Source organism: Chiloscyllium plagiosum, unplaced genomic scaffold (genome assembly GCF_037043375.1).
Source record: "Chiloscyllium plagiosum isolate Xiang-an unplaced genomic scaffold, Cpla_swu_hap1 HiC_scaffold_2, whole genome shotgun sequence".
In the NCBI taxonomy this organism is placed as follows: Eukaryota; Metazoa; Chordata; class Chondrichthyes; order Orectolobiformes; family Hemiscylliidae; genus Chiloscyllium; species Chiloscyllium plagiosum.
This window is the reverse complement of record NW_028270140.1, coordinates 31,111,176-31,399,533: the sequence shown is the minus strand read 5'-3', so window position 1 is coordinate 31,399,533 and position 288,358 is coordinate 31,111,176. Positions and strand designations below refer to the sequence as shown.

Sequence of the window (288,358 nt, the reverse complement as noted above, 5' to 3'; positions counted from 1 at the left end):
CTCTCCATTGCAGATGCTGAGCACCAGCTCTCAGACACCTCCTCCTAACACCCCCGGAACATCATCCCACCATTGAATATCAAGTTATTGTGTTTGCGAGCATCACTAATCTCATTTTATCTCTGGAACTCCCTGCCCACAGTCTCCATGCTCATAGTCCCCCAAACCTGCAAAGCCCTATTCCATCTTCTTCCCTCAAATCCAAAACAGGATTGCTCAGGCAGGGCCATTGTGGCTGCCTGCTCCTGCCCCAAAGAACTCATCTTTTCCTAACTTCATATTTTTCTCCCCTTGTCCAGTCCCTTCTTACTTTCATCCGTGATTCCTTTGATGATTTACATCAGTTTTTAGAATTTCCAGTTTGCAGGTTCCAGCTGCCTCCTCTTTCCGATGGGCATGCAATCCCTCTACACGTCCATCCCCCACCAGGATGGTCTCAGGGCTCTCCGCTTCTTCCTGGACCAATGCCCTGAACCTTCCCCACACAGCATCACCCTCCTCCGCCTGGCTGAGCTCATTCTTACCCTGAACAATTTCTCCTTTAACTACTCTCACTTTCTTTGGATCAAACAGATGGCCGTAGGTACCCACACGGGCCCCAGTTATGCCTGACTCTTTGTCGGGTACGTGGATCATTTCTTGTTCTATTCCTGCTCCGGCCCACACCCACAAGTCTTTCTCTGATGTATCAATGAAATCATTGGTGTTGCTTCCTTCTCTCGTCTGGAATTGGAAAGATTTATCAATTTTGTTTCCAATTTCCACCCCTCTCTCAGCTTCACCTGACTGCCATCCCTTCCTCGACATCTCTGTTTCCATTTCTGGGGATAAGCGGGCAACTGTTATCCATAGCAAACTCACCAATTCCTACAGTTATCTTGACTAAACATCCTTACACCCACCTTCCTGTAAAGACTCTATTCCATTCTCCCAGTTTCACCATCTTGATTGAGTCTGTTCTGATGATGTCATCTTATGCAGGGTGGGGGGGGGAGCCTCAGAAATATCCACCTTTTTCCTCAACCAAGGGATCTTTGTTAAGGTGGCTGACAGACCCTCAGAGATGTTTGGGATCCATCTCCTGTATTGCTCCCCTCAGCCTTTCCCATCCATGCCACAACACCAAGACCGTCCCCCTTGTCCTCACTTTCTACCCCATAAACATTCACAACCAAAGCTGCAATTTCCGCCACTTATCAGGGGAAGCGAATGGCCCAAGACTGCAAGAAATGATCAAGAGTTGTGAAGAGCCCAGTCCAACATACAAACAAACTTTCCATCCATTGACTCTGTTTACACTTCCTGCTGCCTCAGGAAAACAGCCAACATCATCAAAGACCCCTCCCACCCCAGTTATACTCTCATCCATCCTCTCCCATCAGGCAGAAAATATAAAAGTTTGAAAGCACATACCAATAGATTTAAGAACAGCTTCTTCCCCACTGTCATCAGATTTTTTTTACTGGACATCTCAAATATTAGAGTTGATCTTTATTGGAATCTTCTCTGTAATTGTAAGACTATATTCTGCATTCTGCTCTATTACACTGACATTCTTATGTAAGGTATGATTTGCCTGAATAACATGCAAAACAATACTTTTCACTGTATCTCAGTACATGTGACAATAATAAATCAAATCAACTCAAAATGGCAATATCGCTGAACTATTAATTCAGATCCAGATAATGTTCTGGGGAGCCAGGTTTGAATCCCAACATAGCAGATGGTGAAATTTGAATTCAATTAAAAAATCTGGAATTAAGAGTCTAATGATGACCATGAATCTGTTGCTGATTGTCGGGAAAAACCCATCAGGTTCACTAACGTCCTTTATGGAATGAAACTGCCATCCTTACCTGGTCTGGCCTACATGTGACTCCAGACCCCCAGCAATGTGGTTGCCACTTAACTGCCCTCTGCAGAATTAGGGACGGACGATAAAATCTGGCTTAGTCAGCGACACTCTCATTTTGTGAATGAATTTTTAAAAACATCCAGCAGAATGCAACCACCAGACACATATTTCCGTTCTCTCCCTTGTCAGCATTCTGCAGGGACTACACCCTCTGGGACACCCTGGTCCATTCCCCCTCCACTTCCAATACACCCCTCAGGCACTTTCCCATGCAATTGTAGAAGATGTAACACCTGCCTGTTTACCTCATCCGTCCTCGCTACCCAAGATCCCATACACACTTTACAACTGTAGCAGTGATTTAACTGCGCTTTACTCAATCTAGTCTATTGCGTTTGCTGCTTACGATGCGCTCTCCTCTATATTGGGGAAATGAAGCACGCAGACTGGGTGATCACATTGGCGAACACCTACGTACTCACCACTAAAATAACCCTGAGCTTCCAGTTGCCTGCCACTTCAGCAAATCACTGTGTTCCCATGCCAACATCTCTGCCTTGGGCTTGCTGTAGTGTTCTAGTGAGCCTCAGTGCAAGCTGGAAGAACAGCATCTCATTTTCTGCATTTCAGCAGATGCAGTTTAATGTGGATAAATGTATGGTTATCCACTTTGGTGGCAAGAACAGGAAGGCAGATTACTACCTCAATGGAATCAATTTAGGTAAAGGGGCAGTACAGAGAGATCTGAGTGTTCTTGTACACCAGTCAATGAAGGTAGGCATGTATGTACAGCAGGTAGTGAAGAAGGCTAATAGCATGCTGGCCTTCATAACAAGAGGAATTGAGTATAGAAGCAAAGAGGTGCTTCTGCAGCTGTACAGGGCCCTGGTGAGACCACACCTGGAGTACTGTGTGCAGTTCTGGTCTCCAAATTTGAGGAAAGACATTCTGGCTATTGAGGGAGTGCAGCGTAGGTTCACGAGGTCAATTCCTGGAATGGCGGGATTACCTTACACTGAAAGACTGAAGCGACTGGGCTTGTATACCCTTGAGTTTAGAAGACTGAGAGGGGATCTGATTGAGACATATAAGATTATGAAAGGATTGGACACTCTGGCAGCAGGAAACATGTTTCCGCTGATGCGTGAGTGCCGAACCGGAGGACACAGCTTAAAAATACGGGGTAGACCATTTAGGACAGAGATGAGGAGAAACATCTTCACCCAGAGAGTGGTGGCTGTGTGGAATGATCTGCCCCAGAGGGCAGTGGCGGCCCAGTCTCTGGATTCATTTCAGAAAGAGTTGGATAGAGCTCTCAAAGATAGTGGAATCAATGGTTATGGAGATAAGGCAGGAAGAGGATACTGATTAGGAATGATCAGCCATGATCATATTGAATGGCGGTGCAGGCTCAAAGGGCAGAATGGCCTACTCCTGCACCTATTGTCTATTGTCTATTATCTATTTTCCACTTAGGATCCTGCAGCCTTTAGACTCAAAATTGAGTCAAACAGTTTTAGGACCTGAGCACCTTCTCTCATGTGCTTTTTCATCTACTTATGATCTCCATTCTCACTTCTTTCAGCATGGCTTATCATTATCCATCTTATTGTCTGTATCTCTACCTCTGGGTTCAATCTTCACCTATCGCTTACACCTTTACACGACCACCCCCCAACCCCAATGACTGTCTTCAGCATACATATCGACCTTTTCCTATCATTTCTGAAGAAGGGTCACTGGACCTGAAATGTTAACTCTGCTAGCGAGTTTTGAGAAGATTTGTAGCTCAGGTTGAGGTTCTGGATGTAGGTTTGCTGGCCTAGTTGGAATGTTCATTTTTAGACGTTTCATCACTATACGAGGTAACACCTTCAGTGAGCCTCCGAATAAAGCACTGGTGACATGGCCTGCTTTCTATTTAAGTGTTTAGATATCCTTGGGTTGCTGATGTCATTTCCTGAGGTGACATCACTGCCACAGCTGCTGAGTTCCTCCAGCAATTTCAGTTTTTGTTTCAGATTTCCAGCATCCGAGATTCTTTGTTTTATTGCAGAGTATCTGCATTCCTTAAGTAATACTTCTGCTAATATGCCCTCAGAAAGTCTTTTTCCCCCTTCTGCCTCTCGCAACACCCACAGCTGAAGTGGAGGGAGCTTGCTGCTCTGTATGCCCCGGTGACTGGGAAGGCTTTGGCTAGCATCCTCTGGGGTTCAGGGACTTCAAGGACCTGGCCTGCTGGGGGTCTCCTGCATAAGCATGACAGTGTCTTCCTCAGCCTGAGGGGGTCACTGGAGAAAGGAGTTGGAGGAGGAGGACAACTATGGAGTGTCCTGAGTAAAAGCTAAAAATCACACAACAGAGGCTATAGTATAACAGGTTTATTTGGAAGTACTAGCTTTCGGAGCGCTGCTCCTTTATCAGGTAGCTTGTCATCTGATGAAGGAGCAGTGCTCTGAAAGCTAGTACTTCCAAATGAACCTGTTGGACTATAATTTGGTGTTGTGTGATTTTTAACTTTGTCCTCTCTAGTCCAACACCAGCCCCTCCACATTCTGAGTAAAAGCAGAAGGCCTCAGATACTGCCTGACCTGCTGTGCTTTTCCAGCATCACTCTAATCTAGATGCTGATTTCCAGCATCTGCAGTCCTCACTTTTGCCTTGGACATTGGTTGGTCTGGCATTGGGCAGCAGTGAGGCGGTAGCGGAGGAGAATCGACCCAACAGCAAAAATAGTGCCTAAGGATCGGTGACTTTGATGTTGGTTTGGTCTGGCATAGATGGTGGCGAAATGGTTTGTGGAGGGATGATGGTGCCAGTGTTGTGGATGGTGATGAGCTGGCTCAGGACCTGATGGACTCCCTTCAAGCTATATCTTTGTTCTCTTTTTTCCTCATTCTTAAATTAATCAAAATGGTGCCATTTCTAGGCAACAAGTGAAAGGTTTTGTCGCATTTTATTATGTTCTTACTGTAAAGGAGAGGCTAGAAAATGTTGGGTTGCTTTCTCTGGAGCGTCGGAGGCTGGGGGGGGGGACTTGATAGAAGTCTATAAAATGATGAGATGCAGAGATAGGGTTGACGGTCAGAATCGTTTTCCCAGAATCGAAAGGTCTAAAGCTAGGGGGCATGCATTTAAGGTGAAGGGGAAGATTCAAAGGAGATGTGAGGGGCAAGTATTTTTAAACAAAGTGTTAGGAGTCTGGAATACGCTGTCGGGGATGGTGGTGGAGGTAAATATGATCGGGGTACTTAGGTACTTTTAGATAAGTACATGAGTATGCAAGGAATGGAGGGATATGGAGCAAGGGCAAGTAGAAAGGATTAGTTTAATTAAGTGTCATGTTCAGTGCAACATTCCTGTGCTTTATTGTTCTATGTTCTATGTAAAGTACACATGACAATAAAATCAAAATCCAAAAATCAAAACTGCCAGGGTATTTGTGTGTTATTACACCTCCTTGTAGATGTTTGGTGTATACTTGACATGAAAGTGGCACCAGCAGTGACATTGAGGTGCCTCATTTCCCTCTTGCTTTGCCATTGAGGCTGTGTATCCATGGTGACAGTGATGGAGAGTTTTTGTGGACAAAATCGGCTGCCAGCCTGTTTCCATGGAGACAGCCAATCTCTCACATGCTGGAAACATTGTGGGACTCAGAAGGGGGACAGAATCTTTGTTCTTCAACTCCAATTGAGTTAGGGTCTCCTGCACAACTGCCTGCCATCTCTCTCTCTGCAGGTTGAGTAGATCACTTACTGTTGAATACAGAGGGGCATCTACTGCATAGGGCCATGTCTCTTATACTCCTCTGAATATGGAAACCTCAGTCATTGTCTGCCCCTCCACTGTTAAGTGGCAGTGATGTGCTCACCATAGTGGGTTTCTGAGACTAATCAAGATAGTGTAGCCACTGAGGTGACTGCCTCTGTGTTGGTGGAGGGCGCAGATGAAAATTTCCTTCTCTGAGGTGTCAGAGCCATCATCCTTAGTGGCACTTCTGCTGAGGGGGAGAGGCTGAGACCTCTGTCAGTTGCTAATAACTGCAGAAGAGATTAGAATGATTAGTTGGTGAAGATGCACAGTCCCTGACAGAGATGAATGTGTGATACTGACTGCATATATGAGTACAGCAGCTCCAACCTGGCTTCCAGGTATATTCCTATTTCCCCATTACAAAGGAGAGAAACCAGTCTTCCTTCTGCTTGCTCCTCAAAGTGCCTAAGAGGTCTTGTATCCAGTAACCCATCCGCCACTTTTGCCCTGTGGTTGTGGGCAAAGTTGTTCTACAATGGAAGAAATAGGAAGGACTGAGTGTGCTGGCAATTTGTATACATGAACTGCACAGAGGGTTTTCCCTCCCCAGTAAGTGCGAAGGAATCATATTGTCGAAGAAGGATCAGAACATTTAAAGGTGAGGGGCACATCATGCATGTGACGTTGAGGTTTGCAGTCAATTGCCCAATGTGCCATGCCTGAGCAGTCTCACGACTAGAATGAATGGTTCCCCCTGTGAGTGTGAGCTAGTAGTGAGAAGATGGTGCACTTTCCCTTGTGGTGTTATAAGAAAGGTGTTATTAAGCTGGAGAGGGTTCAGGGCCCTGGGCAGTATTGTAGAACAGAGAGAGTTGAGATTCCAGTGTATAATTCTTTGGTATTTGCACCACAAGTAGACAAGTGTTTAAGAAGGCACTTAGCACGTTAACCTTCATTGCTCAGACCCTTGAGTATATGAGTTGGAGGTTGTACAGGATGTTGGTGAGGCCTCTTCTGGAGTACAGTGTGCAGCTCTAGTTGCTCTGTTGTGGGAAGGATATTATTAAACTGGAGACAGTTCAGAAATGATTTACCAGGATGTGGTCAGGGATGGAGGGTTTGAATTACAAAAGTAGATTGGATAGGCTGGGACATTTTCACTGGAGCGTAGGAGGTTGAGGTGTGACCTTACAGAGGTTTATAAAATCATGAGGGGCATGGATAAAGTGAATAGCAAGGGTCTTTTCCCTAAGGTGGGGGAGTTCAAAACTAGGGGGAATATTTTTAAGTGAGAGGAGAAAGATTTAAAAACGATGAGGGGCAACTTTTTCACACAAAGCATGGTTCATGTGTGGAATGAACTTCCAGCGAAAGGTTTGGATGCAGGAACAGTTACAACATTTAAAAGAAATTTGGGTAAGTAAATGAATAAGAAATGTTCGAAGGGAAATGGACCAAGCACAGGTGTGTGGGACTAGTTTAGTTTGGGATCAGCATGGACTGGTTGGACTGAAGGGTCTGTTTCCGTACTGTATGACTCTATGACTCTAAGAATGCAGGAAATCTTTCATTCTGTTTTGTTCAGGCTGCTCACTTCTGGGTGCTTGCTCATGCTCTTGCAACAACCATCCAGCTCTGAATGGGAGAATCTTCTGGTGCCATTCAGTGGGGAGGCGGGGTGGGCGGGTTGTCTATTCTTTCCTGGTCAGCCTGAAGCAGACTCGATCATAATCAAAGAAGCATGGCTGAACTGGACCTCTCCATCTCCATTAATGACGACCGACTTGACACTGACATTTTTTTACAAACCCCATACTCCCACAGCTACCTGGATTACACCTCTTCCCACCCTACCTCTTGCAAAAATGCCATCCCGTATTCCCAATTCCTCTGCCTCCGCTGTATCTTCTCCCAGGAGGACCAGTTCCACCACAGAACACACCAGACGGCCTCCTTCTTTAGAGACCGCAATTTCCCTTCCCACGTGGTTAAAGATGCCCTCCAACACATCTCGTCCACATCCCCCATCTCCGCCCTCAGACCCCACCCCTCCAACCATAACAAGGACAGAACACCCCTGGTGTTCACCTTCCACCCTACCAACCTTCACATAAACCAAATCATCCGCCGACATTTCCGCCACCTCCAAAAAGACCCCACCACCAGGGATATTAGATTACTTACAGTGTGGAAACAGGCCCTTCGGCCCAACAAGCCCACACCGCCCCGCCGAAGCGCAACCCACCCATACCCCTACATGTACCCCTTACCTAACGCTACAGGCAATTTAGCATGGCCAATTAACCTGACCTGCACATCTTTGGACTGTGGGAGGAAACCGGAGCAACCGGAGGAAACCCACGCAGACTCGGGGAGAACGTGCAAACTCCACACAGTCAGTCGCCTGAGGCGGGAATTGAACCCGGGTCTCTGGCGCTGTGAGGCAGCAGTGCTAACCACTGTGCCACCGTGCCGCCCATCGGGATATATTTCTCTCCCCACCCCTTTCCACCTTCCGCAAAGACTGTTCCCTCCGTGACTACCCGGTCAGGTCCACGCCCCCCTATAACCCACCATCCCATCCTGGCACTTTCCCCTGCCACCGCAGGAACTGTAAAACCTGCGCCCACACCTCCTCTCTCACCTCTATCCAAGGCCCTAAAGGAGCCTTCCACATCCATCAAAATTTTACTTGCACATCCACTAATATCAGTTATTGTATCCGTTGCTCCCGATGCAGTCTCCTCTACATTGGGGAGACGGGGCGCCTCCTAGCAGAGCGCTTTAGGGAACATCTCCGGGACACCTGCACCAATCAACCCAACCGCCCCGTGGCCCAACATTTCAACTCCCCCTCCCAGTCTGCCGAGTACATGGAGGTCCTGGGCCTCCTTCACCGCCACTCCCTCACCACCAGACGCCTGGAGGAAGAACGCCACATCTTCCGCCTTGGAACACTTCAACCCCAGGGCATCAATGTGGACTTCAACAGTTTTCTCATTTCCCCTTCCCCCACCTCACCCTATCTCAAAACTTCCAGCTCAGCACTGTCCCCATGACTTGTCCGGACTTGTCCTACCTGCCTATCTCCTTTTCCATCTATCCACTCCACCCTCTCCTCCCTGACCTATCACCTTCATCCTCTCTCCGACTCACTCATTGTACTCTATGCTACTTTCTCCTCACCCCCACCCTCCTCTAGCTTATCTCTCCACTCTTCAGACTCACTGCCTTTATTCCTGATGAAGGGCTTTTGCCCGAAACATCGTTTTCGCTGCTCCTTGGATGCTGCCTGAACTGCTGTGCTCTTCCAGCACCACTAATCCAGAATCTGGTTTCTAGCATCTGCAGTCACTGTTTTTACCATGTGATAACCTGTTGCCTCCTGTAGAATATGCAAGTTCTTGGCTTGCAGTGAATGGGGAAGTGCTGTATGGGTGGCCTTCATATATAGAGCTTGAACATTTGACCCCAGAAGTCCTGCCAAAGGCTAGCAGCTCCTGTCTGTCGTTCAGATGATTTGCTTATTAGCTCGCACAACAACTCGCTTCCCTGTATAATGAGCTGTCGAGTGTATAATTGTACGAGATAATTCACCCCCTCAACCTGGGCTATAGCAGAAACAATGACTTCTAACATGCCATTCTTTAATATCAAAGTGGACAGCCCTGGCCATAAAAACACAGTAATCTGTCCAGAGCTGTCAGAGATACAAAATATATCACACACCCCAGTTTCCAGTTTTCTAACTAACTTGCTCCCTGAGTGAGGTGGGAGGGGGTGAGAGCAGTAAAATTTCTCACCAGGAGAAGCAGGGTTCAGCCTGAAATAAAGTGAGTGTCTGAGCCCTGGGGATTGGAGCAGCCATGCCCTTCGCTGCTCTCAACTTGGCTGGGAGCACAGCAGGAGGAATGTGAGGGAGGGACAGTGGAAGGTAAGAGAATGTGCAATATTCCCCAATACATGTCCAACCTGAGTTAGCTACCCAAATTAATGGAGATAGCTAAGCTTTTGCCCGATCAATTCCACTCTGAATGTAGTTTAAAAAAATCACACAACACCAGATTATAGTCTAAATGGTTTACTGTATTTGGAAGTACAAGATTTTGGATGCTAGTGGGGCAGGATCATAGGACACAGAATGTTTAGTAAAAGATCAAAGTGTCATACAGCTGATGCGATGTATTGAACAAACCCAGATTGCTGTTAAGTCTTTAATCATTTAGAATGGGGTTATAGGTTTGATTCATTAATCTATCAATCCTGGAACTTCTTTCAAGTCACATTGCCGAGATAACTTAAGGCTTTACACAAAAAAAAGTAACATCTCAGCTCAAACTGTATATAGTTTATGATCTTGAGATCAAAAGTTTTTTTGTCTGCCGGGGGGATGGGATTGAAACCTGAAAATCCGAGTATTTTGCTGATGGTATGATGTGTCAGGGTTCACCGTTTAAAACAAAAGGATTCCATGGGGACAAAAAACAAAGGGAATTGATACTGAAAACTGCACTTCACATTAAATAAACTAAAATACTTTAGATGCTGCAAATACGAATAAAAAACACAATAGTGGAGAAACTCAGCAGCTCTGGCAGCATCTGTAGAGAGAGGAACAAAGTTAACGTTTTGAATCTGGTATGGCTCTTCTCTATAGGCCTAGGAGGTCCTGGACCTCCTCCATCACCACTCCATCACCACCCAACATCTGGAGGAAGAACGCCTTATCTTCCGCCTTGGGACCCTTCAACCCCAGGGCATCAACGTGGACTTCACCAGTTTCCTCATTTCCTCTCCCCCACCTTACCCCAGTTCCAACCTTCCAGCTCAGCACCATCCTCATTACCTATCCAACCTGTCAATATTCCTTCCCACCTATCCGCACCACCTCTCTGACCTATCACCTTTACCCCCACCTTCATCCACCATTGCATTCTCAGCTACCTTCTCCCCAGCCCCACCCCCTCCCATTTAGCTCTCCGTCCCCGTGGCTCCCAGCCTCATTCCTGATGAAGGGCTCTGGCCCGAAACGTCGATTAACGTCGAACTCAAGTCTCTTTTTACCAACTCTTCATCAATTCCCCTCATCTCCGCAAACATTATAGTTTCTCACTGTGGACAGCATGCCTTTGAGACAGTTTGAAACATTGCTGCACTCCAAGTGTATGACTGAGGTGATGCCTCATTGTTGAAGCACCATCTCTCACCTGAGACACTGAGAACTGCCCACTTAGGTGGACATAAATGAACCCTTGGTGACAATTCCAAAGAAGAGCCTGGGAGTTTTCCCTAGCGACTTGGCCAATATTTACCCCACAACTAGAACATCTGGTCATTACCACTGTAACATTTTGCTGTTTGTGGGAGCTTGCTGTGTGCAAATTGGCTGCTCTGCCCCCTGTGTACGGCAGTGACTACATTTCAAGAGTTTTCTTTTAAATTCACTCATGGGACGTGGGTGTCACTGGCTGGGCCAGAATTTACTGCCCATCCCTATTTGTCTGGAGAAGGTGGTGGTGAGCTGTCTTTTTGAACCATTGCAGTCAATGTGGTGTAAACAGACTTACAATGCAGTTAGAGAGTGATTTCCAAGATTTTGATTCAGCAATACTGAAGGGATGGCAGATAATTCCAAGTCAGGATGATGAGTTGTTTGGAAGGGAACTTGTAGGTGGTGTCGTTCCCATGTATATGTTATTCTTCTCCTTTCACATGAGAGTGGCTGTGAGTTTGGAAGGTGCTGTCAAAGAAGTTTTGGTAAATTTCTGCAGCACATATTACAGTATGCTGTTATAGAGCATCGATGGTGAAGGAAGTGAATACTTGTGGATGTAGTGTCAATCAAGCAAGCTGCTTTGTTCTGGATGGAGTCAAACTTCTTGAGTGTTGTTGGAGCTGCACTCATCTAGGCAAGTGAGTAGTGTTCTATCACACCCCTGACATGGGCCTTTTAGATGGTGGACAGATTTTGGGGAGTCATGAGGTGAGTCATTCACTGTAGTATTCCTAGCCTCTGATGTGCTTTTGCAGCCATTGTGTTTATTGGGTAATACAGTTGAGTTTCTGGTCAATGGTAGTCCCCAGGATGTTGGGAGTGGGGAATTCAGTGATGGTAACACAACTGAATATCAAGGGACAATGATTAGAATCGGTCTTTTTGGATTGCCTGCCACTTCATAGAACATAGAACAATCAGCGCAGAACAGGCCCTTCAGCCCTCAATGTGGCACCGACTTATGAACTAATCTAAGCCCATCACCTTACACTATCCCATCATCATCCATATGCTTTTCCAAGAACTGTTTAAATGCGGCTGAGTTAACTACATTGGCAGGCAGGGCATTCTACACCCTTACCACTTTCTGAGTAAAGAACCTGCTTCTGATATCTTATGTCTTATATCTCTATGTCTTAAATCTATCACCCCTCAATTTGAAGCGATGTCCTTCGTACAAGCAGATGTCATCATCCTCGGAAAAAGACTCTCACTGTCCACCCTATCTAATCCTTTGATCATCTTATACGTCTCTATTAAATCACCTCTTAGCCTTCTCCTCTCCCATGAGAGCAGACCCAGGTCCCTCAGCCTTTCCTCATAAGACCTTCACTTCAGACCAGGCAACATTCTGGTAAATCTCTTCTGCACCTTTTCCAATGCTTCCACATCCTTCCTGTAATGGGGCAACCAGAACTGCACACAATACTCCAAGTGACGCCACACTAGCGTTTTGTACAGTTGCAGCATGACATCATGGCTCCGGAACTCAATCCCTCTACCAATAAAACCTAATGCACTGTATGCCTTCTTAACAGCACAATCAACCTTGGTGGCAACTTTCAGGTATCTAAGTACATGAACACCAAGATACCTTTAAATATCCACACTACCAAAAATCTTTCCATTGACCCAGTATTGTGCCTTCCTGTTATTCTACCTAAAGTGAATCACCTCATGTTCATCTGCATTTGCCACCTTTCAGCCTAGTTCTGCAGTTTATCCAAGTCTTCTTGCAACTGCAACATTCTTCCACACTGTCCACCAATCCACTGAATTTAGTATCATCCGCAAACTTACTAATCTATCCACTTATGCCTGCATCGAAGTCATTTATAAAGATGACAAACAGCAATGGTTCCAAAACAGATCTTTGTGGCACTCCACTAGTAACCAGACACCAGGATGAATATTTTCCATCAAACACCACTCGTTGCTTTCTTACAGAAAGCCAGTTTCTAATCCAAGCTGCTAAATCACCTTCAATCCCATACCTCCACATTTTCCCCAGTAGCCTACCATGAGGAACCTTATCAAAGGCTTTACTGAAGTCCATGTATACCACGTCAACTGCTCTACCCTCATCCACATGTTTGGTCACCTTCTCAAAAAACTCATTGAGGTTTGTGAGACACGACCTGCCCTTGACGAATCCATGTTGACTATTTCCAATCAAATTGTCGCTTGCAAGATGATTATAAATCCTATCTCTTATTATCCTTTTGAAAACCTTTCCTACTACAACTCAAAATTCAAGGCCAAAGGCTCAGCCATCTCCTTCCTAGCTTCCCAGAGAATTCTCAGAAAAATCCCATCCGGCCCAGGGGACTTATCTACTTTCACTCCTTCTAGAATTGATGACATGCCCTCCTTACTAACCTCAATCCTTTCTAGTCTAATAGCCCATATCTCAGTCTTCTCCTCTACAATATTCCCTTTTTCCTGAGTGAAAACAGATGAAAAATATTCATTTAGCACCTCTCTGATCCCCACAGGATCCACACAACTTCCAACTTCTGTCTTGGACAGGCCCAATTCCTACCCTCGATATCCTTTTATTCCTCACATATCTATAGAAAGCTTTAGGGTTCTCCTTTATTCTACCTGCTAAAGACTGCTCATGTCTCCTCCTTGCTCTTCTTAACTCTCTCTTTAAATCCTTTCTAGCTACTCTGTAATGCTCCATCGCCTCATAAACCATGGTTCTCTTACCTTATCACTTCCTCCTTGCTTGACAGGGACATACCTATCAAAGACATGCAATATTTATTCCTTAAACCAGCTCCACATTTCCATTGTCCCCATTCTTGTGTTTTGCTGCCCCATTCTATGCCTCCAAAGTCTTGCCTAATAGCATTATAATTGCCTTACCCCTATCTATAACTCTTGCCCTGTGGCATGTACCTATTCCTTTCTATCGCTAAACTAAACGTAACTGAATTATGGTCACTCTCTCCAAAGTGCTCACCTACCACTAAATCAAACACCTGACTGATTCATTACTAAGTAGCAGATCCAGTGTAGTCTCCCCTCTTGTCGGCCCTTCAATATACTGTGTCAGGAAACCCTCCTCCACATATTGGACAAAAAGTGATCCATCCGACATTCTAGAGTTATAGCATTTCCAGTCAGTGTTGGGAAAGTTAAAGTCCCCCATAATGACCACCCTGTTCCTTTCACTCCTGCCCAGAATTGATTTGCCAATCCTCCCCTCTACATCCCTGGAACTTTGCAGAGGCCTATAAAAATACTCCCAGCAGTGTGTCCTCTCCTCTCCTGTTTCTAATTTCAGCCCATACCACCTCAGTAGACAAGTCCTCGTCAAATGTTCTTTCAGCCACCGTTATACCATTCTTGACTAACAAAGCCACACCTCCCCATCTTTTACCACCTTCCCTGACCTTAATGAAAGATCTAAACCCTGGAACCTGCAACAATCATAGAAACCCTATAGTGTGGCAGCAGGTCATTCAGCCCATCATCTAACCTACACATCTTTGAAAACTGGAGCATCCGGAGGAAATCCACACAGGACCAGAGAGAATGTGCAAAGTGCACACGGTAAGCTGCCTGAGGCTGGAATTGCCCCTGAGTCCATGTTGCTGTGAGGCAGCAGTGCTAAATATTGAGTCAGTGTGCCACCCAAACTTGCATGATGTGAATGTTACTGGCCATTTTTCAGCCTAAGGCTGCATATTGTCTAGGTCTAATGATTTGCGAATTTTCTGAGCATTATGCAAACTGCAGCAAACATCCCCAATTCTGATCTTATGTTGGAGGGTAGATCATCGGTGAAGTAACTTAAATGTTTGGGCCTAGGACAGTACTCTGACACACTCCTGAAGAGATGTCCCGAAACTGAGATGATTAACCTCCAACAACCCACAACCATCTTCCTTTGTGCCAATTCTGATGCCAACCAACAGTAAGTTTTCCCCTTGATTCCCATTGACTCCAGTTTTGCCAGGGGTCCTCAAATGCAACCTTCATGGCAAGGGCAATCACTTGCTGTAAAGCATTTTATTATCTTTCTATTGTTCTGAAAGGTGCTACAACAATGCAAGTTCTTTCTTTTTTCCATTTGTTCTGTACAGAAAACAGAAAAACAGATATACCGGTATTCCATTGGTGAAATCATTGTGGCTAAGATTGGAGTTGCTGCAGGAAGCATTGCAGTAAAATTACCATAAAAGATCTTTAAAACTTCAATATTGCAAAAACAAATCTACTCAGGAAGTAACTGTAGGAGTGACATAAAAATGTTACAAATGAAAAATGTACTTTGGTCAATAAAGGAACTTTGGATTGGACATTAGTTCCCTAGAAACTCTGGATGCCCATTTTGCATGAAAATCTGCCTAGCTGAGTACAGTGAGCACTAAACTATTAAGAAGTTGTGTATGTGTCAAAAGAACATTCTTTTATTGCTGAAAAATAGACATGTTCCTTAAGCTTCTTGTTTTGTATATACCAGGACAAATGCACGAATGCCAAATTTGAAATGATCGCAACAGTTTATATTACTGGAGGAAAGGGCATTGATTGGGTGGTAAGTTGACTGTGGTTGGCGGAGATGTTGCTCTGAAGAAAACAGCAGGGAATTTTAGGCTCCCTATTACAAAGAGGCCTGGGCACTAATTGTACCTATCACATCCCCAATCCCTCCACTCTCAGTGAAGCACTTTCAAATAATTAAAAATCCATCTTCATCCTGATTAATTTCTAAGACATTAATCTTTAATTCCTGCAGATGCCAGAGAAATCCGGGAGGATTGGCAATGTTTAATGACATCCCTGTGCTCAAGATTTCAATCATGCCTCTGCTATGTCTGATAATCATTGGCTACTATTCAGAACGTCTATCCATATGATTCATTGAAAGGTGAGATTTAACAGTATTTTGTTTTTTTTAGTTCACTCATGTGATGTGGGCCTCTTTGGTCACACCAGCAATAAATGAAGAATTTCCCAGACACAGGTGAGAGTCAACCTCATTGCTGTGTATCTGGAATCACATGTAGGCCAGACCATGGAAGATGGCAGATTTCATTCCCTAAAGGTCATTAGTGAATCAGATGGGTTTTTCCAACAATTGACAATGGTTTCATGGTCATCATTAGATGATGAATTTAAGATTCCAGATTCTGTAAGTTGAATTCAAATTCCACCAACTGTCATCATGGGATTTGAACTCAGATCTCAGAACATTAGCTGAGTTTCTGGATTAATAGGCTAGTGATAATATCACAAGGCCATAGCCTCTTAGTTAATTCTGTCACACGCTCTAACAACTACAACTTATGTTTGTGCAGTACTACTAGCTGCGTGCATATTGAGTTTCACTTCCTACAGAAAATTCAAGAGAAGTCGGGAAGATGTGTTTTAATACTAGTGACGTATGCCAATGAATGTATTGAAAAAAAAGTCACCTTTCTGGAAGATACCAGAAATCTCTGGAAGAGGCAGCTGTTAACAGTTGTCTCGCTATCAGTCATACCATGTGTTCCCAATCCTCAGCTGTCTGGCTGTTCTCAAAATAGAAACGGACAGCGCTAACTTCGTTTAAAAGGGGTCTGGTAAACATTGCATATAAACTATTTTGAGACAATTGAATCCAAATGGCCCTATGATTAGTTTCATATGGTATTATTGTTTTCATATTGAATGTATTAATGTCATCCACTGATGATTGTAAAGTAGTTGCTAATGCATAGGTTTTCTGGGATCAATAAATGCCCCCACTGGTGCCTTTATCATTACTCTGGCCTTGGCCCATTTCAGTGAGATATATATGAACTGAACAGGTCAGATTAGAAGAAGTGTGACGCTGCATACAATATCCAGATCAAATTGGTGCTACACCTTCAACAAGTCAACTGCAGACGTAAGAACCTTTTTTGGAACTTTGTATGTGATGTTTTTTACTTCTTTCAGTCAGTTAATTGGCAAATATCTGAAAAAGTACAAGTAAAAAGAATAAAATACTAAAGTAAAACAAAGTTCAAAACCGGACAAACAGGTGGACAGCAAGGTTATAGCTTAGCGTAAATAGAATCTTTCTCAGTTCTATTGCAGATCTCCACCATAATCATTAACGTCTTTAAATACAATCTGATGTCTGGCTTCAAGTTCTTTTTACTTTAAATTGCATAAAGTTACAAAAGTACAATGAAGTTTTGATGTAGCCAACTGAACTAACAATTAAATACTTTTTGGACAATTGTTAGGAAGGGCACACTCTCAGCAAATGCTGCCCAAATATGGTAGGTTATGAGGCATTGAAGTTAGCAAGATAAGCATTAACCATGTGGGATTGTGAATTTTATAAATGAGGCCTTCCTTTGCTGCTATTCTACTGTTCACCGTTTCAGGCTGGTAAGCTCGACAAAGATAGTTGAAACCATTTTAGTTTGGTTGTTTTTGTTGTATTTATAATGGCAGTGACAAAATGTTAGCTGCTCAGACTTTCCTGAAGTGTTTTGGTTTGGCACAGATTGTGATTAGAATATAAAAGGACTTGTGATAGCAGCATTCCTGCCTGCAGAGTGAAATCTCAGCTCTCTGACCTTCGGTGATGAGAGTTTGAGAAATGTTTTTGTTTCATTTTCCGATGTAAGTCTTGCTGAGACACAAACAATAACTTCAAAAGGATCTGAACTGGGGAGAACATTTGATCTTTCTAGGGCAACCTAATGGGAATATAATCTATCAAAACAACTCCAGCAAAACTAAATAAACAGTGAGCACGTGTATGTTCAATTTAGTTTTGCAAGAAACAAAATGGTGATTCACATACATGGGTATAAAGTTAGTATTCAGCTAGATTCACATTGTCCTTTTCAGATCAACATTGGTGAATTCGAGTTAAGTTTCTGTTGAATTAAAGCAAAAAGGAACAGTAGGAACTGACTGTTATAAATATGATTCTTCAGTTTTGTTGATAAAAATGAGCCTGAAGCCGTAACTCATTTGAAATGCTCTTGGATAAAATCATTCCTAAATATGGTTTGGAGCTTAATTTTTTCAGGGAGAAAGGTTAATTAAAGAGGAGACTTTGGGTTTGGGAAAGAATGAAGTTGGCTGTTTGTACGTCACAGAATTCATGAGATAGCAATAAATGGATAAATCCAATTTCCTTTTAAGGAGCAAAACATTACAAAACCAAGTGAAATATAATATGTAATAGGTTGTCAGGGCAAATTTCAATGTGAATGTCCAACTAACGTTATGAATAAATTTGAAAAGCTCTGCATTATGCTTTTCTTCTCACAGCTATATTTTCTCATAATTGAAAAATAAACAGGATAGTTCCCAATATGTTTTGCTCTGAAATTTTAAATGACATGGTTCTTGAAAATGTGATTTCATCAAGAGAAATGCCAACTATAACCTGGTGTTGTGTGAATTTTAGCTTTAACCTACAAAGTGTCAGAGCTACGTATGGCTTATTGGGTTGGATTTTCAGATGGTTGTGGGTTCAAGTCCCACTTTAGAGTAACGTCTGAGCTGGTCCTTTGCACAGCAGCACAATAAAGAGATTGTTGAACTGAACTTTAATGGAGGAAATCTGTTAAATTGATAAACTGAAGAGTCTGCCCTTTGAGGCAGGTATAAATGATCCTTAGCATTTTTTTGAAGACTATCAGGGGCAGCATGGTGACTCAGTGGTTAGCACTGCTGCCTCACAGCACCAGGGTCCAGGTCCGTTTCCAGCCTCGGGCAACTGCCTGTGTGGAGTTTGCATATTCTCCCCTTTTCTGCGTGGGTTTCCTCCGGGTGCTCTGGTTTCCTCCCACAGTCCAAAGATGTGCAAGTAAGGTGAATTGCCCATGCTAAATTGCCCATAGTGTTAGGAACGTTAGTCAGAGAGAAATGGGTCTGGGTGGGTTACTTTTTGGAGGGTCGGTGTGGACTGTTGGGCCGAAGGGTCTGTTTCCACACTGTAGGGAATCTAATCTAATCTATCAGGGAATTTCTTCTGTCAATATTCATCCATCAACTGACATCACTAAGGTTGGCTATCTACTCATTATCATGTTGAAGGAGCTTGCCGTGTGTAAATTGGTTGCTTTGCTTTCTACATCTAAACATATCAAAAGTATTCACTTAACTGCAAAGCACTCTACAATGCCCTGAAATTGTGAAGTGTGAGAAATGCAAATTGTTCTTTTCTCTGTTGCTGGGATTTATTGGGGCTGATGTGCTTGGGATATTAAATATACCAGGCCCAGCCATCATGGTTTCATGGGGTATGTTTGATTGCCTTTGGGATCAAACAATTAATTGGCAAATGTTTGCGACAGATTTTTTTTTCCACCATAACCCCACCCGCAATAACTTTTTCTAAATGCTTTGCAGCAAGCAGGAAAGGGCAAGTTTTGATGGCATTTCCCTGTGCTCTCTTAATCTGATATAAAATCTATTTGGCCAAGCTTGTGGTCACCTGTTCTAATGTCACTTAATGTAGCATAGTGTGAAACCTGTGCCTGATTGCCTTGGGAGATTTAACTGCATTAAGCGTGATTTATTGCAAGTAATCATTTAGAAATAACATAAAACCTACTGGTTAACAAATTGCACATTTAAAGAAAATACTTCTTAATTGTTGAGGAATGAGGTGCGGGGGGCAGGGGTGCAGGTAGTGGAGGGTAAGGGAAAGCCTGCTAAGTCAAACGTAACATCAGATAATGACATACACACAGCCATTTACAGGAAAAGAAATGCTGAAACATGACAAACGTCACAGAGATAATGGTTGGAGGTCTAGCGCACTGCAGGTTCCTTCTCAATTGTACCTTAGCTTTCCTTTACACCCAAGGTTTGGTACAAGCCCCAGGTTGTAAGAGGTAGTTCACTGCATTTTGTAAGAACGAAGCCCAACAAAAGATGTTTAGAGGAATCCCAACACCCCAATATTGCACGGCGTATCCCACTAACAGATGGCATGAAGCAATAAAGGAAACATTAGAGTTTACTATGCAGCATCTGAAAATTGCTGCTTCAGTTCCCCAATTCATAGACACAATCTGTGCCTAATTCTGGCAAAATACTTTACATAAGACATAGGTGCAGAACTAGTACATTCAGCCCATTGAGTCTGCACCACCATTCAATGACGTTACGGCAGATCTGATAATCCTTAACTTCACTTGCCTGCCTATACCTTATAGTCCTTGATTCACTTACCGAGTAAACATTTGTCTCCCTCCTGAATATACTTAACAAACCAACATCGATGGCCCTCTATGGTAAAGAATTCCACAGATTCACTATGCTATGAAAGAAAAAGTTCCTTCTCGGCCTCTTATTCTGAGATGATGCTGTCTGGTCCTAGATTCTCCCATAAGAGGTAAAAAAAATCTTTCCACATCTATCCTGTTAAGACCTCTAAGAATCTTAAATGTCTCAGTAAGGTTGCCACTATTCTTCTAAATTGCGACCTGATCATGCCCAGTCTTATGAGGATAAGACGTAAGACAGTCCCTGGTGTAAGCCTAGTGAACCTCCTCTGGACAACCACAAATACCTTTCTTTTGATAAGAGGCCATAACGTGTTCATAGTATTCCAGTTATGGTGTGATTATTGACTTGTATAGTTTCAGCAAAGTCTACCTGGTCTCATATTCCATTCCCTGTGAAATAAAAATCAATGTTCCACTTGCCTTCCTGGTTTCTTATTGAACTTGGATGTTAATTTGTTTTTTTGTGCTTCATGGATGAAGACTCCCAAATCCCTCTGTTCTGTAGCTTACTGCATACTTTATCCACTTGAGTAATATTCAATTCCTCTACTCTTTTGCCAAAGTGCATAACTTCACATTTCCCTACATTATATTCCATCTGCCCACTTTTTGCTCACTCACTTACCTGTGAATATTCCTCTGGAGGCTCAATGCGTTATCCTAACCACATGCCTTCCCACTTATTTGTGTGTCATTAGGAAGGATGGCAAAGCCAAAGAAAAGGTGTAGAAGAGATTGACTAGAATAGAACTGGGAAAAGGGTTTTCTTACGAGTTGAGAGCTGAGGCTGACATTTTACTCTTTAGAATAGAGTGTGTACAAACAACCACCCTGATGAAGGAGAAACGCTCCGAAAGCTTGTGCGTCCAATTAAACCTGTTGGACTAAAACCTGGTGTTGTGTGATTTTTAACTTTGTTAAAATAGAGATATTCATACTTATGAATGCTATTTAATAAAGCAAATATGGGGAATTAGAGGATGCAGATTTATGGTAAATCTACATCCTCTGATTGTCCATGTTTTATTACAGAACAAAGAGAGGAATAAACTGGAGGAATTTCTTTTTTATGCTGTGAGTTGATTTGACCTAGAAAGCAATGCATGAAAGGGCGATGGAAGCAAATTCAATAGGAACTTTCAAAAGGGGCCACTGGAAAGGAGAAAAATTCACAGAATGGTGGAGAAAAAGGAAAGCACTAATTGGAGAGCTTTTTCAAACAGTTGGCACAGACAAAATGGGCCAAATGGCCACCTTCTGTGCTGTAACATTCTGTGAATTTATGAATAATGCAGTTAACACCCACACGAGTGTGAGAATTCAATAATTATTTTAAGGTATATAAAAGAAGTATCCATTCTTTATACAGGGAGCTGGAAAGCTGAACTTGCATAGAGTGTGAAATGTTTTAATCCTATGCAAGCCCATGTAGTTCCCTCCTTGCTGTGACACTTGTCCATTCAGTACATAGCAAGCAGAAAAACCAACAAAAGAATTGAATGGCTGCCCTCAGACTATATTTCAGTGCTGCTTTCTCTTGCGATTTGATTTTTTTTTTATGTAACCTTTCTGCTTAACATTGCTTTCAGATGGAGGATCCACATCAATTAAAGGAGAATGGCAATGAATGCTTTCAGAACAAAGACTATGACAAAGCAATTGAATGCTACACAAAAGCTATTCAACTGACCAAGGACAAGAAAGTCCTAGCTGTACTTTATAGAAACCGAGCAGCATGTCATTTGAAAAAGGTCTGATCTCAACGTTCTTTTTCCACGAAACGACTAACGTCATTATTGGCAAATGCTCATTCATTCTGTGTTCTGGTATTTTGATGCAATTAAAGTGACACATACATATTGATATCACTGAGTGAGTGTAAACAACATAATGTGGGTGGTCTAACTCAATTACAATGCAACATGGCAGATTTCAGTCTGAAATTGAAGGTCATATATATCAATCTTGCAGCTGAACTTTGGTTTCCTGGAGTATAAAATTGCAGGATGGGTGGGTGGAACTTTCTCTGTTGCCAATTTGTGGTCAAATCATTAACATGGCCCTTTACACCCATTAACAATTTCATTATAAGGACCATATATTTATGTCTGTATAAAGTAACTGCTCATGGTACACTTCCATTATAATTCCCAGGGATAAGTATCAGATTGTCATTCAACAAACTGGCAGGAATGAGCTCATAAAAGTTAACCTTTTCAACCATCAATGTGATGCATCTGTTTAAGTGACCATCATCACTGTTACTATCCTGGAGGCCAAACAAGTGAAAAGACTTTCTACAGTGTTGGGAGGCCAGAAAAGCTGGCATTGTTGTCCTTACAACAGAGAATGGTAAGAGGAGATTTGACAAAGGCATTCAAAATTATTAAGAGCTTCAATATAGCAAGTAAGGAGTATCTGTTTGTATTGGCTGGAGGGTCATCAACTGTTCGCAATTGTTTTGACCAATATTTTTAACTATATTGCAGTGAACTGTATGAAAGATGGCTTAGAAAGATCATAACATCCACCAGTCATATTAAAACCGCCTTATTTCTTCTTCTTCCTTAAAGGAAAATTATGTGCCTGCTGCCTCAGATGCCTCAAAAGGTAAAGCAACCTCTCATTTTTCAGACTGACAATGCTTTGATCTTAAAATTGTCATCCTTGCTTTTAAATCCCTATATTGCTCCTACCCCTTCCCATCTCCATAATCTCTTCGAGCCTCACAGCCCTCTAGGTATCTGCTCGCTGCCAATTGTGGAATCTGACGGATCCCGAATTTCCATCATTCCAACACTGGTAGGCATGCCTTCAGCTGCCTGGCCCCTAAGCTTCGAATTCTATCAATATCACTCTCACTGTTACCCTCGCTCTTTAAGTTGGTGCTTAAAACCTAACACTTTATATAAGCTTTCGGTTACCTATCCCAACATCACTTTACACCACACAACGCCAAATTCTATCTAATAATACTCCTGTAAAATGTGCAGGATGTCCCACTATAGGAAAAACACTAGAGAACATAGAACAGTACAGCACTGGAATGGGCCCTTTGGCCCACGATGCTGTGCCGACCGTGACACCCAATTAAACTAATCCCTTCTGCCTGCCCTTAGTCAATTTCCCTTCATTCCTTGCATATTCATGTGATTGTCTAAAAGTTCCTTAAACATCTCTATCGTATCTGCCTCCACCACTACTCCAAGCCGTGAGTTCTAGACTCCTACCACTCTCTGTGTAAAGAAACATGCCCTTCACATCTCTTTTGAATTTTCCCCCCTCTCATCTTAAATGCATGCCCTCTAGTATTAAACATCACACTTCGGGGGGAAAAGATTCTGACTGCCAACCCTATCTATGCATCTCATAATTTTATAGACTGCTATCAAGTCTCCCCTCAACCTCTACTGTTCCAGATTCAGAGTCGTAGAGCTATACAGCACAGAAACAGACTCTTTGGTACAATTTGTCCATGCTGACCAGATATCCTAAATAAAGCTAGTACCATTTGCCAGCATTTGGCCCATATGCCACTAAACTCTTTCTTTTCATATACCCATCCAGGTGCCTTCTAAATGTTGTAATTGTACCAGCCTCCACCACTTCCTCTGGCAACTCATTCCACACATGCATCATCCTCTGCATGAAGAAGTTGTTCCTTAGTCCCTTTTAAATCTCTCCACTCTCACCTTAAATCTATGATCTGTAGTTTTGGACTCCCCCCATCCCTGGGAAAAGACATTGTCTATTTACCCAATCCATGCACCTCATGATTTTATAAACGTCCATAAGGTCACCCCTCAGCCTCCAACACTCTAGGGAAAACAGCCCCAGCCAATTCAGCCTGTTTCTATACCTGAAACCCTCCATTTCTGGCAACATCCTTGTAATTATTTTCTGAACTCTTTCAAGTTTCACAACATCCTTCCAATAGCAGGGAAACCAGAACTGAATGCAGTATTCCAAAAGTGGCCTAATCAATGTCCTGTACAACCGCAACATGACCTCCCAACTCCTATACTCAATACACTGAGCAATAAAGACAAGCATACCAAATACACAAGCCTATCTACCTGGCATTCCACTTTCAAGGAACTATGAACCTTTGTCCAGTAACACTCACCACGACCCTACCATTAAGTGTATAAGTCCTGCCCTGATTTGCCTTTCCAAAATGCAGCACCTCACATTTATCTAAATTAAAGTCCATCTGCTACTCCTCAGTCCATTGGCCCATCTGATGAAGATCCTGTTGTACTCCATGGTAACCTTCTTTGCTATCCACTATACATAGAAAACACCCTGAGGTTTCCAGCCTCTCCTTCTAGCTCATACCCTCTAATCTAGGCAGCATACTAATAAACCTCTTCTGCACCCTCCCCAAAACCTCCACATCCTTCCTGTAATGTGGCAACCGGAATTGAACGCAATTGAGCACTATATAAATAAAATATATAAATTATTGTTATACTGTGACAAATGATGATTGACTTGTATTTATCGTAAAAAATAATATATTGTTTCTCTTGTCAGCTATTGATGTGGATGCGTCAGACATCAAGGCACTTTATAGGCGTAGTCAGGCACTGGAGAAGTTAGGGAAGTTGGATCAAGCTTTCAAAGATGTCCAGAGATGTGCCACCATGGAACCTAATAACAAAACATTTCAGGAAACCTTGCGACGTCTGAATCATGACATTCAGGAGAAGGTGAGAGTTGAAAAATTAATTGTTTATTTAAAACAGTACAGCTTTAGTGCTACATCTGGAGAATTGAGGTAATAATTCAAGGGCAATTCTTTTATCTCTTGGTATGATATCCACCCAAGCCCTCTGAAAAATATATTGAAATTCTTTTTTAAGGTTAATGGACAATTTTTCAAATTTCAGACTTAAACAAATTCTTCTTTTTGAAGTAAAATGTCAACAAACCTGTCAAAATAGTCGTCAATGTTTTGAAAATTCTGCATCATTACAATGGTTTGCAACTTTGAATATTTGTTACTGTATAATGTAAGTGGAACAATGTCATCCCTTGCCATTTTTATTTGTCCAACTCCTTTGCCTACGTTCAAACAATAATCATTTAAATTCAGGAAACAGGAATTATCCACAATTGAAGTAATGTGAACAGTTCTAATTTCTATATAACAAATTCAACTTTGGTCTCCCTGCTGTAGGAAAGCTGTTGTGAAACTTGAAAGGGTTCGGAAAAGATTTACAAGGATGTTGCCAGGTTTGGAAGGTTTGAGATATAGAGAGAGGCTGGGGCTCTTTTGCCTGGAGCATCTGAGGCTGAGAGAAGTTTATAAAATTATAAGGGGCACAGAGACGGTGAATAGTCAGTCTTTTCTCCGGGGTGTCCAAAGCTGGAGGACAAAGATTTAAGGTGGGAAGGGAAAGATTTAAAAGGGACTTAAAGGGCAACGTTTTCATGCAGAGGGTGATGCGTACATGGAATTAGTTGCCAAAGGAAGTGGTGAAGGCTGGTACAATTACAACATTTAAAAAAGCATCTGGATGGGTACGTGAATAGGAAGGGTTTAGAGGGATATGGGCCAAATGCTGGCAAATGGTGCTAGATTTATTTCAGATATCTGGTCGGCATGGACAAGTTGGACTGAATGGGCTGTTTCCGTGTTGTACACCCCTATGACTGTATGACTCTAAGTTCGTTGAGCCCCATCTCAAAGTTGAGATCAACTGGTGGAATCTTTTATTCTTTTTGCAGGAGGTATAGTGAGACTCTTGCTAGGCAGCAGTGTGGACCGTGAGGTCTGCTTCCATGCTGTATGTAACCTATGACTTTTTAAAAAGGATATGGTGATAGTGGAGAAGATCCAAAAGTCTAAACTCAGAACTTGAAGATTAATTCTATCAAGAAAGATTCAATAGCTTGGATCTCTTTTCTCTACAAAATGGAAGCCTGAGTGGTGACTTGTTAGAGATTCCTAAAATTATTAAAGTGTTTTGATACAGCAGATGGATAGACAGGAGATAATTTTGATTTGTGGGAGGGGAGGGGGAAGGTGATAAAGCAAAACAAATGTCTTTAAATACAGGACAATCGAGAAAGAATTCAGAAGAACATTGTTATGCAAAGAGTGTTTGATGCAGAGTAATTGAGGTGAATATACTGACATATTTAAGGGAGGTTAGACAAACCCATGAGGAGAGATGGTGTTCACAGTGTGAGATGAGGAAACTCGAGTGAAGCATAAACACCAGCATGGAGCAGCTGGACAGAAAGGCTTGTTTCTGTGGTGAAAAGGTCAATATAATTCTTCACACATTGATGCAACAGGTCATAGTTGTGTGTAAACTCTGAGACAGCCCATTGAATGAGGGAGGATCCAATTCATACACAGATCCTGTTACATGTTTTTGGATCTTTCGAGATGGGTCATTTACATGGTCTGATGTCTGTACTTTTTAAAATAAAGCATTTTACTTTTTATACTTACAATTTTTACATTTTACTCACTATGCTTGGAGTAATAACAATATATTGTTTTCCTCCAACAGCTAAAGATTCAGTTCTCCACAGATTCCAGGGTCGAACGGATGTTTGAGATCTTGCTAGATGAGAACATTGACAAAGAAAGGAAGGAAAAGGTGTGTCCAGTTATCAATTTTTTTAATATGCTGGCAGAGTGGGAATTGCTCTTTTCAAGGTGTTCACCTCGTCTTCTTTCTAGGTCTTCCGACCTCCCTGAACATGAACTAAATGCTTCAGTTTTAACAAGGGTGCAAGAACAGAGAGACCTAGAGATGTGTGCACATAGAGTAACTTTGACACCAGCAGAAAACATTGAAAAGCATGTTAAAAAGGCAGATGGGACCCGTAGCTTTATAAGCAGAGGCCTAATGTATAAAAGCAAGGAGGATATACTAAATATTTATAAATTATTGGTTAGATAGTTTCAGCTGGTGTATTCTGAGCACAAGCTGGTGTATTCTGTATCAAGGAAGATGTCAAAGCCTTGAAAAAGACACAGAGGACATTTACTAAAATGCCACCAGGGATTAAGGAGTTCAGCTATGTGAAAAAAAAACTTGGTGTTGGAATTGTTACAGTGAACAGTTCCTTCTTATTATCAAAATCCTGCAAGATTTTGAACGCCTCTATCAAATCTTCCCTACTTCTTTTTTCTTCCAAGAAAGAAAGCCCCAGGCTTGCCATACAATTGAAGTCCCTCCTCTCTCATACAATTTGAGTATACAAATCTCCTCCAAAACAATTTCTCCATAATGCCCTTGATTGGCCTAGACTTGCAAAACAAAGGTGCCGTTTTACAATGCATGAATGATCTATGATAAAAGGATGTCAAAATGTAAGAGCTGCATTTACACACTCTTGCTTGCAGGCTTGACAATATGGGAGGCTAGGAGGACAAAATGAAACCTGTGCCTGGCCTTTCCACTATCCATTCCCCAGTTCCCAACTTGTTTGAAATTTTACAGGGACGGAGGGAGGCAAACTGCCCTATAGCCTATTATGATCTTTAAGTGGCTAATTAATGGAGAGACCATATGGGAAACCCAACAGCTTTAGCTGAGCTTGCTACTGTTGAGAAAGGAGGGGAACCTTTTTGGTGGCCACTTGGGTGCATTGGAGATGTCTGCCCGAGGCTAGCTCCCACTTTAGCCCTCCTCTCCCGCCCGCCTGAATCCAGTTCCTAAATTGCTCAGCACTCCTTCCCGGTCTAGGCTGTCAGATTATCCTTGCCAATCCTAATTCTGGATTTAGCAGGTCTCAGCAACACTGGGGGACCATCTGTAGTTACAGCAAAAGCTGCCACTCTCCATCTTATTGCTGGCAGCTCTCTAAAGCAGGACTTTCTGCTGAGAGTAGGGTGGAAGACCTGCCTGAAAGTAACTAGTTGCATTATGTTGCTCTGCATCAGACTTGGAATAGCAGGTTGGTTTAGCTCTGACATTTTGTCTGAGAAGGTGGTAGTGGCAGGTTTGGTGGAGGGTACAGGGACTACACGGCTCTATAAATCCAGTCTCAGTACAATTGTATAACAGGCCCATGAACTTATCCACTAATTAAATGTTTACCCGTAAACTTAGACCACCTCACATTTTCAATGCAATTGGCTCTAAATGATATAAAAATCAATGCTACATACTTTCGTAAACCTGAAATAGTTAGGAATCTGCAGAATTCACTTCAAATAGATCTAAGATTAAGCACAAATTATCTGGCATCGTAAGAATTGTATTAAATCTCTTGCGTTTTTGGAAAGAGTCAATTCTGTCAGGTCTTGTGGATGGTTTCTCTCCACGAGGCCTGGCAAATTTTTTTCTCTCTGTCACCCCTTAGTTAACTCGCTACATTAACCATCTACCCCACTCCTATGGCACCCCTCTCGTCTGATATTAGATCAATTCTTCCACTTGCCAAACTCCAAAGAACTTGCGTCTGCCTGATTATTCTGGGATGGTCTGGCGTAACTGGCACTGATGCCATCTTTCAAAGGTGGCTGTGCACCTGGAGAAGCTCTGTCAATCGAGAGCTTCCCTGTGTGGTTTATTGCCCCAAGTATGGCAGCTAAGGGGAAGGTGGTGCCCTGCTTTGCAGACAGTCACCTGTTGGTCCTGGGGCCTGTGCAGAGGAGGGACATCCTTCTTCCCCAGGACTGGCAGTGGACACCATGACACCCCCACTAGCCAGCCAGCTCAGTGCACTCTCAGCTGTCTCGAGGAATATTCAGCACTGCAAGTAGGTGTTCAGAGATCTTCTCCAATTCACCAAGTGCTACCAACATGTCTCCAACACCTCACACTCAGTCTATCTTTGCTTCTGCACCCATATTGCACCAAGGCTCATGTTCCACCAATCTCGCTATCACATGAATCATCATCATCGCTCTTACCCTTTGCATTAATAATCCTGCATGCCCTCAGTGCTTCTTCCTGACTCACTCAAGCCACTTTACCACCTTTCCCCCACCTGAACCAGCCCTAACAGTTGTGTGATACTATTTAATCTCCCCAATTATTCCCTTTCTCCTATTTAGCAATCCAGCAGAAAGAGCTGAGATTGGTGATGGGGTGCCTAATGTTGAGCTCCTCGCCTCTTATGATGAGACAATTCTGACCCTGACTGCACCCAAGAGGCTGACTGACTGTGCCCAAGCTCCTGCTATTGGAGGCTGCCTTTGCCAGGCTAGCCTGATTCAACGGTTTCTCTTTTGACTTGATTGAGGATTGTTGACGATCATAACAAGCTTCCTGCCTTGTGACTGCACTAAAAGGCAAGGATTTTGCAATGTGAGGCTGGTAGCTCTGGGTGAGGGGGGAGGCAAAGCACAAAAAAGTGAGTCAAGGCAGGGTTGCTGCGGTGAGTGAGTGCAGAGATACAGCCTGGTCCAGTCGATGAGCAATGGTTCTGCCTCTCTGTGGCAGAGTGACTTAGCAGCAGCATTGCAATGATGGTTACTGGTGCACTTTGAAATACAGCATCATTCAAATGGATTTAAGATGTGCCATGACAATGCAGAGAGGCTGGAAAGTGTTGAATGCCAGTATCTGGGGATATGGATGAGGGTGGCCTCTGCCTATGGAACATTGCAGCTGTCCAAGATGTAGGTCATTGGGTGCAAGCAAAGGGTGGTACCCGCTCAGACTTGCATGTCAAGAATGCTCGATGTCCAGTTCCCTTGCAGGTGGTGGTAGGATAATAGGCCGCCTATTAGCAATCATAGAATCCCTGCAGAAAGAGGCTATCTGGCCCATCAAGTCTGCACCAACCCTCCAAAGAGCATGCCATCCAGAGCCAGCCCCTGTAACCCAGCATTTGGATTAGATTACAATACAGTGTGGAAACAGGCCCTTCGGCCCAACAAGTCCACACCGACCAGCCAAAGCGCAACCCACCCATACCCCTACATTTACCCCTTACCTAACACTACGGGCAATTTAGCTTGGCCAATTCACCTGACCTGCACATCTTTGGACTGTGGGAGGAAACTGGAGCATCGGGAGGAAACCCACGCACACACGGGGAGAATGTGCAAGCTCCATACAGTCAGTCACCTGAGGCGGGAATTGAATCCGGGTCTCTGGCGCTGTGAGGCAGCAGTGCTAACCACTGTGCCACCGTGCCGCCCATGGCTAACCCACCTAGCCTGCACTTCCTTCGTCACTACAGGCAATTTATTGTGGCCAACCCACCTAACCTGCGCACCTGGACTGTGGGAGGAAACTGGAGCACCCAGAGGAACTCCATGGAGAATGTGCAAACTTCACACAGCCAGTCACCCAAGGTGGAAATTGAACCCATGTCCTTGACGCTGTGAGGCAGCAGTACTAACCACTGGGTCCCCATGCCACCCAATGGTGGTGAGGTGAGATTTGCAGTTTATGAGGCTGCCAACAAGCAATAATCCCCATTAGTAGGTGTCTCAATGCTCCCTAGTTAGATTAGATTAGATTACTTACAGTGTGGAAACAGGCCCTTCGGCCCAACAAGTCCACACCGACCCGCCGAAGCGTAACCCACCCATACCCCTACATTTACCCCTTTACCTAACACTACGGGCAATTTAGCATGGCCAATTCACCTGACTTGCACATCTTTGTGACTGTGGGAGGAAACCGGAGCACCCGGAGGAAACCCACGCAGACACGGGGAGAATGTGCAAACTCCACACAGTCAGTCGCCTGAGGCGGGAATTGAACCCGGGTCTCTGGCGCTGCGAGGCAGCAGTGCTAACCACTGTGCCACCGTGCCGCCCACAATCTCATCTCAATGTTAGAAAATGCAACAAGTTGCACTCGATGTTGAGGAAGGCCTCACTGTAGTTTCTCATGTGATTCTTCAAGATTTCTCATTGTGTCTCACGTCATTCAGGCCCCTATAAGATTCTGCTCATTGTGACAGGTTTCATACAGTAATCTTAAATCAAATTTTAATGTGCTGATGAATTAAATTATAAAATTACAAATAAAATACAGTCCACAACTTTATCAAATCTAATGAGTAAAAGAATGAAAATCAATGAAAGCAAAGTAGTGAGAATGCTGGAAAACTGAAATATAAACAGAAAATTAGTCAGGGGTAAATGTAGAGTGATGGGGTAGGGGAATGTGTTTAGGTTGGATACTCTTTGGAGGATCAGTGTGGATTTGTTGGGCCAAAGGGCCTGTTTCCACACTGTAGGGATTCTATTTAAAAAAATATAATGCTCGAAAAACTCAACAGGTTGGGTAACAAAAAGAGTTGAAAAAACACAAGTTAATTTTCCGAATGCAAGAAATGTTTAATATGTTTCTCTTTTCACAGATACTGCCAAACCCTCTGAGCTTTTCTAGAATATTCTGTTTTCATTCAAGAAAATCAATGCTCATTTGGTTAAAAATGGTCATTGTATTATTGACAAATTGCCCAATTTCCTTTTTTAAATGATTCTGCATACCTGCTTTGGTGTCGCAGCCAGTTAGGGTTATTTCCAAGGCTGCCTGACATGTCTCAGTGGAGAGAACTCACAACTCTGAATCAGATGTTTGTTCTTTCAAACCCTACTCTAGATACTTGAGAACAAAATGTAGGTGAGCACTCAGTGAGAACTCTGCACTGCTGAAGGTGCTGGCTTCTGGACTGGTCCCTTCTGTTCACTCAAGGATGTCGAGAATCGCTTGCCTGATGTTTTGAGGAAGATGAGAGAGAGTTCTTTCTGATATCTTGGCCAATATTTAAACCTCCAAATCAGCCTCACCAAAACAGGACCAAAGGGTCTACTTCTGAGCTCTGTATGCTTTTATAATATTGATGCCTCCTGCTGTGCACAAATCAAGAACATAATAAATAGGAGTAAGCCATTCAGCCCCTCCAACCTGGACTACCATTGGATAAGATCATAGCAGATCTATCCCAGATTTCAAATCATTTCTCATGCTAGCTCCTCACACCCCACAACACCTTGATATTTCAAAAACCTATGTGCCCCCTCTTTTTAAATACTTGAAGTGATCTTGCCTCCACAATTCCCTGGTGTATAAAATTTCAGACATTTATCACTCTCTGGGAGAAGAAATTCCTTTGTAGCTCCTTTTGAAACAAGTATCCATTTGTTCTGTATTTAGTTCGTGATTTTACTAGTTGTAGGGACAACTTCTCAACATTTACTCTGACCTCAGAATTTTGCATGTTTCAGAAAGATCACCCCTAATTCTTCTAAGCTCTAAATAAAGATCAAACTTGTTCAGCTGTTCTTGATCAATCACTGCAGGAGTGATCCTAATGAATGTATTTTGAACAGCTTCCAACTTCTGATGGCCTCCAATGCCAATTTATGGGGGGTCCTTTAGCTCAGAGGCCTGGGTGGCTGGTTTGTGAAGGTCTACCAGTATGTGTGAAGAGAGAAACAGATGTAAAGTTTCTTGCACTTAGCAAATTAATTCTTGTTTTTCCAACTTCTTGATGGCTGGTTCAATACCCAGGTCCCACCTTCTCAATGTCACCCCTCGCCTGAGGCATAGTGACCCACACATTAAACTCTTCGCTTGTCTTCTCTCTCTGATGACAGAGCAGTCCTATGTTACTAGGGCAACGTAACTCTATCTAATGCCAATTTATCTTTTCTTAAACACATGGATTAAATTAACAAAGCACTTAATTCCAAAATAGCACATTCCCAGTAGATAGGCAATATACTGCTCTAAGAATAAATGGGTCATTTTTAGAGGAGCAGGCAGTGATGAGTGGGGTGGCACGGGGTTCAGTGATGGGACCCCACCTGTTCACAATATACATTAACAATTTGGACAAAGGAACTGAATGCAATGTCTCCAAATTTGCAGATGACATTAAACTGGGTGGTGGTGTGTGCTGTCAGGAGGATCCTAACGGGTGGTGGGGTGACTTGGACAGACTGGCTGAATTAGCAAAAACTGGGCAAATGCAATATAATGTGGATAAATGTGAGGTTATCCACTTTGGTTGCAAAAACAGGAAGGCAGATTATCATCTAAATGGTGGCAGTTTAGGAAAAGGTGAGATGCAACAAGACCTGTGTGTCATGGTGAAACAGTCGCTAAAAGTGCAGCAGTCAGTGAGGAAAGCTAATGGCATGCTCTCCTTCACAGTGAGAGGATTTGAGTATCGGAGTAAGGATCTCTTGTTGCAGTTATACAGGTCTAGGTGAGGCCACACCTTGAGTATTGTGTGCAGTTTGGTCTCTTAGTCTGAGGAAGGGCATTCTTACTGTCGAGGGAGTCGAGTGAAGGTTCGCCAGACTGATTCCCAGGATGGCAGGACTGACATATGAGCAAAGGCTGGATCAACTGGGCTTGTACTCACTGGAATTTAGAAGAAATGGAGGGGGAAGATCTCATAGAAACCTATAGAATCCTGATGGGACTGGACAGGCTAGATGCAGGATGAATGTTCCCAATGTTGGGGATGTCCAGAACTAAGGGTCACAATCTAAGAATAAGAGGTAAGCCATTCAGGACTGAGATGAGGAAGAATTTCTTCACTCAGAGTTGCAAACCTGTGGATTTCTCTCCTGCATGAGGCTGTTAGGGCCAGTTCATTAGATATATTCAAGAGGGAACTGGAAGAGGCCCTTGCAGCTAAAGAGTTCAAGGGGTATGGAGAGAAAGAGGGAATGGGATATTGAGATTGCATGATCAGCCATGATTGTATTGATGGTGGTGCAGGCTTGAAGGGCCAAATGGCCAACTTCTTCTTTCTATGTTTCTAAGAAGCAATCAAATTCATCTTCCGTGCTAACCCTGCCAATCTGATTTGTCCAGTCACTATACAGATTAAAACCAACCATGACAATTGAAGTCCCCGTCGTTCACACCTCGATTGTTGCTGATTTATACTTTGTCCTACAGTGAGACAACTCTACAGGAGTCTATAGGTGACTTAGACCGTGACCTCTTTTCCTTGCTATCCCTCAATTCCACCCCAAGCGATTCCACATCACAGTCTATTGGACCAATTAACAATGCCCACCATCAGCCCATATCTCTCGATTTAAACCATCTGCCAAATCAAAAAACGTAGAAACAATACCTACCAATCACCTACCTGTGATGTCAGAGTTAAGGTCTGAGAGGGACAACAGGTTGAAGGGACTTTCTGCTGCTGTTTTTCCTAATCTCCTGCTGTTGCTGCCTTTCTGTCACAGGTCCTCTCTCCCAGTCTGCTTTACAGTGAGGCTGACTCACTGCACACTTCTCCCAGTCACATTGCCAGCACAAGAGTGGCTATATTCCAAATTCACAAATCTTTGTAAAGTGCTGAAGTTATAAACAATGTTTTATAAATGCAAGTCTCTTTTATTGGTTTCCTTAATTTTTTTCTTTGTTTCTCTCACTATGTCTTTTCTACTTTGAATCTTTCCAGTTCAAAATGCAGCACAGGACTTCAAGATACAATTGTGTTGACTATTCTTTGATTGCTCAGCAAGGGGATTTTTTAAATAATTATCATACCACAATATGCTTGCTAGCAACCGTCAAGCATCATGATGTGTTGAGATAACTAGTTTGAAAAGTCTTGTGAAATAATCTCCCTTCAATTTTATTTGTTTTTCCAGGCTGCCAATAACTTGATAGTGCTGGCAAGAGAAGATGCAGGAGCTGAACGGATTTTCGCAAACAATGGTCTTAACCTGTTGATGCAGCTTATTGATACCAAAATGCCAGAAATGATGATTGCTGCAATAAGGACACTTTCAGGAATGAGCAGTCGCCACAAGTCACGGGTAAGATGTCAACTGACATTGGATTACATTGCATGTACAACATAGAAACAGACCACTCAACCCATCTGTTCCCTGCTAATGTCTTTGTTCCATGTAGGCATCGTCTCCATCTCATCCCGTTCTTTCTTCCTTTGTGTCTATCCAGCTTCCCCTTAATTGCATCTACATTGTTCATCTAAACTACTCCCTGTGGTAGTAAGTTCCACACTCTTCACCACTTCCTGGGTAAAGATGCTTCTCTTGAACTCCAAGTCGGATTTTTTAGAGTCTACCTTGCAAGTAGAGACATCTTCTGTACAACTTATCTCTCAAACACCTTCAAAACTCTTGTTGTTGCCCATTGCCCTTTAAACATTCTCTTCAAGCATTTATTCACTTTCTTTTTGAAAGTTACCAATTAATCTGCCCAACTTCCTTTTCAGGTAATGCGTTCTATGTCACAAAAACTCACCATGTAAAAATATGTTTCCTCATAGTATCCCTGCTTCTTTGTGTACAATTTGTGTGCTTTACTTACCAACCTTCATGCCATTAAAAACAGCTGCACCCTTTATGGTTTTGAATTTTTTTATTTAATCTATATTTAACCATCACTACTCTGAAGACAACCATCACTGCTCCAAGCCTCAAATTCATTATGATTCACAAAACTGACCATTAGAGCACTTGGAATCTAATTATTGACTTGTTTCAAAAATTTGTTAGCAGGTAGAAAATTGAGAGTAGTAATATGTAGAGCGTGATCAAACTTGAAATAAGTAACAAAAGATCAGTGCTGCTGCTTAACTATTCACTATATTTTTAAATGACTTCATATCACAATAGAGAGCCAAATGTTGAATTTTACTGCTGATAATAAAGATTGAAAAGGTAGAGATGACTGGAGCATAAAATTACAAACTGCCATTGATAGGTTAAGTGGATCAGCAAAGGCATGGCAGATGAATTTCAATCCAAGTCATTCTAAAACAACAAGATCTGATTGTTAATTATTTGGTGAAAAGTTGGGAAGTGTGGAGGATGAAAGAGGATTAGAGATTAATATACACGAATTGCTAATATGTAGTGGTCAGGGACTAAAAGTAATTACAAAAACTAATGGAATATTAGACCATATCTAGAGGGTGAGAAATAAACAGGAAGAGATTTTGTTACAGCTAATCAAAGTTCTGAGCAGACCACATCTGGTGGTTTGTGTACTAGTCTGGGTATTGGAACTTGGAAAGGAGAGATTAGCTTTGGAAGAAACACCACAGTTTAACAGCATGTTACCAGGGCTCCAAGTGTTACAATATGAGGAGGAATCACATAAACTAGGGTGATATTATCTGACATATAGAAGGTTAATAGGTGATTTGATTGTGGGACTTCGCATTTTGGAAGGAATTAATAAGATAGATTAGTTCTTCCCAGATATTTTCCCCATTGTGATCCAGTATCATTTTGTGGCTTGAAAATTATTGCAAGCCCTGAGTGAAAACTGAGAGCGAGAGCAAGGCTGGTATAACTTGGTCTGAAACCCACAGCAGCCAATACGGCTTCAGATCTCATGACTTTAAACCTTTAGCTTGTGACCCCATTTGGGGTCTGACGCCCACTTTGGAAACCTCTGGGATAGAAAGCGCATGGAAACATAACCTTAAATTCAGGTTCCAGACATTAAAGGAAAAGACTAGGGAACACTTCTTCACACAAAGAGTGGGTTAAGTGTGGAGATCTCTTCTGCAATTTAACAGTTTTCAATATGAGATTTGTAATTTCTTTTAGAAGTTATTGAGGGATATAGAGCCATAGAGTCATACAGCACGGAAACAGGCCCTTCAGTCCAACTCGTCCATGCTGACCATATTTCCCAATCTAAACTAGTCCCACTTGTCTGTGTTTGGTCTATATCCCTGTAAACCTTTCCGAATCAAGTTTCTATCCAAATGTCTTTTAAATGTTGTAACCTGCATCTAACACTTCCTCTGGTAGTTCGTTCCACATGTGAACCACCCTCTGTGTAAAAATGTTGCCCTCAGGTCCCTTTTAACTCTTTCTTCTCTCACCTTTAAAAAATAGTTTTGAACTCCCTCACTCTAGGGAAAAGACCTTTGTTATTCACCTTATCCATGCCCCTCATGATTTTAGAAACCTCTGAGGTCACCTCTCAACCTCCTATGCTCCAGTGAAAAGTCGCAGTCAATCCTATAACTCAAACCGTCCAGTTCCAGGAACATTCTTGTAAATATTTTCTGAGCCTTTCCAATTTAATAATATCTTTCCTACAGCAGAGCGACCAGAACGGTACACAGTATTCTAAAGGTGGCTTTGCCAACATCATGTTCAACCCTCAACATGACGTCCCAATTCCTATACTCGATGGTCTGAGCAATGTAGGCCAACGGAGAAGAATGGAATAATAGAGAAAATCAGCCAAAGGGCAGAGAGCTTTAAACTAATTAGAGAGGAGGAGGGTTTGTGAGAGTGGAAATGTAGGCTTACAAAATAAAAGGACATTACAGCGTTACAGGGTAGTTATTTGCATAACAGCATTCAGAGTGGAACAGCAAGGGACAGAATGTACAAACATGAAAAAACATATGGCGAAAGGAGGAAAAATAGGAATAAGGCAGAATTAATGGCTCTATACTTGAATGCATATAATATTTCAGAACAAGACAAATAAACTAAAAGCTCAAATTGAAGTTAGTGGCTAGGTTGTTACAGAGATATGGACACAAGGGGATCAAAGTTGGGAACTAAATATTCAGGAATATATTAATTTTTAAAAGAGAGGCTGGAAGAATCTGGTAGTGGAGTAGTTTTGTATTTCTGGGATGGAATAAATATGATAGCAAAAAATGATCTTAGATCAGAAAGTATAAGAATTCATATGGATGGAGGTAAGAAATAACATGGAGAAGAAGACATTGCTAGAAATAATCTCTAAGCCTTCTGACACCTGGTCAAAAAATAACTCATGAAATAATGAAGGCATGTAAAAAAGACAGTGCATTAATCATGACTGACTTAATATTCATGTGGATTGATGAAGTCAAATTGGCAGAGATAGCCATGAAGAAGGGTTCATAGGGTGTTTTCAGGACAGTTTCCTAGCATAACATATTGTCGATCCAAATAGTGATCATGCTATATTGAATCCCATATGTGTAATGAGACAAGGTTAATATATGACCTCTAAGTAAAAATTCTTCTAGACATAGTGACCATAACATGGTCGAATTTAACATTCCTTTAGAGAGGAAGAACCTTGACTTGAAAGTAATTATGCTAAATTTACATAAAGGTGATCACAAAAAAGAATGAAAGCAAAGCTGGCTGGAGTGAACTAGGAAAGGAGTTTAGCAGCAAAAATGTTTGAGGAATAATGGCAGAGACTTAACAACTTATTTTGTGGTTCACAGCAAAGATATTCCAGTGAGGAAGAAACATTCTAGGAAGCAGTTAAGTCAACCATGGTTAACCAGTGAATTTAAGGATAGTATCAAATTGAAATAAAAATATGTGATTAGTAGTAAACCAAAGGATTGCAAAAGTTTCAGAAAATGAGAAAGAAGAGATGGGGGATATAAACTATAAGCATAACCTTGCAAGTATAGGAGTATTAGGATAGATAGTAAAAGCTTCTTTATCAATATAAAAAAGAAGAGAGAGGCCAAAATGAACATAGGCCCCCTTAGGGAACAAGGCTGGAAAAATAACAATGGCAAACCAAGAATTGGAAAGGGAGTTGAATAAATACTTTGTATCAGTCTTCACAGTAGAAGATGCTAATAGTGTTACAAAATCACTAAGTAATGAAAGAGGCAAAAGGGGGAGTGGAAATACATAAAACAATTATCATTACAATTTATTAGAAAAACTAATGTGGCTAAAGACTGATGAGAACCGTAGAACTGATGGAATGCTTCCTAGGATATTAAAGGAAGTAGCTACAGAGATAATGGATGCAGTAAGGGCAATCTTCCAAGAATCTTTAGACTCTAGAAAAGCATTGGGAGAATTGAAAAACTGCAAATATGTATTCAAAAAAGGAAGGAGATAAAGGATAAAAAATATGTCACTATATTCCAATTGGTTTAATAGCTGTTAATGGGAAAATATTAAACTCTACTATTAAAAAAATGTACAACCAGAGATGTTGAAAATATATAATACAATCAGGCAGAGTCAGCATGACTTTACAAAGGGGAAATCATGTCAAACAAATTGTTGAATTCCTTGTGAAGATCAATAGAATAATTGAAGGGGATGCGGCAGATGTAATGTATTTGGAATTTCAGAAGATGTTTGATAAGGTACTGCATGTTAGACTATTTAATAAGAGCCCATGATATTGTGGGTACATTATTAGCATGTATAGAAGATTGGCTAACTAATAGAAGATAGGGAATTGCGTTAAGTGGGTATTTTCAGGATGGCAACCTGTAACTAATAGAGTGCCATGGGGATCAGATTACAATATATACTAATGATTTGGATGAGGAAAGATCTTGTACTATAGTTAAGTTTGTGGATGACACAAAAATAGATGAGAAGAAAGTTAGTGAGGGTGACATAAACAAACAGCCTACAAAGGGCTGCAGACAGGATAAGCAAGTGGGCAAAAACTTGGCTGATGGATTGTAATATGGGAAAACATGAGGTTATGCACTTTGGCAGTAAGCATACGGGAGATGAATATTATTTACACAGAGAAAAAGTGCAGAGAGCTACAGTACAGAGGAACAGAGGGATCTTGGTATGCAAGTACATAAATCCCTCAAAGTTGCCACCCAAGTGGATAGGGTTGTTAAGAAGGCATATGGTGTTTTGGCTTTCATTAACAGGGGGATCAACTTTAAGAACTGCAAGGTTTTGCTACAGCTCTACAAGTCTCTGGTGAGACCACACTTGGAATGTTGTGACCAGTTCTAGTTGCCCTACTATAGGAAAGATACAGAAGCTTCGGAGAGGGAGCAAAGAAGGTTTACCAGGATACTGCCTGCACTGGAGGGCTTGTTTTACAAAGAGAGGTTGACTAAGCTTGGACTTTCCTTGTTGGAGTGAAAGAGGAAGAGAGGTGACCTGATCGAGATGTACAAGATAATGAGAGGAAGAGATAGAGTCAATAGCCAAAGACCTTTCCCCAGGACAGGATTGACTGGTACAAAGGGTCATAGTTTTAAGATATTAGGAGAAAGGTATAGAGGGTACATCAGAGGAAAGTTCTTCATCAGAGAGTTGTTAATGCATGGAATGCGTGGCCAGCGGTGGTGGTGGAAGCAAAGTCATTAGGGACATTTAAACGACTGCTGGACATGCACATGGATAGCAATTAGTTGAGGGGTATGTAGGTTAAATTTTATTTTACATTAGGATTAACCCTCGGCACAACACTGTGGGTCAAAGGGCCTGTTCTGTGCTGTACTTTTCTATTTTCTATGTTCTATCTGGAAGTCTTCACCCCTGAATCATTAAATGTTGGCATGTAAGTTCATCAGGTAATAGGGAAGGCAAAAGAAATATTGGCCTTTATTTCAAAGGGAATGGAATTAAAATTAGAGAAGTCTTTCTTAAACTATGCAATGCACTGGACCACACCTGGAGTACCATGAGCTGTATTAGTCCCCTTATGTATGGAAAGGTATATTGCATTGGAGGCAGTCCAGAGAAGATCATTAAGCTGGTTCTAGGCATGGAGGCATTATATAATGAGGAGAGGTTGAGTCATTCGGAGAACTCCTCAGGGTTTAGAAAAATGAGAGTCGACCTTACAGAAACAAGTTTATTAGCGGGCTTGATAGAGTAGATATGGACAGGTTGTTTCCCTTTGTGGGAGAGTTAAGGACGAGAGTATTATCTCAGGGGAAGGGATTGCTCATATAAGACAGAATTGAGGAAGAACTTATTTCAAAGTGTGGTGAATGTGTGGAATTCTGCTTTCGAGGCTGGGACATTAAGTTTGCCAAAACTGAAACAGACAGATTTTTAATCAGTAAGTGAATCAAGAGTTATTGACATACGGCAGAAAAGCTGAGTTGAGGATTATCAGATCAGGCACAATCTCATTGAATGGCAGAGCAGACCTGATGGGTGAATGGCCCACTCTGTTCCTGTGTCTTAAGGTCTTATGTTTTTAGCCATAAATCATTGATTGGCAGAACTGTTGGAGGGACCTGAATAACTTTGTCTTGTTCATAAGTTTAATTAGCATCTGTGTGTGGTCTGTGGTATTATTAAGAGGGTTGGAAACTAATGTGGTTGTGATTTTATGTCTGCAGGCAATTGCTGTGTTACATTTCATGGGCTTGAATAAGATTTGCAGTCTTATGGCTCTGGACAATGAAGACATCGTTTTGGCAACCTCAAGTCTCTTCCAAACAATCCTAGATAACTTTGAAGGAGTAGATAGTAAGGAACATCGTGGGAAGGATGAAGCTCTGGTGCTGGGTATGTAAAATGGTGGTCGCAGATCTGCTTGTAGACCCAACTGAAGATTTCTTGTATCAATGTTAGATAATGGGCTTAAAGGCAAGCACACCGCACATAACTCTGTTACAATTTCATTATAACTTTCACTGTGCTGCTGTAAATTACACAGTTATTTATTTCCTGGCTATGTAACTGCTATCCCAGGGCAGCAGTTCTCAGAATGGGGATGATAGGGGTGGGGGTGTCTATAGGGACTTCCGTAAGAATATATGAAATGGGTGGAGGAATAGGCTATACCATCCTTTAGGCTTGCTCTACCATTCATTACAATTAAAGCCTAAGGGGTGGTATAGCCTATTCTCCCTGAGATCCACTTAGCTACCTGTTCCTCATCTCCTTTGATTCTGTGAGAGACTAAAACATTGTCTACTGTAGCCTTGACTATACTAAATGCTGTAAGATTACTCATCTTCTAGGGTAGAGGATTCCAAAGATTCCCAATCCTGTGAATGAAGACCAGTCTGCTCTTCTCTCTCCTCAATGATTGACTCCTTATCTGAGACATGACTCCATGTTCTAGATTCCACAGCCAGGTCTAAGCAATCTCTTGGTGTCTACCTTGTCAAGCTCCAGAAAATATGAATCTAATTTACACTGCCTTTCATCCAAGAGAATCCATTCTTTCCAGGAATCAATGGTGTGTCTCCACAGCAAGATGATCCTACCTTAAATATATGTACTCTAATAAAGTGGAGCACAGCATTTTGCTACATCATAGCCCTGCAGAATTCTAGCAAGACTTCCTTATTCTTGTTCTCCGGTCCCTTGCAATAATGGCCATTATGTCATTTGTCTTCCTAATTGCTTACTGTACCTGCAAACAAATTTTCTTATGAATACATCCAATTCTTAAGTTCCAACTAATGTTCGAACTTTCATGCCTTTAAAAATATTCTACTTTGTGATTCTTCTTAGCAAAATGACTAACCGTGCCCACATTGTATTTTATTAATTACCTTGTGCCCACTCACTTAACCTGTTTATACCTCTTTTTAGCATCCTTATATCCTCCTTGCAGCCTACTTTCCCACATAACATTATATCTTTGGTAAACCTGAGTACATTACCATAGGTATTTGTCAAAGTCATTAACATAATATGAAAATAGCTGACTGATTCCTGAAACATTCCAATAGTTACAGCCTGCCAAACTGAAACTGTCCAGTATGTCCTTATGTTTTGCTGCCTGCCCATTAACCTATGCTTTAGCTTTGCTAGAATATTCGCCCAACTTCCTTAACTTTTATCTTATATATTAATCTTAATTTATATGTGGCATCTTTAAACCTTTAATGCCTTTGGTAATCTATATATACTATATTGACTGGTTCCCCTTTACCTCCCACATACCCTGCCATCAAATATTCTAAAAGTTTCCAAACATAATCTCCTTTCCATAAAATGTTGACCTTATCTGATCATATTATGGTTTTTCTGACTTCCAGTTTGCTAGGAACATTATTGAAAGTGCTACAATGACTTAAGCATTGCTGTATCTTATAGTCCACTTACCCAATTAACCTGAGCCAAGTCTCCATTTCATGCCGATGAAGTTAGTTAGTTGTTTGGGATTTGGTAGGTCACTGTCAAATTTAATATAGAATTCAATTGCATTATAATCATCTTTTGCAAGAAGAACTTTTGCAAGGGTAATTAAGGCTAGGCAACAAATGTAAGCTTTGCCAGCAATGCCCACATTCCTATATTATGAAGTTGCACTAACCAAAATATTAATTTATAATGACACTGACTTAGATTAGATTAGATTAGATTACATTACAGTGTGGAAACAGGCCCTTCGGCCCAACAAGTCCACACCGACCCGCCGAAGCGAAACCCACCCATACCCCTACATTTACCCCTTACCTAACACTACGGGCAATTTAGCATGCCAATTCACCTGACCCTGCACATCTTTTGGACTGTGGGAGGAAACCGGAGCACCCGGAGGAAACCCACGCAGACACGGGGAGAACGTGCAAACTCCACACAGTCAGTCGCCTGAGGCGGGAATTGAACCCGGGTCTCAGGCGCTGTGAGGCTGCAGTGCTAACCACTGTGCCACCATGCCGCCCACAAACCTGTATACACACTTATAATCTTGAATGCTTTGGAAAGAATATGATCTTTCCAAAACATTCAAGACAGCACTGTTGATGATGTTTTCCATCATTTTACTGATGAGCAAGAGTAGATTGATTGGGATGCAATTGACCGAGTTGGATTTGTCCTCCATTTTGTGTGCAAGATATACCTTGGCAATTTTCTGCATTGTCGGTTAGATACCAATGTTGTAACTGTATTGGAAGAGCTTGGCTATGGAAGTGGCAAGTTGTTGAGAAGAAGTCTTCAGTGCTATTGCCTGAATGTTGTCAGGGCCCATAGAATTTGCAGTATCCAGTGCCTGTTGCCAGGGTTGGAGGACCTGAGCTACAGGGAGAGGCTGAACAGGCTGGGGCTGTTTTCCTTGGTGCATCGGAAGCTGAGGGGTGACCTTATAGAGGTTTACAAAATTATGAGGGGCATGGATAGGATAATAGACAAAGTCTTTTCCCTGGGGTCGGGGAGTCCAGAACTAGAGGGCATAGGTTTAGGGTGAGAGGGGAAAGATATAAAAGAGACCTAAAGGACAACTTTTTCATGCAGAGGGTGGTACGTGTATGGAATGAGCTGCCAGAGGAAGTGGTGGAGGCTGGTACCATTGCAACATTTAAGAGGCATTTGGATAGGTATATGAATAGAAAGAGTTTGGAGGGATATAGGCCGGGTGCTAGCAGGTGGGACTAGATTGGGTTGGGATATCTGGTCGGCATGGACAGCTTGGACCGAAGGGTCTGTTTCCATGCTGTGCATCTCTATGACTCTATGAGTGAATCGAATTGGCTGGAGACTAGTATCTGTGATGCTGGGTACCACTGACCGAGGTCGAGATTGAATCATCCACTTGGCACTTCTGGTTGAAGATTGCTGAAAATCCTTGGCCTTATATTTTGTACTGATGTGTTGGGCTCTTCCATCATTGAAGATGGGAATATTTGTGGATCCTTCTCATCTAGTGAGTTGTTTAGTTGTTCACCACCATTCACGACTGGGTGTGGGAAGACTGCAGAGCTTAGATCTGACCTTTGGTCGTGGGATAGTTTAACTCTGTCTATCACTTGCTGCTTATGCAGTTTGACATGCAACTGATCCTGGTTGTTAGCTTCACCAGGTTGACATCCCAATTTTGTATGCCTGGTGCTGTTCCTGGCATGCCCTCCTGCACTATCCATTGAATCAGGGTTGATCACTGGCTTGATGATAATAGTTGTCTGAGGTAATGCTGGGCAAATTGTGCTGGAGTACAATTCTATTGCTGCTGGTGGCCCACAATGCTGCATGGATAACTAGTCTTGAGTTGCGAGATCTGTTTGAAGTCTTTCCCAATTAACATGATGATAATGTCATACAACACAATGTAGGGTATTCTGAATATAAAGGTGGGACTTTGTCTTCACATGGATTGTGCAGTGGTCACTCCTACCAATACAGTCATGGACAGATACATCTGCAGCCAGCAGATTGGTACGGTTGAGGTCAAGTAAGTTTTTCCCTCTTGTTGGTTCCTTCACCATCTGCTGCAGACCCAGACTAGCAGCTATGTCCTTTAGGACCCAACCAGCTCGATCAGTAGTACTGTTACTGAGCCACTCTTGTCAGTGGACATTGAAATCCCTCACCCAGGGCTTCCTCCAAGTGTTGTTCAACATGGAGGAGTGCTGATTCATCAGCTGAGGGAGGGAAGTACATGATAATCAGCAGGAGGTGTCCTTGCCCATGTTTAAACTGAAGACATGGGGTCTAGAGTCAACGCTGAGGATTCCCTGGGCAATTTCATCCTGATTGTATACCACTGTGCCGCCACCTCTGCTTGGTCTATCCTACCTGTGGAGCAGAACATTTTCAGGGATGGTGATGGTGGTGTCTAGGACATTGTCTGTAAGATATGATTCTGTGAGTATGAATATGTCAGGCTGTTGCTTGACTAATCTGTGAGACAGCTCTCCCAATTTTGGCACTAACCCCCAGATTTTCATGAGGAGGACTTTGCAGATGTGACAGGGCTGTTTCTGCTATTATCTTTTCCAGTGCTTAGGTTGATGCTAAGTGATTTGTTCAGTTTCATTTCTTTGTTGAGACTTTGTCACAATTTATATAACTGAGTGGCTTGCTCAGTCATATCAGAGGGCAGTTGAAAGTCAACCACATTGATGTTGATCTGAAGTCACATGTAAACCAGACCAGCTAAAGATCATAGAACCCTTACAAGGTGGAAGCAGGCCATTTGACCCACGGAGTCCACAGCAACCCTCCGAAGAGCATCCTACTCAGATCCAACTCCTACCCTACCCTCGTAACCCTGCATTCCCCATGGCTAATCCACCCAATCTACACATGCCTGGACACGTTGGGTAACTTAGCAAGGCCAATCCACCTAGTCTGCACATCTTTGGACTGTGGGAGGAAACCAGAGCACCCGGAGGAAACCCTTGTGGATGTGAGGAGAACGTGCAAACTCCACACAAATGATCATGCAGGAGTGGAATCGAACCTGGGTCCCTGGCACGATGAGGCAGTAGTGCTAACCGGTGTGCCACCATGCCACCCCAATAGTAGATTTCTTTCTCTGAAAGACATTAGAAAGCCAGGTGGGTTTTTCTAACAATTGGCAATGGATTCATGGTCATCAATAGAGTCTTAATTCCATACTTTTTTATTGAATTCAAATTCCACCATCTTCCTTGGTGGGATTTGAACCCCTGGATTACTGGCAATGGGGCCATGTCTTTGCAACTGAGGACTGTTAAGTGGTGATGCCGAAAATTTCCATGTTTCAGCAACCACATAAGAATCGTGCCACTCTCCTTTACCATCGCTGGGAATAAAGGAGGAAAGTCTCCCCTTTTTTAGTGACACATTCTCTCTTTTATCTTCTGCATGCACCCGTGGAATCTGCACAGTCTTCCTCATCAAGAAAGCAGCCCCCAAAAACATTTCTACTTCCACCTCTGAAGAAGAGTCACAGACCCGTAGAGGTTGCATCACCATGGCTCCCTCCAGTAGCTCAGAGACTGACTCCACAGTGTGTTAGCTGGATTAGAGTCAGGAGCACATACTGCTGAGCACATCACTGCCACTTCTCCACAGGTGGAGAGGAGAAATGCCCCAGGGCACTGGCACTCAGAGTACTGTGGGAGATAAGGCACCTCCTCAGCCCCAGGCAGGAAAGGGCACCATGGTGTTGGCCATTCATGACTTCAATCAAATGCACAAGCAAACAGAGAAGCAAAAGACATGTTTGTCGGATGCACAGGATAAATTCACTCAAAAGCTGGAGACAGCATCAGCACTGTTTGTACCAGGCTGCTTCTGGCATGTGAATATCCGGCTGTCTCCTTGGACAGGTTGGTGGCTGAACATCTAGTATTCAGTGTCTGCTTGATACAGCACAGATCTGCACTCCATCATCAAACCATTAGCCTTCAGTACCATGACAAACTGACAGGGGGTCAAGTAACCTTGATCTTTCTCCATGTGCTGCTTCCTCACAAAGAGATAGGGCAGTGCCAGGAGGAACCATGATGCCAGGACATTCCACCTCCAACCTGTCTGCCACCCTCAGCCTCTGTGGAAGGCACAATCAGCATGTCAGGGCACTCTAGCTGCAAAAAGCCCCATGGTCTCCTACCCAATACTCTAAGGGCACCAGGCTCTACTGCAGGGCAAGCCACTCTACACCAGCTGTGCTGCTTGGGAATGCAGGGAAAGGAAGAAGAAGGCCTTCTGAGGAGCATAAGTGGCACAAGTGACATTTTGTTGGTAATGCATTCGCACATGTAAAATACATTCCCTCTTTATCATCAGCTGGATGAGTAAGTGTCAATTTAAGTGCAACTACACAATTGAAGGTACAAAGGCTGCATTGTTGTGACACTGCATTGTTGTGACTGGTGGAGTAGGGCAACAAGGAATGAAAGTTCACCCCTCCTAACTCGGTCATAACATCATGAATGAGTAAAAATAATCTTGGTCACACACTCACCTTGCTGTATCTTTCTAATGTGTTGATGCTGTAAGCATTGAGCATTGAACTGATTAAATAATATTCCGTTATTTCCTTGATAATTTGGGTTTTCTGAAGTCTTGAGGGAAGGAGTGAAATATCAAAATCATGGGACAGTACAACAATGAAGGAGTCCATTCAGTCCACGTGTCCATGCCAGCTCTTTGAAACATCTAGCTAATTGGTTCTATTTTCCACACCTTCCCATAAATCAGGTAGTTTATCTCTTTTTCAAGTGTTTATCCAATTCTGTTCTTGGAGATTATTGCATATTAAACTGAATCTTACAGGGTTCTGAACCATGTGGGGAGTATCAGGATGTGTGGCATAACTGATGAGGAAGTCCGTTGAGCCCCCATCTCAAAGTTGAGATCATTTGGTGGCATCTTTTATTCTTTTTGCAGTAAGTGTGGTGAGACTCTTGCTAGGCAGCAGTGTGTTGTCAGTTGGGAGCGATTAATGGTTGTGAACTGCCTTGTCGACAGACCAACTAACCTCTGATCTTACTAAACTCGCCCAACAAACCAGATGTTGAGAAAATTTTGCACAGAGACCTGGACTGGTAGATGGTGGATTTGGCTTGACACCTGGTCTGAAGAACCTCTCTGTTGGATACCAACTTCTCAGGGCATGCTCAATAGACACCAGCCATATGTAACCTAGTTCATAGACACTCTCATCTGACATGTACCAGTTTCTAAGACCCTCATGACACATCTCCAAACCCCTTAGAGGATGCTTCTGCACTTAAATGCTGTATCTCAGGCTGCACCAGCAACTTTCATTAATGCTGCAGCAAGGACAGTGTGCAGTCAGGGACTCACCCACTGTCATAGCTGACAGCAACCCTGTCTTGCATTGCCTTGTCTTGCGTCTTTGCACTTTGCCCCCTCAGATGGAGATACCAGGCTCATATTACTGCTGTCTTGCTTCGGTGTTTAATGCTAACGTAATGGAAGGAATTTCATTATGATTGTTAGCAGTCAAGATAATCAGGATCAGCTTCGCTTGACGGAGAGGGGGTCCTGGCACAGGAAGTCAAAGGCAAACTCTGATACCAGTCCAGGGGCTTGGAAATTCAGCCTCCCGAGGCAGTCAGAGTCAGTATCCTCTGAGGAGCCAAATGTTGGGTGGCACACCAACTGGCTTGACTCTTTCTCCACTATTGTGGGCTATGTTTCTCCTGGATGAGAGAGGGGGTCAAGTGTTAAGGGAGATGAAAGTGTGTGGTACAGCTGGTACTCCTGGTGCAGTTAGGGAGGTGTCCTGAGCGAGTGAGTAGGCAGTGCAGAGGGCATGCATGGTGCATGGTGTCAGGAGTTGAGGTGGGTGATAACGACTGAGGGAACACATTGCAATCATTAGTAAGAGTTGTAGAACATAACCCTTGGTGGGAGATGGGATAGAATTAAAACAAGATGGTGGCCATTATGCTGACATTGTGTAGAAGGTCATTCTTCCTACAGGCTTTCCTGGACAGTTGAGACTGCACTGATCTGGGTGACAACTTCTAATCAGGCTGACGTGGTCTGGTATCATGGCCTCCACTGCTGGTCCTAGGAACCTGCCCACAATGTGGGCACTGATTTCGCTGTGTCTGCCAAATCCAGGGTAAACATCAGGAACTGTGTAAGGCAGCTCCGCATTGTCAGAACTTGATCAGGTACACATCAGCCTTTTAAAGATGGCGTGGGCACAAGGCATGCCGCTGAATTTTGGGATACCTATTGAGCAGTGAGTTATCCTAGGAATGGCGAGTCTTATGATGGGGCTGGAATTGGATGTGAGAGCCCCGACAGGGACAGGGTAGGTAGCTAATGAAGTGAGTTTAGTAAGGTATGTCGAGAAAACTCATTAGACCTCATGGCAAGAAACCCTCCAAAAAATTCAATGCAAGTAAGATTCAGCCCTTGAGTCTGTTTCCAACACTCTTTCAAACCATGCAAACACAAACATAACAACTCAACTATTTCATAGAAATTCTCATCTCTATTCCTTTTTTTGACAATTATGTTATGTTAATGTACACTGATTTCTGACCTTTCTGCTAATGGGAACATTTTGTCCCTAATATCTGTCATGGTTTTGAACATCTTCGTTGAACCATCCCCTCACCTTCTCTGCTCCAAGATGTACAAAGTTAAAAATCACACAACACCAGGTTATAGTCCAACAGGTTTAATTGGAAGCACACTAGCTTTCGGAGCGACGCTCCTTCATCAGGTGATAGAAGGAGCCCGATGAAGGAGCGTTGCTCCTAAAGCTAGTGTGCTTCCAATTAAACCTGTTGGACTATAACCTGGTGTTGTGTGATTTTTAACTTTGTACACCCCAGTCCAACACCGGCATCTCCAAATCATGCTCCAAGATGAACAGTGATAGTTTCTCAAATACCTGATTCAAGTTATTTATCCCTGGTACAATTTTAGTAAATCTTTTTTGTGTCTTCCCTCAAGGTGTACATTTTTGACTGTATGTATGATGATGTGAGATTGTTGATGACATCAAAGGTATTGTAAATCTGTTTTATCTTCCTCACACAGACACCTCTAAGGATGTCAAGATGATCATCAGGCACCTTCTGGAAATGCTGACTCTGAAAAATATCTCAGGTCATGGACGGGATCAAGCACTTAATCTGCTGATCAGAAATGTGCCTCGAAAGGACCTGGACATTAAAGACAACACCAAAAGCTTGGATACAATTGATATTGGTGTGTACATCCTTCATTATTTTTGGATTTCTGATTTTCCCAGCCCAAATACCTTGGACAACTTTGCCTTGCAGATTCTTAGTATCCTGAGGCACTGTGGAAGGAAATTACTCTACTTATACCAATACTAAGGGTTTAGTTCAATAGCTCCCACAGGACATATGTTAATCTAAAACAGGACATCTAGCTATTCTTTGAATTTACCTTCAATCTCCACAGCTTTGTAGCGTGGAGTGCTCCACGTTTCTATTCCACTTAAGTGTGAAAGTATACTTCCTGATACCACATCTGAATTTTAAGATTATGTGCCTGGTTCTGATTCCACAGCACCAGATCAGCTCTCTCTGTGCACATTAACTCTATTTCTCTCCCCATAGTGCAGACAGGCATGCTGGGTACTTCCAACATTTTCTGTTCTTTATTTCACCTTGTCGGCATCCACAGACTTTAGCATTTCCGTTGGGTTGTCAAAGTGACGTATTCTTAGGTCACTTAATTTGTCATTTTAAACTAGATTTAGTGGCACAATATAAAGGCAGTTTTGTGAATCCGAAGCTGCCAAAATCTTTCTGTATCCAATTCACGAATGTAATTTTCCATTTCAGGCTTGAAGAAGATTTTAGAAGTGGGAGGGCAATTTCCTGAACTGCCCAACTGTCTCCCCCTGACTGATAATACCTGCCTCACTGCTTCCATCTTACTCAACAAGCTCTATGATGATCTTCGCTGTGATGAGGAGAGAGCTACTTTTCGAAAAATCTGTGAAGAGTATATAACGTAGGTAGTGTGAAGAATCAGATTATCTAATCAATTTGGACTTCAGTTTGACATGTTTATTACAATCCTTAAGGATGTTTGCCTTTATTGGTCAGTGCATTGAGTATAGGAGTTGGGAGGTGGTGTTGCAGCTATACAGAACATTGGCTAGGCCACTTTTGGAACAATGTGTTCAATTCTGGTCTCCCTGCTATAGGAAAGATGTGAAATTTGAAAGGATTCAGAAAAGACTTACATGGATGTTGCCAGAGTTGGAGGGGTTGGGTTATAGGGAGGGGCTATTTTCTCTGGACCATTGGAGGCTGTGGGGAGAACTTACAGAGTTTTTATAAAATCATGAGGGACATTGTTAGTCAAGGTCTTTTACCCAGAGTAGGAGATTCCAAAACTGGAGGGTATAGGCTTAAAGTGAGAGGGGAAGGATTTAAAAGGGACCTAAAGGGCAACTGTTTTCATGCAGAGGATGGTGCATACACAGAATGAGCTGCCTGAGGAAGTGATGGAAGCTGGTACAATTACAACATTTAAAAGGCATCTGGATGGGTTTATGAATAGGAAGGTTTAGAGGGATATGGGCCAAATGCTGGCAAATGGGACTTGATTAATTTAGGATATCTGGTCAACATGGAGGAGTTGGACCAAAGGGTCTGTTTCTGTGCCGTATATCTCTATGATTCTATGTTGCATGGTTACAATTTGATTGGTGTGGTCAACCTTAGGTAGGGCATGGTACAAATGCATGGTGGTTATGAACAGGAACATGAATTGCCTGAGGGAGCTGGAGTAGAAGCAGAGGCAACCTCAAAATTAGTGCTCTCCCAGATAGCAGTTAGTGTTCCAGAACGTCTTGTCCCAGTGTCCCAGTTTTTAAAGTGAATGAGGAGGAAAGGGGCCCTTGTTGAGTTTGTTAACTTGTAGGGAGGGCAAGGAGACAATTTTCAATTTATAAATAATCAGTTGGTCATTTGACTACTTTGGTGACGCTGCTGGCCTCTGAGGTGCTGTCTGCTCCGGAAACAGTGGCAGGCCCATTATGGCTGCCTCCTGCCTTTACCATTCATTCTCCCCAGGCAGCCCCTGCCTCCTGGTGATAATTGCCTCCACAAATTGAACCCTGGGTCATTTTTTCCGTTTGGTGATAGCATCGTGTCAGCAGCCCATGTGAGGTGAGGGTTCATGACCTGGAAATTATCTGGGTGTTAGATTGCTGATCCCAGATTGATCAACAGGTCTTCCATCATTGGGACTAGTAACGCAGAGGCTTGGATTATTGATTGGGAGGCATGAATTCAAAGCTGGCCACAGATGGTGCGGATTTTCAGTTAATTAAGTACATAGAGTCATAGGGATGTACAGCATGGAAACAGACCCTTCTGTCAAACCCCTCCATGCCGACCAGATATCCCAACCCAATCTAGTCCCACCTGCCAGCACCCGGCCCATATCCCTCCAAACCCTTCCTATTCATAAACTCATCCAAATGCCTCTTTCAGGGATAGTGACCCTGAAGGCACCAAATCATCAATAAAATCCCTTGGTTCACTAATGTGAACAGGATCTCCAACCTTACCCAGTACAGGTGACTCCAGATTTACAGCCAATTTGGTTTCACTCTTAACTACTGCCTCTAATGTTCTGACAGAGCTTTCAGTTGTATTCAAGAACTACAGGGAGGACAATTAGGATTGGGCAGTAAATTGCCAATGACTGTTATACTGTGAAGGATTATAAAAAGGAATCTACTATTAGTTTGCCCAAGGAAGACTTTACAAGGTAGTGGGCATCAGCAGGCTACCCGAGGGAGACCGCATTGGCTATCCATGAACATACCTTAAAATTCAGGGTCTTGGCCAGTTTGCAATTCCTGGGGTCAGCAGGACCGTCACAAGAAGGAGCAACAATCAATAATACTGAAAGATTAACAGACACCTGGGATTGGTCCTGGGTCTTCCTGATTGATATGGTTTAACTGCAGACTGGATAATGACGTCTGTGGCTGAATGTATGGCTCTTGTTGCCTTTGTGAGTTCTTGACCCATTTCAGAAACATGAACATATAATATAGGTTGACATTCCCTACTCTCAGGAGGTGTCATCTTTCAGGCAAGTTGTTAAAGCAAGGCCTGTCGGCACTCTCAGATAGATATTGGAGAGACCATGGCATCACATTGAAGAACAGCAGTGGAGTTCTTTTCTACTGGACAATATTCATCGCTCAACCTAACAGAATTCATTGGAAATTATTTCATTGCAGTTTGTAGGATCTTGCTGCGCACAGAATGGTTAACTATGCTCCCTGTGTTACAACAGTGATTGCATTTCAAAAAGTACTCATTTTCAATACAGAGCATAGGGATGCCTTGAGGTTGCGAAGAAGTGCTATATTAATGCAAGCCTTCCTTTTTTTGGCTTGACAGAAGTATTTAAAATTATGAAGGGACTTAGCAGGGATGATGTTGAAAAGATGTTTCCTTTGGCAATGGGCTGCATAGGGGTATAAAACAAATGGAAAGGAAAGGGGTATGGTGTCCATTACCTTTCCATCACTGCCGTCAGTTTGGCATCTGACCCACCCTTGGGCAAACCCTTGAGTGATCAAGATAGCCATTCCTGATTAGACGTCACTTGAGTCTATCAAGAAGAATCTGCTGGCCTGCCTGCAGACCTAGCATTGGGGTGAGGCACTCTTGACTGGGCAATAAATCAAGGGACAGCTTCCATCCACACTGAAACCACCATTAAACTATTGTTTTGTGGAACGATCAGGCATAGGTTATTGTGACAAATCTATTTCAGAGTGCTGGCATTAACTCATTTCACTCCCCTGAACATTTCTTTATTGTGGAGAGAATGAACAATCGATGAATATTTATACAGTGCCTTTCAGAAGATCAGGATATTCCTAAGCAAGCTACATTTAATGGAATATATTTGCGCTGTTATCCCTGTTGCAATGAAAGAAACACTGCACCAAATAGCATAGATTATTTGTGATTGTATGTCTTACGTTGGATATGCAGGGGCAAATATACTAATTGAAGAAAAGATAATGATAAACAGAATTTTACAATCAAACACATTCAAAGGTTGAAATTTTCATGACTGTGGAACTGCTTTTAGCTGATGCCTGTAGAAAATGATAACGTTTTGAAAGAAATTAATCCTCCCATCCCTATCACCAATGAAAGGAAACCATGAACAAAATATATTGTACTGTATCAAGCAAACCAAAATCAACATCATTGAAAAATTTATTAACAAGCAATGATTTTAAACACACAAATATATTTCACTTTAAGCTGATTCCACAATTGCAGCTGCAAATATGGAGAGTCCCAAGGTTTTTTCCTGTTCAGCACGCCAGGTCAAATCTTCCAAAAATCTTTAATAACCTTTACAATTCGTCCAAGCTTTCTAAAAATAATTATCACTGCCAAGGCAGAGAAAGAACTATTTCTCTGTCTGGTCAGGTGCTCAGTTCAAGCAGCACCAGTTTACAGAGACTCCTTTGTTTGAACTCTTGAATAAATGCAAAGTTGAGTTCAGTTTGGTGAAATTGCCCTCTACTGAGAGTTTGCTTAATTTGTGACCAAGAGATTGGACTCTTCTTTCTTTACTCTAATAGAAACAGAAACCTTAAAAATCTCTTGATTGGACTTTTTCATAAGCAATTTTCCCCTCTTCTTCACAGCATTAAATTCTGTCCTGCGTTTCTGTGAAAGATGTTCAAAGACTATAATTGTACGCCTCAAAGGGTCTGAATGTACTTTTGCTTTAAGTTGACTTTCATGTCCATAGCAACCTGATCATTCTCAGAACTGAGATGTGTGTGACATACATTTCTCAGAATCCTCTTTCACATTGGATTTAGCTATCACAAAAAGAAAATAAAGGCCTTTTTTCCAAGGTGCGTTGCTCATATTCTTTTAGTAAACAACACATTTTGAACTTAAATAACTAGAAGCAGAAACCAAATTGAACAAACAGTGACCTATTTACCTAGTATGAAACTTTATCATATTCAGATAGACCTTTCACCATGTGATTTATTTCAGGAAGTATAATGACCATGTCCAAATTACATCAATTTACATTCAAAGTCAGAAATTCCTTATTGGCAAATCACTGAGTGCCAAGTTGGTTGATAATAAAATCAATAATGAGATCACAGCTCTGAAAATCTAACAATGAACATTTTACTGAACAGAGTTTAACTAAGATTTTAATTTTAAAAATAAAATTCTGCTTTAACAGTGTTCACGACAACATAATTTATGGAAATATATGTGGGCCTAATCTATTTCTATCATATCTTGTGTGTATCTACCTTGCTGGGTAATTTGTCATTGATGGGCAACTTGTAGAGAAGGAGGAGCTGGGCAAAAATCTTTCAATGAACAAATACTGAACAGCCAACAACCTTCTTAAAAGCATTTTACGTGACAGAAGGTGAGAACTATGAAAGATTTATATTATCGATCTATATCAACAATCTATACTGAAGTAACAATTAACATTAATATAACATATTTTTAACGTAGTGAAATGTGCCAAGCATCAGACAAAATGTAACAATGAGCTACATAAAATCATTGAAGCTGATGACCAAATGTTTGGTCAAGGGAAACCTTCAAGAATGAAAGAGAGGTCGAGAGGTGAGACTGTTTATAGAGGGTAGGGCAAGACATCTGAGAATATGGCCACTAATGTTGGAGTTAAACCTGCTCAAGAGGCCAGAATTCGGTGAGTGCAGGGACGCTGGAGGATTGTAAGGTTGGATAAGGCTACAGAGAAAGGAAATGGTGAGGCCATGAGAATTCTAAAATTATGGGTTTGTTTCCGTATGGGAACTAATAACAGTCAGAGGGAGCGGGGGTGATGGGTGAACAGAAATTGGTGCAAGTTAGGACACAAACAGCAGGGTTTTTTTAACTGATCACAATTTAGGCCTGGAAGAAATGATCAGAAGAAAAAAAGTGCTAATTGTTTATATGTCTGTTGAATGACACTGCAGGAGCAAGTTTGATCCTAAGGACATGGAAAAAAATTTACACGCAATCCAGTGTGTGTCTGCACTCCTTCAGGGACCCTTTGATGTTGGAAACAGCATTCTGGCCATGCAAGGTGTCATGGAGATGATGGTCGCATTGTGTGGCTCAGAGAGAGAGATTGACCAGATGGTAGCAATAGAAGCCATCAACCATGCAGCAAGCAAAGCCAGCAGAGCGAATTTCATCATTTCTAACGGGATCACCTTACTGAAGGATATGTATAAGAAATCAACTAATGATAAAATCAAAATCAGAGCATTAGTGGTAAGTTTTATTGAACAATATTGCTGGATTTTGTTATTTTCTTGTTACTCAGTTGCTGTGGTTTTTAGTCTAACTTTGCCCAAAGTTGGTGAAATGTAAGGTAGAGAGCCTAATTTAGTTTACTGCCTTTCTATCACTTTTTGTACATTTCATATATTACATGGAAAAAATGGTTGAAAAATATTTCTCAAGTTGGCCTTTAGCTACATTGCAAGTGGAAATGGCCAAGTAGGTTTGTCCTTTGTCATTAAACATGCATATTAAAATTGAAGATGGCATAGGTTTAGGGTGAGAGGGGAAAGATATAAAAGAGATCTAAGGGGCAACGTTTTCACGCAGAGAGTGGTACGTGCATGGAATGAGCTGCCAAAGGATGTGGTGGAGGCTGGTACAATTGCAGCATTTAAGAGGTATTTGGATGGGTATATGACTAGGAAGGGTTTGGATGGATATGGGCCAGGTGATGGCAGGTGGGACAAGATTTGGTTGGGATATCTGGTTTGCATGAACAGGTTGGACCGCCTCAACCTGTCTACCCCCCTCCCCCACTCCAACCTCTCACCCTCACAACGCGCAGCCCTCCAATCCCTCTGCTCCAATCCCAACCTCACCATCAAGCCAGTGGATAAAGGGGGTGCAGTGGTAGTCTGGCGCACTGACCTCTACACCGCTGAAGCCAAACGCCAACTCGAGGACACCTCTTCCTACCACCCCCTCGACTATGACCCCATCCCCCATTACCAAACCATCATTTCCCAGACCATACAGAATCTCATCACCTCAGGACATCTCCCACCCACAGATTCTAACCTCATAGTCCGGGAACCCCGCACTGCCCGGTTCTATCTCCTTCCCAAGATCCACAAGCCTGACCACCCTGGCCGACCCATTGTTTCAGCATGCTCCTGCCCCACTGAACTCATCTCTACCTACCTCGACACTGTCCTATCCCCCCTAGTCCAGGAACTCTCCACATACATTCAAGACACTACCCATACCCTCCACCTCCTCCAAGACTTCCGTTACCCCGGCCCCCAACGCCTCATCTTCACCATGGATATCCAATCCTTCTACACCTCCATCTGCCATGACCAGGGCCTCCAAGCCCTCCGTTTTTTCCTCTCCAGACGTCCCCAACAGTACCCTTCCACCGACACTCTCATTCGTTTGGCCGAACTGGTGCTCACCCTTAACAATTTCTCCTTTGAATCCTCCCACTTCCTCCAGACCAAAGGGGTACCCATGGGCACACGTATGGGCCCCAGCTATGCCTGTCTCTTTGTTGGCTACGTAGAGCAGTTGATCTTCCGTAATTACACCGGCACCACTCCCCCACCTCTTCCTCCGCTACATTGATGACTGCATTGGCGCCACCTCGTGCTCCCGCGAGGAAGTTGAGCAATTCATCAACTTCACCAACACATTCCACCCTGACCTTAAATTTACCTGGACCATCTCTGACACCTCCCTCCCCTTCCTGGACCTCTCCATCTCCATTAATGACGACCGACTTGACACTGACATTTTTTACAAACCCACCGACTCTCACAGCTACCTGGATTACACCTCTTCCCACCCTACCTCTTGCAAAATGCCATCCCATATTCCCAATTCCTCCGCCTCCGCCGTATCTGCTCCCAGGAGGACTAGTTCCACACAGAAGGCACCAGATGGCCTCCTTCTTTAGAGACCACAATTTCCCTTCCCACGTGGTTAAAGATGCCCTCCAACGCACCTCCGCCCTCAGACCCCACCCCTCCAACCGTAACAAGGACAGAACGCCCCTGGTGCTCGCCTTCCACCCTACCAACCTTCGCATAAACCAAATCATCCGCTGACATTTCCGCCACCTCCAAACAGACCCCACTACCAGGAATATATTTCCCTCCCCACCCCTCTCCGCCTTCCGCAAGACCGTTCCCTCCGTGACTACCTGGTCAGGTCCACGCGCCCCTACAACCCACCATCCCATCCTGGCACTTTCCCCTGCCATCGCAGGAACTGTAAAACCTGCGCCCTCACCTCCTCCCTCACCTCTATCCAAGGCCCTAAAGGAGCAATTCCACATCCATCAAAATTTTACTTGCACATCCACTATTATCATTTATTGTATCCGTTGCTCCCGATGCGGTCTCCTCTATATTGGGGAGACTGGGCGCCTCCTAGTAGAGCGCTCCGGGAGACCCGCACCAATCAACCACACCGCCCCGTGGCCCAATATTTCAACTCCCCCTCCCACTCTGCCAAGGACATGGAGGTCCTGGGCCTCCATCACCGCCGCTCCCTCACCACCAGACGCCTGGAGGAAGAAGGCCTCATCTTCCGCCTCGGAACACTTCAACCCCAGGGCATCAATGTGGACTTCAACAGTTTCCTCATTTCCCCTTCCCCCACCTCACCCTAGTTCCAAACTTCCAGCTCAGCACTGTCCCCATGACTTGTCCGGACCTGTCCTACCTGCTTATCTCCTTTTCCACCTATCCACTCCACCCTCTCCTCCCTGACCTATCACCTTCATCCCCTCCCCCACTCACCCATTGTACTCTATGCTACTTTCTCCCCACTCCCACCCTCCTCTAGCTTATCTCTCCACGCTTCAGGATCACTGCCTTTATTCATGATGAAGGGCTTTTGCCCGAAACATCGATTTCGAAGCTCCTTGGATGCTGCCTGATCTGCTGTGCTCTTCCAGCACCACTAATCCAGGTTGGACCGAAGGGTCTGTTTCCATGCTGTGCATCTCTATGACTCTATGTAGTTAATCTGTATTTTGGGTGTTTTTGCAAATTGGTCCCTTAAATATCTGCCAACATTATTTAAATATCTTCATTCTTTCCAAATCATGTTTGGAGCTCCATATAATACTATGCTATAATATAATGCTATTTGAAATAGTCTATTTTACTAAACTTTAATTTTCAAATTAACTGGAATTTACAACACTGAAACAGGTCATCTGACTCAACTGGTCTATGCAGGTACTTGTGTTGACACTCCTCTTCATCTTAACCCATTAACATGTTCATCGATTCCCTTTATCCCTCAGGTGTTTATATGATTTCCCTTAGATGCATCTGTGATATTCATCTCAACTACTCTTTGCAACATCGCATCACTTTTTAGGGAAAGAAGTTTCTCCTGGATTTCCTGTTGGTCTTATTAGTGACTGTCCTGTGTTAAACCCAGCTTCTGGTCTCTCCCATCAATGGAAACACTTTTTCTCTACATATAGCCTAGAAAACACCTTCATAATTTTAAGGATGTCTATCAGTCCATTACTCAATTTTCTCTTTTAAGTGAGAAATGCCCTACCTTGCGTGATCTTACAGGGCAGACTAAAACAATGTGCAACTCATGGAAAATGACCCCAAATTAAACTTGTTTATTCGGATAGACACATAGAAACAAATGGCCACAAGAGGTTGCTATTACATTCCATAATGAATATATTACACAACATTCAAAATTCCATCCAATTGGCACATGTCTTGTTTTCCATTTATTTACAAGTTTAACCTAACAATTGGTTTTCTATTCCTAAGAGGTTACCTGAGGCAAACCTTCAGAACTTGGAGAAGGACCTTGACTGAAACCAAGGGGAGGTTTTCTCTGATAACGTTCAATTGAATTTGTCCTTCATCAAACATGTATGCCTGCTTTCTAATTTTGTTGGATTAACTATTAGCATGCTACTTGTATTCCAATTCATCAGTTTCATTCGATTTTTCCCAACTCCCTTCCTTTTCAAGAACTTGTGAAGATAAAGTATAACCTGCATGTCCAGATCTAACCTTTCCACTATCAAATATCTTGACTAAATATGTGCAAGAACCACATACTTTTACAGCTCTCTGTGGGAACCGCTTATAAAGACATTCTTTCACCTTGTGCATCAACTTCTGTTTCTTTCTCTCACTCAACTCTGTTCATGACTCTCTTTCTCTCTGAATTACTTTTCTTCCACTGTCGACAGTATGTGACTTCACCAATGAAAACCTTGTTCAAGGCTGTCTTCTAAGAAATAATTCAGCTGGCTTTCTACCAGTTGGAGAATGTGGTGTGTTACAATAAATAAACAAAAAGATCACCAGTTTGTGATTCAATGAAATTTGGCATTTCTTTCAGTTTCTATCCTGCATTTGTTGAACAAGAGGATGTTAACAATTTGTACTGTGTGCTCTGCTGCTCCATTTGAAGCAGGGTGAAAAGGTAGAACACTAATGCATTTTACCTTGTCATTCTCATTAAACTTGAAAACTCATTTGAAGAAAACTGATGTCCATTGTTCGACAGAGTTTGCTCTGGGCAGCAACAAAAGCAGCAATCAAACCATGCAAATACTTTCCAGGTTGTTTGATTCATTGGGAATTTCTCAATGTACTTTGAAAAGCTACCAATTGCAATAAATGGTGGTTGACTTTCAAATCCTGTATAATCAACGTGTAGTCTCTGCCATGCTCTAGTTGGCCATTTCCATGATTGCATCCATACCCAATCACTGTTCTTACTATGTACTTACCCAGCCATGGCCACCAAAGATAGTTCCTTGCTCTACCCTTTAAAAATCTCATCCTGAGATCATGTAGCTCACATTGCAACTTATTTATTCACAATCAGGATATGAGCATCACTTACTGGCTGGAATTTATTCTCCAGCCCTGGCTGCCCTTGAGAAGATGATAGTGAGCTGCCTTCTTGAGCCACTGCAGTCCATGTGCTGTAGGTAGACCCACAATGCTCTTAAGGAGGCTGATTTCTGGATTTTTATCCAGCATTTGCAGTCCTCACTTTCGCCGCAGTATCCCTAGCCTCTGCTATTGTAGTCACTGTGTGTATACACGATTCTAGTTGAATTTTTTTAGTCAATGCTAAGCCCTAGAATATTGATAATAGGGGATTCAATGATGGTAACACAGAATGTCAAGGGTCAGTGGTTAGATTGTCTCTTATTGTGGATGTGGTGAGCTCATTCCTGATGAAGAGCTTATGCTTGAAAAGTCGATTCTCCTGCTCCTCAGAAGCTACCTAACTGGCTGTGCTTTTCCAGCACCGCACTCTTGACTCTGATTTCCAGCATCCGCAGTCCTCACTTTCTCCCTCTTATTGTGGATGGTCATTGTCTGGCACTTGTTACTGGTGTATGTTGCATGCCACTTTTCAGCCAAGCCTAGATATTGTCCAGACCTTGTTATATTTGAATATGGACTGCTTCTGTATCTGAGGAGTCACAAATGGTGCTGAATATTGCACAATCATCAGCAAACATTCCCATTTCTGACCTTTATGATGGAGGGAGTGTCATTGATGAAGCAGTTTAAGATGGTGGGGCCTAGGACACTACTCTGAGGAACTCCTGTATAACATCCTGGAGCTGAGATGACTGATGTCCAACAACCACAACCATTTTTCTATGTGTTGGGTATAACTTCAATCAGTGGACTCTTTGATCCTAATTGACATTGATTCCAGTTTTGCTGGGCTCTTCGATGCCACACATGGTACAAGGTAGCCTTGATGTCACTTGAAGGTCACCTCTGGAATTCAGCTCTGTTGTCCAGGTTTGAACCAAGGCTGTAATGAGGTCAGAGCTGAGAAACTCTGGCAGAACCCAAACTGGGCGTCATTGAGCAGTGCTGAGCAAATGCTGTTTGATAGCACTGATGATGATATATTCCACCAGTTTACTGATGATCGAGCCCTGGCTGCCTTTGAAAAGGTGGTAGACTGATGGGGCAATAATTGATTGAGTTGGATTTCTTGTATACAGAACATACCTGGGCAATTTTTCACATAGTCGGGAAGACGCCAGTGTTATAACTGTACTGAAACAGCTTGGCTACGGGAGCGGCAGGTTCTGGACCATACATCTTTAGTACTATCACCTAAATGTTGTCAGGATCCATAGCCTTTGCAATATCCATTACTTCCAGATCTTAATATCATGTAGAGAGAATCGGATTGGCTGGAGACTGGCACCTGAGATGCTGGGGATCACTGGAGGATGCTGAGATGTATCATTCACTCGGCACTTCTGGCTGAAGATTTCTGTGATTGCTTCAGTCTTATCTTTTGTACTGATGTGCTGGGCTCTTCCATCTTTGAGGATGGGGGTATTTGTGGAAGTTTCAATGAGGATCTCACTTCATAAGACCCAGCAAGTTGTTTCACCCTCTCTTCCCAAACTTGCCACTTAATCTGTCCTCCTCATCCATGCAGAGGGGCTGAGTGGAGTGGTTGTACGATTACTGCCTGGGGAGCATGCCCTGAGATGTTGGTGAGAGTTGGAGGCTTAGAGGAACTGGTGATGGGCTGGAGAAACAAGATTACTGCACTGTGTCACAAAACTAGTCCCTTTTTTTCCAAAAGCTGTTTCTTCGCTTAAGGAGACTCTGTCGTTAATATTTTTTAGAGGGGCAATAAACCAGGCCGGACTGTGATCAGTCTGGTTTGGTACAGAAGTGAAAAGGATTTTGAAAGGCCTTTTCTTTATATGTAAACAGATGAGACTTCAAGCCAAAGTGGTCATACTTTAGAAGTGACTGTATAATGAAATAGGAGTGGTCAGCTTTCTAGCTAGCTGAGCTGAGCAGTTCTGGTTCAGTCTTGAACTGGGAAGTTCAATAGGGAGCTGTATGGAAACTCTCCCACTTTCTGCCTTCAACTTCAACCTGTAAACATGTGTTCCATTTATACTGGGTTTTAAAGGGAGTTTGCTTATTGGGACTATTGTGTGTATTCAGAACAACATAATTAAGTCTAGTTGGATAAGTTGAGTCCTGTAGGGGCTCTTTATTCTGTTCTTTGTGTTTCATTGTTTAATTTTGTGAATAATTTTTCATCTGTTTTAAAATCTAGTAGTCAACTGAGCTATCTTACGCCAGGTAACTTTCACTGTACACTTACCGAAACAAATTGCAAAGTTAGGTCTAGGGCTGCCTGCTTAAGGATGTTTTGAATGGTCTGGCCTTGTCCGCAACAACTGGCTTTGATGTTGGGAATTGTTGTCGTCTAGTTTCTATCTGGTGGTTGGGAGAATTGGAAACTGCATATTAATGAGGTATGATAATGTGCTGATGAGGATGACCATGGATGTAAATAGGCATTACATGGCTCACTAGCAAGTATCATGTCTTGCTGTTCAACACTTGGTTGGAAAATGCATTATTTTGCTTTAGACTTTGAGAAGCTCTTCACTGTCAATTTCCCATGACCCTCCCAAACCTCTGCCCAGTAATCTCTACCTGTACGTCTGTTTATGTGCTGATCTGTGACTAACAGGTCAAATCTCCACCAGCTGTCTCTCTCTAATGAGATTGTGCAATTTTACCTTTTTATTTAATGTTATACCAATAAACAGACAAAATTAATGCCCATCTCTGCATTCAGGCTATAGCTACACCAGATCAGAGCTTATGGATCCAAATAACCATTAATTGCTTACGATCAATTTTGATGGTGGATTGATGATTACAGAAGTAATCAGACATCTTCTAAATTCAAAATCAAAGACAATGCTTTATTCTATCTGAGCATAATTTTACTCACCAATGCCGAATGTACCTGAGGCAAATGTAATTGGTTTCTCTTCACCATTATTCAACTGTGGGAGTTGGTGGGTTTGTAGAAAATGTCAGTGTAGAGTCGATCACCATTGATGGAGAGGTCCAGGAAGGGGAGGGCAGTGTCTGAAATGGTCCAGATGAATTTAAGGTTGGGGTGGAATGTGTTGGTGAAGTTGATGAACTATTCAACATTTGTGTGTATTCCTGATAGGGTCTGTGCAAGCTTGGATCAGCAGGGGGTACTGACTACAGCCTGAGGCAGTTCTCCGAAGGATCCACTGAAAAACTTGCAAAACAATGCAGAAAGTAAGTATCTCAAGTACCGTATTTTAACAGCAACTTGCATTCATATAGCACTTTTGACGTTGGAAATAGGCTCGAGTGCTTCACAGGAACATTATTGGACAGAATTTGACAACAAGTCACATGAAAAGATATTAGAACACATGAGCTTGGTCATGTGGGGTTTAAGGAATATTAGAAAGAGGGGAAGAGAGATTAAGAAGTTTAGGGAGGGAATTCCACAGATTTGGCTCCAGGCAGCTGAATGCACAATGGAGGTGTGATAAAAATTACAAGTGCTCAAGAATTCAGAATTAGAAGAATGCAGATATCTTGCAGAGTCATAGTTCCGCAAGCAATTAGAGAAATTAGCATGGCAATGGGAGGATTTGTACTGAAGAATGAGTGTTAAAATTGAGATACTGCTGGAGCAGGAGTCATTATAGGTTGGCAAGAAGGTAAAAACAATGACTGCAGATGCTGGAAACCAGATTCTGGATCAGTGGTGCTGGAAGAGCACAGCAATGCAGGCAGCATCCGAGGAGCAGTAAAATCGACGTTTCGGGCAAAAGCCCTTCATCAGGAATAAAGGCAGAGAGCCTGAAGCGTGGAGAAATAAGCTAGAGGAGGGTGGGGGTGGGGATAGAGTAGCATAGAGTACAATAGGTCAGTGGGGGAGGAGATGAAGGTGATAGGTCAGGGAGGAGAGGGTGGAGTGGATAGGTGGAAAAGGAGCTGGACAGGTCGGACAAGTCCGGACAAGTCAAGGGGACAGTGTTGAGCTGGAGGTTAGAAACTAGGATGAGGTGGGGGAAGGGGAAATGAGGAAGCTGTTGAAATCCACATTGATGCCCTGGGGATGAAGTGTTCCGAGGCGGAAGATGAGACGTTCTTCTTCCATGCGTCTGGTGGTGAGGGAGCGGTGGTGGAGGAGGCCCAGCACCTCCATATCCTCGGCAGAGTGGGAGGGGGAGTTGAAATGTTGGGCCACGGGGCGGTTTGGTTGATTGGTGCGGGTGTCTCGGAGATGTTCCCTAAAGCGCTCTGCTAGGAGGCGCCCAGTCTCCCCAATGTAGAGGAGACCGCATCGGGAGCAATGGATACAATAAATGATATTAGTGGATTTGCAGATATAATTTTGATGGATGTGGAAGGCTCCTTTAGGGCCTTGGATGGAGGTGAGGGAGGAGGTGTGGGCACAGGTTTTACAGTTCCTGCAGTGGCAGGGGAAGGTGCCAGGATGGGAGGGTTGGTCGTAGGGGGGCGTGGACCTGACCAGGTAGGCACGGAGGGAACGGTCTTTGCGGAAGGCGGAGAGGGGTGGGGTCTGTTTGGAGGTGGCGGAAATGTCGGCGGATGATTTGGTTTATGCGAAGGTTGGTAGGGTGGAAGGTGACCACCAGGGGTGTTCTTTCCTTGTTGCGGTTGGAGGGGTGGGGTCTGAGGGCGGAGGTGCGGGATGTGGACGAGATGCGTTGGAGGGCATCTTTAACCATGTGGGAAGGGAAATTGCGGTCTCTAAAGAAGGAGACCATCTGGTGTGTTCTATGGTGGAACTGGTCCTCCTGGGAGCAGATACAGCGGAGGCGGAGGAATTGGGAGTACGGGATGGCATTTTTGCAAGAGGTAGGGTGGGAAGAGGTGTAATCCAGGTAGCTGTGGGAGTCGGTGGGTTTGTAGAAAATGTCAGTGTCAAGTCAGTCGTCACTGATGGAGATGGAGAGGTCCAGGAAGGGGAGGGAGGTGTCAGAGATGGTCCAGGTAAATTTAAGGTCAGGGTGGAATGTGTTGGTGAAGTTGATGAATTGCTCAACCTCCTCGCGGGAGCACGAGGTGGCGCCAATGCAGTCATCAATGTAGCGGAGGAAGAGGTGGGGATTGGTGCCGGTGTAATTACGGAAGATCAACTGCTCTACGTAGCCAACAAAGAGACAGGCATAGCTGGGGCCCATACATGTGCCCATGGGTACCCCTTTGGTCTGGAGGAAGTGGGAGGATTCAAAGGAGAAATTGTTAAGGGTGAGGACCAGTTTGGCCAAGCGAATGAGAGTGTCGGTGGAGGGGTACTGTTGGGAACGTCTGGAGAGGAAAAAACGGAGGGCTTGGAGGCCCTGGTCATGGCGGATGGAGGTGTGGAGGGATTGGATATCCAGGGTGAAGATGAGGCGTTGGGAACGGGGAAACGGAAGTCTTGGAGGAGGTGGAGGGCGTGGATGGTGTCTCGAACGTATGTGGGGAGTTCCTGGACTAGGGGGGATAGGACAGTGTCGAGGTAGGTAGAAATGAGTTCAGTGGGGCAGGAGCATGCTAAGACAATGGGTCGGCCAGGGTGGTCAGGCTTGTGGATCTTGGGAAAGAGGTAGAACCGGGCAGTGCGGGGTTCCCGGACTATGAGGTTGGAAGCTGTGGGTGGGAGATCTCCTGAGGTGATGAGGTTCTGTATGGTCTGGGAGATGATGGTTTGGTGATGGGGGTGGGGTCATGGTCACGGGGGCGGTAGGAAGAGGTGTCCTCGAGTTGGCGTTTGGCTTCAGCGATGTAGAGGTCAGTGCGCCAGACTACCACTGCGCCCCCTTTATCCGCTGGCTTGATGGTGAGGTCGGGATTGGAGCAGAGGGATTGGAGGGCTGCGCGTTGTGAGGGTGAGAGGTTGGAGTCGGCGTGGGGGGTCGACAGGTTGAGGCGGTTAATGTCCTGGTGGCAGTTGGAAATGAAGAGGTCGAGGGCAGGTATTAGGCCAGTGCGGGGTGTCCAGTGGATGCAGTGTGTTGGAGGTGGGCGAAGGGGTCCTCGGAAGATGGGCGGGAATCCTGATTGTGAATGTAAGCTCGGAGGCGGAGGCGACGGAAGAATTGTTTGATGTCACGGTGTGTATTAAATTCATTGATGCGTGGACGGAGGGGGACGAAGGTGAGTCCTTTGCTGAGGACTGATCGTTCGTCCTCAGTGAGGGGGAGGTCTGGAGGGATGGTGAAAACTCGGCAGGGCTGGGAGCTGGGAGCTGGTGTGGGTGTAGAGCTGGGAGTGGGGTCGGAGCCAGTACCTGGAGTGGGTGTGATGGTGGGGGGAATGGGGGTAGAGTCATGAGCAGGGGTAGTGTTCCCCTCGGGGTTCTGGGGGGTGGGGATAGTGACAGTGGGGTCTGTGGGGGGGCGTGTCAGCAGAATGCAGGTGAGTGGCGCTGGTGGGGGCGGAAGTGGTGGCAGACACGGCAGTAGGGGTGGTGGAAGTCACTGAGCGTGTGGCATCAGCGATGATGTGAGGGGCGGAAGTGGCTGTGGGAGTGGCCATGATGGGGGCAGAAGTGACATCATCAATCAGCGTGGGGGTGGTAGCTGCATCAGCCGCATGGCTAATGGTGTTTCCGAGGCCAGGGCAATCTTCTGGAAAGTTTGAGGAGCGCTGGTTATGGAGGTGGGTAGATAAAAGTTTGTTGTACTTACAGTTTTTGATGTTTGAGATGGAATTGAAATACTGTTTGTTGAGAGTATGGATTCTCCTGAGGATGTAGTACAGAGTGGGTCCTTTGCAATTCTGAGAGAGTGTGGCCCTCAGCTGAGGCAGGGCAGACTGTAGAGAGGTTAGGTGCCAGCGCATTGCTGCAAGCGTGGAGCGGAGGATCTTGAAGGAGAACTGTTGCTGGTGGTTTTGAATCTGTAGTCTGTACTGTTTGTCCTGTTCGGGTCCGAACTCTGCTGGTTTAAAGGTGGTCCGGAGTCCGTGTGGGATGAGTTGGTTACGGAGGCAGGCACTGAGGAAGCAAATGTGGCTGTAGTAGCGGGTTTGTTTCAGGACATGGTTGAAGAGCTTCAGGGCTGAGGAAATGACCTGGGAGTTGCAGTGGGAGAGAGACTCCCTGAGATTCTTGTAGAGAGAGGAGGAAAACTTCTTCAAGGCAGGCATCCTTGCAAGAGGATTCGCAGTAGGGTTAAAATCAACGAGGTAAAAACATGACTGCAGATGCTGGAAACCAGATTCTGGATCAGTGGTGCTGGAAGAGCACAGCAATTCAGGCAGCATCCGAGGACAGGCACAATCGACGTTTCGGGCAAAAGCCCTTCATCAGGAATAAAGGCAGAGAGCCTGAAGCATGGAGAGATAAGCTAGAGGAGGGTGGGGGTGGGGATAGAGTAGCATAGAGTTCATGATCTACTCTGCCTACGCTTCATAATTTTGTTTTAACTCAATCAGACTCCCCTCAGCCTCCTCTAATCCAAAGTAAACAAACCCAGCCTATCCAAACTCTCCTCATTATTGACATTTTTGATCCCAGACAATATTCTGGCGAATCTCCTCTGCACCCTCTCCAGGACAATCACATCCTTCCGAAAGTGTGGTGACCAGAACTGCACACACTACTCCATCTGTGACCTAACCAATGTTTTTTGTTAAGATGTAACAAGATCTCCTTGCTTCTACATTCTACGCCCCAGATAATGAAGGCAAACATCTCGTATACCTTCTTCACCACCCTGTCTACCTGTACTGACACCTTCATGGATCTGTGGCCTTGTACATGAAAGTTTCACCAAGTTTAGTTATAGAATGTATTTTAAAAATGACTTGCTTACCCACACAAGCTCATATGACAGCCATGATTTGGAGATAACGGTGTTGGACTGGGGTGTACAAAGTTAAAAATCAGGCGGTTGTGGTGATGAAGGAGCAGCGCTCCAAAAGCTAGCGCTTCCAATTAAACCTGCTGGACTATAACCTGGTGTTGTGTATTTTTAACTTCATTTGACAACATCACACAAACTACACATAATCTTCAATTCCTTATCTAACCAAACAATGTTTTCCACTTTGTTAAATATTTGTCTAGTGCAGTTAATAATACCTTGGCAAAATTAGTTAAAAAATGAAAAAGAGAGGTACAGTTTCATCAAAATTTCATAGACCCATTTGTATCAATGTTCTTTCAGATCATTATCAATTTGTAATCCTATATATCACAAAAGTTGGAGTTAACATAGAGCAAATTTCTGATGTTCCACCAGAGAAAGGCGGAATATGCAAGACTTCTTGGAGATCTTGTTACAACTTAACAAGATCTCCAAGATCTTGTTACAACTTAACAAAAAACATTGGTTAGGTCACAGATGGAGTAGTGTGTGCAGTTCTGGTCACCACATTTTCGGAAGGATGTGATTGTCCTGGAGAGGATGCAGAGGAGATTCGCCAGAATATTGTCTGGGATCAAAAATGTCAATAATGAGAAGAGTTTGGATAGGTTGGGTTTGTTTACTTTGGATTAGAGGAGGCTGAGGGGAGTCTGATTGAGTTAAAACAAAATTATGAAGCGTAGGCAGAGTAGATCATGAAATCACTTCTCTAGAAGGATGTAGCATGGTCGCTCAATGGTTAGCACTGCTGCCTCATAGCACCAGGGACCTGGGTTTGATTCTAGCCTCGATGACTGTCTGTGTGGAATTTGTGCATTGTTCTCGTGTCTGTGTGGATTTCTTCCCAATGCGCATAGTACAAAATGGACCAAGTGCAATGGAATTAGAGAGGTTTGGTGTTTGTTGGTCGGCATAGAATTGTGGGTCAAATGGCCTGTTCCGTTGCTGTATGATTCTATGACTGAAAGAATTGTTCAGCATTATTGTGGAAGGTGAGATAAATAAATGTATTTCAAAATTTAACAAACCCTGTTTTGACTGACATATAATAAATGGGCACTCTTGATAAACCGGCAAAATGTATATACATCAAATACGCGAAGTTCACTGTGTTATTTTGTCCAATTATTATAGTTTTTAAAGTTTATTTACCTTAATGTAAATATATTTGTTGTTCAATCAAATGGCCACATGAATTAGCAAGTCAATTTCCCCTTAAATACCGCGATTTATTGCAGTGTCTGAGTAGTCAGTCGAGGGTTCTAGTGAGAAAGCTCTCTGCCAGTAGGTTTTATTAAAGGCAAAGTTGCATTATTATTTTAGTGATTTAAGTAGTAATGTTTATCTCCCCTGCTTTTGGTCTCCATTACTTAGCGCGTGTTTTTACATTGATTATGGGAACCTCTTGATCAACCGGAATATTTCATCAACTGGCACATATCATGCTGGTTAATAAAACGTTTGCTATATTTTACATGTACACATTGGTATTTCTAAGCTATGGATTTGTGTGTCAGCTATGGGTCCTTGGATAGCGTTTATGCCCCTAAACTGGAAGATCGTGAGACATATTTGGGAGGTGATGGCCTAATGTTAGTCTGACTGGACAATTGACTGGACAACACCCCAGTGTTGTTCTGGAGACTCAGGTTTGATTCCTGTGATGGCAGATGGTTGAATCTGAATGGATTCGGAAAATAATCTAATGATGACCATGAAGCATTGTTGATTGTTGGAAAAGCTCATCTGGTTCACTAACGGCTTTTAGGCAAGGAAACGGCCATCCTTATCTGGAGTAGCCTACGTGTGACTCCAGACCTACAGCAGTGTGGTTGATTCTCAACTGCCCTCTAGGCAATTAGAGTGGGCAATAAATGCCAGCCTGGGCAGTGTGCTACACTCCATGAATGAATAAAGGAACAAATAATACTTGAGTAGACAATGTAGACTGACGCTCCCAATGAAATACTGAAGGCATGCTATAATGGCAGGGGTACTGACTATCTGCTGAAATGAAAACTAAGGCCGCAACTGCCTTCTCAAGTGGATGTTAAAGATTCTATGTCAATCTTTTTGAAAAGTAGTTCTCTCCAGTGTTCTAGGTAATATTTATCTCTTAATTAGCAATACAAAAACACGCTTGATTTCTTCGTTACTGTAACATCAGTGTTTGAGGGAACTTGCTGTGTCCAAATTGACCGCTGAACCACTGACATGATAACACCGTGCTCATGAGTGGCAAGTTAAAATGAGAAAAATGTTTTTCCTATTCATGTGGGAGACACAGAGAACAAAACCTGATTTAAAAAGATAAATGGTGGCTCAGTGGTTAGCCCTGCTGCTTCACAATGCTGGGTAGTTTGTGGAGTTTGCACATTCTCCCCGTGTCTCCGTGGGTTTCCTCTGGGTGCTCTGGTTTCCTCCCACAGTCCAAAGATGTGCAGGTTTGGTGAATTGACCATGCTAAATTGCCCATAGTCGTCAGGGATATGTAGGCTAGGTGCATTAATAAAGGGAAATGTAAAGTATTAGGGTAGGGGAATAGAACTGGGTGGGATACTCTTCAGAGAGTCAATGTGGACTTGTTGGGCCAAATGGCCTGTTGCCACAGTGTAGGGATTTTATTTAAAAAATTCTGACATTTCTCATACCCACTTGTGAACCAGACAGCTTCATGATGAGAGCAATCAATGGACATCAGAACATGACTTTTCAATTCCTAATTTAAATGTCAAGATATGCTTTGTATAGATTAATGTGAATAAAATTATTTTTTACCCTGAAATGAATTAAATTCCTTTTTTAGGTGGCTATGCAATCAAAATATTGACATTCGTACGAGAAAGTGGGCGATTGAAGGAATGGCTTACCTGACACTGGACGCAGACGTGAAAGATGATTTTGTAGAGGATGAACCAGCGATGCAGGCAATGTTTGAGTTGTCAAAGGTAGATGCTCTCTATAGTTTCATTTAAATGTATTATATGGTATTACAACCTCCTTCATTGTAAAGATCAATGAATGAGGAATGTGGTAGTATTTGCCTCTTTTGCATCGTTATGAGGATCTTTCCAGCTTTTGTGAACACAGAAGTTATTATCTTCATTCTGCATCACAAACTGCATTCCTCAGCTCAGTCCACCCCTCTTCCAGTGATCATCTGAGGCTGAAACAAACTTTTCACAACCATTGTGTCTTAAGTGACCTCAAGGTGAGCTTCCAACTTCATGTCTTTTACATTGTAATGCCTGTTGATTTCCACCTCTGATTTCCACAACCTTGTGTTGGCTGCTGTGAGCCCTTGCCATGCCTTTGTTAACCCCTTACATGGATATTCCAATGCACTGGCTGATGTCCTTTCTTCCACTGTCCATGAACTTGAGTTCACCTTAGATTCTGCCATTTGTGTCCTAATTTGTATCAAATGCTGTTGAACCATCAACCCTGCGCTCACTGACCCTACATTGATTTTCAGTCAAGCAAGACCTTGGTCTCAAAATTCTCATCCTTGTTCTTAAATCCCTTCATAGCTTCACCCCTCACTTTCTCTGCAATTTTATCCAACCTCACAAATCTGGAGATGTTTGTGCTCTCTAATCTCAGCCTTCCCAGTTTTAAGTTAAAAATCACACAACACAGGTTATAGTCCAACAGGTTTAATTGGAAGCACACTAGCTTTCGGAGCGACGCTCCTTCATCAGGTGATAGAGCTCGCTCCGAAAGCTAGTGTGCTTCCAATTAAACCTGTTGGACTATAACCTGGTGTTGTGTGATTTTTAACTTTGTACACCCCAGTCCAACACCGGCATCTCCAAATCATTCCCAGTTTTAACCATTCCACCTTTATATCTATGTCTTTAGCTGCTTGGGCCCTAGTGTCTGGAATTCCCTCAAACCTTTCCACCCCTACCCCTCTTTCCTCATTTAAGGATTTATTTAAAGTGACCTCTGAACAAGCTTTTGGCCACAGGTCTTAATATTTACAAGGATGTTGCCAGGGTTGGAGGATTTGAGCTATAGGGAAAGGTTAAGTAGCCTGGGGCTATTTTCTCTGGAACATCAGAGGCTGAGGGGTGACCTTACAAAAGTTTATAAAATGATTGAGGGACATGAATAGGGTGAATAGTTAAGATTGTTTTCCCAGGTAGGAGAGTCCAAAAGTAGGTTTAAGGTGAGAGAGGAAAGAGATAATAGAGATCTAAGACAACAGAGGGTGACGTGTTTATGGAATCGGTTGCTAGAGGAAGTAATGGAGGCTGGTACAATCACAACAATTAAAATGCAGCTGATGGGTACATGAATAGGAAGGGTTTAGAGGGATATGGACCGAATGGGACTTGATTAATTTAAGATATCTGGTTGGCATAGACAAATTGGTCTGTTTCCGTGCTGTACAACTCTATGGCTCAATCTCCTGATATGGTTTGGTGTCAAATTTTCCTTTCTAATACATCTAGATTAGATTACTTACAGCGTGGGAACAGGCCCTTCGGCCCAAAAAGTCCACACCGATGCGCAACCCAGACCCATTCCTCTACATTTTACCCCTGCCCCTAACACTACGGGCAATTTAGCATGGTCAATTCACCTAACCTGCACATTTTTGGACTGTGGGAGGAAACCGGATCACCCGGAGGAAACCCACGCAGACATGGGGAGAATGTGCAAACTCCACACAGTCAGTCGCCTGAGGCGGGAATTGAACCTGTGAGGCAGTAGTGCCAACCACTGTGCCACCGTGCCGCCCATAAAGCATCTATGAAGTATCTTCAGATTTTTTCACATTAAAAATGCAATTTAGATACATGTTTTTGTTTTCTACATATTTAAAGTTCCGATTACAGCTGATACCCTCCAACAGCCAAATGCCATTACCGCATTGTGTTAAATGAATGTTAGCGAAAGATTCACCTGAATGGTGAGTTTTAAACAATTTCAATATTACATGGAGAGAGATCCTATTGCAATGTGATTATATTAAATTGTGGAGGCAAAAGTATAGTCACTGAATAAAACTTCATGAAATTCAACTGAATAAAGGGACTTTAAACTATTTACTTTTGTCATGAATCTCTCTCTTTTGCACTAAATAACTATAGTGCAAAAGAAGGCTATTTGGCCCGTTATGTCTGCATCAATTCTCTAAATGAGATTGCGACTTAATGCTATTCTCCTGCCTTTTCTCTGAACTCTGCATAATGTTCTTATTTAAATAACTAGCCTTCTTGAAGTCATCATTGGAATCTCCCTCCACAACACACCCAGACAGTGCATTCCACATTCTAACATTCACTGTGTGAAAATGTTTCTTTCATATCATACTTAATTTGCAAATTTAATTCTGTCCTCTTGTTCTCATTTTATCTCAATCTGATGAATTCTTGGGCTCCAATTACTGCGATTTTTATTCAACTGGCAGATCTGTTTTTCCCTCTGCTACATGGAGAAGGAATCCTTGGTGAAACTATCATCTCAAACTGGATTTTACACATTCATTGTTGAAAGATGATTAAAAAGTGATTAAAGCCAACAGATTTGCCAATTTTGGTTTGTCCAGGCTAGATCAACATGTGATAGAACACAGAACAGTATAGCACAGGAACAGGCCCTTTGGCCCACCACATCTGTGCCAACTATGATGCCATTCTAAATGAACACCATCTGCCTGTGCATGGTCCCTATCCCTCTATTCCCTGCATATTCATGTATCTGTCTAAATGTCTTTTAAATGCTGCTATCATATCCGCTTCTACCACCTCCTCTGCTAGCACGTTCCAGACAGCTACCACACTGTGTAAAAAAAAATCTTTCCTCACAAATATCCCTTAAAGCATCCCCCCCTCAAACTTAAACCTATGCCATCTAGTATTTGACTATTTCCATGCTGACAAAAAGACTCCGATTATCCACTCAATCCATGGCTCTCAATTTTATAAATTTCTATGAGGTCGCCTCTGATGCTCTCGCAAAAAATCCAAATTTGTTCAACCTCTCCTTATGGCTAGTACACTCTAATCCAGGCAATGTCCTGGTAAACCTCTTTTTCAACCCCTCCAAAATCTCCACATGCTTCCCATGGTGTGGCAACCAGAACTACACATAATACTCCAAACGTGGCTTAACCAAAGTTTTATACAACTGCAGCATGACTTGCCAACTTTTATACTTTTATACTTTTGTCCTGACTGATGAAGGCAAGTATGCCATACACCTTCATTACCACCTTATCCACTTGTCATTTTCAAGTGAAATTAAAACAAATCATGAGTGACCCCAGTGAACAAATCATGAGATGGAGTTTTTTTCATATTTTTACAGGATTTCCTGCACAAGGAAGTTATTTATTTTGGTAATGATTTTCTTTAAAAAATCAAATTGTTGAATTTTAAATGGGGCTATTTTTTACAGAGCACTTTGCTTCTTAACATATAACGAGACAGAAGGGAGGTCATTCAGCCCTTCATGTCTGTGCCCGCTCTCAGTTTGAATAAATCCCCTAGTCCATTATTCTTGCCTTTTCTCCGTAATTCTGCAATTATCTACTCTTCAGATATTTATCCAATTCTCTTTTGAAAACTGTAACTGAATCAACCTCGCCCACACTCTCAGGCTGTGAATTTTGGAACCTAACCACTTGCTGTTAGACATCATTTTTCCTCTCATGTCGCCATTTCTTCTTTTGCTAATCACTTTGAGTCAGTGACCTTTGATTCCCAATCCTTGTGCAAATGAGAAACAGCTTCTCCCTCTTTACTGAATCTAGACCACTCATGATTTTCAGCACCATGATGAAATCTCCTCTTAATCTTATCTCTTCCTTCCTTCCAACAGTCAGCTGACAAGACAATCCTTTATGCTGTAGCTTCGATCCTGGTGAACTGCACCAACAGTTATGATGTCAAGGAGAAAATCCCAGAGCTGGTTGAGTTGGCAAAGTTGTCAAAACAGCATGTGCCTGAAGACCATCCAAAGGTAAAACAAAACAAGATTTACATTTATATAGTACCTTTCATTACTTCAACTATCACAAAGCACTTTACAACCAATGAAGTAATTGCTGTAAGTTGAAAACATGTCTGCCAATTTGTACCCAGCAAATTCCCAAAAGCAACAATGGACACATTTTCTTTTACTGATATTGTTTGAAAGCTCAATGTTAGCTGAGCACCAATAAGAACTCTTCCATATAATGTCCATGGGATCTTTTGCATTCACCCGAGGTGGTAAGCGAGCCTCCATTTAATCATCTCATTTGGAAGATGGCATCACTGACAGTGCAGCACTCCTGGAATACTGGACTATGGGTGTAGCCTGAGTTTTCTGCTCCAGTCTCTAGAATGGAACTTGAATGATTTGATCTGGAGGTGCGAGTATTACCTTCTGAGTCCTGATATGGAGGTGCTGGTGTTGTGCAAAGTTAAAAATCACACAACATCAGGTTATAGTCTAACAGGTTTATTTGAAAACATTAGCTTTCGATGCAATGCTCCTTCATCAGGTGGTCCTAGCATGTACAGCTGTCTTCCATTGCATCATCTCATGCTCAGATACAATTTCACACTGATTCTCATTCAGACTTCAGATGCACATAGTTAAAAGATTAAAATATAAAACATCTCTGCCAATCTTACCCCTCACACACACCTCTCACTTTTCATGCCTGATCCATGCCAGCCTATGCCCCTGTATCCATCCCTTTATGTCTCCATGCCAATCTATATATCTCCCATGGTCCCTCACATGTCCAACATCCCCAAGACCCACTAAGGTCCCTATGCCAACTATGATACATCTCACTCACTATCTTTTGGTTTTCTCTCTCCATGTCAACTCACCAATTATCCAGCATGGAGATAACTTTATCTCCTGTCAGAAAGCTTCTTAGGTTATCAGTCTATTGATGATGTTACCATTAAAAAAGGACACCCTCATTGATACAAAAAAAATCCAATGTCATTAATTAATGCCGTTTGAAAAGAAACACTTCAAATGCTCAATGTCTTATGTAAACAAACATTTCACTCATGTGCCTTATCCTTAAGTTTGTAATCTTTTATGTCAATAAATAACCACTTGGAGCTATCCACCATGAGACATTCTTTGTGAAATGCCACTTTGGGAAATTAGTCATGCAGCACAAAAGCTGTAATGGTTTTATGTGACAGGCAGGCTGTGATACCTAGTACCAGCGTATGTAATTCTACTCAATTTTCCTGGAGCCAGTTCTTTGTCAACTTTGCCAATCCCAATGAGTTCATGCATTCTTCACACACAAGTAAGCTTTTTTCACAATCACTTTACTTCCACTCAAGGCATCTGGGGACCAGGTTCAAAGGGGTGCCTTTTCTCTTCAAAATGTGAGAAACATGAACCATTCCTTCAGCCCTCACTGTTCACATCCCTACACCATATGCTCCTCATGTCACACTCTGACTCTCCAACCATTCCCACGGCTTCTTACTCCCTTATGGCAGCTTCCTGCCTACTTCCACCCACCATGAGTTTCCCCTTCATCATCATTCTCTCTAAGCTTCATGGCTGTGCATGCTCCAAGGTTCTGTGCAATGCGATGGGCACCCAGCATTGACTTCTGGATCTGGAAGTTGCTGCTGCTCTCAGATCTCAAAGGTCCAGACAGCAGGAAAGATAATTCAAGGGTACACATCAACAATACCAATTCATTGTTATGGACTAGGCCAGACCACCCAAAACATTCTTGAGCAGGCAACTCAGACCATAAATTTGCAATTTGTTTCGGTAAGTATACAGTGACAATTACCCAGAGTAAGTTAGTTAGGTTGATAACCAGGTTTTAAAACAGACAGACAGAAATTTATTCACAAAATTACACAATGAAACACAAAGAACAGAATAAAGAAACCCTACAGAACTCACTAACCAAACTAGATTTAATTATGCTGTTCTGAATACATGGAACAGTCCCAATAAGCAAACCCCCTTTAAAAACGTTTTAAAAATGGAGCAAATGCTTACAGGTTGAAGTTAGAAGGACAGAAGGAGAGAGTGAGTTTCGCAGCCTGTTTCCACACAGCTGAACTCCTAACTAGTTCTGGACTGAATTGCTCAGCTAGAGAGCTGACCACTCCCCTTCTAAAACATGACCACTTTGGCCTGAAGTCTCATCTGGTAACATATAAAAAAAATGGCCTCTCAATACCCTTTAATCTCTGTAACAAACCAGACTAATCGGCACCAAGAGTGTTTTTGACCCCTCTGATAAAACACCAAGGACATAGAAAAAGAACAGCTTTTAGAAAAAGGGGACCAGCTTTGTGACATCATTGAGTATCCACATATATCCAATCTTATTGGAAACAAAACATATAAGTGAAACAGTTAAATAGGATCCCCTTTCCTCAATGTCTCAGTTTAAATTTCAACCAGGGGATTCTCTTTTGTCTGCCTCCACCTTGCCTTCACTGGTCAGCATATACGTTGAGATTCCCATAGTTTCATGCACTTAAAAGATTGGCCTTATTGGCAAAGTCATCAATAGGACCCTTAGTGGTTCAGTGTGCAAACCTGATGTTGAAATAAGGCACATCAAGCCATCCTGCAAGATAATGGCTATCCTTAGCAGATCATTTCGGGCTGCAGGTCACACAAACTCAAGAAATACTTTAAGGTCACTCCAGGACTGAAAAGTTCCCAGTCCAGTTCAGATTATCCTGCAAGGGAAAGATAGTTCAAAAGTTGAAGCTAACTGTTTCCCACTGTAAGTAGGCAGTTACAACACAGATGCTGTTTGCCACAAGCAGGATCTTGCCATTAAGCCAAAAGGTGTCCTGTCTATAACACAAATGAGTAAAATGGTATATGAGTAGCAGTGTCAGTGTGATTCCAGGTGTGCAAATAATGCATCCCAAAGACTGCAGATTATATCAAGAAGCATATTCCTTCATTTGCTTGCAATCAGAAAAGTACCAACCATAACAACCAGCTCACGCTTCCAAACTCACAACACAATCTCTAACGCCAGATGTAATTAACGAGTTTTGAGAAGATTTGTAGCTCTGGTTGAGGTTCTGGATGTAAGTTTGCTCGCTGAGCTGGAAGGTTCATTTTCAGACGTTTCATCACCCTACTAGGTAACATCTTCAGTGGGCCTCAAGCAAAGCACTGTACATGAGTCCTGCTTTCTATTTATATGTTTGGGTTTCCTTGGGTTGATGATGTCATTTCCTGTGGTAATATCATTTCCTGTTCTTTTTCTTCGGGGTTGGCAGATGGGGTCTAACTCGATGTGTTTGTTGGTAGAATTCCGGTTGGAATGCCATGTTTCTAGTAATTCCCATGTCTCTCTCTGTTTGGCTTGTCCTAAATGGGTGTCCTAAGTGATGTCCTTCCTTATCTATATGAAAGGATACTAGTGAGAGAGAATCATGTCATTTTGTGGCTAGTTTTGTCCAAAGTAGTGTTTGTTACAGTTCTTGCATGGTGTTTTGTAAATGGTATTAGTTTTACTTGTTGTCTGTATAGGGTCTTTCAAGTTCATTAGCTGCTGTTTTAGTGTGTTGGTGAGTGTGTGGGCTTATGTGATGCCAAGGGGTCTGAGTAGTCTGGCAGTTATTTCCAAGATGTCTTTGATGTAGGGGAGAGTAGTTAGGGTTTCTGGACATGTTTTGTCTGCTTGTTTGGGTTTGTTTCTGAGAAATCGGCGGACTATGTTCATTCCGACCGGAACTCTATCGACAGACACATCGAGTTAGACCCCATCTACCACCCCCTGAGAAAAAGAACAGGAAATGACATCACCACAGGAAATGACATCACCAACCCAAAGGAACACAAACATATAAATAGAAAGCAGGAACCATTGACAGTGCTTCGTCTGAGGCCCACTGAAGATGCTACCTAGTAGGGTGACAAAACGTCTGGAAATTAACCTTCCAGTTTAGTGAGCAAACCTACATCCAGAACCAGATGTAATTCCATGACTGGGCAATTTCTGGTGAATAATTCTGTGCATGTGAGAAATTACCCTGACAGCCAATTTAGGATTGTTAGTTAGTCACTGATGTGAACTAGACATATACCGATAGCAATACACAGACAGAAAGGTCATACTATGTCCACTTCCATTCAATAAAATAGGTGACAACCATTTGCTGCTTTATTTCACAGAGCAATGCCCTGATCAAAGTCAAGCTGCTTTTAAAATTTTTTAATAAAACCTGGCTGTTAACTGTCAGTCAGCGTTAATGGGTGCATTTGCCATTGCAACACCTCTACCAATCAGAGTCCACTTGACAATTAATCAGCACTCTACAGTTTAAATATTGGTCTTTCCCTTGAATCAATAGTCCTGTGAAATGTTTTAATGAGTGCAAGATGAAAAGTTTTGACTAGCATATTTTTTTTAAGCAGAAGAAAATAATTATTTTACTTCAAGTTCCATATGCAGATTACATTCTATTGAGAAAAGCAATTGAGAAAAGCACATTTTGACACTTCTTGAGACTGATTATACTTCTACATACTTTTTGACAGGTTGTATCAAGTTGGACAGTTCCAAAGGACTTATGGACCTTTTACACTCAAACCACATATAACAATCCAAAGAACAAGAACTCCCAAGCATCCCTGATTGCCTCCCCAAAAAATTCCTGAACCCCTACCACCTCTATGTCATGGGACAATATCCATAGACAAACCCCAGCTCTCCAGGTATCATGGCAATCCAAAAGCAATGCATGGAGAACAGACCTCTGTTTACCTGGTCTAATCTTCAAAATCTGATAGGAGTTATAGAGTCATACAGCATGGAAACAGACCCTTTGGTCCAACTGGTCCCTGTTGACCACATCCCAAAGCTAAACTAGTCCCACTTGCCTGCGTTTGTCCCATATTCCTCCAAACCTTACTAAGAGTTATTTCCAATACTTATCCAAATGTCTCCTAAATGTTGTATCTATACCTTCAACCTCTACCACTTTATCTGGCAGTTCATTCCACTCATGAACCACACTCTGTGTAAAACATTTGCCCCGCAAATGTTTTTTTATAGCTTTCTCTTTTCACCTTAAAAAATGCTCCCTAGTTTTGAATTCCCCCACCTAGGTGATCTTGGTGGAGGTGGGCTAATCATTTCAATGATCAGTTACCCCCACAAACTGTAAATGCTTGATCGGTGGCCTGCTCTCCCCAGTCCCACCCCCATGAATATGAGAGATACTGTGTTTGTAAGTGGGACTTGGGATTCCCAACATCTTCCAGCATTTTCACCACAACAGAGACCTCTCTTGTCGCGGTGAAAATCAGGGCCTAACTGGGCTGAAAAAGAAAAACAAGATATTAAAAAAATGTGAGATCATTTTAAATGTGAATTGATGGTCACTGGTATTGTTACAGGATAAGAAAGACTTTGTGATGATGCGCGTCAAGCGTTTGATCAAAGTTGGTGTTGTCTCTGCCCTTGCTGTCATGCTGAAGGCAGACAGTGCCATTCTAACAGACCAGACCAAGGAGCTCATGGCCAGGTAAGATATATGTCTCAGTTTGGTTAACGACCTAAAGGGAAGGAACACGGTTAAACCTGAATAGGCAGATTGAGCCTCAAATTAATGCATCTCCTGAATGATGAAATCTTCGACTGCACAGCATTCCCTCTGTACTGCACCAAAGCTTCAGGCTGTATTATGTACCTTCATATTGCAGTAAGGTGTGAAGACTTGGCCTTTTAACTTAGAGGCTAGGTGTGCGATCATTGAACCAGGTCAGCGCATCAACACCATTAAGCAATATAGCCATCAGGCAGGTACTGTTACCAATTTCCATTGCCAGCTCCCAGGGATATTCTCTTAAAGAAGACTTGCTTTTATGTAGCACCTGTTATAATCTCAGGACATGTCAAAGCTCCTTTGTGATTTTGTTGAGGGATGCATATTGGCCAGGAGACCAGGGATAACTCCATGACTTTTCATCAAAATAGTGGCTCAGGGATTATTTGCAGAGTTTTGGTTTGGCTTATCTGGAAACCAGCTCCACTGTCAGTGCAGTAGTCCCTCAGTACTGACCACTGGGTGTCAGCTTGGATTTTAGCTTGAATCTCTGGATTGGGATTTCCTGTCCCAGAGGTGAGCGTGCTGCCTACAGATGCCTATTGATGGCATTTCAAACGTATGCAACCAGCCACACTATATCCTATAGGAGAAAGTGAGGACTGCAGATGCTGGAGATCAGAGCTGAAAATGTGTTGCTGGAAAAGCTGGCTGAAGAGCTTCTGTGCAGAGGAGATGACCTGGGGTGTGCAGTGAGAGAGGGACTCACTGAAATCCTTGTAGAGGGAGGAAGAGAGCTTCTTCAAGGAAGGCATCCTTGTAAGATGCGCTTTTCCAGCAACACATTTTCAACACTATATCCTGTGTACTGCACTATCAGTGTTACATAACTGAACAATATTTTCACTTTAAAAGCATTATGTCTTTCTTTAAACTGAATCTAATTTCAATTTGGTTCCTTAGGGTGTTCCTTGCATTGGTTGAAGATGTTAGAGATCGTGGTAAAGTTGTGGCACAAGGTGGTGGAAAGGTAATTACACAGAATGGCCATCAACCTTCCATCATAGAAACAGGCCGTCTGACTCAACTGTTCTATCCTGGGGTTGGTGCTCCACACAAGCCTCACACCCCACCCAACATCAATTCATCCTATCAGCATATTCTCAATTCATTTTTCCATTGTATGACTTGTCAGTTTCTCCTTAAATTTATCAGCTTAACCATTTAGTGTGGCAATGGGTTCCATATTGCCATTGCTCTCTGGGTTAAGAAATTTCTACTGAAGGTATTAGTTACTATCTGATAATTAGGCCTCTTAGTTTTAGTCTCCTCCATCAGTCGAAACCTATTCCTCATGATTATTCTGTCAAACCCCTATCTTATCTAAAAGACTTTTATCTGGTAACACGTTAGACGGTTACTTTCTGGGGAAAATACTAATCCCAGTTTCTTCAATCTTTCCTGTGAAGTATAAACTTTTGGTTCTGAAACCATCATTAAATGTGAAGCGTCGATGTAAATCCTTGAAGATAGACATTATATTGCAGCTGATTAAAATTGCATTGGCTGAGTATTGTGAGTAGTTACAATAATGATGGCTGTACGTGTTCACAGTTATGAACAGGAGAGAATAACCAGATTGGGTTGTATGTGCATATGGACGGTAATGAATAATTAATTAGGGGTGTGATGAATAATTCATTATCAATGAATTACTTGATAATTACATTACATGTGGTTAAAACCTTAGCCCAGTACTCCATAGCTAAACACAACTATTGCGACATTTTCAACCTAACTTTAATAGTCAGTGCAAAACAGAGCCTAATAAAAATTAAGAGCAAGAATTGCCCATCCAACCCTTGCAGTCTGCTCTGTCATTTGATACAATCATGGCTGATCTCATTTTGGCCTCAACTTCATTTTTCTGCCAGCTTACTATAACCCTTCAACGCATTACTATTAAAAACATGTCCATCTGCTCCTTAGTATTTCAATTCATAATGAATGCAAGAACTATATTAACACCTTTGATAGCATGAGGATGTGTTAAACTTCACAATATGGTATTCAGTAATTATCAGAGGGATTTGGGAGAGTGGACATTTCCCATCAGTACATTATTGAATCATTTTATTTTTTGATCTGATATTTGGAAGAGAAAGTATCTTTCCTTCAAAGTGATTCCATTATCTTATGAAATCTATGGAGCAGGCCTTCCAAACAGTTTAGCTGACAAAATAAGACAGCAGAAGGTGTAAGCACGGTTGACTTAAAATGCAATGTAAAGCAAATAAAAAAAGGAATCGTTTTTAAAATGTGAAAAAAAGACATGAATCTATTCAATATCCCTTGATCTGTTCTGCAATTGCTTAAATAGATGCCTTTGGTCATGAACGATGTATTGGAATACTAAGAGTAACAATCAAGCTAAAAGAAGTCACTCTGTCACTATGAAATTAATGAAAAAGAAACATTTTAAAAGTTTTATGGAAGCTTCTCAGAAGTAGGTTTAGGTAAATGGTTCTTTTATAGAGCCAGTATAAATACATAGAGTACAATGGCTTCCATACAGTTAAATTGTAGGATTCCGTCGTCTCTCTTCATAAGGCATATTCTCCCTCTTCATTCTCTCACTTGTTTATTCTCTTTTTCAGACCTTACTGCCTCTTGCCCTACATGGCACAGACATTGGTAAAATTAAGGCGTCCCATGCACTTGCTAAGATTGCTGCCATCTCTGACCCAGAAATAGCCTTCCCGGGTGAAAGGGTAAGTGGGACAGTATCAAATTGATGTCATTAAAGTAATAGATATTGCATGTCCTAGGTAGAGTTAGGACTTATTCAGTTGAGTGTAATCTTTAATGGAATTGCATTTCTAATTATTGCTAAACAAACTCTTTGGTACTGAAAATTAAACTTAGTGAATGTGGAGTCTCACCTTTTAATTATTATTGCATACTAAAAGAAACAAATGTGTTTCTTTTAATGTGCAACAGTAATTAAAAGATGAGACTCTGCACTTATTAAGTTTAATTTTTAAAATATTTATATTTTGCTTTATCCATTCCTTTACATCCCATCTTTAATTTCACTCTCTTTATTTTGCTTTCTGTACCTGATTTAATATTGAACTAAGTACTCTAATTATCATCTCCTGGTTTAGGTTTTGTGCTGCTTATGAATAATTTTTAATCTGATTGTATCACCCCAAAACAATGTTGCTTGTGCTAGTAATGTTGACTTGAGATGCCCTATAGAGAGGGTTGGGATGTTGCATCATGAGCTGGCAGTAATTCCTGGTGCAGAGGCCTATGGGCAGTTCACAGGTGAGTGCAAGTGTAATGATCAAATTGCATTATTTATTGCCACTGAGAATAGAATATCAGCCTGATAATCAGCCTGGCTTTCAGCCTAGGTGGCACAGTGGCTCAATGGTTAGCACTGCTGCCTTGTGGCAGTCAGGGAACCAGGTTCAATCCCAGCCTTGGGTGACTCTGTGTGGAGTTTGCATGTTCTCACCATGTCTCCGTGGGTTTCCTCCCGCAATCCAAAAATGTGCAGGTTAGGTGAATTGGCCATGCTAAATTGCCCATATGTTCAAGGATGTATAGGTTGGGTACATTAGTCAGGGGTAAATGTAGGGGAATTGGTCTGGGTGAGTTAATCTTTGGAGGGTCGTGTGGACTTGTTGGGCCAAATGGCCAGTTTCCACACTGTAAGGATTCTGTGACATCTGTTATGGACTAGGCCAGACCACTCAAAACATTCTTGAGCAGGCAACCCAGACCATAACTTTGCAATTTGTTTCAGTAAGTGTATAGTGAAAATTACCCGGAGTAAGTTAGCTAGGTTGACTACCAGGTTTTAAAACAGACAGCAATGTATTCACAGAAGTATGCAACGAAACACAAAGAATGGAATAAAGAAATGCTACAGAACTCAGTCTATCCAAACTAAACTTAATTATGCTGTTCTGAATATACACAACAGTCCCAATGAACAAAACACCTTAAAAAAACAGTAAAACAATGGAACAGATGCTTACGGGTTGCAGTTAGAAGAGCAGAAAGAAAGAAAGAGAGAGAGACTTTCTTAGCCTGTTTCTACACAGCACACTGTTGAACTCCTAACTAGTAACAAAAAGATGGGGTACTGGGCTAATGGTCAGATACTTGGCAGTGTGGATGAATAAGTATCTTTAAAGAAAAAGTTGTGCTTCAGTCATATATAATAAATCCATGCAACTGTGTTAAAATTAATCATAGAAAATGTATCTTTTTGGTTTTTTCAGATCTACGAAGTTGTGAGGCCACTCGTCAGTTTGTTGAACACAGAGCGAGATGGTATACAAAACTATGAAGCTCTAATGAGTCTCACAAACCTTTCTGCAAAAAGTGAAAAACTAAGGCAAGTTCACTTTTGATTTTATTAAATTATACAAATAAGGGTTTTGCAAATTGCCGTTTTGAAAGATTTAATGCCATTTGTGTATTGCAGAATCTGACAACACAGATGGAATCCATTTGGCCTATCTTTCCTGTGCTGGATTTTAGAAAGTGCAATCCAAATTATCCCCTAGCTCTGCTTTTTCTCCGTAGCATTATTCCACTTCATTTTCATTTTATTTTGAAAATTATTTTATTTTCAAATGTTTATCCAATTTTTTAAAGTTATTATTTAATTTGTTTCTGCCATTTTGGGCAGTTCATTCCAGATCACAATTACTTACTACCTTAAAGAAAGATTTGCTCATCTCCTCTCTCGATAACTTGCCATTGGGCTCTGAGCACTTCTTGGCTCACAGCTCCAACAATTCCATAGTATCACTTCTTTGGTGATTGTGATTTTCCAGAGTTCCTCCCACCTTGCATCTGCTGATTTAACATTGCTCCTGGGATGTTACTCATAACCTCTATAGAGAAAACTGGTGAAAAGTACCTGTTCAGTTCGCCTGCTTTCTTGATTTTCTATTATTAATTCTGCAGTCTCATTTTCTCTGGACTAACGCTCACTTTATTAATTCTTTTCTTCTTTACATATTGATAGAAACAATTCTTATTTGTTTTTATTTCAGGTTAGACAATAGACAATAGGTGCAGGAGTAGGCCATTCTGCCCTTCGAGCCTGCACCACCATTCATTATGATCATGGTTGATCATCCTCAATCAGTATCCTGTTCCTGCCTTATCTCCATAACCCTTGATTCCACAATCCCTGAGAGCTCTATCCAACTCTTTCTTCAACGAACCCAGAGACTGGGCCTCCACTGCCCTCTGGGGCAGAGCATTCCACACAGCCACCACTCTCTGGGTGAAGATGTTTCTCCTCATCTCTGTCTTAAATGGCCTATCTCTTATTTTTAAGCTGTGTCCTCTGTTTTGGGACTCACCCATCGGCGGAAACATGTTTCCTGCCTCCAGAGTGTCAAATCCTTTAATAATCTTATACGTCTCAATCAGATCCCCTCTCAGTCTTCTAAACTCAAGAGTATACAAGTCCAGTTGCTCCAATCTTTCAACATAAGATAGTCCCGCCATTCCAGGGATTGACCTCGTGAACCTACGCTGCACTCCCTCAATAGTCAGAATATCTTTCCTCAAATTTGGAGACCAGAACTGCACACAATATTCCAGGTGCGGTCTCACCAGGGCCCTGTACAGCTGCAGAAGAACCTCTTTGCTTCTATACTCAATCCCTCTTGTTATGAAGGCCAGCATGCTATTAGCTTTCTTCACTACCTGCTGTACCTGCACGCTTACCTTCATTAACTGGTGTACAAGAACACCCAGGTCCCTTTGTACTGCCCCTTTACCTAACTTGACTCCTTTTAGGTAGTAATCTGCCTTCCTGTTCTTGCCACCAAAGTGGATAACCATGCATTTATCCACATTAAACTGCATCTGCCATGTATCTGTCCAGAGGTTAGCTTTCCCTCCCGCTCTAATGTTTCCATTCTTCCATTTTCTGATTATTCTTTGTGTTTTATTTCTATATTCTGCCCTACTTTTGCACAATTAAAAGGTTTTTATTTATGTTTGATACTATCTTTAACATTTTTTGTGAGACACAGATGGTTCCTTAGGTATTTCCTGACTCTTTGGAAAGTATATATTCCGTGCCTTTTGAAATATACCCTTAAAGGTCTGCCTCTGAATCTTTATTAACTTGTCCTTTAATCTAATTTTTGAAAGTCAAGTCACTTTAGACAGCCATGCTTTCATGTCTTTATAATTTCCCTTGTTTAAATTTTAAAAAGTCTCCGACCCATCCTTTCTCCCTCAAAATGAATGCAAAATGCAATCATATTATTCTGCTGCTACCTAAGGTCACCATCACTATGAGATCATTAATTAACCTTATCTTGTTGTACAATGGCAGGTATAGCCTACATTCTAAGAAACTATCCCAAAAGCATTCTAAGCTTCTCATCTTCATTACTTTTTTCCATCCAATTTTTCCAGTCAATATACATAGATTACAATCTCTCATGATTATTGCTATGCCTTTCTCACATTATTTTTTTCCTTTCTGCTTCACCCTACCATATAGCCATTGTTAAGAGAACCTGTATAAAATTCCCACAAGTGACTTTGTGCATTTACCTGTTCCCGTTTCTATCCAAACTGTTTCCCAATCCTGGTTTCCTGAATGAATATAATCTCTCTCCATTGTGCTAATACCATTGTTAACTAACAAACCCACCAATCACCTATTCCTAGCTTCTAAATGTCCTCGACTCTTTAAGACTCATGCCCAAATCCATGTTGTCCGGGGAGGAGTCTCAGTTCCAAATGGGATCAGATAGAGGGAGGTGTCATTGGGTTAGGTGTATGTGCGTGTGTCAGGTCAGAGTGGAATGGTGGGTGCCACATCTGGTGGAATTGGGTACAAGGTTGTTAGTTCCAGAGGGGTCAGTTCAGATAACAGAGGGTAGATGGAAGGATGCTTTTTCACCTTTTAGGGACAGGACATTTAGGACTGAGACGAAAAGAATTTCCTCACTCAGTGGAAGATGAATCTTTACAATCTTCTTCCCCAGAGGGCTGTGGAGGCTCCGTCAATGATTATGTTCAAGACAGAGATCGATAGATTTCTACAGACTAAGAGAATCAAGGAAAATGGGGAAGGTGCAAGAAAATATTGTATCAGCCTTGATTTTCTTTGAATGAAGTGTGCTGAAAGCGTTGAGTGACCTACTCCAGCTCCCACTTGTTAAATAATGTTGCACCTTACTCATTGCCTCCAAATTCTTTCATAATCTGAGAGCTAGAATTGCTCACTGTTTCAAATCTTGAACAGATTTTATTCCACAAATGGTAGCTAATGGAGTGATTCTGAAAGAAGTTTTTAATAAGTAAGTGTGTTTTTTTTAATGCAATGGAGTAAAGCAGCTTGCAAACATTAAGTGTATTTGCACATACTGCAAATGTCAAGACAAAGCATGATGAATGGGCGCGCATGAGTGCTTCAGCATGCTAAGGGCATTTTTCTAGACATCAATTGAGTTGATATTTTGCATTAATGGATCAATTAGAGATGAAAATGAAAAATAATGTACACGGCTGCAGAAAGGTCTGCTCTAGTAGAGGTCCAACACCAGGGATAGTAGGCTATCTTTTGTCTGATTTACCACCTGAGTACATCACAAGACAATTAAAGCAGAATGCTAAAAATGGTGGGCAAGTTTGACAGCATCTACGGAGAATGTAACACTGCGAGGGAAATCACAGAGGACAGGGTGCATGGGAGAAATCTGGCGGCCATCCAGCTGGTTGGTTAGAAATCTAACAAACCTGGTGCCCACACACTGTAGAGGAGAAAGTGAGGTCTGCAGATGCTGGAGATCAGAGCTGAAAATGTCTTGCTGGAAAAGTGCAGCAGGTCAGGCAGCATCCAGGGAACAGGAGAACCGACGTTTCGGGCATAAGCCCTTCTTCAGGGGATTCCTGAAGAAGGGCTTATGCCCGAAACGTCGATTCTCCTGTTCCCTGGATGCTGCCTGACCTGCTGCGCTTTTCCAGCAACACATTTTCAGCCCACACACTATAACTAAATAAAAAGAAGGGCCAGCTAAGCTTGTTAAATTGACCCCTGTATTATTCCACCTACATCACAATATGGCTATTGTCAGAAGTCAGGCAGGTGTAGGATGCACAGACTTTTTTTAAATGCTTATAGTGGCAGGAATAAACAGGGTGCTGATGTTGGAGAGTACCCCTTGCCCAATTGGCGAACACCCTCAAGAAGATAGCACCCTATTTTCCTTCCAATCTTCATCTTTAAATCCCACCACTGGACTGTTAGTCACCTCCATGTCCTTGAGTTGAGAAAACAAACCCTAGCCTAAAGCCCCTGGGCATACCTGGATTGTGGTCCATGGGGATGCCTGCTTGGGCCTGCCCATGGTTCTGATGTGCATGCTAGCAAGCACTTGTGGAACTCCATAGGGTGGTCCTTCCGCTCAGTGAGGCATGGAATTCCCACTTGGAGTTCATTCAGCCCACCTACAGAGGAGGAATAAAGCATACTGCACCTGACGGTGGGGGGTGAAAATTCCAGTAGTGGAGAATCTTGGGGATGAACCATCCCAGTGGCCATGTGCAGGTAGAAGATTCCACCTACCCACACCTTATTGTAGCTTTTTCAAGTCTTTTAATTACCTTGTCCCATTTTCTAACATTTTTTACATCAGCTGTGGTAGAGGGCTAACATTCTACCCTCTGAGTCAGCAAGTTGAGAGTTCAGGTCTGACTCCACAGTCTTGAACTGTAAATCTGGCCTGATACATTCACAGGGATACTGTACGAGTGCTACAGTATCAGAGGTGCTGTCTTCTGCATGACCTGTCTGTCCTCCCAAGTAAGTGTAATCAATCCCACAACACTATCAGTCTCCGTAGTGTCCTGGCCGACATGTATCCCTCAGCCAAAAAATCACTCATCTCACTATAAAAGCAGATTATTAGATTAGATTCCCTACAGTATGGAAACAGACCCTTCAGCCCAACAAGTCCACACCGACCCTCCGAAGAGTAACCCATTCCCCATATTTACCCCTGACTAATGCACCTAACACTATAGGTAATTTAGCTTGGCCAATTCACCAAACCTGCACATTTTTGGATTGTGGAAGGAAACCAGAGCATCCAGAGGAAACCCACACAGACGCGGGGAGAATATGCACACTCCACACAGACGGTCGCCCGAGGCTGGAATTGAACCCGGGTCCCTGAACTGTGAGGCAGCAGTGCTAACCACTGAGCCACCGTGCCGCCCATAAACTACCATGTTTCCCGTAGCTGCTGTGCTACCCGTAGCCACCTTGCTACCCATCATCTGGTCATTAATACCATTGTGGCTTGTGGGAACATGCATGCAATTTAGCTGGTGTATTTCCTTCATTACAACAGCGACTAGACTTCAGAAGCACTTTGTTATGTTTAAAGCACTTTGAGGTGTCTCACAATTGTGAAATCTGCTCTATAAATGGAAGTCTTCCTTTCTCTTTTTAGGCAAAAAATAATCAAGGAGAAGGCATTACCTGAGATTGAATGTTACATGTTTGAGGAACATGATCAAATTCGACAAGCAGCCACTGAGTGTATGTGCAATATGGTTGTCTGCAAGGATGTAAGTGAATATCAACAGAAGGTATTAGTGTGACTATTATTCAAAATTAAGGGGTAAAAAGTGGATATTGTTTGTCAATTGTGAACAGTTTTAGAAGTGAAAATAGTATGGGAAAGCGATGTATTTAAAAGTTCCTTTATCCTATAGAAACTGATCCAATATACAAGTTAAAATGAACATTGTCCAATTATCGCTCAGCCACAACTTAATCTGTTCCACTGTTGGCCCAGATTTTGATCTAGTGAGGCATACCACTGCTTGTCATGTTACTTATATCCTTTCCTGCACCTTTTCTCTTCAAATATTTTGCAACATAGTTTATTGAGAGTGTGAGTTACCAATGGTACAGCAGGGACAAATGGAACCTCAGTGAACAACAGAACAGTCTCTCTTCAAAAGTGAGATTTATGGATTACAAAATAAGCAGTTGAACAATGGAGAAGGACATAATGTGAATTAGTTTTGTGAGAGGTCCCAAAAACTAAATAAAGAAAGAGAAAAAAAGACTGAAGAGGAACAGAGAGAAAAAGAAAAAAAAACATGGAAGGGAGATTAATTTGAAAGAAATTTACAAAACTTCCAACAACAATGCACATCATGCGTGAGAGAAACTCAACGGCGGAAATTGTTGAAGAACTTGATTAACACTGTATAAATTGTCATTAGTGTAAAGGACTTACACTGTTAATTACCAGCCTAACTTCCTGCAATGAGTTTAGAATCAATTTATTGTGCAAATCTATTATTAGAAATAACAAGGAGGCTAAAGATGAGATGCTGTTTGAGTGAAGCAGAGTAGATCAAATGGCAAGTTCTGGAGATTCACAACTTACACTGTATCTCTTCCCTTTGCCCTGAACTTGGTGATGTGTTCTATTAATAACAGCCTGTGTCTTTAACATGCCAATTGTATCCCAGCAAGATCGGTCCCAAAGTATTATTGAAGGAATGATTATTATTAATAGTGTAAAACAATTAGACTCTCTTAAGATCGAGCAAAGTACTTCCACAGCAGTCATTAGAGCCTGAAGTCCTCCTATCATTATTAAGGTTCAAGAACGTTTTGTGGCTGAAGGAAATGACCGAATGAAGCTACTGGTGCTACTCTGTGGTGAAGATGACGTAAAGGTCCAGATGGCAGCTGCAGGAGCTGTTGCCATGCTTACCGCTAGCCGGAAGGAACTCTGCCACAAGTTGACAAGAGTGGTGAGTGTCATTTGTTGGCAGTTGCAGGACTAGCATGATCCTATAATCCTTAACATTAGAACGAGCTTGCATTCATATAGCAGCCTACAAATGCTTTACAACCAATGAAGTGCTTCTGAAGCACGGTCAGCATTGTTGAAATATAGGGAAACACAGCATAATATTAAGTAGGCCCAATCTGCCCTCTCAAGTGGTCATAAAACAAAATGGCTATTATTCAACAAAGAATAGGTGGAGTGACCTGGCTAATATTTATTCCTGATGAACATATTCAAGATAAATTATCTTCGATCTTGCTGCTTCATTTTGTACATTACAACACGCACAGCATTTCATATGTACTGTATTAGCCATAAAGTGCTTTGGAATGTCTTGAAGTTGTGAAACTCTCTGTAGAAATGCAAGGTAGTCAATACTTCACATGATAATGCCATTGGGTGTGCCATCAATAAAAAACACCAAACTTGCGTGCTCTTGTAAACCATAGCTGTTCATCCTTCTTGACTTTTCTGAAACCGTAGACTATATTAACCCCCTCCATTGCATTATTGCATCACCACCATTGCTTAGCTGGCTGGGATTGCTCCTCACCTGGATCCTCTTATCCAAATAGAGAATTACCTGTACTGGCTTCTCTTCCCACTCCAGAACCATCACAACCCATTTTTGGCCTCCCAGTATTCCCCATCTATATGTTCCACTTGGCAACATCATAACTTCCACTTGTACACAAGACCAGAAGAAGTAGGAAAAAGAGTAGGTCATTTAGCTTTTCAAGTCTCCTTTGCTGTTAAATTTGATCAGGTAGAGCCTTCTGATTCGACTCTACTTTTCTGTTCAGCCACCATATCCCTTAATTCTATTCTGAAAAATCTATTGATTTCATACCTTAGAGATACTTAACTATAGTATCCATGATGAAATGGAGAATTGAAATTTCTCTTCATCTCAGTCCTAAATAATTGATGTCCTTGTCCTAAAAGTTTGCCAACACACACCTCAAGCTTTAGACACTCCAGCCAGGGGGATCAACTTTTCAGCATCTATCCTTTGAAGCCCATTCAGAATCTTGTAAGTTTCAATGATTTCACCTCTCATTCTTCTTATCTTGAGAGAGCATGGATCCAATTTGTTCAGCTTCTCATCCAGGGACAATGTCCTCTTATCCCTGGAACAATCTGATGAACATTCATGATGAACTGGAGCTGACCATTTCAATGGCCTTTCAAATTCCACCTTCTGTAATCTTGAGCCAATCTAAAACTCAGCCACCCAAACACTTCTTTGCACCACAGTTCATTTCCCCCACACCATTGCGCTAATCCACACTGGTTCCCAGTTATGAGTATTGACTCAAACTTAAAATTCCAATCCACGTTTTCAAATCTCTTCATTGTGACATGCCTCCCTATCTCTAACGTTCAAATCATTAATGACAATCCATTCCTCAGTCAGTCACTAGTAACTCTCTTGGCCTTATTTGACCATGCTGCTACTTTGGTTGTCACATGGTCCCCGTAGCCATAGTGCCTCACAAGAGTTTACGGTTAACACATTGGAACAGAATTTTGAAGGAATCTTGATTGGATTTTGTTTCTGTCTTTGTGCACAGACTGCTCAGTGGCTCGAAATCTTGCAGCGACTCTGTATCCACGACAATGTGGAAATTCAGCACCGAGGCCTGGTCATTGTTTTCAACTTGATGGAGGCAGACAAAGAAATTGGCAAAAAGCTGATTGAGAGTGAAATGCTGGAAATCCTGACAGTCATTAGCAAATTGGAAAATAATGTAAAACACCAAGAATGTATCAATGTGGCTCGTGAATGCTTGACTAAAGCAATGGATTACTCTCTTATTAAACCAACATCTTAGTCTGCAACATAAAGAGCAGCCAGTGCAAATGGCTTAGATATCAGAATTAGACCAGATTTTAAGAAGTAACTGGATATTTACTCAAAGCCTGTATCACTCCAGATGCTGATTATTTATCAAGCAAATTACCATTTTGACTGTGTTGCACGAACATTAGAAAGCATTTGTCAGTTTGAAATAATTATTTACTTCATGCTTGCAACAAGACTTTAACTGGAAAACACATCAAAAATGAGTAAACATGCTATTTTTAATTTTACATTTGCCTTTTTACTGTATCACTTTGAATACCGAGGACTGGAGCCTAAACTTTCTTTGAGCAAGTAAAGAGATTACTGTTAAACTGTGTCATTGAATTTTTTTACTGATGTGTGCTTATACCCTTCTTAGACTTTGACCCAAAGCAACAACTTGCATTTATATTGTATCTTTAACACTGCATAGGTTCCAGAGATGATAAGAATTATCACTAAAAATTGCCACATAATGAAATTTAAGACAGGTGACCAAAAGCTTGGTCACAAGTGATAGGCTTTAAGAAGCATCATGAATGAAGAAAAGAGTTTAGGAAAGAAATTTAAGCACTTAGAGTCCTGGCAACTGAAGGCACCTTGATAATCATGCTGTGGCTCACATTGGGCATTTCTAAAAGGCCAGATTTGAATTTGCAAGAAGTTACAGAGGTAAGGAGGGACATGAGCATAGAGAGATTTGAAAACACAATTGAGAATTAATGTATTATTGTGATATAAACTCCTGGGTCTAATGCTACTGCTGGTATGACATAGTCTGAGTGTTGCACAATATGCTAGCTCATGTAACATGTATAACACATAGATATGGGTTCTTGTAAGATACTTGCCTTGAAATTTATTTACAATATCTAATGTTTACAAGGCTAAAATATCACAGATGTCCACACAGTCTCGGTTCTATGCTTACTGATGTTCTGTACATCACATAAGCAACTGATTAAGCAATGACTCCAATGTATTGAGAACGAATGACTGCATGACACATCTTGGTGTTATGTAGCTGTCTTAAAAAGATACCATGCCTTCCTGGTTTTATTCTTTGCCTTAATACAAAATTGCCTCTTTTCCCTTTGAAAAATGGCAATGCCATTCCATTAGGTTATTTAACTACTAAATAGCAACTACTAAATAGTAACATCCCATAAACACACCCCTTGGCAAAGACAAATTCAGTAAAACATTATCTCACATGCAATGTTTCTCCAGTCCAGGAGAGAAAAACAACAAGAGATTGGAACAGACTGTTTGGGACCTCAGTCTCAATTTCTCCTTATTAAAAAAACCCAGAACAAAATGCATCTCTTAAAGTCACCGCACCATCACACCATTCAACCCTCTGAGACTGTCCAGCATACAATAGTTGAAAGCATCAGTAACACTCAATAATTAATTATATTCAACATTCTTGTGTTAATATTAGAACCTTGTAAGCGGTTGATTGGCCACACATTGTCCAGTGAGTTAACTAATCACTACATTTGGCAAATTTGCAATGCATATGTAGGAACTTGCATTTCTGATTAATGGACACAATGATTCAGCATATGATCTCAATCCTCATATTTGGGTGGTGCATTTATATGAATGTTAATCTTTGAATGATTGTTGCTAAAATGTTTTGTTGAATTTCTTGGAACTGGAATTAGGTTTAATGTCACATGTATTCAAGTATAGAAGTACAGTGAAAGGTTTACCATGTCACCCCATGTGGCTCCATTTTGGGTACAAAGTACCTAGGTACAAATCTTAGATACAAAATACATAAAGGAAAAAAGTTACATTACCTTATAGTTATTCATAGTATAAGTTAGAAAAAATAAGAACTAAAGTTAAATAGATAAACATGACAGATGGCCTGCAGTAGATCAATGCAGGAGGTATTCACATGTGATCTGACTGGACTCACAACTCGCTGACCACACGCACCCAATCCCAGTGCAACAACCGTCCCCACTTCAGGCCACCAGCCCTGTGTCCGTCCCCTTTCCCCTCGGGCCTCCAGCCCACTGGACATACCCACTGCCCCCACCCGGCCTCCAGCCCACTGGCTACACCCACCTCCCCTCAGCCTCCAGGGCACTTGCCACACCCACTCCCCACAGGCCTCCAGCCCACTGGCTGTCCCTGCTCCCCTGAGCCTCTAATCCACTGGCCATACTCACTCCCCTGGGCCTCTAGCCCACTGGCCACACCCACTCCCCACAGGCCTCCAGCCCAGTGGCTGTCCCTGCTCCCCCAGGCCTCTAATCCACTGGCCTTACCCACTTCCCCGGGCCTCTAGCCCACTGGCCATATCCACTGCCCCCCCAGCCTCCAGCCCACTGGCCATTCCCACTTCCCGGGCCTTCAGCCCACTTGCCATACCCACTCCCCACAGGCCTCCAGGCCACTGGCCATACCCACTCCCCACAGGCCTCCAGCCCACCTGCTGTCCCTGCTCCCCCGAGCCTCTAATCCACTGGCCATACCCACTCCCCTGGGCCTCTAGCCCACTGGCTGTGCCCACTCCCCACAGCCTCCAGCCCACTGGCCACACCCACTCTCCACAGGCCTCCAGCCCACTGGCCATATCCACTCCCCCCAGGCCTCCAGCCCACTGGCCATACCCACTCCCCTTAGCCTCCAGGCCACTGGCCATACTCACTCCCCTTGGGCCTCCAGCCCGTTGGCTGTCCCTGCTCTCCCGGGCCTCCAGCCTGCTGCCCGTCCTTGCTCCCCCCAGGCTTCCAGCCCACTGCCCGCTCCCACTCCTCCAGCCCACTGACTGTCCCTGCCTCCCTTGGGCCTCTGGCCCACTGGCTGTCCCTGCTCCCCGGGCCCCCAGCTCGTTGCCCATTCCTGAACCCCTGGGCCTCCAGCCTGCTGCCCACCTCCACTCCTCTTGGGCATCCAACCCAATGGCTGTCCCTGCTCCCCCCGGGCATCCAGCTTGCTGCCTGGTTCCCACTTCCCATGGACCTCCAACCCACTTTGCTCTGGCCCTCAGCCACTCAAATGATGTCACCACCACTCCAAAGGTAAGTTAGCTTAAAATAAAACTACAAAAGATCGAATGAGAAAGGAAAGAAAAAAAATGAACAGATGGAATGGAAGAGTCCTGAGCTGAGGAGCCTGGATGCTGCCTAAGCTGTCACCACCATCAAAACTTTTTTTTGATAATCTGAATGCCATCCTGATTTGATCACTGAACATGGATCAATGTTTGGTTAATAAATATGTATGTGTGAAGTGCTTTACATGGACCATGTGTGAGGTGTTTTTTCCTCTAAAAGTGATGCTTGTAGCTAAAACAGCATTTCATAGCCTTACCTGTGTTATCAGCAACCTATGAGTGACAGTGGTACTTATATAGGGTAACTGGAACAAAGCTTTGATGTGTTCCTTGTTCCTGATATGTTGGATACTTTCCTGTGCTGGATGCCTGCATACCTATCAATGTCAGATTATACCCATTAGTATTTGCTGGCAACAATTATGTGAACATAAATGCTTGACAACATCAGAGTGGTTTAGAATACCTTTTAACTGAGGAATTAGAGTGTTTCTGAAATGTGAGATCATGGGTTTAGAGTTGAGTTGTAGTGATGTTTGTGCTTCATAAAGTAGGCCAGAAAGACAGATATTTAAGTGTGGAACGATTAGAACTGGCACACTGGAGATCTATGACAGTCGCGTGACAGGGACATGGAAATAGTCAGCCTTCTGCAATTCAGGCGCAGTATTGGTATCTTAACACTTCCTCATGACTTTATAACCATCAATAACAAAATGTCACATAACAATGCATAACAAAAATGCAAATAATTTTATTTTTTGAGCTTTCAATTGATACCCTCCCTCCTCAATGGTTTTGTTTGGGAGCGAGATCCATATTTCCACCCTCCTTTGTGTGAATAATTCTCCTGATGGTTGTATTTGTAGGTGGTAGGATGCTGCCACCATTCCTCTTTTCTTGACTGTGTCTAAGGGCCTATTTAGTTCAGTGGCATTGCAGTAGTATTTCTAGAACTGGTAAGCCAGGGACACGGGCAAATGTCGATGACAGCTGGTGACATTAGAATCTAATTAAATCTGGAATTCAAAAAAACTTAGCCTTAATGTAACCATGTACAAAGTGTGGCACTGGCAAAGCATAGCAGGTCAGGCAGTATCTGAGGAGCAGGACAGCTGACGTTTCGGGCATAAGCCCTTCGTCAGGAATGTGGTGGGGGAAGCAGGCTGAGAGATATATAGGATGGTGGGCCTGGGGGAAAGGTAGCTGGGAAAGTGAAAGTTGGATGCAGGTGGGAGGTAATTGTGATAGGTCAGTGGGGAGGATGAGTGGATAGATGGGAAAGAAGATGGACAGGTAGGACAACTCAAGAGGATGGTGCTGAGTTGGAGGGTTGGATCTGGGATGAGGTCGGGGGAGAGGAGATTTGGAAACTGGTGAGGTTGATGTTGATGCCGTGTGATTGAAGGCGGAAGATGAGGCATTCTTCCTCAAGCCATCAGGTGGCTTGGTTATGGCGGTGGAGGATGCCCAGGACTTGCATGTCCTTGGGCAGTGGGAGGGGGTGTTGAAGTGGTCGGCCACAGGGCAGTGGGGTTGTTTGGTATGTGTGTCACAGAGATGTTTCCTGGCGAATTGGCGTCCTGTCTCCCCAATGTAGAGGAGACCATATTGAAAGCAACGGACTCAGTAGATAAGGTGGGTGGATGTGCAGGAAAATCTCCATCAGATATGAAAAGATCCTTTGGGGCCTTGGATGGAGGTGAGGGGGTCGGTGTGGGCATAGGTTTTACACCTTGTGCAGCAGCAGGGGTGAGGAGGTTGGGTTGGTGAGGAGCGTGGACCTAACGAGGGAGTCATGGAGGGAATGGTCTCTGCAGAACGTAGATAGGGATGGGGAAGAAAATATATCTTTGGTTGTGAGGTCTGTTTATAGGTGGCAGAAATGGCGAAGGACAATGCACTGTATCTGGAGATTAGTGGGGTGGAAGCTGAGGACCAGGGAGGTTCTATCCCTGTTACAGTTGGAAGGGCGGGCTTCAAGGGCAAAGGTGCATGAAGTGAAGGAGATGTGCTGGAGGGCATTGTTGATCACGTGGGAGACGAAATTGCGGTCCTTGAAATAAGAGGACATCTGGAATGTCTGAGAGTGCAATTCCTCCTCCTGGGAGCTGATACAATGGAAGCGGAGGAATTGGGAGTAAGGGATTGCATTTTTACAGGAACAGAGGTGGGAGGAGATGTAGTCCAGGTAGTTGTGGGAGTTGGTGGGTTTGAAATAGATGTCCATGTTAAGTCAGTTGCCAGGGGACAGAGACAGAGAGGTCCAGAAAGGAGAGGGAGTGTTCAAGGTGGTCCATGTGAACTTGACATCAGGATGGATGGTGTCAGTGAAGTTCATGAACTGTTCAACCTCCACGTGGGAGCATGAGATGACAACGTTACAATCATCAATACAGTGGAAGATAAAGTGGGGATGGTACCGGTGTAACTGCTGAAGATGGACTGTTCCGTGTATCAAGCGAAGAGGCTGGAAAGCTGGAGCCCATGGCTACCTCTTTGGTCTGAAGGAAGTGGGAGGATTTGAAGGAGAAGTTGTTGAGGGTGAGGACCAATTTCAACAATTGAATGAGTGTGTTGGTGGCGAGGTACTGGTTGGGTCGGCGGGAGAGGGAGAAATGGAGGGATTAGAGGCCTTTGCCATGGCAGATGGATGTATATAGGGACTGGATGTCCATGGTGAAGATGAAGTGTTGAGGGCCTGGGAATCAAAAGTCACCCAGTAGGTGGAGAGTATGGGTAGTGTCCCAAATGTAAGTGGGGGGTTCCTGGACCAAGGGGGGCAGAATGGTGTCGAGATATGAGGAGAGAAGTTCGGTGGGGCAGGAGCAGGCGGAGACATCTGCAGTCTTCACTTTGACCATGTAAGAATTGCCAACTGTTGTAAAATCTGGTTCACTATTGTGTTTTAGGGAAGGAAACCCTTACATGGTCTGGCTTACATGTGACTTCAGACCTAGAGGGTGGTTAACTCTTAACTACCCTCTGAGCTAATTGGAGCCAAGGGCAATTAGGGTTGGACAACAAATCACAGCATAAAACAAAACAAGTAGTGAGTCTTAAAAAAAGTAGAGGCTCTTGTGTAAAGATATAATATATTGCATGATACATTAACCAGTAAGGTCATTAGGATTATTAGGATTATTGGAAGACATAAATAACATCAAAATTGAAAGCTATTTTCCCAATTGTCCCATCCAAGATTGTGTGATATCATCAGATTAGATGGAGTTTAATTCGGTTTCCAATGTCAATACTTTCAGTACCATGACCAAATCAACACTGAAGTCACCTTGAAAGACCTGACTGTAATTTTAGTATCTATAACTTCCTATTGTGATGATTCACTATATTAATAGACGGGCAGGAATTATTGTAGTGTTGGACATTATAGAATGGAAATAGGAAATTAAGAAGGTTCACTGAATCCTGCAATACAATGACCACCTAATCCAGCCTGACATCCCCAGCACTGAGAGACCATGATACTATTGGAGGTGCCATCTTTCAGATAAGACACCAAACCAAGGCCCTGTGCATCTTCTTAAGTGGACACGAAAACCCCACTGCACAAGCATTTCCTTCTGGGATTTCGCTGCTTTTAAAGAAACTCTTCCTACTGTGTGTGGAATCATAAACAAAACACTTCCCAAAATGTTAAACTAATGGCAATGGAAAATAAGTAGCCTCCTCCCTTATGACCCCAAGCTAACCAGGGCATCTTAGCATATTTGCAGCCAACGTTCTAATTTACTTATCTGCTGATTCATGCTCCGATCTGATATCACCTATCAACACTTCACAATATATCTCATTGTCCATGCTCCAAGTATTGCAAAGTTCTTGGCTAGTTTCACTGCACTGTTTTTATTTCACTACATTGATGTTATTCCTAACTGTAATTAGAGCACATTCTTTAATTATTGCCAACTTGTTTGTTGAAAAAATTGTGGATCTTTATAAATAATTACAGTTGGCAGATTTCAAGTGGGATATACGGTTAAACAGCAAATTAAAGAACACTCCAAGAATACCAGTACAATAATATGGGTGATTATTGTTGGCTCTTGGTTGCCTAGCTGTCAATTCTGGAATTCTCCTCCTAAACCATGCAACCTCATGAGCAAGTATAAGCACTAGACCAGCTGGCTTCTTTTTGTTCTAGAAAATCTTAGGTAAAGAATCTCAAAATCCAGAACATAAGATCATAAGACAATAAGACATGGGAGGAGAAGTAGGCCATTTGGCCCATCGAATCTGCTCCACCATTCAGTGAGGCCATGGCTGATCTAATAATCCTTGACTCCACTTCCCTGCTCTTTCCTTATAAACCTTGATTCTCTGACTGATAAACAATGTCTATTTCAGCCTTGAATATACATAAATATCCAATCTCTACAGCTCTCTGTGATAAAGACTTCCATTGATTGACCACCTTAAGAGAAAAAAATCCTCCTCATCGCTGTCTAACTTGGTTTAACTTTGCAAATACCCATGAATCCTTGAGGAGAATCACGAGTCGTGTTAATACTTTAACAATCCACATAAATTCGAGTTTACCCAGGCTCAGTTGTTGTGTATTCACCACCTGATCTTGCCATCTCGCTTTCTGCCTTTACCTCTCTTGCTTGCTTGTGAATTGCAAAATCGCTTCCTTGTGAAGTTGTGATATTTTCAGCAACTGGAATGATTGACAGGCTGGGACTCCCTTCTCCAGTAAGGGGAGGACAGAGGGGTGACTTGATAGAGGTCTTTGGAATTATGAAAGGGTTGTGATGAGGTAAACTTAGAGGCGATGTTTTCAATAATGGGCAAGATCAGATGTGGGGACTGTAAATAATAAAACAAAACAGCAATGAGTGTGGGAGAAAATTTAGGAAAAATGTCCTTACCTGGAAAGTGTGGAATTTTCACATGGAGGGGTTGAAGAGAATAACAGAATGTATTTGGTCAGATTTATCCTTTGCACCAGGTGGTATCTTTGGCAGAACAAGATCATTAGCTCAGATGTATGCTAATTTCATTAAAGTACTTGGTATTGCAAAACCAATGATATTTGTCAGCTGGTTGATGGCTGAATACTCAAAGATCTTTTTTGCAAGAAACTAGCCATTAGATCACTAACCCCTGGGTGGCTATATATGCACCACAAGGATTTCTGCAAGCAAGATATAAAGATGGTGGGCATCGACAATGACTGATGGCCATGACCACTGGACACTGACAATTTGGAGGTCTAGTGAAAAAGCTGAATGGAAAGGGGAAGCTCAGCTGACCAAACAAAGACTGGCAAATCATATACATTATTAGCTCATAGTCCTCCTCTGCAGCAAATGTAACACAGACTGCCATACCAAGCCCCATGAGACAATGCTTGACAGAATTAACCACTTCAGTGTACACCATCATTTGACGAGATGGAAGGCTGCAATGATGAAAGAGAAAGCTAGATTAAATTCTATTTATTTTTTAAGACTGATGTCTCTGTTCCAGTTTTAGTTTGTAGTTATGGGTTACTTGCTATCTGTTCCTTTTTAACACAAGAACACAGTTAAAGGAATTTGCCTTATGGAGATTTACCTTATTATCCATATGCCAGAATGTATATCACACTTGCAAGTGAGTGCTTTGTTTAAATACCTTGTCTTCAATAGTGCACTAATTATTGAACTGTGACCAGTTATTGGAGCTTTCATGATGGCTATAATGTTGGCTCCCACAGAGTTCCAAAGTTGGAGGTCTGGATCAGCTTTTAAATGATTGATGAGTTTGTATGAATAAGTATGAATATATAACCTGGGATTAAGAGGGGAGCAATATGGTTATCTCCCAAACTCTGTGTGATTGCAAGTCATGCTTGGTTTTATTCTATGCTTGGATTCAGTAAATATTGATATAAAAATTCTGTCAGATCAGGGAAAAGCAGCACATGCCTGGATGTTAAACATTTATAGCACTAAACAATTGAAGTTTAAGATTTCAATTCTGCTCATGGAACAAATAAGCAACATGCTAAGTGATTAAATCCTGATTCCAGCACTCTTCTGTAACGGTCCATGACAATGGCTGTGGTGATGTTCCCAAAGCCAGTATTCAGGGAGTGCTGCACTGACAGGGTTATTGGCTTTTGGATGAGATGTTGAAGCAAGGCCCTCTCAGGTGGATGCAAAAGATCCCATGGCTAGTATTTTGAAGAAGGTCAGGTCAATTCTCTCCATACTTGACCCTCAACTAAAATCACAATAGATCAGTTTCTGGTCTGTGACAGTGACTACACCTTAAACAGTACTTCATTGCCTGTAATGCATAATGGAACACCTTCAGATCAGGAATGATGCTATGTTAATGCAATGTCTTTCTAACTCACTACCGACAGCGTTACTGGATTTCAAATGAAGTTTTGAATGCTCTGACAGTGGATTGTGAAGAGAACATTAATGCACAGAGAGTCAGAGGTTAAAACAAAAACTGCAAAAATCAATCCTTCAACACTGAATGCCCCATGTGGAGATTGTGCTTCGCTTCAAAGCGAAGTTTTCATTGCTCAGTTGTGATTGCATTACTTGTAAGTCATGGATCATTCCATGATTGACAATGAAACAATGGAAGCATCGATTCTCCAGCTCCTCGGATGCTGCCTGACCTGCTGTGCTTTTCCAGCACTACACCCTCAACAATGAAACAGTAATGCTGTTCACTGGATTCTTGCTCTCCACAATAAGTAACAATCTATTACTTCTGTAATAACTCTTCATATTTACATGTTTATAATTAACAGTCCTAAGTAGAGAACAGGATGTTGTACAAGTGTGTAAGGATCTTAAAGGGCTAATACTGAAAGTGTCATAAACATCACCTACCATGATAATGTCATATGGCTTTGGTGGGAAAATAGCTTAGGATCTTAAAATAGTAAGACCTGCCTTCTGGTTCTTCCTTATAGCCTCTGTGACAATATCCATCACATCAGTGTAGATTATACAGAGTTACTAACATGCAATCTTGTACAGGTAGTTCTCCTATAACACCATAGTTGTGTTCCAGCAAAACCTCGTTTAATAGAAAATCGCTTAATAGAAATAATGGGGCCTATGGGAAAAGTGAGGAAGGGGCAGATCAGCAAAAAACATCACTCACAATCTCTCAAAAATCACCCAGAAGGCTAATGCAAATTATAGCACAGCCTGAGTAAAGGTTTAAATCATATTCATTAATGAAACAAAAGTAAATTTAACATATGAAATTGAAAAAATATTGTTAATGCAGGGATAGAGGGTTTTCATCATAGAGTCATAGAGATGTATAGCATGGAAACAGACCCTTTAGTCCAATTCAACCATGCCGACCAGATATCCCAACCCAATCTAGTCCCAGCCCATATCCCTCCAAACCCTTCCTATTCATACACTCTTCCAGATACCTTTTAAATGTTGCAATTGTACTAGCCTCCACCACTTCCTCTGGCAGTTCATTCCACACATGCACAATCCTCTGCGTGAAAACATTGCCCCTTAGGTCCCTTTTATATCTTTCCCCTCTTACCCTAAACCTATGCCCTCTAGTTCTGGACTCCCCCACCCCAGGGAAAAGACATTGTCTATTTATCCTATTCAAGCCCCTCATGATTTTATAAACCTCTATAAGGTCACCCCTCAGCCTCCGACACTCCAGGGAAAACAGCCCCAGTTTGTTCAGCCTCTGCTTATAGCTCAAATCCTCCAACCCTGGCAACATCCTTGTAAATCTTTTCTGAACCCTTTCAAGTTTTGCAACATCCTTCCGATAGGAAGGAGAACAGAATTGCACGCAATATTCCAAAAGTAGCCTAACCAATGTCCTATACAGCTGCAACGTGACCTCTGAACTTCTGTACTCAATACTCTGACCAATAAAGGAAAGCATACCAAACACCTTCTTCTCTATCTTATCTACCTGCAACTCTACTTACAAGGAGCTATGGACCTGCACTCCAAGGTCTCTTTGTTCAGCAAACCTCCCTAGAACCTCTCCACTGACACCTCAGTCACCTCCCCTGTCTTATTTCCCAAGAGTAGGTCAAGTTTTGCACCTTTTCTAGAAGGTACTTTCGCATTCTGAAACAAAAAAGTTTCTTGCCCATGCTTAACAAATTCCTCTCCATCTAAAGCCTTAACACTATGGCAGTTCCAGTCTATGTTTGGAATGTTAAATCCCCTACCATAACCATTCTATTATTCTTACAGATAACTGAGATCTCTTGATAAATTTGTTTTTCAATTTCCCTCTGACTATCAGGGGGTCTATAATACAATCCCAATAAGGTGATCATCCCTTTCTTATTTCTCAGTTCCACCCAAATAGCTTCCCTGGATATATTTCTGGGAATATCCTCCCACAGTACAGTTGCAATGCTATCCCTAATCAAAAATGCCCACTCCCCCTCCTCTCTTACCTCCCTTTCTATCCTTCCTGTAGCATTTGTATCCTGGAACCTTAAGCTGTTAGCCCTGTCCATCATCACCTTCAGGTATGGTTGTGGTTCCAGAAGTGGATGGCTGTGGTTGATTATCTTCTGCCTGTTTCTTGGGTGTTGGTCCATTTTTTGCTGCTTTGCCCTTTGCCTTCTGTCTTGAAGAAGCTGCTCATAGGGTGCCAGATAAGATTTTATTGAACAAACAGCTCCCCTGCTGTGTTCTGCACTGTAATCATTGTCCTCAAGAACTGCAAGTGCCTCATCTAACCATTTTTTACTGGCCCTGACGTAGACACCTAGAGTACACTTAGGGTAACCCTTCAATGCTCGTGGATTGGCAGACTGGTACACCACCACAGGTTTAAACTTTACGTATCCACTGGCATTGGTACCCAGCAGCACATTCATACAATCCTTTGCTACCTTAAAGCCTGGAGCATGTTCTTCATTCTTAGAAATGTCAGTTCTTGCTAGCATTCGCTTCCAGTATATACCTGTTTCATACACTTTGAAGATTCAATCTAAGGTGTAGCCTTCTTTGTCGATTTTGATTTCTTCCCATGTACGCTCCTCATCTGCACAGGCAGATTCACCGATTACATTATGGAATGCATAGCGGTTCTTAAAACCAGCAAACCACCCACTGCTAGCACTAAAGACAAGTACATCTACAGGATTTTGAGTTTTTCTCTTTAGAAATTCACAAATGGATAGGGCTTTCTGTTTTATGGTAAGAAAGGTTGTCCCAGTTTGCTTTTTGGTTTGATCTTCTATCCACACAGTTAGAAGCCTCTCCATCTCCTCAAGCTCCTTTGACCGAGACCTCACAGGTTTGCTGGCACTCAGGAATCGAGCTTCTCTGCCAGCGTATATAGTCTTACTCTTGCATTCACCACCCACAATCTTATCAACAGGTGCTCCTTGCTAACATTCTTGTCACTATGCCCCTCCAGAATGCAAAGGAGAAGATTGTGTGATTTGCAGGTACAAGAACAATGTAGGAAGGTAAATGGTATTTATAAGAGTAATGCAGTCCTGCAGGAATTATAGGGTTTGTACAGGAATTATAAAAGAACATTCTTGTCTCAGAGGGAGAGCAATAAACATTCATTAGTTTAATTATTGAGATGAAGCTACTCAATGTATAATACTGTACCTCTCACAAGCTCTGATGGCAGCTGCTATTGGCACAGAACGAAGCGTGCAAAACGACCCCTGCTGGAATCACACTATTGCGAACAGAGGTAATCCATTCCGAAAATACTGTTCCCTAGTTCATCAGCGATGTTATAGTCAAATGGTGCTGCCGAAACACATTTTATAGTAGAACTACCTGTCTACGACGAGAGTCCCTTCATGACAGACTACCATGACATTCCTCTACCACACTAGACTTTGTAGACTCTACACTGGCAGAAATTTGACCTTCTTGTGAGCAGTAGCTCAGTCAGCTCATGCAACATGATGAGCAGTGGTACAGATAGGTTGTACAACATGGTTGCAAGTTACACAGATTTCATTTTGTTTCCTAGTGCCACATGCTGGCAGCCATGAAGATCTGAGGGTTTCTTCCAATACAGCTTAAGCTGCTGGTATAGACAGTCAGCAACTGGAAGAGCTGAACATTCACAAACCCTACATGGTGGCAAGATGCAACAATGAAGAATCTACAGTCAGTGATAAAAACATTTCAGACCTGGTGAGCGATGTCAGGTAGTAGAAGTGTGTTTGGATTGCCCTGAAGCTGGAGTGTTTCTAATTTCAAGGTAGTTACAAATTGCATTAAATGCTGATGGTCTGTAGGAGTGGTCCCAAAGCGGGGGCTTTGGAATGTTGGAGGCTTTGTGAGTAAAGTTGAAAACCCTCATGGGCAAGGGAAAACTTTTATAAGAGGTGCAAATTTACAGGTTGGGAAAGTGAAACATAAGCATTGGACAAATCAAACATCACCACCAATTGTGAGTTGATACTACAAGGAACAGCCACAATAAGGAAAATCAAGGACAATAAAGGCAATTTAAAATTAGGTTGTAGACTTGGGAATATTATGAAATTAGAATTAAGACAATAAAGGGGAATTTTAGAAAGCTAAGCAGCCAAAGTCTAATGAATAAAATGAGGTTTGGAAACTATTGAAAACTCAGAAAAGCATGTAACACTTATTTGAGAAGATCACAAATAGTGGGATCATCTCGAAAAATTTATTAAAGGAATGGATTCATTTGGAATAACCATTAAGGTAGTAGGAATGATTTATTTGGGCAGCCTTGGGCAGGATCCATCCAGAAAAGCCATGAAAAAGATTTTCTATTTTACTCGCAAGAAGTAGCATTCCTTCATTTTAATCAGAGGAATGTGAAAAAAAACTCCAATACACAGCTGCATTGTTTTTCTGCAAAAGTAAAAATCATTAAAGCAAAGAAAATAGATAATCACATCAAGAAGACATGGAATCAGAAATAATATTGCCAGGAAGATGTAATTTCGGAGATAGGCCAAATAGAAAACAGAATTGGACATTGTGTTGATAACAATTCTTAAATTACAGAACAGCTTCCAAATCCAGATAATGAATCATAAGCCAAACAAGTTAACATATTTCTGTATATAATTGAAACTGTAACTGATAATGTTATAGCTCAATAAGTTGTAAAAATAGCTCAACAAGTTGTAAAAAAAGCTCAACAAATACATTTGGTGCAGTTCTGAAAGCCTTTGGCAATTGCTTCAACCTCAGAAACTATAAAATGTTTGGAAGAGCAAGACTTAACCGAAGGGTTTAGCTTCCGGTTAAATCCTTGCAACCTCCTTCCATGCCTTCCAATTGGATTAAAAATAATCGCTCAGGATGGACCCTCTGACAGTGCAGCACTCCTTCAGTACTTACTCTGTAGCAGTGCAGCAGTCTGTCAGTCTTGTCCTTCCAACAATATGGTGCGTTCTCTCAGTACTGACTATCCAAAAGTGTAGCCATCTCAGTGCTGGCATTCCAAAGGTATGGTATTCAGTACATCATCTAACCATGCAGTGTTCCCTCATTTGGAGGGAAGTTATGATGTAGTGGTATTATCACTGGACTATTTATCCAGAGATCCAGGTAATGTGCTGAGAACACCAGATTTGAATCCCACCATGGTGGAATTTGAATTTAATAGAAGTTTGTTATTAAGAGCCCAATAATGACCATGATGCCATTGTTTATTGTTGGGAAAATTCTATTTGGTTCACAAATGTCCTTTAGGGAAGGAAACTTAAAGCTATCCTTACCTGGACTTCGCCTATGTGTGATTCCAGAGAAATTGGTTGAATCTTAATTGTGTGACAAAGCTGTTCCTCTAACAAGGTTAAACAGTCCTTGGCACTTTTTTTTCAGAGAGGTCATAAACGACACAGACTCCAAAAAGTCTGGGGGTTGAAGGGTTTAATGGCCAATTTTTTTATAGTTGACAGATACTGCCTCAGTAGAGGCTTTCAAGTTAAAAAAAACACTTGTACAATGAAAGGGGTGTGGCCAGTTCTTCCAACTCAACTTTTCTCTGGTTTGGATCTTTTTTAGCAGTAATGTGAAAAAAAGAGTTGCTGGACCCATAGAAGCAGGTCCAGGCTGGTACTCTCACTCCCTGACTTCTATCCTGTAAGAACCTGTGTTTGATTTTACCTTTTGTGCCAAGAGATGTTTATAGGGATTGTTGCAAGTATTTGGAACAGCATCATTAAGTTGGGATAATATGTTGGGTTTTCGGAGAGGTTAAGTTATTCGGTATTCTGTTTTCTGTTGCTTGTGTTTCATCAGTAATCTTGTAAATAAATTCTGTTTTGTTTAAAGCTAAGCGGTTTGACCAGCTGATTCTCTCGTGAAATATCCACTATACACCTGCTTAAAACAACTAGCAAAGTTAGGGTCTGGGCTACCTTCTTGAAATGCTTTGAGTGGGTCTGGCCTGGTCCATAACAATTGCCCTTGGGGTAATTAAGGATGAGTGATAGGTGCTGGCCTGGCAATGACAACCACACCCTGGGAATGAATTTTTAAAAAGACCATTCAGTCTTGAGCCTATTTAATGTGATTGTGGTGGATTTGCAACTTAACTTCACTTACTTGCCTTTGCCCCATGTCCTTAATGACATGAGTTAACAAAAGAAATATAAATTAGCGATTTTTGAGAAGATTTGTAGCTCAGGTTGATGATAACTATGTAAGTTGGCTAACTGAGCTTGAAGATTTGTTTTCAGACGTTTTGTCACCATATTTGGTAACATAATCAGCGTGAGTCTCTGGTGAAGTGCTGGTGGTATGTCCCGCCTCTCTATTTATAGGTCTTGCTTTCTTGAGGTGGGTGATGTCACTTTTGGTAGGGAAGGTAGATAGGGTCTAAATCAATATGTTTATTGATGGAGTTCTGGTTAGAATGCCACGCATCTAAGAATTCTCATGCACGTCTTTGTTTCACCTGTCCTAGGATGTGTGTGTTGTCCCAGTGAAAGTATGTATAGAAACTAGTGGGAGTGGGTCGTGTCTTTTGGTGGCCAGTTGGTGGTCATGCATCCTGGTGGCAAGTTTCCTGCTAGTTTGTCCGATGGAGGGTTTTTTACAGTTCTTGCATGGTATCTTGTGAATGACGTTAGTTTTGCTGGTGGTATCTATTGGATCCTTTAGGTTCATTAGTAACTGTTTAAGTGTGTTGGTAGGCTTGTGGGCTACCATGATGCCACGGGGTCTGCGTAGTCTGGAAGTCATTTCTGATATATCTTTGATATTAGGTAATATGGTTATGGTTTTTGGTTGAATCGTGTCTGCTTGTTTGGGTTTGTTTCTGAGGAATCGGCGGATTCTGTATATTGGGTAACTTTTTTTAACACGCTGTACAGATAGTTTTCTTCTGTTTTTTGTAGTTCTTGGGTGCTGCAGTGTGATGTAGCTCGTTGAAGTATTGTCTTGATGCAGCTCCTTTTGTGGGTGTTGGGATGATTGCTTCTGAAGTATTTGGTCCATGTGTATTGTTTTGCTGTAGATGCTGGTTTAAAGCTCTGTGTTAACTGCATGTTCAACTGTCACATCTCGGAATGGGAGTCTGTTGTCATTCTCCTCCTCTTTTGTGAATTTTATGCCTGCCAGGATATTTGATGGTGTTGTATGTCTCCTCTAATTTATTCTGTTCTGTGATGACAAAGGTGTCATCTACATAGCAGACATAAATGGGAGGGCAGCTTGTTCAAACCTCTGCATTACTGCTTCCTCTATGAGCCCTGATATTGGTGATCCCATGGATGTTCCATTGACTTGTTTGTCGGTTTTGTTATTGAATGTGAAGTGGGTGGGGAGGCACAGGTCCACTAGCTTGAGGATGTTACCTTTGCTGATGAAGTTGCTGCTGTGTGGCGTTTGTGGTCCTGGTTTTCCTAGTAGTGATGCCAGTGTTTCTTTGGCCAGGTCAATGTAAATTGATGTGAAAAGGGCTCTAGCGTCAAAGGAGACCATTATTTCGTCCTCATCTACCTTGGTGTCTTTGATGCTCAGGAATTGTTGGGTGGACTGCATAGAGTGACATGAATTTTCAATTAGGCATTTTAGTTTTTGGTGGAGTTCTTTGGCTAGTCTGTGTGTCAGTGTACCAGGCAGTTCGAGACTATGGGTCGGGGTGGGGGGGTGCCTAGTTTGTGTATTTTTGGTAATCCATAGAAGCATGGTGTGTGGATCCATCTGGTTTCATATTCTGGAAGTCTGTCCTGTTTAGTTCTCCTGATTTTTTAAGTGCTGTGAGAAAGGATGAGATTCTGTTCAATAGCTGAGGGGTTGGGTCTAATGCCACCTGCTGGTAAGTGTCAGTTTCTGCCGGTAGAATATTTGCCTTTTTAAGGTAGTCAGATTTTTTTTAAAAAAATGGTTATGCATCCCTTGTCTGCAGGTAGGATAATGATGTTTTTGTCTTTTTAAAATGTTTTTCTTAGGTTTTATTTTCTTGAGCATTAAGTGCGTTCCCTTCCTTTTTCTGGCCTAATGTAGATGCAATATCTTGTCTTATGCTCTTCTGTGTTTCTTCTGAAAGACCATTATTTTTTAAAGTGGATTCAAATGCTGTGAGGAAATCCTTTTTACTTGTGTCTTTGTAATTGTAGTTTAACCCTCTGACTAGGACTGCTTTTTCTGTATCGATAAGTGGATGGTCTGAAAGATTTTTTTATCCAAGCATCAGTGTTGTATGAAGCGTATTTTTGTAACTTATCTTGAAGTGTGAGTTTTTTCTTTTTCTGTGTTTGCTGTTGTTTAAAGCTTATGGTTCATTCTAATAGATTTGTCCATTCAAGTTCCGTCATGGCAAGGAACAAAGTTTTTTGGCGCAAAATCTCCTGTTTGTATTTATGGAGTTGCTTGTGAGCATTGTTTATCATTTCTTTAAGCGTTCTGCTGCCATTTTGTTCTGCTATTTTTTGGCTTTTGGGTTATTGAGGGGTTGTTTGTATTTTATACATTTAGGAAGTAACTGATTCCTGCAGGAAGAACACATAGTGAACACTAACTGGCCACCAAAAGACATGACCCATTATCACTAGTTTCTGTACATACAGACAAAGAAGGACACCACTTTGACTGGGACAACACACACATCTTAGGACAGGTGAAACAAAGGCACGCATGAGAATTCTTAGATGCATGGCATTCTAACCAGAACTCCATCAATAAACACATCAATTTAGACCCTATCTACCTTCCCTTGAAAAAAAAAGAACCGGAAATGACATCACCCACCTTAAGAAAGCAAGACCTATAAATAGAGAGGTGGGACATACCACCAGCACTTCACCAGAGACTCTCGCTGATTATGTTGTTGAGTATGGTGACAAAACGTTTGAAAACAAACCTTCAAGCTCAGCGAGCTAACTTACATACTTAGAAATATAAATCTCAGATTTAAAATTAACAATGGATCCAGTACAAATTGCCACTGATACAAAGAAAATTCCAGTTTTTTTACTATCCAGTAAGATTGATCTTGTTTGTACGAAATCATGATTTATTCAGTGAAAATAGTCACAATGTGATTTAACTATCAGTAAGTTATCAACACATTTGTTACCAATATATTTTAATATTTGTGGGATGGGGAGAGGAAGTTGACAATATATTTTTCTTAAATGATGGTTTACAATAATATAATTGTACAAAGCCAGAGGGCAACTTTTAACATTGAATCTGAATAAAACGTTAAGAGTAATGCACAGCCTGTCCCATATAGTGAATGCTAACTCAAACAACACATGTCATGCAAGGATAACACAGTGGCCCTTTATAAAATACATCATTGTTGTTAACATCAGGTATGTTAATAGTGTTAATGTAAAAGCAAAAAAAAAGAACTCGACAACCTCATTGTTTGACAAATGGTTACTTCTCTCTTCCCTTTTATTTGTTAGCAGTTGGATTTGAAGCTGTGAGCAGCCATTATGAACAACAAAACATAAACTAGAATCTCTCTTGGCCCCTAGGGAGTTGTTGGCACATGGCTCTCAGGTGATGACTGTAGGTCCTCTCCTGCCTGTTCGATCATGGATCTGAGATAGCTTGAGTGCGATGGCGATCAGTGGACCCAGTACAACCTATAGAGGAAAAAAAAACAAACTGTTGCTGACCAGCATCTTTTCTGAAAATATCTAATATGAGTTCAATCACAGGAGCACAAAGGAGACCAATCAGCCTCTCGGAACTGTTTCTGTCATTCAATTCGATCATGGCTAAGAAGAACATAAGATTACAAGATGTAGGAGCAAATGTAGGCCATTCAGTCCATCGAGTATGCTCAATGAGATCACAGCTGATCTGATAATGGACAGAGACATAGAACATACAGCTCAGAAACAGATCCTTCGGTCCAACCAGTCCACACTGGCCATAATCCCAAACTAAACTGGTCTCACTTACTACGCTTGGCCCCTATTGCTCTAAATATTTCTTTTTCATGTACTTAGCTAAATGACATAAATGTTGTAACTGTACCTGAATCCACCACTTCCTCTGGCAGTTCATTCTACACTTTTTTTTTAGATTAGATTAATTACAGTGTGGAACAGGCCCTTCGGCCCAACAAGTCCACACCGACCCGCCGAAGCGCAACCCACCCAGACCCATTCGCCTACATTTACCCCTTCACCTAACACTATGGGCAATTTAGCATGGCCAATTTACCTAACCTGCACATTTTTGGATTGTGGGAGGAAACCGGAGCACCCGGAGGAAACCCACGCAGACACGGGGAGAATGTGCAAACTCCACACAGAGAGTCGCCTGAGGCGGGAATTGAACCCAGGTCTCAGGTGCTGTGAGGCAGCAGTGCTAACCACTGTGCCACCGTGCCGCCCCATGAACTACTCACTGTGTAAAAATAAGTTCCCTCATATGTTTTTTAAATGTTTCTCCTTTGACTTTAAAAATATGCCCTCTATTCTTGAAATGCCCCAATCTAGAGGAAAGACACCTGCCATTCACCTTATCTATACCCCCCATTATTTTATAAACCTCTATAAGGTCACCCCTCAACCTGCTATGCTAGTGAAAGAAGTCCCAGCCTATTCAGCCTCTCCTTATAATGCAAACCCTCCATGCCTGGTAACATCCTGGTAAATCTTTTCTGAACCTCCTGCAGCTTAATAATATCCTGCTTATAACAGGGCGACCAGAACTGCACACCGCTTTCCTGGCTTATCCCCTTGATTCCCCTACTGATTCAAAATTCATCTGTCTCAGCCTCGATTATATTTAATGACCCAGTCTTGACAATCTTCTGTGGCAAAGAATTTCATAGATTGATTCCAATTACTGATAGTTGCTATTTACAGCCTGTCTTCAGCCCTAGCTCCTGTTTCCATCCGATCTCCTTGGTTCCCAGTACGATAGTTCAGCAAAACTTTATCAGACTCAGTTTTGAAATTTTCACCTGACCCTCCCCACTTCAACATCATCAAATGGGAAAGAATTCCAACTTTCCATTGCCCTTTGATGAATAAATACTTCCTCATATCACCCCTGGCTGGTCTGGTTCTAAGTTAAAGGTTCTTCCTTCTGGACTTCCCCATCAGAGGACATAGTTTCTATTGACCCCATCAATTTGGTTAATTAACTTAAGCGTTTATTCTTCTACATTGAAGAGAATACAAGCCTGGTTTCTGCAAACCGTTCTCAAACTTTAAAGCCTTTAGCCCTGAACTGTTCTGGAGAATCTATGTTGCACCATTTTCTGGGCCAAGTATGTACTTCTCATTTAAAGGGATAGGACCATTTTTTAAAACACACTAAGAATCAATTTTAAGATCAACTCTTAAAACAAAAAGACTCCTGGCAGCACAATGAAGACCTACAACAACTTGCATTTACATAACACTGTTAATGTTATAAGGTGTCTGCTATCAAACAAAAATTGGCACCAGGACACCCAAGGGAATAATATGGCAGGCGATCAAAAGCTTTTGAGAAGAGTCTAAAGAAGAGATTGCTGAATTGCTGACAAAAATAATTAGGAAAGGAGTTCCTGAGCTTAGGCCTAGGGTAACTCAAGGCACTTTCATCGAAGTTTAGAGTCTTGGCCTATACGAGGATGTAAGCCTCCCTCGGTGAACTGGCAGCCTGGTGCTCCTCTGCCCTTACTCCCGCACTCAAATTAACTTTCCAGAACAAATACAGTAAAGTGCTCCCACTCTAGCTCCAGTCTCAGCCTCAATAAATCCCACTGCTCTGCTTCTGCAGCACCATGTTCCCTCAGAACCGCATAAATTTGTGTGCACCACCACAACACCTCTTTTGAGACCTCAATCCATGTCATAAGACCATCGAACAGGATGACTAGTTTTTCCATGACCAGTGGGATGGTCTATTTCCTCCCACATGCATCTCGGATTGAAATTAACTAACGTATTCTGGATTGGTTTAATATAAATAAATATCCTACATTAAAACGTATTAGCAGAGTTACTTTATAAGAAGGAAAACACATTACAATGCTGATTGCACATAACATCCTAACTGTAATACATTTTTCACAGTATACTATACATATTGCATATATATTAATGTGTAATATTGCTGATATGACATGACATCATACTGTGTTGTCTTGAAACAAAGTAAATGATATTGGGGGCTGGGTAGACATTAGGATATAGGCAGTAGAGTTAATGAGCTATGAGAACCAAGTATTGTTTTTATATGATATGTATATAAACATCAATGTTGTCTGCTGATAATTCAAAGTTGTTGACTCAAATTATCTGGTATTACACAATTATGCTGTGCTATTTACATAGCTTGCTTTAAAATATTGTCTACTTCAAATTCTTGAAGCTCAAACTAGTGGCTTTGATTTAGAAATGGACAGTTTTCATAATGGTAAACTGTAAAAAAATGATGTGGAGGTGCCGGTGTTGGACTGGGGTGTACAATGTTAACAATCACACAATACCAGGTTATAGTCCAACAGGTTTATTTGGAAGCACTAGCTTTTGGAGCGCTGTTCCATTATCAAGTAGTGAAGGAGCAGCGCTCCAAAATCTAGTGCTTCCAAATAAACCTGTTGGACTATAACCTGGTGTTGTGCAATTTGTAACTTTGTAAAAAGATGGATAAGCAATAAAATTGGCATCACAGTCTCTCTCCACACTGCCCTCCTCAGGTTCCATGGTAGTATTGTCGAGGCTGTAGACATATATAGAACAGTTCTGAATCTAGGGACAGCTTTTTCTATCGATATTGATTCTCACCAACTCTGTCTCCCAAAGTGCATTATATCAACACTATTGGCGAGTCCATGGAATCCACAAAGTGAAGAATATATCCATGAAGAAATAAAGGAGAGAAAGATTTGCATTTGAATGGCACCTTTCAATACTGTGGATACTGGATAACAGAATTTTATTTTAGAAAAGTAAGTGCTGGAGAAACAATATCGATAGAAAAAGCTGTCCCTAGATTCTGGCCTCATTAGATTAGATTACTTACAATGTGGAAACAGGCCCTTCGGCCCAACAAGTCCACACCGCCCCGCCGAAGCGCAACCCACCCATACCCCTAACCTAACACTACGGGCAATTTAGCATGGCCAATTCACCTGACCCGCACATTTTTGGACTGTGGGAGGAAACTGGAGCACCCAGAGGAAACCCACGCAGACATGGGGAGAATGTGCAAACTCCACACAGTCAGTCGCCTGAGGTGGGAATGGAACCTGGGTCTCTGGCGCTGTGAGGCAGCAGTGCTAACCACTGTGCCACCGTGTGAGGAGATTTAGAGTCTCCTCAGTTTAGGGCACTGACTCTGTGCTTACTGTTTAAATATACATAACCAGGAGATGTACAGTCTACTCAGTTAAGGCACCGACTCTGTGCTGGCTGGTTAAATAAACACGTATAACCAGGAGACCTGAATTCTCCACCTTTGAGGGCACTGACTGAGAACCAGGAGACTTATAGTCTCCACAGTTTAGGGCAATGACTGTGTGGTGGCTGGTTAAAATTTTTATAACCAGAATATTTAGATTATCCTCAGTTTGGGGCACTGACTCTGGGCTGGTCGGTCAAACAAGTAGGTATAATCAAGAGATCATCTGCAGAGAGAGAAACCGAGTTAATGTTGAGTCTGATGTGATTGTTCTGAAGAAAAGTCCATTCAGACTTGAAATGTGAACTCTTTCTCCACAGGTGCAGCTAGACTTGCTGAGTTTCTCCAGCAATTTCTGTCTTATTATTGGTAAAAATAATCAGGTGACCAACTTTTAGTGAAGCTGAATGAAGCATAACTATCGGTTATAGCTCCTACGATGTTCTTTGAATAGTGGCTGTAAGATTTTTTATTTCTAGCTGAAAGACCTGGCAGGACTCATTTTAATTGTCTGAGTTGAAACGCAAAATTTCTGACAATATAGCAACAATTTGGTGTCAAATGGCAGGGTCTGTCTAAGACTTTGGTGTGTGAATGGAAGCAGCAACATTCTGATTCAGTGGTACAAGTGTTAAAATTGACATACTGGAGTCCAAATGATGTCTTTAAGATTCTGGGGATGTGAGGATTAGTACTACATCAGCAGGTTGTTTAACATGGAGTGACAAGATAAAAATCACACACAAATTCAAAACTATCAAGTTACAAGTTGGATTAAAGCTTATAGCAAATTTCATTCCCCATGTAATGGAAACAAAGGGCACGGTGATATAGACCAATCTATTAGGGAAAAAAAACAGAGTGAATGATAACCGGTATTAACTGGCTTGTGCTCGCCTCTGAGTTAGAAGACAGTCAGCCCAAGCCCCAGTCAGATGTTTGGACAAAGACTCGAGAATGACACTAGGGTTGCCGTACCAAGGGAGTGCTGCAGTCAGAGGTGTTGTCTTACTCATGAGACATTAATCCAAAATCTTGCATGTCCATTATTATGGATGGAAAAAAATACCATGGCACTGATTCTAAGAAAAGCAGGGGAGTGTTCCTTAATGTCTTTGCCAATATTTATCTCTCAACAGCACGAAGAAAAAGATTATGCACTTGTCACTTTGCCATTTGTGGGAGCTTTCTCTGTACAAATTGGGAACCGTGGCTTCCACATTATAACCTTTGAGGAGAAAGTGAGGACTGCAGATGCTGGAGATCAGAGCTGAAAATGTGTTGCTGGAAAAGCGCAGCAGGTCAGGCAGCATCTGCAGCCCGAAGGGCTTATGCCCAAAACGTCGATTCTCCTGCTCCTTGGATGCTGCCTGACCTGCTGCGCTTTTCCAGCAACACATTTTCAGTTCCACATTATAACAGCTACTACTTTCAAAAGTATGCCATTAGTTTTTAAGAGCTTCGGTATGTCTTACAGCCTTAAAGGTGCTAAATAAATGCAAGCTTTTCTTTCTCTATAGAATGCTTTAATTGTGCTTCAATCACAGTCGGAATAATTAATAAAATTGAGGACTGTATTTTATAAGCCCCATGATTATCACAATATAAAAATCCAATCCTGGTGTTAAAAAACACAAGACATATATTGATTTTGAAGCAACTACACAGTAAGACAACAAAATCCCATTCCATTACTGTAAATTATGCAGAGAGGAATAATTGGTTTCAATGACTATGCTTTTTCTGTTAATAGCATTGCAAAGCCCTTTGAAATTGTGATGCTAGCATTTCCATTAGGGACCTCTTGAGAAATTGTGATTATACAAATGAATTTTAGCACAATTTTAAGAACATTTTGGCACAAAGTCTTCCCAGAGACAAAATAGAATGTGGCCTTAAACCAACAGAGAAAATGCTGGAAAATCTCAGCAGGTCTGGCAGCATCTGTAAGGAGAGAAAAGAGCTGACGTTTTGAGTCTAACTGACCCTTTGTCAAAGTCTTGGGGGTGGCATGGTGGTTCAGTAGTTAGCACTGAAAAATATGTTGCTGGAAAAGCGCAGCAGGTCAGGCAGCATCCAAGGAGCAGGAGAATCAACGTTTCAGGCATAAGCCCTTCTTCAGGAATGAGGAGGGTGTGCCAAGCAGGCTAAGATAAAAGTTAGGGAGGAAGGACTTGGGGGAGGGCGTTGGGAACGCAATAGGTGGAAGGAGGTTAAGGTGAGGGTGATAGGCCGGAGAGGGGGTGGGGCGGAGAGGTCGTTAAGAAGATTGCAGGTCAAGAAGGCGGTGCTGAGTCCAAGGGTTGGGACTGAGATAAGGTGGGGGGAGGGGAAATGAGGAAGCTGGAGAAATCTGCATTCATCCCTTGTGGTTGGAGGGTTCCTAGTCGGAAGATGAGGCGCTCTTCCTCCAGGTGTCGTGTTGCCATGGTCTAGCGATGGAGGAGGCCAAGGACCTGCATGTCCTTGGTGGAGTGGGAGGGGGAAGTGTTCAGCCACGGGGCGGTTGGGTTGGTTGATGCGGGTGTCCCAGAGGTGTTCTCTGAAATATTTTGCAAGTAGGCGGCCTGTCTCCCCAATGTAGAGGAGGCCACATCGGGTGCAACGGATGCAGTAAATGATGTGTGTGGAGGTGCAGGTGAATTTGTGACGGATATGGAAGGATCCCTTGGGGCCTTGGAGGGAAGTGAGGGGGGAGATGTGGGCGCAAGTTTTGCATTTTTTATGGTTGCAGGGGAAGGTGCCAGGAGTGGAGGTTGGGTTGGTGGGGGGTGTGGACCCGATGAGGGAGTCATGGAGGGAGTGGTCTTTCCGGAACGCTGATAGGGGAGGGGAGGGAAATATATCCTTGGTGGTGGGGTCTGTTTGGAGGTGGCGGAAATGACGAAGGATGATACGATGTATCTGGAGGTTGGTGGGGTGGTAGGTGAGGTCCAGCAACACATTTTTCAGCTCTGATCTCCAGCATCTGCAGTCCTCACTTTCTCCTCAGTAGTTAGCACGTCTACCTCATAGCACCAGGGACACGGGTTTGATTTCACTTCACACGACTGTCTGTGTGAAGTTTGCACATTCTCCTTGTGTCTGTGTGGATTTGTTCTGGGGGGGCTCCGGTTTCTCCCCACAGTCCAAAGATGTGCAGATTGGTGAACTGGCCGTGCCAAGTTGCTCATATTGGGTGAAGGTGAGGACTGCAGATGCCGGAGATCAGAGTCGAAGATTGTGGTGCTGGAAAAGCACAGCCAGTCAGGCAGCATCTGAGGAGCAGGAGAATCGATGTTTCAGGCATAAGCCCTTCATCAGGATGCCTGAAACATCGATTCTCCTGCTCCCCAGATGCTGCCTGACCGGCTGTGCTTTTCCAGCATCACACTCTTCGAAATACCTCATATTGTCCAGGGATGTGTAGGCTAAGTGAATTAGCCATGGGAAATGCATGGTTACAGGGATAGGGTGGGTCTAGGTAGGATGTTCTTTGGAGGGTTAGTGTGGATTCAATGGGCTGAATGGCCTGCTTCCACAATGTAGGGATTCTATGTGCATGTGAGAAAATGAGTACAGTTTGAAGATCCTTCCTAATGCAATACAATTGGTAAAAAAAAAGCTACAAAATTGATCAGAGGTTATAGAATCAGACTCATTTACAGTGCATCATTTGGCCCATCAAGTCCACTCTGGTCAGAAGCAATGGAATCCAGTCAATTCTATTCCTCTGCTCTATCCCCAGAGCTCTGCATATTTATTTCCTTCAAGTGCCTGTTCAATTTCCATTCAAAATCATTGTGTCTGTTTCCAAGCCATCATCAATCCCTACATAAAAATGTTCTGCTGCATATTTCTTCTCTATCTCTTGCCCCTTAGTCCTCACATCAGCTAATGGGAAACATTTTTCCTTGTTGTGGGTGTGGCCTAACCAGGGTGATTTGAATAGAGCATAAAAAGAAATTACAGAAAGCACAGACATAATTGGTAATGCACATTCTGAAATTCCTGATCTTTTTGCCCTGTCTCAGTTGATTCCATCTATGTGGTGATGATGCAACAAGCTGGAAAAAACCAGGGACTTTAGTCATAATGTTTGTTCAACCTACTGCTGACCTAACAGAAAAACATTATGAGATTGTGGAATGGAGATTGAGAAATGTTTTGAAGCATGAGTCATCTCTGCCTCCTTGTGGCCGAACAGATAAAAGTGCAACAGCCACTGAGTGGTGAAAGTTTCTGGGCTAAGAATGCTATGTTCAAGTCCCAACTGCTCCAGAGATGAGCCATAATACATCTGAAAAGGTTGATTAAAAATATCAAAAATTAGAGTTAGGCTGTCCCAAGGTGAAATCAGGAAGCACTTCACACAAAAAGCAGCAGTAATCTCAAAGTCTCTTCCTCAAAAGAGGTGGAAATTTTCAAAACTAAAATTGAGAGATTTTTGTCAGACAAGGGTATAAAGGATTATGAAATCAAGGTTGGTGATGGAATGAAGACACAGATCTTCCATGGCCTGACCAAGTGTTGGAAAAGCTCCGAGGACTGAATGAGTCGTTTCTATTCCTATGCCAGCTACAAGATTAGGTGCCACTGTTCGTAGAACTAGACAGCATGGAAACAGACCCTTCGGTCCAACTTGTCAATGCCGACCAAAAATCCTAAATAAATCTAGTCCCATTTTCCAGCATTTGGCCCATATCCCTCTAAACACTTTCAATTCATATATCTATCCAGATGCCTGTTAAATGTTGTAATTATACCAACATCCACCACTTCCTCCAGCAGCTCATTCCACACATGCACCATCCTCTGTGTGAAAAGGTTGCCCCTTAGGTCCCTTTTATATCTTTACCCTCTCATCTTAAACCTATGCCCTCTAGTTCTGGACTCCCCCATCCGGTGACAAGACCTTGCCTATTTACCCTTGTACATGCTCCTTACGATTTTATAAATCTCTATAAGGTCACCCCTCAGCCTCCAACACTCCAGGGAAAATAGTCCCAGTCTATCCAGCCTCTCCCTTTATCTCAAACCATCCAACCTTGGCAACATGCTTGCAAATCTTTACTGAATCCTTTCAAGTTTCACAAGATCTTTCCTATAGGGGGGGAGACCAGAATTGCATGCAATACTCCAAAAGTGGCCAAACCAATGTCCTGTACAGCTGCAACACGACATCCCAACTTCTATACTCAGTGCACTGACTAATAAATGCAAGCATATGAAATGCCTTCTTCACTGTCCTATCTACCTGCAACTCTACTAACAAGGAACTATGAACCTACACTCCAAGGTCTGTTTGTTCAGCAACATTCCCCAGGACCTTACCATTAGTGTATAAATCCTGCCCAGATATGCCTTTCCAAAATGCAGCACATCACATTTATCTAAATTAAACTCCATTTGCCACTCCTCAGCCCATTGTACTCTGAGGGAACCTTCTTCACTGTCCACTATCACTCCAATTTTAGTGTTATCTGCAAACTCCTTTGTTCACATCCAAATCATTTTTATAAATGACTATCAGCAGTGGACTCTAACCTTGCTAACCAATCCACAATGAGGAATGTTGTCAAACACGTTACTGAAATCCATATTGATCACATCCACTGCTCTGCCCTCATTAATCCTCTTTGTTACTTCTTCAAAAAACTCAATCAAGTTAGTGAGACATGATTTCCCATGCATGAAGCTATATTGACTATCCCTAATCAGTCCTTGCCTTTCAAATACTTGTAAATCCTGTCCCTCAGGATTCCCTCCAACAACTTGCCCACCACTGATATCAGCCCCACTGGTCTATTGCTCACTGGCTTTTCCTGACCATCTTTCTTAAGTAGTGGCATCACGTTAGCCAACCTCCAGTCTTCTGGCACCTCACCTGTGGCTATCGATGATACAAATATCTCAGTAAGGGACCCAGCAATCACTTCCCTAGCTTCCCACAGAGTTCTAGGGTACATCTAAAAAGGTCCTGGGGATTTATGCTGGCTTTGTCCTGTTAACCATTGCATCCCCAGAGTGTGGTGGGGATGCTGGGACACTGAGTAAATTTAAGATGGAGATAGACTGAGTTTTAATTGGTAATGGGTTTAAGAGGTAAGGCGTATGAGCAGGAAAGTGGAGTTGAAGCCATGATGAGATCAGCCATGATCGTAAGAAATAGAGGAGCATGTTCAAGGCTCTGAATTGCCTCCTCCTGCTGTTAGTTTTTACGTAATTATGTTCTCTGTATTCTCCTCCAACACTTCAATCTTCCATGAGCTCTGTGTTCCTCCAGTTCTGATTTCCTGATATCCCCAATTTCAATTGCTCAATCACAGGTGACCACGCTCTCAGTTCCCTGGGGACTCACTTCTGCCATTCCCTCCTTAAATCTATATCACTTCCTGAAAGACACTTTTTAAAACCCATTATTTTTATCAAGCTTTGTCCACCAGCCCCAAATGCCAAAAGTTGTTTGGTAATTGATCCCGTGAAACAGCTTAGAAGGTTTTGTTTAGTTATAGGTGTGACACTAATGCAAGTTGTTGCTGTTAGTTGGAGGAGGAGATGCATCTTTGGGCCTTAACAAGTAGTTGAACAGCTTTAAAAAAGATTTTATCTGCTCATCTGAGAAGATACTCCCAACTCATTTCATTACAGCCCAAACTGATAACTGACCCAGTGCTCTTGCTTCTTCCAGCCTCCTGCCTGTCTACCTTGGATTCCAGCATCTGCAGTTTTTTTGTCTCTAACCCAGTGGAGAAGCTGCTGTGCAGCACCGTGCTTATTGAGTTATCACCTATCACCAGGGTTTGAGGCCGAGACTGGTGGCTGTTTTACTCTGCACAGCTTTTTTTCCTTTTGTGATCCGAGCTTGTTACTAAATTGTTCTACAACATTTTATTAGTAGCAATAAAAAAAACTTTGAATTGTGGATTGACAAAGAAGGAGGCCATTCAGCCCACGATGCCTCTGCCAGGTCTGTCCAATTAGTCCCACTCCCCAGGGCTCTTTCTCCACTGCCCTGCCACAATTTCCTCGAGTGTTGTTTCAATTCTCCTTTGAAAAGCTATTACTGAATCCGTTTCTCTTTCTCTTTCAGGCAGCGAGTTCCAGATCACAGAAACTCGACGGATCAATACATTTCTCTTCTTCTTCCTTCTGGTTCATTGGCCAATGATCTGTATCCCCTGGTTGCCACAGGAAACAGGATTTAATATACAATTCCAGCTCTTCAATCCAATCCTTTGGTTTCAGCATCACTGAGTGTGATTTTTGAAAGGCAATTTATTTGCCAGGCAATAGGTTTATTACAGACTCTAAAACAATGATTCACTGTCCAAAAAATACTGGGAATAAACTACACAAGCTAGGCTCTGCTGTGAGATATGAGTGTGTCCAATGCAGGATCACACTTTGTAAGTAGCCTGTGGCCATCCAGGATGTGCTAATACAGATGAGGAAGAATATTTCATTTCAAAGGCCTGTTTGTTCATATAATTCTCTTCCAGTGAAGCCTGGGTCAATGAACATATTCAAAGTAATGAGGCTTATATTAGGGAGTCAAGGTTTATGGGGGACAGGCAGGAGAATGGAGTTAGGACCACAATCAGAACAGCCATGATAGGATTGAGCATGCTTGATGGGCCAAATAGCTTACACTTGATCCTATTTCATACGACCAGAAATGTTGAGAATAGCTGAGCCAGCACAATGGTGGTATAGCAATTATCATCCCAGAGGTTAAAGATCTTGGCAAGGAGGCAAACAGCTCCTCACTTACAAATTCTCTGGCACTAAAGCCTGCCTGTGAACAGTTGTCATCCCCTCAAGGACTGTTCTTGGTAGCTGAGAATGTTTCACTGTTATCCTTTTTAAGGAGAAATGCCTTAGTGAAGCAGTAGTATTGGGGGTGGGAGGACAGGGGGAGTGGTGGTTTACTGTAACTCTAACTCATCTTCCATCAGGAAATGGATGGGCCTGGTTTGGCCTCTCCCACTGACAGAGAATTAAACATGACAGCAACTTCTGTCTGGTTTAAAATGGTCCCACAGTGTTCTAATTAAGGGGGAAGAGAATTACATACCATTTTCATCATCCTATTGTTGCACAGAATTAATGCGCTGGATTTCAAAAACATATATTTAATCCTCTGCATTCTGTTCCATTTCAGTCAGAAAAACATATTTACTTTTTATTTTAATCTTTTTCATATTAGTTATTGACAGCAAGGGCAGAGATTCAATGTTCTAGCTCAGTCTGTAATGCAAATTAAAACTCTTATTCTTGTTTTTAGATTCTTCCATGCCCTAGTTACAACATTATCTCTGTAACCAACTCTATCTCCTACAGTTCTCTTTACATCTGTAACCTCCTCTAGTTCCAAGGGTCCTCCCTCTCCTTGTAATGTTTGCTAGACCCTCCTTCTCTCTCGCTCTGCAAACGTTTCCCGTCCCTACAACCTTCCCTATCTCAAACTTCTCCAACCCTATAATCCTCTCTAACTCAATATATTCTTACTGTAACATCCTCGCCATCTCTAACCTCCTTCAATACATCCAATCCTCTTTGAGTATGACCTCTTGCAACAGACCGCCATATTTGTAACCTTCTCCAATCTGCCTTATCTCTGCAATCTCCTTCAACCCTCCTTCTACATTTGTCTAAATCTGGTCTTTTGTACAACCCTGATTTCCTTTGGTCCACCATCAGTGGCTATGCTATCAGGGCAATAAGTTCTGGAATTCCCTCCATTGGATGGAAAATGAATTCCATGAGACTGTGGCGGAGGCAGATTCAACCTTGGCTTTCAAAAAAGATTTGGCTAAACATCCAAAAAAAAACTTTGAAGGACACAGGAAATGGACAGGTGAGAAAAATATAAACATACAAATTAGGAGCAAGAGTAAACCATTTGGACCTTGAGCTTGCTTGGCCATTCAATAAGATTGTGGCTGATCTGTCTGATGTGTTTCAAATTCTACATTCCCATCTAGTCTTGATAATGCTTGATTCCCCTGCCTAACAAGAATCTTTGAGTTAAAAGTATTCAATGACCCCCAACTTCACCACCTTCTGAGGCAACTAGGAACTAGAAATGGGCAGAATGCTCTTCTTCAGTGTTGTAACTACCATAAGACTATATAATTTTCTCTGCCTCTCTATTTTCCTGTAAGATGCTCCTTGAAATCTGCCTCTTTACCCAAGCTTTTGGTCATCAATCCCAATATCTCCGTATGTGGCTCCATTTGAAAGTTTTGAGCTTGACAACAATCCTCAGAAATATTTTGCAATGTGACAGGTGGCATATGAATGCAAGTTGCTATCATGATAATTTTAGTAAAAAGCAATACTGAATAAAAAAGAGGAAATGCTAATGGATGTACTTTGATCCATTATTTAGTGCTAATCCATAATATTTCATTTTTTCCAAAAGTGAGTTGGTGAACATTAGTGTGAAGATTCTCTCCTTTAAAATTAATCTCTTTGATCAATGTTGTTAACCGTTATCTAATCACACTTCTTAGCCCCAGTGTCTATTTCTGACTGATCATGAATTTACAATGTACCTTGCGATGATTTCACTTCCATATTAGTTACAATATAAATGTTAGACTGAACAATGTAATCTCTGTAAAACAACCTGTACTTCAGTTGTTCGATTTACCTGTGGCTCCCTGTCAATCCTGCTGGGGTCCCGCTCATAACTCTCCGCATAAATCCTGATTGTAGATCCCATACTCCCAGTCCCGCTCAGTCTAAATATGATTCTAGAATCATCCGTGAATATCAATCTCAGGCCCTGTGAGAAGGAAAGTAGAAGTAGTTATCACAAGGAAATTTGTAGTGGGGAAACACTGCTACTGGTAGCTTGGACAAATACCTGTAATGGAAATAATTTATTTCTGTGGCTCTCAATCTAGTGCTTTAAAAGGAAGAGGTTACAGCAAATGTCTTGACTCATTGCTGAAATTCTTGTGGTGTTGTCCAACAGCTGAGAATAGTTAGCTACAAGCCTGGAAAATCCCTAGACCAATATCATTCTCAGCTGAAAGGACATCAACTCCAATGCTGACTGGAAAATATGACCAACGTATGGTGTTTTCTTACCTCATGATACTGCTGAGAATGGTATCACCCATGCTAAAATGGTGGTTTTGTAGAACAAATCAGGCATGGAGTTGTCAACCTTCCAGGATTGCCCTGGGGTCTTGATGAATTGAAGATTGATCTCCCTAATAGGTGAATTAATGATAATGTCTTGTTCTCTTCAGAATGCAGTTTATCTAATCCAATAATATTGGAGAGGGAAGAAAAAGGTTGTCTGACTGGCACTCAGGAATCATCCAAAAAGCAAATAACCAATCTGTTTGTTTTCAAATTGGCTGTAGAAAGTACTTGTAGGAGACATCAGAGGTCATGTGATGGAATCCTGTGGAATTCGAAACCCTAATCGAGTATTGCTGAAGCCCCTAAAGGAGCTAGGGGTGAGATTTACAACATACCAATGAGGCCTCATAATGTTGGCAGTGGATTGACTGCCTATAACTTGTTCTGTAGCCTGATTTCTTGGGGTCAGTTAGTTGAGTTGGCTGGATGACTGGTTTACCATGTAGAGTGACACGAACAGTATAGATTCAGTTCTCGCACTGGCTGAGGTTAATGTGAAGGACTCTCCTTCTCAACCTTTCCCCTCACCTGAGGTGTGGTGGCCCTCAGGTTAAACCACCAGCAGTTACCTCTCCCTAATGAGAGCGTAGCCCTATGGTCCAGTAGGACTATGGTGACTTTTGCGCTCTGATTTCCATGAATCCCTCTACAAACACCATGGAAAGGACCTTGCTGTACATAAATTATCAAATCACCAGGGCAATAGCACTAATTTCCCAAATTAAATGTCTGTTGGGCTCAGTGGTTAGCACTGCTGCCTCACAGCACCAGGGACTCGGGTTCAATTCCCGCACTGGGTGACTGTGTGGACTTTGCACATTCTCCCCGTGTCTGCGTGTGTTTCCTCCAGGTGCTCCAGTTTCCTCCCACAATCCAAAGATGTGCAGGAACAGATGAATTGGCTATGCTAAATTGCCCAGTGTTAGGTGCATTCGTCAGGAGTAAATATAGGATAGAGGAATGGGTCTGGGAGGTTACTCTTTGGACGATCAGTGTGGACTTGTTGGGCCGAAGGGCATGTTTCCATACGGTAGGGAATCTAATCTAATCTAATCTAATCATGGCAGATAGCAGAGGATAGAAGTATTTCCATGCTCAAAGCAAGAGATTCCAAGATATTTTCATTCTAGTATACACATCAAAGAAATAAAGAACTACATTTATATAGTGATTTCCACATCCTTAGAATGTTCCAAACAACTTCAGAGTCTATTAAGTTCTTTTTAAAGTGTCATCATTGCTGGATGTTACCGCAAACAGCACAGTGATAATGACCAGATCATTTGTTTCAGTGATATTGAGTGAAGGATAAATGTAGGCCAGGCCAATAAAGAGAAGTTTCCTCATCCTTCTTCAACCTAAGATGTATGGGATCTCTGACATCCACCTGAGAGGAACGAGAGGGCCTCAAGTTTAACTGGAAGATTACTCTTCCAATAGTTCAGCACTTTTTCACTACTGCACTGGGAATGTCAACTTAGATATTGTGCTGAAGTCTCTGGAGAGGAATTTGAACCCACAACCTTCTCAGTGGAGAGAGGAATACTCACTGAACCATAGCTGAATGCAAAATGAGACCTATTTAAGAGACAAGGATATACTAGGGCTGTAATTAGGGAATATCAGAATATTTTTACATACAAAACATTGAACATTCCCTGCAGCATTCTCTAAGTACATAAACATCGACATTTGGTACATTGCTCTAAATTAGAATGAAAAATTAATTCAGTCAAATCCTTCAAAAGTTAGCTTCAGGTTACAGAGAGAAAATAACGTAGTTCAGAAAACGGAATCATTTATAAAGTTTGTTAAAAAATAAGTCAAATTATATTTATAAGTGTGTGTGTGGGTGGTTGCTGGGAACAGTATTTATTCTCATCAAGAATAAAGTTGGATCATGAGATCTCCCGGACTAGTTTGATAGCCTGAGGGGGGCTGAGGGAGGCATTCCCCATAGAATCTGTTTCTTTGTTGACTCATTCCCCTCCCTCCACCCCCCACGTCTGCTTTTTTCTTGCCTCCATTGGAAATTTTAAGGCAGTTGGGCATAGAATGTGAGAAGGGAGTAGGGTACGTGAGATAGGGGAAAACATGGAGAGGGAATGCACATGTGTTTTGGTCATGATGTTCCACTTTCATGGTGTGAACTAGCTACCTGACCATATTGTATGTTTGTATGAGAGGAACACTTCCATTTTAATACAGATAGAGCACAGTGAAGCATCAGGAAGGTAGCAAACCAGGAGGGGGCAGCAAAAAATGCAGGAGCACCTGTCTGACATGGAAAGGAGGAGGATGGGGAAGGGATTGGTCCCACCTGCAAATGTGTCAGCTATGCCTCAATGTGTAGCACTTCCACCACTGAGTCAGAAGGTTGTTAACACAAAATACAGGCCTATGTTGAGGGAAATGTCTTCATAGAGTCATACAGGATGGAAACAGACCCTTCAGTCCAACCAGTCATTCATCTTCAAGCATTTATCCAATTCCCTTTGAAATTTATTATTGAATCTGGTTTCCCTGCCCTTTCAGGAAGCTTGTTTCTGGATTATAACGGAACTATGCAAAACATTGTTCTCTTTTGTGGCTTCTTGTTCTTTTGTTAATTTTTAAAAGTGTGACTTGTCTGGTTGCTCACTCTCTTGTCACGAGAAACAATTTCTCCTTATTCACTCCATTAAAACCAACTATTATTTGTAAACCTTTCTTAAATCTCCTCATAAGCTTCTCTCTGCTCTAAGCAGAATAATCAATTTCTTTAGTCACCCCACTTAATGAAGCATCCTTTGAATGGTTCATCTCATGTCATAAATGACACCAGTAGGTATTGAATTGAATTATGAAATAGCACAGAAAGGATTTATTCTGTGCATCGAGTCTTTTGAAGAGCAATCCTGTCAGTCCCATTCCTACACTCTCTCCCCATATCCTATTATCATTTTTCTCCTTCAAGTATTTTTAAATTCCCATTTGAAGATTTCTATTGAATCAGTTTCCACCAAAATATCAGGCAGTGCATCCTAATCACATGCTGCGTAGAAAAAGGTTTGTGTCATGGTACCCTTACGACTTTTGCCAACTGTCTTAAATTTATGCCTCTCCTTGGCCCCTCAGCCATTGAAAATAGACATCACTTTGTCTAAACCCCTCAGTAGTTTCAAAGCCTTATTGAATCCCTCCGTGGACCACTTTCCTCTCAGGAAAACTATCCAGTTTCTCAATTGACCAACCCAACTGCATTTCCCCATCTATAGAATAATTCCAGTGAAACTAGTTTTCAAACAAATGCACCACTTACACATCCTCAATTATATATGATGCAATCACAGGGACATTTATAAAATGTAATGTAAATACTTGTCATAGGATATAAAACATAGATTTTGAAAAACGTAATGGAGACTAAATCTACAAATCCTAATTACAGAGAATGTAACTAGACCTTAAGTTCATTTCCTGTGCAATGTTGCATCGCTATGTTTTATAATGATGCAAAGAATTATAATGAATACAGGAAGTGTGGCATGATTATTGTGAAAAGGGGCCAATTATATATTGGTTCTTTGGATTTTACTTTATATTAACCCCTTCCTTCTTGGTTTTGAGAATACCATTGCAGGATTTAACCTGCTCAGTTTAGGAACTCAGGACAGGAGGTGGTTCCTGTAGCTAGTTCAATATTCAATTAGATCATAGCTAATCTATGACATCACTCTATACATCCAGCCTTGTGATTTTAGCTAACATAAATTTCAAAGATTTGGCACAGACATGCTGGCCAAATGATCTCTGTCAATGTTGTAAGATTTTATCAACAGACTTATTAATATCAATTCGCCAACTGTTATGAACAACTGCTATTTGTGGAAGAGAAATCTAAACGTTGACCAACTTTTGCATGGGAAAATACTTCCGAACTTCACTCATCAAAGGCCTGGCTCTAATTGTTACATTTAGAACCCCCAGTTCTAAGCTCTCCAGACAGTAGAACAGTATGTAACTATGTTATATCTAACATATTGAATAATTGAATAAATCATCCTTAATCTTCTAACCTCTAAACAGTACAATCTAAATTGTGTGTTTTCTCCTTGTAATTTAACTTGCAGAGTTTAGGTTTCATTTGGGCAAATCCGCTGAAAGTTCCCTCCATGGACAATATATCCTTCCTATGGTGTGCTGCCAAGAACGAGAACCAGAGAATAATTATAGTGCAGAAGGATGCTTTTTGGTCCATTGTGGTCATGTTGACTTTGAGAGCAACTCAGCTGGTCCTTTATTCCTATAGTCCTAAAATTCTTTTTCTTCTCTTCAGATAATTATCAATTCAAATCTGAACACTCCAGGAGCAGTCTAACCAAGGATAACCTCTAAACACACTACGTAGTCTCTTGAGAGCCATGAAGCTTAAATAAGATAGCAATCAGATATCACTGAGCAGCCTGGCTGGGATACTTTGGATTCCTGAGGTGGCCTCAGGCATTCCAGGAATACATGAATTGGAATATAAACATCAAGCAGATTGTAATGATTGTAAGGTTGTTAACTTCCCCTCCATGTTAAAATCTGAATATCATAGGCCTGTCATTAAAAGTTGGGATAGAAGCCCATGACAATACAAAGCTTTATTTTATTTGACATCACATCCCAAAGTGCTTTTCAGCCAATGGAGTACTGCTAAAATGGAGGAAACACTGCAGCCAAATTGACATTGCAAAATCTCACAAATAACAATAAGATATTTGATCTAGTTTATGGTTTTCTATATTTTGGCCCTTGTAACATATACCTTAGAAAGTTGGCTTCTTATTGAGTCAGATATCTTGAAGTTTATTAACAACACTAATTACATGGTTACAATAGCACAGACTCATACGTATGCAGGTCTGTACTTACTGACATTACATACATCTTACACACAACTGACTGGCTACATTTCCTCTATTACACAGAGAGTGACTTCAGGTGAGATGGATAACTTTGAGTAAGAATATCACATGTTGTAGTATTATAGCAACTATCTTTAACGTAAAGGCCTATCTAGTATGGAACTTATATAGAGTCATAGAGATGTACAGCATGGAAACAGACCCTTTGGTCCAACCCGTCCACACCGACCAGATATCCCAACGCAATCTAGTCTCACCTGCCAGCACCCGGCCCATATCCCTCTAAACCCTGCCTATTCATATACCCATCCAAATGCCTCTTAAATGTTGCAATTGTACCAGCCTCCACCACATCCTCTGGCAGCTCATTCCATACACGTACCACCCTCTGCGTGAAAACGTTGCCCCTTAGGTCTCTTTTATATCTTTCCCCTCTCACCCTAAACCTATGCCCTCTAGTTCTGGACTCCCTGACCCCAGGGAAAAGACTTTGTCTATTTATCCTATCCATGCCCCACATAATTTTGTAAACCTCTATAAGGTCACCCCTCGGCCTCCAACGCTCCAGGGAAAACAGCCCCAGCCTGTTCAGCCTTTCCCTGTAGCTCAGACCCTCCAACCCTGGCAACATCCTCGTAAATCTTTTCTGAACCCTTTCAAGTTTCACAACATCTTTCCGATAGAAAGGAGACCAGCATTGCACGCAACATTCCAACAGTGGCCTAACCAAGATCCTGTACAGCCACAACATGACCTCCCAACTCCTGTACTCAATATTCTGACCAATAAAGGAAAGCACAGCAAATGCCTTTTTCACTATCCTATCTACCTGCGACTCCACTAACAAGGAGCTATGAACCTGCACTCCAAGGTCTCTTTGTTCAGCAACACTCCCTAGGACCTGACCATTAAGTGTATAAGTCCTGCTAAGATTTGCTTTCCCAAAATGCAGCACCTTGCATTTATCTGAATTAAACTCCATCTGCCACTTCTGAGCCCATTGGCCCATCTTGTCCAGGTCCTGTTGTAATCTGAGGTAACCCTCTTTGCTGTCCACTACACCTCCAATTTTGGTGTCATCTGCAAACTTACTAACTGTACCTCTTATGCTTGCATCCAAATCATTTATGTAAATGACAAAAAGTAGAGGGCCCAGCACCGATCCTTGTGGCACTCCACTGGTCACAGGCCTCCAGTCTGAAAAACAACCCTCCACCACCATTCTCTGTCTTCTACATTTGAGCCAGTTCTGTATCCAAATGGCTAGTTTTCCCTGTATTCCATGAGATCTAACCTTGCTAATCAGTCTCCCATGGGGAACCTTGACGAAAGCCTTACTGAAGTCCATATAGATCACATCTACTGCTCTGCCCTTATCAATCTTCTTTGTTACATCTTCAAAAAACTCAGTCAAGTTTGTGAGACATGATTTCCCACGCACAAAGCCATGTTGACTATCCCGAATCAGTCCTTGCCTTTCCAAATACATGTACATCCTGTCGCTCAGGATGCCCTCCAACAACTTGCCCACCACTGAGGTCAGGCTCACCAGTCTATTGTTCCCTGGCTTGTCTTTACCGCCCGTCTTAAACAGTAGCACCACGGTAGCCAACCTCCAGTCTTCTGGCACCTCACCTGTGACTATCGATGACACAAATATCTCAGCAAGAGGCCCAGCAATCACTTCTCTAGCTTCCCACAGAGTTCTCGGGTACGCCTGATCAGGTCCTGGGGATTTATCCACTTTTAACCATTTCAAGACATCCAGCACTTCCTCCTCTGTAATCTGGACATTTTGCGAGATGTCACCATCTATTTCCCTACAGTCTATATCTTCCATATCCTTTTCCACAGTAAATACTGATGCAAAATATTCATTTGGAATCTCCCCCATTTTCTGTGGCTCCACACAAAGGCCGCCTTGCTGATCTTTGAGGGGCCGTATTCTCTCCTTAGTTACGCTTTTGTCCTTAATGTATTTGTAAAACCCCTTTGGATTCTCCTTAATTCTATTTGCCAAAGCTATCTCATGCCCCCGTTTTGCCCCCCTGATTTCCCTCTTAAGTATACTCCTACTTTTTTTATACTCTTCTAAGGATTCACTTGATCTATCCTGTCTATACCTGACATATGCTTCCTTCTTTTTCTTAACCAAACCCTCAATTTCTTTAGTCATCCAGCATTCCCTATACCTACCAGCCTCCCCTTTCACCCTGACAGGAATATACTTTCTCTGGATTCTTGGTATCTCATTTCTGAAGGCTTCCCATTTTCCAGTCATCCCTTTACCTGTGAACATCTGCCTCCAATCAGCTTTCGAAAGTTCTTGCCTAATACCGTCAAAATTGGCCTTTCTCCAATTTAGAACTTCAACTTTTAGATCTGGTCTATCCTTTTCCATCATTATTTTAAATCTAATAGAATTATGGTCGCTGGCCCCAAAGTGCTCCCCCACTGACACCTTGGTCACCTGCCCAGCCTTATTTCCCAAGAGTAGGTCAGGTATTGCACCTTCTCTAGTAGGTACATCCACATACTGAATCAGAAAATTGTCTTGTACACACTTAAGAAATTCCTCTCCATCTAAACCTTTAACACTATGGCAGTCCCAGTCGATATTTGGAAAGTTAAAATCCCCCACCATAACTACCCTATTATTCTTACAAGTAGCTGAGATTTCCTTACAAGTTTGTTTCTCAATTTCCCTCTGACTATTGGGGGGTCTATAATACAATCCCAATAAGATGATCATCCCTTTCTTATCATAATACAACATTCCCTCTTTTGTCTTTAAAGAATGGGAATCCTTTCTCTGACAAACATATAGAAATATTTCTTTACATATTTGGAAAATGGCTCTATGATATGACCAGATCTAGGCCTTATACGGTTATCACAACTTATTGGTTTAGATTTGGTCTGTCGTGTGCTGTCATCGAGGATGGATGCATTTTATTTATTGTAGCTGTGTGGTTGCTTTCTAATTTGATACCTTTTATATCTGAGTAAACATCCTGTGCGATGGGTGGTTGATGATATGCAATTCTAATATGTCATCTATTTCCTTGTAGAAGTTAGCCATTGCCCATTACTGGATGTAGGTTTGCTCGCTGAGCTGGAAGGTTCATTTTCAGAAGTTTCATCACCATTCTAGGTAACATCTTCACTGAGCCTCCGAATGAACCCTGTTCATTACTCATTACATCAGACAACCTCGGCTGGAGACGTGCTATCTTTCCATGAATCTATGTGCTCGTACTAAAACCTCAACCTCATATGCTTTGTCCTGGATGAGGTTGGAATAACTATCTGCATTCTCATTAATCATTTTGTCTGTTCTTTCCAACAATGTGTCAGGTCATTGAATCGTGATAGTGTGGAAGGGAAAAACTGTGTGTTTCTTCCAAATGTGAGAGTTGCTGGTAAGAGTAAATCATTGCCTAGATGAGTAGCATGTAGCTTTGAAACAGCTATCTAAAAATGTTATCAAGTCACTTTATATTTAATGATCATGGAGCATGCAGTATGAACTCTGCATTCTGTGGGACTGTTCAAATGACGGGAACAAGGAAAAAAACTAATATGTTGAACATTCCACTTCCTGCATTCACCTTTGAAGCACGCATTACCACAAACTATTGTCAGACACAATTTATTATGGCAAATTGGATGGTCAATGTATCAAAAATGTTGGACTGTAGTATCTTTAATTTGTCATAGAAAAGGAAATTTGGTTACTAGAATTTAATTGATGTGAAAAGTATCAATTACAATTAGACACCATGGCTCAGTAGAAATCTAATGCATAAGGAAAGGTTCATATGGTTGTTGAAGTTGATCAGTTGATTAGTTGATCAATGTCATTGAATCGTACAGCATGGAAACAGACCCTTCGGTCCAACTTGTCCATGCTGATCAGATATCCCAACCCAAACTAGTCCCACCTGCCAGCACCTGGCCCACATCCCTTCAAACCCTTCTTATTCATATACCCATCCAGAAGCTTTTAAATGTTGCAATTGTACCAGCCTCCACCACTTCCTCTGGTAGCTCATTCCATACATTTACCACCCTCTGCGTGAAAAGGATGCCCCTTAGGTCTCTTTTATATCTTCCCCTCTCACCCCAAACCCATGCCCTCTAGTTCTGGACTCCCCCCTCCCTCCCCCCCCCCCCCCCCCCCCCCGGGAAAAGACTTTGTCTATTTATTTCTATCCATGTCCCTCGTGATTTTATAAACCTCTAAAAGGTCTCCCCTTAACCTCCAATGCTCCAGGGAAAACAGCCCCTGCTTGTTCAGCCTCTCCTTATAGCTCAAATCCTCCAACCCTGGCAATATCCTAGTAAATCTTTTCTGAACCCTTTCAAGTTTCATAATATCTTTCCAATAGGAAAGAGACTAGAAGTGCATGCAATATTCCAACAGTCGCCGAACCAATGTCCTGTACAGCTACAACATGACATCCCAACTCCTGTACTCAATACTCTGACCAATAAAGGAAAGCATACCAAACGCCTTCTTCATTATCCATCTACCTGCGACTGCACATTCAAGGAGCTATGAACCTACACTCCAAGATCTCTTTGTTTAGCAACACTCCCGAGGACCTTACCATTAAGTGTATATATCCTGCTAAGATTTGCTTTCCCAAAATGCAGCACCTCATATTTATCTAAATTAAACTCCATCTGCCACTTCTCAGACCATTGGCCCATCTGATCAAGATCCTGTTGTAACCTTCTTTGCTGTCCACTACACCTTCAATTTTGGTGTCATCTGCAAACTTACTAACTGTACCTCTTATGCTCACTTCCAAATCATTTATATAAATGATGATCATTTCTGAACCTTCTCCAGTTTAATAGCATCCTTCCTATAATTGGGTAACCAAAACTGCACATCGTATTCTGGAACAGGGCTCACCAACGTCCAGTACAACCTCAACATGATTCCCAACTCCTATACTCAAGGGTCTGAGCAATGAAGGCAAGCATGCTAAATGCCTTCTTAACTACCCATCTACCTGTGATGCAAATTTCAAAGAATTATACACTAGTACCCCTAGGTCTCTCAGTTCTACAACACTACCTAGGGCCCTACCATTAATTATATAAGTCCTGCCCATGTTTGTTTTACCAAAATGGAATATCTTGCATTTATCCACATTAAACCCCATCTGCCACTCCACACTCCATTGATCAAGATCTCTTTGTAATCCTGGATAACCTTCTTTCCTGTCCATTGTATCATCAATTTTGGTGTCACCTGCAAACTTACTAACCATGCCTCTTATTTTCTCATCCAAATTGTTTATGTAAATGACAACTAGAAGTGGTCCCAGTACCAATCCCTGTGGAACAATATGTGGATTGACACATCGCTTGTTCTTTTTCACTCATGTCATCTATATGCACCTAGTCTAGCATGTCATTTTAGAGCGAGTGGAATTATAACTTGTTTGTCTCTTGCTCTTTTAATTTTACAGACTTATGTCTGTTCGTAGCTTTCATGCCTAAAATAGTGATAGCTTTTTGTTAATCTTCATGTCTTTTCAGAAAAAAGACAATGAAAGAATCACGAGATGTCTGGACTCAGATAAGGCCTTTTCAGCATAGAAGATCACAGAATCACAAAGTGTTTTGATGTAAGAGGAGGCTATTTGGCCTATTGAACCTGCACTGGCTTGTTAAGTAATCATTATTACCTGCTGACAATCTGCTCCAAAAGGTGAAAATTTTAAGTTTTCTGTAGGAAATATTTAGACATCTTAAAATTTGATTGCTTAACAGATTTAATGAGATGAAGCTCATTAAAGCCTTTATGCTTGAAAGAAATATTTTTAAAAATCTCTCGTACTGCTGATCAATTACAGGAGAGGAAGGAAGTTTTCAAACAAAATGGAGTTCATTATTTGAAAACAAAATGCTTCAATATCTTCCTTTACAACCAGGTAAGAACTGTTTGTTGTTTTTATACTTCAAATCTTCGGAGAACCTACTTTAATTAGAAGGGGTAAGCAGCTGTATAGGTGAGACAATGAATTTGACAGAGGCTGCTTGGACTTCAGCAAGGGTATTGATAAGGTCCCCACATGGGAGACTGGTAGCAAAGGTAAGAGACCTTAGGATTCAAGGAAACTTGACAAACTGGATTTATGATTGGCTGAGTGGCAGGAAGCAGAGGGTGATGGCTGATGGATGTTTTTATGACTGGAGGCCTGTGTCCAATGGGGTCCCACAGGAATCAGATTTGGAGCCCTTACTGTTTGTCTTATACATTAATGATTTAGGCTTGAATAGAGGAGGGCTGATCAGTAAGTTCATGGATGATTTAAAAATAGGTAGAGTGGTAAATAGTGAAGAGGATGGGTTGTAAGAGGATATAGACTGGCTGGTCATAGATGGGCTGATCAGTGACAAATGGAATTCAGTAAGTGTGAAGTAACACACTTGGGCAGGAAAAATAAGACAAGCAAATACATGAGAAGGACAAGGATCAGAGAGATCACGATATGCATGTCCATCAGTCCCTTAAGATAGCAGGATAGTAGATAAGGTGGTTAAGAAGGCACATGGGATACTTGGCTTTATTAGCCAAAGCAGAGAGTTTAAAAGCAGGGGGACTTATGCTGCAACTGTATAAAATATTAGTTAGGCCAGAGCTGGAGTACTGTGTGCAGTTCTGGAATCGACATCCTAGGATGGATGTGATTGCATTGGAGAGAGAGCAGAGTAGGTTTATTATTTATTGCCTGTGCTGGGAGAGTTTTAGTTCAAAGACAGATTCCATAATTGCATTAATAGACTGGATGGCCACTGTTTTGGAAAATTGCAAGGGGATTCTCCTCTCTATCCTAGCCAATATTTAATCCTCAACCAACATTGCCAGAAAACTGTCTACCTGGTGATGATCAAGATCGTTGTTTGTGGAATCTTGTCATGTGCACATTGGATCCTATCGATGTACATTATTATGGTTGTTTTCCTTGGATCAAAGGAGATGGAGGAGACATGATTAAGATTATCCAAGTAGACGGGCATAGACAGGGTGGATGGATCAATGGAGGGATTAATGACCAGGGTGCATGGATTTAATTTAAGGGGCAGGGATGTTTAGAGGGGACGTGAGGAAACCTTTGCTTTCACTCAGAGGGTGGTAGAGGCATAAACCTTCATAACATTTAAGAAGTACTTAGGCATACACTTGGAATGCCAAGTTTTCCAAGGCTGTGGGCCAAGTGCTGGAAAATGGGATTAGGACAGTCAGGTTGCTTTTGTCCAGCACAGTTTCAATGGGCTGAAGGGCCTTTTGCTATGGTGCAGACCTCTAAAAGAAGTGACAGCGACACAAGGAAAAGCTTTCTCGTGCAGCAAATTGCTGGGATCTGGAATACCCTGCCTGAGAGTGTGATGGAGGCAAATTCAATTGAGGCATGCTAGAGGAAATTAGATTGTTATTTGAAAAGGAAGAATATACATGGCTTTGGGGAGAAGATAGGAGAATGGGACTAGATAGATAACTCCCAAAGAGAGCTAGCACAAATGTAATGGGCTGAATAATCTCTTTCTGTGCTGTAACCATTCCATAATTGCATTAATAGACTGGATGGCCACTGTTTTGGAAAATCGCAAGGGGATTCTCCCCTCTATCCTAGCCAATATTTAATCCTCAACCAACGTTGCCAGAAAACTGACTACCTGGTGATGATCAAGATCGTTGTTTGTGGAATCTCGTCATGTGCACATTGGATCCTATCGATGTACATTATTATGGAGGCCAATTTGCTCTTGGTGTGTCTTGAGATTGTGAAAAGAATTGCAGAAATGCAAATTTTCTCTGTTAGGGTTAATGCAAAAAATACGCCTTCACCACTGCTGACTAGTCCCATGAAGAGAGTAAGTACAGAATAGCTTGACCACTCACCTGGTTCTTGGTCACGATGCCATCCACGGGATCTGTGTACTCAAAGTTTTCAGTTTTCTCCACTGTGTAGTTGTGATTGCCAACAGCGAACTGTTGGTTTATGAATGATCGTTCTGTGACGACAGCTTCAAGGTCCCTCATTAAATAATAGGCAGCTCGTGGGTCAATATCTTCATAATCAAACCTAGACATAAACAAAAAGCAAGTTCAGGTAAGGAGCTGAGGGGAAAGCAGTGAAATTAAAGGAAATAAAAGAGCAATAGAATATCAAAGGACTACAGATCATTTCCTTTTCATTTCACCTTTGGGAACCTTAGTATCATTAGAAAAGCTAGTATTTATCTTTAGTTGTCCCTTGGGTAGGTAACATTAAGTCTGCTTCTTAAACTTTAGACCATTTGGTGAAACTGCACTGTTTCTTTGAAAGTTCCTGGATTTTAATCCAGTGACAACTGGGTGTGTGGTCACTGGACAATGGGGTGGGTTAATGTGCAATTGTATAAAGAATGGGGAGAAAGTGAGGTCTGCAGATGCTGGAGATCAAAGTATAAAGAATGTTAATTTAGTTAACTGTCCCAATGATTCAGAACCCAAACCAACTGAGTTACAGAGGAAACTGAATGGTGACTGACAGTTCAGGGGTAAGTCCGTCTAATAATGGCCTCAGTTGCAAGGTTGAAATATGAGCCGGTGTCTCCTAGAGTAGATGCTGAGCTCACCTGCAGTAGTAATTCCGACCAAAGCGGGCCCAGTGTTCCTTAACAATCTCCTCCACACTCCGCTTTCGAGCTGCGATAATAGACAACCACGCAAGGACAGCCCAGAGACCATCCTTCTCCCGAATGTGATCAGACCCTGTGACACACAAAATCATTTAAGAGTTTTATGTCTAAAGCTGGTTTCATACTGGAGTTCCTTGAACATACAAACAATTGGCAGAGACATTGGCTATTTAGCCCATTGTGCCTGTGCTGGCACTTTGAAATAGATGCTTAATTAGATCTATAGCCTTGATTTTTACCAAGGGCCCTGCAAATTTCTCCTCTTCCAACATTTATCTGATTTCCTTTTAAAAATTGCTGTTGAACCTGTTTCTACTGCCCTTTCAGAAGATCACAATAACATGCTGTATAATCCAAGCTCTTTACATCTCTTCTCTCATTCTGAGTCTCTGAAGAGTTTTACCCAGAAAGAACACATGAGGAAACTTCTGTTATTAATATTTTTCTGCAAGCACAAATCCTGGTTAGCCAAGCAGCTGGACAGAGGAATTAATAACAATGTCTATCAGGAATGATCTGCTAAAATGCCCAATTCAGTTATTTCCTACAAGGAATGTGTCTTCTTTGTTTAAAGTCGAGGCAGGACAGTTATTCTGAACTTTTTATGTTTCTATTTTCTAAATTTTTCCTACAATCTATAATGCTGGACTTTTCATTTCTTTACTTTTTCTATTTTTCTCCCCCATGACCTTGTTCTGAACTATTTCTATCTAAGTACATTGTACCTAAGATGACGCTGTAAGTGGTGACTTATAAACTTTTCACTGTACTCATTTGAGTTGCTGGCTTCAGAGGAAAATTACATAATTCATAGATTATCTTTAGGTTATTCTAATTATTGAAATCATTGCTGCAACAAACTGAAGCTTTTTTAAAATTTGCAATGCAATATGGATGGTTCTAACATTTTGATCCAGAATAAGATGGCTGGGGTGTAGAAGCCAGTGGATTGCTGCGGGAGGGAGCACAATGAAGCAGACACACAGAAGGTATGTCGTGGGCACAATGAAATTCCTATTTCTATTAAGCCTCTCAATCATAAAACTCTTAAGGGGCCTGACAGGATAAATGCAGGGACATGTTTCCTCTTGGCTGTGGAATCTAGGACACAGGGACCACAGTCTCAGACTAGGAGGTTCGCCCCTTAAAACTGAGACAAGGAGCAATTACTTCAATCAGAAATTCAAGAATTTTTAGACTTCTCTACTCCAGAGAGTTGTGGATGCGTCGTTGTTGAATATATTCAAGTTACAAGTTGATACATGTTTGGATATTGTGGGAATTAAGGGATATAGGAATGATTGGAGAGAGTGGACGCGAGGAAATTGTTTCCGTTAGGCGAGGAGACTAGGACCCGTGGACACAGCCTTAGAATTAGAGGGGGTAAATTCAGAGCAGAAATGCGGAGACATTTCTTCAGCCAGAGAGTGGTGGGCCTGTGGAATTCATTGCGACAGTGTGCAGTGGAGGCTGGGACGCTAAATGTCTTCAAGGCAGAAATTGATAAATTCTTGATGTCACAAGGAATTAAGGGCTACGGAGAGAATGCGGGTAAGTGGAGTTGAAATGCCCATCAGCCATGATTGAATGGCGGAGTGGACTCGATGGGCCGAATGGCCTTACTTCCGCTCCTATATCTTATGGTCTTATGGATTGTGGGAAGATAGAATTGACATAGAAAATCAGCCATGATCTTCTTGAAAAATTAAGCAGAGTTATGGTTTCAAATGGGCTACTCCTGCTCCTGTTTCTTATTTTTTGATCAGACCATCCTCAGGCTTCTATATTGATGAGAATACAAGCCTAGTCTCTGCAACATGTCCTTATATTTGATGAACACTTCTAGTACTGGTATCATTACCGTGGATCTGCAACGCACTCCTTATAAGGTCAACATATGCTTCCTGTGGTTTGGAGCATAGACCGAACACATTACTTGACAGCGCTTCTCCCCATTTGTCTTTCAACTTTGAGATAAAGGCAACATTCCATTAGTCCTTTTACTGAATGATTCAATGCTTGGTCAATTCACAGTCATGAAAGATGTTACAGACTTTTCAAGCAACAATAATCAGTTCACGGTGACTCTGACTTGATTTTGCATTCACTGTTTTACTACAGCAATGCTGATTTTGCATAAGCAAGGGCAATTTATTACATTGGAAAGCATATGATCAGCTTTGTCCAATACTGAGCTATGTGACCACAATAACCTCACTGTGTGAACGTAAATCTGTTAACAATTGCTTGTCCACAAACAGACTCTAGCTCTCAGTTGGGGCCTCCTGGTGAAAAGAATTGCAATGGTAAATCTTCTACTGTAAATTGTACTTATATAAGGGCAGGAGATGGTGGTATTGCTGGCTAGACCAGCATTAAATGGCTATCCCTCAGTCCCTTCTTGAACTGCTGCAGTTTTGTTACTTACTGATCCTAACAAAAACTTACATATATATAGTGTCTTTAACCCAGTAAAGTGATCCAGTGCAATTGACAGGAGTATGATCAAACAGTATTTATATCGAGCCCCATAAGGGGATATCAGGACACATGACCAAACACTTGGTCGAAGAGATAGATTTTAAGGAGTGTCTATTGGTGAGGAGAGAGGCCAGGGAGATGCAGTGCATTAGTCAGAGGGAAACAGGTCTGGGTGGATTGCTTTTCGGAGGGTCGGTGTGGACTGGTTTGGCCAAAGGGCCTGTTTCCACACTGTAGGGAATCTAATCTAAATCCCTGAACACTATCTTCAATTTAGCATGGCCAATTCACCTAACCTGCACATCTTTGGACTGTGGGAGGAAACCAGAGCACTCAGAGGAAACCCACACAGAAATGGAGAGAATGTGCAAACTCCACACAGACCGTCGCCCAAGGCTGGAATCAAACCCAGGTCCCTGGCACAGTGAGGCAGCTGTGCTAACCACTGAGCCACCATGCTGCTCTACTGAGAGAGCACCACTGAGGGAGTTGTGGTGTGTCAGTTGTGAGAGAACATGCACTGATGGAGTGTTACTGCTAAAGAAATGCTGCACTAACAAAAGGTCAGTGCCAAGAGAGTGTTACACCATTAGACCTTCAGTACTGAAGACACACAGAACTGGCAGAGAAGGTCAGTGTTGTGACAGTGCTGAACTATTGGAGGGTCAGTCCTGAGTGAGCAATATACAGTTGGAATGCACAGTACTGAGGCAGCACTGAACAGACAGAGGGTCAATACTGAGGGAACGTTGAGCTGACAAAGGGCCACCACTGAGGGAGTGCTGCATTGTCAGAGAGGCAGTTTTGAGGATAGAATTTGACCAAGCTGGGGACAGAGTGTGGGTTCGAGAGTCAGTTAAGGTATGAAAGTGACATGCCTAAAAGGTAGTATCAGTACCATTCCCATGGGCTCTGATCATAGGACATTCACTGGTGGAGTGCCCAGAGTCCTCAGGACAATGACTGAACCTACAACATTTCAGTTATCCTCACTGGGAGTGATCTTAGATGTAGAAGGTAGGGCCAGCTGAGACTCTCACACAATATCCTTCTATTTCCTCCTCCCTCATATGTTTATCTACCTTCCCTTTCAATTCCATTACACTGTTTCTTTTAAAATCATTCATGGGAGGTGGGCGTCACTGGCTAGGCCAGATTTATTGCCCATCCCCAATAGCCCAGAGGGCATTAAGTCAACCACATTGCTGTGGGTCTGGAGTCACATGGAGGCCAGACCAGGCAAGGATGGCATTTTCCTTCCCTCAAGGACATTAGTGAACGAGATGGGTTTTTCCAACAATTGACAATGGATTCACGGTCATCATTAGACTCTCAATTCCAGATTTTTATTGAATTCAAATTCCACCATCTGCTGTAATGGGATTCAAACCCAGGTCCCCCAGAACATTACCTGGGTCTCTGGATTAACAATCCAGCGATGATACCACTAGGCCATTGCCTCCCTAGCCAGTTCCTGTGGTAGTGAGGTCCAGATTCTCACCACTATACAGATAAAGAAGCTTTTCCTTCATTCTCTGTTGGATTTATTAGTGACCACCTTATATATATAATCTCTTAGTTTTTGTATCAGAGGTGCAGACAGATAATTACAAAGCCCTATGAAATGCAAGCCATGATGTGGAGGCGCCAGTGTTGGACTGGGGTGAACCAAGGCGGAAGTCACACGACACCAGGTAATAGTCCAACAGGTTTATTTAAAATCACATGCTTTTGGAGTGCTGCTCCTTCACCAGGTCACTTCACCCGACAAAGGAGCAATGCTCCAAAAGTGTGTGATTTTAAATAAACCTATAGTCTGGTGTCGTGTGGCTTCTGACTTTATGAAATACAAAGCCACTGAGGTCTGAGTTTGGGACATTCATGTCTAAAAGTTTGTGGGAACTGTATTAAATTGTAGGCTAAATTGTGGGCTAATGGATGAAGTTTAAAAAGCTATGATTGATTACTGAGGAGCAGGGAATGTTGCTATGGAACCGTTCCTTAGGAGATGAGAATACATCAGTATAGTAGATCAGATGAAATCTGTGATGAAAGTGTGTTTGATTGGTCCAATGTCTTTGTATCAGATCTAATTATATGTAATTGCAGTATTTGCTCATTGCAGCTTGCTGGCTGACGATTTGTTTAATTGTTTAATAGTTGCTGCTTTGCTGGTTTGCACTGCTGCAAAGCTCACATCATGACATCAGTACTTTGCCATTTGCAAAACCGGCAAGCTGTAAGCATTCTGACAAAAATGGAAGAGTTTTTAAACTGTGCTGTCAAGGCACTGGCTAGGTGCCAGAGAAGCAGTCTCCTCAGTAGCTCATTAAGGAAATTTCTATCCTTTTATAGCCGCAGACTTTGAAGAAACCCTTTTAGCCTGTCAGGGAGATATCAAGATCTGCAAAGTGATTCTGCTAAATGAGCACTGCACAAATATTTATCCCAGGCTTTTAGATATATGGACAACAGCAATTCCAACATTAGCTTTGCGTGGATAAGTGAAAGACAAAGCACATTCTGTTGAAACAATGTTTAATTGAATTTGTATTACCTAATTGGCACCAATCCCTGATTTAAATTACTTCACCACTGGCAGTTATGTTCTCAGCTTGTTAAACCTAAATTCTGGAATTCTGCCTGTATCTCTCGACTTTTCCCTCCCTCTCTCTCTCCTCCTTTCTGATTCTTCTTAAAAGTCTACCTCTTTGAGCAAACATCTCGTTGTCTGTCCTAATATCTCCTTATTAGTTCACTGTTGATATTGGTCCTGCCAATAATGTCTTACCATTTGAAAAAGTGCTATATTAATGTACTTGTTGTTTAAGTATTGCTCTACATTTAGAGTCAAGATTAGAGTGATGTTAATCTCCAGCATCTGCAGTAACCACTTCTGCCTTGCTCTACATTTAGTCAACTTTACACGATGACATCCACCTCTACCTACTACCCACTTCCCAGCGACCTCCAAAAGGCCCCTGTCTTGTCAGATTCTAATTCCAACATTCAGCTTTAACTTCGCAGATTTTTGTAGCATGTGTAGCAATGGAAGAGAATGTTTTAACCGTCACAATTCAAGTCTTGCATTCAGAATAATATGTTTATTGACCTTGTGTATATCCCATATTGTACCTGTAATGGTCAGGGATGCTCCTGCCCATAGCATGCTTTTCCCATGGGGGAAATGAGATAGAAATCACTCAGGTCCTTCATCAACTTTAAATGTAACGTGTAAACACTACATAATGTCAAAGTTTGTGATGTATCCGCTCTCAACAACAATAGCTTTCACTTATGTAGTGCCTTTAAAATGCCTAAAAATGGCTCCACAGGGACATTATCAGATAAAACAAAATTGTGGCTGAGTCACATATGAAAATATTAGGAGAGGTCAATGAAAGGTTGGTTAATAAGGTAGGTTTTAAGGAATATTACAAAAGATGAGACGGGGTAGCGAGAGATGGAGAAAAAGTTGAGGGAACTCCAAACTCTAGGGCCCACGCAGCTAATGATGAAGCATTTTAACTTGGGGATGCTCAACAGATCTGATAGAATTGGAAGAGTATGCAGATCCTGGAGTCTGCTGAGGATCAAGAAGATTACCGAGATACCGAAGGTGCAAAGCCAGCCAAGGATAAACTTGTAAACAAAGGTGTGGAATTTAAAATTGAGATATTGCTGAACTGGGAACTAAATCCTCCAAATGTGTAAAGTGAGAAGTGGTCATTTAGAAAACATGGCCTTGCATTACTGCAGTAATTAATACTCAGCCATCAGAAACTAAAGGGTAGAAAAACAGAGTAAATGTTATTTTTTTTTAAATTCCAATATGGGTCCAACAAAGATTTTGAATGATTCTGGATCCAGTGTTAAGGTTGATGGGGGACACCAATGAGTGAAAAATCTAAGACTCAAGCTTTTCATTGTTGTTTTGGAATACTGTATTTCATATGGTACCCAGCCTTAATATAATATCAGAAAGTGAAGTTACAATGTGAGCCAAGCTGCTCTTCCTGAGTAGGGTGTGATGGGCACTTGGCTATGTGCTATGAAACAAAATCAGGAAAGTTCTGGTTACATCTTTAATACAATACTATATCTCTTTCAATCATCTCATTGGTCTCATGGTGTCAGAAGGGCCATTGTTCACTCTCTGTAAAAGCAGCACAGGAATTAGTAAGGTCATTTGGGGCACCAGATCCATGTCTTTGAGAATCCCATGATAAAATAAATGAAGAATTAAAGACATAACACTGGATCATAATTCTATCAGTAATACTGCAACAATAACATTTTAAAAATCTTGGTATCATTGCAGAATGTCAGTACTGAAAGATGGGCCCTCCCATGTTTGTACAGAAACTTGGTTTAAATCGCACCATTAACATCTCAAGGATATTAACATCCTGTTTTAGTCCATGTGGGGGAACTATTAGCCAAACTAACAAAATTTGTCAAATGACCTCCTAATGATGCAATTAGTCATAACATTTCAGTTTTTTGCAACTTTTTACTTTAACAGAAAAAAAACTAATGCAAATTTAACATGGATTAACAGTCTACTGAGAGACTTAACTGGCAAATTAATCTTCACTTAAGGGCTTCATCCCTCTGCCACCCACAGCAATGGGAAGCCTGTGCGATACATCAAACTCAGAAAGTGGCATGTGTTGATGATGAACAAGGGAAGGAGGAGGAACTCCTTTAGGTACATCAGAGGTACCAAACACCAACGTCTTCCATTAACATTACTTCCAATGTCAAATTGCTGTGGGACACCCACAGTGGTCAAGAGCAGCACCCTCTTTTTAAGCTGATGGCAGTGGATTGCTGGGACCTCAGAAATCTGAAAACCCAGCCCCTGAGTTCAAATCCCACCTTAGCAACTGGAGAATTTGATTTCAGTTAAGTACCAAATGTGAAGTGAAAAAAATCAGCCCAGTTATGGTGATCATGAAACTATTGATGTAAAGGTATCACATCTAGTTCATTAATATTCTGTGGCGAAGCAAAATTCCCATCCTTACTCAGTCTTGATTTGGAGGTAGCAGTGTTGAACTGGGGGTGTACAAAGTTAAAAATCACACAACACCAGGTTATGGTCCAACAGGTTTATTTGGGAGCACTAGCTTTCGGAGCGCTGCTCCTTCATCAGATGCTCCTGATGAAGGAGCAGGGCTCCGAAAGCTAGTGCTTTCAAAAATTCCTGTTGGACTATAACCTGGCGTTGTGTGACTTTTAACTTTACCCATTTCTTGTTTTTCAGAGACCTCAGACCCACCGCAATGCAACTGACTCTTAACTGTCCTCTGAATTGGTCCAGCAAGTCATTGAGTTGAATAGGAATGGGTACTAAACATTGGTCATGCCAGGTAGGAACACAACCTCCAAATGACTAAGAAAAAGTTATTTTTGTGATACTTATATACTTCATTTCAACTTGTTCTCACACATTGAAAGAGTCTTGTAGCTGAACCTTTGTTTCCTTACATTTAAAAAAAAATGCATATTTTAGTGTATAAACAAAAATGTGCATTTCAGTCACCCCTTTCACATTGTCAGCATACTTGTATGACTTTAAAGCTAGTGAAGCTTAGACACTTGAAATATAGAGAAAGTTGGTAGCCAATTTGTGTGCAGAAAACTCTACAAGCATCAGCAAGATAAGGAGGGTGATATCTGCTTTTTTACTCATTTTGATTGAGGGACAAATACTGATTTAGGAAACTAGAGAGAACTCCCTTTCCCTTCTTAGAATTAGTCTTTTATTTCCACCTGAAAGATCATGTAGGACTTTGGGTTTTTAATAAGTAATATCAACTTGAGGTAATATCAACTTTATTCTAACATTGAAACGTGCACACATGAATCCATGGGTAATAATCGCTTGGTTCATGTGACACACTCACCAAATTTCTTGCCTATTTCAGAAATATACAATTTGAACATGTGGACTTTTGACAGTCCGGATAGTCCAGGCTAATGGGAGGCAGACAGGAGACATCAGTGCAAAAGATAAGGCTGAAGCAATGGCAGCAATCTCAGCCAGAAGTGCTGAATGGAAGATCCATCTTGGTCTCCTCCAGTGGCCTTCAGTATCCCAGATGCCAGTCTTCAGCCAATTTGATTCACTCCACATTATAAAAAGTATTAGTTGAAGGCACTAGCTAATGCAAAGGCTTTGGACCCTGAAAACATTCTGGCAATAGCACCGAAGACTTGTATCCCAGAACTTGCTGTACTCCTAGCCAAACTGTCCCAGTACAGTTGTAACACTGGATCTACCCAACAATATGGAAAATTGCCCAGGTAATTTCTCTATGCAAAAACCAGGATCAATTCAACCCAGCCAATTAATGGCCAATGAGTCCACTCTAAATCATCAGTAAAATGGTGAAAGGTGTCATCAACAGCAGCACCTGCTCAGCAATAACCTGCTGAGTGGCGCCCAGATTGGGTTCCGCCAGGGCCCCTCAGCTTCTGACCTCATTATAACTTTGGTTCAAAAATGTATGAAAGAGCTAAATTCCAGAGGTGAGGTGAGAGTGACAGCCCTTGATAAGAAGGCTGCATTTAACCAAGTCAGACAGTAGCCCCAGCAAAACTTGAATCAATGGGTATCAGGGGGCATACTCTCTGCTGGTTTGAGCCATTCCTGGCATATAGGAAAATGGTCATGGACGATAGAAATCAATCATCTCAGCTCCATGACATCTCTGTAGGAGTACCTCGGGGTAGTGTCCTAGCCCTAACTATCCTCATTGTTTCGATGACTTTTCCTTCATTATTAACTTAGAAGTTGGGATGGCTGCACAACATTCAGCACCATTCACGACTCCTTAGATACTGAAGCAGTCCATGTTCAAATTCAGCAAGAACAGGACAATAATCAGGCTTGAAATCTTCGAGGAGAAAGTGAGGTCTGCAGATGCTGGAGATCAAAGTTGAAACTTTATTGCTGGAACAGCACAGCAGGTCAGGCAGCATCCAGGGAACAGGAGATTCGACGTTTCGGGCACAGGCCCTTCTTCAGGAATGACTCATTCCTGAAGAAGGGCCTGTGCCCGAAACGTCGAATCTCCTGTTCCCTGGATGCTGCCTGACCTGCTGTGCTGTTCCAGCAATAAAGTTTCAACAATAATCAGGCTTGGACTGACAAGTAGCAAGTAATATTCATGCCACACAAATACTACACAATGACTATTTCCAATAAGAGACAACCTAACCACTGCCCATTGGTTCAATGGTGTTACTATCACTGAATCTCCCCCTATCAACATCCTTGTGTTATCAGTGACCAGCAACTCAACTGGACTTGCCATAAAAATACAATGGCTGCAAGAGCAGGTCAAAGGCTAGGAATATTGCAGTGAATAACTCACCTCTTGTCTCCTGAAACCTATCCACCATCTACAAGATGTACAAAATGTCCATATTACAGAGGAGGAAGTGCTGGATGTCTTGAAACGCATAAAGGTGGATAAATCCCCAGAACCTGATCAGGAGTACCCTAGAACCCTGTGGGAAGCTAGAGAAGTGATTGCTGGGCCTGTTGTTCAGAGATTTGTATCATCGATAGTCACAGGTGATGTGCCGGATGATTGGAGGTTGGCTAACGTGGTTGCCACTGTTTAAGAAGGATGGTAAGGACAAGCCAGGGAACTATAGACCAGTGAGCCTGACATCGGTAGTGGGCAATTTGTTGGAGGGAATCCTGAGGGACAGGATGTACATGTATTTGGAAAGGCAAGGACTGATTAGAGATAGTCAACATGGCTTTGTAAGTGGGAAATCATGTCTCACAAACTTGATTAAGTTTTTTGAGGAAGTAACAAAGAGGATTGATGTGGGCAGAGCAGTAGATGTGATCCAAATGGACTTCAGTAAGGCGTTCAACAAGGTTCCTCGTGGGAGTCTGATTAGCAAGGTTAGATCACACGGAATACAGGGAGAACTAGCCATTTGGATACAGAACTGGCTCAAAGGTAGAAGTCAGAGGGTGGTGGTGGAGGGTTGTTTTTCAAACTGGAGGCCTGTGACCAGTGGAGTGCCACAATGATAGGTGCTGGGTCCTCTACTTTTCGTCATTTATATAAATGATTTGGATTCGTGCATAAGAGGTACAGTTAGTCAGTTTGCAGATAACACCAAAATTGGAGGTGTAGTGGACAGCAAAGAGGGTTATCTCAGATTACAACAGGATCTGGATCAGATGGGCCAATGGGCAAAGAAGTGGCAGATAGAGTTTAATTCAGATAAATGCAAGGTGCTGCATTTTGGGGAAGCAAATCTTAGCAGGACTTATACACTTCATGGTAAGGTCCTAGGTAGTGTTGCTGAACAAAGAGACCTTGGAGTGCAGGTTCATAGCTCCTTGAAAGTGGAGTCGCAGGTAGATAGGATAGTGAAGAAGGCATTTGGTATGCTTTCTTTTATTGGTCAGAGTATTGAGTACAGGAGTTGGGAGGTCATGTTGCAGCTATACAGGACATTGGTTAGGCCACTGTTGGAATATTGCATGCAATTCTGGTCTCCTTCCTATCGGAAAGATGTTGTGAAACTTGAAAGGGTTCAGAAAAGATTTACAAGGATGTTGCCAGGGTTGGAGGATTTGAGCTATAGGGAAAGGCTGAACAGGCTGGGGCTGTTTTCCCTGGAGCATCGGAGGCTATAGAGGTTTACAAAATTATGAGGGGCATGGATAGGGTAAATAGACAAAGTCCAGAACTAGAGGGCATAGGTTTAGGGTGAGAGGGGAAAGATATAAAAGAGACCTAAGGGGTAACTTTTTCATGCAGAGGGTGGTACATGTATGGAATGAGCTGCCAGAGGATGTGGTGGAGGCTGGTACAATTGCAACATTTAAGAGGCATTTGGATGGGTATATGAATAGGAAGGGTTTGGAGGGATATGGGCAGGTGCTGGCAGGTGGGACTAGATTGGGTTGGGATATCTGGTCAGCATGGGTGGGTTGGACCGAAGGGTCTGTTTCCATGCTGTACATCTCTACGACTCTAAGTCAAGAGTGTGATGGAATACTCCCAACTTGCAGCCCCAAATCACCCAAGATGTTTGACATCATCCAGGACAAAGCAGCCTGCTTGATTGGCACCACATCCACACGCATGCACTCCCTCCACCACCAATGTTCAGTAGCAGCATACCTACAAAATGTACAGCAGAAACTCACGAAAAAATCATTAGACAGCATTTTCCGAGCCCATGATCACTTCCATGTAGAAGGATAAGGGTAGCAGATACATGGGAACATACCATCTGCTAGGTCCCCTCCAAGCCACTCATCATCCAGACATGGAAGTATATATATCACCTTTCCGTCAGTGTTGCTGGGTCGAAATCCTGAAATTCTCTTGCCAACATCATTGTGGGTCTACCTACAGCATGTGGACTGCAGCGGTTAAAGAAGACACCTCACCATGACCTCAAGAGCAACTATGGACAGGTAATAAATGTTGGTCAGCCAGTGGCACCCCACATCCCAGGAGTGAATAAAAATTCACTCATCTCTGACCTTATCAAATAGAGGACCAGGTTTAAAAGGCATTCAATAGCCTACTACTATTCCCAAGTCCAATGTTGTAAATCTGGATTCTACTGTGGGTTTTTCAGTGTGCACAAAATATTCCTTTGTTATTGTTCAACATCTGTTTCAGGCAGTGTTCCTTAGAGATGTCACAAACATTTGGATCAAGACCAGATGTGTACTGCTCAGCTGTGAGCAAATTATTCTCAGCATATTTTATGTAACTCTCTTACTTCACATTTTTGTTATATCAAGAATGTATCACAACACATAATTAACTAACAGGAACAGGTTTGTATTTCAAGACAGTAGTTCTCTAATCAGTTTAATTAGTTCTGAAAGAATTTCTTTCAGTAATTTATATCTGGTCTGTTGTAAAGGCAATATCTGACCATTTTTACAAATGAAATATTAAAATTGTTCACAAAATCAGTTCCAATTTCAGGATCCAGGCAGTCCATACTGACTGAGTTTGGCTCACAGTCTGACAACATGGTGATTAAATATTCTCAATGGCTGACATGGTGCCTACTCCTTCCTGAAATCTCTCCACTTTTCTCTCCTCCTTTGAGACACTCCTTCATCTGTCTCCTCATATCTGTCATGTTGGTAAGTTTGTGTTCAGTAATGCTCCTGAGATCACTCTGGAATATTGTACAGCACTAAGGGGGACCACGTAACCATATTGAGAGGGTGACCTTTTGAATGAGGCCAGATTGCATTTTGAAGTTCGATTAAAGATAAGGAAACTATTTAGCAGAGCTATCCATAGCACTGACTCGCTCCCCTGCAGTTAAAAACTCCTATTTGCCAATCAGAACAGGATCACAATTGTCAGTGATAGCTCTTTTGATTGAAGGAGGCTAGAAGGAAGAGTATTCATTTAGCAGACAAAGAAAACTAAAAACAAGTTGTTTAAACACATCAAAAATGAGGAGTGTTTGTATAACTTTAACCATCTATGGTTGCACAATATTGACCTTGAAAGCTAAATTCACCAGAATGATACTAGGGCTAAAAGGATTAAAGTGAGGACAGGCTACATAGAACAATCATGCATATCATTGAAGTTAGATGATTAAAAATTGCATTAATTTAGTGTTTACAGGATTTCTTAGGGTAGATGGACCATTCAGGACCAGGACAAAGAGGAATAAACTTAGAATTAGATCCAGCCTCATTACAGCTGTTGAGAAAAAACACTTCTTCACACAAAAGGTAGTGGAAATCTGGAATTCACCTTCACCTTACAAAACAAAAAAAACTTGGCAAAAGGTCAATTGAAAATTTCAAAACTGAAATTGATATTTTCTCATCAGTCAATGTTGGGAAAGCAAGGCAGGTAGATGAGATTAATGTACAACCATCCAGGATCTAACTGAATGACAGAACAGGTTTGAAGGGTTGAATGACCTTCTCTCTTCCCAAGATAACTGATCTTTTTCCACACACTTAAACAATTAGCAAGAAGTGACATTACCTCATAAAACTGACACCTCAACAATAAATTAGCTTAGATCTTTAATTTTGAGCCATGAGCTTGAAATAATTAATATTCCCAGGCTGAATACATGGCTAATTTTTCTCTCTGAGTCAGAAAGGTGCAGGTTCAAGTCATACTCCAGAAACTTGAGTACACAGACTATGCAGACACACCCTGTGCAGTACTGAGGGAATGGTGCACTGTCAGAGGGGCATCTTAGAAGGAATGCTGCATTGTCAGATAGGCAGTACTGAGAGAGCACTACATTGCTGGAGGTACGATATTTTAGATGAGATGTTAAACTGACTTATTGTGAAGTTGAAGATACAATAGCATCATCTTGAAGAAATAGATGTTGTTAAACTTGAGAGAGTACAGAAAGATTTGTAGGGATGCTGCTGGGACTGAAGGGTTTGAGTTATTGGGCTGGGCTTTCTCCCTGGAGCACTGGAGGCTGAACGGTAACACTATAGACCTCTATAAAATTATGATGGGCATAGATATTAAATAGTCAAAGTCTCTCTCCTAGGGGGAGTCCAAAACTAGAGGATGTAGGTTTAAGGTAGGAGGGGAAAGATTTTAAATGGACCTGAGGGATAACTTTTTCAAGCAGAGATTGGTGTTTGTGGTGAAATGGTGGAGACAGATACAATTACAATATTTATAGAGTCATAGAGATGTACAGCACAGAAATTGGACTCTTCAGTCCAACTCATCCATGCCAACCAAATATCCTAAATGAATCTAATCCCATTTGCCAGCACTTGGCCCATATCCCTCTAAACCTTTCCTATTCATATACCCATCCAGATGCTTTTTAAATGTTGTAATTGTATCAGCTGCCACCACTTCCTCTGGCAGCTCATTCCATACACTCACCTCTGTGAAAAATTTGCCCATTAGGTCCCCTTTCAGTCTTCACCCTCTCACTCTAAACCTATGCCCTCTAGTTCTGGATTCCCCCCACCCCAGGGAAAAGACTTTGTCTAGTTATCCTATCCATTTCCCTCATGATTTTATAAATCTCTATAAGGTCATCCCTCAGTCTCCGACGTTCCAGGGAAAACAACTCTAGTCTATTCAGCCTCTCCCTATAGCTCAAATTCTCTAAACCTGGCAACATCCTTGTAAATCTTTTCTGAACCCTTTCAAGTTTCACATCCTTCCGATAGGATTATACGCAATATTCCAAAAGTGGCCAAACCAAGCCACAGCATGACCTCCCAACGCCTATATTCGATGCTCTGACCCATAAAGGTTAAAAGGCCTCTGGTTGGGTTTATGTATAGGAAGGGTTTAGAGGGAAATGGGCCAAATGGGACTAGGTCAGATTGGGATGTCTGGCTAATGCAGACAAGTTGGATGGAAGTGTCTGTTTCCATGCTGTACAACTCTATAAGTAAAAGAGGTTTCTCAACAATGGCTGATGGCTGATATCCAAATCTCAAAGAATATCATTAAAATAGATGATCAGGTCATATTATGTTGCTAATTGGGGAAGAAAGCTGTGTGTAAATTGAGTGTTGCATTTCCCAGGTTACAACAGTGATCACATTTCAACAGTCCTTCATTGACTGTGAAGTACATTGAAACAACCTGAGTTATTGTCCCTACACATATAATGTCTGTCTATCTATCTCATGAGGCAAAACTCAGGCTATCTTGAACATAGGTTGATTCACGCTCCTTCATTCAGCCCAATTTAGCGAGTGGATACTTATTTTTCAATAAATGCTCCAAATAACATCAACAGCTATCAATCCTGCCTGAAATGAATAAACATCCTCCCTCAGTTTGCTCCATTAATAGTGAAGTCATGAAAGCTGCAAAGGAAATGCAAATTTTTTTTACTTAAAGAGCTGGTATGTAATGAAATCTATTTTCTATAAGGCATTCCTCCCCCTAGGACACCCCAGTTGGTGTTCCTTTTGGAGTTAACCTGTGGTGTTAATGAGTAAATATTTTTAACTAAGCAAAAACTCAGAAACTTAGAAACAAAATGCATCAAATAAAATCAGTCATTGCATCAACTCTCTCTAAAAGTCGGTTAATGTATTCACGTCCTGAAACAGCCTTCATTGCCCAAAAGGAAAGCAGTTGCCCGAGGTGAACAGCTTCCCCATGCTGGCTGGCATATAACGGTCTCTTACCTCCCAGTGCCATCACAATGATTTATGGACAGAAGCTTCAAAGAAACTCAAGCTCACAGAACATTTAAAAGTTGCAATTTAGGAACATATTTGTCACGTATAACTGAGTTAAGTGGGTGAGTGCTACATGCTAGCACAGATAATGGAAGACACTAACTCATGTTAGAAAGGAAATTGATCTCACATTTTCAAAACAATAAGCTTTGAGAGAAAGAACACCCAATTGGCTGTGGCCCTGCTGTCTCGGTGATTGGATAGGCTTCAGCCAGAGCAGTAGGTCAGCAAGTGAAATGTCAGGGGAGGAGTTAGAGACTAAAGCCAGTAAAGCTAAGAGGAAGAACAGACAGGGAGAGGTGACTGAAAACAGCAGGATTTGCAGTCTGAAGTCCATTTGTTTAAATGCTTAGGAGTATGAAAGGTAAGGCCGATGAATTTACAGCTAGGACTATTACATATATCTATGATGCTGCAGCTCTTACAGAGACTTGGTTGCGAGAGGGACAAGAATGGCAGCTTAATGTTCCAGGATTTGATGTTTCAGGCAAGGTAGAGAGGGATGTAAAAGAGGTGGGGGAGTTGCGTTACTGATAAGGGAGAATATCAAAGCTGTACTGAGCGAGGACACCTTGGAGGGCTCATCTAGTGAGACCATTTGGGTAGAGCTCAGGAATAGAAAGGGTGCAATCATTTGATTGATTTGTACTATAGGGTTCCCAACAGCTAGCAGGAGAAAGAGGGGTAAAGAGGTGGACGGATTATGGAAAAATTAGAAAATAACAGGGTCGTTGTAGTGGGTGATTTTAACTTCCCACACATTGACTGGGCCTCCCTTAGTACCAGGGGCTTGACTTGGAAGGTGAATTTGTTAGGTACATCCAGGAGGATTTCTTGAAGCAATATGTAAATAGCCTAACTAGGGAACAGGCCGTGCTAGACATGGTATTGAGGACTAAACTTGGCCAGTTGATCAAGTTTTAATGGGAGAGCATTTTAGGAACAGTGATCATAATACCATAAATTTCAAGTTACTTATGGATAAGTATAACAGTAGTCCTTGGGTGAAATTTGTAAATTGGGAGAAGGTTAACTACAACAACTTTTGGCAGGAACTGTTTGTTTGAGGGTAAATCTACATGTGTTATGAGGGAATCTTTTAAAGACCAGTTGATTAGAGTTCAGGACCAGCATGTTACTGTGAAAATGAAAGTTAAGGATAACAAGATTCGGGAATCTTTGATGACGAAAAATTGTGAGCTTAGTCAGAAAGAAAAATGAGGCATATGAATTTAGGAAACTAAAGGTAGACAGAGCACTCGAGGAATATAAAGACAATAGCAAAGAACTTAAACAACAAGTTAGGAAAGCTTAAAGGGGCACAAGAACCTGACATTCTATCCCAGAATGCTGAGGGAGCCCAGGGAGGAAATTGCTGGGGTCTTGAATGAGATATTTGTATTTGCTTTAGTCACAGATGAGGTCCTAAAGGACTGGTGAATAAACAATGCTGTTCCTTTGTTTAAGGGCAATAGGGATTATCCAGGAATTTATAGACTGACAAGATTTATGTTGAGAGTAGGAAAATAACTGGGGAGGCTTCTTACGAACAGGATTTCTTCACATTTGGAAAAATATGGGCTTATTAGTTAGGAAACATGGCTTTGAGCAGGAGGGGTCGTGCCTGACAAATTTGATTGAGTTTTTTGAGGAACTGACAAAGATGATTGGTGAGGTCAGGATGGTAAATGTTGTCTATCTGGATTTTAGCTAGGCTCTCATGACAGGTTGATACAGAATTTGAAGTCACATGGGATCCACTGTGAGTTGATAACATGGATACAGAACTGGCTTGGTCATGGAAAACAGAGAGTAGCAGTGGATAGATAATTCTCTGACTGGAGATTTGTGACCAGTGGTGTTCCACAGGGACCAGTGCCAGGACCCCTGTTGTTTAAAATATATATAAATGATTCGGAGGAGAAAGTAAGTGGTCTGATTAATAAGTTTGCAGATTACATAAAGATTGGGGGAGCTGTGGATAGTGAGGAGGATTTCCAAAGAATACAGTAGGATATAGATATACTGGAGATGTAGGTAGAGAAATGGCAGGTGCAATTTAATCTGGACAAATGCGAGGTGCAATTGTTCTGCTATAACACATGATTCATCAGTGTGAATTGGCTATAATGAGATTGATGAATTATGGATGTTGTTTGGATAATGCAAACTTTCTGCTGAACAGGTATAACAGTTTTCTATTAGCAATCTTCTACAGAGCAATTTTCCATAGCATGAGGTTGCAGAGGAACACAACTGTGGCGTAATAGCAGAACAATCTGTCAGACATTTTGAAAGATCTAACGCAGGAGAACAGTACACAGTAAATGACTACCCTTAGTATCTTCAACAGATGGAGGAATCTGGACATTAGGGTCCACATTTCCCTGAAAGTGGCCACACAAGTAGAAATGGTGTCAAGAAGGCCTACGGCTTGCTTGCCTTCATTGCTTGGGGCTGAACAAGTCATGTTTCAGCTTTATAGAACTTTAGTTAGGCTATATTTGGAATATTGTGTAGAATTCTGGTCGCCACACCACCTGAAGGATGTGGAAGCTTTGGAGGAGGGGGTACAGAAAAGATTTACCAGGATGTTGCCTAGTTTGGTGAGTATTAGCTATGAGAGATTTGACAAACTCTGTTTTCACTTGAACATCGGATGATGAGGGGCGGATGAAAGAAGCTTGAAAAATAGACATGGATGGAATAGATAGTTGGAGTCTTTTTCCAAGGGTAGAAAGGTCAATTACAATGGGACAGAGGTATAAGGTAAATGGGGATACATTTAAAGGAGGTGTGAGAGGCATGATTTTTACACCAGGGTGGTTACTGTCTCAAAAATGCAGCCAGAGGAGGTGTTTAAGAAGCAATGTGACAGATACACAAATAGACAGGGAATAGAGGGATATGGACTGCATCCAGGCAAAAGATTTTTGGATGAGAAAGGTATCATGAGTATTGCAGGCTTGATAGGCCAAAGGGTCCATTCCTGTGCTGAATTCTTTGTTCTTTGTTCAGCTCATCTTTACGATGATCTGACTGGTTGATATGGATGCGGGAGCTAATTTATTTTTTGAAATGCTAATAAACAAAGACATGGCTTAAAAAGCCAACAATTGGCATGCTGTGCAATTGATGTGAAGGCTTGGTGAAAATGGCCAGGTTGCCTCCTCTGTAGTAACTTACTGGATTCACAGTGAGTACAATACCAACAAAGGAATGAGCGGTCAATGAAAAGCTTGCGACTTCGCTACAATACATCAATCTGAAACCAAGGATGCAAAGAGTGTTTGAAATCCTTGTGTTGGTCTTGACATAAAGCATTCATTTACAAATAGAGCCTCAGTGGCAAAATGTGAAAGGTTCACTTACATTTTCAGTAGCTGAAACACTCGCAATGTAATTGTTCAGAGCAGCATTTCCTCTGATACACTACACAGAATTGTGTAGAATATACAATACAGAAACAGGACAACACAACACAAAACTTCTCCCATTCTTTTTACTCCATCTAGACTGACACATCATTGCAGTATTGGTGGAGTGCTGCACTGTCAGAGAGGCCACCTTCCGGATGAGACAATAAACCGAAGCCCCATTTCAGCAGGACATAATAGATTTGAAGATTTGAAAAAGCGTTCTCTCCAGCATCATGGTCAGTACTAAGTATTGAAACAATATCAATAAAGAATAGATTTTTTGGTTATTATCACATTGGTGTTTATGAGAGCTTCTTCTGCTGTGTTTCCTGCATTACAGTACTGACTGCACTACAAAATATATTTCATCAGACGTGAAGCTCCTCAGGATGTCCTGACTTTGCAAAAAGTGTTCTAATAATCCTGTCTGATTTTCCTTTATTGAATGTCACCAGTTTCCCTCTGCAAAAAATGCATCACATCAATGGAAATGAGTTCTGCATAAAGACAGAGAGTGAGTTCATTACCTGTACCAAAGCTCTCCTCTCCACAAAGGGAACACTTCCCAGCATCCATCAAATTCCCAAAGAATTTCCAGCCTGTCGGAGTTTCATATACAGGAATCTTCATGACTTTTCCTACCCTATGAAAAAAAAATGAGCATGTTTGTTTAAGTAAATGGACTGAACACGCGACTTAGAAGTTTGTGGGTTCGAGTCCCACTTCAGACAATCTAAGCTGGCATTCCCTTTGCTTTATTGAGGCTGTGCTGAACTTTTGGAGGTGACGGTTTTTGGTTGAGGCATTGAACTGAGCTCTGTTGCAGACATAAAAGACCCAATGGATGCTGTTTTGAAGTAGAGCACCAAGTTCTTCCTGATATCTGACCAATATATATCCCTCACACACTATCACTAAAAACAGATTATCCATTCATTATCACGTTGTATTATGTGGGATCACGCTGTGCGAAAATTAATTGCCGTAGGTCCATCAATACAACAGTGACCACACTTCAAAAGTGCTTCACTATCTGTAATACATTTTGAGATAGCCTCAGGTTGTGAAAGGCGCAATATAATTGGAAATCCTATTACCATAATGTCTTCCTAAGAAGCAAAAGACTGAATTTTCATGAGGGCTGATTCAGGAAACCTTGCAAATTTGTCTTGCTTAGTAAAAGGCCCTTGTACGCTAGATTTTCATTCCACGCATCAAGGGTAGGATGGAGTTGGGCCCACCACATTCAAAGGCAGGCCCAAAGCAGCTCTGCAAGTGAACGGATGTTCAGACTGGTAGGCTGAAGTGCCCACCCCTGTTTATTAAATCAGCCAATTTTAATTACAGTGTTAGGCTCTCACTCATTCAACCCCTTCATTTTTTATCTAAACTCATGCCTTTCATGTGTCCTTCATTCCCCCAATTAATGCCCATATTCTTGTAATATAGCATCCAACCACAGCAACAGAAAGTACTTTTTTTTACGACAGAGTCTGTCAAATGACAGAGTTTTTGTTTTGATTTCCCATTTGAGAGTTGGACTGAAGTGTCTATTTTCAAGCTATACAACTCAATGGCTCTCTGACTGGGATTTCCGATGTATTTTGCACATGCTCTGACAAGTTGTGAACCACATCTACTAAAAGAAAGGAATGGACTACACTAAAATTATGGGGACATGTGAACTGCTCATCCCTTGCAATGGAGTTGGCAAGTCATGGAGTGTTGTGTGAACGACTACTGTCCACACTGTTATTTCATGCTGGAAAAAATTGTCAGAAAGAGGAATAAGGGCAAGAATTCTGGAATCTAGTGCCTGTAAACCAATGTTGCTCTAACTCTGCCAACATCCAGGCCAGTAAGTATAATAAGATGATGTGCTATCCATTTCCATGCTCCGTAGGACTGGGGCCGGGTCTTAGAGTTCTCTCTCTCTTTTTTTTAAACAAAGTGATGTTTGCACTAACAGTTACAATGGCAGCAACAGTTTAAATTCTCCATAGCTGTAACATTAAGCATACTATGAAACAAGAATTTGCAAGCTAAGGTTAACAAACCTGTACACTTATCGTACTGGCTAATAAATTAGCACTACCATGTTATAGATGCATGGCTGACGCAGACTCTCTCCACTGTGTATATATTGTTGTACTACGTTCAGTTCTGGACACCAGACCTGAAGAATGTACTAGCCTTGGAGAGAGTGTAGTGCAAATTCACCAGAATGTTACCAGAGCTACAAGAATTATGATAACAGGTTGCTTAGACTAAGGTTACTTTCTATTGAACAGAGAAGATTAAGGGGTGATCTAACTGAGGTGTATAAGAAGATTAGGAGAAAGTGAGGAATGCAGATGCTGGAGGTCAGAGTCGAGAGTGTGATGCTGGAAAAGCACAGCAGATCAGGCAGCATCCGAGGAGCAGGAGAATTGACGTTTCGAGCATATGCCCATCACCAGGAATGAGGCGGCTTATGTCCGGAACGTCGATTCTCCTGCTCCTTGGAAGTCTCATTCCCAATGAAGGGCTTATCTCCGAAATGTCGATTCTCCTAATCTTCGAATGCTGCCTGATCTGCTGTGCTTTTCTAGCACCACACTCTCGAATCTGTATAAGAAGATTGAAAGATTTGGTAGGCTCGATAAAGAAAGATATTTCTTCTAGTGGAGGAATCCAGTACAAGAGGGCAGAACCTCAACATTTGAGCAAGGCTATTTGGGGAAGTATCAGGAAGAACATCTTCACATCAAAGACAGTGGAGGTCTGAAACTCCATTTCCATAAAAATGTTGTTGAAGCGAGGGATCAGTGGAAAATGAAATTGACAGATTTTTCGAGGGCAATGTGATAATAGTTTCTGGATCCAAGATAGAGTTAAAATGCAGATCAGCCATGGCCAAACTGAATAGAAGAACTGATTAAAAAGGTTGAAAGATTTCTTCTGCTCCTCGGTGTATGGAATTGGTATCCCTTTTCTTTATTTTGCTATCACAGAGATATTATTCAAGGAAACATCTCTTTATCTGCACCAAATGTATCTGGGATTGGAAATTCTGGTGATGAATACTCTGCTCAATAAAAGGGATTTTCCACTGTGACATTTCCAGTGTGCACAGTCATGATACTTCTCAGATTGTGAATCATTCTTTCCAGGAGGCCTTTATTCCCTGCGCTGTTGTCAGAAGTCTGTCTTTAAAAGTTTTATGATGAATACAACTCAGATTATCCTGAGGAGCCCAAATTCTAACACCCCATTCATAGAGTCATAGAGATGTACAGCATGGAAACAGATCCTTCGGTCCAACCTGTCCATACTGACCAGATATCCCAACCCAATCTAGTTTCACCTGCCAGCACCCGGCCCTTATCCCTCCAAACCCTTCCTATTTATATACCCATCCAAATGCCTCTTAATTGTACCAGCCTCCACCACTTCCTCTGGCAGCTCATTCCATACACGTACCACCTTCTGGTGTGAAAAAATTGCCCCGGAGGTCTCTTTTATATCTTTCCCCTCTCATCCTAAACCTATGCCCTCTAGTTCTGTACTCCCCGAGCCCAGGGAAAAGATTTTGTCTATTTACCCTATCCATGCCCCTCATAATTTTATAAACCTCTATAAGGTCACCCCTCGGCCTCCAACGCTCCAGGGAAAACAGCCCCAGCCTGTTCAGCCTTTTCCTATAGCTCAAATCATCCAAACCTGGCAACATTCTTGTAAATGTTTTCTGAACCCTTTCAAGTTTTACAACATCTTTCCGATAGGAAGGAGACCAGAATTGCATGCAATATTCCAACACTGGCCTAACCAATGTCCTGTATTGCTGCAACATGACCTCCCAACTCCTGTACTCAACACACTCTGACCAATAAAAGAAAGCATACCAAACGCCTATCTTATCTACCTGCAACTTTCAAGGAGCTATGAACCCGCATTCCAAGGTCTCTTTGTTCAGCAACACTCCCTAAGACCTTACTATTAAGTGTATAAGTCCTGCTAAGATTTGCTTTCCCAAAATGCAGCACCTCGCATCTATCTGAATTAAACTCCATCTGCCACTTCTTTGTCCATTGGCCCATCTGGTCCAGATTCTGTTGTAATCTGAGGTAACCCTCTTCGCTGTCCACTACACCTCCAATTTTGGTGTCATCTGCAAACTTACTAACTGTACCTCTTATGCTCGCATCCAAATCATTTATGTAAATGACAAAAAATTGAGGATCCAGCACGGATGCTTGTGGCACTCCATTGGTCAAAGGCCTCCAGTCTGAAAAACAACCCTCCACCACCATTCTCTGCCTTCTACCTTTGAGCCAATTCTGTATCCAAATGGCTAGTTCTCCCTGTATTCCGTGAGATCTAACCTTGCTAATCAGTCTCCCATGGGGAACCTTGTCGAACCCCTCACTGAAGTCCACATAGATCACATCTACTGCTCTGCCCTCATCAATCCTCTGTGTTACTTCCTCAAAAACTCAATCAAGTTTGTGAGACATGATTTCCCATGCACAAAGCCATGTTGACTATTCCGAATCAGTCCTTGCCTTTCCAAATACATGTACATCCTGTCCCTCGGGATTCCCTCCAACAACTTGCCCCCCACTGATGTCAGGCTCACCGGTCTTTGGTTCCCTGGCTTGTCCTCACCACCTTTCTTAAACAGTGGCACCACGTTAGCCAACCTCCAATCTTCCGACACCTCACCTGTGACTATCAATGATACAAATATCTCAGCAAGAGCCCCAGTAATCACTTCTCTAGCTTCCCACAGAGCTATAGGGTACTCCTGATCAGGTCCTGGGGATTTATCCATCTTTACCCATTCCAAGGCATACAGCACTTATTCCTCTGTAATATGGACATTTTGCAAGATGTCACCATCTACTTCCCTACAGTCTATATCTTCCATATCCTTTTCTACAGTAAAGTTTGGTGCAAAATACTCATTTAGTATCTCCCCCATTTTCAGCAGCTCTACACAAAGGCCGCCTTGCTGATCTTTGAAGGGTCCTATTCTCTCCCTAGTTACTCTTTTGTCCTTAATGTATTTGTAAAAAGTCTTTGGATTCTCCTTAATTCTATTTGTCAAAGCTATCTCATATCTCCTCTTAAGTATACTCCTACTTCCTTTATACTCTTCTAAGGATTCACTTGATCTATCTGTCTACACCTTACATATGCTTCCTTCTTTTTCTTAACCAAACCCTCAATTTCTTTAGTCATCCAGCAATCCCTGTACCTACCAGCCTTCCCTTTCACCCAAACAGGAATATACTTTCTCTGGGTTCTCGTTATCTCATTTCTGAAGTCTTCCCATTTTCCAGCCATTCCTTTACCTACGAACATTTGCCCCCAATCAGCTTTCGAAAGTTCTTGCCTAATACCGTCAAAATTGGCCATTCTCCAATTTAGAACTTCAACTTTTAGATCTGGTCTATCCTTTTCCATCACTATTTTAAAACGTATAGAATTATGGTCGCTGGCCCCAAAGTGCTCTCCCACTGACACTTCAGTCACCTGCCCAGCCTTATTTCCCAAGAGTAGATCAAGTTTTGCACCTTCTCTAGTAGGTACATCCACATACTGAATCAGAAAATTGTCTTGTACAGACTCAACAAATTCCTCTCCATCCAAACCCTTAACACTATGGCAGTCCTAGCCTATGTTCGGAAAGTTAAAATCCCCTACCATAACCACCCTATTATTCTTACAGATAGCTGAGATCTCCTTACAAGTTTGTTTCTCAATTTCCCTCTGACTATTGGGGGGTCTATAATACAATCCTAATAAGGTGATCATCCCTTTCTTATTTCTCAGTTCCACTCAAATAACTTCCCTGGATGTAATTCCGGGAATATCCTCCCTCAGCACAGCTGTAATGCTATCCCTTATCAAAAATGCCACTCCTCCTCCTTTCTTGCCTCCCTTTCTATCCTTCCTGTTGCATTTGTATCCTGGAACATTAAGCTGCCAGTCCCGCACATCCGTGAGCCATGTTTCTGTAATTGCTATGATATCCCAGTCCCATGTTCCTAACCATGCCCTGAGTTCATCTGCCTTCCCTGATAGGCCCCTTGCATTGAAATAAATGCAGTTTAATTTATTAATCCTACCTTGTCCCTGACTGTCTTGACTGTTTGACTCGTTTCTGTTCTCAACTGTACCAGTCTCAGATTGATCTCTTTCCTCACTATCTCCCTGGGTCCCACCCCCCCCCACCTTACTAGTTTAAATCCTCCCAAGCAACTCGAGCAAATTTCCCTGCCAGTATATTAGTCCCCTTCCAATTTAGGTGCAATCTGTACTTCTTGTACAGGTCACTTCTACCCCAAAAGAGATTCCAATGATCCAAAAATGTGAATCCTTCTCCCATACACCAGCTCCTCAGCCATGCATTCATCTGCTCTATCCTCCTATTCCTGCCCTCACTAGCTCGTAGCACCGGGAGTAATCCAGATATTACTATTCTCGAGGACCTCCTTTTTAAATGTCTACCTAACTGTCTGTAATCTCCCTTTAGAATCTCAACCTTTTCCCTTCCTATGTCACAAACATCTGATTGAAAAGAAATCACAGATTAAAATTTCTCTGGAGACAGAGCAATCAAACATTTGGGCTTGATATGCACACTCTCTAGTCTTGCAATACTTCTTGACCATTCTTTGTAGCTGTTTTAATTGTTTTGTTTTAGCAAGACAGCAACCAAAGTCTTTAGATCCTATCCTCAATGCAAATTCTATTCTCCTTTTAAATAACCATCTCAGGCCAAAGGATACTGTCTCTAACTACTCTGTCCCCAAATTGATCTTCCAACTTTATATCCTCATCTGATCTTTGCAGCATCTATTTTGTTTGCCTCAGCTTATTTCCTATTGAACCTTCATCTGTGAATCTGCCATCTCCAGACAACATGGGCTGTGTTTAATGGAGGTGACAGGGGTCTCACATGCTGTCTGACAAGCAAGAACCCATGCTGGCTCTTTTCAGAAAAGCACATCACATCAAGTATCGATCAGGCAGACCAACTGTGAAATGAAAGGCACTGAGAGTGGAATTCCTGTCTGATCCAATTGGAGGCCATCAGCTTTTACTTGCACAGTAGTGTCAAAGATAAGGCTGTGACTATACGAGTCAGAGGCCCAGAATTGGCAATAAACCAAGGCATAGGTCAGGACTGGTGAAATCCCGGGGTGAATGTCCCAAGTTGTGAGGGATTCAGTGGCAAGGACACAGTAGTGGCTTTCAAGCACCACACCCCCCCCTTCTCAACTTCCGAATGCCACGTCTCTCCATCAGCAATTTGAATGACAGAATCCCCTAGCAACAGGGTCTATTTTTCAGGCTTCACACCCTACTGCTGAATGAATAGGAACAGGATGAGGCTATAAATTTGGCATTAAGTACCCACTTGTGTGTCTCAATTCCTAAATTTGTGGATAATGTCAAATTGGGAGGGCATGGTCAAGACTAAGGAGGATTCCAACAAATTATGTGAATCTGCATACAGTTGGCAAATTAATTCCAACACACAAATGTGTGAGGGATTGCATTTTGATGCAAAAATGAGGAATTCATAGACTACTTGGAAAATCAGAGTCTTAATGGAACAGAACAGTGAGGAGATTTATGAGCACAAGTACACAGATCATTGAAACAAGCAACACTAGTTTAAAGGCCAGTAAAAGAAATTATGCCTAAGTGTGATGTCTCGAGGGATTGAATTGAAAAATAGAGAAATAAGTGCTAAATCTGTATTGCACTATATCTGGAGTTCTGTGTCATGTGTTTTGAACTCCATATTACAAAAAGAGTACAAAGACACTGGAGAGTAACTCATTTCTTGACTTTACAAAGCTAGTCCAATGTCTAGAAGCCACAACTCATGAACTTTCAGCACTTGCCTGGATGAGCACAGCTTCAACAAAACTCATGAAGCCCAAAATCATCTGGAACAAAGCAGCTCACTTGATTGGCAATCCATCCACCACCATCAACATTCACTCCCTCCACCATCATACACTTTGTAACAGCAAGAAATACGAATGTTGCTTCCCATTGTGGAAGAGACTGGAATTTGCAGAGATGTAGTTTTTAAAATAAAGGTGTCTCCAATTTAAAAGGGAAACCGAGGATAACTTTTTTTTTCCCTCAGACGGAACTTGTTTTCTCAGAAAGCACTGGAGGCAGGGTTATTTGAGAAGCTTTACGGCAGTGGTGGATAGATTCTTGGCTTCCAAGGGAGGCAATGGCTGGCAGTGGTAAGCAGTGAAATTGAGGTCACAGTCAGATCAACCATGAACTTATTGAATGACAGAAAAGGCTAGATGGGTCAAATGGCCTAATCATGCTCCTACATTTTATATTTGCATGCATAAGTATAAAATGCATTGCAGCAACTCACCAAGCCCATTTGACAGTGACTTTCAAACATGGGGTCTGTACCCCATCGATAGAAAGGGGAGTAGATGCATGGGAACAACACCACCTGCAAGTTCCTCTCCAAGCCACACACCATCCTGACTTGTAAATATATTCACTGTTGCTGGGTCAAAATCATAGAACCCCCTTTCCTAATAACACAGTGGCAATCCACATGGTTGCATTGATTCAAAAAGGAAGCTCAGCACGAATCTTTCAACCACAAATAGGGATGGGCAAAATTTGCTTGGCTGGCCACTAATGCCCACATCCCATGAAAGTGTAAAAAAAATGGCAGCCATGATTTCAGCCACACTAAACTCTGGAATTCCCCACTAAACTTCTCCAGCTCTTTCAATTCCTTCAAGGCACACCCTATAACTGACTTCTTGACCTAACTTCTCAACACCTGTCCTGAGTATCTCATTATGTATCGTGGTGTCAAATTTTGTCTGATGATGCTTTTGTGTAGCACTGTGCGAAGAAAAGTCATTGAAGGGGACAGCCTCAAAGAAGAAAAATACTTGCAAACCTCCCCCTGAATCTGGAAACAAAATTGAACAATGTACCCATCACTACTCAACAATAGCGAGTGACATTCATAGAGGATCTATGCATCTGATCACTCCTTTGTCTCTCTTCACCCATAATTCTGACTAAATAATTCTGAACATTAAGTGAACAAAATTTAAATCCATCACTAAGTTAAAGTAAAGAATAAAATTTTTCTTTCCTAACTGTATATACATCTGGAATACTCTGTGCAGGTTTCATCTCCAAACCTAATGGGGGACATATTTGCTGTAGAGAGAATGAATGATCAGTAGATTTGTTCACTGGCATTAACCCCTTTAGAGGAGACACAGAGTATACTATGACCATATTCCTTGTTGTACAGAAGAATGAAAGATGATCTCAGTAAAACATTATATTTTTAAGATGCTGTATACCAAGTAGACGCTGTGAAACTATTTCTGCTGGTAGGGGAATCCAGAACATGGAGTCATTGTCATAGAATAAGAAGTTCGTCATTTTACACTGAGATGAGAAGAAATACTCAAACGGTTGTGAATCATTGGAGTTCTCCACCTCACATAACAATGGATGCTCAATCATTGAGGATACGCAAGACATAGTTTGACTGACTTTTGGTTACCACACAAATTAAGGATAATGTGGGAAGGTGAAGTTGAGGTAGAAAATCAACCAAGATCTAACTTTATTGGTGCTGCATGTTCAAAAAGTCAAATGGCCCACTCCAGCTCCTTTTTCTCCTGGGCTTAGGTTTATATAATTAACTATAAATTGAATGCAATACTTACATATCAGGTTAAACCATTGTGGGAGGAAATTGAGGAAATGTGAGGCCCTTTCTAACTTGAGATGGTATAAAGGAATGTATCATTTTATCTCTCCATAAATCAAAGAAAAAGAGGTGAAATAGTCCTCCCAGGTTCGTGCCTCAAAGGGAATAAGAACCAAAAATCTGTTTCTCTTTATTTTGTTTAGACCTCCTTTGGAAAATCAGGAATGTCATCTCTGGATTTAATCTAAGCAGAGGGTTCTAATAGAGAGAGTGACAAACTAAATACAGCAAGATAATTTCTATTTGACTATGAATTGGAATTATAGTTTTAAAAGATGGAACACAATGTCTTAATTTTCTCTAAACTGTTATCTTTATTCTCCATTCTCGTTCTTCTAGAGAGTCAATGAGGTAAAGAAATCTTGACCACAGCATACACACACACACAGACACACACACACACCACTACTACCAGCATTCCCTTGTAACAACAGATGGAAACTGGAGCTGGTAGTAGTGGTGTGTGTGTGTGTGTGTGTGTTTGAGGGGGGGGGGGGGGGGGGGGAGAGAGAGAGAGAGAGAGAGAGAGAGAGAGAAAGGTGTTACAGAAATGCAGATTGTTTCTTCCTTTCTTTCCTACAGCCACAGAAACCTAGCTGACCACTTCAGCACCAACGCAGCATAGACCTGCTCCTGTCGCATAGATCTGCCTCAGCTTCCTTTGGACAGAATCTCCATTCTTGAATGAAAATGTCAGATGGCTTACAGTAAAACGTTTTTTTCAAACTAGGGAGCAAATGTAACAATTATTTAGTAATGGTATGTGTATCATGAAATGCTACAACATACAAGGATGCCATCCATTCCACTGTACCTAGTCTAGCCCCTTTGAAAGAGTTGTTTTGTTAACCACATTCTCCTGTGCTCAGTACATTGCACTGCAAATGTCCCTTTTCAGATATTTATGAAATTTCACTTTTGAAGGAGATTGAGTCCATTATACTTTCAGACCATGCTGTCCAGTTCATCATAGTTCTCTGCACAAACATATTCTTCTCATCTGCCCAGCAGTGCTTTTGCCAATTCCTCAAATCAATGTCCTTGGAATGCTAATCCTTCTTCCAATGATTTTCAACATCACATTCATACCTTTACTGAACTTTGTCAGCTGTAAAGAAAACAATCTTATTCCTTCTGGCATCTCCTTGAAACTGAAGTTCCTCAACTCTTGAACTTGTCTGCAGCCTTTTTAAAGGTTGGACATCCCCCTGAAGTGTTTTGCCTCAAATTGAACACAGTACTCCAGCAAGGGGGGCAGGGTGGGGGAGGGGGGGATGTGAGCAGGGGAGACCAGAGATTTGCATCAATTTAACATTACTTCTTTGATTTCATACCTTCGACCTCATGGCCCTTACAATATTTATTAATCCTGTCTATTCACACTGAGACAGCTTTGGCTAATGAACTGCAGCTAAAACTGAGACATGATTTAACTGTGTTTATTGCAGTATAAAAGTATGCTTTGTCTTCTGCCAGGACTGTTAATCCCGGCCCATGAAAAGTGTGCATTCAAATGTCAAGCTACGATAGTCATGCTGTTCATTATATTTTAGGTTAGGCCTGCTTAATGTTGTTTGGTGAAGGAAAGTAGCACAAAAACTCAGTTAAACAGAGTTTTTTAAGGCAAGTGCTGATATAAGATGCTAATCAGAAAATGAATCATATTTTCAATAGTAGGGAGGTTAAAGCGAAATAGATATCCATTCAACCAACTTTTCATTTAAAAACAGGAACTTGTGCGTGGCATGGTGGCTCAGTGGCACAGTGGTTAGCACTGTTGCCTCACAGAGACCTGGGTTCAATTCCCGCCTCAGGTGACTCTCTGTGTGGAGTTTGCACATTCTCCCCGTGTCTGCGTGGGTTTCCTCCGGGTGCTCCAGTTTCCTCCCACAGTCCAAAAATGTGCAGGTTAGGTGAATTGGCCATGCTAAATTGCCCGTGGTGTTTGGTGAAGGGGTAAATGTAGGGGAATGGGTCTGGGTGGGTTACGCTTCGGCGGGTCGGTGTGGAATGTTGGGCCGAAGGGCCTGTTTCCACACTGCAAGTAATCTAATCTAATCTAATCATATAGTACATTTAACATGTAAAGTCTCTAAGTACTTCACATGAGCATTACCAGATGACGAAAGTTGACACTGCGCCACATAAGGAGATATGAGGGCAGTTCAATCGATGAGGTAGATTTTAATGAGCAAATTAAAGGAAGAAAATGAAATAGAAAAAAATTAGGGAGGGAATTCCAGAGCTGAGACCTCAATAGCGATGAGATTGAACTGATCTATGAAGGGAGATCAGGGAAACCGTGCCTGATGAGAGGTGGTCTCACTGAAACTTAAAAAGATAGATAGGTAAGATGTTTCCACTGCTTGGGGATTCTAGAAACAGGAGGCACAAATTTAACATAAAGGGATGCCATATAGGACCATGATGAGATTTTGTTTTACTCAGGAAGTTGTGAGATTCTTTGAAACTCTCCACCCCAGAGGGCTGTGGCAGCTAAATCATTATCATGCTTAAGCTAGAGATTGGTAGATTTCTGACAACCAGTGGAGTAAAAGTTTATGGAGACAGTATGGGTAAAAGACATTGAAGATTTTGATTAGCCGTGATCATTTTAAAATATGGAGTTGACCCAATGATTTGAATAGCCTATTCCTGTTTCTACGCTCCTAAAGGCATGCTGACCCTTTACTAAATCAAAAGGAATTGGAAGTTCAAAAGGATTAGAATTGAAGTGCATAGATGGGAGGAGGTTCCAGAGATGGGGAAGGCAATACTGGAGGAATTTGGACACAAGGAGAAAGTGAGGACTGCAGATGCTGGACAGTCAGAGTTGAAAACTGTGGCACTGGAAAAGCACAGCAGGTCAGGCAGCATCTGAAGAGCAGGACAGTTGGCATTTCGGGCATAAGCCCTTCATCTCGAATATAGAGGGGGAAAGAGGGCTGACAGATAAATAGAAGGGTGGGAGTGGGATTGGGGGAAAGTGGCTGGGAAAGGGATAGGTGGATGCAGGTGGGAGGTAATTGTGATAAGTTGGTGAGGAGGGTAAAATGGATAGGTAGGAAGGAAGATGGACAGGTTGAGCTGGTCAAGAGAGCGGTGCCAAGTTGGTGGGTTAGATCTGAGGTGAGGTGGGGGGAGGGGAGATTTGGAAACTGGTGAAGTCAATGTTGATGCCATGTGGTTGGAGGTCTCGAGGTGGAAGATGAGATGTTCTTCCTCCAGTTGCCGGATGGATTTGATTTGGCGGTGGAGGAGGCTCAACACTTGCATGTCCTTGGGGGAGTGGGAGGAAAGTTTCGGAGGTTGGCCACTGGGTTGGTGCATGTATTCCAGAGATGTCCCCTGAGCCACTCCTCAAGTTGGGGTCCTGTCTCCCCAATGTAGAGGAGACCACATCGAGAGCAACAGACACAATAGATGAGGTGCGTGGATTTTCAGGAAAACCTCTGCCGGATTTGAAATGCCGCTATACCTGCCTCTTTGTAGGATATGTAGAACAGTCCATTAATCTCAAAGGAGGGTGCCTGTAAACAGGAAAGTGGCTTGAAGTGTGTATACTTCAATGCAAGAAGGATACGAAATAAGGTAGGTGAACTTGCAGCATGGGTTGGTACCTGGGATTTCGATGTTGTGGCTATTACGGAGACATGGGTAGAACAGGGACAGGATTGGCTGTTGCAGGTTCCAGGGTTTAAGTGTTTTAGTAGGGTCAGAGGTGGGAGTAAAAGAGGGGGAGGTGTAGCATTGCTTGTCAAAGATAGTATTACAGCGGTGGAAAGGACGATGGATGAAGACTCGCCATCTGAGGTAGTTTGGGCTGAGGTTAGGAATAGGAAAGGTGAGGTCACCCTGTTAGGAGTTTTCTACAGGTCTCCTAATAGTCCTGGAGACGTAGAAGAAAGGATTGCGAGGATGATTCAGGAGAAGAGTGAAAGTAATAGAGTGGTTGTTATGGGGGACTTTAACTTTCCAGATATTGACTGGGAAAGCTATAGCTCAAGTTCGTTAGATTGGTCGGTGTTTGTCCAATGTGTGCAGGAGGGTTTCCTGACACAATATGTAGACAGGCCAACAAGAGGTGAGGCCATACTGGATTTGGTTCTCGGTAACGAACCAGGCCAGGTGTTAGAATTGGAGGTAGGTGAGCATTTTCGGGACAGTGACCACAATTCGGTGACTTTTACTCTAGTGATGGAGAGGGGTAAGTGTACACTGCAGGGCAAGAGTTATAGCTGGGGACAGGGAAATTATGATGTGGTGAGGCACAACTTAAGATGCGTGGCTTGGAAAAGTAGGCTTCAAGGGAAGGGCGCAATTGATATGTGGAGCTTGTTCAAGGAGCAACTAATGAGTGTCCTTGATAAGTATGTCCCTGTCAGGCAGGGAGGAAAGGGTCTTGTGAGGGAGCCATGGTTTAATAAGGAATTGGAATCCCTTGTTAAAGGGAAGAGGGCGGCCTATGTAAAGATGAGGCGTGAAGGTTCAATTGGGGCGATTGAGAGTTATAAGGTAGCCAGGAAGGATCTGAAGAGAGAGCTAAGAGCAGCAAGGAGGGGACATGAAAGGTCCTTAGTTGGTAGGGTTAGGGAAAACCCAAAGGCTTTCTATAGGTATGTCAGGAATAAAAGAATGACTAGGGTAGGAATAGGTACAGTCAAGGATAGTAGTGGGAAGTTGCGTGTGGAGGCTGAGGAGATTGGGGAGACACTGAATGAATACTTTTCATCAGTATTCACTCAGGAACAGGACATTGTTGCCGATGTGAATACTGAGTCACAATTAATTAGAATGGACGGCTTTGAGGTATGTAGGGAAGAGGTGTTGGAAATTCTGGAAAGGGTGAAAATAGATAAGTCCCCTGGGCCTGATGGCATTTATCCTAGGATTGTCTGGGAAGCAAGGGAGGAGATTGCAGAGCCATTGGCCTTGATTTTTATGTCCTCGTTGTCTACAGGAATAGTGCCAGAAGACTGGAGGATAGCAAATGTGGTTCCCTTGTTCAAGAAGGGGAATAGGGATAACCCTAGTAACTATAGGCTGGTGAGTCTCACTTCTGTTGTGGGCAAAGTCTTAGAGAGAATTGTAAGGGATAGGATTTATGAACATCTGGATAGGAATAATGTGATCAAGGCTAGTCAGCATGGTTTTGTGAAGGGCAGGTCATGCCTCACAAACCTTATTGAATTCTTTGAGAAGGTGACTAAGGAGGTGGACGGGGGGAAAGTGGAAGATGTGGTGGATATGGATTTTAGTAAGGCGTTTGATAAGGTTCCCCATGGTAGACTACTGCAAAAAATACAGAGGTATGGCATTGAGGGTGAGTTGGAGGTTTGGATTAGGAATTGGCTGGCTGGAAGAAGACAGAGGGTAGTAGTTGATGGTAAAGGTTCATCTTGGAGTGCAGTTACTAGCGGTGTTCCGCAAGGATCCATTTTGGGACCATTGCTGTTTGTCATTTTTATAAATGACCTGGAGGAGGGGCTAGAAGGTTGGGTGAGCAAGTTTGCGGATGATACGAAAGTCGGTAGAGTTGTTGACAGTGAGGAAGGATGTGTCAGGTTACAGCGGGATATAGATAAGCTGCAGAGCTGGGCAGAAAGGTGGCAAATGGAGTTCAATGTAGGTAAGTGTGAGGTGATTCACTTTGGAAGGAGTAACAAAAAGATGGGGTACTGGGCTAATGGTCGGATACTTGGTAGTGTGGATGAGCAGAGGGATCTTGATGTCCATGTACACAGATCTCTGAAAGTTGCCACCCAGATAAATAGTGCGGTGAAGAAGGCATATGGTGTACTGGCTTTTATTGGTAGAGGAATTGAGTTCCGGAGTCCTGAGGTCATGTTGCAGTTGTAAGAGACTCTGGTGCGGCCGCATCTGGAGTATTGTGTGCAGTTTTGGTCGCCATACTATAGGAAGGATGTGGAGGCACTGGAACGGGTGCAGAGGAGGTTAACCAGGATGTTGTCTGGTATGGTAGGAAGATCGTATGAGGAAAGACTGAGGCACTTGGGGTTGTTTTCATTGGAGAAAAGAAGGTTTAGAGGTGACTTGATAGAGGTGTACAAGATGATTAGGAGTTTAGATAGGGTTGACCATGAGAACCTTTTTCCAAGTATGGAGTCAGCTATTACGAGGGGGCATAGCTTTAAATTAAGGGGTGGTAGGTATAGGACAGATGTTAGGGGTAGATTCTTTACTCAGCGAGTCGTGAGTTCATGGAATGCCCTGCCAGTAGCAGTGGTGGACTCTCCCTCTTTATGGGCATTTAAACGGGCATTTGATAGGCATGTGGAGGATAGTGGGCTAGTGTAGGTTAGGTGGGCTTGGATCGGCGCAACATCGAGGGCCAAAGGGCCTGTACTGCGCTGTATTTTTCTATGTTCTATGTTCTGCAGTTACACTAGCACCATCGCCCATCTTTTCCTCTGCTACATTGATGACTGTATCGGCGCCATGTTGTGTTCTCATGAGGAGGTTGAGCAGTTGATCAACTTCACCAAGACCTTCCACCCTGACCTTAGGTTCACATGGATTATCTCAGACACCTCCCTTCCCTTCCAGGACCTCTCTGTCTCTGGTGAGTGACTCAATATGGACATCTATTTCAAACTCACTGACTCTCGCAGTTACCTTGACTACACATCCTCCCATTCCACCACCTGTAAAAATGTGATCCGTTACTCCCAATTCCTCTGCCTCCACTGTATCTGTTCCTAGAAGGAGCAATTTTACTCCAGGACATCCTTGATGGCCTCCTCTTTCAAGGACTGCAATTTCCCCTCCCACATGATCAACAATGCCCTCCATTGCATCTCCTCTACTTTCTGCACCTCCGCCCTTGAACCCCACCCCTTCAACCGCAACAACGATAGAACCTCCCCTGGTCCTCACCGTCCACCCCACGAATGTCCAGATATATTGCGTTATCCTCTGTCATTTCCACCACCTACAGTCAGACCCCACCACAAAAGATATATTTCCCTCCCTACCTATATCTGCATTCCACTGGGACCATTCCCTTTGTGACCCCCTTGTTAGGTCCACGCCCCCGCCCCACCCCACCAACCCACCCTCCACACCTGGCACCTGCGCCCTTACTTCCCACTACCTTCATCCAAGTCCCTAAAAGATCATTTCACATCTACCCACCTCATCTACTGTGACTGTTGCTCTCGATCTGGTCTCCTCTACATCGGTGAGACAGAAGGCCAACTCAAGGAACAGACTAGGGAACATCTCTGGTCTGCATGCACCAATCAACCCCAGCACCCTGTGGCCAATCACTTCAACTCCCCTTCCCACTCCCACAAACACATGCAAGTCCTGGGCTTTCTCCACCGCTAAATCGAAGCCACCTACCAATTGGAGAAAGAATGTCTCAGGACCCTACAACCACACGGCAACAACATTGAATTCACCAGTTTCCAAATCTCCCCTCCCCCCACCTCATTCCAGATCCAAACCTCCAACTGAGCATGGCCCTTTTGACTTGTCATACCTGTCCATCTTCCTTCCCACCTATCTGCTCCACCCTCCCCACCAACCTATCACAATTACCTCCCACCTGCATCCACCTATCACCTTCACATCTACCTTCCCCCAGCCCATCCTCACTCCTCTATTTATCTCTTAGTCCCCTTCCCCCTCCATATTCCTGACGAAGGGTTATGCCCGAAACGTCAATTCTCCTGCTCCTCGGATGCTGCCTGACCTGCTGTACTTTTCCAGTGCCACACTTTTTGAATTTTGACATAAGAATAAAGAATTTAAAATGGATCCATTGCCAGATCAGCAGCAAATGCAAAATGTTAGCATGGTTGTTAATTATGCATTTTTGTAGATGTGCGATTGTACATATTTATGTTTAATAGTACATAACTATTGATAGTGGGCAAATGCTAATTACAGATTCATTCATTCCCCTGCAAATAGGAACAGATTAAAACAGGAATTGTTGAACGACAAGGTACACGTTTGTAATGTCAAAAATTGTTATGAGAATGGCTAAAGATTTGCTCTACTGCTGGGCTTTCTGGAGTGGAATAATTGTGCAAGTTCAAACACAAGTAATAAAGTTTTGCATGCCTCAAGTTTATGTTGTGAAAAACTGAAAGGCAAAAATCTCGTCATCTCATGGATACAGTAATTTTGAAAAACAGCACACTTTTCTTGCAACAATGGGTCTGAAAAATTGAAGCATTTGAATTGAAGCTCAACCATGAAGCACTTCCTAAAATCATACCTGTTCTCACTGGATTGGCTCGGTCGATATTCTGAGTTGACATTGCTTCTGGCTAATAATTATATGTGAGGTTTAGAACTGACTTCCTGCAAAATCCTTCACCATCATCGCGCTGCATCGAAGGCATTTAATAAAAACCAGCTGAGAAATATTCATAAGAACTGTAAAGGACAGAAAGTTAACTTGACTATGACTTTAGCTTTCCCACTCTGTTCATGGTGGTATTAGGGGAAAAAAGTTGAACTAACACAATCCAGTGATTTTAAAATGTGCTTTAAAGTGCCAAGGCATATTCAGACCTGCATCCTTTTAAGTTTAATCAATCATTTATGTAGCCACAATCCGATCTGGTTCACTTATTCTGACCCCTAACCTCTCCCTTGTTATTAGCATTTCTTGAAGCGTATTATCATTGGTAGTCTGGGGACATTGCTTCTATAATCTGAGATGCATTTGCTTTCAATTTACTGCATTTGAGGAACATGTAGAAAGGAAGGCCTATAATCGATTCAAAAATGATAATGGAGGAGTCAACCATTTGGGCCCACTCTGTCATTCACTAAGATCATGGTCGACATGGTTGTGACCAAATTCCACTGTCCTGCCACCCCCATTAACTTACATTCCTTCCCAATGAAGGATTCTTCCACCTCAGCCTCGAGCATATTCAATGATTCAGCCTCCACTGCTCTCGAGGCAGAAAATTCCAAAGATGAATGACCCTCTGAGAAAAGAAATTCCTCCTCATCACGACCTTAAATGGGAGGCTTCCTTCTTCTGAAATTGTGCCCTCCCGTTCCGGATTGCCTCAGGAAGATTATGTCATTTACTTTTCTTCTATCAGATGAAGTAAATGGGATGAAGGTGATTTTTTTTATTATTGATGTCGTTATGTTGGTATTAGCAAGGGAACTTTTCATCCCACAAGGAGAGGCAGAAGGAAAGACACAAAGAAATGGAGAAAGGAACAGAAGGAGGTATAGTTTCTGAGATAGAAAAAAAACAAGAGAGAGAAAGATGTAGAAAGAGAGAGAGAGATAAAGTCCAGAACTAGAGGGCATAGGTTTAGAGTGAGAGGGGAAAGATTTAAAAGGGACCTAAGGGGCAACTTTTTCATGCAGAGGATGGTATGTGTATGGAATGAGCTGCCAGATAAAGTGGTGGAAGCTGGTACAATTACAGCATTTATGGGTACATGATTAGGAAGGTTTAGAGGAATGTGGGCCAAGTGCTGGCAAATGGGGTAAGATTAATTTAGGATGTCTGATTGGTACAGATGAGTTGGACTTAAGGATTTGTTTCCATGCTGTACACCTCTATGACTCTAGATACAAAGGTGGAGATAAATAGTGAGATGGAAAAAGAGAAAGAAATATATTGAGCCGACAAAAGGAAATATATTGAGATAGAAGAAACAGGGAGCAGATTGCCAGAGGAGTACAATCAAACCCTGCCAGCCTGGTCTGAAGTTTCCACCTCAGTCAGTGCTATCTACAGCATACAGAATAACAACCAACAATGTAGAAAGCTCATCACTTTCTCCAATCCACCAGAGTTAGGGCCACATCCTTCTCTCTGCTGCCTCACCTTCGCTCGATCAGTGCACTGCACACACCAAGGTTCCTTCCAAACCACCCTCAGTATTGGCACCAACCTCTTCCTTCATCACTCTGCCCCCTCAGCCTCCCACAGCACCCACCCTGAGTGTCCTCTTTCCTGCCTCCTCAATCCCTTGGAAACACCTCACCACCTTTCCCCACATACACCGGCACTAAGAAGTGCGCCACCTGCTATCATCTCACTCTTCCACCCCCAAAGTATTCTCATTACAGGAAAAGACAGCTCATTAAAGAGCAGAGAGAGCTCCAGAGTTATGTAATAACACCCCTGAACAGGTTGATGAACAAGATCTAAAAGCTTGGAGGGAGATGATCTCAATGTCGAGTTGGACCTTAATATCCTTGTCAACTGCTCCTGCCACATATCTCACTGCAGCAGATACCCTCAGACTCCTACGAAATTCTGCCTGTAGACGTATAAAGAGAGCTAAATAAACTGCACTAATATAGCACCTTTTACAAAGGCCATTCCATGGAAGTCTGAATATTTTTGTCAGGAAAGGCAATAGCCAATGTGTGGACAGCAAGATCCAGTTAATCTGTGCCAATAGTGTCTATTGACAATTGATGTTGGTCAGCAAGTTTAAGGAGCTTTCTCATAGAACATAGAACATAGAACATAGAAGAATACAGCGCAGTACAGGCCCTTTGGCCCTCGATGTTGCGCCGATCCAAGCCCACCTAACCTATACTAACCCACTATCCTCCATATACCTATCCAATGCCCGCTTAAATGCCCATAAAGAGGGAGAGTCCACCACTGCTACTGGCAGGGCATTCCATGAACTTATGACTCGCTGAGTGAAGAACCTACCCCTAACTTCAGTCCTATATCTACCCCCCCTTAATTTAAAGCTATGCCCCCTTGTAATACCCGACTCCATACGCGGGAAAAGGTTCACACTGTCAACCCTATCTAACCCCCTAATCATCTTGTACACCTCAATCAAGTCACCCCTAAACCTTCTTTTCTCTAATGAAAACAGCCCCAAGTGTCTCAGTCTTTCCTCATACGATCTTCCTTCCATACCAGGCAACATCCTGGTAAACCTCCTCTGCATCCGTTCCAGTGCCTCCACATCCTTCCTATAGTATGGCAACCAAAACTGCACACAATATTCCAGATGCGGCCGGACCAGAGTCTTATACAACTGCATCATGACCTCAGGACTCCGGAACTCAATTCCTCTACCAATAAAAGCCAGTACGCCATATGCCTTCCTCACCGCACTATTTACCTGGGTGGCAACTTTCAGAGATCTGTGTACATGGACATCAAGATCCCTCTGCTCATCCACACTACCAAGTATCCGACCATTAGCCCAGTACCCCATCTTTTTGTTATTCTTCCCAAAGTGAATCACCTCACACTTAGCTACATTGAATTCCATTTGCCACCTTTCTGCCCAGCTCTGCAGCTTCTCTATATCCTGCTGTAACCTGCCACATCCTTCCTCACTGTCAACAACTCCTCCGACTTTCGTATCATCCGCAAACTTGCTCACCCAACCTTCTAACCCCTCTTCCAGGTCATTTATAAAAATGACAAACAGCAATGGTCCCAAAACAGATCCTTGCGGAACACCGCTAGTGACGGCACTCCATGAAAAAACTTTGCCATCAACTACTACTCTCTGTCTTCTTCCATCCAGCCAATTCCTAATCCAAACCTCCAACTCACCCTCAATGCCATATCTCCGTATTTTCTGCAGTAGCCTACCATGGGGAACCTTATCAAATGCCTTACTAAAATCCACATACACCACATCTACCGCTTTCCCCTCATCAACCTCCTTCGTCACCTTTTCAAAGAATTCAATAAGGTTTGTGAGGCACGACCTGCCCTTCACAAAACCATGCTGACTATCCTTGATCACATTATTCCTATCCAGATGTGCATAAATCCTATCCCTTACAATTCTCTCTAAGACTTTGCCCACAACAGAAGTGAGACTCACCGGCCTATAGTTACTAGGGTTATCCCTACTCCCCTTTTTGAACAAGGGAACCACATTTGCTATCCTCCAGTCTTCTGGCACTACTCCTGTAGACAAAGAGGACATAAAAATCAAGGCCAATGGCTCTGCAATCTCCTCCCTTGCTTCCCAGAGAATCCTAGGATAAATGCCATCAGGCCCAGGGGACTTATCTATTTTCACCTTTTCCAGGATTTCCAACACCTCTTCTCTACATACCTCAAAGCCATCCATTCTACTTATTTGTGACTCAGTATTCACATCGACGACAATGCCCTGTTCCTGAGTAAATACTGAAGAAAAGTATTCATTCAGTGTCTCCCCAATCTCTTCCGCCTCCACACGCAACTTCCCACTACTATCCTTGACTGGACCTATTCCTACCCTAGTCATTCTTTTATTCCTAACATACCTATAGAAAGCCTTAGGGTTTTCCCTAATCCTACCGACTAAGGACCTTTCATGTCCCCTCCTTGCTGCTCTTAGCTCTCTCTTCAGGTCCTTCCTGGCTACCCTATAACTCTCAATCGCCCCAATTGAACCTTCACGTCTCATCTTGAGATAGGCCACCCTCTTCCATTTAACAAGGGATTCCAATTCCTTATTAAACCACGGCTCCCTCGCACGACCCTTTCCTCCCTGCCTGACAGGTACATAATTATCAAGGACACTCAATAGTTGCTCCTTGAACAAGCTCCACATATCATTTACACTCTTGCCTTGGAGTCTACTTTTCCAAGCCACACATCCTAAGTCATGCCTCACCGCATCATAATTTCCCTGACCCCAGCTATAACTCTTGCCCTGTAGTACACACTTATCCCTCTCCATCACGAGAGTAAAAATCAACGAATTATGGTCACTATCCCCAAAGTGCTCACCTACCTCTAATTCTAACACCTGGCCTGGTTCGTTACCCAGAACCAAATCCAGTATGGCCTCACCTCTTGTTGGCCTGTCTACATATTGTGTCAGGAAACTCTCCTGCACACATTGAACAAACACTGACCCATCTAACGAACTTGAGCTATAGCTTTCCCAATCAATATCAGGAAAGTTAAAGTCCCCCATAACAACCACCCTATTACTGTCACTCATCTCCTGAATCACCTTCCCTATCCTTTCTTCAATGATTCTAGGACTATTAGGAGGCCTGTAAAAGACTCCTATCAGGGTGACCTCACCTTTCCTATTCCTAACCTCAGCCCAAACTACCTCAGATGGCAAGTCCTCATCCATCGTCCTTTCCACCACTGTAATACTATCTTTGTCAAGCAATGCCACACCTCCCCCTCTTTTACCCCCACCTCTGACCCTACTAAAACATTTAAATCCTGGAACCTGCAACAGCCAATCCTGTCCCTGTTCTAGCCATGTCTCCGTAATAGCCACAACATCGAAGTCCCAGGTACCAACCCACGCTGCAAGTTCACCTACCTTATTTCGTATACTTCTTGCATTGAAGTATACACACTTCAAGCCACTTTCCTGTTTACAGAATCAGCAATTGCTGATGATTATTTTGCTCTTGCCATTCACACCTCCTTTAGACACAACTTCTTGCTCTTTACTTGTCCCATTAACATCTCCTTTTGCCTTGTACCATAATTCCTTTAGTTATTTATTCTTTCTTCCCTTCCATCCTGTCACTAACCTCCCCTTTTGTTCTGTTGACAATTGGACATTGGTTAGCAGGTTCAGGGAACTCTATGCTCTGTAAACAATTCCATGTCACAACTTTGGAGCGTTGAAACAGATTATTATCACATTGTTGTTTGTGGGACCTTCCTGTGCACAAATTGGCTGTTGTGTTCACTTCATTACAACACTGCCTAAAAATCAAAACGTATTCCTGTGGGAGCAAAACACTTTGGGATGTCCCAAAATCGTGAAAAATACTAGAGATAGCAAATATCTTTAAAATTCCTCATAAATTGATGTTATTTAAGGACTTTGTGGATTTCTTTTGAATTGAGAAAAGGACTATTTATGTTCTTTTTTATTTTTAATGTAAACAAATTGAACACTTTAGTAAAATCCGATTATTGTCAAAAATATGATTCCTGGCCATAGCAGATACTCCCACTAATAAATTTCAGTTCTGTCTCTCGACAGACATTTATTTAACCAAGTCATGACTGGAGTTGCTATTGTAGCTCTGGAGAGCAGAAAACTAAGCTTTACCTGGAGCTTCAAAAATCATGTACTCTGTTTATTATCATTTGTGTGTCATGTTGTATTTTCCACTTCCACCCAACAGCTCCCATGGTATTTTTTTCTTCATTTAAGAATGGGAAAGGTTCTGAGAGGCACCTTCAAATATTTTCCTAGTGCCCCTTGTTGTTTTTCTTGATCTAGAAAGCCTCCTCCAAGTTTAAGAACCCATCTGCAGCCTTTCATTGGATAGGCAACCTGTCTCCTCGTCAATTGTATTTGTCAGGGAGGGGCAGGATGAGGGGGGAAATCCCAAAGGTTGACTATTTCTCAGCACTCCACCACTCCAGGAATATGTTGTGTAACCAGAAAGAGCTCAACTCCCATTTCCTGTCTCTCGAGGGAAAATTCAGCCCAACTTTACCGGTCATTGATTTCCATTCGCACGAGGAGTTAGAGATACAAAAAAGTGAAGAGGGAGGAAAGAACAAAAGGTGGATCGCAGAAGACATTAAACAACGAATAGGAAGATGGTGTAAAATGGTTGGATCACTTTCTCAATCAGCAGTTGCTTATGATTGTTTTGCTCTTGCCATTCACACCTCCTCTAGATACATCTTTTTGTTTTTTTTATTTGTCCCATTAACATCTCCTTTCGCCTTGCACTATAATTCCGTTTGCTATTTATTCTCTCTTTCCTTCGACCGTGTGACTAACCTTTCCTTTTGTTCACTCACCTCCTCCCCCACCCCCTCCATCTTCATACAGTTCCAGTTCCAGATTTTCCCTGTTTTGAGGAAATATCATTAGCATGAAATGTTACCTGTTTCTTTTTCCACAGATGTTTCTGATCTCCTGCCTGCTTCCAGCACTTTCTGCCTTTAGTTTAAACATGTATATCCAGTTAGTCAGAGAACAAAATAAGTAAATATGTAACGTTGTCTGTTTTGTAACAGTTTCTTTCTGTCTACTTTAATACTCACTGTGCCTGATTAAATGGAAAAGGGTCTGTGGAGTTCTGTGACTGCAGAAAAATAAATCAAACTACCTCCAATGTACTGTCTAACATTCAGCACTGTATACAATCCCAATGTATATGCTAGTCTCCAAAGCTAAATACGGCATGTCACAGTTAGTAATAAAACAGAATGTATGACTTTCCCCAGACTCAAACTGAACAATTGTAGTTACAAAACCGAGTTAAGATTGTAGCTACCTCACTCCACACTGGCAGCAAGTCACTAACTATGATATGGTTACTACAATTCACAGGTTATTATCTCTTGTTAACCCTTGCAGTGTAGTACAGGCACACAATTCTTTATCCGAAATTCTGAAATCTGAACTTTTTTTCGTGGAGTATGGAGTGTGATTTTGGCATGCGAACAGGTGACCCAACTCCACACCCACTTGAACCACATCACTCAGATGTGATGTGGCCCAGCACTGGCAGGAGCTCATTGTGTCACAGAGCTCATACTGTTCACATGTGCGTCTGCTGTTAGGTAATTTTTTTTATTTCACTGTGAAAATGTCATTTATTCCAAAATCCGAAAAATTCCGAATTTCCATAAACAACAAGGATTTCGGATAAAGGATTGTGTAACTCTACTGAGAGAATGGTACACCATCAGAGACTTGGTTTGCCCTCCCCTGGAAAAGGTTCTGTAGCTACTATCTGAATGAATATCAGAAGAGCTCATTGAACGTTTTTGAGACATTTTGAATTTGACCAGAGAGCAGGCTATACTAGGCCTGGTTCTGGGCAACAAGACAGGCCTTGTTCATGACTTCAAAGGTGACCCGAGGTAGCAGCAACCAAAATTTTAATTGAATTTTGCATTCAGCTTGCAGGAGAGAAGAGTTGGTCCAAGACTAGTATTTTAAACTTAAATAAAGGCAATTATGAAGCAATGAAAGCAAAGTTGGCTGAAGTGAACTCAAAAATTTAGATAAGGTTTAGGTCAATAGAGATAAAGTGGCAGACATTTAAGGGGATATTTCAGAATGTATACGATAGATATATTCCCATAAGAAATAGGGCAGCATGATGACACACTGCTGTCTCACAGTGCCAGAGGCCTGGGTTTGATTCCACCCTCAGGTGATTGTGTGGAGTTTGCTCATTCTCCCTGTGTCCACAATATCTTCCTCTGGGTGCTCTGGTTTCCACCCACAATCCAAAGGAATACAGGTTCGGTGGATTGGCCAAAGTGTCCAAGGATGCAGAGACTAGGTGGGTTAGCCATGGGAAATATAGTTGCAGGGATGGAGTAGGGGGTTGGTCTGGATGCAATGCTGCTTGGAGGGACTTGATGGGCCCATTCACGTGTTTTCACACTGTAGGCATTCTATGAAAACTTTCAAGGGGAGAACCCACCACTTGTGGTGAACCAAAAAAAGTTTATGCTAATATCAAACTGAAATTAAAAAGCATCTAATTTCATAAAGGTGGGTCAGAAGATTAGACAGAGTATAAAATGCAAAGAGCAACTGAAAGATTAATAAGGGAAGAAAAATTACAGAATGACAAACAGTAAGCCAGAAATATAAAAGTTAGCAAGATTTTCTATGGATATTTTTAAAAATTGGTTAACAAAGTGAGTTTTGGTCCCATAGAAAGTGAAGGATTGTTAACACAAAATAATGAACTGAACCAGTGTTTTGTATTAGTCTTCATTACAGAGATTACAGGTAACATCTTCACAAAATTTGAAAGTCAGGGAGTAAAACAGAGGTAGGGACGCAATAAATTATAGGCACCCGGGGAGTGATGCTGAGTGAATTGTTAGAGCTGCAGGCTAACAAGATCACAGGTCATCATACACTTTATTCTATGGTCTTAAAAGAAGTGATTAGTGAGAGAGTTGATGTATTAGATGTAATTTTCCAAAATTCACTTGATATGAAGAAGATTTCATGAGACTAGAAGATGGAGAATGCATTGTTTAAAAATGGAGGGAGAGAGAAAGCAGGAAACTGCAGGACAATTAGCTTAAAATTTATCATTGGGAATATGTTAGGAGCTATTATTAATGACATCATACAGATGTATAGGATGGAAACAGACTCTTTGGTCCAACTCATCTATGCCGACCAGATATCTTAAATTAATTTAATCCCATTTGCCAGCATTGATTCCATATCCCTCTAAACCCTTCCCATTCATTTACTCATCCAGATGCCTTTTAAATGTAATTATACCAGCCTCCACCACTCAGAAAGATTCAAATCAACCTACCAGAGACAACATGATGTTGTGAAGGGGAAATTATATTTAACCAGCTTCTTGGAGTTCTTTGAATTAATAACGTGTTGAGAATACTGAACTTGGATTTCCAGAAGAAATTTGTGCTGCACCAAAAGTTTATGTGGAAAATATGAGCTCATTGTGAAGGGAGTTACATATTGGTGTGGATAGATTGGCTAGCTAATAGGAAACAGAGAGTACCATAAGAATATAAGAACTAGGAGCAGGAGTAGGCCAACTGGCCCTTTGAGCCTGTTTCATCCTTCAATAACATCGTGGCTGATCTCTTCATGGCTTCAGCTCCACTCATCCACCCTCTCACCGTAATCCTTAATTCCTTTATATTGTTAAAAAAAATCTATCTTAACTTTAAAAACATTTACTGAAGTAGCGTTAACTACTTCACTGGACAGGGAACTCCATAGATTCACAACCCTCTGAGTAAAGAAGTTCCTTCTCAATTCAGTCCTAAATCTGCTCTCCTGATTTTGAGGCTATGCCCTCTTGTCCTAGTTTCATTGCCAGTGGAAAATCTTCTCTACGTCTAATTTATCTATTCCATTCATAATTTCATATTTTTCTATAAAATCCTCCCTCATCCTTCTAAAATCCAATGAATATGATCCCAGTCTACTCAGCGTCCTCATAAGGCAACTCCGTCAACTCCGGAATCAACCTAGTGAAACTTTCTGCACCCCCTTTAGTGCTAAGTGCATCCTTTCTCAAGTAAGGAGACCAAAACTGCACACAGTACTCCAGGTATGGCCTCACCTGCTTTTAAACTCAATACCTTGAACAATGAAGAACAAAATTCCATTTGCCTTTCTAATTACCTATTGTACCTGTAGACCAACCTTCTGTGATTCATAGACAAGGACACCCATATCCCTCTGCACAGCAGCATGCTGCAACCTTTTACTATTCAAGTAATAATCCTTTATATTGTTATTCCTACCAAAATGGATGATTCATATTTATTAACAATGTATTCCATCTGCCAGACCTTTGCCCACTCACTTAAAGTATCTATGTTCCTCTGCAAGGTTTCTTAGTCCTCTGCACACTTTGCTCTGCCACTCATCTTAGTGTCATCTGCAAACTTTTACACACGATGCGTGGTCCCCAACCCCAAATCGTCTATGTAAATTGTGAGTAATTGCGGTCCCAATACTGATGCCTGAGGCACACCACTAGTTGCTGATTGCCAACCAGAATAGCACTCATTTATCCCCACTCTTTGCTTCCTGTTCGTCAACCAATTCTCTATCCATGCTAATACTTCACCCGTAATGCCATGCATCGTTACCGTATGCCTCTTGTGCAGCACCTTGTTGAAGGTCTTTTGAAAATCTAGGTACACCTCACCTACTGGGCCTCCATTGTCCACTGTGTTCGTCATGTCTCCATAGAATTCCAAAAGATTAGTTAGGCATGACCTGTCCTTCATGAACCCATGCTGCATGTGCCCAATGGGACAATTTCTATCAAGATGTCTTGCTATTTCTTCCTTGATAACAGACTCAAGCATCTTCCCCGCTACAGAAGTTAAGCTAACCGATCTATAATTCCCCACCTTATGTCTACCCCCTTTTTGAACAGTGGCATCACATCGACTGTTTTCCAATCTGCTGAAACTGCCCCAGGTTCCAGCGAATTTTGGAAAATTATCACAAGTGCAATTGTCATTTCTCCTCCCATCTGTTTTAGTACCCTGGGATGCATTCCATCAGGGCCTGGAGGCCTGTGTATTCTTAGCTCCATTAGCCTGCCCAACACTACCTGTTCAGTGATAATAATTGTTTCCATGTCCTCATCTACCTTTGTATCTTTGTCAATTACTGATATGTTATTAGTGTCCTCCACTGTGAAAACTGACACAAAATACCTGTTCAATGTCTCGGCCATTTCATCATATCCCATGACTAAATGCCCCTTCTCATCCTCTAAATGACCAACATTTACTTTAGACACTTTTTTGTTGTATATATTTATATAAACTTTTGCCATTTGTGCTAGCTTTTCTCATGTTCAATCTTACTCTTCTTTATAGCTCTTTTTGTGGATTTCTGTTTATCCCTAAGCCTTCTAACCTTATAGTTTACCACTAATCTTGCCCACTCTTTCAATTTGATAACCTCCCTTATTTCCTTAGACACCCATGGCAGATTACCCCTTTTCTTACTGTCCTTCCTTTTCACTGGAATATACTTTTGCTGAGTACTTTGGAAAATTGCTTTGAAAGTCCTCCACTGCTCGTCAACTGTCCCACCATAAAGTCTTTGTATCCAGTCTTCTTTAGCCAACTCCTCCCTCATCCTATTGTAGCCTTTCTTATTGAAACACAGGGCCCAGGTATTGGGTTTATTTTCACACTCTCCATCTGTATTCTAAATTCAACCATATTGTGATCACCTCTTCCATGAGGATCCCTAATTGTGAGGTCATTAATTATTCCTGAGTCATTACACAGGGCCAGATCTAGGATATCTAGGATAGATGGTCAATTTCAGGTTGTCATGATTTAATGAGTGGTATGCTACAGGGATGAGAACTGGTGCCTCAATTTGTTTAAATTTATATAAAAGATTTGGTTAAATGGATTGAAGGTTCATTCCTAAATTTGCTATGATACAAAGGTATGTCGTGAAGGTAGCTGTGAAGAGGACATAATGTGGGCTGCAATGGAAGACAAATAGGTTAAGTGATTGGACAAATATCCAGTAAATACAGGATAACATGGGAAAATACGAAATTGCCTATTTGACAGAAAGAATAAAAAAAACCTATTAGATTAGATTCCCTACAGTGTGGAAACAGGGCCTTCGGCCCAACCAGTCCATACCAACCCTCTGAAGAGTAACTCACTCAAACCCATTTCTCTCTGACTATTGCACCTAACACTAATTTAGCATGGCCAGTTCATCTGACGTGCACGTCTTTGGACTGCGGCAGGAAACCAGAGCAACCTGAGGAAATCCACGCAGACACGGAGAGAAGGTGCAAACTCCACACAGACAGTCACCTGAGGCTGGAATTGAACCTAGGACCCTGGTGCTGTGAGGCAGCAGTGCTAACCACTGAGTTAAAGATTAAAGCACTCTGAGAGGTGGAAGGATCTGGGTGTCTCCTGCATGAATTGCAAAAGGTTGGTTTGCAGGTACTGCAAGTAATTAGAAAAGCTAATAGAACGTGATTGTTTATTGAAGGGATATTTAGTACAAATTTAGGGAGGTTATGCGTCAGATATATAGGGTACAGTGGTACCTACCTCTGAACCAGGGGTATTCAAGCCCAGCTGCTCCAGAGGTCTGTAATAACATTTCTGAACAGATTGTTTAGAAAATAGATTAATTTTTTAAAAATCTACAGGGCATTGATGAGGCCTCATCTGAGTACAATGTGCAACATCAGTCTCCTTATTTAGGGAAGGATATAAATATGTTGGAGGAAGTTCAGACAATGTTTTTGAGATGTTTACCTGAAATAGATGGATTGTCTTATTAGGGCAGGATGTATAGGATGGGGGAGTTAGAATAGTAAAAGGTGATTCAATTGAAACATATAAATATTCTGAGAAGCCTTTTTAAGATGTGTCTGAAAAGGATGTTTCCTCTTGTGGGAGAATCTAGAACCAGAGATCAGTGTTTAAAAATAGGGTGTATCTCATTTAAGACAGTGATGAGTATTTTTTTCTCATGGAGGACTGTCAGTCTTTGGAAATCTCTTCTTCAAAAGGCAGTGGAAGAAGTGACTTTAAATATTTTTATGGCAGAGATACACAAATTTGTGACAAGAAAGTATGTGAAAGTTTATCAAGGGTAGGTGAGAATGTGAAATAATTTGATCAGCCACAATTTATTGAATGACAGAAAAGTTTTGATGGGCTGTTTGGCCAGTTCCTGCTCCTGATTTGTGTGTGAATTTTCTCTCTTGTAATGGATACAATATTTATTTCTCAATCAACTTTAATAAAACAGATGACCTAGTACTTTATTAAATTGCCTGGCTGTGAAAGCTTGTTGTGCACAAGATAACTGTTATATTTCCTACATTATGACAGGGACAACATTCAGTAGCTGTCATCTAGACTTTGTGTTCATGTGCCTCTGAATCCTGACCTTCTAAATTAAAAAGCAACGTACAACACACTGAACTACAGATAACCATTTTCTATTTAGACCCTCTCTAGTTAGAGAAATTCTAACACTTTGTGAAGATGTGCTTTTTATAATCGACCTTTTATTCCATTTACATGAGACCTTTCAAACCTCTACTGCCTATATGGTGACACATTCATGAGCCTTTAATATGTATATAATATAAATAATTTTTATAAATGATTTAGATGCGAACATAGGAGGTATAGTTAATAAGTTTGCAGATGACACCAAAATTGGAGGTGTAGTGGACAGCAAAGAAGGTTACCTCAAGTACAATGTGATCTTGATCAGATGGGCCAATGGGCTGAGGAATGGCAGACGGAGTTTAATTTAGATCAATGCGAGGTGCTGCATTTTGGAAAAGCAAATCAGAGCAGGACATCTACACTTAATAGTAAGGTCCTGGGGAGTGTTGCTGAAAAAAGAGGCCTTGGAGTGCTGCTTGAAAGTAGAGTCGCAGGTAGATAGGATAGTGAAGAAGGCGTTTGGTATACTTTCCTTTCTTGGTCAGAGCATTGAGTACAGGAGTTGGGAGGTCATGTTGTGGCTGTACAGGACATTGGTAAGGTCACTTTTGGAACATTGCATGCAATTTTGATCTCCTTCCTATCAGAAGGATATTGTAAAACTTGAAAGGGTTCAGAAAACATTTACAAGGATGTTGCCAGGGTTGGAGAATTTGAGCTACAGGGAGAAGTTGAATAGGGCAGGGCTGTTTTCCGTGGAGCATCAGAGGCTGAAGGGTGACCTTATAGAGGCTTATAAAATCATGATGGGAATGGATAGGATAAATAAGACAAAGTCTTTTCCCTCGGGTTGGGGAGTCCAGAATTAGATTGTATAGATTGAGAGGGGAAAAATATAAAAGGGACCTAAGGGGTAACGTTTTCACGCAGAGGGTGGTGCGTGTGTGGAATGGGCTGCCAGAGGAAGTGGTGGAGATTGGTACAATTCAACATTTAAAAGGCATCTGGATGGGTATATGAATAGGAAGGGTTTAGAGGTCTATGAACCAAGTGCTGGCAAATGGGACTAGATTAGGTTTGGATATTTGGTCGACGTGGATGAGTTGGACTGAAGAATCTGTTTCCATGCTGTACATCTAAATGACTATGACTATAACTATTGAGGAGGTGTGCAGCATCTAAATAAATTACACAGACTAAACAGGAGCAGTGGTAGTGACCCTACCTCCAAGCCATCAGAACTGGATTCAAGTCCAACTTGCTGAGAAGTGTGTCACAGCATAGGTTGATAAAAATAGCTACAGACTAGACAGATTAGATTCCCTACAGCGTGGAAACAGGCCCTTCGGCCCAACGAGTCCACACTGACCCTCCGAAGAGTAACCCACCCAGACTAATGCACCTAACGGTATGGAAGTTTAGCATGGCCAATTCACTTGATTTGCACATCTTTGGAGCACCAGAGGAAACCCACACAGATACAGGAAGAACGTACAAACTCCACACGGAAAGTCACCCAAGGATGGAATCAAACCTGGGATCCTGATGCTGTGAGGCAGCAGTGCTAGCCACTGAGCCACCCAGTAACTCATTTTTTTAATCTCAGCCATGGTAGCAATTAGTCCTAACTTCAACCTATTCATGTATGTGCTCGGACTTGTATGTTTTAATGTGTAAGTGTGTTTTTGAGTTTATGCCTATGTGTTGGCATTGATGAGCATGTGTCATGCATTTGTGTTTGTGTAAGTGCATGCATACTTGTGTATCTGTGGTGGAGTTGAACAGATTATAAGTGACTCCAATGTTCACTGCAGTTAAATAGGCCATTAGCACTCATCATTGAAACCATTTGAGTGCATTACTGGGTCAATTGTGGGATATATGAGACTGCATGGTGGCTCAGTGGTTAGCACTGCTGCCTCACAGTATCAGGGATCCAGATTCAATTCCAGCCTTGGGCAACTGTCTGTGTGGAGTTTACATGTTCTCACTGTGTCCGTGTGGGTTTCCTCACCTAATCTAAAGATGTGCAGGCCAGGTGAATTGGTCATGCTAAATAATGGAATCAAGGGTAATGGAGATAAGGCAGGAACAGGATACTGATTAGGAATGATCAGCCATGATTATATTGAATGGCGGTGCAGGCTTGAAGGGCTGAATGGCCTACTCCTGCACCTATTGTCTATTGTCTAAATTGGTAATAGTGCATTAATCAGGGGAATGAGTCTGGGTGGGTTACTCTTTGGAGAGTCAGTGTGGATTTGATAGGCCAAATGGCCTGTTTCCATACTCTTGGGAGTTTAATCTGCTTGTCAAATCATCCAGCAAAGAAATGGACCTATCCTTCTTTAACAGAACATGAGTTTACCCAGCTTCCCTTTAAATGTATCTGTATTATTCACTACATAGACTAACCACGGTTGCAAGTTCCACTTTATCATCCTGCTCTGGATAAAGATATTTCTTCACATGTACACATATTGTTTGACAAGTATTAAAGTTACACTAATTGTTATAGCAGCAATAGAGTTGATGGTCAGAATCTTTTTCCCAGAGTTGAAATGTCTAATACTCGGGGCACACATTCAAGGTGAGTGAGAAAAGTTCAAAGGAGATGTGAGGGGCAGGATATTTTATACAGTAAGTTATAGTAATCTGAAACCTGCTGCCAGGGGTGGTGGCAGATGTGATCAGGGCATTTAAGGGACTTTTGATAAACACATGAATGTGCAAGGAATGAAGGGATATGGACCAAGGGGCAGGCAGAAGGGATTAGTTTAATTTGACATCATGTTCAGCACAATATCGTGGGCTGAAGGGCCTGTTTTTGTGCTGTACCATTTATTGTTATATGTTTAACAATGTAAGAGCTAATTAGTTTTGATTAATGAGATGATAAGGACTGGAATGCTGAACAACTTGGATGTCACAAAGAACTGCTAAGATGATGAAAGGCACCAAGAACAGTTTATGATCAATGCTTTCATTGCAATCATGTATAAAGTGACACTCCCAAGATTATTTTCGATTGTGCAAAGCCTTCTCAATAATAATGTGATTGCCAGGTTGGTAGAAGACCAAACAAAAACTTGCACTCATTTCACATGCCATGCAGTCAATGAGGTATTTTTCTTTGAGATGTAGTCACTATTGTAACTTAGGAAACATGCAGTCAATTTCACACAACAAGCTCCCAATGACCAGATAATCTGGTTTAGCTTCTTCATGATCCTGGCCGAGAGGTCAATATTGATTGAGGCCACCAGGAAAATCTTCCCTACTCTTCCTCAAAATGACACCATTTCTGTCCATTCACAAGGGCAGGTGGAACCTCAGATTAATTTTTTGTCTGAAAAACAGCACCTCTGACAGCATAGCATTCCTTCAGAACTTCACCACGAATACCAGTCAAGTCACTGGAGTGGGACGCAAATTCAGAAATATATGACCAAGATGAGAGCTGAGCCACAGTTGTATAACTAAATGATGTAAAGAGATGTTTGTAGTTTCTTACGTCCTATCAGTGACTACGTTTCAAAGATACTTCTTCGACTGCAAAGCAATTTGAGACCCATTGATGTCATGAAAGGCACTATACAAATGTAAATCTTTCAATTTGTCCTTTATAGCATTACCAACTAATAAACAAACAAAACAAAAGCCACATTTTTCAATAAAGGCAACACCCCTTTAAGATCATCTGCTGTGCTCTGGGCAGATTTTTCATGCATACTTTATGAGTCCCTGACTAATAATGAACCCTTTACAGTTTATTTATTGTACATGTTTTCTGCATAATCCACACATAGGCTGTAGTGGAGAGAATGCCCACTGTGTCTTCTATCTCAATGATAAGTATGTGTAACTCCCATTTGGTGTAACGTTTTTAGCAAAACCAAAGTATTCAGGTCAGATGGGAGGATGCAACATTCTCCTGAATGTTTTATGCATGTATTTTGGCAGTGCCAAACATTAATTACTCGCATTCTCTCACTGTGCTATTCCTGTTACAACAAGCTAGGCTTCACTTTGCTTTGCCAAATATTCAGAAACTCCCACTGGGCATAAAAACGGTTTCTTGTTTCCATCGAGTTTATAATCTCACTAGTGAACTGCAGTTGAGGGGGAGGGATGAGGAGATTGGTGGACACAGTTTAGCTGTAATCTGTTCCTGTTTATCTGTCCATCAGGATATTGCTGCCCCCTCTCCACCCTCTCTCCACTACATGCCATTCACTGGAAAACCAGTTACATTGCAGGCACAAAGACCAAGCATTTTTGCCTCATTTAACACTCCATAATCACATTAAAAGAAACATACTGAAATTGTGCATAGTGAAAGGAATATTCATGAAATAGAAAACAATTTATGAAATTACTCCACAGAGACTAGTATCCCGTTACCAAGTCACTCTTTATTTACGTGTGGAGAGTCCTTGACGCTGGTCGAGCTCCCTCAGATCCAGCTATCAGGCTGAGCAGAACCTTCAACACCCCTGTTTATATCTGTCATCCAGGGCTCCTTGATTGGACCAGTCAGGGAATTCATATTCTGAGGTTTATCTAGCTGACCTCATTATAATCACTATGATTTGGAGCCGGAATAATGGTGGTTATATGACCCCTTGAGCTTGCTCAGCCATCGTGGCTGATCTTCCATCTCAACTCAGCATTCCTGCCCAATCCCCACAGCCCTCTCCACCGTCAGTGTCCAAAAAGCTATCAATCTTTGTCTTGAGTATCACTTGATGATTGAGCATTCACAGCACTCCGGGTCAAGAATGCCAAGGATTCACTGTCCTTTGGATGAAGAAATTTCTCCTCATGGAGTGTCAGTTCTTTGAATGAATTATCCAATTAGTCCCACTTCACTACTTTCTGCATAAATCAAAAACATTCACAGGACTAAGTATCCATTTCCTCTTTTGAAAGTTACTAAAAACTGCTTCCACTACGAGCACATTCCAGGTCATAACAATTCAGTGCATATAAAAATTCTCTTCTCCTCCCCTTTGGCAATTATTTTAAATCTCTGTTCCCAAATACCAACCCTCCTTCCTAATTTTGAATACTGCTCTTAAATCTTCCCTAAAATATCTCTCTCTAAGGAGAACAGTCCCAGCTTCTCTGGTCTCTCCACATAATTGAACTCCCTTATCCCTGATACCATTCTAGTAACTGTCTTTTGCACACACTCCAAGGCCTGGACAAGAAGTGCACTGTCCAGCACTGGATACAGTTCAATGTTTTTTTCCCAATTCATCCTGCTACCTCTTCAACTCAGTAACTCTTGCAGGCTCCACGTGCACGATAAGCCCTTCAATAAATATTTTCTATTTGTGAACTTTTACTCTTTCTCCACATATTCTCTTTCACTCTTACAAATAGAGATGCAGCGATGTCGTGGTAATCTCATTGAACCAGAGACCCAGACTAAGGCTTTGGCAATGTAGGTTTGCATCTAGAATTCCCTCCCTAACCACCTTGCCGATCTACCTACAGTGCATGGACTGCGATGGTTCAAGAAGGCAGCTCATCATCACCTTCTCAAGGGCAAGTAGGGATGGACAATAAAGGTTGGCTCAACCAATGATCCTCCATCCCAAGAGTGAATAAAAAAAATTCTACCTTCACAAATGGGGAAATTTTAATTCAATGAAATCTGGAATTAAAAGCTAGTCTAATGGCCATCATTGAACCATGATTCATTCACAGTGTTCTTTGGGAAAGGAAATCAGCAATCCTTACTTGATCTTGCCGATATGTCACTTCAGATCCATTGCAATTTATTGGTAGCACCATTACTGACCTAGTTGGCCAAGTTCTAGAAGACATAGTTGCTAAATCTGGTCTGCAACAAATGGTGAGAAACCAACAAGATGGAGAAACCTACTTAAACGTGTCCTCACCAACATAACTGTCACAGGTGCCTCTGCCTATAACAGTATTAGTTGTAATGACCACCGCATAGTCTTTGTGGTGAAGTTTCATCTTCACATTAGAATATCCATCATCGTATTATGTTATAATGTCAACATACTAAATGGTTAGATTTCAAAGTGATTTAGCAACTCAAAACAGTACACTAACTAGGTGCTGTGGGTCATCAGCAATAGCTGAATTGTATTCAATTACAATCTGTAGCCTAATCGTCTAGTATATCCCCACTTTTCCATTACCATCAAGCCAGGAGATCAACCTGGTTCAATGAAGATTCTAGGGGTAGCACCATTCATATCTAAAAATGAGGGGTCGATCTGGTGAAGCTACAACATAGGGCTACATGCATGTTAAACGGTGGAAGCTGAATGTGACAAAAAGAATTAAATGATCCCTCAACCAATGGATCAGATCCAAGCGCTGCAGTTCTTTCACATCCAATCATGAATGATGAGGGGCAATTACACAGCTAACAGAAAAAGGAGGCCCTTCAAATATCACCATCCTCAACAAAAGTGGAGCCCAGCACATTAGTGAGAAAAACAAGGTTAAAGCATTTGCATCCAAATTCAGGCAAAAGTGACAAGTGGGTGATCCATCTCTCAGCCTCCCCACATCAGCCTTCAGCCAAATCAATTTGCTCCACCATCAAGAAATGGTTAAAGCACTGTACGCTGCAAAGGCAACTATACGCTGATGACATTTTGGCAATAGTACTGAAGACTTGTGCTCCAGAACTAGCCATGTTCTATCCCATGGGTTCCAGCCACAACGGTGGTATTAAACTGGGCAATGTGGAAAATTGTTCAGGTACAGCCTTTCAAAAAGCAGACAAATCCAACCCAACCAATTACTGCCCTATTAATCTACTCTTGCTCATCAGCAAAATGATGGAAGAAATCATCAATAGTGTTTTCAAGAGGCACTTGCTCAGCAATAACCTGCTCAGTGACACCCAGTTTGGGTTCAGCCAGGACCATTCAGCTCCTGACCTCATTGAAGCCTTGGTCTACATAAGGACAATAGAATTGAATTCCAGAGGTAAGGTGAGAGTGATTATGTTTGACCTCAAGATCCCTAGGAAAACTGGAATCAGGCCCCTCACCGGGTTGGAGTCATGACTAGAACAAAGGAAGATGCCTGTGGCTGCTGGAAGACAGTCATCTCAGCTACAGGTCATCACTGTGGGAGTTCTTTAGGGTATCACTGAATGCTGAAACATCCTTAGCTGCTTCACCAATGAATTTCCATCCATCATTAGATCAAATAATGGGATGTTCACTGATAGTTACGCAATGTTCATTGCCACTCACCATTCCCCATGTACTGTAGCAGCCCATGTATATTTGCAACAATACTTGAATATCATCCAGGCTGGACCAATAAGTAGCAAATGACATTTGCACTACACGAGTGTCAGAAATGACAGTGCCCAACAAGATAGAATCAAACCATTTCTTCTTGATGCTCAATGACAGTACCATCATGAATTCCCCAGTTATCAACATCCTGGGGATTAATCTGGTGGACCTTCATTGTATTCTCTCTGTGACAAAGATATAAGGAGACCAAAACACCCACAATACTCCAGGTAAGTCGTCACCAAGGCTGTCAACTTCAGCACAAGATCTTCACTGCTGTTCTGAAACCGTTTTGCAATGAAAGCTAAAGTGCCTTTTGCCCTCCTACTTAGTCCCTGCACCTACTGTTCACATTTAATGAGTGATAAACAAGGACACTGAGATAGTTTCACACCCGCACTTTCTGACCTGTCACCATTTAAGAGGTATTCTACCTTTCTGTTTTTTAATCAAAATGAATAACTTTACACTTGTTCACAACATATTCCAATATCTTACACCATCATGAGATGTGATGGGGATTTGTCTTACAACAGGGAGGATGCAGAGACATCATGTTAAACTGTGTAACAGTGCGAAGAGTCTGAACATTAGGAGGTTCATCTATTGTCAAAGCATGTTTCCAGAATCTATTGCCAGCTGTTTGGTTGGTGTTTACTCTTTTCACCTGAGCCTGCTTCATCGGTTTCTGACAGGGACAGAGATGACATCAAAATGAAGATCGATATCTTTACGGGGAACACTTGATTCATATGATCTCCTGAACAAATCACGACAGTCTCAGTGAGCCATAGAGGAATTGTATAGAATTACCTATTCCTTTTTTTAATCCTTTTTTTCCGAAGTGTTTCTGTGTTGGCCTCTTCCAGAAAGGTGACAAGGCAGAGGTGTAGGGATGGGAGATTTTGTTTAGTCATGATACTCTTATCATCAAGGGTATAGGCCAGCTTTGTGGGAACAGCTGGTCTCCTGTCCATCATGTTAGTCATTCAAAGGCATCACAGCTGCACCAGAGTTTGCTTGTATTTGATCTGGTAGAGGATATTCAGAATCAGGAATTAGCAATCACAGATTTGACATATCCCCTTGCTCCCAGGGGCACTGAAACTATTGGATTACCTTGATGAGTATGCTTGCTAATTCAAATTCGGCATCAAATCTGTAACATGATTCTGACTCAGTGCAATACAAGCGAGTTGCTTAATCAGTTTAAACTTCAAACTGGAACATTCACTGATACAACAATGCGGTCAATCTGTCTGTAACTGGGGACAGATAATAGCCACAGCATGTAGCCTGCATGGATCAAGCTTGGACCAACTGTTAACTCAGAGCAAAAATAACCCAGTATTAAATTGCAGATATTCCAAAGCAAAGCCTTAAAATAATCTACATGTAAAGACTATGGCATGAGTTAGGTTTATCTGTGCAACTGAACAATGGAGAGTGGCAGCGCTCAACATCAAGGCAGCATTTCACCAGGTTTGGCATCAAGGATCCCAGCAAAAAATAATGTTAATGGGAACTGAGAGAACAAGTCTCCACTGGTCGGACTATATCTATCAAAAATGATGATCTTATATGTCAATATATAAATTAGGAACAGAAGGTTGCTATTTGGCCCTTCAAGCCTGCTCCACCATTCAATAAGATCATGGTTGATCTGTTTGTATTTCAATTTCCACATTATCATCTACTCCCAATGGCCTTTGATTCCTTTGCCTAAAAGAAATATATCTACCGATGTCTTAAAAATCCCTCATTATCAACATCCTGGGGGTTACCACTGAAATGAAACTGAACTGGCCTATATATATGGCTGCAAAGCAGGTCCGAGGATAGGAATACTGCAGCGGGTAACTCACCTTCTGATTCCCCAAACCCTGTCCACCATCTCCAAGGGACAAATCAGGAGTGATGGAATATTCCCCACATGTCTGAATGAGTACAGCTCCAACAACACTAAGCTGGACTCCATCAGCAACAAAGCAGCCCTACTGTGTGACACCACAATGACAAACATTCACCCCGTCCATCAATGTTCAGTAATAGCAGTGTAAACTATCTAGAAGATGCACTGTAGAAATTCACCAAACATCCTACGGCAGTACCTTCTAAACTGATGACCACTACCATCTGGAAGGACAAGAGCAGTAAATACAGGGTAACACCATAACCTTCAAGTTCCCCTTGGAGCCATTCATAATCCTGACTTAAAAATATATCACCATTCCTTCAGTGTTGCTCGGTCAAAATCCTGGAACTCCCTCCCTCAATGACATTGTGGGCCTACCTTCAGCAGTTCAAGAGAGCAGCTCATCAAGGGCAACTAAGGATTGGCAATAAATATTGGCTCAGTTAGTGATATCCATATTCCACAAATTAATGAAAACAAAAACAGTGATCCCACCTTCACCATCTTTTAAAGTTGAATTCCAAAGTCATACATCCCTCTGAGGGGAAATATTTCTCTTCATCTTTGCCTAAAGCATCAACTCCTAATCTTAAAACAGTGACCCCAATTCTGGAGACACTGCAAGAGGAAACATCCATTTCCATGCCCACCTTGTCAAAACCATTCAGAACTTCAGGATCTTATATCCCTCAATCAAATCCCTTTTCATTCTTTTAAACTCCAATGAAAACAAGCCAGGTCTGTCCAACGTTTTCTCATAAGACAGCCTGTTAATTGAAGGTATTAATTTACTATTTGTCCTGTGAATGTCCTTCAATACATTTACATTCTTCTTGAAATAAAGTGGCCTAAACTACACACAGCATTTGAGACATGGTCTCACCAATCCCTGTGTAACTGAATGTATCATACTCTGTGTCTATTTCAGATTTCTAGTATTCACAGTACTTTTGCATTTACCCTTCTTTTCATATACTGCTCCTCATGAAATAAAGGATAGCATTCCATGAGACTTCCGAACCTCTTTCTGTACCTATATACTAACCTTTTATGGTGGCTCAGTGGTTCGCACTGCTGCCTCACAGCGCCAGGGTCCCAGGTTCGATTCCAGCCTCGGGCGACTGTCTGTGTGGAGTTTGCACGTTCTCCCAGTGTCTGCGTGGGTTTCCTCCGGGTGCTCCGGTTTCCTCCCACATTCCAAAGATGTGCAGATCAGGTGAATTGGCCATGCTAAATTGTCCGTAGTTGTTAGAAGCATTAGTCAGAGGGAGGTGGGTTACTCTTCGGAGGGTCGGTGTGGACGTTTTGGGCCAAAGGGCCTGTTTCTACACTGTAGGGAATCTAATCTAATCTAATCTTTTGTGACACTTCCATGAGATCATGTGCATCCCTCTGCACCTTGGAACTCTGTAGTCGTTCTCCATTTAGGCTAATCTGATAATCCCAAACTCCACTTTCCTGTCTTAACCTCATAACTCTTGATTCCCTAGAAATCTGTTCATCTCAATTTTGGATGTACTTAACAACTCAATCTCAACAGTCTTCTATGGAAAGAGTTCCACAGACAAAGCATAAATCAGGAAATAATGGAGATGCATAAGAAGGGTAATACAATTATCGTGGGTGATTTTAACCTACATATTGACAGAAAAACCAGATGATCATGGATAACAGGGAAGAGTAATTTATACAGTGTATCAGTCATTGTTTCTTCGAGCAGAATGCTGTAAACCTTTGGAACGGTCTATTTTAGATCTAGTAATGGATAATGACTTAAGATTAATAAGAGTTACAGTTAGTCGGGTAGATACCTGGCATATCTGGCCAGGAAGAAGAGTGCTCCCCCCCAGTCTGTTACATCCATAGAGAGTGTGCTGGTACTCTTACTTGCGATTTCAAAAAGATTAATGAGGCATTTAGGAAATTCTTTTCTGAATTGTACCGGTCAGAGGTCTGTGAGGACAGATTGGCGAAGATGGAGTTCTTTTTCAAGAACTTGGACCTCCCAGGTGTAACTGTGGAGCAGGCATCCCTTTTGAATGTCCCTCTGACAATCCAAGAGATACAGGAGGCAGCAAGGCAGCTCCAAAGTGGTAAAGAACCTGGCCCAGATGGATTTCAGAGCGAGTTTTATCAGGAGTTCATAAACATGTTGGTTGGGCCAATGTTAGAGAAGTACAATTATTCATACAGTGAGGATTGCCTCCCGTCCTCTCGAAGAGAAGCTAATATCTCCCCTATTCTCAAGAGAGGGAAAGCCCCTGAGGACTATGCTTCGTACAGGCCCATATCGTTGTTAAACGTGGATTTTAAAATTCTGTCAAACGCTGGCGTTGAGGTTGGAGAAGATCTTGCCCTGTATGGTAAAGGAGGACCAGATAGGTTTTATTTAGGGTCACAAGTCCTCTAATAACTTTAGAAGAGTGCTAAACACGGTCCACATGTGCCAACAGAGGCTGATTCCAGGCTTGGTAGTCTCCCTAGATGCAGAGAAAGCATTTGACTGGGTGGAGCGGCTGTTTTTTTTTTATATCCTGGAACGGTTTGGTCTTGTGGGGTGGGTGGGGGAGGGGGGTTTTGCCAGGTCGGTGGCAATATTATATAACGATCCTGAGGCAGCGGTTCTCACTAATAGCATAAGGTCTGACAATTTTAGTATTGGTAGAGGTAGCCGACAAGGGGGAAGTGGTGAGAGTGGACTTGGCAGATTTTACGAAATATCAATTAAGCTCCCTGTTATCCTATGTTAATGATTGGGTTTGCCAGGACCCAAGGTCAATTTAGCTGGACATCGAGGCATCCCAGGCAAAGTGCCCCCTTATTAATTTGTTGTTCATCAACAAAATGAGGACTGTCATGGAGCATTGCAGAAACCCAATTGACCTTAACACGGTTAAACCATGGAGAATAATGCGACAAAGCGAGGGCAATTTATATAAAACTTCCTTTTTTACTCCCATAGTAGGAATGCCAGGATTTCGGAAATGATCTTTGGATTCTGGCTTTAGGTTCTGGGAGTCTAGAGGAGTCGCCTGAGACCTATTTGGGGTTGGGGGGGGGGGGGGGGGGGGGGGGGGGGGGGTTTGGAGGGTCATGATATCTTTCGATCAGCTGAGCCAGAAATATAAATTGTCCAGTAGGGAACTGTCATTATTTTCAGATTACGGATTTTATACAGAAAAAGACTACATTATTGGATTTTATACAGAAAAAGACTACATTATTGGTTAATCCCTGTAAGTCTGATGTGGAGAGGAGAGTATTCTCACGATCAGTACCGTCTACCACTTACTAGGAGGTAGTGTCATGAGGGACATTGAATGGCTGTGCGGGATCTGGACTCAGGAATTGGGGGGGTGGAGATCTCGTCAGAAGAACGGGAGGATATTTGGGAGAATGTGAGGAAGATTTCAATTTGTAATAGAATGCAGGCTATGAAACTGAAGGTTCTCCATAGGGTCTATTTGGCTCTGGAGCGGCTTGTGAAATTAAAAAAAGGAATGTCTCCAATGTGTGCCAAATATAAAACAGATATTGGCACTCTTACTCATTGCTTGTGGTTATGCCACAAGCTTCGTAGGTATTGGGGCGCTATAGCAAGTTTCTTGGAAGGGATCTTGGGAACCGAGGTCAAGGTAGATCTGGTATCCCTCCTCTTGGGTCTGCCGAATTTGCCCTCTTTAGATGTGCATGGGAAGAAACTGTTTAATATTTCTTCATATTGTGCAAGGAAGAACATTCTGATAAGCTGGATATCGGAAAATCCCCCAGGATTTGTGGGATGGCGTAGGTTAGTTATGGAACATATCCCCCTAGACTTCCTCACAAGTATGGTGCACCAGTAAACAGAACTTTTTTATAGGACATGGCGGCCTTTTTTGAATTATATCGATGAAGACTTGTTGGCCATATTGGTTAGGGCCTTTGTATAGCCGCAAAGGCTGCGTCTGTGGGGCCGGGGGTCCCTGAGTGGAAGAATCCTGAATAAATACAGGTGTGCCAACTGAAGCCCATGGTGTTGGGGAGCTTTGGTGGGGTTGCGCTGAGTGCTGAAATTTAACTTAGCTCAATCTAATTTAATTTATTTTGTTTTGTTTAATTATTTATTGAACTGTAGTATGAGTAGATGTTTTTTGCTCTAACTTGTTTGTGAAGTAGAGTAGTAGTTAATTTATTGTTATGGTTATTATACTATAAAATTGTTATACTATTTTATAGTAATTTTATAATTTTGTAAAAAATTCAAAATCTTTTTCAATAAAAAAATGTAAGGTTTACAGACAATGATTGTCTTGGGGTTAGCAAACACAACATGGCAGAATTTCAAATTCCATTTGAGCAAGAGTAACGTAGGTCTCAATCCAATGTCCCCAACTTAAATAAGAGCAATTACAGAGGTATGAAGAGAAAATTGTCTAAAGTAGGCTGGGAAATAGATCAAAGGGAAAGTCAGTAGATAAGCAATGTCAGATATTTAAGCAGATAGTCAACAATACTCAGCAAAAAAAATTCTGGTCAAGCAAAAAGGACTTGATGAGAAGGAGGAATCACTTGTGGTAAACAAAGGTAGTTAAGGAGATTATCCAAAGAAAAACTAAGGCATACAAGTGATTAGGCCAGATGATTTGGAATTTTTTAGGCGTCAACAGAAGATAACTTAAAAGTTAATAAAAAGGGAGACCATTAGTTATGAAAGTAAATTGACAAGAAATATAAAAACAAACAGCAACAGCTTCTTTGGTTAAATAAAAAAAGAGATCAGCTGTAGTGAATGTGGGAGCTTTGGAGGATGCAACTGGGGAACAGGGAAATGATAGTTCATTTAACCCAATATTTTCCATCGGTCTCCATGGTGGAGGATCTCAAAGGAATCAGATAAGCAGGGTGCTAATGGGAGGAAAAGGTTCCATCATGACGGACAAAGTACTTGACAAATTAATGGAACTGAAGGCAGTCACATCACTGGGGTCTGATGACCTGTCTCCAAGGGGTTTAAAGGAAGTGCGGAGATGGTGGAACCATTGATTGAAATATTTTTGAATTCACTTGATACCAGAAGGATTCCAGAAGATAAGAATATCATTAATATAACACCCTTATTCAAGAATACAGGGAGACAGAAAGTGAAAACTATAGGTTAGTTAACTTAACATTGTTGAGAAAATACTAGAGTCCATTATTAAGGAGGAAATAGCAGGACATTTCAAAAATGAATAAAGATCAAATAGAGTCAACATGGTTTTGTGAAAGCAAAGTCATATGTGACAAATTTGCTAAAGTTCTTTGATGATGTAACAAATATAACAAGTATATAACAAGTAAGAGGTGAGAAAGTGGAATTGGCAGATCTAGTGTATTTGATTTTCTAGAAGACATTCAATAAATTACCATATAGTTATTGCATAAGATAGAAGCTCAGCGTACTGGGCTTAACTATTAACATGGATGGAGGATTGTTTAGCACACAAAAGACAGAGATTTGGGATTAATGGGTCATTGTCAGGTTGGAAAGATTAAACTAATGAAATGCCACAAGGATCAGACCTAGGGCCTCAATTATTTACTAGCTGCATTAATGTATTGGAGAGGGGACAGAGTGTAATTTTACCAAATTTGCTGAAGATGCGAAAATAGTTAGGAAGGCATGGTGTGATAAAGACATAAGGAATATGCAAAGGAATCTAGGTTGGTTGAGTGAGTAGGAAAAAGACTTGGCAGATGGAGTTTAATGTAGAAAAATGTGAGGTTATGCACTTTGGTAGGAAGAAACAAAAGGCAGATTATGGTCTGTAATTGAAGTAGGAGGAGCAGCAAATACTGAGTACTTTTTAAAAAATGGATTTAACTGGTTATATCTTAAACCCAGATCCCATGTTATCAAGAAAGAAAATATGGTGATGGACTAGAAAAGACCATTTGGTCTATCTAACCAGTACTAGATTTACAAACAGAATGCACAGTTCACTGTGTATCATTCCAGTTGATATTTTTACAACAAACACTTCCATGAAGCCTTGTTAAAATTATTGGTTATTGAGCATTCAGGACAGACCATGCCAAACACTTTCGGTTAAAGTACAGACTGTAGTTATGCTGCTTCTATCGATTTCAGCTAAGCATTTGTTGAGTTACAATACTGAGTCTGCAGACCAGAGTTATGTTGGAAGCTGTACTTTCCCTATATTCAGAGAAGATCAGCATTTGTTGAGCATACCAAGGTTGGCGTGAGATGCCATTAGTGGGCCTTCTCTTGGGAACCATTGGTGTTCATGTGGTGACAGCATTCCTAACGTAGTCACAAGTGGAGAGCTTTTTGTTTATTCATCCATGCGCACCACAGGCCAGGCAAGCACTTATTACCCAGAGAGCAATTAAGAATCAACCATATCGACTGTGGATCTGGAGTCTCATGTGGGCTAGACCAAGTAAGAATGGTAGATTTCCTTCCCTAAAGGACTTCAATGAACTAGATGGGTTTTTCTGACAATTGACAACAGTTTCACGGTAACCGTTACACTCTTTATTCCAGATTTTTTACTGCCATGGCAGGATTTCAACCTGTATTCTCAGAACATTAGCTCTAGATTAATAATACCACCAGGCCACAATTAATAGAGAGAATATTAATTTTGTGTTGCTAAAGGAACAATTCTCAGTTATCCTGCTCCAAAGCTTAGGAGGGAACTTGCAGCTGATGCTTTTGCGACAACATTGAGGTTTTTCACCTCTACTGTGATGGGATAGAGATTTTTAAAAAAACTGTGGATGCTACTGGAATTAACTTACAGAGTTACTCTAATGCATCTTTTAAAGGAAAGACTCCTAATGGCTTTACAGCCAATGGAGAACTCTTTGAAGTGCAGCCAGTCCTAATGAGAGAGACAGGCCAGTTGACTAGTGCACAACAAATTCCCATAAAGAAGAATGCCATAACAAAATAGTCTTTTTTGATGTTGAATGAATGATAAATATTGACCTCAGTAGACTGCAACGTCCCTGTATTTCATTAAAATTAAAGCTATGGGATATTTTACATCCATCTGAGGGGCAGGCTGGGAATCTGTTTACTATCGCATCCAAACAACAGTGGGTAAAACATTTGCCTTCAAAATTGTGGATTCAAATTCCAGCTTAACCTTGAGCATAAAAAACAAAGTGAGCAACCCAATGCAGCAGTGAGGGAGTGCTTCACTCTGGATGAGAGGAGATGTTAAATAAAGACCCTTCTGCTCCCTCCATGGATGTAAAAATCTCACAGCACTAATAAAGAGAAATAGATGTGTTTGCTTCAGTAAGCGGTACAATATTTATGCATTAATCAAATTAAGGGATTACCTGTTCATTATTATGATGTAAGCTTGAGGCTTACTGTAGCTTGGCAGCTCAGGTTGGTATGTTTGCTCAGTGGTTAGCACTGCTGCCTCACAGTGCCAGGGACCCATGCTCGATTCCAGCCTGGGGCTGTGTGGAGTTTGCACATTCTCCCCATGTCTGCATGGGTTTGCTCTGGTTTCCTCCCACAATCCAAAAGATGTGCAGGGTAGGGGGAATTGGCCATGCTAAATTGCCCATAGTGTTTAGGGATGTGTAGGTTAGGTGCATTAATCAGTGGTAAATATAGGATAACAGGGTAAGGGAATGGGTCTGGGTGGGTTGCTCTTCGAAGGGTCGATGTGGACTTGTGGGGTCAAAGGGCCTGTTCCCACACTGTAGGGATTCTATGATTCTATGAATTAACTGCTGTGTTTCCCGCATTATGATAGTGATTACACTTTGATACTTCATTAACTGTCCTTTGGAACGTCCTATGATTGTGAAAGGTCTTTCCATTTTCACTGGCAGTGCAACATTAGGAGTACTGGCATAGATTTTATTTTCACTTTCAATCACACAACTATTTAAGGGCACATGAAAGTGAACAGGTTATCATTTATGTTGATGATTGACTAAATTCAAAGCTTCGAGGAGAAAGTGAGGGCTGCAGATGCTGGAGATCAGAGCTGAAAATGTGTTGCTGGAAAAGCGCAGCAGGTCAGGCAGCATCCAAGGAACAGGAGAATCGACATTTCGGGCATAAGCCCTTTAAAACACAGTGCTCCTTCAGTTCTGCTACATACTGCAACCACATTGTGCTGCTGGTGGAGCATGTGCAGAGTTCTCCTCACAGGCTGCTAATTGTTAATGTGAACAGAGCCAAGGTCAGCCTTTTACTCACATTAATAACATTGAAGGGGCCCACAGCTCTCCTGGCAAACAACTGCATTCACAGCAGATGGAGCTGTACTACAGATGGTGTTAAATCCCCACTTCTCACCCCTCCCCCTTAACAAGCACCCAAATCCCTTCCCCATACCCCACCAACATCAGAATACCATAAGACTATTGGACATTATTTTCCACTTGTTTATTTCGTGAGTTGTACGCTCAAAGCGTATAACTCCCTGCCCTCTATGTATCTACGTCCCCATCTCTTGCCAGCCCCCAAAGGGTATCAGTCTTTCTGAAGATGAAGCTGCTTTGTAACAAGTTTTCACCTTTAGATTCAGTGTCGCTTCAGTCAAATACAGGTATCTGATAGTTGATTGTTATATTTTTAAGCAGGGAGTTGCTGGCAAGTTTAATCAAAATGAATGTAATTACTGGACAATCTAATTTCTTTGTGTTTCGCCTGGGACCATGTTACACCCGAAACTGGTGGTGCAACCGCAAGTGAATAAAGACCAGATGACTATTTTGTCCGTGGTTTTCAATTTGTGGATTATAAAGTCACTAGCCCAGCTATGAACCCAACATTGTGCAGCAGATCATGTTGATTCTGGAGCAGACAAAAGCAGATGTTTCCTCTTGGTTTATGAATGGCTCCCAGGGGAAGTGTTTTACTCCACTCTGATAACTGAGCAGGCTGCATGTTAGGACATAATGTGCATCATAGTGTCAATATTGCAGTTCTTGTTTTTATGACATAATACCAGACATTCCCTAGAACTAGCCCAGAAGTTCCCCAGAAATACCCCAAGGTATGTCCCAGGAATGCATTAGCAATACTTGAGCTACACAGCAGGAGTATTCTGGCTATACACCCGAAATACTCTTGTTATACCCTTACGTACAAACGTACTAAGTTAGGAGCAGATATAGACCATTCGGCCCTTCTAGCATGTTCCACCATTCATTAAAATCATAGCTGCTCTGCTTATGTTTCAAATTCCATATTTCTACCTATCCCTGATAACCCTTGATTCCCCTGCCGACCAAGAATCTGTCTAGCTCTGTCTTACCAGTATTTGATGACCCCACCTCCACCGCCTTCTTAGACAGACAGTCCAACCCTCAGAGAAAAGAATTCTCGTTATCTCTGTCCAAAAGGGTGGCCCCTAATTTTAATGCAGTGCCCCTAGTTCAGGACTCACCCACAACAGAGATCACATTTTCCATATTCACTTTGTCAAGACCATTCAGAGTCTTATACCATAAGACTATTGGTATCTATATCTTCTTCAAAGCATACCCTCATACCAATCTCAATGTTGCCTGTGAATTTAGCTACTGTGTCTTCACTCCATCTAAGTCATTGATGTAAATTGTAGAAAGTTAAGGACCCACCATGGACCCTTGTGGAACTTCACTTGTCATATCCTGCCAAGCAGATAAAGACCTATTATGCATCCACTCCATTTGCTGCCAGGCAGCTAATCTTCTATCAATGCAAATATGTTTCCCCACACACAATGAACTTTAATTTTCTGCAATAATCTCGACAGTGGCACCCTATCAAATGCATTATGTAAATCTAAGTATGGTACATCTCTCCATGGTCAGTTCTGTCTCTGTGGCAGTCTGGCTCAATGCCCAGTCAGAGAATAATGATTTTATTGTTGCTGTGTGAACTGTCAAATTAAGGCAAATTTCTTAACTTGGCAGAATCAATTATGCTGCCTTGTTATCCTCATGTGAGTGTAAGTTGTGGGTAAAAGTGATTGAAATTTGTTATTAGCCGGCTTTTGTGGCACAGTGGTTGTGTCCCTACCTCTGAGCCAGCAGGCACAGGTTCAATTCTCAACTGCAAGAGGTGTGTCTTAATATCTGTTAACAGGTTAATTAGAAAATATTCAGTACATCTCTAGGCTTCTCTTTCTCCACAGCACATGATACTCTGCTATGCTGACTCTTCCAACTACCTTTGAGTTTTTCCAAGTTCACAGCCACAGTCTCTTTAACAATTGATTCTATTACTTACCCAGTGATAGATATCAGGCTACCTTGCTATATTTTCATTCCTTCCTTCTTGAACGCAGAGGGATTATATTTGCAACTTTCCAGTCAGATTTCCCTGTCCTGAATACAGGGAAGTTTGGAAAATTAAGCCACTACTGCATTTTTAAGGCCCTCGAGTCATAGAGATTTACAGCATGGAAACAGAGCCTTCGGTCCAACCTGTCCATGCCGACCAGATATCCCAACCCAATCTAGTCCCACCTGCCAGCACCCGGCCCATATCCCCCCAAACCCTTCCTATTCATATACCCATCCAAATGCCTCTTAAATGTTGCAATTGTACCGGCCTCCACCACATTCCCTGGCAGCTTATTCCATACACGTACCACCCTCTGCGTGAAAAAGTTGCCCTTTAGGTCTCTTTTATATTTTTCCCCTTTCACCCTAAACCTGTGCCCTCTAGTTCTGGACTCCCTGACCCCAGAGAAAAGACTTTGTCTATTTATCCAATCCATGCCCTCATAAGTCTTTTGCCCTAGGATGACTTCCTAGGAAAGAACTAGCAAGAGCCGAGATGTTTCCCCATGTGGTACCTTTACTCTACAAGTCTATCACAGAATTGCTATAACTTTGCTGCTGAAGGACCTTACACCTTTGATGCCACACACTACGAAAAGAAAATCCCACCATAGTTGTGTGTATGTGCAGTTATAATCATAGAATCATGCAGTACAGAAGAGGCCCCTCAGTCAATCAAGTTCATACTGTCAAAAATATACTACTGCCTTCACCAGTTCCACTTTCCTGCACTCATAGAAAATATGTCTTTTATTCAGAAATAATCAACTGCTGTACGACCAAACAATTATTTATTCATTAGGTAAATTTAAATTCACATTGCTACAGAGGTGGGATTTGAACTCGCAACTGCAAAACATTAGAGCAGTTACTAATCCAGGAATATTACTACCATGCTACTATGCCCTGAAGGTAGGTTGGCTATGCCAGATACCGCCTCATGGTTCATACATACTGGCACTACACTTTCAGTGCTTGTCCTTATTGCTCAGTGCATTAAGTATAGGAATTGGCAGGTCATGTTGTGGCTATACAGGACATTGGTTCAGCCACTTTTGGAGTATTGCATGCAATTCTGGTCTCCCTGATATAGGAAAAATGTTGTGGAAACTGAAAGGGTTGAGAAAAGACTTCTGAGGATCCTGCCAGGCTGGAGGATTTGAGCTATAGGGAGAGGCTGAATAGGCTGGGGATGTTTTCCCTGGACTGTCAGAGGCTGAGGGGTGACCTTATAGAGGTTGACAAAATCATGAAGGGCATGGATAGGGTAAATAGACAAAGTAGGGCTTAGGTTTCAGGTGAGAGGGGAAAGATATAAAAGGGACTAAGGGGCAACTTTTTCGCGCAGACAGCGGTGCGTGTATGGAGTGAGCTGCCAGAGGAAGTGGTGAAGAATGGTAAGATTATAACATTTAAAAGGAATCTGGATGGATATATGAATAGGAAGGGTTTAGAGGGATATGGGTCAAGAGTTGGCAAATGGGACTAGATTAGATTAGGATATCTGGTCAGCATGGACGAGTTGGACCGAAGGGTCTGTATCTGAGCTGTACATCGCTATGACTCGATGACTATGTCAAGGCCTTGGAGAGGGCATAAAGGAGGTTTATCAGCATGATATCAGAAATGAGGAGCCTAAGTAGTGTAGTGGGATTGTTCTCCTTAAAGCAAAGGGGAGTCCCAGGAGATGTACTCAAAATGAGATGGGTTTTGATAGATCAATTAGAAATTGTTTCCTCTGGGATAAGAGTCAGTAACTATAGGGCACAAACGTAAAATAATTGGCAAAAGAAGCAGACAGGAAAGTAGGAGAAAGTTCTTCACACAGAGAGGAATATCAGAACACAGGAATGTAGGAAAAGGAGGAGACCATTCAGCCCCTCAAGCCTGCTCCACCATTCAATAAGTTCATGGCTATCTGCAGCCAAGCTCCATATACCTGCCTTTGCCCCTTTTCCTTAAAACCTTTGCTTAACAAAAATGTATCTATCTCAGATTTAAAATTGACAACTAATCAGACATCCACTTTTATTTGTGGAAGAGAATTCCAAACATCTAACTCCCTTTGTGTGTGTTTAGAGGTCCTTCCTAACATCTCTCATGAATGGCCTGGCCCTATTTCTCAGATTATGACCCTAGTTCAAGAATCCTCAACCGGTAGAAATAGTTATCTTTATCTAGCCTGTCTTTTCCTGTTAATACCTTGAAGACTTCGATCAGACCACCTCTTAATCTTCTAAAATGTAGGGAAATTAGGTAACCTCTCCTCATGGTTTAAACCCTGAAGTCCAGGTATCATATTTGAACATTTACATTGTAGTCCCTCCAAGTCAATGTACCCTTGCTAAGATATGTTGCCAGATCTGCTCACACCATTCCAACAGGGGTCTAACCAGGGTTTTGGCTAACTGCAACATAACCTCTGCATTCTTGAACTTCAGTCCTTTAGCCTTAAAGGTCAATATTCCATTAGTTTTCTTGATTATTTTCTGCACCTGTCCATGACATTTTAAAAATCTATGCACCCGAACCCCCACGTCTCTTTGGATATCCATTGTATTTAACTTCATCCCATCTAGAATACAACCCAATCTATCCTTTGTTGGTCCAAAATGGATAACCTCACACTTGGTTATACTGAAATCCATCTGCCACAGTTTTGTCTACTCAAATAGTCTATCAATATCCACTCGTAATTTTACACTATCTTGTATGCTATCTAATGTCACCTAACTTTATATCATTAAAAAATTTGGTTATATGACTTTCCATCTCAGTACTCAATGAGTTAATAAATTGAGATCCTAATAAAGACCCTTGTAGGACACCACTAGTCACATCCTGCTAATTTGAGTACCCACCCATTATCCCTACTTTCTGTCACCTGGCACCAACCAATTTCCCAGACAAGTCAGTAATTTGCCCTCAAATCCATGGGCTTTTGTCTGAGTTAACAATCGCTTATGTGGGACTTCAGCAAATACTTTCTGAAAGTCCATATAAACAATATCCCATCAACATTCCCGTGTCAACTATCTTAGTCACCTCTTCAAAAAATTCAATCCACTTTGTCGGTCATGACCTACCTGTCTTGAATCCATGCTGACGCTCCTTGATTAACTGAAAATTTTTAATGTGTTCAGTTACCCCGTCTTTGATTACAGAGTCCATCAATTTCTCCACCACAGATGATGGCAAAGTGGACTTTAATTCCCTGGTTTTCCTTTTTTGCCCTTCTTAAATAGTTAGAGTTCTACAATATGCTGCCCTACTGTCTTTCACATCCTTGGATGGAAATCATCAGGACCTGTGGATTTGTCATTCTTTAATTCCAGTAATTCCTTCATTACCAATGTTTAACTTACATTGTTTGTAACTTATTTAAATTATTTTGAGGAGAACCATTAGTGAGCTTGTGGATGACACAAAATTTGGAGGAACTGAGGATATTGAGGAGGAATGCCAAAGGATACAGTAGGATATGGATAGGTTGGAGATTTAGGTTGAGAAATGACAGGTGGAGTTTATTCTGGACAAATTCAGGGTGATGCATTTTGGAAGAGCTATTGTAGGAGGAAAGTATACAGTAACTAACAGAACCCTTAGTAGCATCAGCATACAGAGAATCCCTACAGTGTGGAAGCAGGCCATTCGGCCTATCAAGTCACACCGACCCTCAAAAGAGCATCCCACCAAGACCCACACCCCTACACTATCCCTGTAATCTGCATTTCCCATGGCTAATCCATCTAGCTTGCACATCCCTGGGCAATTTGGCATGGTCAATCTATCTAACCTGCACATCTTTGGTCTGTGGGAGAAAACTGGAAAACCCAGAGGAAATCCACACAGAGATGGGAAGAGTATGCAAACTCCACACAGACAGTTGCCCAAGGGTGGAATTGAACCCGGGACCCTGGTACTGTGAGGTTGCAGTACTAACCACTGAGCTACCATACCACCCTAAGCACCATTCAGGTCCACAATTCCCTGAAAGTGGCAACACAAATGGATAAGATGGTCAAGAAGGCAAATAGCATACTTTTCTTCATTGGTCAGGGCATAGAGTATAAAAATTGGCAAGTCATGTTGCAGCTGTATAAAACTTTTGTTAGGCTGCATTTAGACCAAACCATACACTAAACACATGCTATGTGTATAGTTTGGTTGCCACACTACCAGAAAGATGTGGAAGCTTTGGAAAGTGTACAGAAACAGTTTACTAGGATGTGGTCTGGTTTGGAAGGTATTAGCTATGAGGAGGGATTGGACAAACATGGTTTATTTTCACTTGAACATCAAAGGATGAGGGGCAACCTGACAGAGGTTTACAAAATTATGAGAGGTATGGATAAATGGATAGTCCAGGGTAGACATATCAACTATTAGGGGTTTAAGGTAAAAGGGGCAAGTTTAAAGGAGCTGTGAAAGGCAAGTGTTCTATGCAAAGGGACGTAACTGCCTGGAATGTGCTGCCAGAAAAGATGGTAGAAGCAGATACGAAAGCAATGCTTAAGATGCATTTTGACAGAAAAAATGATTAGGCAGGGAATAGAAGGATATGGACTGTGTAGAGGCAAAAGCTTTTTAGTTTAGAAAGGCATCATGTGTTGGCACAATCTTGGTGGGCTAAAGGGCTGTTCCTCTGCTGTACTCTTCTTTTGTTTAATTTTATTCAGTCCTGTTCTCAACCCATTATTTATTTCCTTGTGACTTCCAAGGGCTATCCTCCTTCTCTACTGTAAATACTGAGGCAATACAATTACTCAATATGTCTGCCATTTCCCAACAGTCCTGACAATATCCCCACTTTCAGTCTTTGGCAGGTTAACATTGCTCCTGACCACCTACTTTGCCTTTATGCTATTATATCTTTTTTTCTTCTTGATTTTGATGTCCCTGGCAAGTGTTTTTTCATAATTCCTTTTAGCAGCTCTTACAGGTTGCTTTGTGGCCTTTCTCTGGTTTTTGTATCTTTTCCATTCAGCAGGACATGTGCTTTCTCTTTCTTGATTTTTGTAAGCCCTTTCTTTTAGTTTTATTTCTGTTTAGCTGTCCTATATCTCTTTAGTTGTCCATGGGTATTTTTTTTCTATAAAGTGCAGCTTTTCCTTGCAAAACTATGAACCGATTTTGTATTGTGTTAAATATTTCTTTAAACATCCTCCGCTGTTCTTCAGTCGGGTTTCATCCATTTCCCAGTTCACTGTGGACAGTCTCTGTCCCATCTTGTTAAAGTCAGCCTTACCTAAGTCTAAAAATCTAGTAGCTGAATCATGCTTTTTAATTTCAAATGCTGCATTGAACTCGATCATGTTATGATCGCTATTTGAATAATATTCACACATAATTAGGTTACTGATTAAATCTGACTCATTCCTCATTGCTTGTCCCCTTGTTGCATCCAGGTATAATAGGTGCAGGTGCTTATCTGTCTCTTCCACTTTAAGTTAAAATCCTCATTAATACTATGGCTTTGCTGCACACCTGCCTAATTGCTGCATTTATACAATTTAGAGCTTCAGAGTTCCTATCAAGGGGTCTGTACACAACACCTAATGACAGTTTTATGTCCTTTACTGTTACTTATTTCCTAGGAGAAAGTGAGGACTGCAGATGCTGGAGATCAGAGCTGAAAAATGTGTTGCTGGAAAAGCGCAGCAGGTCAGGCAGCATCCAAGGAGCAGGAGAATCGACGTTTCGGGCAGAAGCCCTTCTTCAGGAATGAGGAAGGTGTGCCAAGCAGGCTAAGATAAAAGGTAGGGAGGAGGGACTTGGGGGAGGGGCGTTTGCAAGATACTTTCTAGTACCTTGCAAACTTCGCACAACATACTGGGATTAACCTGGTGACTGCAAGGGTAGTGGAGTTTGAGAATAAGAGCAACTCCCAAACCTGCTTTCTATTTGTGTTTAAGTTTCCTTGAGTTGGTGATGTCATTTCAAGAAAGAACAAGCATCAAAATGCACCCAGAAAACCCAACCACTCTCCCCTACATGAACGACATCTTGGAAATGACTGCCAGATTACTCAGACATCTTAGCATCATAGTTGCCCACAAACCCACCAACACACTAAAACAGCAACTAGTGAACTTAAAGGATCCTATACAGACGACAAGCAAAACTAATGTAATCTAGAAAGTACCTTGCAAGAACTATAACAAACACTACATTGGACAAACAGGCAGAAAACTAGCCACCAGGGTACATGAACATCAACTAGCCACAAAAAGACATGACCTATTATCACTCGTATTCTTAAATACAGATGAGGAAGGACACTACTTTCCCTGGGTCAACACATCCATATTAGGACAAGCCAAACAGAGACATGCACGAGAATTCCTAGAAGCATCGCATTCTAACCAGAACTCTATCAACAAGTATATTGATTTGGATCCCATACACCACCCTCTGAGAAAAATCATGAAGGGTATAGACAGGGTAGATAGAGACAAGCTTTTTCCCAGGGTGAAGGATTCAATAATGAGAGGTCATACTTTCAAGGTGAGATGTGGAAAGTTTAAGGGGGATACACGCGGCAAGTACTTCACACAGAGGGTGGTGGGCATTTGGAAGGAGTTGCCAGCAGTGGTGGTAGAGGCAGGCACGGTAGATTCATTTAAGATACGTCTGGACAGATGCATGAGTAGGTGGGGAGCAGAGGGATACAAATGCTTAGGAATTGACTGACAGGTTTGGACAGTACATTTGGATCAGCTCAGGCTTGGAGGGCTGAAGGGGCTGTTCCTGGGCTGTAAAGTTTCTTTGTTCTTTCTTGAAATGACATCACCAACTCAAGGAAACCTAAACACAAATAGAAAGCAGATATGGGAGTTGCTCTTATTCTCAAACTCCACTACCCTTGCAGTCACCAGGTTAATCCCAGTAGGTTGTATGAAGTTTCTAATTTACCTGTCTGATAGATTCAAGAAAACGGAAAACACTGACCTGTTTTTTCTCTCACTAACACCACCACCTGCCTCAACAGTCAATCACTCCATTTCACCACAGTGTCTTCTACTGAGAGACTACTACAGACCTAGAAGATTTGCTGGTTTTGAAGAACAAAATAGGGTAATTAAACTGGATAAAAATCAGCTATTTGACTCGACAACAACTTGAAATTACAAGTTAGCTAGAATGGTGACAAAACGTCTGAAAACAAACCTTCCAGCTCAGAGAGCAACCTTACAGCCAGAACCTCAATCTGAGCTACAAATCTTCTCAAACTTCACTGACGAATAGTATATTTTAATTAAAGTGATACAAAATTCCACCCAAAATTATCACATTCAAGCATGAATGTTTTACTCGCGAAATGTAATTTTGACTTTCCACACATTGGACCTTACTCACCATTCTAGATCTTTTAATCTTTTAATAGCCTTCATATGTGAAGTTATTGCTTATAAGACAATATTCCAAAACTGCCCTTTCTTTTTCCCATATGTCCTACAAAATGCATACAAAGGAAGCTGGATTCTCACTACAGATTCCTAATACAACGGTCACTTGTCACATCACATGAATTCTCCATCTATGGCATATTGGACAGTCAGATTTTGTTATCACAAACAGATGGAAGTGCTTCTCATTAACCCAGTGTTCCAACTCCCCCCTTGGTTTTCGCACTGTATCTCCAAATCCCTTTCTCCCATGCTCCATGTATCCTCCATTAAAGGAATGGTACACATAGTTCATTTCACTACTACCCACCCAGAGACTTTGCGTGGGCTTTCAAATGGCAATTTAATATTTGGACATCTGTTCCAGTGTGGCACACTGTCTGGGGAATCTGTAACTTATTTGGGCAAAGTAAACAACGGAATGGCTCTTCAATCGCTCTACTTGGAGAACCCCACTGAAAATCCTTTTTTCCTGCAATGTTGTGTTTGCATGAAGAAATTTGACTGAAAACTAGAACGTGTCTGAAGAATATTGTTACAGCATATCAAAAATGAGCTGGAAGAAAGGGATTTTTTTTTTCGCAACCTCCAGTGGCTAGAATACTTAGTCAGAAACAACTGCTAAAATGCTCCACTCATCACCCCACCCCCAATCTAAAACTGCTTCCAAGTACCACAAATTAGTTTATTTTACTTTTCTTTTTATACTTTCACATTTAGATTCCCATGTTCCAGCTAATTATAGTTTCAGTGTAATTTCAAGTTGTTGTCGAGCCAAATAGTTGATTTTTATCTAGTTTATTGCCCTATTTTGTTCTTCAAAAGCAGTAAATATTCTAGGCCTCTAGTAGTCTCTCAGTAGAAGACACTGTGGTGAAGTGGAGTGATTGACTGTTGAGACGGGTGGTCGTGTTAGTGAAAGAAAAACCAGGTTTTCCGTTATTCCATCAGACAGGTAAATTGGAAACTTCGCACAACATACTGTGATTAACCTTTGTGGTGACTGCAGGGGGAGTGGGGTTTGAGAATAAGTGCACTTTCCCAAATGGGTCATAACAAAGTGAAAAAAGATTCATACTGCATAGCATTTACTGCTTCGATGGCTCATGTTTTTGAAAGATACAACTCCGCTGCCTATTGAAATCTGAAAATTAAGATTTCCTGAAATGGACCCAGAACCCCAGTTCCCCTACATCCCCAAGACTGCCTACTTCCAGTGCCATAAGATCACCCGTCCTTGCCCCTGCCCCGGTTCCTGAGCTGCTAAAATCGATCCTGCAGGCTTTTGTCAACCACCCTCCACCTCACCACCACCCTACCCAGGGCTCAAACAATCCAATGCTCCCCTTGCTGCCATCTTAACTTGCACTCTCCATATATGGCCAATAGTGGGCAAGTGAAAACAAAAATAATCAGCGATATACGAAGTCAGATTTGGAGGAGTGCAGAGATCTCGGAGGGTTGCAGTGCTGCAGTAGGTTGTAGAAATGGGAAAGGGCAGAATGATGGAGGTGTTTGGAAAAAAGGCTGAGAGTTTTGAATCGGAGGTATCAATTGCTGGATTGAGAGCCAACAAAGGTCATTGAGCAGAATTGTACATTCTGTGATAGGATATATGCAGCTAGTGTTTAGATAAAATCTATTCATCATGTGAAGCACTCCCATCATCTTGGGGGAATATTTCCTTTGCTTGAGTTCATACCGAGATCAAACCAGCTCCTTTTGTTTAACTTAATTAAATGCCCTTCAAAGACTTGATAATCAAGAAGAAATATCTCTGTATCTGTATCAGTTTTCATTCACCTTAGCTCACAGCCAAAAAAAAATACTTTACTTAAACTGAGCAACCAGCACAGTGGTACAATAAGCCAGGTTTTGAGACATAGTACAAAGATTTGAAAACAAAATCTAAAAGAGTGTAGCACTGTTGGAGTATTAGTGCTGAGGGAGTGCTGCAGCAAGCAAGTCAGTAATCAGCTGTGTTTTACTGTCAGAGGGTCAGTACTGAGGGATTATTGCACCTTCACAAGGTCACTACTGAGGAACTACCACACTATCCCTAATCAGTACTGAGGGAGTGTCACACTGTCACAGGGTCAGTACTGAGGGAGTGCCACACTGTCACAGGGTCAGTACTGAGGGAGTGCCACACTGTCACAGGGTCAGTACTGAGGGAGTGCCGCACTGTCACAGGGTCAGTACTGAGGGAGTGCCGCACTGTCACAGGGTCAGTACTGAGGGAGTATCACCCTGTCACAGGGACAGTACTGAGGGAGTGTCGCATTGCCACAGGGTCAGTACTGAGGGAGTAAGAACAATGCAGTTTTTTAATTGGACTGGTCAATATTCATCCCTCAACACAAGCACTAAAACAAATTATCTGGTCATTGAGACATTGCTGGTTGTGAGTACTCACTCCGTGCAAAAATATGTAAAACCGTCTTCACTTCAAAAGCGCTCTTTAGTTAACTATAAAACATAAGACATAGTAACAAAAGTATTCCATTTGGCCCAGTGAGTCTGCTCTACCATTCAATTAAATCATGGCTCTTAATTAATCCTCAACTCCACTTTTTCGCCACATGTCCCTTGATTCTTTGGCGAGTTAAAAATCTTTCCATCTTGTCTTTCAATATTCCTAATGGCGCAGTCTAGACAGGCACCTGCAGTAAAGAATTCCATAGATTCATTACCCTCAGAGATGAAATCTCTGTCTCAAATGGGCAACCTTTATTCTGAGGGTGGATTTGACTGGAATGGCTGAAGAAAGGAATTTAACAGAAAGATGAACATTCAGTAAGGAAAAAGGATAGTAGGAAGGGGATAACACAAGCTTACGCAATATGAATACAACATGATAATCTGGAGGACTGTGAAAATTTTAAAAACCAACAAAAGATAACCCAAAAAAAGTCAAAAACCTCTTAGAGGCTAAACAAGCAATTGATATATAAATTACAGTAAAAATTATTTGAGGAGACGAATAGATAAAGGGAAAACCAGTCAATGTAATATATTTGGATTTCCAAAAGATATTCGCTTATTTTAATTTATTTTGATTTTGATTTTACTGTCCTGTGTATTTTATAATAAGAATTCAATAAATACAGTGAAAAGCTTTCATTTGTCGCTATGATATGGTGCCGTTTTGAATAATTTAAGACTAAGGAAAGAAAAGTTATAGTTTAAAGAGTGTCCATTGGTCATCGATAAGGTACTGCATTTAAAGCTACTTAATAAGAGTCCATGGTGTTAGGAGTTTTATATTAGCATAGGTAGAGCATTGGCTAAATAATAAGAGACAGAATTAGGAGGTCATTTCTGTTTTTACTTTTGTTACTATGCCTGCTCTTACTCCTTTTTCAGTTTAGCACAGTTGTTTCTGATCCAGTTTTCACAATGTCAAACTGAATGCTAAATTCTATTATGTTATGCTCACAATATGTTATAGTTTCCTATAGGATCTTTTACTCCAAGATCATGGAATTCCTGCAGTGTGGAAAGATGGCATTCGGCCCATCACTGACCCTCCGAATAGCATCCCACCCAGACCCAGACCAATAATCTATCTCTGTAATCCCGCAATTGCAATGGCTAACCTATCTTGTGTTCACATCCCTGGACAATTAGCATGGTCAATCCACCTAACAAGCACACCTTTGGACAGTGGAAGGAAACCGGAGCACCCGGTGGAAACCCAGGCAGATAAGGGGAGAATTTGCAAACTCCACACAGACAGTCACCCAAGGCTGGAAATCGAACCCAAGTCCCTGGTGCTGTAAGGTAGCAGTGTTAACCACTGAGCAATCATACCAGCTCGTTTGTTTTATTCTCATTTATTAAACCTGCCTCATTACAGTTTCACAGATTCCAAATTGCATGAGCTCTGGTTTGGAACCACAGTATATTGCTCTCAGAAGCTGTTCCAATAACACGTTATAAAATCTTCCTTATGGCTACCTCTGCCAATTTGATTTTCACAGCCTAAGTCAAGGTTAACATCATCCATGATTAATGTACTGCCTTTTTTATATGCCATAGACACACAGAAACGTAGAAAAGATTGGAGATAGGAGCAAAACACTTTTCACTATATCTTCCTAGATATATATGACAATAAAATCATTCATCATTCATTCATTCAGCTGAAGTAGGCCATTTGACTCCTCAAACCTGTCCCACCATTCAATGTGATCATGGCTGATCATTGACCTCAAACCATAACCTTGCCATCCACCCATACTCCTTGATCCCTTTAGCCACAAGAGCTAATACAGCTTCTTCTTGAAAACACACAATAATTTGACCTCAACCACCTTTTGTGGTAGTGAATTCCACAGGGTCACCACCCTCTGCATAAATATATTTCTCCTCATTTCAGTCCTAAAAGGTCACCTTCATCCCTAAATTATGACTCCTGTTCTGGACTCCACCCCATCAGTCACATCCTTGCTGTACTAACCTGTTTAGTCCTATTAGAATTTTACAGATTCATTCTTTTGAACTCCTGTCCAATCCATAACTGACTCAATTACTCCTCATACATCAGTCCTACCATCCCAGAAATCAATTTTGTTGCACTCCCTCTGTAGCAAGAACATCCTTCTTCAGATAACAAGACCAAAACTGCACACAATATTCCAGGTATGACCTCACCAGTGTCCTGTATAATTGCAGTAAGAACATCCTTGTTCCTGTACTCAAATCTCACTACGAATGCCAACATATAGTTTGCCTTCTTTAATGCCTGCTGCACTCTCTTGCTTACTTTCAGTGATTGGAGCATAAGCACATGAAAATCTCATTGAACATTCCCATGTCTCAATTTGTAGCCATTGAAATAACAATCTGCCTTCCTATCAAAGTGGATAACCTTACAGCAACCCACATTATACTGCATCTGCCCACTCATTCAACCTGTCCAAATTACAATGCAAAAATAGCAATTGACCTAGTCATCATTATGGAGACCAGTTTTTGCATTCCAGATTTATTAACTAGAATTCAAATTCCATGAGCTGCCGTGGTGGGATTTAAACCTGAATCCCCAGAGCATTAGTCAGGGACCTCTGGTTTTCTAGTGCAGTGATGTTACTACTACACTGTTATTTTATTCCCTGATTAGCTTCTGACTTATTCTCCACCCTACAGTATAGCCATACTGTTAGGAACCTATAGACCACTTCCATCAGTATCTTATTCCCCTTATTATTTCTTATCTCCATCCATACGAATTCGACATCTTTCAATTCAAGATCACTGTAAAGCACTTTGGTATATCCTGTGATCATGGCAGAGATGCTATAGAAATACAAGCCTTTCCTTAACTGATAAATGCTCCTTGAAAACAATTTAAGATTTAATTATTCATCAGAGTTGAGAGCGAGTCATCTTCTGCTCCTCACCTGTCTAGTGCTGTACTGGTGGGCATGCTTCTTGCAAATCCTCGAATTCCTGTCTTCTGGAAGTACGGAATGCAACAGATATTTGCTGCAATCACGGCAACGGAGTCTGAAGGATTGACGAAGAACCCATTTCGGCCAAGAATCATGTTACGGTCCTGTTAAGAAGAGAATGATCTCCTTTAATTTCTATGATTTATCCTGGTCTTTAGTTCTGTCATTTAGTTTCTCAAGCCTGCATCATACTCTTCCACCCCCAGCTCACCAATGTTCATTGTTTTACTTGCATTCTGGGAAAAGGAGACAATTAACTAACTTAAAGAGGAAGACATGAGATGAAAGGTTTAATTTTTAGATCTATTTTGAGATAAATACTGTACTGCAGATACCTTATGAATCAATCCCTTTAGCAGTATGATTGCTAGTATTTTGAAGTTTCAGTTAAGAAAGCTAACTGCAAACTAAGAATTATGATTGTTTAAGTGATTAAGTGATTGTTTTGCTGTTTCTTTGAAAATGTGGAAATATTATATCATACAATGAATCCCCTCTGCCTCTCCCATGTCTTTACATTCTCAGCTTTGGCACCACAGAAATTATTTTGGGAAGAATAACATTGGTTTTAAAGGTTCTCTCAGGTTCAGAAGAAAAATCATGAATGGCAGCCAAATGCTCATGATTTAGACTTTAAAACTGTCACAACTGCTCCTGTAAACCGTTGGTAACAAGCACTCTGTAAGCCCATTTTGGAATCAATATATTTCTCACACATAGTTGCATTAGGAGCTCCATGGCTATGAATGCTTAGTAGAGATTTCTTCAGATAAGCATTGCCCTCTACTTGAAAAAGATATGATAGAAATGTCAGGATCAGAAAAGATTAACGTACAGCAAAGTAGTTAGAAGCTACAATCAACCAGGACTACTAATGTGGGGAAATGTAGCAAATTTATTATTTTGTATTGCTACACAAAGACTGGTTATACTGATTATGTTAAGCACATCAAACAGTAGCTGTTACTTTGTAGATTGATTCGCCATCTGTGAAATTAAACTACTTTCTTATCCATGTGTGTATTTTAATTGATGTATTTGGCTTGATCAGTTTTCAAAAGATTGAAACAACACGCACCTAAGACATATGTACAAGACACAGACAAATCATGAGGGGCTCTTACAGCTACGCCCCTGTTTATTGCTGTGGATCAATTAGACATGAAGGGCTTTTGCCCGAAACATCGATTTTCCTGCTCCTTGGATGCTGCCTGACCTGCTGTGCTTTTCCAGCATCATTCTAATCTAGACTCTGATCTCCAGCATCTGCAGTCCTCACTTTTGCCTATTGGGCAGTTCAAGCAGAGCCCTCAAACATAAAAAAATATTTAGAGTACTGATGGGAGCTTCCCTATGAGTCAGGATTAACTCAGAAAAGCTTTAATTAATGAAATTATCTATCTGCAAGAACAAGAATAAAATTAAAGTAATATTATACCCCGTCTCCATCAAAAGCTGCTCCAAACCCATATTCTCCTCCTTTCATAGCCTCGAGTAGAGAAGTGGCATATGTGAGATTTGGGTCTGGGTGCTGTCCACCAAAATCCTCCAGCGGCACACAATTAACAGCAGAGTTTGCAGGAGCTCCGAGCTCATCACAGAGTATCCGCCTGACATAAGGGCCCATAACTGGAAAAATAAGAAAAACCATAAATGATCATTGTCGAGCAAATGTTTTGATTAACATAAGAAATAGGAATTACAGAATGCTCCATTGCCAGTCGAGGGTGCTTGGCAGTTCAGTAAGATCATGGCTGACCTTCTACATCAGCTCTAACTTCCCCTCTGATCCCCATTCTCATTGATTCCCTTACAGCACAAAACCTACTGCTTTCAACCCAGAGTGTACTCATCCATCACCCTCTGGGATAGAGAATCCAAAAATTCATTACCCGTGGCATGAAGAAACTTCTCCTCATCTCAGTACTAAATGGCCAATCCTGTATCCCATGATGATGCCCCTAGTTCTGGTCTCCATTCAGGGGAAACAGCCTCCAGCTATTCAGTGAGTCAAGAAATCTCAGAACTTGTGTTTTTCATAGATATGTATGTGTTCTGATTAACAATCTGAATTGTCAAGTTAATGACAATCTTTACAAAAATGTCAGTACCTAACATAGCTTTACTTAATCTATTATTTGGATACCAATAATTAAAATATTCTCCTATGAAATCTTCCTAATTATTCTCCCTAATCCAGTGGAAAGACTTTTACTGGTCTTGATTATCCTTGACACAACTCACAGCAGAGTTATAATTGAACAAATAAAGAGAAATTTTGATCATGGAATGCTCCTCCAACATTGTGAAAATACCAGAAATCGCACGCTCCTTCCTGAAGCTGGCACTGCCGACATCCATAGGGTTGGAGTTAGGAGCAATCCATCATTTGTGCATCCACAGTTCCCAGAAACAGCGAACATTTAAATGGATAGCTAGCATACTATGTTTGAGAGTTCAGGTAAAAAGGACTACAGGAGGTTAGTAGAGGTAAGAAACCATTTGAGATCGTGAAAAATAGATTTGCTTGTACATAAAAAGAGCATAAACTCATTGCTTTACTCTTATATGGGATTTGGGCACTGATGGCTAGGCCAGCATTTGTTTCCTATTCCATATTGTCCTGAGCTGCAGTGGTGAGCTGCATTTGTGCTCTATAGTCATTGAAATGTAGGGACACCCACAATGCAGTTTGGGAGGAAGTTCGAGAACATTGAACTAGCAGTAAAGAGGGAGTGGTGATACAGCTCCAAGTCAGGATGATGTGTGACTTGAAAGAGAACTTGAAATTGGCGGCACTTCCATGCATCTGCTGACTTTGTCCTCCTTAGTGGATAGAGGTTGGGAGCTTGGAGTGTACTACCATAAGAGCCTTGGTGAGATACTACGGTGCATCTTGTAGATAGTGCACACTATTGCCATTCTGTATTGTTAGTGGAAGGAATGAAAATTTAAGGTTTTACGACGGATCTCAATTAAACAGACTGCTTTGTCCTGGATGATATTCTTGAGTGTTGATGGAGTTGTTACATCACACTTCTGAATTGTGCCTTTGCAGATGGTGAGAAAGGAGGTGAGCCACCCACTGCAGAATTTCAAGCCTCTTGTAGCTAAAATAGTTATATTGCTGGTCCAGTTCAGTTTGTGGTTAACGTTCACCTCCAGGATGGTAGTAATGGAGGATTCAATGATGGTAATGTCATTGAATGTCAGGAGGAGATGGTTAGATTCTCTCTTGTTGGAGATGGTAATTGCCTGGCCCAAGAGTGACATTAATGTTATTTGCCACCTATCAGCTTGAGCCTGAATGTTGTGAGGTCTTGCTGCATACGATTACACTGCTTTAGTATCTGAGGGGTCATGAATGATGCTGAACATTGTGCAGTTATCAATCAACAACCCCACTTCTGCCCTAATGGAGGAGGGAAGGTCATTGATGAAACAACTTAAGGTGGTTGGACCTAGGACGTTAAGGAGGATGAGAAGAATGTCACAAACACTTTATCCATCTAACACTAATGATAATGGGCTGAATGAATTCATTACATTGTGTCAGTAACAAGAGCCATTTAACCAAAATCTCTTCTTAAAAATAACATCTTTCAGGCTGATGTTCATTTGATATCATCAGATGCTGAACTATTACTTTAAAGAATCATTGAATTATACAACATAGGAGGCGGCTATTCAGCCAATTAAGTCTGTGCTGGCTCTTTTGAAGAACAATCCAGTTCACCCCCATCCCTGCTCTTTCTCACAGCCCTGTAGTTATTTCTCCTTCAAATATTCATGTGTAATTTCCATTTTGAAAGCTACAATCTGTTTCCACCACTGTTGAAGAAAATGCTTTCGAGATTCAAATCACTCGCGTAAATATGTTTTGCCTCATGCCTCTTTTTTGTTTTGTGAATCATCTAAAGTCTGTCCCCTCCAGCTAGAGGAACAATTTGCTCTATTTAAACATTTTGACCACCTCTATCAAATCTTCTCTTTGTTTTCTTTGGTCTAAGGAGAAAAAAGCCTCCTTCTCCACTCTGCCATATTAACTGCACTCACCACAGATACCTTTCTAGTAAATCTACTCAGCACATTCTCTGAGTCTTTAAGATCACAGTACAAGAAGTGGGATCCTCAGATGTTCCAGTTGAGATTGGAACATGTCAAGATAGATGCCTGCCACAGGGTGCCAAATGGGTGATTGACTGCCTGACATTCACTTCCATTGTAATCAGGGGAAATGCCAGAGTTCAATTCCATTTTGTCATCTTCAGAGGCTATTGAATAACATTCTTTTTTATTATAGATTATTTATATTAGCTTCCACATATGTAACTGAAAGGGCAACAACAAAGGAAGATACAAAAATAAAACAACTGTTAATCCTTAAGAAGTATACTTGCCTCCATGCATAGCATCAATCCTTATTTTCAGTTGGTTGGGTCCAGTTAGTAATCCCTTTATAGCAGTGAAGTCAAAGATGGTTCTCAGCATGTTGAGGTAAACCTCTACGGTGTCCACAATTTCAACTAAAGTGGTGGGAAACAATGAAGAGCTGATTAAAATTAGCACCATGGGAGTAGCCTCCTCTTGCAGCTCATTAATAGGTATTTGACATTCCTAAACTGTGACTGTGATTTAGGGATGGCAATATTTTCTCGACAACCTATAAAAATTGCACCATCAGAAAATTCTTCAAAGTCTTCATGCTAAACATTCATGGAAATAACTATACAGGATCTTAGTAAGACCACAACTGGAGAATTGCTATTTTGATCCAAGTGCAGCAGAGGTTCAGGAGCCTGATACTGGGAAATGACACCACTGTCTCATGAAGAGAGATTGGTTTGACTGGAGCTGCAGTCACTAGAGTTTAGAAGTATGAGAGGGGGTCTGATTGAAATGTATACAATCCCAAACAGGCTGAATAGTCTTGATGCTTTCCCTGGTTGGGGAGTCCACAACCAGGATGTCAAAGTCTCAGGATATGGGGTAGGCCTTTTAGGACTGAGGAAAAATGTCTTCACCCAAAAGGCCCATGGAAATCTGTGGAATTCTCTGTCACAGAAAGTTGTAGAGTCTAAGTCACTGAAAATATTCAAGAAATAATGTTTTAGTTTTTAAAAGCATTAAGGGGGTATGGGGAGAAAGTGGAAATATAGAGAATCAGCCCTGATCATATTGAGGGTGAAACAAGCAGGAGGGACCAATTGGCCTACTCCCTCCCAGTTTCTACATTTCTAGAATGATCTCACTCACTGCTGACCAGCAGATGAGATCTCAGGGCAGATGCAAGATATGAAAGAATAGGACTTGTAGCACTGTGTCAATCCTACCTTTGGCCAGAAAGAAGCAGAGCAAGAGAAAAAAGCTTTGAAAGATTGGGTTATGAGCATAAATAATTTGTGCCAGAGTTTGCAGCAGTAGATTTCAGTAGCAGTTTGTAATAATTACAAAATTATGTTATCATCTTACTGTGAGATCCTCTTTACTGTGTTGAAACCATTCACTCCTCATCCATCCAATTTAGCAAACATAGTGTCAGTAAGCAATGTGTTGAAGTAACAATAATATAATAATTACATGGAAGAATATAAAAGATCAACATTTACTGTGCTTTCACTTTTTCAAAGGAGTGAACAACATTTTTTGGGCAGATAATCTCATTGAAATGTTTTTTTAAAAATAGGGTTCACTTTTTTTTGATAGATGCAGATAATTGCATTTTGGGATTTGCAATCATTCTTTAAATTTCTCTCTTAGCTCCACTCTCCTAACCTTTGTCAGCATAGCTGAGAAGGTCAGTGACTTCTGATACTCTTTCTCTAAACTAGCCACCCTCCGATGTACAAAAGCAATTGGCTATGCCTCTTTTTTGAGTTTAATTCTCCTCTAGTTCCGGCCTCTTGAACATTTTAAACATAACAGAACTGGAAGCTGTCCCTTCAGGTGTGAGGGTACAAAGCTTTGGAATTCCTGCAGTAAACCTCTCCAGATCTCTAGTTTCCCTCTTCCTTTAAGACACCAATTAAAGATGACCTCTCTGACCAACCTTTTGCATATCCATCCGATATATGATGTAGTTCAGGGTTAAAATTTCCTTCATAGTACACACACACAAAACACACATTGCACAGCTACTCATGTTTCATTTCAGCACTTTACAGGCTTCCGAATAAAACCTTGTGTCCAACAGTTCCTCATCATAAAATCTGACTCCACTTTCCAGACAGCAGTTACTGGTAATGGCATTGCTGTTGTAAGATTCAACTCCTTTCAACCCATCTTTTGTTTCTATACTTGCCCTGTTGTCATCTGGTTTTGCACCACACACCCCCTTTTTTGTAATTTACTTTCTCCTGCCTTCCACCCTGTAACAGACCCTTCCCCTTTTCCCTGCTTCAGTATTTGCTTAAAACCTGTTACACTCTAACTTGGTGTTGTGTGATTTTTAACTTTGTCCACCCCAGTCCAATATCGGCACCTCCAAGTCACCTCTAACTTCACCAGTTCTAATGAAAAATCATCAACATGAAATACTAATTCTGTTTCTGTCTCCACAAACAATGCCAACTGGATGAATGTATTCAGCATTTTCTGTCTTTATTAATGGATGTTATGATTACATAATGGAACAATTTTCCATTTCGGATTTTCAATATCAGAATCAAGCATTCGACTAAAGCGTAATAAAGCCAAATGCGGCTTTGCCTTAATCCTGCCTTCATAAAGTATTTCACACTCCTGTGTCACTGTGACTTTTTCCACATCAGTCATCTGAACTAAATTAGCAATTTGTTATTAAATATTGAGTAACTTTATGTTTTGAATGTAGTGCCAACTCCAGCCTCAATTAAAACTGAAATGAATTTCATGCAAGATATCACCTACAGGAATATTACACCATACTAGCATATTAAAACTGATATTGTTGTTCAGTGCTGGACAAATGATGTATATCCATTTGTGGATGAATTATTGATCTTTCATGCTTGTTACATCAATTGTATCTGCCAAACTGATGCCAAAAACTGAAATTCTGAGATGAGATGGAGGGAATAGGACAAGACTTGCATAGAATGTAAACACTAATATGGAATTAGTAGCCTGTTCCTGTGCTTTATATTCTATAGAAGATTGTGCAAAGAAAGATATATTCAAAAGGACAGTTGATAACATTAAAGCTATTTTCGATCAGTTCCAGATACCCGACTTTTGCCTAAATTGCTAATTTGTGTCAGGCTTTATTCAATAGATGATGGCTGAAACATTTATTAAAAAAACAGCTGAAGTCAACACCTGTGCAACCTCAATCATACTGTCCCAAGTTTCCAGGTCACAGGTCACTCAAAGTTTCTAGTCAGTCATTTGCACAATTATTTATTTCTTTAGTAAAGTTGCTGTTGTCGGTTTTACAAGTAGGACACCCTTTTCAACTGCTTTTGTGCTTAAAATACACTTGAAGTTTACTAACATCCCCACTACAGGACTCTCCTATCGACCTCTAGGCCAGAAGGTCTGGGTCCAAGGCCCACCTACTCCAGGTATGCGTTGTATTCCTGAAACAACCTTCCCAACACTATTGTGGGTGTATCATACTACGTGGTTCAAGAATGCAGCCCACCACCAACTAATCCAGGGAATTAAAAATGTGCAATCATGCTAACCCATACAGTGAAGCTGACATTCTGTGAATGTCAGATAATTTAAAAAATTCAATGATAATGAGGCAATGTAGACAATAGCTATTAAGTCATATACTACACTACATAATGAAGGTCATGTTGTTGCAGTTTCATTCCAGCAACTTGAACACCAAATCGAGACAAACATGCCACGTGTGATAGGCTTAGGGTTAAACCTATCCCAGTCCGGAGGGAATGTTGCACTGTCAGAGATCTGCCTTTCATTTGAGTTGTTCAGATGGCACTCTGTCTTCCATCTCATGTGGACATAAAAGATCCTATAGACTTTTCAAACGTGTGCAGTTGAATAAAACCTGACAGCATGCTGCTCAAGGAAATATTAGGAAAGGCAACCAATCACTTAATGAAGAGTTGGGCATATGGATGAATAGTGGAGGCAGAAAGAGACAACAGGGGAATTCTAGATCTTGCATGTCATGGCAGCTGAAAGCATGGCTACTAATGGTGGGATGGCAGAAATTATGCAGATGAGAGGCTAGAATCAGAGGAGGACAGAGCTCACAGAATGATTCAAACCACATTCCCTCTAATGACATTGTCTGCTGCACAGGCATTTGAAGTCCACCCATGACAGCAGCTTCTGCAGGTGGAGTTCAATGTGTTGACATTCCAATCTACTTAAATGGAACATCTGAACATTGGTTCCAGAGTTTGGGAAGGTTTCTAGTGTCTGGATGTCAGACTGAGCTAGGTCAGTTCTGTTGATTCATATTGTCGAACATCAGCAGTGGCCATTTGCTCTTTTCCAATATCACTGTAAACTTGCAGCAATACTTTCACTGGACATACTAGATTAGATTCCCTACAGTACGGAAACAGACCCTTCGGCCCAACCAGTCCATACCGACCCATTTCCCTCTGACTAATGCACCGAGCACTTGGCAATTTAGCATGGCCAATTCACCAAACCTGCACAGGTTTGGATTGTGGGAGGAAACCGGAGTATCCGGAGGAAACCCAACGCCGACACGGGGAGAATGTGCAAACTCCACAAAGACAGTCGCCCAAGGCTGGAATTGAGCCTGGGACCCTGGTGCTGTGAGGCAGCAGTGCTAACCACTGAGCCACTGTGCTGCTAGTGCAAGTCTCAGGTCAAATTCATGAAAGAAAAATATTTAACAAATATAAGAAATAAAGACATGGGGAAGAGAAGGAATGGAAATTGTAGAAAATAAGAGAAAAATGAATAAGACAGAGCAGATAGAATATATTTTACGTTTAGAAAATATCCTACAGGCACAAATCTTGAAATCGACAAGATTGTGTCTCAGAAAGGACTTTCAGTTCAAGTTGGGTAGCTGTCAACAGTTAATAATTTCTCAAATCCTTAAATGTTTTCTGAAGTTGTTCCTGTATAACGTAATGGTCCTGAGAGAGTTAATGTTGATGCTGCATTAGCTCCACCTAATCTGATGATACTACACACCCAGTCGAATTTTCCCATTTGCAGTGAATAAAAGTCGGTCTGCCGTGGTGGAGGCAAATTTTCACCCGCAATCTTCCCACACATTTCACCTCATTAATTATGCAACTGAGCTACTGGTTGCATTTCTCTGGGAGTTGTTTGCCAAGCAGACAGCAGAGTTTCTAACCACCAGAATACCTTCCTGCTTCTAAGCCTTTGGTGCTAGCTGTAAAGCCCAGCTGCATGTCACTTCAGATGTTGCAGGCCAAGAACTCTCTCTGAAACTGTGTAGCTTGATCCTGAAATGTCTCAAAGGAAGGGCAAGCCAGCTACCCACTTCCAGGATAGAGATCTGGATGTGCTGGTGAATGGAACAGCAGCCCTTTTCTATGTTGGCCACAAAACAAGACTTTGTCAGCTGGGATAGAAATTGCATTGCAATTTAGTGCTGTGCCCCAAGTTAAAAGGGATACTCTGCATTATTGCAAGCAAGTTCAGAGATCTGCACCCTTTAAAGCTAAATGACACAAGCATCTATCCCCTACTTCACCAAGACAGATGGACTGAACCCTCAGTATCAAGTGCACCTTCAAGTTTGAACAGGTCAAAACAATGGTTAGGGGCAGCATGGTGGCTCAGTGGTTAGCACTGTTGCCTCATAGCACCAAGGACCGGTTTCGATTCCCATTTTGGGCAACTGCCTGTATGGAGTTGCACATTCTCTCTGTCTGTGTGGGTTTCCTCACACAATCCAAAGATGTGCAGGCCAGGTGAATTGGCCATGCCAAATTGCTAATTTAGTCAGGGGTAAATATAGAATAGGGGACTGGGTCTGGGTGGATTACTCTTCAGAGGGGCTGAAGGGCCTATTTCTATAGTGTAGGGAATCTAATTTCATCTAACTATTCTAAACCCATTTTCCAGCTGTCGGCCCAGAATATGTCAGCATCACAAGTACACATCTAAATACTTTTTAAATGTTCTCAGGGTTTCTGCCTCTGCCACTTTTACAGGCAGAGAGTTCCAGATTCCCACCATCATCTGGAAGAAAAACACTTTTCCTCCCAATTCCTCTAAAACCCCTGCCCCTGAAATCTATGTTCCCTGGTCATTGATGCGCGGAAGAAGGGGAAACGTTCCTTATGATCATGTCCTTTTAAGGACTCTCACCCACAACCTCCTCCCATACTACTAATTCTACCTGACCTCTGTTCAACTGCTCACTCAAGAGGGGTCCCTCATCATCTCTCCTACTCATGCATGACCACTAACTGCTATGCATTCATTTGCATTATACTCAATCTCTCCTTTAGCCTCACTGGAGGAAGAACTGGACCACCCTTCCAGGCTGATGTCTCCACAGCACTGATGTACCTGTAACTCCCAGACTGTTTGCATTTGACCTGTTGGACTGATTCCACCAATCCTGCCACAGTCTAATTCAACAAGAGTTTTTCCTGACTGTGACAGTATCCCCTGACTGACTGCATCTTCCCTTCAGTTAAGGACTGTTCCCCTTTGCCATTCACAGATTGCCATTCGCTACAGTGTTGAGTGTGATTTTGGAGGAAAATACAACCAAGCTATTGGGTGCATTTCTCTGGTGTTGAGATAACAAATGGACATATTCATCCACTGTCAGAGTGAAGGGTTTGTTTGTCAGTGCTCCCCAGTATCATGAGCAGACTGCCCTTCCCTCTGGGCTACAAAGTAATTTAAACCGCAAGGCAGCCTGCGACTAAGCAGCCAGGCAGAGACTGGCAGACTGTAAGTTCGTACTGAAGTCAGAGAGCACTAAGGAAGTAAGCTATGTGCTGCTTGTGGTGATGTCAGCACACAGGCAGAGTGTGTAGATGCATGGCTCTCCCTGTGCACGGTGACCTTACAGGATGCTGCACCTCAGCTCCAATGTAAAGTGCTGAAGGCCTGAAGTGTTGGCTGAGCTGGTCCAAAGACAGATGTTATGATACAGGATCAAATTACTGCAGAGGCTGGAATCTGTACTGAAAACAACAAATGCTAGAGATCACAGCAGGTCAGACAGCATCCATGGAGAGAGAGCAAGCTAACGTTTCAAGTCTAGATCAGAGCACCATCGAGGCACATAGTGACCATGGACCATGGTAGCACATTGTGCAGGAGATGTAGTGGCATGATGGGCAAGGACTGGTTTTCAGCGAACTGTAACCCGCCAGGTATTGACTCTGTTTCACTTGTCGGGAAGTTGCACTGTACAGTTTCTGAGTGGAGGAGAGCAGAATCAGAAGTGGGATTCAAATATATGGAAATAAGGAAGTTGCCACTCATGGGTGAGGTGTTGAAATCACAATCTAAGACTTGAGGGGAAATTGGGAAAAGTTTTCTCAACAGCGAGAATCTGATCTTTTCATTACCGCCCCCAGTTTGTCAGCACATTTGCCCATCTCCTGGTCATACCAGTGAGGACAAATTGTGTGGCTGGAGGCAGTTAGCTCTACATTAGTCTTTGCAACGAGCAGGTATATTTTGTACAGTTCCTGAGAATTCTAATAATTATACCTGACTTGTAGCTGTACTTATTGCTCTCATGCAATAAGCTATCATGCTAACTAAGAACGGGGCATCTACCATTGATGATTAGACAGACCCTAGACAAAGTATAGACAAAAGAAGATTGACAGCAGTGAACTATCTCAAACAATCCTTACTCTGAACCATATACTGGTAAAGGTAACATATGCTGCAAGTTGCCATTAGTGCAGTCAGAATAATGCAACAATTAAAGCTTCAAATGGACTGGGCAGCCAATTTGGCACAAGAGGAACGGCAAGTCTTTAAGATCAGCCTGTCACAGGTTTCAGTATCTTTGCTTCACAGGATGCAGTGCTGACCTCCAGTGAAAGAAGGTATTTCAGGAATTGTGTTGTGACGCAGATTAATTCCCATGATTGCATTGGGTTGATCCTCCATGCCTCATGTAGAAGCACCATCATTGGTTGCAATCAGCAGCAGGATTTGATTGAAATCTGTCACTGACGGGGCACGTCAGCGGCCAATTCAATGCAGCTGTCTCATGTCACGTCCACTCAGCACTGCCTTGAGGAAGAATGAGCCAAGTGGGAGTCAGAGGTATGTGACCCTTCAACTTGCAGGAGCCAGTCAAAAATTCTGCCAGTGTAACAGCTGGGTGAAAATTGCAGAAACTTATCTTTGCTCCACTCAACCTGACACGCACATACAAATGCAGGAATGTATTTTCATCCCCTTCAGAGAAGTAATGACCCCAGAATGACGCTGTTGGTCTCACTGTTCAGTTAATGCCAATGATTAGCCTGCTGCCATTTTGAAAAGGTCCTACTCATAGGTGCCTAAAGCACTGTCCCTTTTAGCAAGTGGCCCCTTTTATTAGGAAAATTAGGGGTCCTTTTCTGTAAATGGGATACCTGGGATATTTTAATTTGAAAAAAATAACAGCTTTTGCTGTGATCATTTAGACTAGCTCCATGGGTGAGGAGTAAAGGCTTTTTCATAGAAACGACAGACCTTTTCCAACATGTTCCATCATTTAATTTTATCTATTCATACCTCTGTCTATCCATCTGTGTTCCTTACCCTTCATACTCCATTGCTAACTAAAAAGCTATCAATCTCAGTTTTAAATGTTCAGTGGACCCTGGACTTAACTATTCTTGGGGACAATGGTTTCTTGACTGGATGGATGGCTTTAATTTTAAGGTTTTACCTCTTTGGACTCACCTACATCAAAGGAAATGCTGTTGCTGTCTCTGCTATCATCATTTTTAATCATCTTAAATAATACATTTAAATCACTCCTCAATATTTTATCCTTGAGGGAACAAAAGTCTACAATTGCAGCTTGTCTGTATAATTTGACCTTTTTATCCTTGCCAGTCATAGATTGTTTTAACTGACCATAGGAGAATAAGGGAGCTCAAACATAATCTTGTCCACAGACTCACTGGGACACGCCTCCAACACGTTTACAACACACCCAGTTATCCACCAACCACACTCCCACCAAAAAAAATTCTTCTTACCAGCGGAATCTCTTGTCTCAATTGTCAGTGGTTGACTTGCCATAATATGCGATTTGGCAAGCTCTGCAAGTTCACTTAACAAAAGGAGCTAAGGGACTAGAATCTCAAGGTCACAGTTCAGTAGCAGAAGGGGGAAATGGGGAGTCAATCAGTTACAGGTAATAAAGGAAGAATAACTGGCATTATTATAGCACCTTCTGTGACCTCTAGATCTCCCAAAGTGCCTCACATCCAATGAAGTACTTTTTGAAGTATGGCCATTGTTATGATATAGGAAATGTTACAGACTACCTGTGCACAGCAAGATCCCACAAACAGCAACACAGCAATGACAAGATATTGTGCTTTTAGTGAGGTCTGAATGGGAAATACTGGTCAGGACGTCGGAAGAGCACACCTGCTCTTTATCAAACTGCAAATACAGTGTCTGAAATCCAGCTATCCAAAATCCAGACATGTCAGCAAACTAGGCATTTTTGTAAGTGACCTCACACATGAAATTTGATTCTTAGTTAATGAGTAGCATGTACTAGTCTGCTTTCCGGATGCAGCATAGTGATTCTAGCCAACAGTTGGATTCCAAAACCCAGAACCCAATCTTATGCAGCCGGTGACTCTTGTTGCAGGTGTGTTTGTCTGGGACACATAATGCATCTAGGGCCTCTCATGCGCCACAGAATGTATGTTCCATGTAGCTTCACTGCACTGTCATACCTTACCTTTAAAACTATCACAAGTAAAATACAGAAAACAGCTTCTGACCAACCGGGTCCTTCTCCTACACTGGAATATTGACCAGATACTGAAAGATGATAAGAGTAGAGAAAAGGAACTACAGTATCCTTACATCATCAAACTCTCCACTCACCAAACTCATAACTGTGTGATCTTCTTTCAATGATCACCCCTGACTCAGAGGGTGTGAATGTAAGAAACAGCTGGCAATAACAGATTTCAAAGTTCAATACTCCATGTCCACATCTTGACAACATCTTGAACAATGTTACTAACAAACTCTGAAGATTACAGAGGTAAGGTAAATCAATCAAATATATTGTTATCAAAGAAAATTGTGAAAGGAACAGTGGTAAAAAAAATTGCCTATAGCATGTTTTGAATTTATGATTGAGCGCTGGTCAGATGAATCAACTCCAGGGATACACAGGGTTGTGGATTTTAAAATGAAATAAGATCACAGCTGGCTCAAACTTCAGGAACTTCCTCCCCAGCGACACAGTGGGTGTACCTACACCACACACAACGCAGCAGAAAGCTGTTTAACATCACCCTCAAAGGCAGTTAAGAATGGACAATAAATGCAGGCTGAGCTAGCAATGCTCACATTCCATGAGTCCATCATAAAAGCGTAAAACTTGCAGCTTGAAGGCAAAACTAATGTATGTAGATTGACTGCTCCCTGTACCAACTACCCAATTTTCAACTCATGCTGAAAATTGAGCCACAATAGATCTTCCGCAGGAACATTTCCCAAAATGATCACCAATTCAAATGCTATGACAATTGCAATAAACTAGAAGGAAAATACAATGGATGCAGGAAATTTGTAAGTAAAATAGAAAAAGCTGAAATTATTTGTCAGAATGCTGATGTTCCATCAACAATTTGGGTAATGTTTCTAATCTACTGTGTTGTGGGCAACTATTATGAAACTCTCTGAAGTTTCAGCTTTTTACGGGCTTTCCCATAGGGTTCCTGATGCAAGAGATTTGCTCATTGAAATCATCAATTTCTTGATCAGTTCCTGTGGAGTTATGTTTTGGGCATTCTTATGGTCCTGATGTCCACCTCCAACCTATGCTGTGGAAACAAATTTCTGGGCAATTATCTCGTCATCATTGCCTTGTTGACTGTGATGTCTTGCTTTGCACAATTTTCTACTTTACAGTAATGACCACACTGAAAATATACATCATTGACTTTACAGATATTTTGTTATGGCCTGTGGGCATATTCTTAAGGTGAGAGGAGAAAGATTTTAAAAAGACACAGGGGCATTTTTTTTTACACTGAGAGTGGTTTGTGTATAGAATGAACTTCCAGAGGATGTGGTGGATGCAAGTACAGTTACAATGTTTAAAAGACATTTAGATAAGTACATGACTAAGAAACGTTTGGAGGGATATGGACCAAGTGCAGGTGGGTGGGACTAGTTTAGTTTGGGATTATGGTCGGCATGGACTGGTTAGACCAAAGGATCTGTTTCTGTGTTGTATGACTCTATGACAATGACTCTATAACTGATGCTACAGAAAAGCGATATTTCCTTTCTGTTACTTGAATTAGAAGCAATTCTACACCCTGAAATGGGAAGGGAATACGATGAAAACAACATGTTTAAACAGAAAGCATCATGTTAAAAAAGGACTTGCTGAGCATAATGCGCTAAAATTGGAGGTCATAATGATAACATTCTCCAAGCAGTTTTTGGCACAATCACTGCCTCGGAGCTAAAATTCTGGGTTCAAGGCCCACTCTAGACTTGATTGCCAAGGAAGGTGCATTCATAACATGCTTAAACAGGGTTGATTACCATCTGTGAATCCTTTACCATGCTTATGGGAAGCAGTAAGAATGGGAGAGTCTCTTGGTCAATCATGCTTAATGCAGAATGACATCTCTTGTTGTTTTATTGTCTCAATTCCAGACCAAATAGGCAGTATACCTCTAAGACAGATTTGTGAATAATGACATGTGGCATACTAGTATAAACATACCCATTTTGCGTTCACCGAGTGCAATGTATTCAGTCAGTCATTTCTGTGTATATACTACACCACAACATCCGTGAGCACGACTATTTTTAAGTCTTTGATATTATAGCAGTGTAAATAGTTAGTGTTAATGCAAGGCATCTATCTCAACAAGAACCCAGTCTTTGTGATATATGTTTTCAGTATATGTTTTCAAGAAGGAGATAAATATAATTCTTAGGCTAAAGGGATCAAATGGTATAGGACAAATATGGGAACAGGGTACTGAGTTGGATGAACAGCCATGATCAAGTTGAATGATAGAGCAGGGCTGAAAAGCCAAATGGCCTCCTCTTGTTCCTTTTTATCTGTTTCTATATTAACATGAGCTAATGTACAGGGCAGTACATAAACCATATCATGCTGGTGGTGGTGTTTAACACAATAAACCAGATCATTCCTCAAGCTGTAGCCTCTGGTTTCAGGCTAGTGACCTGCTCCAGGGAAAGAAAGCTACAGAAACAGATGTAAACACATGCTTTATCTGCCTCACAACATAGCAGGTCTTCTACTCCCTGATGGCTGGAAGATGTCAATAGTTGCATTTCAACATATGGAGAGGATTTTAGATGAGAACACTTCTACATATTTCCTCACTTTCATGCTGTCAAAGATGGCTATGTCAGAGCAAGTAAGGGAATGTAGTCTTGGCGTCACTTAAACAAAATGTAAATGATTTTCAATCTTAGAAACAGAAGATCAAAGAAAAGAAAGAAGGCTTTTCTGCATAAGTAAGGAGACAAATCAAATTGCAACTATTTAGTATTTTATAGCCAATGAAACATGACATGAAAGACAATCACTGTTAGGACATGTGTCAGAAAATACATATACAGAAAGCTCTCACAAATAGCAGGGCAATTGATAATCAACAACCTGTTAGATGAATATTGGCCATGGCATCTTCAAGGAACACTACTTTTTATGTCGTCCTGAGTGGTTAGATAAAGCCTCAGATTACCATTTCATCAGTGTATGATAGGGTAGCACTTCCTAATTGGGGACATTAGTCGAGATACTGACTTTCAGTTACTGTCTTGGACATGAAACCTACAGTCTTCAGACTCAAAGGATGAAACCAACTTTTAAAAAAATTCATTTGTGGGACATGACTGTCTCTTGCCCATTCATAGTGCCCATTATAAAAGAAAACTTAACTAAGAGTGGTGACATACAAATCCTTTATAAAGCTGGTACCTCTCAAATGTTGCAGAAAAAATACAGATAATCTTTGTTGACAATTTACTTTTCCTGTTTCCCATCTTTGACTTTCATAGTACACTCATTTCCATGTGAGGATTTCTGACTAGGTCGATGTTATTTTGTTAGACCATTGCAACATTTCTATGAAGGAATTATTTAAAAACTTAACGTTGGAAAAGCAAAGTCCATTCACCTGGAATCCAAGAGCTGCTTCAGTCCCCTTGTGAAATGATACCAATTAGGAACACGAGGTGAAATCTCTCTCAAAAAATGAAATTCAGCTCAAATTTAGAATTGCAATAAAAGCAGGAAATTCTAGAAATATTCATCAGTTCAACTTTCAAAATATTTTGCTTTTGAGTTAGAATTTAAGCTTATTGTAAAGATGTACACAATCATATGAAATACCTCTGAAGGGTTTGAACTTGTTCTCCAGATCAAATTCTTGCCTGCCCAATCGGGAAAGGTTTATTCGCAGATCAGGACAGATGGCAAACTCTTCTATTGTCTTACTAATCTGGTAGATCTTTTCTGTCACCGATTCAGATGCTGGACCTACGAGAGCAAAGCAGAGAGTACAGTTTATTTCAAAATAATCACGAAACTTAAACATACACATTTGAAATGGGCGAACAAAACATCCTTGATTTATTTCTAAACATTTGTCACTGGATCTGTAGAACGAGATTGAAAATCTAACTTTGCATTATAATGAACATTATTGCTCACTTTCAGACTAGAGGTCCTGGGCTTTTAAAGAATCATTTTTATTTCAACGAGCTTTAGTTGATGGCGCTCAGAAATCTCTGCCTTCCTCAAATTCTGATTCTTTCATACCACTGATTTTAATATGCGTTCAGCTCTGGAATTTCCCTCCACTAAGCATCTTGGCCTCCCTAATGTCCATTTTACCTTGAGGTGTTTCTTAAAATCTATATCTTCAGCAAATTTGACCTATTAGTTCCATATGTGGTTTAATGTCTCATCTGAAAGATGGCAGTGTAGAATTCCCTCCTGGACATACAATAAAACTTGCTTTCATACAGCTGACCAAAACCCCACAGACTTAGATTTTAAGGAACATCTTAAGGAGGAAAGAAAGGCAGAGAGGCAGCTATGTTTAGGAAGGGAATTCTAGACCTTAGGACCTAGGCAGCTGAAGGCACAGCCAAAGTTAGTGAAGTGACAGGAATCCACAAAAGCCCAAATTGGAGAAGTGCAGTGAGCTCGGAGGGTAATAGGGTTGGAAGTTACAGAGATAAGGAGGGTTGATGCCATAAATGAATTTGAAAACAAGGATAACATTTCTTCAATTGAGGAGTTGTTGGATAAGAAGACAATTGGCCCTTTCATATCTATCCCAGATGTCTGCAAGAGCTTGTCACACACCCCATCTTTACCCCATAGTCCAACTGCTCTTTTCTCTTCTGATAATGATCCAGTTCCCTTTTGAAAGCCACAAGTGATTCTACTTTCATCATACTCTCCCACAGATTCCAAATCTTATTCACTTATTGTGCAAAAATAGCTCCTCCTCAAATTTTCTTTGGTTCTTTACCATCTTCAACTGAAATCCTCTGCCTCCTGAAGCTTCAGCAAAAGGGAACAGTTTCTCCCTAGCTACCCTGACTGGAGCCCCCAGGATTTTGAATCCCTCTATCAAGTGCCTCTATCTAGCCATCCCTTCTTCAATCAAGGGTAACAACTTTCCCAATCTATCTTCAGAACCAAAGTTCCTCATCCCTGAAACCATTCTCATTAATGTTTTTTCTGCATCCTTTCTAATGCCATCCCATCTTTCCTGAAGTAGGTGCCCAGCATGGACACAAGATTCCAGCTGAGGCCAAACAGTGTTTTATAAAGGTTCACATAATCTCTGTGCTGGTTAACTCTATACCTCTTTTTATAAAGGCCAGATCCCATATGTCCTGAGTATTTCATCAACTTGTGCACAATAACCTCAGATTTCTCTGTTCTAATGTCACCCACTCACCATATTATTTTCTATTACCTCTACTTGATTTTTTTACCAAACCATATCACTTCAAACTTTACTGCCTCAATTTGCATTTGCCACTTGTCCTATTTCAATAGCTTCCATTCTCTTGAAATCTATCATCATTTTCTGCATGATTCACATTACTTGCAAGTTTTATGCCATGTACAAAATTTGAAATTGTGTCCAGGTTTAAGTCATTAATGTAGATCCAAACAAAACAGTGGTCCTGGTTCTGACTCTGAGGGAACTCCACTATGTAGTTCCCTCCTGCCTGAAAGTCAGCAGTTCACTATTTTAAAAAAAGGCTTCCTGTAACTCAACCAACTTTGCAGACATGCAGTCATTGTTCCTTTTATTCCACAAGCTTGACATGATTCACATTAGGATATGGGTACTGGAGTTTGGATGAGCTGAAGTGCTAATGTTGTTACAAAAGTAAAATGCTGTGGATGCTTGAAATCTGTAATAGGAACAGAAAATGCCAAAAATACTCCAAGGTCTGGCACCATCTGTGGAGAGGGAAACCGAGTTCGTGTTTCATGTTGCTGACCTCTTGCAAGAATTGGGAGCAGTTCAAAATATAATGTATTGTGCTGTGATATTATTGGTCTTTCAGTTAAACTCGAAATACCTTATCTTGTCTATCAGTTCCTTACAACGCAATGCATTCCCAACAAGGTCTCCATGCTGAGGGATAACATCGAATAACATTACATAATAGGACTAAATTCATTACTGTTTTTCATTTATTATAAGACAACACTTGGGAATTTATGAAAGGTAGAAACTTATCGTCTGGCATACCATTCACTTGATGGTAACATCAGTGAGCCCCTTGAAGGGCTTATTGGCTCACAGCTTCATTCCTGGTGAATCTATTATCCATCACTGTGTGTTAAAAGACCTTCCTGTAAAGACAGTCCACACACTCAGGAAATCCTGCAGTTGCGTATTTAACAGGACAGGATGACGCTCAAATTTCTTGTGTGGGGAATTATTCCATGATCCACGAACTTACAGCAGGGCTGCTGCGCTTTCTTGAAGTGAAAAGCTGAGCCAAAAATGAGTTTGAAATTTTGCAGTCCCTGTACCACTTGTGAACATAGCTCTCTCAGGAAATGTGGGATCATAGAAAAATCCCAAGAGCGTTTACTGATTTAAAAACTCATAGCTGTTTCTTAGCCATTCTTTATGATTTATGGTAATATAAATCAATTCAGAAAAGAATTTAGGAGCAGAGGAACATTGGAACTGGAGGCAACAATATAACCCCATAATTTTTATCTAATAACACTTGAGACAGTTATTATATTAATTTTAACAAGAAACCCTAATTTTAAAATACATGTTTTAGAGGATGTTTGATCATTTTTTATTCTAGTATGTAACTACATCGACCTCATATTACCATCTCCTGAATGAACAACTGTATCTGCGGAGACTCACCTCCATTTGCTACGTTAAACTTCACTCCAAAGTCGCCAGCAGGTCCTCCAGGGTTATGACTTGCTGTAAGGATAATTCCTCCAATGGCCTTTATCTTTCTGATGATGCAGGACACTGCTGGTGTGGACAGGATCCCATGCTGGCCAATCACCAATCGCCCAATCTGAGCAACATAAAGATTGCATTTAAAACAGTGTAAGAGAATTTGCTCTTAAACTCTTATTTGAATGGTAAGCTTAGCAAATGACACATTAAAGAATCAATTTTTGCTACAAAAACTTTAGAAGTAGTTAGAGCACAGTAACAGGCCAGTCAGCTTTGCTGGTCTATGATTGTAGGCAGAAGTGGGTATGCAGATGCTGGAGATTAGAAAGGTGCTGGAAAAGCACAACAGATCAGACAGCATCTGAGGAAAATTATTGTTTCAGGTAAAAGCCCTTCATCAGGAATTCCAGCACCATTCTGGTCTGTGATTGTGTCTATCTCACCCCTACTTGACCACCTTGACCAACATCTTCTATAATCTTACTTCCCTCATGCACTTTCTATTTTTCCTTGAAATCATCCACATTATTAACCTTAACCACTTCCTGAGATGGCAGGTTGCATGTTCTTTACTGCTTTGCACAAACAGATTCCTTCAATTTCCTATTAAACTTTAAGTGATTCTTTTATACTTTTGCTTTGGGTCTCCACCACAAATGGAAGCATCACTGCTGTGTCAACCTTATCAGACAGCTCTGTCATGCTAATGTTAATGTGAGATTTGTGGGTGGAAGGATCTGTTACCATTCCTGTTTCCTTTGACTGGGACTAAGGGCCTATTGATTCACAGTGATACACAGTCATTCACTATTGAGTCTTTACAAAGAGAAGCTCTTGTTTATCAAAGTGTAGTTTGTTGCATGATAGCAGTTAGGTACAAGTTTGGCTTCTCGAGGTGTAGGTGGTCACGCCCTGTGATTGAGGTGATATGAGTTCAAATCCAACATGTTCCAGAGGTGTGTCATAACATGTCAGAACAGGTTAAATATATTAGCCAATTAGACAATGAGGGTCAGACTATGAGGTGGATGTAGGTCTGCTTGAAATCCTCAGAGGTTCTGCCTGATCCCCAGCCAAGCCCATATGGCATTATCAAACCAGACAGAGCTTAATGCAGTGTCTAATATTAACCCTTTTAGAACAATTGCCTTTTACAGCAGACCTCCATTAGGTCACCAATTTAAAGTGACAACATCCCATCTTATCAGTTACATACCCCATCGAAAGGTTGGAAGTCGAGACTTTTACTGATGATTGCACAATGTTAAGCATCATTCACAACTCCTCAGATATTAAAGCTGTCCATATCCACATGGTGCAAGACCTGGAAAACATTCAGCCTTTGGTTGCTAAATGGGAAGTAATGTTCATGCTAATCTAGTGACCATTTCCAACAACAGATAATCTAACCATCACCCCTCAACATTCAATGACATTCCCATGAGTGCCGAAAACAAGCTTAACACCATCCAGGCCAAAGCAACATACTTGAATATTCACCATCCCCAGCCTAAAGTAGAAACAATGTGCGATATAAACAAGGTACACTGTATCGCTCAGCAAGGCTCCAGCAACAACACCTTCTACACCTGCAACAGACACATGAGAGATCTACAACTTGCAGGTTCCTCCCCAAGCCACACACTGTACTGACTTGGAAATGTATCAGATATTCCTATATTGTTCCTGAGTCAAAATCTTGAAACTCCTCTCCTAATAACAGCATGGCTGTCACTATACATGACAGACTGCAGAGATTCAAGAAGACAGCTCACCACCATCTTCTCCAACCATCTCCTGCCATGATTTCAGATTTTCCAGCATTCATTCCCTAGATTTACTGCTTATTGAGACAGTTTATCCATCTGGTCATCTGCGAGCAGGAAAACTGTTGGTAAACATTTAAAAGACAATTTGTTTTTAATTTCAATAGGACATCTATGAAACACACACTTCTGGGTTTGCCAATGGATGATCTGATGCACCATCCTCCTTTGCCCTCTTTCATCAGTCAGTGCTTAGCCCTGAGTTGAGGTTACTGCATATCAATTCTTAGCACCACAATTTCAGAAGGATGCGAACGTCTGGGACAAGATACTGTGGAGATTTATTAAAATTGTACCATTGCTGAAGGATTACAGTCATGAGTAGAGCTTAGAGAGGTTTGGACTATAGCAGAGAAACCTCAGGAGAGATTTAACAGAGGCCTTCAAAGTCACAAAGGGTATTGATAGACTGAATAGGAAGCAATCATTTCTAATAAGTTGGTACAGTTAATAATCAGAAGACAAAGATTTAAAGTGATTGGCAAACAATCCAGGAGGCAGATGTGGAGCATTTTCTTTTTACACAGAGAGCTATTGTGATCTGTAAGAGTGGTCGAAGCAGATTCAACAATAATATTGAGTAAAGGATTTTGATTGCTACCTGAAGGGACAAAATAATTATGTATAATTGTACAGGTCTTCCAAAGGGCTGGCACAGGCATGATGGTTCAAATGGCCTCTTTCTGTCTCTCAATAATAACGCTATGTGAACTCAGAACAAAGCGAGCAATATCCTTGTCCTTTCTCAAACCCCTCCAAGCAAGAGACACTTTCTTGAACATATAAAGATGTTATTGTGCGAACAAGGGTCACCAGGTTCACTTACTCTCAAAGCTGCTGTGTTGTCCAAAACAACTGACCCCTCCCCCAGCACTGAAGCAGAAAAACACTCTGGATTTCCTGAGTTCGGAAGTCATAAAACAAAAAGACAAATAAAATTTCTCCTTCTTCACTGTTATTTTGTGTCACAGCAGTGAGACAGTGAGCATATTTATTTTTCTAAGTAATTGATGTCCTGTCATGGAGGATGGGTTGTTTTTGCAGCAATAAAGCATCAGTGTTTTTCAGAGCACAACCCTTGCATTAAGGATCACTTGGCGTTGCTGAAGTCAGCTGGCACAGACTTAGGTTCCAGTCTTCTCTGCAATTCAATATTATTTGTCAATCTTCATTGAATAATCTGCTGAGATGAGATAATAAGATGAACTAGCTGGTAGCCTTTAGCAGTGATCTGCATCAATATTATAGACTGAGCTCCGAACTGAAGATAAACTTTCAATGCCTTGTTATGGACCAGATCAAACCCCCTCAAAATATATGAAGATGAAAGCCTAGACCCTAGCTTCTTCTTATTTTAAAGGTAAGTGTAAAGCACTGCGTTCCAGATGCAATTCGATTGGTCAAACTACTTAACTTTAAGCAAAATACGCTTTATTTTTACATTACATTAAAACACAAACAACATAAACATAAAATAATTGTCTTAACTATAACTCTATTGAAATCTTAACAAAATAATATATTTACTACTAATTAACTGTTTCAATATAGTAACATCCCATAAACACACCCTTGGCAAGACAAATTCAGTAAAGTAGATTATCTCACAGGCAATTCCAGCAGCAGGAAGAGAACTACATCTTTTAGCTCTAACAGAGAGAGGAAGCTAAGAGCTTCCACATCCAGCTTCAAGACCCCACCAGCTGCTGAAAGTTAAAACTAAAAATCCTGGGTTTGTGGGAGCCATTAAGGCTGGTCCTACAGTTCCAACTTTAAAAAAACCCAAGGCCTCACAAACTGTTTACTGTATTGGCTTTGAGCAGATCGCTCACTACCTCTGTCTCAATCTTTCTTCATTAAAAAAAACACCAGGACAAAATACACCTCTCAAAGCCATAATATTGTCACACTTGTGTTAACTTCTGACCTGACTCCTCTTACTTTTGTTATTCATCGTTACTTCAACAAATTATGTGCTTATCTCCATGTGAATAAAAACATAAGGAGGAGGTCTCTCGGCACATTGAGGCTGCTCTGTCATTCAATATGATCTTGTCATGGCTCTATTTCTGATTCTTGCTAATTTGTCAATCCTCTATACAGATTACTGTATTAGTTAAAACACGATAAACCTTTACTTTGTGTAGTAACCTTTAACGTGTCAGCCTCTCGAATGCCTTTTGGAAATCCAAATACACCACACCTTTATCCATACTCCTTGCCACACTTTCAAAGGACTCTAATTGGTTGCTCATTTGCTGAAAAGGCCAAATTTTGTCAAAGCTTTTCCATCTTGTTCTTATCAGGACAATTCACAAAAGCACCACTTAAGGGGAAAACCAACATTTAAACTGCATGAAAGGAGGGTGTTGATTGGTGGGTAAATGAACTCTGATTGGTAGAGGCATTATCATGTAGAATACACCCATTATTGCTGATTGACAGTTAACTGCCAGGCATTATTGCCTGCAAACCCGACTGACAATCCTAAATTGGTTGTCACTGTAATTCTTCTCAGACTCAAACGTATCCTGCCAATGTTGCCCAATTGCAAAATCACATCTGACATTGACAACAGTGTGCAGGTTTTGCAAGTGTGGGCTGATTGGGCACATTCAGTATCTGGATTGTTGTAAACAGCCAAAAGGACAAGCTGTATGATATGATCCACCAACTTCTGTGAAATACATCCGACATACCTAGCATTGCACTGACAATGAAATTCATATACTATATTATTCTTTGATATTCCTTCCACCTTGCAATAAGTCCACCTTGCAGTAAGATTGATCAAAGGCCTTGAATTGGTATTCTTGATAATTTTGTCCTGATGAGTGCAAGATGAAAAATTATTTTAAAAAGTATTTTTTTCTGCAATACTTAAGTTCTGTAGTACCAAATGATTTAAATGTGATTTCCCTTTGACAAAAACCATGTTGATTCTGCCTGATTGTATTATGATTTTCTGAATGTTTTGCTATTGCCTCCGTATCAGACTCAAAAGTAGAGTCCTTGTCATAAATTTATACAAGAGCCTGGTTGGGCTGCACTGAGAGTGTAGTGTACAGTCCTGGTCTCCATACTTTAAAAGTCTATACAGACACTAGGGAACATGCAAAAAAGATGTCATGAAATTGGTACAGTGCTTTAGTGATAGAGGTTTCAGGATGGACTGAACTGGTTGGGGTTCTTTCCTTTAGAACAGATAAGACTTAGAGGTTTTAAAAAAAAGTGCTAGAGAAACTATAGCAGCCTTTGTCAAGAGAGAGAGAGAGGGAGAAAAATAGATTTGGTGTTTTTAGTTCAATATAGCCCTCTTTCAGAACTCTGAATGTTTGTTAAGATTCGTATGCTCTAACAGCTCATTTCATAGCAATATGCCTTGGAATCTTTCCCTCTGACCTCATCCCTTCTTCTGATCCTATCTCTTATTCTGTATTAGCTATACCCTCTGACTTTGTACTTCCTGTTGCTGGATAACCTGCACTCATTGTGGTTTAAAAAAGAAATTTAGATTCTCCTGCATCTGTGGCACTTTTTAGTGATAACTTAGAGGTGATTTCATGGAGCTTTTTAAACTCTGAATGGGTTGGAGAGATAGGTTGGGAGAGAATATATCCAAATGATGAAGAATCGAAACTAGGGCAGTAAACACAAGATTCCTGTTAACAAATCCAAAAGGGAAACAAGGGGACATTTCTTTACTCAAAGTGATTAGAATTCGCTGCTACTGAAAGTGGTTTAAGGAAATAGCTTAGATGCTATTAGAGGAAACTAGAGGAATACATGCGTAGGGGATAGAAAGATATGGTGAAAGACTCAGGTGAGTAGATAAAATGTGGAGAATATAAACACCAACATAGACTACTTTGGGTCACGTGACCATTTTAGGTCATGTGTACTATATCATTCTGTCACTAACTTTTCTTTGTGGATGAAATTTAAGTATATTGTGTTTTTTGGCATTTAAGATAATATTCCTCAGAAGTTTCACTAAGTCTATTTTCAACACGTTGATGCAATCAGAATGAAGCTTTGACAGGAGCAGTGAGTGCTGACTTTCTGTACATCTTGAAGGATGAGTTAAACTGTTTTCCATCCAGCATAGAAATTAAATGGGATACAGAGGGTTAAAAGAATCTATTGTGAACACTAAGTGGGACAATTAGCCATACATCATAAAACAGGACCTGATCATATTGAATGGGAGCAGATGTAAGGAGCCACACAGTCTACTCTTGCTCTAGCTTCTTGCTTTTATACTGGAAATAGACTTAAGCTGATAGGCAAATGAGCAGGAGGTGGCAAGTGAAGAAGTTATTTTAATCAGTGAATTGCTGCATTATGGAATGTGTTGCCTGAAAGGGCCATAGAAGCTAATTCAAGAGTAATTTTCAAAAAGGAATTGAATAATTACTTGAAAAGGGAAACATTGTGGGGCCGTGGAGAAAAAGCAGGGGGTGTGGATTTAATTGAATACACTTCCAATGAGCTGGCATGGCCATGCTGGATTAAATGGCCTTTTCCTGTACTCTACAATTTGGTCAATGTGATCTCCTATGGGTTTAGATCACCTGAAGAGGTTATAAAAGTAGTTATTTTCTTGTTTACCTTGATTTTTCCTCCTTTTGCTAGGTAGAGGGTTGCAGTCAGAAGGAAGGGATGTAAAGATAACATCTAGTCACAAAGTTAAATTCATCATCGGGTGTGGAACAAGTTTGGTGGAACAACTGGTCAAATCCATGATGTTAATTTTGCATTTTTCTTGTAGATCATAAAGGGTCATGTTTATTACGAATAATGCCAGGGTTAAATTATTCTGCTGTTTGCACTGGGCGAGTTCCAGTGAATTAACTGCAAACATGCAAATATGCAGCTGTGCTTCAAGAGGCTTTCAAACCAATTTTCCCCTTGATATTCTCAACTGGATATTCAGGGTCAGAAACAGACAAGCGGGAACATAACAGCAATATAAAAACAGATGTGTCAAAGTACATTATCCAACTCTTACCGATTTCTAGCATCTTCCTGATCCTTGTATGCTCTCTGCTTTTGCTTTAGTTGTGTCAGCATTGCAGACGAATATTCATTTACTGCCAACCTTTATATGGGTGAACTGCAAGCTAAGCCAGACATGATCTGCTGAGATGGTGGCCCTGACAACACAAGTGTTTAAACACAAATAATTCAAAAATGGGTCTGGAGGATTTCAAGTAATAAGGCTGTGACTACTTTCTTTGGCAGCTTCTCCATCGTGGGATTGTCCTTGGGAAGAAAGATTGTTGATACATTGATTTGAAACAAATGCTCCTTGTGGTTTGTGTGAATTACTACCTCATGTTGTATCAATGGCAGAGAGCACCAGATACTTGTTCTTCATAATCTCAGTCAAAGAATTCGAAATTTCATAGTTCTGGATTTTACATGAAAATAAAGCTGTATTAATAACAGACTTGCCCATTGGTGAGCAAATCATCCAACATGCTCAGGGGACGAAGAGACCTGTAGTGAAATGTCAATCTCCAGAATTTGCCAGTTAATTTACCCCACTCCTTCGACTGATTCAAAGAAACAGCATCTCACCCTCATATGCCTTGCTATTTTTAAAAAGTTACTCGATTTGCACATTATTACCTATTAAATTAATGATAAATTAAAGGATAGAAGGAGTAGTAGACAGAGCCCGTGAGCATGCTCTGGCATTTAACACAACCATGGCTCATCTTCAGCTTCAATTCCACTTTTTCACTTGCCCCTTTAATCCTCATTTCATAAGAATTCAAAGTCTGGTGGCTTCTGTGTTGAATATTGTGAATGAACGACCATCGACAGGTCTCTGGGGTGATTAAGTCTAAAGATCCAAAGCCCGATGAGAGGAGAAATTTCTGAAATTTATTCTGAAATAAATGACTTCTTATCCTGAACTATGACTTTATGTTCTAGGCCTTGGGCCCCATACCTCGGGAACGATGTATTAGCCATGGAGTGAGTCCAGAGGAGGTTCACAAGAATGATCCCAGGAATGTAAAGCTTTACATATGAGGAACGTTTGAGTACTCTGTGAGTATACGCAATAGAATTTAGAAGGATGAGGGGGTATCTGATTGAAACTTACAGAATACTGAATGGTCTGGACAGAGTGGACATTGAGAAAATGTTTCTATTGGAAGGACAGACTAGGACCAGAGGGCACAGCCTAAGAGTAAAGGGAAGACCCTTTAGAACGGAGATAAGGAGAAACTTGTTTAGCCAGAGAGTGGGGAATCTGTGGAATTCTTTGCCACAGAAGGCTATGGAGGCCAGGTCATTGAGTATGGTTAAAACAGAGATAAAAAGTTCTTGATTGCCAAGGGCATCAAAGACTACAGGGAGAAAGCGGGAGAATGGGGTTGTAAAACCTGTCAGCCATGATTGAATGGCAGAACAGACTCGATGGGCCGAATGGCCTAATTTCTGCTGCTATGTCTTATGGTCTAATCACAATGCTGTAAGGAAAGGAGTTTCAGGATTCAATGACAGTAAAAGCATCATTGATATAGTTCACACTCAGAATGGTGGCTTTTCTTCTTTATTTCTTCATGGGATGTGGGTGTTGCTGACAAAGCCAGCATTTATTACCATCCCTAATTGCCCTTAAACTGAATGGCTTACTCATCATTTCAGAGGGTAGTTAAGAGTCAAGCACACTGCTTTGAATTTTGAGTCAAATGGAGTTTAGGTTACCTCAACAGTTTCCACAGGCACCTTCTGGTAGAGGGACTTTAGAGACCCCCCCCCCCCCCCCCCCCCCCACCAACCCAGATGGCATTCTGTGCCCTTGCTATTCTTGGTGCTTGTTCCAAATGCTGTTCAATACAGAGGAGGAATGATTCATCAGCTGAGGAAGGCTGGTATGTAATATTCAGCAGGAAGTTTCATTGTCTATATTTGACCTGATGCCATGAAAATTCATAGGGTCTGGAGTCAATATCAAATAGTCCCAGGACAATACCAATCTGACTACATATCACTGTAGCACAACTGCTGAATTCCATCTGGCAATGGGACATATCCAGGAAGCACAATGGAAAAGTCTGCTACATGCATTGGAAGATGTGTCTTATTGAGTACGTGACTAGACTGACTATGTGATTCTTGACTTGTTTGTGAGCCAGCTCTCCTAATTTTGGAACAGCTCCCTAGATGAGGAGGGGTTTGCTGTTTCAACTGGGTATGGTGTGACTTTGTCTTTTCTGGCATATAGGTCGATATCAGATAATTTATTCAGTTTTATTCTTATTCAACACTACTATAACAGTTCAATACAACTGTGTGCCAGGTATCTCTCAGCATTAACTGTGTGCCTTCTCATAATCGGATATTTCAACACATTCTCCTTTAATCCTCTGAATTTCAGAGAATGTTGGTCCCTTTACTAAATCTCACCTCATTGGACAACTGTGGGACAACCTTCCCACCACTGGAATAAATCTAGTGCACACATGGGAAATTATTCCTTGTGTAAATATCCTGTTAAGGAGGTCTTGAGGTGCAGTGGGTAGCATTTCAACCTCCAAGCCAGCAATTTCAGCTTTGTACCCCAATGCAAGGGATTTTCATAATGTAGCCAAACAAACTGATTTTCAGAAATCCTCCCTCATCTATTCTTCCTTGGAATAGGGTGACAGAATCTTTCACATGCATCTCAGAAGGCTTTCAGGCATTTCAGTATGTTAACTGAAAAACAACATTCTGATAGTGCGGTGCTGACTCTTCAACAATGCCGTACTCCCTCCCTACTAACTCTCTGATAGTGCAACTCTCTCACAGTACTGATTCTGCGACAATGCAGCACTCTCTCAGTACTGACCCCCTGACAGTGTAGCCCTCCATCAGTACTGACTCTCTGACAGTGCAGCCCTTCCTTTGTATTGACCTTCCAACAGTGCAGCCCTCTGTCAGTGCTGACCCCCGAGAGTGCAGCATTCCCTCAGTACTGACCTCCTGAAAGTGCAGCACTCCTTCAATACTGACCCTGCAAACTGCAACCCTCTCTCAGTACTGACTCTCCAATAGTATGGCACTCCCTCAATACTGACCCTCTGACAGTACAGTTCTCCCTTAGTATTGACCTTTCAACATTGCAGTCCTCCTTCAATACTGACCCTCTGACAGTGCAATTCTCCCTCAGTACTGACTCACTGACAGTACAAGGTTCTGGATCAGTGGTGCTGGAAGAGCACAGCAATTCAGGCAGCATCCGAAAAGCTTCGAAATCGACGATTCGGGCAAAAGCACCTCACTGACAGTACAACCCTGTCTCTCAGTGCTGACTTTCTGACAGTACAGCCCTCTCTCTCAGTAATGACTCTCTGAAAGTACAGGTCATCCTCAGAACTAACCCACCTTCAGTAGGACTGAGCACATGTTCCTCTGACAGGACAACAACATCTCAGTATACTCAGCTGCCCTCTGTGCAACCCTCGCTTAGCAGTGACCCCCACCCCCTACAGTGCAAACCACCCTCAGTACTGAAGAATAAAGACCGAGGAATTTTATTTTTATTTTAGCTATTTTGGTTTAGTTGAGGGTACCAGGAATAACAGCCCTCTTCTTCTTTGAAACAATGGCTTTTGGAGTTTGTACATCCACTCGACAGGGCCTTGATTTAAGGTCTTAACAGAAAATTCGAGAAAAATAACAGGAAAAAATAACGTAAATCAGATATGCCTAAAGATGACTGCTTCTGACATTAATGGACAAATGCGTCACACTATTGTACTTTAACTGAGGTGATAATCTATTTCAAATAGTTTATCTAATGCCTGCATTAAAATAGCAAAGAGAAAGGAATGCTGTGGATATTCAGAGTCACAACAACATCACCATCAGAAATATCCAGCCTTCGCTAGACAGCCAAATACAAATAAAAATCACATAAGGGAGACTACTATAGCATTGTAACTGAACTAATCATTTCAGAGGCTGCATCTTATGCTTTGGAGTCACAAGTTCAAATCCCACCATTTCACTTGGGGAATTTAAGTTCAGCAAAATAAATAAATGCAGAATGAAAAGCTAGTATCAGTAATGATGACTGGATTATCCTAAAAACTCAACAAGCGTATTAATCTCCTTAGGGGAAGAAAATTTTTACCTGACCTGATCAATATATGGCTCCAAACTAACCCAGAGTTGGTGCTTAACTGCCCTCTGAAATCAATTGGTTGTATTTCGGTGGTTCAGCAGCACCTTTTGAGGGGTGAATTAGAATAGACAATAAATTCTATCCTTGTCAGCAACACCCACATCCTGCAAATGAATTTTAAAGAAGTGGTACATGAAGAGCCATTCATACACAGGAAAAATTTGGAGCATGGGTGAACTAAAATGAATTCTTAACCCATGCAAAATAAGCTGCTGCAGTTTTGTAAATGAGGTGAAATATTAAACAAATGTTACTGGATAACGCAAAAAAAATTCAGGCCTGAGGTTAGGAAATTCCTCTGGACACACAGACATTTGACTATTCCGCAGGAGAGACTTCCGGCTTGGTAAGGACAAGAATGAACAAAGGCATTGGAATAATTTTAAAAGCAGATGGATGCTGTAACAAGGGAATTTGTTCTTGCAAGACGTGTTGAAATGGTCAACATCTACTCCTTATCATGATCTTTCAATGAGAATCCATGACAATAAGACAAATTCCTGACTGTCTCACATTCTGCAGTTCAGAGATAACCCCACTTGGAACAAGATACCACATCAAAAAAACACAATAATAGAACATAAATCTTTAAGCTACATAAATTCCAACAACAAGGAGCCGTGGCCCGATTTTAAAGAGCACAGCAGCCTTGAACCATCCTATAACAGGGATATTTCAGACACCTGCCTAAAACAGATCATTTGTCAACCTTTTGTGTCTGACTTGTGTGTCTGTTGCATTGCCGAACTGCAAACACAGAGTATCCAGTTTCCAGTGCTAGCGTCAGAAAACATATCTTCACTTACGAAATGAGAAATGGAAGTCACTGTTTGGGGAGGTTGGGGGAGGTGGGGAGGGGGTGGTGGTGAAGTGGAGGTGCCAGTTCAAAATAGTTGAGGTCACCTTATCGTCTGGAATTTGCTATCTAAAAGGACAGTGGAGACAAACTCAGGAATAACTTTAAAACTAGAACTGGATAAATGTTTGTGTTTACAGGTTATGGTTAAAGATTGGGAAGCGAACCGATTTGGATATCTCTCTCAAAGAGCTGGCAGAGGTAAAATGGGCCAAATGGCACTCTTCTGTGCTGCATGATCCTGAGTCTTGGGGCTGAATGATACTGCAGACGTCACTCTGTTTCAGTCTCCTGTTAAAACAGAACACTTGAGCTGATTCCTCTCTCCTCAGTTCCAGCTCTTGCCCTTCCTCCTCACCGACTGTTAGTTTCATATAGTGTACTTGTTGTGGGAGCCTCAAGTCATTTTCATGGATGGACATCAAATTCCTCAGCCCAGTTCTTTTTGCAACAGGAATGTTGTACTCTGCATCTCATGTGTAAGAGTTAAAAACCCTCCCCTGCTGCCCCCCACCACCCATTTGCTCAAGATATCTTGCAGCTTTTTTTGCTGCAACTATGTGTTAATATTGACGCAAAAGGAGCAAAGGGTCATCTAAGGGGCCTTATTCTTCTCTTTAATCAATGAGATTTAAGGATGAAAAGGAAACAGAGCAACAACGGAGAAGAAAATGGGGTGAATTAGAGTCAAAACATATACAGAATGTGAAACAGAGAGAAGGAAAGAAATGTTGATTTAAGAGAGAGAAAAGATGGATATCTGAAATGACCTGGAATGGAGTGAGATACTGAAATTGTATGATCAGCTATGATCATATTGAATGGTGATGTGGACTGAAGGATTTTATCTCTCCACCTTGGAGGCTCCCTGCCTTCATTCCCGATGAAGGGCTTTTCCCCGAAACTTTGATTTTCCTGCTCCTCATTTGCCTCCTGACCTGCTGTGCTTTTCCAGCACCACTCTAATCAAGGATTGAATGGCCTACCCCTGCATTTTCTACATTTCTATGAAATAAAATCAGGGAACTCTGGAAATACTCAGCATGTCAAGCGGTGTCTATAGAGAGCGAAACAGAACTAAAGTTTCAGCTTGGTGCAGGCTTATATCTGATTAAAGGTCATTAACCTGAAACATTAACTCTGTTTTTCTCTCCCCACAGATGCTGCCTGGTGTGTTGAGTATTTCCAGTATTTTTCTGTATGTATTACAAATTTAATAAAGTCATGCTGACATGGTGCAATGCATCAGTCAAAAGAAATCTTGATTGCTTTGCCCAGTTTTCCACACTGGGCCAATTCTACTGATATTGCTAAGAGCGGCCAGGAGATAGTTCCAAATGCCCAAAGTCTGTCTGGGGGAAAAGACTGGAGAATCATTCATTATTTAGCGTCAAAAGGGGCAAGGTGGTAGGGGCAATATCTGTGCAGCAATATATTAACTAACAAAGGTAAAATAAAGTTAAATTACTATGGTAACAATATTTAAATACTTCCTTTAATGTAAAATAGACATCATAAAAGCTAGGGAAGTGATTGCTGGTCCCTTGCTGAGATATTTGTATCATCAATAGTCACAGGTGAGGTGCCGAAAGATTAGAGGTTGGCTAACTATTTAAGAAAGGTGGTAAGGAAAAGCCAGGAAACTACAGACCGGTGAGCCTGACATCAGTGGTGGACAAGTTGTTGGAGGAAATCCTGAGGGACAGAATTTACATGTATTTGGAAAGGCAAGGACTGATCAGGTATAGTCAACATGGCTTTGTGTGTGGGAAGTCATGTCTCACTAACTAAATTGAGTTTTTGAAGAAGTAACAAAGAGGATTGATGAGGGCAGAATGGTGGATATGATCTATATGGACTTCAGTAAGGCGTTTGACAAAGTTCCACATGGTAGACTGATTTGCAAGGTCAGATCTCATGGAATTCAGGGAGAATTAAACATTTGTAACTGGCTCAAAGTTAGAAGAGAGAGGATGGTGGTAGATGGTGCTTTTCAGACAGGAGGCCTGTGACCAGTGGAGTGTCACAAGGATTGGTGCTGGGCCCACTGCTTTTTGTCATTTATACAAATGACTTGGATGTGAACATAGGAGGAATGGTTCGTAAGTTTGAGGCTGATACCAGAATTGGAGGTGTAGTGAACAGTAAACAAGGTTGCCTCATTGCAACAGGACCTTGATCAGATGGGCCAATGGGCTGAGGAGTGGCAGATTAAATGTGAGGTGCTGCATTTTGGAAAGGCAAATCAGGGCAAGATTTATACACATAATGGTAAGATTCTGGGAGTATTGCTGAACAAGGAGACCTGCGAGTGCAGTTTCATAATTCTTTGAAAGTGGAGGCACAGGTACATAGGATAGTGAAGAAGGTATTTGTTATACTTGCCTTTATTGGTCAGTACATTGAGTATAGAAGTTGGGAGGTCATGTTGCAGCTATACAGAACATTGGTTTGGCCACTTTTGGAATACTGTGTGCAATTCTAGTCTCCCTGCAGTAGGAAGGATGTTGTGAAACTTGAAAGGATTCAGAAAAGATTTACAAGGATGTTCCCAGGGTTGGAGGGTTTGAGCTATAAGGAGAGATTGAATAGTCTGGATCTATTTTATCTGGAGGATCGGGGACTGAGGGATGACCTTATAAGAGGTTTAAAAAATCATGTGGGGCATGGATAGAATGAATTGCTAAGGTCTTTTCCTGGGATAGGGGAGTGCAAAACTACAGGGCATAGGTTTAAGGAGAGAGGAGAAAGATTTAAAAGGGAACTAAGGGGCAACTTTTTCACACAGAGAGTGATGTGTATGGAATAAGCTGCTAGAGGAAGTGGTGGAGGCTGGTACAATTACAATATTTAAAAGGCATCTGGAAGGGTACATGAATAGGATGGGTTTAGAGGAATATGACCAAAGGGTCTATTTCTGTGCTGTACGTCTCTATAATGCTAATTTTAATAGACCAAGGAACCACAGATTCAAACTAATGGAAGGCAACTTGTGAATAACATACAGGATAGACTTCCAATAGAGAAGTGAAGGCAACAACCACAGGTCGTTCTGCTATAATGCACATTTCATTAACACAAATTTGCCGTAATGTGATTGACAAACTGGGGGCACTAATTCTAAAGCCTGAACTTTTAAAATGTGTGTTGGCTGAAATGCGATTACATCCCCAACACGTTAAGTGTGATTTTTCTATAATGTGGGGTTGCACAAGAACGTAGCTATCGCGACTGCACACTTAACTGCTCTGAAGAACGTAAAGAGAGTCCATTCATCCCCTCCAGCCTGCTTCCCAATTCAATTTGTTCATGATCAATTGTATCTTAACTCTGTCTCAGAGGCTAGGAATACTTTGACAAGTAACTCACCTTCTAACTCCCCAATGCCTGTCCACTAACTATAAGGTACAAGTCCATTGTGAGATGGAATACTCTCCACTTGCCTGGATGGGTGTAGTTCCAACAACATTCAAGATGATGGACATCATCCAGCATAAAGTAGCTCATTTGATTGGTACCACATCCACGAGAATCCATGCTCTCCATCATTGATGCTCAGTAGCAGCAGTCCACAAGATGCACCACAGAAATTCACCAAAGATCTTCAGTCACAACACCTTGCAAATCCACATCCACTTCCATCTAGAAGGAAATGGGCAGCAGATACATGGGAACACCATCACCTACAAGTTCCCCTCCAAGTTATTCGCCATCTTACTTGGAAATATATCACAGTTACTTCACAGTCACTGTGAAAATCTTAGAATTTCCCCCCATGGGCTTTGTGGATCTACCTAAAGCACATGGACTACGGCAGTCCAAGATGGCAGCTCACCACCACTTTCTCAAGAGCAACTAGGGATGGGCAATAACTGCTGGCCAAGCAGCATCCACAAATGATTAAAATAAAATCTATCCATCATCAGAAAGTAATACTTAATATTCTTTGCTGACAAAATATCTACAGGTGAGAATTTAGTTTGTGTAAAACATACCCATTTGCACAGAATTAATATCAGCAGCCACCCACCAAAAACAACTTCAAAATATTAAATTAACCTCCGATCTCAATATCTTTTGTGGGGTTAGTGTTCGGGTTTCTACCTTCCTTTGCATGAAGAGGTCCTTTCTGCCATCACTTGCGAATGACCTGCCTCCAGTGTTAAAGTAAAGCTTTTGTTCTGGATCTAATCCCAGCAGGGCAAATAGTTTCTATATATCCACTCTATCATCTTCTTCAATCATCTTAAATATTTCAATTACAACACCTCATAAGTGGGACAATTAACTCTTTCTAAATGCAGGTGACGCACATTACTGGCTTGCTCACATTACTTCGTAATCTATATTTTTAAAGCGATTGGATAGATAACTGTGTTATTGAAATTTTTTTAAAAATTAGTTGTAGCTGACACACAATCTGTACAGTGTGAAAGCAGGCCATTCAGCCCATAAAGTCCACACAACCCTCCACCCTAATCGCTGTAACATTGCATTTCCCATAGGTAATCCACCTAGTCTGTACATCACTAAACACTATGGGCAATTTAGCATGGCAACCCCACCTAACCTGCACATCTTTGAGCTGTGGGAAGAAACCGGAGCACCTGGCAAAAACCCACGAAGACACAGGGAGAACATGCAAACTAGAATCGAACACAGGTCACCGATGCTGCGAAGCAGCAGTGTTAACCACTGAGTCACTGTGCCAACCTACATGTTATAAGACTTAGATACTTTGGTGATGGGCCATTTGGAACCACATACAATGCTAGGGTGTGCTACCAATATGTTGAACTAAATTTTCCTGGCACCATGATGATAGGAGTGGTGGCAGGATTGCTAGGAAAAAAATGGGCGGCTGATGCTTACGGCCGCTCTGGTGGATTTCCAACTCAATTCCTCGACATTCCAGGACCATCCTGGAGGTTTGCAACTTTACACTGAATGTTTACCTATGAAGACAAAACAGTTGCTTGTTTCTTGGCTGTGGAGTGAATTTTAACTTGATATGTCAGAATGGTAAATTGGTTCAGTTCACAGCACTCTCACTGTTAGGTCAGAAGGCTGTGTGTCCAATAGCCACAGCAGGGGATTGAGGTCATATTGCAGTTTGACAGTACTAATAGAGTGTTGCATTACCACAAGTGCTTTAGGTGAAGAGTTACATCAAATTGACAGCACAGAAATAGGCTCTTTGGACAGCCAGATCCATACTGTTTATTTTTCATGAATCTCTTTGCATCAGCCTTCATTTCATCCCAACAACATATCAATCTTTTCCTTTCTCTATCCTGCTTTTATGTATTTGCTCCTTAAATGCATCCATACAATTCTCACCAACCATTCCCCATGGCAGCAATTGCACGTTCTCAACACTCTGGATAAAAATAAGTTATCCCTGAATCCTCTTTTGGATTTAATTAGTAGCTATCTTATGCTAATGGCAAACAGGATTAATGTTTCGATTTCAATTTGAAGAAGCATCATATTGGACGTGAAACTGTCTCCACAAAAGCTTCCAGACCTGCTGAGCTTTTCCTGCACTTTCCATTTGTATTTCTGATCTTCAGTACTATGCTTTTATGTTTATGGTCCCCTAGCTTTGGTTCGCACCCCACCCCCAAGTGGAAATGTCTTCCCTTTTACACTGAGAACATGCTCTGGTAGTCCTTTGGAAGTCACATGTTCTATAACACAATAAACAGCAATGAAGAATTCACCAGAATCCCGGCTGACATGCTTTTCTAGCCATATCTCCATTACTCATTAATTTCATTGCTGTTTGTGGAATTGTACTATTTGAAAAGTATTCTCCCTACAAATAGCAGCCACTGCATATCAAACAGTGATGCATTTTACATGACATGCTTTGAAATGTAATGAGCAAGTGTCACATTTTTTACTTTCTGCTGCTCATTCTTTTATCTTACTTCATGCCTTCTGTCTGAACAGCTCCCTGTACAAAAAGGGCTGCATATATAGCAGCACAATTCCTGGCCAGACGAAGGTGATCAAGTAACTCCCCCATAAATCATCTTTGGAGACCTGCACTGTCCTAAGTGACTGGGGTTGATTTTATGCACATAATTTGTATCATGAAACTACCTTCTACTGATTGCACTTTGTGGAAAAATAACATCATGTTTTTTGAGGCAATACTTTGTCATCAGTCATCATCTCTGTTATTGTAATTTGTATAGACTTGTTTTAAATAATTCCTGTTGATGATTAAATGCAGGGCAATATTTAGATGGATTCAGTAAAATGGTTGCTGCAGGGAGCTTTTTTAATTGTACTGTGCTGATTAAATAGATTCTATAGACTGTTTTCTGCCAATTAGATAGACTCTGTCAACTGTTTATGGTTTATTACATTGTATTATTTAAATAAACTCAGTAGACTGCTGACTATAATGCACTATTAAGGTAGACTCAGTAGACTGATGGCTATGGTGTGCTGTTTAAATGGACTTAGTAGACTGATGGCTCTAATACATTGTTTAAATTGACACAGTAGACTTTTGGCTGTAATATATTGTATAAATAGATTCAGTAGATGCTGTAACTTTAAGAAGCTATGTTGTCCTGATTGTTTTTTTGAAGAGAGGTTGGAAGGCAGAAGCACTGAGCAGTCTACCAGAACCTTGGGAAGCTTGGGTTTTTCTTTAAAAATTGCCTGAATGGTGGGGCCTGCTTTCATAGATCAGGATTTCTGGGTTTTTAGGTTTAGCTTTCCGCAGAAGCTATTGGGGTCTCAAAAGATTTAGAAGCTTTAGAGAATGTCTCCTGGCTGCTACTCTCTCTGAATTTTCTTTTGATGTTCTTTCCTGCTAGATTGGAGAACTGCATTGAGAATCTATTGTCTGAATTCTCCTTTTTGCCAAGGGGTGTGTTTGAAACAGTAATATTTACTGTATCTATTATTCAGGTAAGTTTTCCAACAGAGTTAAGTTATTCTAAATTCCTTTTTCTTTGGTTGCATTTTAACTACAGCATTTAATAAATTGTGTTTTGCTTAACGTCATGTAGTTTGACCCAGTCACAATTGCATTTGGAACAGGAACTTCGCATTTGCCCCTAAAATAAGAAAAAGTTAGGCTACCTTCTTAAAATATTCTGAGGGGGTCTTGTCTGGTCCATAGTGCTACGGTGGCTTGTTTAAGTAGATTCAGTAGAATGCTGGCTAGAAAGTACTGTTTAAATAGACACCATAGACTGCTGGATGTAATGCATTGTTTCAGTAGACCACTAGGTGTAATGCACAGTTTATCTAGACTCGGACCACTGGATATAATGCATTGTTTGAATACACTCAGTAGAGTGTTGAGTGTAAAGCGCTGTTTAAGTAGACTGAGCAAATTGCTGGCTATAGTGTGTTGTTTAACTAGTCTCAGTAGACTGCTGATTCTGGTGCATTTTTGGTGGTAGTGTGCTGTTTAAATAAACTATGCTCATGCAGTAAGGAAGCCTCATTAAATGCAAAAAAGGCTGTTTGCAATGAGTACAGTCAACGCTCGCCTCTACTGATTGACAAAGAAATGCAAATAGACACTCTGCACAAAAGGAATAGTCACACAAATTAATCAATTTTCCATGAAAGAATCCTTATTATCACTCACCTTCCAAGGTCTAGAACCTTAGTTTAAGAATTCCAGCATTACACGAGTAATTTATTGAAGAAGAACCATTTCTCCGAACCTTACAACTAAGGCAAATATTTTAACATGTGAAGAGAATACATCAAGCACAGGGAGTTTTAGAACTAGACACTAGATAGAAGTAATTATGTCACTTTCACAGTTTGCACCCCACAAATTGTTCATGAATTCTATGCATAAGCCCATTTATTTTGCTCACAATTTGTCTCTGCTGAAATTGATAGTTTACGATACTTGTGAGGCCCCTAGTTTCTGCCCTTTCTTCATTCTCATAGGATTGAATCATAGACTCATTCAGTCTATTGTGCTGTGCCAGCTCTTTGGGCTCTTGCAGCACAGAGATAGTGTCCCTCTGAACCAGGAGACCTGGCCTCAAGTCCCATCTTCTTCAGAAATGTGTAACAACATTTAGATTAGATTTAGATTAGATTATTTACAGCGTGGAAACAGGCCCTTCAGCCCAACAAGTCCACACCGACCCGCCGAAGCGTAACCCACCCAGACCCATTCCCCTACATTTACCCCTTCATCTAATACTATGGGCAATTTAGCATGGTCAATTCACCTAACCTGCACATTATTTGGACTATGGGAGGAAACTGGAGCACCCGGAGGAAACCCACGCAGACACGGGGAGAATATGCAAACTCCACACAGAGAGTCACCTGAGGCAGGAATTGAACCCGGGTCTCTGGTGCTGTGAGGCAGCAGTGCTAACCACCGTGCCGCCCATCTCTGAATAGTTTGATCAGAAATATCTACCAACATTGGTTAGAGGAAAGAAAGCAAACTATGTCACCTCTTTGAAAGAACTATCCAAATAAGCCCAATGACCTGCTCTTTCAGCAAAATCCTCCAAATGTTTCCTTTAAAAATACATTTCCAATTCTTTTTCGTTGTTATTGTTGAATCTGCATTCCAGATGATACAGCTCATTAAGTAAACTGATTTTTCTTCATACCTTCCCTAGCTTTTTTTGCCAAATATTTTAAATCTGTAACCACTGGTTACCAAAATAGTGTCACATAAATATATCTTTTTCTCCTTCTTTATCCATTTCTAAAAATCATTTGACTGATGATTCTACTCACCAACCTCCTTCAGGTTACACAGTCTCTATAATCGTTGTGACTATTGTTTCCAGAAAGGCCAATCTTCTTATTCTAAATGACACATATATATTTCTTCATGTCCATTGTCTTCTAATTTATACGACTCGGAGCCTCTTGTGAGTTTAACCAAGAGCAGCCATCTTTTACCTTTAATGGTTCCACTCAAAATCTCTTTCTTCATTAACACTCCTCAAAATTCACTCCTCTTATTCTCTGCAAACCCAATGCCCCTCCACCTCATCACCAAAGTTTCCTCCATTAGATTTGTTTCCATTTTCATGGCAAACGCTGACTTTCTCTTCAACAATGCTCAACTCCCTGAAAAAGTACAGATCAACCAAAATGTTACATCCAAGTATGAGATTACAAGGGGCGATTACATAAAGTAGATTTGGATTCCCTGAAATATAGAAGGTTGAGAAGGGAACCTTTTAGGAATTTGAAAGAAATTGACACAGAGATAACTTTTGTTATTCACTGGTGGTATAGGGATGTGGAAGAAAGCTTACAACAATAGCGACAGTCTCAAAATGGAGCCAGGCTATTCTAGGTTGAAGTCAGAAAACATTTCTTCACACGGAAGGTGGTGGAAGTGTGGAGCTCTCACACACAAAAATGCAGTAGATGTTTGCTCAATTAATTATTACTCACATCGATAGATATTTGTCGCACAAAATTATTAAAAGATATGGGATCAAGATGAAATTATTGTAAAAAATCAGCCATGGTCTGAAGGAGTGGTGAAACTGAATGGCTTCTTCCTCTTATGTGAGGATCTTTGTTCGCAACAGAGTTCACTTGTAAAGACTGAATGTGCTGCCTGTATACAATGTTATGACACTGTCTGCCAATGCAACTTTCAGACATACAAATCAGTTCCTTTACTGCAGAGCTTGCTTCATAACTTAATGATGTGTTTTACTGTCTTAAGTAAACTAACCCACTGTGTTAATCAACCATTAACATGACATGGTAAACAGTGGTGGAAAGCATTGTGCTTGAAGTGTTCTCAAACAAGTTAATGTACATGTGAAGCACATGGTTGATAGTTTTATATTGTATTAAAGTGCACGAGACAATACCAAATGCTCTTGTTCTTCTAAGCATTGGGAGAGTGATTGAAATCCAGTTGCTGGTTAGTCTGCTATGGATTTTGAAGATGCATATGGGATTTAGTTCTTTTGGTATTTATAACTTATTATGTGTTTTGCTGTTTTAAATAAGTTGACCCACAAAGTTAAGCAGTACATAAGACAATAGAACATAAGATGTAAATGCAGAAGTAAGCCATTGACGCATTGAGTCCACTCTACTATACAACAAGATCATCTGATAAACCTCAACTACTTTCCTGCCTTTTCTCTACATCCAGTGATTCCCCTACTGATTAAACATCTGTCTATTCAGTCTTCAACTTACTGAATGACCCAGCCTTGATAGCCCTCTGTGGTAAAGACTCACTGTGCTCTAAGAGAACAAAGATCCTCCTCATTTTTGTTTTAAATTAGCAATCCCTTAGACTGAGATTATGCCCTTTAGTCCTAGACTCTTTCAAAAGGGGAAACAACTTATCCACACCTACCCTGTCAAGAACACTATGAATCTTGTATGTTTCAATAAGGTTGTCTCTCATCCTTCTGAACTCCAATGAGTACAGATCCAACATACTTAACCCCTCCTTGTAAGAAAATTGCTTCATACACAAGATCAACCTAGTTAATCTTCTCTGCACTGTCGCTAATGCCAGTATATCCTTCCTTAGATAACAGGTCCAAGACTATTCACGGTATTCCAGCTGTGGTTTGACCAGTGCCTTTTGAATATTTTTAGCAAGCCCTCACAATTTTATATTTCGTTCACTTTGAAATAAAAGCCAATAAATAATTTGTCTTCCCTATTACCTGCTGAACTTGGATGCTAGCATTTTATAATTCATAAAAAGGCTGAATAGGCTGGGACTTTTTTCACTGAGCAGAGGAGGTTGAGGAGGGTCCTGATAGAAGTTCATTAAATACTGAGAGGTATAGATAGAGTTAATGGTAGTTGCCTTTTCCCTAAGATGGGGGACTTCAAGATTAGGGGCACATTTTAAAGTGGGAGGACAGAGATTTAAAAAAAGACATGAGGGACAAATGTTTTACACAAAGGGTGGTTCATGTGTGGAATGAATTTCCTGAGGAAGTGATGGATGTGAGTGCAATTATAGCCTTTAAAAGATATTTGGATAGGTACATGAATAGGAAAGATTACAGGGATACGGGCCAGGAGTACGCAGGTGAGGCTAGTTTAGTTTGGAATTATGGTGGCTTGGATTGGTTGGACCGAAGGGTCTGTTTCCATGCTGTATGAGTTTGTGACTCTATGTACGAAGATCCCAAATCATTCTGCCCTTAAGCTTTCTGTGGTCTTTCCCATTTTAAATAAGTTAGCTCTTCAATTCTATTCTCTTCCTCTGAAAGAGCAAATCTTACATTTGCTCATGTTAAGTTCCATCTGCCATGTTTCTACCCACTCATTTAACTTATCTATATACTGACTACAGACTCCTTGGGTTACCCTCATTGCTTGCCATCCCACCTATGAGCATCCTGGATGAACAGTTAATGATTAGACCATTTTCATTAATATGACACTTCTTGTTCCAAATTCCTATGATCAAGGCTATAATATCACTTTCAAATCTAATGACTGTTTTGTATCAGTTCCCACACATACTTGCAAAGGACAAGTGCACTCACTAACAAGTAGGGATGTCATTAAAGATGATGTCACAACAAGGCACACATTGCACAAAAGTAGTAGCTGAGCTTTATGTTGGAAATAGCATACAGAATTAAACAAATTCCTGCCTTTATCTCAATTACTCAGACACACATGGTCAAGACCTAGTGGAATAGACAGCAGTAATTTTGTAGAATTCAGGGCAGCCAAGATAGAGTTGACGCAAACAATCAAGAGCCACCTGCAAGAACGAAAAACTTTCATATCAAAAATGATTGATTTAGGTTACCATCGATAGGTCCAGGAAAGTGTTTGGAAATTAAAGTCACCTACTGCCTGCTCTTCTTCAATTATTACATTTGCATTTGGGTGTATGTGAACCGAGAGAATATGGTGTATGCTGATACTCTTGTAGCAAACAGTGGGCACCATGAAAAACTGAGATATGTTAACACCTCTGCGGTTGCTATTTTAATTTGATTTGATAAGAATTCTATAAAGTTTTGTGGATTTGTTACTTTTGTTTTTATTATTAATGCTGCTTCTTTCATAGCATGGCACTAATTACCATTTCAAATTGACAAAAGCCTCTGACTATAAAAGTGGTACACCGAGAGTGCCAATCCACCAATATAACAAGAACTGCAACTATCTCTCTATCCTTGAAATGTCCTTCAGTCCTTCTGAGATACCAGCATTCTTCTAATTCAGGCCTCTTGCCCACCACCCATTGTTCAATCATCCAATGTCATGCTTTTAGCTGTCTGGACCATTCACTCCAGAACTTCCTCTCTCAACCTCCCATCTCTCTTTCACTTTTAAGATGAATCCCTCTGTGTAGCACTTTGTATGTTTAATCAGATTAAAAATTTCCAAATAAAAACAATTTGTGTTGCTGAACTCATTTGTAAGAAACCATATTTTGTGGAATTTTACATATTCTAAGTGAGGAGGTGGAATTGGTCTAATTGGATGACAAGGAAATGTGGCATGGTATATAAAACAGGCTGCAACTTCACCGTGAGCTTGATTATCTGCACAGGCAAAGATTAATTTTATCACCTCAATATAGAACAGGATAGTGTTCATTACAGAGGGCTACTAGGAATTATGATTTTCTCATGGAAAACATACAATCATAGAACCACAACAAAATTGAATCTTACAGCACAGAAAGAAAGCCTTCAGCCCTGGCTGACACAAAAGGATGAATGTCAGGGATACTGAGGCACCGAATGCCTGACTCAGTGAGATGCAGTGCTATTGTCAAAGTCTTATGCATTTGTAAATATAGGGTGATTAGTGATGGGATACCTACCTCAGAAGAGTTATTGCAGTGGTGATGAGAGTAAAGCACAATCCTAATGAAGAGTGTACAGTCGTTGAACAACATAATTGAATCTGACAGCTAGAAAGAGACCCTTCAGCCCATTGTGGCTTTGCTGGCTTGTTGAAAGAGCTATCCAACTACTACCACTGCCCCACTCTTTACATCGCCTTGCAAATTCTGGCTTGTCAATTATTTATCCAATTGTCTTTTGAGAGTCAGTATTGAATCTGCTTCCAGGGCCCTTTAAGGCAGCACATTCCAGATCACAACAAATCCCTGTATAATTAAAGTTCCTATTTATTTTCTGGAAATTTTGCCAATTATCTTAAACCTGTTTCCTTGTTTCTGAGCCTTCTGTGAGTTGAAATTGCCTTTGGATATTCGCTCTATCTCAATCCTGTCTTTATTAAAAGCTTTTCAGAATTCTTGTTGAGCTGAGCTTGTGTTATTGAAAGAAAAGAACTGAAAAGAAACATTTTTCAGATTTTATAAGTTATAGGCACAGATAACATAAAACTGTCATTGCAGGTTTGTAAAACTTAAAACTTAACATGCCGAACAAAACTTAAACTGGAAGAATCAGTTCCTACAAAAATTTGCAGTGGTGAAGTAGACAAATGAATAAAAGCAGAAAAGTTCTTTATATGGAAATTACATGTATATTTGGTTAATAGTAAGATTGAAGGTTAGAAGAATAAGAATAGACAAAGATGATTGAATGATTTTGGAATATAACAGTCACTGATGTTGTGACCTTGAAAAATGTCGTCTTTGGAATGCAACTGGTCTGGGTTGAATAATCTTGGTTGTGATGTCAGACATATTCTAGTGTTATGCTCAACTGTCTCAGAGCATATTATTAAAGCTTCAATTCTCAACTTTTTAAAATTTTCTGTGTTTACCTCCATTGGGATTTATAACCCTTAGACTGCTCAAAGCCTGTATATATTTCTGGCATCTTGCCAGGTCATTTAAAAGAAAGCATTTTTGATACACATCTTGAATTCAATGGAATAAATAAACTGGGCAGGTTTGTGAGTGTTACTATCACCCAGTTTCCACTCCTACCTGATATCAACTTCATTTGCTAATCTTGCAATAATGAAACAGCATACCTCTGGATCGGTTTCACCATTTCAGCTTTGACCTTATTATAGACTGATACAATGCAGAAAGAGGTCATTTGCCCTATTGTGCCTGTAATGCCTGTTAAACGAAACTATCCAATTAGTCCCATTCCCCCTACGGTTTTCCCAGAGCCCTGCAAATCTCCTTACCCTTCAAGTATTTATTCAATTTCTTTTTGAAAGTTATTATTAAATTTGCTTCTTTCAGGGACAGCAGTCCAGGTTATAACTTGATAAATGATATTGTCTTAAACTTGCAGTTTTTTTTCTGCCAGTTATCTGAAATCTGTGTTCTCTCGTTACAGACGCTGCTGCCACTGAACAGTCACTCCTTATCAAAGTCCTAAATGATTATGAATGCCTCCATCAAACCTCTCTTGGCCTCCTCTTCTCTAAGGAGAACGATGCTGTGTAATCTAATCATTTCAAATTTGGTATCAGGGTCAACACATGTGGCATAAAAGGGCTTTGCAGTGGTCAGGATTCACAGGCATCCCTGACAGCTCCATTAAACAGCAGGTTTATATTAAATTGTCAAAACAAAATCAGCATATTTAAAATCTCCATTTACTTTGTTCTTTTGTATTGTGTCCAAATTAGGAATGATACATAGCCTCAGGAACTACATAGAAAGATTGAATTGCAGCAACCGAAAAGCATTTTGAACTGTGTAAGAAAGAACATGAGTTTTGAGTGTGTTGCTGGAAAAGCACAGCAGGTCAGGCAGCATCCGAGGAGCAGGAGAATCGACATTTCGGGCTGGAGCCCTTCATCAAGAAGATTCCTCATGAAGGGCTTATGCCCAACACGTCAATTCTCCTGCTCCTCGAATGCTGTGCATTTACAGCACCACACTCTCAACTCTGATCTCCAGCATCTGGGGTCCTCACTTTCTCAGAGGAAAAACATTACAAAAGCAAATTACAATGCATTGTACAATGTTCGAAGCAAATACTTTTTATAAAAATGATATCATATAAATTATATGTATTCCTAAATATTTGATAACAAATTTCTGAGCTTAACTGAAATGTGATCATTTAGCAAATTCAGTGATTTGCTTCTTAAATAACAAATTTCCCGTTAATAAGACTGAAATTCCCTCTTTATGGTAATTGCAATAAGGTTTCCTGAATAAATGTCACTGTACCTGGACAGCAGTGAATCTAAGTGCATTAATGAGCTACTCTCAGCAACAGAACACAGATGTCCTGTACTGCTATTGTAAAATTTTCTTTAATTCTGTTTTTCAGATCAGATCTGCAGTTACTCCAGAAACATGTGTGATTTCTGTGTTCAGAAATTAAAAACAAGGTATATGCGAACAAAATGGGGGCGATTTGCAGGGCTGGAGATTCCATAGAAAATGAAGGTCCAAGTCTGAGATAACAAGTAATGGTAATTTAGCACTGAAATGAAAAGAAATTTCTTTACTTAGATGGTTGAGAATGTTGGAACTGTCTACCCAGAAAGCTGTCCGCCTGGCCACTCATGTCTAATCTGCATTTTTAAAAATTTATTAACAGATAATCATTGGATTTTAGGCCAGGTTCAGCTACTTATGGCTGGTATAATTTTGGGATCAATAATTTTTATCCATCTGTTTTAGCCAGGGTGCCATTCAGTACTGATCAGCAAATATAATTAGAGTAATAGAGATGTACAGCATGGAAACAGATCCTCCAGTCCAACCAGTTCATGCCGACCAGATATCCCAATCCAATCTAGTCCCACCTGTAATGGACCTTACCATTAAGTGTATAAGTCCTGCTAAGATTTGCTTTCCCAAAATGCAGCACCTCGCATCTATCTGAATTAAACTCCATCTGCTACTTCTCAGCCCATTGGCCCATCTGGTCCAGATCCTGTTGTAAACTAAGGAAACCCTCTTTGCTGTCCACTACACCTCCAATTTTGGTGTAATCTGCAAACTTACTAACTGTACCTCTTATGCTCGCATCCAATGTCTTGTTCCTAGTTCCAAGGTTGCAAATTCAGTTTGGAAAGAACACTTCCTAAATGTTAAAATTATTTCATTTTCAAATTATAGTATTTCTAGACTAATTCTGAACAACTGCTGAGTCACTGAAGTCAACTGCAAACCAAAATGCAAGACATGAGAATTCTGAACAGCTCTAAATGCCCACCTCATGAAAATACTGTTGCAAATGGCTAGTTAATGGTTCATGTTGTAATAAGTAATGGTTTTGAAGAAGTTAATGCTATAGATTCAATAAGCTCTAATGATTGCTCAAAGCCTTGGGTGAAGAATCAGGTAGTCTAACATTAAGTCGCAACAGAGGTAAATGTGTCACCCTGGCTCTTGATGGTCTTAAGTAATTACACAAAAGCGGTCAATATAATTTGTACCTATCGTGATTATGCAATGAACTACCTATAGTTATGTAAGACAGATGCCTCTTCTTCTCATGGCTTCACCAATGGTCTGTGCTCTACAACTGATAATGAGAAATGCTCTTAGATATAGCATTGAAAAGAGAACTGGCAGAAGCACTACACTTTAACCACCAAGAGCCCAATAAGGCATCAGCAGTTGGCATGACTGTTTAAATCTCTCAGGTAACAATAGTGGAGAGAATCCATTTGACTCTGGAGAAAAAGATACTGAAAAAAGTGAGTTTACCGCTTTAAGAAGACGGAGGTATAATAATTCTCTGACCAGGTTGATTTGAGAAGATCTCATGGAGGCAGGAACATAGTGAAAGCAGCACTCCAGAAAAAATCCTTCACTTCAGAGGTGGTGAGAGGTACAGAAAAAAAAAGTATGGTTTAGGAAGAGAGTAAAAGCAAATCACACTGGGATAAAACCTAAGAGAAGAAGGCTCTGTGGGAATGACTTGGTGATTTGGGAGTAAGATTTGAGATTTATCATGGTATGAGAGAAAGAAAAATTACTACAACAATGCAAAAAGACAGGCTGGGATAATCAGAATTGAAAAGGAGTATTTGCCCTTCAAGACAAACACCACTCATGATTCGGCCCCATGGAACAGAACCTCAATAGGTGCAGAAAGCCAAATAAAACATGTAGACAATTGCTACTACTTGGGAAACTCATTTAAAGTTTCAACGAGCGGCAATAAGTCAAAGGTGTGCTCAGACGATGTATTATTGTTAGAATCTCTTCCTAAAGTCAATATATCCATGTCAAACAATATCTGGAAAAGATACACAAGGCATTCCCAGGGAAAACTGGGGTTCAAAACAACTCCAGTTTCACAGAACTTGTTTATGTCAATGGATATCCCATCATGTCTAAACCATGAATAGGTGCGCTTGTATTCTTCTCTCAGACTAAATACCATGGCTTTAGAGACAGAGGTTAAAGCATATACTAATGATTATACATGGTGCAAGTAGAATAACTCTTAAGAACATGGGCATGTTACAAGTAGCGCAGCAGCACAAGGAGAATAAGGGATTTGAAATTGTTTATGTAATTTGCAATCAACACTTCTTACTTTTGAGCTTATACATGTCTTGACCTGAACATCCTTGGATAGCAGAAGAAGTTTAATTTGGTCCAAACTAGGTTCAGAAAAGAAACTATTGTTGACTAACCAGTCAAAAGATGCAACTGATATTGTGTCCCCCCCCCATCTCATAGTAGAACCCAAACAGGAGAAAGAATCTATCCAAATTATCTATCAAGGTGGAAGAGAATTCTTTCATACTGTCATCAGGGAGCTCTTTACAGGACTTATTTCTATCATCATTGCAGAAGATCTCAATCTGTTGTGTCTCAAAGAAAAGCTGTCACTATCAGCGGTGAAAATTGTGCAGAGTTACCAGCAATCCTGCAGGAATGCGACTGAGGATGTTAATACATTTAGTTCATCAAGAAGCCATGCACAGTGGATGACTGGAGATGGAAATCTAATCAACAAGTTGAAGTAAAAAGCTTATACATGTCAGCACAGATTTATTGGCAGGTAGAGCGTAAAAGCTTGTTCCACCAGACATGATATGCATGTGACTTCATGGAAACCATTTCAAGGTCTACAGATTCAGGACACAGTCAACAAGAGGTAGTTGCCTTGTCTGAACATCCTGAATACTGCAAAAAGAGGAATACTTATTGAATTGGCACAATGGCAAAGGATGACATTTGTATTCAGTGAAAATCTGGAATAAAATGCTGGCCAAATAACCATTGTCAATTGGTGAAAAAAGACATCTGGTTCACTAACGTCCTTTGGGAAGGAAATCTGTCACCTTTTTCCCATCTGGTCTACCCAATGACTCCAGATTCACACCAATGTGGTTAACCTTTAATAGCCCTCTGGGGAATTAGGGATAAGTATGAATGCTAGCCTAGCCTATGACACCCACATACATGAATGGATAAAAAAAAGTCAAAAAACAATTATCTGGTCCACAAGTCCAAGATACTGCAAAAAAGATAATATTTGTTTCATTAGAGCAGTTATCTGCCATGATGAAAATTCATGACTAAAATGTCCTCCAGATGGAATTATGGGGCAACTACCTGAGTTAACAGCAGGAAAGAGTCCCTCTGTGAAGAAAAAACAGGCGGTTGAGAGTTCTCTCAATAAGGTAATGGACCAACTACTATGTTTAGCAGTAATGACACCTTCCACAAAGGAAGGCCAAAAAATAAAGGATCCTCCGGTAGGGAAAATGGCTCTCAGATCATTCAAAGTCAGGATCTGAATAAAGGTCAACAGTTCTCCTGCCAAAAGCCTACCCATCTACCAAGTCAGGAGGGAATGCTTTCTGGAAGACTTATGCAAAAGCCAGAGTTGGTTTGTTCAGTTGGCTGGTTTGCAATGCACCATGATGCTAACAATGTGGGTTCAATTCCCGGACTATGAACAACTTTCCTCAACCTCCCCTCTTGCCTAAGATGTGGTGACCCTCGGGTTAAACCACCACAAGTCATTTCTCTATAGTGAGACAGCCGCCCAGTGATCCAGTAGGACTGTGGAAGCTTTACCTATTAGTGAGGTGGTGCATTTTGGAAGGTCAAGTACTGGTGGAAATTGTACAGTGAATGACAGAACCCTTGGGAGTATTAATATGCAGAGGGATCTGGGTGCATAGGTCCACAGATGACTGAAGGTGGCAATGCAGGGAGATAAGGTGGTAAAAAAGGCCTATGGCATGCTTGCCTTCATTGGAAGGGGCATTGAGTATAAAGATAGACACGTTATGCTGCAGCTTTAAAGAACTTTAGATAGGCCATACTTGGAATATGTGTACAATTCTGGCCATCACACTACTAGAAAGATGTGGATGCTTTACAGGGGGTACACGGAAGGCTTACCAGGATGTTGCCTGGTATGGGGGAGTTTTAGCTATGAAGAAAGATTGGATAGACTGGGTTTGTTTTCACCGGAACACAGGAGGTTGAGGGTCAACTTCGTAGAAGTTTATAAGATTGTGATTGGTATGGATTGAGTGGAAAGTATGAAACTTTTTCCCAGGATGGAAGGGTCAATTACTAGGGGACACAGATTCAAGGTGCGAGGGGAAAGTTTAAAAGAGATGTGCGAGGCAAGTTTTTCATAGAAAGCGTGGTGAGTACGTAGAACGAGTTGCCAGAGGTGGTGGTGGAAGCAGACAAAACAGCAACATTCAAGTGGCACCTGGACGAACACATGAATAGGAAGGGAATAGAGAGATACGATCCTGTTAGTGAAGACAGTTTTAGTATGGAAGGGCAAAATGTGTCAGCGCAGGCTTGGAGGGTCAAAGGGCCTGTTCCTATGGTGTATTGTTCTTTGTTCTTTGAATTCAAAAATATAGGATAAATGGAGTAGTGGAAAATGTAAAGATATTAGAACATGAACATATAAATATTTACATGGAATAAAAGTTGGGGGAGATATAAGGTAATGATTCTGAAAGAGTTAATTTAGAAATTACATTAAGTTCCATTCAATCTGATGACTGCTCACAGAGAATCATGTCTCTCGTAAAAAGTTCTGTTTGAGCCAAATGTGTCATTTCTGGCTGCTGATACTCTCAAGTAATTCTGTTTCACTTGTACCTACAGCTATTATGCAATAAACTGTTTCTTATTATGTAAAACAAGTGCCTCTTTTGTTGATGCTCACTAGTGGTCTATCCTCTACCAATAATAATTAGACAGACCTTAAATTCCACATTGTCTTAAAGTAATCTCAGCCAGGTGGACCTCATAGAATATAAATTCCCTGTTAAGAGACCCTTGGCTGACATAAAGGGATATTCAAGCACCGAATGCCTGACTCAGTGAGAGGTAGTGCAATTGTCATAGGCTTATGCATTTGTACATATAATTGGTGATGGGATAGACTCAGACGTATAGCACGGAAACAGACCCTTCGATCCAACTTGTTCGTGCCGACCAGATATCCCAACCCAATCTATCCCACCTGCCAGCACGTGGTGCATATCCCTTTCCTATTTATATACCCATCCAGATGCCTTTTAAATGTTGCAATTGTACCAGCCTCCACCACTTCCTCTGGCAGCTCATTCCATGCATGTACCACCCTCAGTGAAAAAATTGCCCCTGAGGTTTCTTATATATTTCCCCTCTCACCCTAAACCTACGCCCTCGAGTTCTGGACTCCCTCACCTCAGGGAAAAGATTTTGTCTATTTATCCTATCTATGTCCCACATGATTTTATAAACCGCTAGAAGGTCACCCCTCAGCCTCCGATGCTGCAGGGAAAACAGCCCCAGCCAGTTCAACCTCTCCCTATAGCTCAAATCCTCCAACCCTGGCAACATCCTTGTAAATCTTTTCTGGACCCTTTCAAGTTTCACCGTGGGCGGCAAGGTGGCACAGTGGTTATCACTGCTGCCTCACAGCGCCAGAGACCCGGGTTCAATTCCCGCCTCTGGCGACTGACTGTGTGGAGTTTGCACATTCTCCCCGTGTCTGCGTGGGTTTCCTCCGGGTGCTCCGGTTTCCTCCCACAGTCCAAAGATGTGCAGGTTAGGTGAATTGGCCATGCTAAATAGCCCGTAGTGTTAGGTAAGGGGTAAATGTAGGGGTATGGGTGGGTTGCGCTTCGGCGGGGCGGTGTGGACCTGTTGGGCCGAAGGGCCTGTTTCCACACTGTAAGTAATCTAATCTAATCTAAACATCTTTCCGATAGGAAGGAGACCAGAATTGCACGCAATATTCCAATAGTGGCCAAACCAATGTCCTTTACATCCGCACCATGATTTCCCAACTCCTGTACTCCATACTCTGACCAATAAAGGAAAGCATACCAAATGCCTTCTTCACTATCCTTTCTACCTGCGACTCCACTTTCAAGGAGCTATGAACTTGCACTCCAAGGTCTCTTTATTCAGCAGCACTCCCTAGGACCTTACCCTTAAGTGGATAAGTCCTGCTAAGATTTGCTTTCCCAAAGTGCAGCACCTCGCATTTATCTGAATTAAAGTCCATCTGCCACTTCTCAGCCCATTGGCCCATCTGATCAAGATCCCGTTGTAATCCGAGGTAACCTTCTTCGCCTCCAATTTTGGTGTCATCTGCAAACACTAACTTATACCTCTTATGCTTACATCCAACTCATTTATATAAATGACGAACAGCAGTGGACAGAGCACTGATACTTGTGGCACTCCACTGATCACAGGCCTCCAGTCTGAAAAATAACTCTCCACCACCACCCTCCGTCTTCTACCTTTGAGCCAGTTCTGTATCCAAATGGCTAGTTCTCCCTGTATTCCATGAGATCTAACCTTGCTAACCAGTCTCCCATGGGGAACCTTGTTGAACGCCTTACTGAAGTCCATATAGATCATATCTATCACTCTGCCCTCTTTGTTCCTTCTTCAAAAAACTCAATCAAGTTTGTGAGAAATGATTTCCCACGCACAAAGCCATGTTGACTATCCCTAATCAGTCCTTGCCTTTCCAAATGCACGTACATCCTGTCTCTCAGGATTCCCTCCAACAACTTGCCCACCACGGACGTCAAGCTCACTGGTCTACAGTTCCCTGGCTTGTCCTTACCACCTTTCTTAAACAGTGGCATCATGTTAGCCAACCTCCAGTCTTCCGGCATCTCACCTGTGATTATCAATAATACAAATATCTCAGCAAGAGGCCCAGCAATCACTTCTCTAGCTTCCCACAGAGTTCTAGGGTACATCTGATCAGGTCCTGGGGATTTATCCACCATTATGCATTTCAAGACATCCAGCACTTCCTCCTCTGTAATATGGACATCTTTCAAGATGCAGAGTTATTTCAGTGGCAACAAGAGTAAAGCACAATCCTTGAGAAACTCACTTGTAGCAGTCATCTTGAAGTTATAAGTAAGCATTTTCTTACATCATGCGTCAGTTTAGAAAGCTCGACCCATTTCACCCTTTTGTCGATGACTGGGCCCAGTCATTTTCTTTTTGGGCCAACACCATTTATACCAGTGAAAAAGAACAAGTAATTTTCCTGACAGCCTGTGGAGCTTCAGCATTTTTTTGTCATTAGGAACCTAACTTTTCCTGACACTAAATCTTTTGAGAATTAATTGACATACTTAAGGAATATTACAAACCTAAGTCTTCTTTAATTCTGATTTGCTATTGCTTTAACTCAGCAATTCAAGAACCAGAGGAACCGCATCAGGGTTTTTGACTCGGTCAATATGACTGGCAGAAGCCTGTGAATTTGGTGTAACCTTAAATGAGATGGCTTAGAGACTATCTAGTTTGTGGGATTAATAACTTGACTGTGCACAAACGATCAATGGATGAAGCTTAGCTGGACTTCAAATAGTTGCTACAATTGACTTGGGATAGAATAGAATCTGTACAGTGTGGAAACAGGCCCTTCAACCCAACAAGTCCACACTGACCCCCGAAGAGTATCCCACCCAAACTCATTCCCCTACCCTATTACTCTACATTTACCCCTGCCTAATGCACCTAATCTACACATCCCTGAACACTATGGGCAATTTAGCATGGCCAATTCACCTGAGCTGCACATCTTTTGATTGTGGGAGGAAACAAGAGCACCCAGAGGAAACCTACACAGACACAGGGAGAATGTGCAAACTCCACACAAACAGTTGACTGAGACTGGAATCAAACCTGGGTCCCTGGGGTTGTGAGGCAGCAATGCTAACCACTGAGCCACCATGCCAGCTTTATGATTGAAAAATGAAGCAAGTGGAGTACGTGAGTTGCAAGGTATTCTAATGGAAGTGGGCACCCTCGGCACTCTGCCTGAACTTGGGAATACCATTTGAATGCAAGCAACTGCACAGCCTCACTCAGAAAATATCCTGATAAGAATAACTCTCGGTCGGCCCACAGCAAAACCTCAGTACAAAGTCAAGTCTTGGCCAAACAGTTATAATTTTCTTCAGGATCCTGCCCAGTAGGTCACTGTAATTGTTGTTGATGTGCCGATTCGGGACAGCAACAGAGTCCTGTTAGACTCAAATGGAGTAAGATAATTCATAGGCCAATATTCAGGAGGGTGTCCAGGAGAGCTCATAACCTGGAAACATCACCTTAGCAAAACCCAAATCAGAACCATTTGTGATAAATGCCTGATTAAGTGGTCATCCAGTTCAAAGGGAGGTTGATACTGCTGCAGCTGTACCTGTGATCACAGAACTAGTTTTTAATAAAATTTGTTCTGGACTCCAGCCCTTACCTTAGCGCGAGACCTTGGCTAGATGGCGAACCTAGACCAGGGAACCTTTGCAGGTTAAGGGTACAATCTCTGTTCTGGTCTCTTATGAAAAGCAGCTAGTTCAGTTGCCAGTGATTTTAGTAAAAGTTTCCAGCCCAACCTTGGTGGGGTGAAATTAGTTGTGACAGATACACCAAAATCGGGTCAATTTTTTTTTCAATTAAAAATAGGCTGCCTAAGTGAAGTCCTAATTAAATACCCAAAAACTTGCCAGTTTAGGGACTCTCAGAAGAACCAAAACAACTTTGTATGTTCACCAGCAAGCAATTTTGGAAGGCTCACTCCAGTGCCATTTGCCTATGGGCAAAAGTAGAACAGAACTCAGAAGACCAAAAAGTGAAGCAATCATTAAACCACTCCAATTCACAGGATGGGCCAGTTTTGAAGCCCAATAGGGTTGACTTGTCTTTGTGGGGTTTTTAAACAAACAATAAATTGTTCTTCACAATTGGATAAATGTCCACTACCTTGGATAAAGGATTTGTACGCAAAGCTAGCAGGAGATTTGTCCTTCATGAAACTGGACATGAGCCATGTTTACTTGCAATTGTGTTTAATCCAGGATTCTCAGAAGTATGCTAAAATTAATACCCATAAGCCTTTGTACCAATATACAAGTCTAACGTTCAGTGTATTGTCAGCCTGTTCAAATATTCAGCAGACGATGGAGAACATTTTGCAAGGTCTACTTCAGGTTGCCATTTACCTAGATGATGTCCTGACAACAGGAAAACTAATAAGGAACACTTAGAGAACTTGACCAAAATCCTAAGGTGCTTTAGGTGCATATGCCTTAGAATGGAAATGTGTGTATTCCTGGCACCCAAAGTGACCTACTTGGGCTACAGAGTCGACAAGAGCAGGCTACACCCATTGAAAGATAAAGTGAGGGTGATCACATCTGTCCAGGAGCTTAGGTAATTTATTATGGCAAGTTCATACTCAACCTGGCATTCATCCTGGCATCATAGCATCAAATCTTAAAACAAAAGGTCAGGTTTGGAAATGGCCTCATAGACAGGCCCTAGCTTCGATGAATTAAAGAATCAACTATCATTCTCAAACATGTATGCACACTATGATCCCAAGAAAGATCTGGTATTGATGTGCAATGCCTCCCAGTATGGCATTGGCATGATATTTGCTCATAAGTGGCCCATTACAGAGGAATGGCCAACAGCTTACGTATCTTGAGCTTTTGTTAATGCAGAGCATAAATGCATCCAGATACAAAAAGGAGGATTGTGGGCATATTTGGAGTCAGGAAGTTCCACCAATACCTTTACGGGTGAAAATTCATGATAATCACAGACTACAAACTCCTATTTAGTTTGTTTAAAGAAGACAAGGCAGTGCCACCAATAACTTAGGGCTGCATTCAGCAGTGGCCTCTTAATTGGGCTGATAATTAAAGGTGAAAGGGCATCACGAATGCCACTGGGGAGAAAAGAGTAGCATAAGGAGTGGGGTCAGGGCTGCAAAGTGAGAAAATGAACTGCAAAGGGGAAAGAGAGGCAAAACAGAACATTGAGGCTACCAAGAGGTGTGAGGGCTTGTAAAGAGGAAATAGGGTTTGCAAATGGGAGAAAGCAGTCGTTACACAGTATGAATAAATTACAGTGCAGGCCACAGAAAACATGTTTAGTATATTGTATATACAGTGTGTCAATTTTTTTTAAAAAGCATATACATAATTCTGTTTCTTGTCTTTAATTGTTGTGTGTTTAGGAAATTTAAGTGGTCTCTATAAGCTTATTTTTATTCTGTTTCAGTATGAATCCAACTAATTCAAATGATAACACACAATATATTTTTACAAAGTGACTGCTTCATCTAATGAAGAAATGAATGAGACTGAAGAAGTCAAAAGATGTGCAGGTTAGATGGATTGGCCATGCTACGTTGTCCATAGGGATGTGTACATTAGGTGCATTAGGCATGGTTACAGGGATAGGGTAATGGGGGTGAGTGTGGGTGGCATACTCTTTGGAGAGTCAGCATGAACTTGTTGGGCTGAATGGCCATTTTTCCACACTGTAGGGATTCTATGAAAGTCCCAGAAAACCAAAACCCCAGAAATCAAAAATAGTCCTCCGGAAATTGCAAGAGGAGCCCTAACAAAATATTGAGCCCCGATCAGTATAATTTCAGTTAATCTTCACTGCACACTAAAGCATTTTGTCCTTCTGAAAGCACTCTGTGAGGAATTTAACACAATATTCCAGCAAGTACCTAAACACGGATTTTATAAAGACGTGGCATAATTTCCTTTGCTTTTTGTGTTCTGTATATACTTACAAAGAAGCATGCACAGCTTATCCTATCCATTTGGGCATGTGATTCCCCAAATGTCTAAGCACACTTTAAAATTGTAGCACCTGGTTGATGTTGTCTCCCTTCATTCTTCCTTTCACAATATTTTTAAAACCTGGACTGGAAAAATTAGGTTCTACCAATGACGTACGTGGAATCAGTAGTGCTAGAAAAGCCACAGTAAGAATTTGGAATCTATATTTAAAGAGATATTTTCTTCAACTTCTCTCTACACAGTTTAACTTTTCAGAATTTTTTGGAGGGCATTGGGGCAGGAATGTCATTAGTAGTGGTATTCCTATCAGTATTCTACAAGCAATGGAGTGCACAAGCAGAATGTATAGCATATGGTATCAGGAATACTCATTACTTCCACTGCACTCTAGTACTGGGTACATCTTATGGCAGGGATAGTAAATGAATGCCTATCAAGGCTGGGGTCCAGCAGGAAATGTTGGAGACAACAGTGCTATCAAAATCAAAAATCAAAAGCAGTGCTATCTCCTCAAGAGAGATAACTGCAAAATACAGTTATCTCCTGGTCTAACAGAGACCATCAAAATCAGTTGGTAAGAAAATTCTTTATGCAGAGAATGGTGAGGATGTGGAAACTGCTGCTATGCAGAGTGATTGGGGAAAATAATATAGATACTTTGAAGGGAAAAGTAGATAAAACACATTAGGGATAATGGAATAAAAAGAGATTCTAATAGTTGGATGAAAGAGGATGGGGAGGTTTAAGTGGAGCATGAATGAACTGATGAGGCCAACTGGTCTGGTTTCTATACAGTATTGAAAGTGGTGTAAAACACATAGACACTTAATTCCCATCCAAGCTAGCACAGGAAACATTTCCAAGGACATGTTAGATTACTCTCTGCAGATGCAGTATATTGCAGACCAGGGCCAATAACTTCAATTGCACCAAGTACTGCCACGTGTTCTAAGGAAGAATCTTCTCAGACCCAAAATGTTCATTGTGTATAGGCCATGAGCACCAACAGCAGTAATATGTTTGACAGAATGATTGTGGGTTCTCTTACTTAGGAGACAGATGATTGTGGGTTCATTTCTGTCCTTCATTGGTCTCGTGAAATGCCTTTTTTTTGATAACTTCAAAGACTCTACATAAATGTAAGTTGTTACTATTATAGTCTACCACTGCCACTGATTGTGAAATGATTTTTCTGATGCAACAGAATGATCCTCATTGTAACATTTTATTTGTTGTCTGCAAACTTTGCCTCTGTTTTCTTGATGCATGGGTGTTATGAGACATGCTTGCTTTAGCCTTCTGTTCTTTCTTCCATTCTTAGAAAGGGTGTCATAAACACAGTCTAAACAAAGCAAGTACTGAATATGCTTACCTAAATGGTCACACACTGGGGGAAATGAATGTCTTTTTGTTATGTTGCACATGATCAGAAATGTATAAAGTAGCCCAAATGACAAACTTGCTACAGTTGAAGATTGGTTTGTATACTCTTGAGGTAATAAACCTGCAATTAAGTAACACTTTCCAATCTCAGGGCTTTCCAAAACATGTTATCAGTACAGAGGTTATGCCATATACACATGTACGAATCAGGAACAGGAGTAGCCCATTCATATCCTCAAGCACTCTCACCATTTAATAACAGCATGGCCAATCTAAATCTTCAATCCACATTCTCACCGATCTCTGATAACTTTTTAGCACATGGCTTGACAAGAATCTATCTACTTTGCCTGAAAAATATTCAAGGACTCTGCCTCCGCCACCACTTGGTTAGGCTACAGTGAATACAGTGAACCACTCTGATGTCTATATCACAAATAGAAGATTGGTATTTGAATAGATTTAGTACCTTAATACCAGTATAGAGAGGTTATGCCTTTCAGAGAAAAATAAATAGGCTGGGACTTTTATCTCCAGAAAAGAGAAAGCTGAGAGAACCCGATAGAAATGTTTGAAATGATAGAAGGGCTTGAAAGGATAGAATTAGTGACCAATTAGTAAGATATTCACTCATAAATTCAAGAAGGAACTCAGGAGAAACCTAGTTACCCAGAGAGTGTTGACAGGATGGAACTCACCAGCAAAGACAAAATGAGGTGATAGAATAGATGTCTTTCAGGGTAAGCTACATCAATGCAGAAAGGAGAAAGAACTGAAAATCACATTGATAGTTTTAGATAAGGAAGTTTGGGTAGAGGCTTGTGTGGAGCATAGAAATGTTGGGCTAAACAGCATGTTTCTATGCTATAAATAATTAATTCTTCTAACTTGCAAAAGCCCTATCCTGCCTATAAATTCCTCCATCCTATATTCATGCTGTTGAAATCAAGATCCATCAGTATCCAATTCCTCGCCCTTGCCTCCAGGACCAACCAGTTCCTCTTGTCCACATATTTAATTTCTCTAGTTATCACTTTCAAAGTCTAGGTCCAACATAATTTAATTACATCTGATGTATCCATATCACTCTTCAAAATTTGAAGATTAAGGTCCTGAAAGGGGATGGCACAGGTTATCCGGTTTCTTTCCACAGTCTAAAGATGTGCAGGTTAGGTGGGTTGGCCATGTTAAATTACTCATGATGTCCAGGGATGTGTAGGTTAGGTGGATTAACCATAGGTGGGATGCTCTTTGGAGGGTCAGTGTAGATTAAATGGGCTGAATGGCTTGCTTCCACACTCCAGGGATTCTATACATTATGAGTTTTAGCACCTCTGATTAATTTTTAAAATGCCACCCAAATTTGCTCAAGATTCAAGATGATATATCTAAGTCAGTGGCAAACATATCCATGTATTTGCTTTTGTTTCAATGTTCATAAAAAAGTGAGGGCTAAGGAGGAGGTCAGTTATTATTTGGAAGACGCAAGTCTAGATGGAATAGAGAAACAAAAGGATCTCGGAATACAAATGTATCAATCACTAAAAGTTGTGCAACAGGTTTGCGAGGCCAGAAAAGAAGCAGGGTAGCACTGAAAAGTAGAGGTCACATCCCTGTCTGGTGGGAAAGAGAAATGCTCTCTTTGGATTCTGTCCATTAACTTGAGCTACTGACATAATGTAGTCACCATGAAATCCAACAAGGAATTAAGCAAAATCTCCACAATGGGTGATGAAAATAAGGAATTAGCTACCTCTAAGGTGACTGAATAGAGTAGTATAGACACATTGAAGGAGAACTAGATACACACGTGATGGAGAAGAAAGAGTGTTATGATAATAGATTTAGATGAGGTAAAGTAGAAGGAGGCTTGAGTTGAATATCAACATTAACATGAATGGATTAGTTCAAATAGCATGTTTCAATGTCAGATATCCTATGAAATATTTCTCTTTTGCCCTGACCCTCCAAATTCTATATCTGCCAAGAACTCTGCACTTCTCCGATTCTGGCCATTTGCTTCCAAGCATTTTACATCTCTGTTAGCTCAACTGGCGATGCAGAGTGATGCCAATAGCACGGCTTTAATTTCTGCACTAGCTGAGATTACCATAAAGGCCCTGCATTCTCAACCGTACCCCTCACCCGAACTGTGTTGACTCTCAGGTCAAACTCATCAACTTTCCCACTCTTTAATGAGTCAGTAGCCATCTAGAACTATGGTGATTTTATCTTACTTTTATTGGTGACTGTATCTTAAGCTGCTAAAGTACCAACTTCGCAATTAGCTCTATCCTCCTCTTTAGGAATTCCTTAAAATCTACATCTCCTCAACTGTTCTAACATCCCCTTTTATGTTTTAGTGTCACGTTTTCACACTCCTGTCAAACACCTTGGGACTGTTTAAGGTGCTTTATAAATGCAAATAGTTGAGATGCTAATTTCCAAATTATGGTGATACTCCCCTGATGTGCTGAACATTAAGCTCAATATCAACTACTGTCAAGTCCAAAACTCCCCTCTTCAGAAATATCCAAAGTTTATATTTAGTTTTGTGGAATTAATAAACCAGAAAAGATCAAATAGTCTCGGAATCAGAAAGTGCAAAGTCCTTACAAAACAAACCTTCACAAAAATGTTAGATCGCTTTTTAAATAAGAAAATCTCCAAAGAAAGAACAAAATCATAAAACGCTACATCTGGCCAACATTGCCACAGGGATGTAAATTTGGAATATATGCAAGATCACGGAAGATAAATTAAAGGCAGCCGAGATGTGCTTTCTGAGACATATGATGAAGATTAGTTGGACAGCACATGGGAGCAATGAAAACATTTTGAGGAAAAGCAGGCACACAAGAAGAAATGTTACAAATGATCACTGGGAGACAACGATAATTCCTTGGACATGCCCTTAGGAGAGAAACTGAAACATCTGGTTGCGACTGGTAAAAACTGGAGACTACAGAGCAAGAGGGAGACGAAAAGAGGACATTGCAAAACATGACACCTGAAAAATTTACCAAATTCAACTTTTTCTAAGAGGTGCTGCCATAGTTATAGCAATGTTACATCATCAAATGTGGCTTAAGATACAGATCCATGTAAAACTTCAAAACATACCAACTGGTTATGCTTACTGAAACCTTCAATGTATCTATATATTAAACACCCCTAGCTGAAATAAATTGATATTTAATTCCTTTCCTTAAGTTTGGGTCTGCTTGAAAAGTGATTCTAAAGCAGGTTAAGAAAAATATGGAAAAATCAACCATTCATATCCAGACTGGTGATTAATTGATTCATATGCTGGGTTTTTTTTCCCATATCCCAATATGTTTCTGTGAAGAAATCTTACGTGTGCCCTCTACTCAATGTACGTGTTGGGTTGAAGGTGAGACGTTTCCAACACAGTGCCACCACATTTTATGTTATAATCCTATCTGCCATAAACTTACAGGAATAAAACAGCGAACTGCCAGTGCTGGAAATCTGAAACAAAAACAGAAATTGCTGGAGAAACTCGGCAGGTTTGGCAGCACTTGTGGAGAGAAAGCAGATCTAACGTTTCGGGTTCAGTGACCCTTCTTCAGAACTGGGGAAACACCCATTAGTTGGGATGTGAAATTTCAAAAGTGACTTGCAAAAGTTAAGGGGGGGGGGGGGAAGAAACCCAAAGATTGATATTCCTACAGAAATCTATGAAGACACATTTTGCGAATGCGATATCCCCCTGAGTTCAAATGGCATTAGAATAATTTTGGGCATTTATGTTTTTTAGAAAGCTTTCTGTCCCTTACCCCGTTGGCAGCTGCCATCTGGACAATGGTCTCTATAGCGGTCCTGCTGAAGTATCTCCCATCACTTCCTACCACCATGGTACAGCCTTGCCGGTCTCTCAAGTCTATTGAAGACAGCACACTCTGAGTAAAGTTCTGCAGATAGTTCCTCTTGCTCTCGAACACGGAGGTTTTCTTCCTCAAGCCGCTGGTCCCGGGTCTCTGGTCGTCGTAAGGGACGGTCTGAACTGTAACTACGGGGATGGGGGCGTTTTCCATACTGCCTGAGCTCGCTTCGCACTCGCTGAGCTTCAGTTGCTGTTATATCCTTCGCTCGAAGTCTATCTGGGAGTTGCCAACAAAACACACACACACACAACAATGAGCAGAGGAGGAGAGAGGGACGAACACTTTGAAATGAACTACAGCAGCGAACCAAAAATAGCCCCTGGAAAGAACACTAGAGAATTATCGACTTGCGCCAGTGTTGTAACTGGATGCTGTGTGCGCTGCAAGCAACACTTGTTAGAGGGAATCACTCGCTGTCAGCCCCGAGCACAGCTCCCTCCAAACACCTCCTAATGGGGTCAGGGCTGCTCCAGATCTGTCTCCGCCTTTCCCAACAATAGCAACTTAAACCACTCCGCAAACACACCGACCTCTGTGGAACTTGACATCAGCATATTCGTTAGTTTCTTCAGGGTTTTACAACTATTCACAAGCACAATTGTGTACTTTTAAAAAATTGATTTGACGAGATACGGGTAGTTGCTAAGGCCGTTTATTGCCCACTTCCAGATGCTCGAGAAAAGGAGCTGCTGTTTGAACCCCTGTAATCGATGTAGTATAAGGATACTAATAATAATGTCATGAAGAGGATTCCAGGATTGTAACCTATCCATTAGCGAAGGAACTGAGATGTAGGCCCATATCAGGATATTGTGGGATGAAGGAAAGAATTATCAGTGGTATTTGCATATATCTGTTGTCCTTGTCTTTCTAGGTGGTAGATGAAGCACGCTTGGAAAGTGCTGTTAACGGAGCCTTGGTAAGTTGTTGCAGTGCATCGTGTAGTTAGCACTCACTGCTACCACGATACACAATGGTAAAGGTAGCAGAAGTTGAAAGGTGTAGATGGAGTGTCAGTCAAACAGGGCAAACGCTGTTGAAATTCCTGAATGATGTCAGGGCTGCACCATTTAGGCAATTTGCCATTTTGTTTTTTCCTCGTCATGATGCTTCTTGCTGCCAAGCTATGGCTCAGTGGGTAGTAAGATCATCTATTGAGCAAAAGTGAGGACTGCAGATGCTGGAATTCCGAATGAAGGGCTTTTGCCCGAAACGTCGATTTTCCTGCTCCTCGGATGCTGCCTGACCTGCTGCGCTTTTCTAGCAAGACCCTGATCCGATCATCTATGGAGTCAATGGCAATGGGTTCAAGTCCCACTTGAGAATAGAGTGCAGTACGAAGGAAATATTGCATTATTAGGGAGTCCATTTTCAGGGAA

At 41.5% G+C, this 288,358-nt stretch overlaps 2 protein-coding genes across 3 annotated transcripts; one reads left to right on the top strand and one right to left on the bottom strand.

Moving 5' to 3' along the window:
• The first annotated feature begins 16,623 nt into the window (after positions 1-16,623).
• Positions 16,624-94,293, top strand: unc45b (unc-45 myosin chaperone B). 2 transcript variants are annotated; one of them, XM_043716985.2, is made up of 20 exons: positions 16,624-16,773; positions 21,721-21,882; positions 22,705-22,741; positions 24,668-24,843; positions 26,659-26,748; positions 34,695-34,862; positions 41,129-41,297; positions 49,986-50,156; positions 50,762-50,933; positions 55,948-56,248; positions 64,022-64,116; positions 71,524-71,665; positions 75,549-75,689; positions 81,090-81,217; positions 82,202-82,268; positions 83,896-84,009; positions 85,534-85,649; positions 90,754-90,871; positions 91,922-92,077; positions 93,690-94,293. In XM_043716985.2, exons 2-20 carry the CDS (start codon positions 21,721-21,723, stop codon positions 93,948-93,950), a joined length of 2,784 nt encoding a protein of 927 aa, XP_043572920.1. In that variant the 5' UTR covers positions 16,624-16,773; the 3' UTR covers positions 93,951-94,293. The 2 variants fall into 2 exon arrangements, 1 of the variants encoding a protein (XP_043572920.1); XR_015759911.1 differs by lacking the exon at positions 93,690-94,293 and having other exon boundaries at positions 85,534-85,653; positions 90,757-90,871; positions 91,922-92,060.
• An 18,527-nt stretch (positions 94,294-112,820) lies between these two features.
• Positions 112,821-287,414, bottom strand: pgm5 (phosphoglucomutase 5). Its single transcript, XM_043716994.2, has 11 exons — positions 286,872-287,414; positions 243,819-243,981; positions 240,782-240,928; positions 227,655-227,780; positions 224,693-224,883; positions 223,204-223,358; positions 160,251-160,366; positions 140,527-140,662; positions 139,808-139,991; positions 126,489-126,623; positions 112,821-113,085 (listed from the first exon to the last, which is right to left on the bottom strand). The coding sequence occupies exons 1-11, from the start codon at positions 287,127-287,129 to the stop codon at positions 112,996-112,998; spliced, it is 1,701 nt and encodes a 566-aa protein (XP_043572929.1). The 5' UTR covers positions 287,130-287,414; the 3' UTR covers positions 112,821-112,995.
• Positions 287,415-288,358: the final 944 nt, after the last annotated feature.

What these genes read in the sequence shown, in the direction of transcription:
- unc45b (XM_043716985.2), top strand. Translation starts at nt 21,721, where the DNA reads ATGGAGGATCCACATCAATTAAAGGAGAATGGCAATGAATGCTTTCAG. An exon ending in CTTGGATACAATTGATATTG is followed by an intron (nt 50,157 to 50,761) that starts GTGTGTACATCC and finishes TTTCCATTTCAG; the next exon opens with GCTTGAAGAAGATTTTAGAA. An exon ending in GCCACAAGTTGACAAGAGTG is followed by an intron (nt 92,078 to 93,689) that starts GTGAGTGTCATT and finishes CTTTGTGCACAG; the next exon opens with ACTGCTCAGTGGCTCGAAAT.
- pgm5 (XM_043716994.2), bottom strand. Translation starts at nt 287,129, where the DNA reads ATGGAAAACGCCCCCATCCCCGTAGTTACAGTTCAGACCGTCCCTTAC. An exon ending in GATTGATGCTATGCATGGAG is followed by an intron (nt 224,884 to 227,654) that starts GCAAGTATACTT and finishes TTATTTTTCCAG; the next exon opens with TTATGGGCCCTTATGTCAGG. An exon ending in GCATCGTGACCAAGAACCAG is followed by an intron (nt 126,624 to 139,807) that starts GTGAGTGGTCAA and finishes TCCTTCTCACAG; the next exon opens with GGCCTGAGATTGATATTCAC.